Source organism: Tenrec ecaudatus, chromosome 4, assembly GCF_050624435.1.
Source record: "Tenrec ecaudatus isolate mTenEca1 chromosome 4, mTenEca1.hap1, whole genome shotgun sequence".
Lineage (NCBI taxonomy): Eukaryota > Metazoa > Chordata > Mammalia > Afrosoricida > Tenrecidae > Tenrec > Tenrec ecaudatus.
This window is the reverse complement of record NC_134533.1, coordinates 23359916-23570817: the sequence shown is the minus strand read 5'-3', so window position 1 is coordinate 23570817 and position 210902 is coordinate 23359916. Positions and strand designations below refer to the sequence as shown.

The window sequence follows — 210902 nt, the reverse complement described above, 5'->3', positions numbered from 1 at the left end:
TTAAACTATAGTCCGGCCCTCCAACAGGTCTGAGGGACAGTGAACTGGCCCCCTGTCTAAAAAGCTTGAGGAGCCCTTCTCTAGAGAGCCCAGCCTACCCCATCCTCAAAGACAGGGATTGACACAGTAACCGCAAACAAAAGGCTCATGACACGACAATGGTCATGCTGATGGATCAGCCCACACTTGAGTCTCTCTGACATCAAGTCCCCATGGGTCAGGACTGACTCACCAGTACCCGACACACAAGGACAACGGCTGTCATCCAGGTGTGCACTCAAGTGTACGGTGAGGGTGACCTTGACTCGTGTGGTAGCCGTGAAGGAGTGGGTGGTATAAGAATTGAGGAAACTGGGGGAGGGGGAAGAAGTGACAGCACTTGATGGATTGAATGTGGACGGCAAGAAAGCTATAAATATGAAAAATTATATCCAGGGCTGACAACTAAATGCAACGTGTGATTGATCTTGGGTTGGATTCTGGGCCATGGTAGGGCGTTAGAGGGAAACGTTAACTAGGTATGCAGATTCTAGTGGTGTTAATTTCTCTATCTTGATCAGTGCATTACGGTTATGTCTAATGTTACATTTGTGGAATTGTGGAAAAGTCTATTGCCAATTTGTTGTATTTTGGGGAAAACATATTATAAAACATAAAACATGCCATTTTAATAGCTTTATTGGCACACAGTTCACATATCATATTCATATCTTTACAAGTGTACAATCATGACCACTATCAACGTTTGAAGATTTTCCACTGGCTTGCACTCATTGGCTCCCCATTCACCCCAATATTTCCAGCATGCCCTTAGGGAATTACTAATCCAGTTAATATCGCTATAGAGTTAATTATCCTGGATTTCTTACACAAAAAAACACACAAAACAAAGACAATGAATATAAATAACAACAATGACAAAAGAACACAAAGTAAAACTTTCATTGAAAAGAAAGCAGAAAATATTAAAAACTGAAAGATATGACAAAATAACAATTTATAAATTATCAAGGGTTCATGAACGAGGGGGGAGCGGGGAGGGAGGGGAAAAATGAGGAGCTTATGCCAGGGACTTAGGTGGAGAGCAAATGTTTTGAAAATGATGAGGACAATGAATATACAAATATGCTTTACACAATTGATGTAGATATGGATTGTGATAAGAGTTGTATGAGCCCTGAATAAAATGATTTTTAAAGGAAAAAAATTGTAATAATAAATAACGATGTATAAATTACCAAGGGCACATGACGGAGGGGGGAAAGGGGAGGGAGGGGAAAAAAAAAAGAGGACCTGATGCAAGGGGCTTAAGTGGAGAGCAAATGCCTTGAGAATGATTGGGGCAGGGAATGTATGGATGTGCTTTATACAATTGGTGTATGTATATGTATGGATGGTGATAAGAGTTGTATGAGTGCCTAATAAAATGTAAAAAAAGAAAAGAGGAGAAAAAAATGATTAGGGCAAAGACTGTACAGATGTGCTTTATACAATTGATGTATGTATATGTATGAACTGTGATAAGAATTGTATGAGCCCCTAATAAATTGTTAAAATTAAAAAAAAATAAATAAAAATTAAGTTCTCCCCCCAGAAGAACTTATTTCAGAGGACGGCACTGAAGCTACAGCTCCGGGAGAGGGGCAGGTCTGATGAGAGCACACGGGAGCAAATGAAGGGGGAGGAAGAGAGAGCGGAGCACATCCTAACCCACCAAGCCTTGAGGATGATATTCCCACTCAGAGCAGCCCCACTATGAGACAGGACCTCCCTCACTGACCCATATCCCTACAGGGGACAACACTAGAGACACAGTGTGGGAATTCCAGCCGATCTGATCCCACCACACCGAGGCAAAACCCTAAGGGAGTGCAATAGAACAGCAAGGGAACAGAGCAAGGAAGTCCCCAGGGAATACCAAAAATAGATTTTGGGGCCAGGGTTTGGTGCCTCAACAGCCTAGACTGGAAAATACTCCTACCAACAAACAGTCCTTCAGCTAGCTACAAGCATTTCTTTCTTCTTGTGTTTTTATTTTTTTTGTGTGTGTGTGTCATTGTTTGTTGTTGTTTTGTTTTATTTTGTTGCTTGGTTTGCTCTGTCTTGTGTTTGTGCATGTCATTATCTCCTCAGGTCTGTCTAAATAAGATAGGCTGGATGAACACTCTGGAGGAGAAAACAACGGGACTGACAGTTCCAGGGGGACATGGGAAAAGGGGAAGTGGGGGGAAAGGTAATGGTGTTAACAAACCCGGGACAAGGGAACAAGTGATCCAAATTGGTGGTGAGGAGGGTATAGGAGGCCTGGTGGGCGCAATAAAGGGTAATGTAACCAAGAGGAATTACTGAAACCCAAATGAAGAGTGAGCATGATAGTGGGACAAGAGGAAAGTAAAAGGAAACAAAGGAAAAAGCTAGGAGACAAAGGGAATTCATAGAGGTTTAAATAAAGGCATGCACATATGTAAATATATTTATATATTAGGATGGGGAAACTGATCTATGTGCATATATTTATAGGTTTAGTATTAAGGTAGCAGATGGACATTGGGCCTCCACTCAAGTACTCTCTCAATGCAAGAATATTTTGTTTTATTAAACTGGCATTCTATGATGCTCACCTTTCTGACACAATCATTGAAGACAAAGCGGGTGAATAAGCAAATGTGGTGAAAAAAGCTGATGGTGCCCGGCTATCAAAAAATATAATGTCTGGGGTCTTAAAGGCTTGAAGGTAAACAAGTGGCCACATAGCTCAGAAGCAACAAAGCCCACACGGAAGAAGCACACCAGCCTGTGTGATCACAAGGTGTTGAAGGGATCAGTTATCAGGCATCATCAGAACAAAAAATCATCATTGTGAATGAGGGGGAGTGTGGAGTGGAGACCCAAAGTCCATCTGTAGACAATTGGACATCCCCTTAGAGAAGGGTCATGGGGAGGAGACAACCCAGTCATGATGCAGTGTAGCAACGATATAACATACAACTTTCTTCTAGTTCCTAAATGCTACCTCCCCCCCACTACCATGATCCCAATTCCCTACCTTACAAATCTGGCTAGACCAGAGGATGTTCACTGGTACAGATAGGAACCGGAAACACAGGGAATCCAGGGCAGATGATCCCTTCAGGACCAGTGATGAGAGTGGCCATACTGGGAGGGTGGAGGGAAGGTAGGTTGGAAAGGGGTAACTGATAACAAGGATCTACATATAATCTCCTCCCTGGGGGTCGGACAACAGAAAAGTGGGTGAAGGGAGACGTCGGACAGTGTAAGATATGACAAAATAATAATTTATAAATTATTAAGGGTTCAAGAGGGAGGAGGGAACGGGGAGGGAGGGGAAAAAATGAAGAGCTGAGATGCCAGGGGCTTACGTGGAGAGCAAATGTTTTGAGAATGATGAGGGCAATGGATGTACAAATGTGCTTTACACAATTGATGTAGGTATGGATTGTGATAAGAGTTGTATGAGCCCCTAATAAAATGATTTAAAATAATAATAAAATTTCTAAAAATTAAAAAAATAAAGTGAAGCCGACTCCTGGATTTTTGTTGCAGTACCTGCATGGGCCCTGTTATGAGTGTTAGGAAAACATGGAAGAGGCAGAAGATGGAGGGAAGGCCCAGATTTGGCCCAGCTGTGAGACATAAGTGAGGTGTCCAGGTGGGTCTGAGAGGTATGTCCGAGGAGAAGATGGTGTGGAGAAGGAAACAGAGATTAGCTGATGTACCTACAAGTCAAGTAACTCCTTGGGAACCCTTAGAAAGAGGCACAGTTCTAAGCGCTGTTCTGGATGTCGCTGAGTCTAAGACATAAGCTATGAAATGGAAACCATGTTGCTCAGTCTCGAAAGGATGGTTATAGTCGTGGTGCACACAGGTAAGCCTGCGCCAAAGCCGGAAAAGGAGGGGGGCGAGGGGGGGGGAGCCAGCCTGTGTGACATGTCTGTGGTGGTATACTAGGTGTCCTGCGTGGCACTTTGAGACCTGAGTGACCCAGTGGAGTGGGAATTCTTTTTCCCATCCTACAAAGGAGGAAATTGAGACCCAGATATGTGCTGTGATTGGTTAAGACAGGGCTAGGAAGTGGGGGAACAAGGCCCAGGGTACCCCATCACCCATGAACAGTTTTCTCGCTCGGAAAGCTGAACACACCTCATGTGGCAGAGAGTGGGCGTACTCTTTCTCTAGGCTGCCGTGATGAAGGGGGGCAAACACATCAGTTGGAAACAACAGAAATGCACACTCAGACAGTTCTGGAGACCAGCACTCCCCAGTCAAGGTGTTGGTGGGACTCCCTAGAGTCTGTTCCACACTGTCTCAGAGCTTCCGCTACTGCCAGCAACCCTGGCTTTCTTTGGCTTAAGCCACAAGACCCAATCTCTGCTTCCCCCTTCCCATCATCTTCCCCACGTGTGTCTTCTCCTCGGCGAGTCTGAGTCTCCCTGTGCCTCACTCGTACCGGGAACATGTCATTGGATTCAGGGTCCACTTGGATTATCCAGGATGGTCTCCTCATCTTCCTCCCCCCAAAACTAACATCTTCCTCCCCCCAAAAAATAACTAACATCTTCCTCCCCCCAAAAAACTAACATCTTCCTCCCCCCAAAAAATAACCGTCAAAGCCCCCAAAGATCAGGGCTGGACAGTGCATCCTAGGAGCTAGAGGAGGCCACCGCTGCCAACTAGCCTCGGAAATCTAGTCCAATACCTCTGGGGTTTAAAACAAACACACACAAAAGCGACTTTTCAGACAAACCGTCCAAAGCTCTTCAACCAGGGGCGTACATATGCCCCTTTGCAGACTGGATCGACAGCTGAAATGTCTTCGGTGGACCAAGCATGTCACTCGGTCCCAGATTGCCTCTACCTAAGATGGAACGTGCAAAGCCTGGGCCTTGTGACAAAGGGGTGTGGAGGGGGACGCAGGACAGACGCATGTGCAGAGATGCCTGCTCACTCAGAGCTTGAAGCCGGGTGGAGATGTGTGTGAAGTTGTACCAGGACCCCTCCTTCCCAGCTCACCGACTTCACCTTCTTTACGGAAGGCTCCGCACTGCCTGGACACTCACTCTTGGCCTCTTCCGGGAGGAGCTTGGCTGGAGTTCCTTGGGCAGAGTTTTGTTTTATTTCCTGCTCCTGGGCGTACAATGCCATAGTAGGGCCTGAAGCCAGAGGCGGGCAGAGGACCGGGCAGAGGAATGCAGATGTAGCCGCCCCAGCCCCATTCGCCCTGACTCATCCACCACAGGCAACAGGCTTGACGGTAACCCAGGGAGAGTCCTTTTTCTTTCTGCCACTTGGATCTTCAGGGCCCTTGGAAGGGAACCGTTGGCGTCAGGAACATCGTGAGTAGAAGGCGCAGCCAGCTCCCAGACACCGGGTTTCTGATCCTCAGTTCCTCCTGCTCTTTCTAGGACGTGTCTCCGAGCGGTGAGAGGAGCCGAGCTCGGGTCAGCGGCCGGCGTCTTCACCCCCTTTTGCCGCCCTTATCGGTACCTGCTGGCTGCCAGGAGGTTATGTAACGGCTTCTATTTGTGGAAGACTCAGCAGTGTGCACAGCATTTCCCCATATATTATTTCAGCGTGCTGGCAGATGCTGAGCAAATCTGGCTGCCGGGAGAAGTTCCCTGGCAGCCCGGCCCTCTGGGATTCCGAGACAGGGTATTAATTCAGTGTGGACGGTGTCAGGCTTCCCAGGAAAAACACAAGGCTTCCTTTGGTGGCAGCAGTTTTCAGGTGGGGGGAAAGGGGAGGAGGGGCAGCTTCATTGGGTGGTGGTTTTTGTTGGGGCACTTACACAGCTGTCTGGGCCTCCTGAAGCACCTCGAAGCGGTGTTTCTGAAGCGGCTGGTGCCCGAGGGTGGGCGCCCCGCGTTTGCCGGACATGATGGCAAGCGCACTCACAGTCGGGCACTGCAGTCTGGAGCGGGAAGGGCGGGCGACCAGGGGTCTGGAGGCTTGGGACAGCGTGTCTGCCATCCCGCAGGACACAATGCCCCCTTCGGTAGCTTTGTAAATTCTCCCCGGCCATAGTGACTTCGGGTGGGAAGGGGTTCACCCGACCCTGCTGGATTCTGAATTGGTTGCTCAGACAGCCTACACCGGGGAGCTGATTCTACCCCGTGGAAGCTTCCCAGGGGGAGGCTGGAGGGGACCGTGGTTCCTGGCCTAGAGGACCACAGATTTGACAACTGGAGAGGGTCTCTGGGACCACCTAGCCCCACCCCTTCATTTTATGAGGAGGGAAACAAGAGGAGCCAAGGGCACACAAAACCCAACTGACAGCCATCGAGTGGCTCTTGGGCTTCCGAGCCCGTAACTCTATATGGGAGTAGAAAGCCCAGTCTTTCCTCCGAAGAGTCGCTGGTGGTTTTGAACTGCTGACCTTATGCGTAGGCCACCAGAGCTGAATGCACACACTCTGCACAGTCTGAGCAGGAGGCCCTTCCCACTGGGCTGGGTTGTCTGTTCTAGAAAACCCCCAAAGCAGCCATGTGCTGCTCTGTACTTCAAAGGAACTGGCGTTACGGAGGGGTCACGCTCACTGCCTGTCATGCTCTCGGGGTGGACACGAGACCTTGATTCGCCGGCAGCGGCAGCAGCTTCTGAATGTATTGCCTCATGATGCCTTGCGTCTGTGAGCACGAACATTGTTCAAGCCAAGAACGGCAGTTGACTGACGTTTGTTCAATATGCAACTTGTAAACTGGGGTTAACCTCGTGACTCCAAACTCGGTCATGGAGTCGATTTTGACTTATAGAGCCGCCCCTGTGGGTGTCCGACACCGCGAGTCTTTTCTGGAATAGAAAACTTTGTCTTTATCTCACGGGGAGGCTGGTGGACGTGAACTGCTGACTTCGTGGTTAGCAGGCTCAGCTCATAAGCACTATGCCACCAGGGCTGTTCTAGATTGTGACTAGGGAGCCGAAACCAGTTCAGAGGAGGGAGAACCCTCCACGCTAGCGTGCCCGGTCTGAATGGCGCTGCTGTGGGCACGGGCCAGCACACTGTCTTCATCGTAACAACTCCCCTCAAACACAGCTTCCAGTCGGTCCCCGGAAGGGCACAGAGATCATTCCTTCAATCGATTAGCCAGACCGTGGTCTGGCTGACAGGTGACTTTTAGATCAATCTGTTCGAGGCTCGGTGTTCAAAAGGTGAGCTCAGAGAAATGGCCTGAGGGGGTCCCAGAAGTATGGATCACTCGAGAAGTGGACAGTGCCCCTCCTGTCATTGCAGAGCACCACGGCATCCATTGTGTTCTCACCTCATTCTCAAATTAGCAACATCAAGCAGGATGCATCAAACGCTTTGCCCATCCTGCCCACCGCCGCGGTCCTCAGGTAGCAATGAATGCCCCCGGCCCCTGGCAAAGCACCGGGTGAATTTCCCACACACAGTGACCAGTGTCACTCATGTGACAGTGTGAGACATGGGCGCAGACTGTCCGGTCGTTCTCCAGGAGGCCCTGGGTTAGCCGTCGTGCATCATACCATGATGCCACCCAACTGAAGAACCTACTGCAGCCGAGCAGGTTTTAACTCAGAGGGACCCTCCAGGAAAGAGTATAGCTGTCCGTCCGTCGGATGCCCAAGGGTGTAAATCTCTACAGCAGATGCCACGCCCTCCCCACAGCAGGGGGCCCAAACCTGCGACCCCTTAGTTAGCTTTCACTGCTTTGCCACCAGAGCACCTTGTGGTGCCACTAGGACTAACACGTGGGGAGGGGACCCAAAGCTTGGCCTGGAACAAGGAGGTTCACTGGCACATGCCAGGAGGGTTGTCACTGCCCACACATGGTTTTTCTCATCGCCCCAGAAACTTCCCTCAGCCCGGGAATTCTCGGGGGAGCTGGTCCTTGGCCAGTGCAGCCATCATGGCTACCTGTGAGCTCCCTGCCTTTGATGTCCTGCTCCCTCTGCTGGGTTCTCTCTCTCTCTCTCCTTCCTCTCTAAGTCCAGTGGCAGATCCTGGGGGCTTCGTTCACCTGGATGTGCTCAGGGACCAGAGAACCCACCTCTAAACCCCACGTTCAGCACTGCTCTCTGCATTTTTAAGACATGAGGCAAAAATCTGGCACTCTCTTTGGTCCCCCGACCCTGGATACAAGCCCAGTTAGCAAGTCCACCACTGTCACCTTGGAAGAGTGCACACTGCTGCCGCCGAGTGGCTTCTTTCAAATACTTGGTGGCTCTTTATGTGCACACCCTGATGGCCTGCCGGTTTCTCAGTGTTCTTAAGATGGGCCTGAAGATTCAACTCCCTCGATTTGAATGATATGGTGGGGTTTTCTGGGTCAAGGGAGTAGGGAACCATTTTGGCAGATCACCTCAGGCCACTGTGGGAAGAGGTTGACTAACCCGTGACCAGTCTAGAAAGCCCCGTCCTCCTCCCACTCAGCGCTGGTGGTTTTGAACTGCTGACCATACGATGCACAGCCAATATGCCAGAATCGGATTTAGTTTTTTTATCATCAGTAGAATCAATTCTCTCACCTGCCATTCACCTTCACCTTTTATCTGCTCCTTCCTTGCACATCCTCTAGGGCAGGGCGGTCACAGATGATTCGGTTCTCTCTGGGTTATGGGTTGAATTGTGCGCCTCCCTCCCCGTAAAATACATATTGTATATCCCAACCCTCACGGATAGATGGGCTAAAACCAAAGCAACGATTGTTGAGTGTGTCAGTCTGGGTAAACTAGGGAAACAGATCCACAGAAACTCATATGCATAAGAGAGAGTTTTATATCAAGGGTACATGTAAATTAAGAAAGCATCCCAACCCAGTGCTAAGCCCATAAGTCCAACATTAGGCCATATGTCTGACACAATCTACAAAGTCCTCCTCCATCTCACAAAACACATGCAATGATGCTGACTGCAGGAGGAAAGTCGAACCAGTGAGCGTGTAAGCATCTCAGTGCTGGCAGGGGTCCCCATGGGGCTGTTCCTTAGGGATGTCTCGCAGGAAGTGAGCCTTGCCAGCTGAAGCAGGAAACTGGCTAAAGCAGCTGCAGCCTGGTCCAACCATCGAGACCGAGAACTTGAAAGGCGAGGCTCACTGACCCTTCTGGTGCAAACTGACTGCGACTGCACACTGACAGGGTGGGTGGTTCAAACCCACCCAGGAACTCCCAGGGAGAAAGACTTGGTGATCTACTCCAGGAAAGGTGGTTGTTAGGTGCTGCCTAGTCCCCTAAGGCCTAGTGATCTGAAGGTGCACAACAGAACCAGACCCAGCCCAGCCTGTGCCATCCTCACCACAGGTACGTGGAGGCCACTGTTGTAGCCACTAGGCCAGTCCATCTCATGGAAGGGCCTTTCTCTTTTTCACCAACCCTCTGCTTTTGCCAAGGAAGGTGTCCTTCTCCAGGGACTGGTCTCTCCTGTATTTATTTTTACCATTTTATTGAGGACTCGCTCGTAAAGCCCTTATCCATACAAGCCATCCATCTATCCATGGTGTCAAGCACTTTTGTGGCCATCATCATTTTCAAAACATTTTCTTTCTACTTGAGCTCTTGGTATCAGCTCCTCGTTTTTCCCCTCACTCCCCACCCTCCCTCCCTCATGGACCCTTGATAACATATATATTTTTTTCATGTCTTACACTTACCGACGTCTCCCTTCACCCACTTTTCTGTTGTCTGTCCCTGTGAGGGAGTTCTATGTAAATCATTGCAATTGGTTCCCCTCTTCTCCCCTGACCTTTCCCTTATCCTCCTAGTATGGCTACTCTCATTGTTGGTCCTGAGGGATTTATCTGTCCTGGATTCCCTGTGTTTCCAACTCTTATCTCTACCAGTACATGTTCTGGTCTAGCCAGATTTGGAAGGAAGAATTGAGGTCATGATAGTGGTGGAGGGGGGGCATTAAAGAACTAGAGGAAAGTTGTATATTTCATTGTTACTAAACTGCACCCTGATTGGCTCATCTCTTCCTTGTGACTATTCTGTAAGGGGATGTCCAATTGTCTCCATCCCACATTCCCCTCATTCACATTGATATGATTTTTTGTTCTGGGTCTTTGATGTCTGATACCTGATCCTATCAATACCTCATGATCACATAGGCTGGTGTGCTTCTTCCATGTGGACGTTGTTGCTTCTCAACTAGATGGCCGCTTGTTTATCTTTAAGCCCTCAGACATTGTATCTTTTGATAGCCGGGCACCACCAGCTTTCTTCACCACATTTGCTTATGCACCCATTTTGTCTTTACTGATCCTGTTGGGAAGGGAAGCATCATGGAATGCCAGGTTATTAGGTTATTAGAACAAAGTGTTCTTACATTGAGGGAGTACTTGAGTAGAGACCCAATATCCGTCTGCTACCTTAATACTTAACATATAAATATATGTACATAGATATATTTCCCTATTCTTATATATCACTATATATACATAACTAGATGCCTGTATTTAGACCTCTATAAATGTCCTTTGCCTCCTAGTTCTTTCCTCTATTTCCTTTTACTTTCCTCTTGTCCCACGATCATGCACAGCCTTCATTTGGGTTTCAGTAATTCCTCTTGGCTACATTGCCCTTGATCAAGGACCACCAGGCATCCTATGCCATCCTCGCAATCAATTTTAGATCACTTGTTGTTCCTGTGTCCGAGTTGGTTGACATCCCTTCTTTTCCCCCCTCCCCCTCCCCATATCCCCTGGAACAGTCAGTCCCACTGTGTTCTCCTGCAGATTATTTATCCCACCTATCTTTTTTAAAAAAACATTTTATTAGAGACTCATACAACTCTTATCACAATCCATACATACATTGTGTAAAGCACATCTGTACATTCTTTACCCTCATCATTTTCAAAGCATTTGCTTTCCACTTAAGCCCTTTGCACCGGGTCCTCTTTTTTTTCTCCCCTCCCTCCCCACTCCCCCCTCCCTCATGAGCCTTTGCTAATTTATAAATCATTATTTTGTCATATCTTGCCCTGTCCAACGTCTCCCTTCACCCACTTTTCTGTTGTCCGTCCCCCAGGGAGGAGGTCACATGTAGATCCTTGTAATTGGTTCCCTCTTTCCAACCCACTCACCCTCTACCCTCCCAGTATCGCCCCTCACACCCCTGGTCCTGAAGGTATCATCCACCCTGGACTCCCTGTGCCTCCAGCTCCCATCTATACCAGTATACATCCTCTGCTCTATCCAGACTTGCAAGGTAGAATTCGGATCATGATAGTTGGGGGTGAGGAAGCATTTAGGAACTGGAGGAAAGCTGTATTCTTCATCGGTGCTACATCGCACCCTGACTCATTTCCTCCCCTAGACCCCTCTGCAAGGGGATCTGCAGTGTATCCCACCTATCCTATCTAGATAGCCATGCAGAGACAATAATAAGCACAAAAACAAGACAGAGCAAAACAAAGCAACAACCCCCCTCCAAAAAAAACAACCCCATAACAAATCAACGACATAAATATAAAACCTATAAATAATTCCAGGTCTGTTTGTTGACTTTTAGGAGTGTTTTTTTGGTAAAGTCTGATGGGGTGCCATGCCCTGGCCCCAAAGTCTATTTTTGGTATTCCTCAGGGACTTCATTGCTTTACTCCCCTTGCTGCCCTATTGCACACCCTTAGCGTTTGGCCCTGGTGTAGTGGGGTCAGATTGGGCACAATTACCTCACTGTGTCTCCAGTATTGTCTCCATGGTGTGTCTGGTGGCGGGACCGGCCCTATGGTCCTCTCTGTGCATTGGCTGCTCTGAGCAGGAATATTGTCCTCAGGGCTTGGTGGGCCAGGATGTGTTCCACTCCCTCTCCTTCCCTCTTCATTTGCTCCCGTGTGCTCTGATCAGACAAGCCTCTCCCTGAGCTATTGCTTCAGTGCTGTCCTCTGAAGTGAATTCTTCTTGGGGGGGCGGGGGGGGGCGGGATGGCGGGGGAGGCTGGTCTCTCTTGTTAACAGATCCAAAGGTTAAGAGATTAAGTCTTACGCTTCCAAGGAACATTCTGGGTTTCAGCAATGGCTGATTTGTTTGTTCTTTGCCCACACTGTAATTTAAACACATCGATTCTTCTGCAGTCTTCTTATTCGTTCATTGTTCAACTTTCACATGCGGGTGAGGTGATTGAAAATACCATGATGTGGGTCAGGCACACCTTAGTCCTCAGTGACATCCTTGGTCTTCAACACTTTGAAGATTTGCCCAATGTAGCACATCTTTTGATTTCTTCACTGATGCTTCCAAGCAAAACTAAATCCTGGACAACTTTAATCTTCTCTCCATTTATCATGATGTCATCTATTGGTCCAGGAGCCCTGAGGGCATAGGGGTCAGTCACTAGGTTGCTGGTAGTTGGAATCATACCAACTTATTCCTCTGGAGAAAGACTAGGCTTTTTACGTCCGTTATAGCATTACAGTCTTGGAAATCACTGGGCAGTTCTACCCTGTAGGGTCACCGTGAATTGGAGAGGACTCAATAGTAGTGAGAATTTTGGGTTTTTTTTTTGTTGTTGTTATTGGTCCAGTTGTGAGGATTTTGGTTTTCTTTACACTGAGTTGCAACCCATAACAAAGGCTATAGTCTTGACGTTCATCAACAAGTGCTTCAAATCTTCCTGCTTTCAGTTGTGCATCAGTACGGTGAGAGGATACAACCCTGATACATACCTTGCTTGAGTTTAAACCATAGTTTCTTTTCTCTGCTTGACTGCCTGCCTCCCAAGGAGCTAAGGACACGTTCTGCATGAGCACAGTGAAGTGTCCGGGAATTCCCATTCTTCTCAAAGTTACCCATGATTTGTTAGGATCTGCACCTTTGCAGAGTCAATAAAACACAAGAGAATCCTAAGGGGCAATTCTACTGTCACATGAGGTCACTATAAATTAAAAATCCACCTAATGGCACCAAACAAGATCCTATATGTGGATATAATCGCATTTGGGACCAGCTGTGTCTTTGTTATGTTAATTAGGTCATTCCAGCTTTGGGTGTGTCTTACACCCATCACGGTTGAGATACAGAAGGCAAGGTTTGGACAAGCAAAGACAAATTGAAGATTGATGTCCCAGGGCGATCACCCAGAAACCCAGGAATAGAAACTGAAAAGAGACAGTGCCAACAGAGAGAGAAAGCCTGGCCCTAGAGCTGGTACCCTGAACTTGGACTTCTAGCCTTTTAACTGCAAGGAAAGAAATTTATTTTCCCTAAAGCCACTTGCTGGTGGTATTTCTGAAACAGCAGTACTAAGAAGCAAAGATTCTCTTTTCCAGCGACCTCCCACACTCTTAAACGCCTTTATCCCCCCAGCCAATCACCACAGAGAGCAGGCGCTCCAGGAGTGGAACTTTGGTGTTATTGTTTGTTGCAAGGAAACAATGGGGATTGCTATCTCCTAAGGGGGTGTTAGAAAGAATTTACAGAATTTGGCTCACATTAGATAATTTTAAGGAGCCCTGGTAGTGTGGTTATGAGTTGGGCTGGGATCTATAAGGTCTGCAGTTCAGAACCACCAGCAGCTCCTCAGGACAAAGACAGAGCTTTCTAGTTCGATAGAGTTAGTCTCAGAAAGTCCCAGGGGCAGGGCTACTCTGTCCTAGAGTCACTTGGAATTCCCATTGACTCAATGGCAGTGAGTTTGGTTTTTGAGTTTAGAAGATCTGGGAATAGATTTAAGGAATCAAAAGTCCCAGAATGGTACACACGGTTCACCTGTAAAAGGTTAACCTGCACAAAGTTGTTGGTTCACGTCTACCAGATACCTCAGGAGAAAAACCTGGCCACTTAAAAGAAAAAGTAAGTCACTGACAAAGCCATGGGGCACCATACCACTACAACCTTCACGGGGTAGCCACCAGGCAGAATCGACCGACAGAGACTGGTTGGTTTACTCTGAGAGGTTGCCTTGAAGTAGAAAGGCTGTAGGATTCGAACTGTTGACCTTGCAGTTTGCAGCAAAGCATGTAACCCACAAGGCCATCAGGGCTCCTATGGGAATCTTAACAAGCCTTATCCCTAAGATGAGCCCAGGTGGTGTAATGGTTCCTGTTAGACCAGGAATCAAGGGAAAGCGGACCCAGAGTGTGGGTTTCAATGAATAGGCTTTATTAGAGTGAACGACGTGCCCTGTGTTTAGATTGGAACGAGAGTAAAGGGGGTGGGGTGAGGGGAGATTGGAAGGCAGAGGAAAGAGACTAGCCGAAAGTGAGAAAGGGAAAGCTAGAGAGAGGAAGGGACAGAGGGATGGACGTGTGGCCACACGAAAAGATGAACAAAGGAATCCCACGTGCAATAAACCTTTGGGACAAATAAATGATCGTGTCTAAAAGGAGACTGCGCTTCTCCTCCTGCGCTGGCTGTGGTACCAGCAGAATGGTGCAGAGGGGGGAAGGTTTCTATGAGACATCTTGAGAAGGTGAGGAGTCACATTAAATTAGGTGGGGGGATGGAGAAGGAGTTAGAGACGCTGCCTATGGCTGAGAACAGTGGGCCCTTTAGTTACAGGTTGGGCTGCTAACCACCAGCTGTTCTGCGGGAGTCTTTCATGCCCAGTCAAGAGTTAGTCTTAGACATGCACAAGAGGCAGTGTTCTGTAAAGTCGCTATGAGTCAGCTTCTCCTTGGAGGCAGTGAGTTTTTAAAAAGATTTTATATAAAGTGGGAGGTGCCCTGGTGGGATAGTGGGATATGCCCGATACCAACAGCAAGGCCAGCCGTTTGAAACCACAGGATAACGATGAGGCTTTCCGCTCAGCAAAGAGTTACACAGCCTTGGAAACCTGGCAGTTCTACTCCATCCGGTCATTACGCGTCAGGATGGACTCAGGCAGTGAATTTGGGTTGGATAAAGCTCAACTGCAGGCATTCATCGTCGTCAAAGCGAGGGACAGGTTTGATCACTTGCAGAGCTTAGCTAACAGCTCGCCTTTCTGTCTGTGTTCAGACATGAACGATCGTGTTCCTAACTCATGGGTAGAGCGCGGTGTGATGTAGATGGTACGTGGCACTGTATTTCAACAGACCGAGGCTGGCTGACAGGACCGGGCACGTTGTCCGTTGTCCGTTGCCCGCGGCTGCTTTTCTCCTAAAAACAAAACAAAAAGCCAGTCCTAACTTGGCTCAAGCTGTTGCAGCCCCCCTTTCTCACCCCTAGCCAAACCCGGGCCAGGTGGGCCGACCACCCTCACCTGCCTTCGCTTTTGGCTAAAGTCGAACGTGGGGGATCCCAAAGCACTAGACTGGTCCCAGGCAGACACACAGCACGTTTCCGACACTCTCGGCTCCAACCGCTCGCTAAAGAGAGGCTCGGAGTCCACGGAGCCGGGGACGTCCTCGACGCCAAGCACGCGGCTCGCAAACGTAAAGGCGCCCCGCTTCCACAGCAGCCACACGGCTAACTTTCCCTCAGATCGTCTCCGCCCCGCCCCCAGCGACACGCTGTACGGAGCAGCCAATCCCAACGCGGGTGCACACTTCTCCACCAATAAGAAACCCGCGAAGGCGGGCCCCGACGCCTTGATTGGCCTCTGACCTGCCCGCCAACGCAAGGCAACGTCACGTCCTCAGAGGCTTCGCACGCAGCCGCTCGGCTCTGGCGGCCATCTTTACTCCTGGCAAGTCAGCCGACCTGGCTTCGCTCGACGCCGTCCCGAGAGGCGGCATCCCGGGGGGAAGGTGGCATTCTCTGCCCAGTTCAGAAAGCCACACTCACGGCCGCGAGTCGGCGCCGACGCACAGAGACCCCCATGGGGCAGAGTAGCATCGCCCCGTAGGGTTTCCGAGGTGGTACGCCTTGACGCCCGACGCGAACCCACAAAGCTACCGGGGACCCCTCCGCTCCCTCCGGGGCGCCGGCCCACCGCTCCATTCCGGCCCTGCCCGCTTCCTGGAAGGGGCGGGGCCAGCAGGAGACGCTTCCAAAGCCGTGGGAGCGCTTGGCGGGAAGTCGGCTACCTGTGGCCCACCTGTCTTCCGGGACCCCGTCTTGTTTCTCCCCAGGGCCCACTCAGTCTTCGTGCCATGATTTCGGCGTAAGGTCCGGTGGGGACCCCTTTCTCCCGGAAGACGCGATGGCTCCAAGGAAACGCCCAGACACCCCGAAGACCCCAGAAGTGGCCGTGCGCCGCCGGGGCAAGCGGAGCCGAAGCCCTCCGGAGCTGGAGCCGGAGAACAAGCAGTTGTCGGTGAAGAGCGCCGGTACGTCTGTCTGCCGGCCGCCCCCTGTGCCCGCCGGCCGGGGTTGGGACGCCCCGGGTGGTGCGTTGTGCTCGCCTGTTCTTTGACGTCTGCCCGTCCTGAGACCCGAGAGCCCGGGCATAACTCCCCGCAGGTGAAGAGAGGAAGGGGCAGAGCGCCGATATCACAGACAAGGGCATTTTTCAAGTTCCTGGTTTTGTGCTGGGAACGGCTGCAGAGCATCCCGCCTTGCCCGGCTGGTGTGCGGAAGTTGGGGAGTCGAGGTGGTTAGCTGCCTGTTCTGGCTTTGGGCTGTGAGCCCTCCAGTCTCTCCTTCCTTAGAAATCGCATTCCCGGAGGCTTTGGTGGGGCTATAAGGAGGGTGGGGAGTGGACTCAGAGACTGAAAGGGGGGGCTGGGGAGGTTCATTGAGGCAGGTGTTGTTTTTTTGGTTTCTGGAAAGAAAGAATTAGGATTGGGGAGCCTGGATCTTGGCTATAAATCAGAACCTTAAGTGCAGTTTTGGTTCTACAAACCAAAGTCGCTGCCCCAATTCTGACTCATTAGGACGCCCCCCTCAGGACAGTGCAGAACTGCTCCTGTTGGGTTTCTGAGGCTGGAAATCTGGAAACAACCTCATCTGTCTCCCTGCAGGGTTCAAACTGCCGACCTGGTGTGTAGCAGCTCAGCACATTACCCCTGTGCCACCAGGCTTATTGCTCATTCTCAGTGGCCCCGCTTCCCCGGAGCAAGCTCAGTTCCCTTTGCTCTAATCCAGACCTCCCCATAGAGAGTGACAGTCTCATTACTGGGCCTCGACTGCACACTGGATACCATCCAGTCCTGACAGCGCCGCACACTCGGGGCAGCCAGTGGGCAGGTGGAAAGAACAGCTTTGCTTCCCTGGAGGAGAAAACCATCCTTACCTCAGCTCCCAGGGCCTCCAGGCCCCCAGCTCTCCCAAGGAGACTTGGTGAAGGGGGACCCATGGCAGAAAACCAGGGCTGTAGATCCCGCCCACTCCCCACCCCACAGCCATAGGGCATCTGGCAGTAAGACTAGCATACATTGACCTCCTGTGCTCTGCATGAGGGTGGGAGGTTCTTCCCTCTGCTCCCGCCCCATTGCATGGGGGAGGGCATAAAGAATCATTTATATGCCCCCCCGCAAAATGACAGTCTCGGAAACCCACAGGGCCAGTTCTATAGGTTCTATAGGGTCCTGTCCTACATGGTCACCATGAATTGGCATTGACTGATGGCAGTGAGTTTTCTTTTTTCCAGGAGCAGTGTCTGGGGATGGGATTTGGGGGTCCGGCCGGCCTTCTCTACATGATTTAATAGAGGATTTAAAGATACTTCTTTTCCTAAACAGTCATTTGGACTAGGTCTTAGTCTTCTTTCTGGACTCGCACAGAGGGATCTTTCCTGAGCGAGATCAGAGAGGGAAATAGGCGCCTGTTGTGTTTTGACAGACCCCAATGGAAGGTCGGACTCAGGCTGTTTGGGAGCAGGAGCGGCCAACCCACAGGCCCAATTCTCCCACTGCAGCATTGTCAGAGCCCTCCACGGGCAGAAGCTGGGCAAAGCTGCCCGCCCAACGCTGCAGCAGGTGAGGGAGGCGCTGCCTGGCTGACATGCTCAAGGGCTTGCCTGCCGCCTCTTTACTGGTGGCAGAATTGGATAATGGGTCGCTTTGGCAGGTTGTCAGAAGGCTCGCATCACCTCTGCCTTGGTGAATGGCCCTTCGGGCACACAACCGGGTTGAAGTTTTAAGTTATCAAGATCCCAGCCGAATGCGCTCTGCTGCCTGGCTTTCCAAGATTCACTTGCATGTCTCACAGATAGTGGGGGATGATGGTGGGGGTGGGGGTGGGAATGGAAGTGTTGGTGTGAAGACTTGGAGTGGGGCTGATCACCCTTGACGTCATTCATCTCTTCCTGTGCCAGAGCCTCCAGCGGTTCTTCGTAGACTCTCTGCCTTCGTACCGGATATTCCAAAAGGCCAGTCCCTTTGACAGGAGGGCCACCTCCATGGGCTGGCACCCCACGCACCCCAGCACCCTGGCTGTGGGCTCCAAAGGGGGCGATATCTTGCTCTGGAACTTCAGCTCCACGGACACACCCACGTTCATTAAAGGGGTGAGCTAATGCCCTGTACCCGACAGGGAGTGGTAAGGACATGTTTGATGAAGGTACGAAAAGTCACCCGGGGGCATTTAAAACACATGCATGGTGATAAGACTCAAGTATTTCTTAAACGGCTGCCCTGAAGACACAAGAAGGTATACCATGTTGAGCACCCTGAAGGAAGTCACCACTTGGAATAGAATCACAACCACCTCTGGTCTGCTTGGCTGTAGCTTGTACTTCTCTTTCCTCACTGCCCTGGGCTTTACCCAGACCCCTCAGGGCTAGGCCTCTGCATTCGCTGTTCCTTTTCTTGGGGTCGGAGTCCTGGTGGCCGAGTGGGCCACGTGTGGGGCTGGTAACCCACAGGTTCATCAAGTGAGAAACTACCAGCCGCTCTGAGTTCGTCTCCTCTGTCCTGTCAGGTGGCTGTGCATTGGAATCAACTTGATGGCTGGTGAGTTTGGGCTTTGTCTGGAATGCTCCTTACCATGACCTTTTCCTGGCTGGCTCCCTGTTAGTATTTAAGATCCTCTTCAGAGAAGCTTCTACTGACCACCCTGCCCAAAGGATCACCCTCCACCCACCTCCAGTCACTTCCTACCATATTATCCTCTTATCCTATTCTCCCCTCCTCCCACACGCGTCAACATTTGCAATGTTTGGTGTGTTTGTTTATGTGTATGCCCATGCCTGGGAAACTGCGCACCATGGTGGTGATGGCAGGGCAGCTTCTCTTTCTGGTTCAGCAGTATCCCCAGTGCCCAGAACAGCGCTTGGCCTAGAGTAGTCGTTTTGTATTTGCTGAACAAATGAAGGACTTGAAGCACCACTGGGCGGATGAGGTGTGGTGTATGTGAGAGCTGACAGGATAGCTACTGAAGGCTGCCGAAGGTCAGAGGAGCAAGAGCCCCCTGTGGCTCAGAGTTGACCTCAGGGCGGAGGGAGCATGAAGACGGACAACACTGAGATGCAGGGCAAGAAAAGGAGAAAAGGGAGAGAGAGAGAGAGAGAGAGAGAGAGGGAGAGGGAGAGGGAGAGGGAGAGGGAGAGGGAGAGGGAGAGGGAGAGGGAGAGGGAGAGGGAGAGGGAGAGGGAGAGGGAGAGGGAGAGGGAGAGGGAGAGGGAGAGGGAGAGGGAGAGGGAGAGGGAGAGGGAGAGGGAGAGGGAGAGGGAGAGGGAGAGGGAGAGGGAGAGGGAGAGGGAGAGGGAGAGGGAGAGGGAGAGGGAGAGGGAGAGGGAGAGGGAGAGGGAGAGGGAGAGAGAGAGAGAGAGAGAGAGAGAGAGAGAGTTAAGGTTTGGTGTGGAGGCTTTTTAGAGATGTCTCAGATGTGTTAGTGTGAAGCATCAATGGCTCAGGGTGCTGGTACCTCCCTCCTCCCCCTGAGAGACAACCTGCCTGGTGGCTGGCAGATGTCAGAGGGCTCCCCTGTGAGAAAAAAAAAAGGTAGAACTTTGGACTTGGAGCAGGGGCCACAAAAGCACATGCCAGCAGGAGCCGCAGTGATCTCCAGGGGTGCACTGGAGAGGGAGGTCCTTCCAGGGTGTGGTGTCGAACGCTTACTAGTTGGGGGGGTGGTGTTGCAAGTGTGGAAGGAGGAAGCATTTTGCTCAGGAAGCACGGGTTCTTTCTATGGTGATGGGAAAGTGTGACGGTAGCTATGGGTGAAGATGGCAGCTTAGCACTGACGGCGTTTTGAAAAACCCCTCGCTATCGAGTCAGTGACCCACTGAGAGTGACCCACTAGGGTTTCCAAGACGGCAAGCTTTCTCTTTTCAGCTGGGAGTCTTACAGCATAACAATCCCAAGTTCAATTAGATGCGCAACTCAGCTGCTGAGTTGGAGCTCGGCCATTACAACAGGTCATACTCCACTTAGAGCAAGCGTACCTCCACAATCGCTGCCACCTTCAGTTTCAAAACATGTCTTTCTTCTTGAACTCCTTGATACCAGCTCCCCTTTATCCCCTCTCCCCCACCCTACGCCCCAAGAGCCCTTCTTATCATATATTATTAGTATGCTTTTCTGCCTTACCGAGACGGTAATCGTCATGGACGCAGATCGCTTCCATATACCCAGAGAGCCCATGTATGGGAGCAGCTGCTCTTCTCCCCAAGAGCAGCTGGTGCGTTCCAGTGTGTCACCAGGGCTCCTCAACTATACATGTGCAAAATCGGAATTGGCAAATGCTATCCTGTCTTCATGACCCCCAAAAAAGCATGTAACCACAGTGGTCTCAGGTGAGAAATCCTGACTTGCATGTTATTGTGACTGAGGTGAAGGGTTACAGAGGAGATCCTGAATTCCGCTCTCTCCAGTCTGTGCACGTTCTTTTCCGACTCATCCCTTTGGGTCCCCTGATGGGCTCTCAGCCCACTTCCTCTGCAGGTTTCCTGTTTCCACACCCGCTCCTTTCCACCCGGGGTCCATTTGTAAACACTGCCCTTTTGATCTTATAAGTGGTTGATAATTCTAACATGGAAAAGTGAATTCAGTTCCGGACCTGAAGTGGGGACTAAGGCCCATACACTCTCTCTCCAGTAAGCCTGGTCTCTTATGGAAATCCTATTTTGTTTTTTATTTAGAGACAGTTTCCTGTTGGCAGTAAAATGAAATGAAACCCTTTGTAGGCCCAACACTTGAGCATCATTGCTATCCCTGGGTTAGAAATCGCGGATGCAGCCTCAGTGTGGAGGGGGTTGGCCAGCAGCCCAGCAGAAACGGCCAGATTGGACAGGTTTGGGAGATTAGGATGGGAGGTCAGAGAGGAGCAAGGCAGTCTGATGAGGGCTGTGGAGGGAGCCCAGCAGTGTTCCTGCCAGCTGTTAGGCAGTGACCTGGATGGCTGCTGTCAACACCTCAGAATTCATATGACAGCCAGGAAAAGATTGGTTTCCCCAGGAATCTGGGACATGGGGGTAGAGCAATGTAGTCTAAACCTGGAGGTGGTGAGGTGGTACGTAAGCGTGTAGGGAAAGAAACTTCCAAATGAGGACTTTCTACTACTTTGAATTTGCTCCAGGTCAACAACACTGCTTCTGGTTTGTATCACCTTTTATTACAACATGCACGAAGCTAATGTTTGCTTGCTCCGCGTGAAGATTGGTCTGGGAAGTTGAGCTTTGTCACTAACAGGTTGGAGCAGAGGAAGGCTCTGGTGGTGTTGAGGTGAACGCTTTCTCTTATGCCACCCAAATGCCGACAACAGGAAGTAGACTTGAGACCAGTGTCCGGGGAGCAACTTCTTAATTCATTTGCCCTTGGTTCTGACCTCTGGATCTCTCAGGTCCTGGGTAAGGGAACAGGCATGACATTTTAACATGAAAATTGCTTGATTTATTTTAAAAACTTACCTGTACTCATTATGGAAAAAAATGCAAACAATACAGAGAAAAGTATAAAGAATAAAATAAAACATGACCTGTAATCCCACCTCTAGGTGATCGCTGTCTGGGGCATCTCTGCCTGGATCCACTATTACATACCCCCATCCGTCTACTCACGTGGTTACATAGATAGTTCATCCTGAAATCTGTGCCTTCTTAATTCAATCATATTCTGCTCCATGGTGACCACTTAAACATCCCATAATTCTCTCATAACACCATTGGTTCGGTATTGAAGTAATGTCAGCTTCATGGAGTGAGTTGGGAAGTAGTCCTTTTTTCTGTTTTCTGGAAGAATTTATATAGAACTGATATGTCTGCCTTAAATTTTTGGTAGAATTGATTAACAAAGCCATCTGACCCAAGGTTTTTAACTACACATTACATTTCTTTAATAAATAGAGGGATTCCTAGGTTATCTGTTATCTTCTTGCATGAACTGTGGTATATTGTGTCTTTCAAGTCTTTTGTCCATTTATTTAACTTGCTGAATTGATTGGCATAAAGCTGTCTTTCAGTGTCCTTTTTAAGATTTAGAGAATCTGTAGTAATGTCCCCTCTCATCTTCCTGATATTGGTAACTTGTGTCTTTTTTTCTTCCTGATCCATCATGCGAGATATCTTCTTACTCATTAAAACCTGAAATGATTGGAAATGGTGCTTCCTATTCCCTCTTTGCCCTTATTCCTGGCATGCCAAGGATACTAAGTAAAAGCTAGTGTGTTTGTTTTTCCCCCAAGACCACTTCTCTGTCACTCTGCACTCCAGTTCTCGGCTCCCTCCCCACGACTAGCTCTGTGGGAGGAGACCTTGGATGGCTCAAACAAATAGATGCTCGACAACTGACCGCAAGGTTGGAGGTTCAAATCCACTCAGGCATTCCATGGAAGAAAAGCCTGGCCGTCTACTCCTGAAAGATCGCAGCCATGGAAAACCCTGCGGAACACGGTTCACCTCTGGCATGCGTGGGGTGCCGCGAGTCGGAGGCCACTCTGCCTGAGCTGGTTGCATTGGCCTGGGGAGACCCACAAAACCTCCCATCAACTCCTCAGCCTGCCGCAGCCACCACCTCTGCACCTCTCTGCCGAGCCACACATTGGGAATCCCTCTGAGGGAAGAGCAGCAGCCAAATGGCAGGCTGACCTTTCCGCTTCTCTTCGCTCTAGAGCTTGACCTTCAGAGCCTTGCTGCCTCAGTAGCTCTCCGGTGTCTTATGAAATGTTTCTTTACCGCTCCATCTGTGATTCCTACTTGCCCTTGACCTGAAGTTGATCTGACACAAGTTCACCCACCACACTGGAATTGGAAAGCTCACACAGATTTTTTTTCCACTGCTAAAAATAAACCACACCATTTGCCAGTTCACCACTGGGTTTTCACGTATAATTCAGTGGCCTTGATGGTGTGCGTCGTGTACAACCATTTTGAATCAACTGCCCTTTTCCAGGTGATTCCGCTGCCGTCAACAGAAGCCCAGCGCCCCTGAGCAGTGTCTTCCCCCCTTCTCTCTCTCTCTCCATCGCGCCCTAGGTAACTCCTAACGGGCTGGTTGTCTGTGCATTTGCCGGCTTGTCCTTTTGTGCCGGACTCACTGGCTCGGCACGTTTTTGCGGTGCATCCACATGGTAGCATCTGTCGAGACATCGTTTGCCTGGACGGCTGAGGAATCATTGACCGGTGTGGTCCACTCCACACTTGTCCTGGGAAATCGAGGCTCTGTTTCCTCCTTGGCGATTGTGAACAGTGCTGCAATAAACTGGCTCTGGTTCCTGTTTGAGTCCCTGCTTTTTAGTGCGTTTGCGGGTTTGCTTTTATTTCTGTTGGGAAGGTACCCAGGATTGGGGTGACTGGGTCCGATGGTACTTCTCTGTTTTCCACGGTTGGTTTGACCGGCTTGCATTGCCGTCCGCAGTGGATGAGGGTTCCGGGTTCTCCGCATGCTCACTAACGCTGTGTTTGACTCGGCTTAGATAGGGTGCCTGTGCAGTGGGGTCTCCTTGTCCTTTTGATGGGCTTTTCCCTCAAAATGCTCGATGGGGATCGTCTCTTCATGTGCAGGCATCTTGGCCGTTTGTAGCTTTTTTTTTTAGGTGTGATGTCTAAGTCCTTGGCAGAGCGATTTGTCTGTCTTTTGTGAGTTACAATAGATTTTCTTTTTAACTACAATGTTTCTAGTCCTTGGTGCAAGCCTTGGTCAGAAGCACCTGCAGACGGCAAACACTCCTCTTTTAACTGAGTGTGTTTGTTTCTAATGCTTTGATGTGATGCCAACCCTTTTCCTGAAGTCTGAGCTACTGATTAGGAATGACTTCGTCTTGCATAAAGTCCACAAATAAGGCATTTTAAAAAATAGATCTAGTTTCCCTTTCTCTAAGAATCATCATTTAAAGGTACTCGAAAAGCAATCGGGGGTGAAGTGGATTATGCTTTGGGCTGCTAACCACTAGGCTAGCCAGTTTGAAACCACCAGCGGCAGCTTGGGAGAAAGACGGAGCCTTCTACTCCCACAGTCCAGGCTCCGAAGTGCGCCGTGCAGTTCTTCCCTGCCCTGTAGGATCGCTCTGAGTCAAAAACAACTCGGTAGCAGTGCGTTTATTTACTTTTGGTGTCTAAGCAGTTGTGGTTCCCACCCTTGGGAGAATGGGAAGAAGCCCCCGTCTGACTCCTGCTCCCTTCCCCCGGCCGCTTGTCCAAAATGAACCATTTCTACAAGGAGCCCTGTGCCAGCAGCAAACTCAGGCTCAGCCACACAATAGAGCGCTTCTCCGCCACAGAACCCGTGAGCCACTGACTGGCAGAGGCACTCATGCACGGCAGAGGCATGATTCTGAGCGATGCACACCAGTCTCAAAGTTACGTGCCACGGGAAAAAATGAGCTGATACCAAGGGCTCAAGTAGAAAAAAAATGTTCTGAAAATGATGGAAACAAATGTAGAAATGTGTTTGGCACAATGGATGATGGATTGTGATAAGAGCTGTATGAACCCTCAATAAAATAATTTTTTAAAAAGGTGCTACATGACTTCCCTCAGAGGACAGCCTATACAAGGCAAAACTGAAGAGCTGGGAACAGATCTGTGGTTTGGGGGCAGGTACGACTACAAAGGGAGAGCAGAGGTTAGGGGGAATTGCGGGCGGTGCGCAGCAGGGGAGCCTTCTGCATCCTGATGTTGGTGGCACTTGAATCTATCCATGTGCTCAACTTCTCAGACCTTTACACCAGAAAAGGGGCCAGTTTGTTATCTTAAAATAAAATAAATTCTGAAAGCAATGGGGCCAGCGTCCCAATCTCTAGCCTAGTTTCTGGGCCCAAGTCGAGGAGGCAGGGGCTCGTCTGTCTGTGCGAGCTGCTGGCTGGACCCCGTGGTCTTCACGCACTGCCTTGTCTTTCCTCACGGTAGATTGGAGCTGGAGGGGTCATCACTGGGCTGAAGTTTAACCCCCTCAACACCAACCAACTCTTCACCTCCTCCATGGAGGGAACCACTAGGCTGCAAGACTTTAAAGGCACTACTCTCCGAATTTTGGCCAGCTCAAACAACTGCAAGTGAGTACTTTCCCCAGGACGGGAGCAGGCTTCTAGGGGTGGTTCTGGGAGAGCTGTCAGTGAGCTGCCTGCGCCCAGACCTGGCAAAGGGAAAGGTATTCTGCTTCCCACCCTGCAGCCTATTTCTTGAGCTCTTTCCTTTGGCTGCCTTGACTTTGATCCCAGCGGGGAAGGTTCTGGAGCTTCAGCTCTCCTCAGCCAGGAGAGGACTTCAGCCTTTCCGTAAGGCACGCCTAGTTAGACCTTGAGTCTAACTAGACGTCAGTGTGGAATTCATCAGAGACCGAAGGAAGCGAGAACTGAGAACCTCAGGTTTGAGTCCCTGCAGTCCATTGGCTGCCACGGCCTGGCCAGTTCCTCAGTTCAGCAAGAGCATTTGGCTGGAGAATTGACCAACATGCCTGTCCCTTTGATTTCTAAGCCCTCCCTCCCTGAGGGCACGGGGTCTAATTGGTATTGGATGTTATCCTGGGCCCCCTCGAGGGGTAAGAAACACATGGACTGGAGATGGGTGACTGGGTGGACACCTTCCCCCTCAGTCCTAGACCATGACCAGAGGCAGGATAGAGGTGGTAGTGGGGGAGTGTTGTTGAGAATTCTGGCTATGAGGCTCCGTGAAGTACCCCTGCCCCACCCCCCATCCTTAATTAGTTCAAGGACCCATAGTGCAAGCTAGAGGATCTGGGTTATGTGTGCATTTCCCCCTACATGCGCAGGAGGGGACGGGTTCCTATTCAGCTGCATCTGAGGACTACAGCAGGGTGGTCCGTTTGGTCAGCATTGTCATTTCTTCACCAGAAGGCTGGCAAGATGTGGGGAGGGAGTCTCCCTCTGAACTTCTCTCCCTCTGCCTTCTGCTTCTGGGATTTGGGTGCTTTGGGGATCATGGGCCCAGCAGTCACCAAACCCTCTGCCTGGATGATCAATTGGTCTCTCTCTTGCCGGGAATCCACGGCGAGACGATTACTCATTCCACAAATGTTTATTGAATGCCTATGGTGTGTGGGCACTGGAGCTGCGGCACTGGTCCCCAAGAACCTTACAGCACAACCCACCCCCTCTCCCCCACAGTGTCTGGTTCTGCAGCCTGGATGTGTCTGCCAGCAACCGGATGGTAGTCACGGGAGACAACGCGGGGCAGGTGATCCTGCTGAACATGGACGGCCAGGAGGTGCATGCACAGGGTCCCCGCCCGCCTGCCTGCCCACCCACACCCTTGGTTCGGGGCTTCGCCTGAACCCAGCTCTTCTCTGCAGCTGTGGAATCTCAGGCTGCACAAAAAGAAAGTGACTCACGTGGCCCTGAACCCACTCTGTGACTGGCTCCTGGCCACAGCCTCCGTTGATCAGTCAGTGAAAATCTGGGACCTGCGCCAGGTTAAAGGGAACTCCAGCTTTCTGTCCTCACTGCCACACAAGCATCCTGTCAATGCAGGTGCGACATACCAGACCTCACCTTTCCCCAAGACCTTGCCTGCCCACTCCTGGCAGCATCGGTCAAGCTCAGGTTTTGGGACCTTTCCGGCTCTGGCTGTCCCCCTGCCCCCCCGCACCTCACCCCACCAGCTGCTGGAATTTCTAGACTCTTAGTCCATAGCTCAGGGTCATCCTTCCCCTCCCACCCTTTGAGGGAGGGTGGAGGGGGGGTACCCAGGAAGGCCAGAAGCCACAAGGGCCTTGGGCTCCTTCAACTCGCAGCCTTCTGTCCTACCAGCCTGTTTCAGTCCTGACGGAACCCGGCTCCTGACCACCGACCAGAATAGCGAGATCCGGATTTACTCCACTACCCGGTGGGACAGGGCCCTGCGCGTGATCCCACACCCCCACCGCCAATTCCAGCACCTCACCCCCATCCAGGTGAGGGATGCAGGCAAGTGGGGTCAGCCAGTGGGGGCAGGAGCAGAGGCTGAAGCTGGAATCCCAGACACCTTGTCCAGGCATCATCTTGTCCCAACACCAAACTGTCTCGTCTCGGGTCTGCTCTCCCCGTCTTGCTGGTCTCCGTCTGCTGACCTCAGGCCTTTCCTAAGGCCTGCTCCTCTGGCTCTCCTCTCCTGGTTTGGGCTACGTGTGTAGGCGGCTGGCTCCACCAACCACCCTTTTAAAAACAAACAAACCAACCTCAGTTTGGGGTGACTTCTAATAACCAGGTAAGTTCCCTATTTTCCCACCTCTTCCCAGTTTTCCTGTACTGGTTTGCGGCTCCCCGCCTTCAAGTCTTGATTCCTCCTTTTGTCCCTAGCCCTGTGCAGTCTGAGCACCGCCAGCTTCAACTCTGGTAGTTGAGTCTCTTCTAAAAGTGTGTTGCTCTGGCCAGTCTAAGTGGAGCAGGGTGGGGGTGGGGGTACCAGCTGCAGGCTGGACTCTTGAATCCGACATCGGAGAGAAGGGAACTTGGTAGCAAAGTGGTTCCTGTGCACCTCAAATCCAGTCCAAGCTCTTCATTCCATCCAAGGATTCTTCCCGAGTTGGTGTTCCCGCTTGTTTCCGAGCCACCGTGTTTCACTTCCTTCCCACACACCGCCTCTCTTCCTTCAGAACGTGAGATGGTGGGAAAATCCCGGCTGGCTTCTGTCATGCCACTAGCTGCCCAGACTTGACTGCATGGGGAAGTGTGGGAGCGTGGACGTCCACTGCCTTTCCAGCCACGGGCGCCTTCACTCTGCTCTTGGGTGTTCATTGTCCGGAGGATAGGAGCGGTGACTTCAGAACCCTATCCTGTTGGTCTTTATCTCAGGATGCTTTTGTGCTTTGTCTGCCAGGGGCTCGTGACTGGGCCGGGCCGACGTTAAGGCTTCTGTTTATCTGTTGGTATGAATCCGAGAAACGCAAGGGAGACCATGTGCGGCCCGAGGGCCTTCGAAGGAAGTCAGCAGTGGGAGAGGAACACAGCCCAAATCCACTCTTGGGGCTTCGTGATGAAACTGCTGGCGTGTGCGACGTCTGTCTCCGCGCTGTTTTCCTGACGGTCTTCTTCCATCTCCTAGGCAACCTGGCACACTCGGCACAACCTCATTGCTGTGGGCCGGTACCCAGACCCCAATTTCAAAGGTTATTCTCCCTACGAACTGCGGACGGTCGATGTGTTAGACGGCAGCTCAGGGAAGCTCATGTGTCAGCTCTACGACCAAGGGTATTCCGGCATCTTTTCGGTGAGGCCGAGGCCCTTGAAGGGCGATGGGAGGAAGCGGCACTCAGCTGCCCAGCAGCTGGCCCCTCACACCCTGCTCTTCTCTCACTGCACTTCCTCTAACCTTCACAGCGCAATGAATTCAGCCCCATGGGAGACACGCTGGCCTCTATGATGGGTGAGTAGTCGGAATCCTGACTGGCCAGGCCCTATCCTGCTCCCTCCGGGCCACGGTGGGCTGCATACGCCTAGCTTAGCCTTGACCCATTCCATCCTGGTCAGAAAAGACAGCTGAGGGAGTGAGGCCTTGGCCTCGGCGCGCTCTCCCCCTTGCTGCCTGTGGGTCACAGCAACCCCTGGCTGCCGCCCACCTCCCTGGTCTTTCTTCCCACAGTCCCATGCTCACAAGGTCTCTCCTCCTAGGTTACCACATTCTCATCTGGAGCCAGGTGGAAGCTGGGGCACAAAAGCAAGAGAAATCCACAAACAAGCGTGCCAGGCAAGGCCTCCGAGCATCGACCGGGAACGCGTCCTGCGAGAAGATGCGGCTATCTCTCAAGGGGCTGAAAGTATACAAGTCTTAGGTTGGAGCAGGCGCACTGGGACTGGCATGCTTCTGCTTTAGTTCTGGAAGCTTCTGTAGAGCTGGAGGGGCCAGCTGAACCAGGCACCCAAGCTACTTCTGTCTCGGAGCCCAGCTTCGTCTGGGGCCAAGGGGCTTATCTTCTCTCGCATGTGCAGAGGCAGGCGACTGGGGCGCATTTTTAGTTTGTTCTCACTACTGACATGGTCAATAAAACATTTTATCCAAGGGAGAGCTTCTGAGTGGACCTTGTAGCACTGACCTGGTCAAAGAGCTTCTTGGGCCCCTCCCCCTCCCCATGAAGAAAAGGCAGGGAGACAGCACCGTCTAAAACTTTCATTCTCTGCCATTCACTTCGGCTGTCCTAGCGCTGGCAGGCTCTCAACCTGCGTTTACTCCAGGTCCCTGGAAGCCAAATGCCCCGACTCCCCCAGGGCACAACCCCCTTTCAGCCTGCTCCAGCTGAAGAGGTGAGAGATGCCCAGCGCATTCTGTCTGTGGTGATGGCTGCAGGTGGACGAGGGAAAACTGGACTTGCCTGGCTCTTGAGTCCCGCTTCTGCAGTGGCCCTGTTGACACTGCCGGGACTGTGGTGTGTTTTCCCGACTACAAGAAGCACTGAGTTGAGACTGCCCTCGGAGCCATCTGCCAGAGCCTCCGGTTGGCAGAGAAAGTGCGGGGTCCAATGGAGGAGCAAGCAGATCAAGAATCAGCTCCCTCCATTTCGGTTGTCCCGGGTACTGACTGGCCCCCGACTGCTTGCCTGCTGCGTCTCAGACCCTCAGGGAGTACGAGAGGCAAGCCCGTGTGGAAAAAGCCAGTGTTGCCCACGGTACTCGGTAAACGCCAGGCATGTGAGTCCCACATGCTCGTCTAGACTTGTGGCAACAGAGGGGGGCCCAGCTCAGGGTCTCCTGTCCACGGGCTGGGGAGCAGCAACTGTCAGGAGCAAGGGCCCAGCCCGCCTCCCCTAGGAGGCAGAGGGAAGGGGGCCGAGTGGTTGTCAGGCATGGTCCTCCCCATCTGCGACGTGGCGGTAGCCAGGAGGCTGGGCCTGCATCCGGAAGAGGACGGTGAGGAGCAGCACTATGAGGAGGAAGAGGATGGAGCCACACACAGCCAAGGCCACGGTCACCTCTGAGGGGGGAGGGAGGAATGGGAAAGGGGGGGAAGAAAGGTGATGTCAGCATACATTCAACTATCTGGGCACCAAAAGCCAGCTCTGTCTCTGGCAGTGGGGACGCCAGGCTGGTGAAGACAGTCTTTGCCTCACGGGGTTTACCCCGTTAGAGGAGGCCGGGTAGACCAAGAGACGGAGGGTCTGGGCTGAACGCTATGATCGGGGTAAGTCAGTCGGCAAGGGGGTCACGGAGCAGGAGCCAGTGAGCTGGCCAAGAGCTGAAGAAGCCGAAGGTGTTCTGGAAGGGTGGTGACAGGCACTGAGTGCACGGGTCCTGATGGGGGAGGATGCTTGGAATGGGCTGGGATCAGAGACCAAGTCGCCGGATCAGAGTGAGGCCCAAGGAGGAGCCGGGGCAGAGGATGGGTGAAGAAGGGGTGGGGACAAAGGTAGACTCTACTCCAATGTCACAGGAGACCGCCAGGAGGAGGAGGAGGGCAGTGTCCAGAGTAGGCTTACGTTTCAAAAACCAAATCCAGCCATGCTGAGACTAGCAGGGCAGAGACTAGAACTGGGAACAAAAACAAAACCCTTTGCAAACTTCCCGGTGAGGTCAGGGATGAGATGATGGCAGAATGAGCTAGAGAGGCAGGACCGTGCCATTCCAGGGTGGAGTCGATGGCGGGAATGGGTCGGATGGGGGCAGTGGGGTGGGGTGTATGTGTGAGAAAGAGGGCAACTGAGTAACTCTTAGGCCCTCCCTCGCTGCAGGGGCTGCTGAGGACAGGCCGGAGGAAGAGCAGATTCGGAGGGAAAGCGTTTGCCTTTCGACAGAGCAGCTTTGACATCCTGGCAGAGGGTGCCAGTGTCACACAGCCAGGAAGTCACAGCTGGATGTGCTTGTACGGTATGTGAATTACATGCCAATAAAACAAAAACAAAAAAAACACAGCTGGAGATGTGAATCTCTAAGTCACAACGGTGAGACCAAACTCAGCATGGGGCAGGGATATGCAGCCCTGAGGTCAGATGGGGTCACTCAGGAGAGGACTGGGCCCAGGCCTGGGCCGGCCACCCACCACATTGCTCAGCGGGAAAAAGCTGAGCAGGTGAAGCCTGTGTGTTGGGAGCAAGACCAGGGGCCACCGGTGGTGATGTGATGCTGCCGAGCTGAGAGCAGCTGGCTGAGGGCGCTGGTCACCTGACAGCAGGTAGCACTGGGCTAATAGGAGGTGGAGAGAATGGGTGAGGGTAGTGGAGCTCAGGGAGGGCTGGGTCGTTGAGCTGAGAGGGTCTATCTGACAAGAAGACACTGAGCCACCAAAGGCCCTTCAGGCAGCAGTGGGGGGCAGAGGGGCCCAAGGTGCAAGCAGAAGAGGGGCACATCCAGGGGCAGTCACCCCCCCTCCGAGGGGGCAAGAGGTGGCGCACTGATGCATGTGGGCAGGCAGACCTGGTGGCAGGAGGGGCGGGAGAAGCAAAGGCCCCACCTGAGGGCGAGGAGCAGAGATCAAAGGGCCTCGACCCCTGACGGAAACGCAGGGAGGGGGGCTGGGAGTGCACCCCCCACCCCCACACTCAGCCCAGCGGCAGGTGGTAGCTCACCTGTGTCTGCAGGCTTGCTGGTCAGCTGGCACTCCTGCTGCCAGTCCTTGGGCACCACAAGATCTGTGAGGCGAAGGAAGTCCTGTAGTGGGCAGCGGGCTGGGCAGCCAGGCAGGATCACCAGCCAGGGGTCCTTGCCGCTCTCGTTCCGGAAGTACATCTCCACAGAGAAGTTCCTGGAAAGCCGAGAGCAGGCAGGATGGGAGAGCTGCACACCAGGCCGTGCCAGTGGCCCCCAGGCCCGGGCCACTCCTGGGCACCCCTCCCCACGGCAGCCGGGCAGCTCCCTCACCCATCGTCTTCCTGGTGCAGCTCAAAGATGTGACAGGAGGCGTAGGGGGCCTGCTGCCCGTTGTACACATCCAGGGCCATCTGCAGAGCCACCAGGGTGGTGTCGTGCTGTAGGGAGAGGGGCTCCCCATCAGCACTGCTCCAAGGAGACACCAGCTCCGCGTCTGGCATTTGCACATGGGGGGGGGGGGTGTGCACAAGGGGAGGGGGGCTCACCGCAGAGTACACCAGCAGCTTAGGGAGGCTGGAGGCGGAGGTCATCAGGGTCAGGTTCTTCCGGATCTGAGCCAGCAGCACTCCTGAAGGAGAAGCGTCCTCGGTTGGTGGTGGCTATGGCCAGCGCTGCCTTAGACTCAAAGCTAACCTCAGGCCTCTCCCGCTCGGCAGGCCCTGGGTCAGACAACCCCACTGGCTCTCAGGGAAACTATGGAGAGAGCAGCCCGCCTTGTGAGAAGTCCCAGGTTTGCAGAGGGAAGCCAGAGAAAGCCCGATGCCTAGCTCTAGAGCAACACAGTCGCAGACACCTGCCATGCCCTGTCAGGAGGCCCTGCCCATGCCCAACAAGGGGGATACTGGAGATGGCATTAGAACCCGCAAGCACACGGCTCCAGGCCGGGCTAACTGCTCCCTGCTGGGCTCCAGCAAATACTGAGGACTCAGAAAGGGTGAGGCAGGTGCTCCCATCAGAACACTGGCTTGTGTCTCAGCCTTCTTTCCAAATGGCCCCCAGTGGCTCTCGGGAGGTAGGTCTTCATTTAAGGAGAAGGGAGCCTTTTCTGGCAAAAGCAACACTTAGCACCGACCGAATGGTGGGAAAAGCAGCTTGCACACCAGATCTGACCCCGCAGGGACACCAACAGAGACAGGTGACAATCAGAGGTGACTAGGTGGACCTGGGTGTGAACGAAGCAAGATGGTGGGGAGCGGAGCCAGGGGGTGAGGTGGGGCTGCCTCGAGGGTCCAGAGGAGGCGAGTGACTCGCTGCTCTGCCACTCACCCCCCTGCAGCCGGGCCTTCTCTGCCTGCGCATAGATCCCGAAGAGGAAACGGAAACTGAAGTCCTTGAGCTGGCTCAGCCGCTGCATGGTTGGGAGGGAGGCCCAGGGTGGCAGGGCCAGCCCGTGTGTTTGCTGTGTACCACAAGGGACAGGTTAGCGCCACGGGGGCCAGGCCAAGCCCCCCGGGAAAGGGAAGTAAGTGTGTGGATGTGGGGGAGTAAGGCAGAAGGGGACCCCGTGTGGAGATTGCAGGGCACAGAGAGGGAAGCTCAGGCAAACAGAGCATGACTCGGCAGAACAGACAGCGTCTGAGCCCACGAGAGCCCTGGGTGGGGAGGAGGAGGAACTGCTGACAATTAATAAAACCATTTCCCACTAGGGGCTTCTTTGGCACGCCAGAGGGAAGTTCCCATTTCACAAGCGGAGGCCTGCGTAGACCTCCCCGGCGGGAGTGGGCGGGCAGGGTGAAGAATCCCAGGGGGACTGCTGAGCAGGCCCACCTCACAGAAGAGCGTGTCGTAGACATTCCAAACGGTCTCCAGGGTCACGTCGGCCAGCCCCGTCTCGTTGGCCACCATGTCCAGAAATTGCTAGGAGACACGGACCCGGGGTCAGCACTGCTCTGGGGGCAAGGACCACCTTGCTGGCCTGCGCGCCCCAGCCCCGACTCACTGAATTCCGGGTCCTCTCCTCCTGATACTCTGCGGTCTGCCGGGTCTCGTTCTGCAGCTGCTCGTAGCGGGGACACGGGCCTAGCGGGAACTTCAGCAACTGCAGACCGAAGAGGCGGGAGACAGACCGTCAGGGATCGGCTGCCCATGGCCAGAGGTGCCTGGCCTCCCCCACTCCCTGCAGGGCCAGGCTGGCCGGTCTCACCCTGTCCTCAGCGACGGGCACGGTGTGAACGGGGATGGGCTGCCAGGAGATGTTGGGGTGGAAGCGCTGCAGTCTATCCGGAGGGAAGAGTCCGGCCAGGTTGGCCTCAGCACTCATGAGAGTGCGGTCAAAGTCTGTGCTTCGCACGTAAACCTGCGGGCGGGGAAACACTGCTGCAGAGGGGCCCCCCGCAGACTGTCAGCCTGGGCCCTCACCCCTTCTCTCGCCCAGCCAAGGCCCTTCCCAACCAAGGCCTGAACCCTCAGCTGGTGGTGCTGTGAGCAGTCTGGGCTCCCATGGGGACGGCTCCAGCTGCCCTGCCTCGGACCCAAGTTCTTAGACAGCCCCTCGAGCCTGCCTGGCTACCTTTCTACCAACACTTGTCTCACTCGTTTGTCTATACGGGGCCCTGGCCTGCAGTCACTCCCACACCCTCGCATCAGCGAGTAGAGACCAAGGGAGAGGAACAGACACAGCTGTTTATCTAAAGGGCGGAGGAGGAAGCTGTAAAGAAGACTGAGCAGAGTCGGCTGGTCCCAGGGGAACAATAAAGCCACCTCGATACTCTTGAGGCAGCTGTGGTTGAGGGTGGTAACTGGGGGAACCGTAGCCCTGTCCCTGGGGAGTGGAGAGGTGGCCTGAGTGCTTGCCAGTCCTCCCGATGTGCCCTATCTAAGTGTGTCTGTCCAGTGACCCTTGATTGCTCCCCCCACTATGGCCTCAGCTCTGCGAAGACACAGATCACACCTGGGTGGACCACTGCATCCAAGGTGCAAGCACAGAGCTAGGGCTTCAACAGGTACCCCTGGATGGAAACTCCAAATTATACCAGAGTCTGAAACCACTTTGCCTGCCTCTTCCTAAGTCTGAGTTGGAACATTTGATCTGTTCTTGCCCCAGGCAACGGAGGCAGCCTGACCTCCAAGGCTTTGTTCAAGAGCGCTCTTGGAGGTTTTGCCCTGTAATTAGAACAACCAAGAAACCCAACCCCAACCCCAAAGGGATGGAGGTCTAAGAGTGCAAGTCCAGCCAGCCTCACCCTTGGGCTCTCTTAGGTCAGTGGGTGGGGTAGGTCCCACTCCCTTTGTCTCCTGAGCGCCCCGCCTTACCTCTTCCCGGTGGTAAGAGGTGTTGAGGAAGCCTTGGTAACGCCTTCGGAGAGCCTGGCCCAGCTCCCAGTGCTGAAGCATCCCCTCCTGTGGACAGAAGTCAAGATGCCCGAGGGCCCAAGGGGGCTCAGGCTCAGGCACACTGTCCTCCAGGTCTACCCCTGGATGACTTCGCAAGGGGGCTCATCGGGGCCAGAAGTGGCACTAGCCTGGGCCCAGACGAGCCTAAGGCTAAGAAACGGGGCCACCATCCAGCATCCCTGTGGGGCAACGGCAGGTTGGTGGGGGTCTCCAGTCTCCAGAGGCAGCCTCTTCAGCTCATTCTAAAGAAAGGGGCTGGCTGCTGACCCACCTTGGTGAGCTGACCAAACCCCTGAGGCCAATCTTCTTCCTGGTAGGGGTCCTTGGGATACGTCTTCACTGGTGAGCGATCTCCATGTCGATATAACTAGGGAACAAAAGTCATTGGGGTCAGACAGCTCCTGGGAAGCTCACACCACCCCCACCCTCCCTCTGCAAAAGATCCCAACGCAGGAGTCAGTGGCTTCTTCCAGGTTCCAGGGACATCCACTCTGGCTCAACACAGAGGGCTTTGGACGAAGGCAGAGCTGACAGTGGGATGAGGGCCGGGCAAGTGGGAGCAATGCATTCGGTGGGGAGAGTCGGGAAGGGGGTGCAGGTAGGGGGGACGGGGCCACAGTCTTCCAAGGGGGCTCGCTTCTCCATCCAACCCCATCCCTGTCCCTGCGAACCCACGCCGACCTACAACCCCGCCGCCAGGGCTCCCTCCGAAGCCTCCTCCGCTCCTGGGGGGCGGGGGGGACCCCGAGCCGGAGCGCAGCCCCTCCTTCCAGCCGCGGGCCTCGGCCCCGCCCGCGCCAACGAACCGCTGGGCGCCGCGCCTTACCAAGGTGACGAAGCGCAGGCTCCGGGCCTGCGCGCGGGGCACCCCGAGCAGGTTCGCCCCGAGGAGCTGCTGGAGCAGCGCCGCCCAGCACCAAGCGGCCCGCCAGCCCGCCATCGCCGCCGCGAAGCCTCCGGAACCGGCGGGGCGGCGCCGCCCGCGAGCTCCCGCCGGAAGTGCGCTCGCCGCCATGCTGCTGAGGGAGGGGCGCTCGGCGGGAGGAGGGGGCTCCGAGCGCGGCCGGGCGGCGGCCGAGCGCCGCGGGGAGCCCTCGGGGCCCCGCCGTCTGGGCCCGGGGGCGCCCGGCTCGCGCGCGCATCTCCGCGGGGAGACCCCGGCCCCGGAGGCCGTGGGGCCCGGGCGGGGGGAGCGCCCAGCGGCGGTCGGCGCCGGGCTGCCCCCGTGGGCCCCCAGGGCCGTCATCGCTGCCACCTTTCCTGGGGGCTGCGGTGGCGCCCCGGGACCTTTCCAGCGCCCGAGGGAGCCCCGGGTGGGGCGCAGCGAGGGGCCCGCGCCCGTGCCTCGGGTGGCGGGCGGGCCCGTGTGCGCGGGCGCTTTGCTGGCAGGGCGCTGGTTTAGGGTGCTGGGCGCGCAGAGTCAACAGCCCTTTGGACTCGCTGTGACCTTGACGTCGGTGCCTACTGCTCACGCCCAGCAGAGCTGCCTGCGCTCCCGGATCCCCTGCCCCTCCTCGCCAGCCTCCGCCTGCCCACTTCCAGGTTTCCCTTCACGAGAATCAACGGGAGTTCACTTGGGCAGGGTGTCAGAGCTATCGGATCCAAAGCAGGGAATACCCGAGGGCCAGTCACCAGCAAGAAAAAGAAAGAAACAGGCCCACTGCCCTGGAGCCCATTGCGACTCATAGTGACCCTTCAAGACAGTAGAACTGCCCCGTTGCATTTCTCTGCTGGCGTTGCTGGCCCCACCTTTCCATCCGAGGGGAGGCTGGTGCTCCTTCCTGTCCAGTAGGAGAGACATGGAGGAGGCAGGGACGGGGACCATGTGGGGCTAATGCAGCTTCTTAGGGCTGCAGAGCTTTTGTGACTGAGCGTGAAGTGACACACGGGCCGCAATGCTTTGACTCAGAAGTCAATCACCCTGGGCCATTAGAGGCAAGCACACTTGAAGAGAAAGATCTAGAAAGACCCAGCCCTCGACTCAAGATTCCAACGGACTCATTCAGTCATTTCTATGTGCCTCAAGAGCCAGACTTCGCTGAGGAGGAATGGAATAGGACAGCTCTTTTGTGAACTGGGTGAAAATTTAGTCTCCCTCACCTCCTGGGGGCGGGGGTGGGGGGAGAGCCTTATACACAAAATGGAATTGAGTGTATCCTTACAAGAGGTTTCTGAAGACTGCCCTTAAGCCGCCACCTCTGGATCCCTGATCAAACCTCATCCTCTTACTTCACAAAAAGAGGTCAAGTGCTTTCCCTAAGGCTAGGAGGACAGATGGAAACTTGTGTTTCCTGATTCCCAGCTGCTCTCTATAGTGGGCCCTTTCCCGCAGGCTACTGAGACTGCATTATGAAACTCTCATTTTGATGGTCCCAAAGTACCTTCGATAACCAAACCAAGCTCACAGCCGCTGAGTTGATGACTCATAGTGACCGTCTAGGACTGGACAGAACTGTCCGTGTGAGTTTCCGCGACTGTAACTCTTCAGGGAAGTGGAATGCCTCACCTTTCTTCTGAGGAGCTGGCCGGTGGTTTTGAACTGCTGACCATCCAGTTAGCAGCCCAAAGTGTAACCAGTGCGTACTACCAGGGTGCCTACCTTCACTGACGAGGGGGTTTATAAAGGAAACCTTTTCATATTGGAAGGATGGGTGAATGGAGTCACCGCTAGTTTGCAAACTACTGCACAGTGTGGTGGAGGTGGAGATAGTGGTGGTGGGTGGTGTGTGTTGAAAGTGCCCCTTCAGGCACAGTTCTGCTCTGTGTATGTGTGTGTGTGTGTTGAAAGTGCTCCTTCAGGCACAGCTCTGCTCTGCCCAACAGGGTCTCCAGGAGTTGAAAACTCAATGGCAGTGGGTTCCATTTGGTTTGGTTTATGAGCCTTGTAAACTAGCCAGCTCTTGTGTCTTTCGAATGTAAACCTTTGACTCATTACATTTTAGGAACTAGAACAAAACCCCTCACTTTCTCTGAAAGTATTTTATCCCCTCTCTGCCTGCGCTAGGGTTGTGATGAGTCGGAATCCACTGGGAAGCAGTGTGGAGGCAGGGGTTACGCTTGCAAATACCCCATGCCGGAGGGATTGTCATTTCGGTTATCACCAAAACCAAACTCCCCGCCATCACGTCCGTACGGACTCCTCGCCGGTGACTCAAAGCGACTGCAACTTTACGGGAGTAGAAAGTACGTTCTTTCTCCCGTGGAGCTGCTGGTGGTTTCGAACTGCCAACCAGGCAGACTGCAGCCCAACATGTAACCACCCCACCACCAGGGCTCCAGTCGGTTATTAGAGTGGGAAAACATTGCAGAGAGTGATGATTACTCTCACAGTAGATGCTGAGGTCAGGAGCTAGCCCGAGTCTCTTGATCCCAGCATCTGCATATTTTCTACCAGGTGACGTTATGTCCTAATTATAGATGAAATAAAAAACACAGATAGAGATGGATATGTAGCCCCTCCTCGGGCCACATAAATCAAAGTTACTGAAGGTGGGGCCAGTTTGGGGACCACTGCTCTCCCCATTTTAAACACCAGTGAGCTACGCCTGGTTGGGTCACCATTCTTCCCGCCTTGGGTGGCAGTTTTTTTTGGTTTGTTTTTTTTTGTCTAGGGTTGTTTGTTGTTGTGTAATGACCTTTGAGTCAGCTTTGCCTATATTCAAAATTGATAATTTGATATAAAATGGATACTGTGTACTATCGCCTAGGGTGACTGTCAGGATAAGTAATATAGCACACGTATAAAAGTACATTGTTGTTAGGTGCCATGAAGTCAGTTCTCATCCAGAGTGACCCTGTGTACAACAGAAGGGGACAATGAATACCTGGCCTGGCAGCATCCTCACTATTGTTGCTATTTTCCTTAGTCACGGCTCGTGCTGCCCTAACGGATGTCACAGTGGATGACTTCAACAAACAGAAATTCATTCTCTCGTGGTCCAGGAGGGAGAAGTCTGAATGGAGGGCCCTGAGTGCAGGGAAAGGCTTCGCCTGTCAGCTCTGGAGGAACTGTTTCGTCTTTCAGTGTCTATGTCCCCAGCATCCCTTGGGGATCGCCATAGGTCTCAGCGTCAATTTCCTCCAGGGTCTAGGAGGTTCCCAGTGCGGGGACCTTGGGCCCAAAGGATGCGCTCTGCCCTGGCTCTTCTGTCTTGGTGGTCCTTCTCTTTCTGCTCACTGTTCTCTCCTTTTCTCTCTCATTAAGATAAAAAATGATGCCGGCCACATCCCGGGAAACTCCCCTGGGGCCCAATTAGTGTGTTATATCCCTGACACTCACAGAAACAGCAGTCAAGAGACCCAACAATGCATTGCATTGGGTCAATCTGCACACGACCTCTTTAGAGTGTTGAAAGGCAAGGAGTTTACGTTGAGAAGGAAAGTGGGTCTGACCCGAGCCATGGGGTTCTCAATCACCTCATGCGTGGCAAAGTTGGACACTGGATAAGGAAATGGGAAGAAGAACTGATGCATCCGAAGTAGGCGCTGGTGAAGGATATCGAAAGTACCATGGCCGCCGAAAGAACCAACACCTCTGTCTTAGAAGTACAGTCAGACCCAGATGGATGAACCTATTGAGACAGCAAGTAGAATAAAGAGTTCCTGGGGGTATAGAGGAGAGGGAGGTAAAGGGGAGCTGATGTCAAGGAGTTCAAGGAGGAAGAGAATGTTTTGAAACTGAATGTGGTAGCAAGTGTACAATACTGCTTGATGTGATTGACCTACAGAACGATATGTCTGTCTTAGCTCCCCATAAAATGGTTTTGGAAAAAATTCTTTAAAGATACAGTCAGAATGTTCTGTAGAAGCAAGGGTAGCAAGACTTTCCCTCATGAACGTTGGACATGTTATCAGGAAAGACAGGTCCCCGGAAAAGGACATCATGCTTGTGACAAAGAGGAAGGCTTTTGATAAGATGGACGGACACATTGGGCTAGACATAAGAACAACCGTGAGGATGGCACAGGATTGGGCAGTGTTTTGTTCCGTTGTCCACAGGGACACTATTGGTTGGAGTTGACTCAACAACACCTAACAGTGACAATCCCACGGATAGGCTATCACATTAGATCACTAGCTCGTGGCCTAGCCAAGTGGCCACGTGTTCTTAGGAGACACAGTTCAGTCCATGACACGGTTTGCACCCAGTGTTGCAGCCACTACTTTAATCAAGCTCCCTGAGGGTCTGCTTTTACCGATCCTCCCTGGCTCGGGTCAGACCCACTTCTCAAAGTAAACTCCTTGCTTTTCAACACTTTAAAGGGGTCTTGTGCAGATTTACCCAGTGCAACGTCCTTCTCCTTGGACTGGTTCCTCCTGACAACTTGTCTAAGTATTGTTGATGAAGACTCGCTGTCCTCCCTTCCTCGCATCCTGGCTGGACTTCTTCCGAGACAGATTTGTTTGTTCTGGCAGGTCAGGTTACACTCAATAGTCTACCGACACTACATTCAAACTCCCCAGCTCGTTGAGTCTTCCTGCTTCGGAGCCTGGCTTTGTGCGCACACAAGGAAACTGAAAATGCCATGGGTTGGGTCAGACACGCCTTTGTCCTCAAAGAGACATATTTACTTTTGAATACTTTATCATGGTGATGCGTATTGGTCTAGTTGTAAGGGTTTGTGTTTTCATCATGTTGAAGCGTAATCCACATTGAAGGCTTTGGGCTTGGATCAGTAAGTGCTTCGAGTCCTCTTTGCTTTTAGCAAGCAGGGTTATGCCATCTGCCTATCACAGGTGGTTCGTGAGTCTTCTAACCCTCTTACCAAATTCGTCTTCATGTAGTTTAGTTTCCCAGATTATTTGGCATATAAAAAATGCTAACTAAACCTGGTGAAAGGGTACAACGCAGATGCATATTTTTCCTGATTTTCAACTCCCTCTTGGTCTGTGTGTAAGTTCCATATGAGCACAATTAAGTATTCGGGAATCCCATTTCTGTACAATGCTGTCCGTGGTTCGTTTTGATTTGCACAGTTGAACGAATGCCTTTGCATAATAAAAAATTGGTAAACATATATCTGAAATTCTCAGCATTCAGCTAAGATCCATATCACATGCAATTAAAATGTTCTGAAGATAATCCAAAAATGGCTGCAGCAGTACATAAACAGCAAGCTGCCAGAAATTCAAGCCGGATTCAGAAGAGGACATGGAACAAGGGATATCGTAGCTGTTGTCAGGTGGACCTTGGCTGAAAGCAAAGAACATCAGTAAGATGTTACTTGTGCTTTATTGACCGGGTAAGGCACCCAACTCTGTGGATTGCAGGAAAGGCTGGGGGGCAGTGAGAAGAATGGGGACTCCAGAACACTTCATTGTGCTCATACAGAACCTGTACATGGATTGAGCAAGAGGCAGTCGTTCAAACAGAACAAGGTTTAAAATCAGAAAAGGTGTGTGTGCTAGGCTTGTTTCCTCTCACCATGGTTATCTGATCGGTATGCATCCAAGAAGTTAGACTCTCATTGGAGAGAAATGTGGCATCAGGATTGGAGGAAGGCTCAGTAGTAACCTTGGAGATGCAGATGCTAGACCCTTGCTCGCTGCAAGCAAGGAGGATTCGACGTGCTTGCTGGTGCACATCAAAGACGACAGCTTTTATTATGGATTGTAGCTCCCTGTAAAGAAAACCCCAATTCTCACAACTGAACCAATAGATAACATCATGATAAATGGAGGAAATATTAAAAGTTGTCAAGGATTTCATTTTACTTGGATCCACAATCAATGTTCACGGAAGCAGCAGCCAAAAAAAAAATCAAAACACTGTATTGCACTGCATAAATCTCTTTAAAGTGTTGAAAGCCATGGATGTCACTTTGTGCCTGCACCGAGTCCCGGGATTTTCAGTCGCTTCCGATGAAGCCACGGGAAAGTTGGCTGGAGACCACAGATGATCAGAAAAGAATCGATGCATTTGAACCATGGTGTTGGTGAAGAATGTCATAAGCACTCTGGTCTACCGGAAGCACAAACAACATTGGACTAGAAGTACAGCCAGAATGCTCCTTAGAAGTGAAGATGGGGTATATTTTGGACATGTTTATCAGGAGGGACCAGTCCTTGGAAAAGAACCTCATGGTAAAGTAGGAAGACAATGAAAAAGGACCCTCAATGACACAGATTGGCCCAGGAGCTGCAACAAAGGGCTCAAACAGCAACTCTGAGGACGGTAGGGGACCTGGCAGGGAGGCCTTCTGTTGGGCACACGGTCCCAATTTGAGTCTGGATGCTGAATCCACTCTGTGGTCCCCAACGTGGTGCAGGAAGCTTAAGAAGATGAATAGACTATATAGTGTCGCAGTACCAAAAATAACTGACTCCCCATCATTTAAGGAGGTGCCCATATGATCAAGGACAAATGGTGCCAAAGAAAGAAGCCCAAGCTGCACCAACGATATTGGCCAAAAAATAAGACTCCAGGAATTAGCTGACTGCCAATTGAGATGTTCTTAATAAATGGATACAATGCTGGAAATGGTCGCTTGTCTTTGTCAAGAAATATGGCCGACCAACGGGAAGAGATCCATATATGTGCCTGCTATAGTTTATTGTGCCAGCCTGGCCGATAAACACAAGTAGAATTAACTGAAGGGCAGAGGGATAAATGGCTCGGTGAGCCTCACCTTGGTTGTTCTGTGCCTCAGTTTAAAGGGGTACACTACCTGTGGGATGCCTAGCCTGTGGACTGTGTCACTGTAAGTTGAGGTCCCTTTAAGCCCACACGATTGGAATGTACATCTCTGGAGCTGGGGACCGACAGTTGGTGACCTGCCTTGCTGTTTGCTGCCTGGATATATATATAGCCCCAGTTTAAAGGGGTACACTAGCCTGTGGACTGTGTCGCTGTAAGTTAAGGTCCCTTTAAGCCCACACGATTGGAATGTTCATCTCTGGAGCTGGGGACTGACAGTTGATGACAGTTGGGGACCTGCCTTGCTGTTTGCTGCCTGGGTATATATAGCCCAGCTCTCTCTACAGAAGGGGACTGGCACCTGGCAGCTCTTAAAACTTGAAGGACTGCTAGTGTCTCACTGCTTTATAATTTAACTGTTAATTTCTTGTATTATCTATCTGTATTTTAACGGTTTATTTCTTGAATTATCTATCTTTATAAATATATTTATATATAATTACTAGCAATCTAGTTTGTCTTTCTAGAGAACCCTGTCCAATACATATATGTGCCCATTCCAAAGACTGAGAAATGACCAAACAGCCGCATTCATACTGGCAGACCTACGTTTCCACATGATTGCAGCAGTACATTGACAGGGAAGTGCCAGAAATCCAAGCTGGATTCCGAAGAGGAAGTGGGATGAAGGCTTTCTTGCTGATGCCAGACGGATCTTGGTTGAAAGCAGGGAAGACCAACAGATGTCTACCTGCCTTTCCCTGACTAGGCAATGGTACTCGGCTGTGTGCTGCTTAACCATCGATGGGTAATGTCGAAGAGAGGGAATGGAGCCATGATGGGAGGGCTGGGACAGAACCGGTCCAATTTCCTGGAGGCTGGAGTCCCCGGTGTCTACTTTCCCAGGACGGCTGGGGCCTTGTGGAAACTGGGGAAAGAGTCAATGCAACAGGAATGGAGAGAGGCTTGTGCCTATGACTCAGAGCTGCCTTGTGCAGCGACAGACCTTGTGATGAGAGAACAGAGCAAAAGCTAAAGGCAGAACTTTTAGATGGGGGTTTCAAAGGGGCTTTTCTGAAATGTGAAAATGAACACATGGGCAGATTTTGCAACATGGCCCAGCCCTCCCTGCTGCCTTCAAGTCTCTGCCTCCCCAGCCTCTGGCCCATTCTCCCTGCTCCACCCTGTGCTTCCTCCCATCGTTCTTCAAGCTCCGCTTCTATTTCTGCTTTCTGTGTCCTTCTTGAATCCTGTTCCTTCGGTTCCACTCCCTTGCTCCCTCTTCCCCCACCTTTGCCCTTTCCCAGTTCCCCCTTCTCTCCTCTTCCCTGGTGCCCTGTTCATCTCTGTCCCACTGGCTGCCTGCCCTGGCCCCCTGGCCTTCTATGCTTAATGTGGGGCCCATGGGAACTGGAGTTCACAGCAAAACAGGAAGCGCCAGGGAGTAGGAAACTGGGAGTGGGGCAGGGGGTGAATGACCAGCAGTAACCCCAGCTCCTCTGAGCCTCTCACATCTGCACGCAGGCATCTGCAGGATTCTCTACCTCTCCCCCTGCGGCCTCTGCATCGCAATACTTTGCCGTTCCTTTGGATCTGGAAGGCAACAAGACACGAGGGTCCTGGCCTCGGACTCACGGACTGGAGTGGGGACAGTGGGGTTCTGAGTCCAGCTTGGCCACTAACTGTGTGTGGCACTGAGAGAGGGACTTGCACAGCGACATTGTTCTCTGAAAGATGGGGCTCCTGGGGTTTCTCCTCCCTCTCTCCAGGGGCTGCTCTGAGGGCCAAATGAGGTGGTGAGGGAGGCAGATGCAGATGTGGCAACCAGCACTTGGAAGGTCAACAAGGTGCAGATTCCAGGTAGTGAGACAGTCCCACAGCTGAAAGAACGCAGGGGAGGTCAGGATAACAGCCACCGGGTCTTCAACACAAGGTACCAAATACCACCGTAATCCCCGCACTACTAGGCTCCTCATTCCTATTGTGTGGATAGGATCACCCAGCTGAGAAGAAGGGCCAGGATTCTGACCTAGAATTGGAGTCGGGAGTACCATCACTCAACATGTGGAGGTGGAACGGACTAGAGCTCACAAGGGGGGTGGGGGTGGAGGAAGATGCTAGTCTCTCACTTGTTTACTTATACATTGGACCAACAAGAACAGAACATCTGTTCTGTTGTCTGTGCAGGGCCCACTCCAAGGGCTGTAGGGGAGATTTAAATAACCCGTGGATCTCCAGTTCCCAGCAGGGCAGGCTCCAGTCCTCTCAGGTCACTCATGGCTCCGTGACAGAATTCATGTCCTCACGTGGGAGGCCCCGGTTTGAATCCCGGCCAGTGTACCTTGTGAATCAGCACTCCCCTGATCTGTTAGTAGCATGTTTGCTGCTGCTGCTGGTACCCTTTCGGAAGGCCTGCCAGACTAAGACAGACAGACGCAGACAGACACAGGCCTGGCCATCCAGGGAAACCTTAGGGATCACAATAGATCCATCCTGCCCTGCTTGAGTGAGGAGTCAATGCCATGTTAAGACAAAACACTCTGCTGGATAGACTGCTCCACACAGAAGGTAACCTGCCTTCCTCCCTGGGTCCAGCCTAGACTGGCACCTGGCTCACCAGCCCACTCTCATCCTAGGACTGCCAGCCCCACCCCCTTCTCCACTCTGTGAACCCCAGTAGGGCACCCACAATTAGAAACTTTTTGGAAGAGTCCCCATTCCACCTGCCCTCTCCACCCTCGGAGTCCGCGGCGTGGGGCGAGCAGGGAGCGTTCCTTGGCCCCCTCCCAGAGTCCAGGGAGGCGGAGGGTGGCTGGGACAGCAGGCCCGGCTCGGTGTCGCAATTCCAGGCCTGGCCGGGACCTTTGCTCTGCGAGGTGTCTCTAGAGGCTGCCGGGATCAGGGTGGGGTACCTGGGAGTTAGTCCTGTAAGTGCAGCCCTGGGCCCACCGTAGCAAGGGGCGCGACTCCTCGGAGCCCAGCGGTCCGTGGGGAAGGGCGAGCGGGACCAGGGGGCAGGGGTGGAGGCAGGCGAGGGGGCGGCCGGCGGGGAGGAGTCAGGAGGGTGCTGGGGAAGCGCAGCGCAAGCCCTTGGGCGGGCGGGTGGGGGGGGGGCGGGAGTCAGAGCCCGGGGCGCTGGCAGGAAGGAGAGGTGGCCCGACCCCCCTGGCCGCCCCTCCCCTCGTGCCTTGCCCACTTCCACTTCCCTGGGGCTCCGGGCTCGCTCCCGGCTCAGCTGCAGCTCGGCGACAGCCGGCCTCGGGACCGGACACTGCACGTCCTCCTCTCCCAGCAAGGGGGCTCCAGAGACTGCCCGCCGGCCCGCCCAACTGGCGGCCCGGGAAGCTTTCGGTGGGTCGGCTCCGCTCCGCTGGGCAGAGGGCTTGCGGCTCTGTGTGCGTGTGCCCAGGGGGTGGTGGTGGGTGCGCCCTGTGGGTCTTGGAGGGGCGCTCCCGGGAGAAGTGAGGGATGATGGTGACGGGGGGGGGGGGGGGGCAGAGAAAGGGCAGGATTCGATTCAGTCCCCCAGAGTAACTTTTGGGGGGCGGATTCCCTACGTGGGAATTACAGAAACCTCTAAGAGCCCTGGTAGATGGCGTTGTGGTTTTGCATTGGGACGCTAAACGCGAGGTCAGTAGTTCGAAACCACTAGCCTCTCCTTAGGCAAAAGAAGAGGCTTCCTACTCTGGTAAAGAGGGACAGGCTGGGTAAACTAGAGGGGCAGTTCTACCCCTATCCCATAGGGGAGGTTCACCAGAAGACCAGTGGTGTCCCACTGAGGGGAGGGGACCTTCACTCCATCTCCTGGGCCCTGCTGGACTGTCGCGGAAGACTGGAGGAGGGGCTCTGCAATTTGGCCCAGTGTCACTCAGGCAGGGGGCAGATGGCCCCTCTCACTCCTTGATGGGCTGGGGTGGGGGCGTCAGGGAGAAAGGGGTGCATGGTGAACCCCGGAGTCTTGGCTCTACCGCTGCCTAACTTCGGCCATGGACAATTGACTCCGTTTCTTTGGACTTCCATCTTCCCACCTGTACAATGGATTTAAGGATCACCCTGACTGCCTTGTGAAGTACAAGGCTCATCTATAAGAGGAGGCTTCCAACTGTTTGTGGAAACATTCGATTATTTTTCCATTCCAGTTTTTTTTTTCTCCCACGACATTTTTGCAGCGCTCTCAGACCGATGGCAAGTAACTGCTAGCAGGTATTGTTCGTACTGACCAAAGGCAGGCTAGCAGAAGAGGGAGAACGAAGCTGTGGAGTGTAACCTGTTCCTCCCGGCAGAACAGACCCTTGGTGATGTCCAGGGCTCCAGGAAGCGATGTCATTGTGGCTGGAGGCCCCTGTGCCCGCTGATTCTCCTGGTAAGCTGCTTGGCGCCAGCCCTCCTTCCTGCTCCTGCACCCAGCCCTCCCCGAGGGCAGTCAGAGCTGTTCATGGCATGGCTTGCCTTTCTGCCCAGGTCATCTCGACCTGGCTCTGGTGCTTGGTTTTTGGGCACCCGCCCAGTCTTCCCCCATAGAGGCTCACTGCTGAGGAGAGCTGGCAATGTAACTGTTTGCCAGCGCTGGCTTCCAAGGGTCCCATCTAATCTCTGAGATGATGAATGGGTGCTAGCCTCCCACCCCCAGGGGACATAGGTTACTTCCCCCATTTAAAGCATTGCAGTGCTGGGGCCTACAGCTGACTAGTCCCCCAGGCCACACAAACTCTGGGGTCCCAAGGCCCACGCTGGGACTCTGCTGCCCTCTAAGGGCAGAGAGAAGCTCATAGCTCCTCGGCAAGGATTCTGGGGAGGTGGAATAAGCTAGACCTGCCCTGAGATGCCCACCCACCTTCCTGCCCTGAGTTTCCACACCCACTTCTGCCTGCCTCTCTTTTCTGGGTCTCAGACTCTGTGGCGGAGCTGTGGGAGCCAAGTGTGCAGGATGCAAGCTGCCAGGCTCTGGGACGTGCCCACTACACCCTCAGGGAGGGAGCCGGAATGCCCCAGCCCCCCCGGGCCACTTCAGGAGTGGGGCTGGGGGCAGCGGAACCCACAGCCCTGCTCCCCGGGGCAAAGGCCCTTCCAAGGTCCCCAGGTAAGGAGGCAGAAGGGGCTCCTGGGTCTGGGAGGGACAACCTGGGGCTCCTTGCCCTAAAACGGATGGTTAGAGCTAAAGGCTTTGAGATGCACTAGACCAGAGTGATTGGAGTCTGAGCTTTGTCTCTCTGTACAGAGCCTGTCGACATTGGGTTCACCTTTTGAGCCTCGTTTCCTTGGTGGTCTCGTGGCTATCCGTGGGGCTGCTAACCTCTCGCTAGGTCAGCAGATAGGCCCCACCAGCTGTTCCCAGGGAGAAAGACAAGGCTTTCTAGCCCTCATCTGGGAAACTCACTGGGGCAGTCCTACTCCGTCCCATAGGGTCATGTGAGTCAGCAGCGATTGGAAGGCAGGGCGTTTGGTAAAATGGAAACGAAACAAAATGCTTCTTTCGTATGACCACTGTTTGTCAACATGTAAGGCACCGTGGCACTCGGTACAAGAGAGCTGCTGTTTGTAGGATGAGGCACCCCGGGGGGGGGGGGGACAGCTGGTTAAGCACTTGATGACTAGCCACAAGGGTGGCGGTTGGGAAGTCAGGCCAGGCGATGAGCTTCCCAAACCCCGAGCGGCGGTTCTAGCCTGCACATGCGGCCTTGCCAGGAGGAGGAGCGGACCGAAGACAACCACCACCACTGGCCTAACAGAGATCAACCAGACGGCCAGAGCCAAGGGCAGGGAGGTCCCTGTGCGCTCGGGGTGGTGGCCCAGTGGGCACCAACCTTTCACCTCGGGGAACCAACCAACCAACCATCGGTTCTTCCTTGTACCCAGAGCTCCGCACTCCAAAGCGGAAAAAGGGACCCGCCCCCAAAATGCTGGGGACCGAGCTGTGCAGCGTGTGCGGGGACAAGGCTTCCGGCTTCCACTACAATGTGCTGAGCTGCGAGGGCTGCAAGGGCTTCTTCCGCCGCAGCGTCATCAAGGGGGCACGCTATGTCTGCCACAGCGGCGGCCACTGCCCCATGGACACCTACATGCGGCGCAAGTGCCAGGAGTGTCGGCTTCGCAAATGCCGGCAGGCCGGCATGCGGGAAGAGTGTGAGTGTCCGAGATGGATGGGACTCCGCGGGGAGGCTGGAGGGAAGGAGCGGATGGTCACCTCAAGGTCAGCAGTTCAGAACCACCAGGCGCTCTGTGGGAGGAAGACGGGTCTCTCTTCTATAAAATGTTGTAGTCTCGGATTCCTAAGAGTCAGCATCGACTCGATGGCAGTGAGTGTGGGGGTTTGAAGAATGGATTGCAGTCTCTTCCTGGACTTGCCCCTCAAGTCTTGTCACAGGCCCTCTGCCCACCCTGGCTTCCTGCCTCCCCCTGCTCCCCTGCTCACTGGAGGCCCACCCACCCGTAGGTGTGCTGTCAGAAGAACAGATCCGCCTGAAGAAAATGAAGCGGCAGGAGGAGGAGCAGGCTCAGGCCACGTCGTCGTCGTCCTCGGTGCCGCACAGGGCTTCCTCGCCCCCCCAGGCCCTGCCCCAGCTCAGCCCCGAGCAACTGGGCATGATCGAGAAGCTGGTGGCTGCCCAGCAGCAGTGCAACCGGCGCTCCTTCTCTGATCGGCTTCGCGTCACGGTACCCGAGGGACCCAGGGAGAAGTGGCTCTGGGCCAGGTGGCTTCTGGATGCCCAACTCAGCGTGGCTCTCCTCTCCCCCTCCCCGCCTTCCCGGGCGGGCAGCCCTGGCCCATGGCACCAGACCCCCAGAGCCGGGAGGCCCGCCAGCAGCGCTTCGCCCACTTCACGGAGCTGGCCATCGTCTCGGTGCAGGAGATTGTGGACTTTGCCAAGCAGCTGCCCGGCTTCCTGCAGCTCAGCCGGGAGGACCAGATCGCCCTGTTGAAGACCTCGGCCATCGAGGTGAGGCGGCTGCCGGACCCGGGCGGGCGGGGTGACGGGAGAGCCAGAGCAGGGCTGTCTGTGGGAAGGCCCCCTCCAGCCCCTCCACCCAGGAGTCCCTGTTTGAAGTCTGCTGCTTGTCTCCAGGTGATGCTTCTAGAGACGTCTCGAAGGTACAACCCCGGGAGTGAGAGCATCACTTTCCTCAAGGATTTCAGTTACAACCGGGAAGACTTTGCCAAAGCAGGTGAGAACTGAACCCCCCCAAGGGGTTGGACTGGACGGACTGACAGATGGACGCGTTCTGTCATAGAGCCCATGGGTCTGGGCAGCTGCACTTGGAAGGGTCCGAGTCATAAGTCAGAAGGCTGGTGGTGTGGTTGGGTAAGCACTGCCCCACTGACCTCCAGCACCGTGGTTCAAACCCACCAGCTGCTCCTCAGAAGACAGCTGAGCTATCCGACCCGACAGTCTCAGACACCCGCACTCGGGACTCTTGAAATCAGAGGGGAGGCAGTGGGCGGGTTATTGTCACTGCTGGTTTTTAGGCCTCAGTGGACCCCAGTGCGCTGTTGCATCAGGCCGGGGGTTTTCAGACGGTGTTCCCTGGAGCCCCGGCCCACAGACGAGTCACCTGAGAGGAGGCAGCGAGGGCCTGGAGCCTCCTTTAGCCTTACCTTCCCCCAAGTCCCACTGACACCCACCGCATGTCAGGTGCTCCTGCGGGACATATGGTCGTAAGCAAAGGTTCCATAGTTAGGAAATAGGCTTGAAAACCATTTTCCCAGAGCCCATTGGGGTAGTCTTCCTTCCTGGGGCTGGACGCTCGGAGGCCCACAAGCTCTACTTCCCTGGGGCTGATTTTCAGATGCCCTTTTGGATGGTCCACAGGCCTGGGGTTGAAACATTGCCAAGATGCCCAAATGGGGACATTTAAGGGTGAGGGAGTAGGAGGGTTTCTGTTCCCACCTGAGGCTGCAGGATTTTCCTCCAGAATTCGCTCTCAGCGATAGGAGTCCCCTCGGCGCTGTTGGGTAGACCTCGGACTACTAACAGCAAGGCCGGCAGTTCAAACCCACCAGCTGCTCAATAGGAGAAACTTGAGGCTGTTTGCTCCTGTAGAGATGTACACTCTCAGAAACCCCAGAGAGCAGCGGTTCTCAACCTGTGGGTCGCGGCCCTTTCACAGGGGTCTCCCGATTTATCACAGTAGCAAAATAACAGTGATGAAGTAGCAACAAAATACTGTGACGGTTGGGGGGTCACCGCCACATGAGGAACTGTATGACGGGGTCGCGTCCTGACTGCTCTCGAGGGTCGCTATGAATCAGAATCCACTCAAAGGCAGTGCGGGGTGGGTACTCTGATGTGCGCCTAAATTAAGCAAAGGGCTGTGGGGGGGGATCCTCACATGGATTTTTGCAATGTGTCTGTTAGAAGTTTCTGTTAGATGCAGGTTTTGAACATGTTGGGCTGCTAAGGGAGAGGTCGGGAGTTCCGAGGTGCCTCACAAGAAAGGCCTGGCTGTCTACTCTGGAAAATGCAGCCACATGAAAGCCTTGGGATGCAGCCCCGCTCTGACACGCCGGGGGCGACCCCGAGTCTGAGTTACGAAGCCCCTGGCTTTATCATTGCCTGTGCCGCAGGAGCCTGGTTGGAAAAGGACAGAAGCTCGGGGGAGCTTTGCAGAGAATTGAGTTGAGGTGTGCCACAGAAGACTTAGCAGTTTAACTCAGAGCAGGGGTCTACGGAGAAATCTCTAGTGTTTCAAACAAGTACTTCTAGTTGTATTTCAAATGCCCATTCTTGGGTGCGGAGAGATGGTTCCCAGGCCGGCCATCTCTAGAGCCTTCCTTCCGTTCTGGTGACTCAGGCCAGCTCATGCCTCTCGCTGCCCCATGCAGGCTACCCAAAGGGCTTCCTAGCCTTTCACTGATGAGCAGCCCAGGGTCGTGCCGGAGGTTTTTGGTTTGTTTGCTTCTTTATTTTGCCTTTGGGAATGCTCAATGTGCCATCCCAATTGGACAGGAGCCATGTAAGGACCTAGCAAGCCCTCAAGGCCCTCTGGTGGCGCAGAGGGTCCGAGATTAGCTGCTAGCCACAAGGTGGGTGGCTCAAACTCACGCACGTAGCAGCACAGCGGAAGAAGAGTCCTGGCGATCTGCTTCTGTGCAGACGCCAGCCTAGAAAACCCTGGTAACTCCCGGCTTCATTCAGCTTTAAAAGCCCAACTCTGCCGCCTCTCTCCCAAACTACCTCCTCCCACATGATTGTTACCCGGGATCCCTTAGCCAGGGCCTTCTTCTCCATTAACGCCCACCCTCTTTTATGAACCCTCCCAGCTCGAAGGTCTCCGTGTTCCTTCTGGAACGCGCGGACTTCCATCGTGCGATCTGAATCTATACCTGTGCATAGATTGATCAGTCGAAGCGGCGTTGCTGGCATCCTGTTTATCTCTCCTCTCTCACTTCCTCCGTGACGCCTCAGAAGAAGCAGGGCTCTGCCTTGTCAAGTGCTTTTTCTGCCTCCACATCCACCGGCCTACGTGGCACATGGTGGTGGACAGCTGATGGCGCGATTGCACATGCCATTCGAGGGAGCGTCAGCAGGCTGTCCCGGGGGCTGTATGCCAGTGCTGGAGCCTCCTCTTCCTCTCGCTCTGAAGAGGCAGCGGGGCTCAACACACGGATCAGAGGGGCTTCCCAAGAAAGGCTTGGTGCAATGTAGACCATGCCTGACCATGAGGGTGACAGCGCAGGAAGTGAGCCATCAAGAATGGAGAAATGTAGCAGGTGGCTGCTAGAAAGCAGCAGAGGAAGCCAGGGGACAGAAGGTGGGAAGATGCGACAGTGTCGGCAGGGGGACGCTTCTCTAGGTTATTGTGACTTTCGGTCACGCGTTGCTGTACTTCGGCTCTCTTCTTACCAAGAAGACTGGTTCCGTGAAAACACACACACACACACACACACACACACACACACACACCTATAGATATTTATCTAACCAACACTTACAGGAAACTGCTATGTGCTACATAGTCTCGAAGGACCTATTCTGAAGCAGATACTGTTCATGTCTCCACTTTTGATGGATGGGAAAACCAAGGCTCAGAGAGGTTAGATTATGTACCTCAGGTCACACAGCCATGAAGAGGCAGAGCGAGAACTCAGACCCAGCGTCCAGCTCTGGGGTCCACCCGCTCAAGCACCCGCTGTGTTCGGGGCATGCATCTCTAATGTTTCATATACGAGGTGCCAGGAAATAAGGCTGTCGTTAATGGCCCAACATCAGTAACGTGGGCTCCTTGGGAGTCCTACTAAGAGCAGCGCTGTCACTGCCACGTAATTCGGCTCCGCTGTGCCCCGCTCTATCCTTCAACCATCCCCACAGCCTTGTGGGAGAAGTTCAGGCACCAGGCCCATTTCCCAGACGAGGCTTAGAGAGGGTAAGAAGCTTGCCCCAGGCTCACACCGCGGAGCCCTGGGGACTCCGTAAACCGAAGCCAGACTCACTGCCATCGAGTCCATGCCGACACATTGCAACTCTAGGAGACAGTTTCTGTGAGTTTCTGAGTGTCCCTCTTTACGGGAGTACAAAGCCCCGTGTTTCCCTCCGAGCGGCCAGACAGCCTAATGTGTAACCACTGTGGCACCAGGGCTCCTGGTGGACTCCTTAACAAAGGCCTTTTCCCAGCTGAGGCCTTGGAGGAGAGAAGGGCGTCCCTGCTGTGCCGGCCACCTCCCCCGCCTCCCTTTTTCCTCCCAGGGCTGCAGGTGGAGTTCATCAACCCCATCTTCGAGTTCTCCAGAGCCATGAATGAGCTGCAGCTCAATGACGCCGAGTTTGCTTTGCTCATTGCCATCAGCATCTTCTCAGCAGGTGTGGAGGCGGGGCCAGGGGGACATGGAGGGAGGAGGGCTGCAGAGCCCACATGGCAGGAACTGTGGGAGTGGCCACCTGGCTGTGGCTGGGTGGGGCATGTCCCTCTTTTAGGGGTAGGGAACTAAGACCTGAGCCAGACTTGCTCCTCCACTCTGTTGCTGCCCTCTAGACCGGCCTAACGTGCAGGACCAGCTGCAGGTAGAGCGGCTGCAGCACACCTACGTGGAGGCCCTGCATGCCTACGTCTCCATCCACCACCCCCAGGTGAGTCTCCACATGGCGGGGCCCGCTCCCTGACACACCTGGCCATCCGCAGCCCCTGCCAGACTCCCTCTCTGGCAGCGCTGAGGCGGTAGGCATGGAGCAGTCATTACCTCTCCCACAATCCCCTCTCCGTGTCCCCTTCCCCAGGCAAAGGTGGTACTCAATTTGTCCCCCTCCTGCCTCAGGACCGACTGATGTTCCCACGGATGCTGATGAAACTGGTGAGCCTCCGGACACTGAGCAGCGTCCACTCTGAGCAAGTGTTTGCACTGCGCCTGCAGGACAAAAAGCTGCCCCCGCTGCTTTCTGAGATCTGGGACGTGCACGAATGACTGGCTCGGCCTCCACACTGTCTGTCTTCTGAAACAGGCTCTCAGAGGCCCCGTGGCAGCCACCTAGAGGTGGAGCTGACTGAGATGGGTGGACATTCTCAAGGGGCGGGAGGTGGGGGATGCCAGGGGAGGAACCTCATGGGACATTAAAGGAGAGTCACGGGGTTGGGTGTTCTGTGGCTGCTGGGCTGTGGGAGTCCTGCGGAAGCTGTGCTCCATCTGAAGACCACGACGCAGCCAAATGGCCACATTGCACCAAGTTCTCCCTGGCCCTGCCCATCCTGCCTCCACCACTTCCTGTTTCCCCCACTGCGCCTTGCAAGAAACACTCCACGGTCACTCTGTGGCTCAGGAGCCATTGGTCCCCCAGGGGGGTCTGCTTCACCGATAGGTCCCGCATGGTTTGAACAGGAAAACCAACATGCATGCCCAATGAGAGAAACTTCACTTCTGGATTGGGGGTGTCCCCCCACCCCACAGGGAACCAGAGAAGGCAGAGTCACAGGGGCAGCTTCGACAGTGACCAGGGTCTCCTTTTACTAGCCCACTGACCTCCACTTGGGTCACTGAAGTGTGATGTTCGGACGCCCCCCTTAGGGATGCAGCCTCAAGTGTTTGTCAGGGTGGGGGGTGGGATTTTCTGAACCAATGCCTTGCACAGCATGCTGGTGGACGGCGCCTGGGTTTTTCAGTTGGCATCTGCAACACAGGGCCGGGTGGCATCTGCAACACAGGGCCGGGCCCACCCTCCAGCCAGCCGCCCAGACCCGGTGGAAGAGGAAGAAATGACCCCTAAGGAAGCTGCCTACTCCGTGGTCTGGGCTCGCCCAAGGGCTGGACTCTATTTCCCAGCGGACCCCGCGGTACGGCGCGCGCGCGCCCGCCCCCGTTCCCCGGGCGCGCGCCCAGTATAGGTGATCCCGCGGCCACGCCTTCCAGCCCGTGCCCCCCCCCCGCCGCCCTGAGTTGGTAGGCTCCGTCCGCGCGGTAGCCCGCGTTCCAGGCCCGTCGACTGGGCACTTCCAAGCCATGTTCGGGGGTAGCAGGTGCGGCCCGGTGGGGGTGGGCATCAGGAAGTCTCAGAGGCGGTTGATCTTGAGAAGTCGCTTTTCGATTAATCAATAGTTCATCCAAATGGGCTCTGTTGCCGTGACGAATTAAAACTGCGCAGCCGAAATACCAGGTACTCCTCTGAGCCCTCCCCGGAGCCCGCGCGTCCCAGCCGGGCCCCGGGCCCCGCACGGAGAGGTGCGTGCGTAGCCGCCGCCCGCCCTGTGCCCCCGCCCCCGGGGGTGAATGGTACGGCCCCGGCCCCCGTGCCCGGCGCGAGTGGTGCGCGCCCCCCGTGCAGACGCGGAACTGGCGCCCGCGGGGAGCGCCGCCGCGCCGGGGACCCGCTGACGCTCGGCTGCCCGGGCGCGTCCGGCCGGGCCTGGCCGCTCTCCGAGACTCGAGAGGTAGGACAGGCCGGGCCACCGGGGCGTCTGGGGGGCTGACTGGGGCGGGGTGCAGACCGGAGTGGTGAGAGGAACCGAGCCCGGGGGGACGCGGTTCAGAGGAGGCCTTCCAGGAGTGCCAGGGGGCGTGAGGGGGGGGCTTGGAGGGGAGAGGGGGGCTGTAGAGAAAGGAGGCGGGGGCAGAAGTGGGGTGCCCCGGTCTGCGGTGCTCAGTTCCGGGCGCGGGCGGCGCGCGTGGGGGACGCGAGCTGGGGAAGAGCTGTCCAGCAGGTGAGGGGGCGGGCGGAGCTGTCCGGGCCCAGCCGGGATGAGCACCTGGCGTGGGAGCGTGTCAGTGTGCGTGCGCGCGCGCACGCGGGTGCGTGTACTTGAGTTTGGCTTAGAATCTGGAGAACTATGATTGGGTCCTCATTTTAATTTTTAATTTGATGCATCAAAATGGGCCTCCGGTGGAGAGCGGAGCCTGTCTCAGCCTTCTGGTCACCGCGCCCTTCCCGGCCCAGGAGCATCCTCCTTCCTCCCCTCTCCCCCGCCGCCGCCCCAGCCAGGTTGCTCAGGTTCTCTCTCCCCCACGCTGGACCAGTCTGTGCCGATGCGCTGGCAAGGTCACTGCCCAGGGCGAGGGAGGAGGGGCAGAGAGCCTCCTGTTGTGCTCACGTCAGCAGAGATGTCATCTTGGTCCCCATTCCTGTGGTTTTACTATGAAATCCTGCCCCCCCCACCCCCCGAACGAGAGCCGAAGCCAAAAGGCTGGTTAACATGGCCCAGGTAGGCTTAGACCAAATGGTTTCAGATGAAATGAAGGCTTGTGGATTCTTCATCTTACAGGTGGAGGGAGTGATTTGGTGATGAGGGGAATGGCTTTGGGATTGATGCCTTTGGAATATATGCGGCGAAGGACCAGAGACTGCCTTAATAAGCTATGGTTGAGGCCAGAGGCAGAGCCTCAGCATGGTTGGAAGAGGGTGTGGTGTTAAGAGAATTGAGAGCCCTTATGGGGAAAGGAAGCAGCTGGGGGCTTAGTGGTTATGCATTGGGCAGCTAACACCAAGGTCAACAGTTCCAAATCACCAGCTGCTCGGGGGGGGGGGGGGGGGGGGGGAGAAAGGTAGGCTTTTTTACTCCCCTAAAGAGCTACTCTCTTGGAGAGTCCTAGGGGCAGTTCTACACAGTCTTATAGGTTCACCCGAGTCGGCATGGGCTCAATGTATAGGCAGTGAGTTTCCGTGTGTGGAGAAGGGAAAGGGGCAGATGCGGGGGCGTTTGGTTACCTCTTCTATCGGAATAACTGGAAGCTGATGGTGTACAAATTGTGGGGTGGAGCCCTGCTGACACATGGGGTTAAAGCGCTTGGGTGCTGCCCAAAGGCTGGCTGTTCGAACCAACTAATGGCCCCATGGGAGCAAGTTGTGACAGTTGGCTTCTGGAAAGCTTTACCGACTTGGAAATGCTCTGGGGTAGTTCTCATGTGCCCTTGCTAGGTTGCTGTGTGTTGGCCTCCCATGGCTGGAGCGTGGGTCCCTGTGGCTCTGGATGGTGAGGGCTGTTGAGCATGCTGGGAGTTTTATCCCATGGTGGTCCATGAAGAAGGTTGGGGATCCCACCAGGACTCATGATCCGAGGCCTCATTGATTTGTAGGCAATGCTTCCATGGTTATCTCTGAGTTTGGGGCAGAAAAGGGCTCCTGGTTCTCAATGCAAACCTACTTTCCGGGCTTGGCATTGATCCTTGGTCCTATACATCCTGGCTTGTGTCTGTACCAGTTGTTTTGGAAGAAATGATGTTTCTACGCATCTTCCATCTCCTTTTTCTCCAGCCTCCCCGTCTCGTTCTGGTTGGGTGGGGCCGCGAGCACTGTCACCATGACCCCACCTTCTGCAGTATGCTCATGACTCCCGAGCGAGCAGCTGAGAACCACAGGGCTGCTGGGGCTCATGAAGCAGGGGTGATGCGGAGAAATGAGTGTGCAGTGTGGTGTTTCCTGGAACTTGACTTTGCTTGTTTGTTGAGGAGATAGTGCTATCAGAAGGCAGAATTAGCACCAGTACAAACTAACGACAGATGGGGGAGAAGACAGTCTGAGTCTTAGCAGGTGCGGGGGGAAGAGGTGGCTGTGTTCAAGAAGAATGGATTGTTAGGGACCTTGGCTGATGCTGGGGTAGCAGCTGCTCGCACTGTGCGGTCACCACTGACTCTGCTATAAATAGTGCAGAGAGCCAGAGTCGCTATGGAGACAAAAGTGAATCCTATTACCTGCAGGTCCTCTATTGGGAGCAAGGAACGGAGCAAGAGCAGCGTTTGGGAGATTTCTGAGATGATGCAGATAAGTTTTGCTGGTTATTAGGTAGCGGTTCAAATAACAGAACTTGTACTCTTTTTTAAAAAAAATTTAAAATCATTGTATTAGGGGCTCATACAACTCTTATCACAATCCATCCATACATCAATTATGTCCAGCACATTCGTACATATGTTGCCATCATCATTCTCAAAACACCTGCTTTCTACTTGGGCCCTTGGCATCCGCTCCTCATTTTCCCCTCCCTCCCCGCTCACCCTTTCCCTCCCCCCTGAGCCCTTGATAATTTGTAAATTATTATTATTTTGTCATATCTCACACCATCCAACGTCTCCCTCACCCACTTCTCCGCTGTCTGTCCCCCGGGGAGGAGGTTATATGTAGACCTTGTCATCTGTTTCCCCTTTCTTCCTCAACTTCCCTCCCAATATCGCCACTGTCTCCATTGGTCCTGAGGGGTTCATCTGTCCTGGATTCCCTGTGTTTCCAAGAACTTGTACTCTTATCTTAGTCAAACAGGGCAGTGGCATACAGGCAGTGTGTGTGTGTGTGTCTGTCTGGGAGCACACAGTCCCACAGAAAGGAGTGGTGTATGAGTGCGCGTGTGCAGATCGCTTCACGAATGCTCTGTGTGTCCAGCGAACGAGGTCTTAGTGCGGCCATGTGCAGGACACAGGAGGGGTCCTGGCAGCTCTAGACATAACCTCAGCAAGGAGTGACACGGAGGACGGAGGGAGACCAGCTGGAGATCAGTTCAGACCAAGTCAAGCTTTCTCTGAGGAGCCCTGGGGCACAGTGCTTAAGCGCTCCACTGCTTCCAAAAGCTTGGTCCTTCAAACCCACTGCCGCACCGCAGGAGACAGATGCTGTCTGCTTCCCTAAAGGCTGCAGGCTGCTCACCCCAAGGTCAGCAGTTCGGAGCCACCGACTGTTCCAGGGGAGAAAGACGGGGCAGCCCTAACAACCCTGTGGGGCAGTCCACTCAGCTCCCCCCACCCCATCACTCCGAGTTGGCATCGACTCAACAGCTTAGCTCTGGTTCATTTTTCAGCTTTTCCTGATCTTAGACCTTTATGTAGTCATTTCTCTGAGCACCCCCACCCCCTCCTTGCAGATCTCCTGGTGATTCTGCATCTCTCCCCCTGTATCTGTAAGATAGAGTATACACCTCGTCTGTCTATGTTCTGATTCCGATCCTGGCAGCAGAAGACGGGGGTTGGGGAGGGAGGGGGAAACACCACCACCATCAAAAGACTGATTCAGCACCAAGAGCAGAGCTAGTAGCAATAGCCACGGCCGGGGTGGGGGGGGGAGTGTTTTGCCTGCAGGAGGAAAGTGGTTGAGGGAAACAGTTGGGGAGCAGACCCGCTCTTTGGACTGTGTGAGGTGGAGTACCCAGCTGCTGCTGTCTTCTGGGTACAGTCGACTGCAGTCTGCTTGCACTGTTGCTGCAAAGGGAGCGCAGACTCTTAGAACCGGGGAGGATGAGGTTCCTTGCAGAAGTCGGCGGGTGGGCAGCTCTGAGGGAGAGGCTGCTGTGCTCCTGCGCTCCCCTGGAGCAGTCCTGCGAGTGAGTGACTGAATTCACGTTGTCACGATGTCGGCAGCCAGATGAGACTGCCTTGGGTCTGTTTTACAGAAACCGAGCCCTGCCCCTGCGGACAAGGCTGGAAACAGGGGCGGGCAGGAAGGTGAGAGCCATTGTCCTACTTCATGACATTCCACTCTGGCCGATCAGGATCACAATCCTGGAGAGAGTTCTAGATTAGGAAAAGGCTCTTGTTCGCCATCGTAGATCAGAATGGGCAGGCCTGACCCTATACCCTGGTCTAGGAGGAAGTGGCGAGGGATGAGTCTCTCATTTATTTTTTTGACGGATGAGTCTCTTAGGCACAGACCATATCAGTACTATTTTTCCTTCCTTCCTTTTAGACTTGCGTTTTCAGATATATTGAAAATCACTCTGAGCATGCGGACACTTCTCGCTGGGTCCGCCTAGGTTTCTCTGCGATGAACTGCTGAAACATCGGCACCATGGTGCAGAAAAAGAAGTTCTGCCCTCGGTTACTGGACTACCTAGTGATCGTCGGGGCCAGGTAACCAAAAAGAGACTCCTTTTCATCCAGTTGCCTCCCTGGCCCCATCACCAGGGTGTCTTGCTCTCTCTTCCTCCCCACTGTCACTGCCCCCTGGTGCCAGCTGTGAAGCCAGGAGGGAGACCAGGCTGCCCGACGGGGAGGGTTGGCCTTGAGCAGTGCAGCCAGGGCTGACCTCTGGCCTGGAGCAGGTCTGCTTGCTCTTCCCCGCTGACCTTGTTTTGTAAGAAGGAAAAGTACAGCGTGCTCACCCTTCACTGGGTGCATGTGCCCAGCGCGTGGTGCTAGTGATCTTAAGGGTTTAATGCCCCCTTTGCCTTAGGATGGTGTCTTCATGACGGCACAGAGCTCACTCATTCACTAGCCTCCCAGCCAGACACGGCCCTGGGCCCCAAGGTGCCCCACCCCCTTCCAGGGAGGCCACTTTGTCCAGAGTAGCACCCTGAGCTTTATTTCCTGATGGCTGCAGCTTCCAAGGCGTTCGCTTCTATCCTCTGCAGACACCCGAGCAGCGACAGCGTGGCCCAGACCCCCGAACTGCTGCGGCGCTACCCCTTGGAGGATCACCCCGAGTTCCCCCTGCCCCCCGATGTGGTCTTCTTCTGCCAGCCGGAGGGCTGCCTGAGCGTGCGTCAGCGGCGCATGAGCCTGCGGGACGACACGTCCTTCGTCTTCACCCTCACCGACAAGGACACCGGAGTCACGCGCTATGGCATCTGCGTGAATTTCTACCGTTCCTTCCAGAAGCGCCTGCCCAAGGAGAAGGGGGAGGCAGGGCTGGGGTCCCGGGGGAAGGAAGGACCCCGCGCCCCCTGCGCCTCAGAAGAGGCTGGCACCGACAGCTCAGAGGGCGGCTCATCCCTGCCGCCTCCCAGCGCCGACTCCACCCCTGACGTGAACCAGTCTCCTCGGGGCAAATGCCGGGCCAAGGCAGGCAGCAGGTCCCGCAACAGTACCCTGACGTCCCTGTGTGTGCTCAGCCACTACCCCTTCTTCTCCACCTTCCGGGATTGCCTGTACACCCTCAAACGCCTTGTGGACTGCTGCAGCGAGCGCCTGCTGGCCAAGAAGCTGGGCATCCCTCGGGGCGTGCAAAGGTGCATTCTGCTGCCAGCCCTCAGAGGGGAGGGGAGCTCTTTTGAGGTGTCGCAGGCCTGCGAGGGGCCCGGACCCTTCCTCCAGCCCCTGTGAAGCAAGGGCCGTGCTATTAGAGGGCAGCGGTGGATTGGTGTTAGAAAGCTCATCTTCCATGCCAGAGGCCCCAGTTTGATTCCCAGCCAAGGCATCTTGTGTCTAGCTACCACCCCATCTATCAGTGGGGGCCGAGCAGGTTTCTGCAGAGCTTCCAGACTAAGACCAGACTAGCAAGAGAGGCCTGGTGGTCAGCTTCTGACACTCAGCTGGTTGAAGCCCCATGAATCACAACGGTCAGGACAGGACCAGCTGCCCGCTCGTTCCTTTGTGCCAGGGGCTGCCTCGTTGGCAGCTAGTGACATACGCTCTTGTTAGTCCTTGCTGAGGGCAAGGAGCTCCAGAGGGAGGCGTAGCGGATTGCATTTGACATAGTCCTGAGGTCTTGGTTTTTTCTCGGTGGGTTGGGCAGCGAGGCCGACCCCATGTGCGTTTGTGCACACTTGTCCTTTCCCTCGGTTTCTCCGTCTGATCCTCCCTGAGCCCTTGGCGGGCCTTCCCCAGTGCTGCTCCATGTGCAGCAGTCGGCCTTTGGCCCGAGGGGGTTCTCCTGGGTTGCAGCAGGGTGTGGACTCCGGACACTGATGTGGCCGCCTCCTGCTGTCTGACCCTCAGGGACACCATGTGGCGCATCTTCACGGGGTCACTGCTGGTGGAGGAGAAGTCGAGCGCCCTCCTGCAAGACCTCCGGGAGATCGAGGCCTGGATCTACCGGCTGCTGCGCTCCCCGGTACCTGTCTCTGGGCAGAAGCGAGTGGACATTGAGGTCCTACCCCAGGAGCTCCAGCCGGCTCTGACCTTCGCGCTGCCAGACCCCTCGAGATTCAACCTCGTGGACTTTCCCCTGCACCTTCCCCTGGAGCTGCTGGGTGTGGAGGCCTGTCTCCAGGTGCTCACCTGCATCCTGTTGGAGCACAAGGTGAGAGAGCGGGGGCCCAGGATTCTTCAGGCTAGGCCAGGAGCTCTCTGAGGACAGGGAGCGCGTCTTTCTCGTCTCCCTGTCCCCAGGAGGAAACATAAAGCCAGGTACACAGCAGGCACTCAGCAGGTGTGGGCTGAATTTAGGTACGGGTATCTCGTGGGGCGTATGTAGCAGGCATACCACCCAGCTGAGTTACCCTCTCTGATCCTGGCCTCATCCTCTGGCAGTTTCAGGCATGGCCCTGGGATGGGGGTACAAGGACTAGGGCAGTTGGAGGGCGGTTCCGGAGGGGACAGTGACTGTGCTGGGGTGGCAAGGTGGCAGGCTTTTGGGGCCCAGCTCGGCGGGGATGTGGAGACCGGAGGCGGGAGAAGGGAAAGACCTTCAGTGTGGTGGGAGCTGTTGGTACACAACCTCGCTCAATGCTGCTGGGTGAGTCCTCTGGCCTGGCTTGTGGCAGGTGGTGCTGCAGTCCCGGGACTACAACGCGCTCTCCATGTCGGTCATGGCCTTCGTGGCCATGATCTACCCCCTGGAGTACATGTTCCCCGTTATCCCGCTGCTGCCCACCTGCATGGCGTCGGCAGAGCAGGTGAGTTGCCAGGTGGCTTTAGACTCCATCCCCCCATTTTCCAGCATAGTCCAAGTCTGAGGGAGAAGGCTCAAGGCTCAAGGGCATCCTGGGCGGTCCCCTGCTATTACTGACTTGGCAAAATCTGACCCGAGCCGAACTGATTGGGTGGCAAGACCTATGCTATTATTCGTATGTATCTATCACAGTTAGCGATAATCAGTTATAGGCTACTGGCCCACGCTCCGCTGCAGGTGTTACAGAACACGTCGGACACACACACACACACGCTCCGCTGCAGGTGTTACAGAACACACATACATGCTCTGCTGCAAGTGTTACAGAACATGCTGAAAACACACACACACACCACCCCACCCCCCGGCAAGCATTAGCTTTCTGAAATCTGAAACATTGTGAATTTGAAAACACACCCAGTCTCAGAGGCTTTGGGCAAGGGGCTGTGTGTGGCTCGACAAACCTTGTGACTGGGCGAGGGATGAGCTGTCCCTCTGCTGCTGCTTGTCTTCCCGCAGCTGCTGCTGGCACCCACCCCGTACATCATTGGGGTCCCGGCCAGCTTCTTCCTCTACAAGCTGGACTTCAAGATGCCCGATGACGTGTGGCTCGTGGACCTGGACAGCAGTCAGGTGAGTGTCGTGGCTGAGGCCAGTGGGGTTGTCGAGAACAGGGGAAGCTGGGCAAAAGCCAGACCCAAGCCTTTAACATACTCAACGGACATCTTCCCAAATCATTGAAACTTTGCACAAGCTTATGAAAACGCTGCCCCCCAAATAATAATAATTTATAAATTATCAAGGGTTCATGAGGGAGGACGGTGCAGGGAGGGAAGGGGAAAATGAGGCGCTGATACCAAGGGCGCAAGCAGAAAGCAATTGTTTTGAGAAGGATGATGGCAACAAATGTACACATGTGCTTGACACAGTGGATGGATGGATTGTGAAAGGAGTTGTATGAGCCCCCCAAAAATGATTTTAAAAAGAAGAAGAAATTGCTGCCTCACATAAAACAGAAGTCTTCAGATGGAGCTCGTGTTTTCAGGAAGATCAGTCATAGCTCCAAGAGGGGCCAGAGAGGGGAGACTTACCAACCTGGACACCTGGAGAAACAACTGGTGGAGACGCCTGTACAGCTCGAGCCCTGCTGACAGAAGCTGGCCTCTTACATGGCTCGGCATCTTCGGTTTACCCAGGCTTCTTGGCATCCGCACACTTTGACTCAGACGCGCTGTGTGCAGATCAGCCAGCTCCAAAAGCAGGTCTCTCCCTCAGTCCTACATTTTAAGCCGGGCTAAAGCTAACGAAGGTCATGTCATGCGATGAATTGTCACTGGGGACGGGTCTTGGATGTACCAACACCATCCAGAGGACAAAGATGGATCAAACGAGTCACTTCCAAGGCCATCTGCTCCCCAAACCCCAGCAACCAAACTCACTGCCACCGAGTACCCATAGTGACCCCGCTGGGGTTGCTGAGATGGGGACTGTGAATGGAGTAGAAAGCCCAGCCTTTGTCCCAAAGAGCTGCTGGTGGATTTGAACTGCCGACCATGGGTTCGCAGACTGACTCATAATCTCTACCCCACCGGGTCTCCTAGGGCAGCGGGTCTCAACCTTCCTCCTGCCACGACCCTTTCATACAGTTCATGTTGTGGTGACCCCCAACCATAAAATTTTTTTGTTGCTACTTCATAACTGTCATTTTGCTGTTGTGATTCGAATAACTCCTGTGAAAGGATCATTCAACCCCCAAAGGGGTCGCGACCCACAGGTTGAGAACCTTGAATTTATCAGCTCAGAAGATGTGACCCCCCCAAAAAAGAAGATTGTGATAACGGGTTTCTTTGGGTGGTGGGGGGAGCGTGGGAGGTGGCGGTGGGGAAATTCCAAAGAGGTCATCCTGATTTGTTTTCTTGAAAGACTTGGGATGGTCACAGAAGCTGGCTCCTGAGAAGTTTTCTGAGGTTGCATTGAAGAACAGCATGCAGACTGGACGTAGACACGATAGGAGAGGGATGAGTGACGCTGTCGGTGAAGCACAGTGTGCCTGCACTGTGGAGTGGGAAACTGGTCTGCTGGATCAGTCTTCACCCAGCTCGAACACAAAGAGAAGAACCCGAAAGGGTCAAACTGGAGAGAAAAGGGAAAACCGCGAGTTGTGCCAAGGACATTCTCCCTCCTCCAGACGACCCTGCACGCCCATCGGGGCAGCAAGGGGTGTCCCGTGAGCGCATTCCGCTGGGCAGCCTCACCTCCTCCACCCTCCAGCCCCGAGCCAGCTGCTGCGGACTTCTTTTTGTTCCCCCAGCTTAGAAGACCATTTAAAAGGAAACTGATTTGAGTCCCTTGGGCTGCTAGAAGTGCCATTTGGACCTGGCGTAAATGGAAGTGTACAGGATTCTTCAGGGGGAGGGCTAGAGAGATGGAGACGCCGCCTTCAGAAGTGTATGTAGAACTAGGTGGAGAACAGGTCGAGGAACAATGGCCTCGTATTTGGGATTCATAAAGGGGGTTGATTTTGTAGCAATGCTTTTTGACTTACCGTGTATGTATACTTTCATTGCAAAACTGGGGAACGCAGAAATGAGTGTAAGGAAGAAGCAAAGAACCACAAGCCTAGGCAGCGGTTCTCAACCTGTGGGTCGCGACCCCTTTGGGGGTTGAACAACCCTTTCACAGGGGTCGCCTGATTCATAGCAGTAGCAAAATGACAGTGATGAAGTAGCAACAACAGTAATGTGGTTGGGGGTCACCTCCACATGCGGAACTGTCTGAGGGCTGTGGCAGGAGGAAGGTCGAGAACCGCTGATCTAGAGATAGTTATCAGTCACATTTAGGCTCCTTTCCTATCAGATGTGTATGTCTCCTGCTCGTCGATGTGACGTGTGCATCTAGTATGTATCTGATGAGAACATCCGAGTGTGTAGAGTCCCTTCTCCTGAGCCGCTCAGAGGATGCCCTGTCACCTTTCTCCAACACAGGTGATCGCCCCCACCAATGCAGAAGTGCTGCCTGTCCTGCCGGAACCAGAGTCCTTGGAGCTGAAGAAACATTTGAAGCAGGTAGGTGGAGGATGGAAAGAGAAGGCTGTTGGCGTGCTGTAGGGGGATAGCTCATCGAAGGGCTGGGTGCCTTTCAGACGACGTCAAGTGGACTCCATTTTTGTAGCCTGGGTTGGGCTTTGAAAGAGTTACGGTCCATCTTTGGGTAATGGGGTGAATATTGCCTCAAGAAAGATTTTAGATCCCTTCTAATTCACTGTAATGTTTGTGATACTATACAAGGGCGGGGGGCGGGGGGCTTCAGAAGTTCCTGGGAAAAGGCCCATGAACTTTCTATTCCATTTTGAAAGCCCCTTTTGGAACCCTCCTATATAAAATGAATACTGGTTAGATGGTGGGTTACCAGTTAGGCCGCTAACTGCAAGGTCAGCAGTTCAAACCCACCAGCTGCTCTGAGGGAGACAAAGGAGTCTTTCTACTCCTGTAAAGCATTACAGTCTTGGAAACCCACAGGAGCAGTTCTGCCTTGTCCTAGAGCAGCGGTTCTTGACCTTCCTGATGCCGCGGCCCTTTCATACAGTTCCTCATGTTGTGGTGACACCCCCCCAACCATAAAATTATGTCTGTTACTACTTCATAACTCATTTTGCTGTGTTATGGATTGGGCGACCCCTGTGAGAAGGTTGTTTGACACCCCTCCCCCAAAGGGGTCACAACCCACAGGTTGAGAACCACTGTCCTGTGGGGTCACTGAGTTGGCTTGGTGGGACTGAGGTTGAGTTGTTTATAAAACAGCTAATCACCTCCTGTTTCTCCTCACATGGTGGATTCTGTGTGGCCTGGGCCCATGCTCGCAGTCTTATCAAGTGGGAGTTAAGTCTGAGACATTCGGGCAATCCAGCTACTCTCACATATTTCCCCTTGAGTTGGTCCCTATAACATCCTTCCTTTTCTTTTAAAATAAATATATAATAGTTTTATTAGCATATCTTATACAATCCAATATGTCCAGTCACATTTAATTTTGTTCAATCTCATCGAGTGAGATTATACAATCATCATTGCTATCAGCTCTCCATTTCCCCCCTGCCCCTCCCTTCCTGCATCCTCGGAACCGTTACTCCTGTTACTATTCCTGAAGGGTTATCTATCTTGATTTTCATGTATGGCAAAATCTTAAATATGCAAATGAGCACATTGCAAAGCTAACTTGATTCATGAGGTCAAATAAGTAAACACCATAATAGTAAGGGAGGAAATATTTATGACGTAGAGCCTAGTTAGGTAGTTCATCAGTGCCATCCTGCACCTGAATTTATCATCCCTTCTGAGGGAGACTGCCCAATTATCTTGCCAGTGGGTTTGGGGTCTCCACTACACCCACACCCCTTCACATCGATTTGGCTGTGCGCTTTTGGACTTCTGATACCTCGTCCCTTCGACACCTAATGACCACACAGGCTGGTGTGCTTCTTCCATGGTAGGCTTCATTGCTTCCCTGCTAGATGACCGCTTGCTTAACTACAGGCCTTTAAGACACTAGATACTTCATCTTTTGGTAGCCGGGCACCATCAGCTTTCTTCACCACGTTTGCTTATGCACCCGCTTTGTCTTCAGTGATCGTGTAGGGAAGGTATCCTGTATAGCGACACATTGTTAGAACAAACCGTTCTTGTAGGTAGGATTGACCTAGGGGCCCAGAGTCTGTCTGTAGCATCCTTTCCTTGAATAATCTCTTAGATCCATTTTGTGCTGATGGGTTATTTTTCTTCTTTCCTTCTGCACACTGAACCCAGACTCTGAAGGTCACACCTGGTGGCCCCCCCCAGCCCTGCTGTGTGCGTGTCATGTAGGGGCTGCCGGTAGATGGCACTGTCCATTTTGAAGGACCCTCGGGCCTCTCTGAGGACCGCCACTGGGCGGCACCCCACCACGAGAGCTGTTTGGATTTAAAGGGGTCGTTTTGCACTACCCCTCTCATCCTCACCTCATCCTGATGGCATGTGGCACCGTGCCCTGCAGCCTGGTGAGGATGGCAGGGGCTGCAAGGTCTCGGGCTGCCCCCCCTGGCTGTGTGTTTGGCTGGCGATGGTTGTCGTATCGGCTGATGTGAGGGTAGAGGCGATAGATGGAATGATACTTGAGAAGTTTGCAGGCCCTGCTCGGGTCCCTGAGCTTATTGAGTCTGATTCTGACGCTCGATACTCACATGATGGGGCACGGCAAGCTCATTAACCACACAGTGCCATCCCAGACCTGTTGAATTAGGGTCTTAACAGCATGCCTTTGGGTCTGACTTTGCGAAGCACTGCTCTGCTCGGCCTCTAGTTTAGCGTAGGAGCCCCATGGTTATGGGTGCTCTAATTGCCACCAGAGGGAGTTCTGCTACCGGCAAGTCGGTGATTCAAATCCACCAGCTGCTCGGTGGAAGGAAGAGGAGCTGTCTGCTCTGCTCTGGTAAAGATTGACAGCCTCTGAAACCCTATCTGGGGTCTTGGTGAGCTGGACTGGACGCGATGACAGGGGGTCTGATTTGGCTTTTATTGTCACATCAGCTGACACAAGAAAGGCAAGCTTTCCTGTCTAAGATCCATGTGAAAACTACCCTAGAATTCCGGTTTGACCAAATTGCCTCCAGCCAAGTCCTACCCCCCATCAGAGGACTTGCCAGAAGCCACGCTACATGGATTCTTTTTGTAATCATTTTATTAGGGGCTCATACAACTCTTATCACAAACATACATCAGTTGTGTAAAGCACATCTGTACATTCATTGCCCTCATCATTCTCAAAACTTTTGCTCTCCATGTAAACCCTTGGCTTCAGCTCATTTTCCCCCTCCCTCCCCGCTACCCCCTCCCTCATGAACCCTTGATAATTTACAAATTATTATTTTTTGTCATATCTTGCCCTGTCCAACATCTCCCTTCACCCACTTTTTTGTTGTCCATCCCCCAGGGAGGAGGTTATATGTATATCCTTGTAATTGGTTCCCTGTTTCCACCCTACCCTTCCTCCACCCTCCCAGTGTTGCCACACCACTGGTCCTGAAGGGATCATCCGCCCTGGATTCCCTGTGTTTCCAGTTCCTATCTGCACCAGTGTACATCCTCTGGTCTAGCCAGATTTGTAAGGTAGACTTGGGATCATGATAATGGTAGGTAGGAAGCATTTAGGAACTAGAGGAAAGTTGTATGCTTCATCATTGCTACATCGCACCCTGACTGTCTCATCTCCTCCCCGCGACCCTTCTCCAAGGGGATGTCCAATTGCCTACAGATGGGCTTTGGGTCTCCACTCCACACTCCCCCTCATTCACTATGATATGATTGTTTGTTCTGATGATGCCTGATACCTGATACCTTCTACACCTCGTTATTGCACAGCCTGGTGTGCTTCTTCCACATGGGCTTTGTTGCTTCTGAGCTACATGGCCACTTGTTTACCTTCAAGCCTTTAAGACCCCAGACGCTATATCTTTTGATAGCCAGGCACCATCAGCTTTCTTTACTACATTTGCTTATTCATCCGCTTTGTTTTCAGCGATTGTGTTGGAAAGGTGAGCATCATAGAATGCCAGTTTAATATGACAAAATATTCTTGCATTGAGGGAGTACTTGAGTGGAGGCTCAATGTCCATCTGCTACCTTAATACTAAACCTATAAATATATGCACATAGGTCAGTTTCCCCATCCTCATATATAAATATATTTACATATGTACATGTCTTTATTTAGACCTCTATAAATGCCCTTTGCCTTCTAGCTCTTTCCTCTATTTCCTTTTACTTTCCTCCTGCCCCACTATCATGCTCAGTCTTCATTTGGGTTTCAGTAATTTCTCTTAGTTACATTACCCTTGATCATACCCTCCTCACCACCGATTTGGATCACTTGTTGTTCCCTTGTCCTTGGGTTTGTTAACATCACTTCCTTTTCCCCACCTCCCCCTCGCCCATGTCCCCCGGAATGATTGGTTCCGTTGTTTTCTCCTCCAGATTGTTCATCCAGCCTATTTTGTTTAGACAGACCTGCGGAGATAAGAACTGCACAAAAACAAAACAGAGCCAAACCAAGCAACAAAAGAAAACAAAACAATAAGCCAATGACAAAACAAAACACAACAAGAAAGAAAAACTTGTAATTAGTTCAAGGATTGTTTGTTGGTCTTTAGGAGTGTTTGCCAATCAAGTCTGATGGGGTGCCAAGCCCTGGCCCCAAAGTCTATTTTTGGTATTCCCTGAGGACTTGGTTGCTCTGTTCCCCTTGCTGTTCTGTTTTGCCTCGGTGTGGTGGGATCAGATCGGAAGGAATTCCCACACTGTGTCTCCAGTGTTGTCCCCTGTAGGGCTATGGGTCAGTGAGGGATGTCGTGTCTCCTGGTGGGGCCAGCCATGTGGTCCTCTCTGTGGATTGGCTGCTCTGAGCGGGAATATCATCCTCAAGGTGGGTCAGGGTGTGCTCCACTCTCTCTTCCTCCCTCTTCATTTGCTCCCGCTCTATGGGTTAACTTTGAAAAGGAAGCCTCTGAAATGGGTCAGTGCGGGTCTTCACCGAGGCGCTTTCGGCAGTGTGTGGTGTGGCCGCCTGGGCAGGCGCCTTCCCAGGGGCTGGGTTTGCCCGGCCTCCCCACGAGCTGCTTCCTAGGGGAGGTTCCTTGTGTTCCCACAGGCGCTAGCCAGCATGAGTCTCAACACGCAGCCCATCCTCAACCTGGAGAAATTCCACGAGGGCCAGGAGATCCCGCTCCTCCTGGGAAGGCCCTCCCACGACCTGCAGTCCACACCGTCCACTGAGTTCAACCCCCTCATCTACGGCAACGACGTGGATTCTGTGGATGTCGCCACCAGGTAAGACCAAGCTGGCTTGGCCAGTCACCAGCTCTTAAACTGGTCCCCGTGCCCTCTCAGCGACCCTGGGCAGACCGCTTCTTGCGGGTTACAGTGGGCACGGTCTCTGGCTTACATTTGACCTCAGCCTAAGTAAACAAAAAGGAGTTCTGACATCCCCTTGAGGCCTGGGATGGCGAGCAGACTGAGCAGCTCGGCTGGGCACTCTCCCCCTGGGCCTTAGAAGCCCAGGGCTCTGGGAAGGCTCCGAGACAAGGGTGGCAGGAAGCCTTGCTGTGCCGGGGATGGGGCTCAGACTCTCGCCTGCCCTTCTTCCTCAGAGTGGCCATGGTCCGTTTCTTCAACTCCCCCAACGTGCTGCAGGGCTTCCAGATGCACACGCGGACCCTACGTCTCTTCCCCCGGCCTGTGGTAGCCTTCCAGGCCGGCGCCTTTCTAGCCTCACGGCCCCGGCAGAGCCCTTTCGCTGAGAAATTGGCCAGGACGCAGGCTGTGGAGTACTTTGGAGAGTGGATCCTGAACCCCACCAACTACGCCTTCCAGCGAATTCACAACAGTGAGTGCTTCCCCTGGGCTGTGCCACCCCCATGCCTTCACCCCCGCCCTTCCCTCCTAACCCAGCCGGTCCCCTTCCTAACCCTGGGCCTAGGAGTTCTGGTGAGGTAGTAGTTACATGTTGGATCTCTAACCGCAAGGTCAGCAGTTTGAAAGCACCAGGTGCTCTGTGGGGGAGAAGATGAGCCTTTCTACTTAAGAATTACAGCCTAAATTGTGTGCTAGTGAAACTGGCGGGGCGGGGGAGAGGATTGCAATGGGTGAGTTGAAGCAACGTGTGTTCGCGTAGTTGACGGTAAAACTGACGATCCGCTCTGTAAACCTGCATCCAATTTACAACGAAGTAGAAAAAGAAAAGTTCTCATTAGCAAGAGAGTGTATCAACTCAATGGCCGTGAGTTTGGCTTGGTCTGTTTCTGGCCCCGGCCCGCTCGCTCTAAACATGCCCTTTGCCTGCCTCCCCACTGCCAACTCTTCCTGGGCGTCCTCCTGGCAGGTCTGTTCGACCCTGCCCTGATTGGGGACAAGCCAAAGTGGTACGCGCATCAGCTGCAGCCCATCAATTACCGCGTGTACGACAGCAGTTCCCAGCTGGCAGAGGCCCTGCGGGTGCCCCCGGAGCGGGACTCAGACTCCGACCCCACTGACGACAGGTGAGAGCCCCTTCTGCATTAGAGCCGGCCCGTGTTTCCACCCGGGGGACAAAAATCTCAGGGTTTGGGCGTCAGCCTCTGAGGCCTTGGTTACACATTGGACTGCTAACTACAAGGTCAGAAGTTTGAAGCCACCGGCCATCCCAAGGGAGAAAGATGAGGCTCCCTACGCCCGTAAAGAGTGACAGGGGCAGTTCTCCCCGGTCCCGTGGGGCCCCTGTGAGTCAGGATTGACGCGATGGCAGTGAGTGCCTTCCAGCTCTGCTGCCTCCCTGGCTTTGAGTCAGGAGGGCTCCTCAGTGGGTTGTGCAGTCAGCACGCCCATCAGCTTTAGAGCATGCTCCGTCTGCCTCCTGCGCTGGCGAGGCCCGCCCGCGGGGTGTGGTCCAGTCTTGGTCTCCCTGCGCAGTGGCAGCGACAGTATGGGTTATGACGGCTCGAGCTCTTCTTACTCGTCCCTGGGCGACTTTGTCAGTGAGATGATGAAGTGCGACATCAGCGGTGACACCCCTAGTAAGTGTCCTTGGGGATGGGGGCCAGCTCCGGTGGTGTGGGGCCACTTCTGGAGCAGTGGGGTGCGTAGCTGTGGTCCTCGTCTTCCGGCAGACGTGGACCCGCCGACGCACGCCGCACTGGGGGATGCCAGCGAGGTGGAGCTGGCGGAGCTGCCCAACCGGAAGGAAGCAGACATGCCCTGCCCGGCCCCCGAGGTCTCCCAAGAAGGCCCACCCCAGCTCACTGGCTCCGGTAGCACCGCCAGCAGCAGCCCCGGCACCGTCAGACACGGAGCCTCCACTGTACGTGAGGACGTGGAGGGTGGGTGAGGCAGGCTGTGCCTTAGACAGCCCTGTTGTCCATCCCTCTCCTCCCTCTCCGCCGGTCCCAGCCTCAGGCCCGTTCAGAAACAGTTGTGCCCTGCCCCTCTCACCCAGAAGGAGGTTACTGGGCTTCCTCAGGATATGGCTAAAATCCCCCTTGGGTAGTGGGTGGGAGGCTCTTTTTGGCCTGGCCCAGCCCTGCAACCGCTGAGCTGATAGGAAAGCATCCCCAGCACCAGGTGACCAATGCTCACTGACACTGGCCCTTAGGAACCGGCTGACTTCACAGAGGCCGGCGACAAGGCCTCTGCGGGCGTCCCCAAGCCCCTTCCTACCGCGCCTCCCAGCCTTGGCAAGTCGGGCGCCTCGGACAGGCCCCCAGCAGAAGCCGGAGAGGACTCAGTACGCCGGCGACCCTATGACAGCCCAAGCTTGGAGCCCCACTACGGCTTCCCCCCTGAGGATGATGAGGATGAGGATGAGCAGGGGGAGAGCTATACTCCCCAGTTCAGCCACAATGTCAATGGCACTCGGTGAGAGCCTGGGATCCCTTCTAGAGGTGGCGGCTGCAGGCTCTTGCTGCCCTGCACCTGGGGCCAGGCTGTCAGGGAGTCTGAGACCCCAGGGAATCTGTAGGCCCCCCAGGTGGTGCTGAGCAGCCAGCCGGGATGTGGGCCCTGGGGAAAGGGCATGGAGGGATGGAAGGCCCACACCCTGTGACCCCTGCCAGGGCCTCATGGGGCCACTGTGCATCCCAAGGGCTCAAAAGCTGCTGCGGCCCAACAGCTTGAAGCTGGGCAGTGACTCGGACGCGGAGTCGGGCTCCCGAGCCAGCTCCCCCACCTCCACGGTCTCCGATAACAGCACCGAGGGCTTCGGGGGCTTCATGTCTTTTGCCAGTAAGTGCTTTCTCTTCCCGTGGGGGGCGCGGGTGGTGGTGGGGGCGGTCCTGCAGTTAGGGCTTCGAAGGTCCAGTTCAGGTCATTTGGGAGTAAGGCATTGCCGAAAGGCCTGGCCCAGCCCCGCAATAGCTGAGCTAATAGGAAAGCACCCCGGGCACCAGGTGACCAGTGCTCACTGACACTGGCCCTTAGGAACCAGCTGCCTCCACAGAGGTGGGTCACAGGGCCACGGGATGGGGCAGACCAGTCACTGCCTGCCGCTTGTGGAAGGCTGCTGGTCAGCGTGGTTTGTGTGGGTACCGCGCTGGTGCCTTCCTTGCCCGAGGAGGGACTGCTTTCGTGAGGGTGCTGAGTCCAGGTGGTGTGGTGGGTTCCTCGTTGGTCTGCTAGCTGTAAGGTCAGCAGTTCGGGTCCGCCAGCCGCTCCTCGGTAGAAAGAAGAGACTTTCTACTCCCGTAAAGAGTGACAGTCTCGGAAACTCACAGGGGCCGTTCTACCCTGTCCTATAGGGTCATGTTGAGTCTGCACTGACTCGATGGCCGTGAGTTTCTGAGGGGTTTTTTGGTGCCTTGAGAAGGTGTTTTGAGATGAGGGGAGGTGTCAGTTGAAGATTTAAGACAACTGCGGACTAGAGACAGGAGCCCTGGTGGCGGAGTGGTTACTTGATGGACTGCTCACCGCGAGTTCAGCAGTTGGAGACCCCCCGCTATTCTGGAGGAGAAAGACAGAGCCCTCTACTCTCCTAAAGAGTGTCCGTCTTGGGGGAAGGAAGGGAGCAATGAGGAGTCGATGCCAAGGACTCAAGGAGAAAGATACTTCTGGAAAAGATGATGGTGACATATGTACAGACATGTTTGACACAACGGGTATATGTACGGATGGTAATAAGAGCTATAAGAGCCCCCAATAAAATGCATTTTTTTTAAAAAGAAGTGTCCATCTCAGAACACCGGGGCAGTTCTACCCTGTCCTGGGGGATCTCAGTGGGTCAGCATCGAGTCGATGGCAGTGAGTTTGGTTTGGGGCGACTAGAGAGCGGCAGCATGGATGGCTGATGTCTTTTGCAGGCAGGGGCAGTGGCCACAGGCACGGGCGGGCCAGGTTCCCCTGAGGGTCACGGTCGCTGAAGGACTGAAGGGAGGGAGTCAGAGAATGCTGAAGGGAGACGGGATCTCCCTCACATAGGCCAGAGGCGCTGGGATGGTGTTTGGAAAAGAGGGCATGGTAAAAGTAGCGGTCCAGCCATTGCGATATTGACCCCTGGACTCATTGCTTCCCCTTCCGCCTCCATGACAGGCAGCCTGTATCGGAACCACAGCACAAGCTTCAGTCTTTCCAATCTCACTCTGCCCACCAAAGGTGCCCGCGAGAAGGCCACACCCTTCCCGAGTCTGAAAGGTAACTGCCACCCGTATCTCCCAAACCAGGGCTCCCTGGGAGACGTCTCGAGCCTCTGGGCCCTGGCAGGTGCCTTGTGTGGGACGCCTCATTTGATGGGCCTTGTGGCTCTCTGCACACGTGGGCCTTTGAGCGTGGTCACACGGGAACTGTCTCTGTAGCCACGAGAGGACCCGTTAGGCCATGTAGGACGCTGGCAGCAGAGGGATGACGGCTGTGCTGGGCAGAATGTGGGCATGAGCATGGGGGCACAGTCGTGTGCCAGTGTGCTGCTTCTGGCTCCCTAGCATGGCGGGGTGCATGGGTGAGGTGCCGTGACCTGGGCTGCCTACCGACCCAGGGCCAGGGTGGTGGCCGGCCTCTGAGGGCAGCGGGGGGAGTTCTGCTCTCTGGATGTCTGGGGGACTTGGCCGCCCTTCAGCTGACCCTTGGTGCTGTCTCTGGGTCTTGCACTGCAGCAGTCCCTCAGGGTAGGAAGCTCAGTGAGCCCCCGCACCAGGGGTTCTGTAACTGCCCCCTGGTCCCCATGGAGGGACCGTGCTCGGAGTCTGCGACCGCTGCTAGATGGAGACGGGGACCTAGGGTAGATGGGAATTCTTAGAAGCACCGTGACAGGCAAGTTCGCAGTGGGTAGTGCTCCTTGGTGGCCCTGGCTCCCCGGGTCGTCCTGGCAGAGGGAGGTCACAGGAGCATCTGCATGCCGCTGCATTGCCTCACCTGCTTCTTCGTTCCCTCCCCTGCCCCTCCCAACTCACCCTCCCGATGACAGCAGCACCTGTAGGACCAGTCCCTTCCCCGTGCGTCCCCTCGGTCCCCTGGGCCGTGACACTAGCCGCCCCCTGTTCAAGCATGTGCCTGTGCGGTCCCCGAAGGCTCCGTGTGCCATCTGCCCAGGCCCAGACTGGCGACAGTCTTAGCAAATGGCCTTTCCCGGAGCACTTGGCCCGGCGCCTGGCCACCTGGATCAGGCTTCCAGCCCCACAGAGGCGCCTAAGAGCCAAGGGTCCATGCACCCTTCAGACTGCCCTGTTAGACGACTCCACGGAGGGGTGTAGGGTCGGGGGTCTCACGGGGCACCTACTAATTGTGTATTTTATGTCCCAGTGTTTGGGCTAAATACTCTAGTGGAGCTTGTTACTGAAGCCGGCCCCGGGAGGGGTGAAGGTGGGTCTCACCGTGAGCTGTGCATGACCTTTAACCCCTGCCCGAGCACCGTCTGCACCCGTCTGAGCATCGTCCTCTGTGGAGCAGGCGGCTTCACACCCGTGACCCGCCCTGCCCCATCCCCTGCGGCGCCTGCGCTTGCCCATGGGGGCCTCTGCCGGTGCATGTGGAGTGGCCTGAGTCTCCATCCCCAGCGCCTCCATATCGCCGGGAAATGGGCGAGGAGCTTGGAGCTCAGAGCTGAGCCTGCTCTGCCTGCTGGCTTCCTGGCACGTGGTGACATCGCTCATCCCCCTCCTCCCGGCTCTAGGGAATAGGCGGGCCCTGGTGGACCAGAAGTCGTCTGTCATTAAACACAGCCCCACCGTGAAGAGAGAGCCCCCGTCACCCCAGGGCCGCTCCAGCAACTCTAGGTACCGCACGGAGCCCGACCCTGGGTGTGCTTGGTGGAGGTGGGGTGAGCGAGAGGGGAAGGGGGCTCCTGGAAGGGGGATGCCACCCATTCTGGGCAGCCTCTATTGGCACCAGGCAGGCAGGCAGGCAGTGGGAGGGTGGGCAGCAGCAGGTGTCTGTGTGTGTGGGGGGATGCTCTGTCCCAGGGCTGGTGACCCCAGAGGTGGCATGTGCCCCACAGTGAGAACCAGCAGTTCCTGAAGGAGGTGGTGCACAGCGTGCTGGACGGCCAGGGGGTGGGCTGGCTCAGCATGAAGAAGGTGCGGCGGCTGCTGGAGAGCGAGCAGCTCCGGGTCTTCGTCCTGAGCAAGCTGAACCGTACCACGCAGTCGGAGGAGGAGGCCCGGCAGGACATCATCCCAGATGTGGTCAGTGTTGGGGGGCCTGGGGCTGGGCACTGGCCTCCCTGGGAAGCAGCCGGCGGATGCCAGGCGCCGTGTGGCCAATGGCAGCAGGGCGGGTTCTCATTGCAGGAGATCAGCCGGAAGGTCTATAAGGGGATGCTGGACCTGCTCAAGTGCACGGTCCTCAGCCTGGAGCAGTCGTACACCCACGCTGGGCTGGGCGGCATGGCCAGCATCTTTGGGCTTCTGGAGATCGCGCAGACCCACTACTACAGTAAAGGTGGGGGTCATGTTGGGCGAGCGCCAGGCCACCCATGGCTCTCCCACTCCTCTCCCAGGGAGTCCTGCCCAACTAGCGTGTCTGTACAGTGTGGATGTTTCCCTGTCTGTCTGTTTTTTTCCCTCCACCTCCTCCTCCTCCTCCTCAGCTCTTGCGTCTTTCCCGCTCCCGCCTCACGCCCACGCCTCGGTCCCGCTCACCACCTTTCGTGACCGCTTCCCGGGCTGTTCTTTTCTCCAGAGCCAGACAGGAGGAAGAGAAGTCCCACGGAGAGCGTGAACACCCCGATCTTCAGAGACCCTGGCCTGGCTGGGCGGGGGGACCCAAAGGCCATGGCACAGCTGAGAGTTCCCCAGCTGGGACCTCGGGCGCTCGGTGCCACAGGCAGGGGCCCGAAGGAACCGGACACGCGGAGCTTAAAGGAGGAGAACTTCGTCGCCTCTATCGGTAGGCATCTCAGCGTGGGGTGTGCCCCCCTCCTCCCCGCTCACCCAGAACCCTGCTTTTTTCTCCCGTGCTTCGCTTTCCAGAGAGACACCAGTCCTGGTCCCTTTCCACGGGCCCTGGCCATCTCTCCTCTCAGAGCGCCCATCCCGTCCCCTCCCCACCCCACCCCTCCCCTCCCCGACAGCGTAGTGCAGGGGGTCTGGGCCGCCGCTTCTCCTGTGCATCTGGACTTCCTCATCCACATGGTAGAAAGGCCCGTGACTTTCCTAGAGGCATCTCGGGGCTGGCAACCTCGGACCGTCCGGCTCTGTAAAGCCAGTTTTTCCCCAGCCCACCGGCCTCTGCCTGGAATTGTCTCCTCGGAGGTTGGTCCGGCCAGCCAGCCTGGCCAACCTGGGTTCTCGGTGGCGTGCCGCAGAGGGTGGATTTCTTTCTGAGTTGGCACCTCGCTTTGCCCGGCCTCCGAGTCAGCTTGCTTGTGTTTGGTCTGTCAGTTCAGCCTCGGGCAGCGCCTCGTGAGCGCGCGGGCATGGCCTCCGTCGGGCGCACTTCCTGCTTGACCTGCAGTCATCGTGGTGAGGTCTTTCCTGTCCACTCGGAGGCCCCACGCTCCGGGCGCGGCTCTTTGCCACAGTCATGCGCCGTGGCCTTACGCAGAGGTGTCCGTGAGGAGCCAGGTTTCTCGCGGGAGGGCGACAAGGTTGTCTGTTTCCGTAGGAATTGAGAGGTTCCGTTCTGTCCGAGCAGGGTTGGTTGTGATTTGAAATCGCCTCCCTGGCAGTGAGTGGGCTGAATTTCGACTTCTCTGGCCCAGCATGATCCGTGGCCGAGAGACCTGGTGGGATGTCCCAGAGAGAGCACTGACTGGAGCCTGGAGCTCTGGAGTTCATTCCTGGTCTGGGGGTGCAGCCTCAGGAGTGTCACCTCCTGTCTCAGGGTCTCTGCCCCTCCCACGCGGGAATGGGACTAAGTTGTTGCTAAGGCCCCCTCCGGGGAGAAGACTGGCCAGGTGTGCTGTCCTCCCAGCCTTACCTGGGAAGGTGTTCCTCTTAACCTGTCCGGGACGGGAGAAATGAAACGAGCTTCCTTCCATGCACTTGGCCCGGTAGAATCGATTTTCCCAGATGCCTGGTTATCCAGCGGGGACGCTGCAGGGAGTCGGTTGGGGTAGCCCCAGCAGGGGCTGGTGACCGTCCCCCTGGCTGGCCTCTGTGCCGCCCGCTGAGCGGAAGGGGCTTGTGCTGAGATCATCGAGCGTTTGGGGCGACCCTCTCCCTGGATTCTTTACAGCAGACGATTCCCCAGAAGGCAGAGGTGTGTCTGCGGCCCCTCAGTGACAGGGCCCCTGCCCGCTGGCTGGCGTGCATGCCACCTGGTAGGAGCAGCTGTCGAGAGCACTCCCTCTGGCTTTCCGTGGAACCTCACAGCTGCACTGGGGTCATGGTTAGAAACGTCCAGCCAAATTTGAAGGAAGACATCAGATCTCTTGATTCCCCTCTCTTCCCCACTCCCCCTGCGCACACACACACCCCACCACCCCCAGCGGAAGCAAGCATAGCTTTGTATCTCTTGTAGTCTTAGGCCCGAGACCCCACTAACTCGGGCGGGGGGTGGTGGTTTCCATTCCGTCTGTCTGACCAGCCTCTGACTCTGTCTGTCTTTTTCTCCCGCTTGCATTGCATCTGGGTTAGAATTGTGGAACAAGCACCAGGAAGTGAAAAAGCAAAAAGCTTTGGAAAAACAGAGTAAGGAACAAATGCGCCTTCCTGCCCCCACGTCTCCCATACCTGCCAACTCCCCAGGCCCATGTGGGGCAGGCTCCCTTGGTCAGCCCCAGCCCAAATTTGCTCTCAGGGAGGGGGTGTGTTTGGACCAAGTCAGAGTAGGCAGGTGGGGTGTGACTTGCAGGTGTGTGGGGCCTCAGCCACGCCTCCCCAGCAGGTAGGCGGTGATCTGGGTGTCTGTTGAGAAAAGCCGCTTGGAACGAACGCGCCCTCCCTTGCTGCAGATGTGGTGGGAGGATGTTTGCCCATTTCTGTGCCCCTCATTGGCTGGTACCTTCTCACACTGAGGGGCCTGTGGGTACAGTTGGCAGAGATGGTTGCCCCCTCCGTGTTGAGTCTGTAGCTGCCCAGCTTTCTCTGGCGGCTTGCCCAGGCACGCTCTCTTGCTTTCTGTCAGCCTGTCCTCCTGCCGTACTTTCGTGGGTGGGCAGGGAAAGATGGGGGGTTGGCTTTTGTCTCGGTTGTAGCAGTCAGAGGGTGGACTGGACAGTGACCAGTGACCCCGTTTCTCTATCTTATGTGGCTGGGGGCCCACCACGTGACCTGGGGACACCTAGTTGGTTTCAGGCGCCAGTGTGGCCCTGCCTGTGGAGTGCAGTGGGGTGTGAATCAGGCCTCTGCCTGTGGGTTCTCTGTTCAGGGGTGATTGCCTCCTTGTCTCCGGCTGAGAAGCTGGCAGCAGAATACCTCGAGACCAGGTCTCGCTCATCCTCCTCGGTTCTTAAGGCGTCTCGGGGACACCTTCCTCCATGGGTCCTGAGCAGGGCAGCGTGTGGGGAGGCGAGTGAGCCAGGCTGTGCCGCGGCTCTACCCCCTTTGCCAGCCTGCCCCTGTCCTGGGTGCCCAGAGTGACCAGCCGTCTTCCCCCTCTGCAGGGCCTGAAGCAGTCAAGCCCACCTTTGACCTTGCCGAGACAGCGGAGAAAAAGTCTCAGATCAGCGCCGACAGTGGTGTGAGCTTGACATCCGGGTCCCAGGTTTGTGCCTCAGTGTCCCCTGAGGGGTCTGGTCTCGGGGGGTAAGTCTGCACAAGGCCTGCCTGAGGGGCCCAGAGATGCAGGGACATGGGGAAATGCCTGCGGAGCTGTACACGAGTCCCGGTGTTCTCAGAGAAAATCAGAAAGATGGAAAGGAAAGCACCGGAAACTTGCCTGTGTGGTTGTGGGCGGCCGACCTGCAGCTTGTTCTTCATCCCTGTATGTCTTTTCTACCGTGGGCATGCGTTTCCCTAGCGTCCGTGGGCTGCTTGCCTCGGTCCTACGGCGGGGGCCTCAGGAGTCCCTGGGAAAATTCCACCGTCTTTAGATTCTGTCTTCCCAGAATACGTTTTGTATTCTGCCGGTGGGGGTGGGGGGCTGTGAAACTAGGAGGGTGGGGGTGGGTGGGTGGGCACAGGAAGAACCATCCAGTGTGGCTCCAGGAAGCCAAGGACAGATGGGACCCCGGCTCTGATGGGCTTGTGTCCCCGTGTCTTGTTCCAGAGGACCGACCCAGACCCCGTTGTCGGTGTGAGCCCAGCTGTCATGATCCGAAGCTCCAGTCAGGATTCTGAAGTTAGCACCGTGGTAGGGGTACACCACACTGGCATTCGGTGGGCGGGGGTGTGGGCGTCTCCCTCAAAGAGGGAGCTGCTGCCTCCTCCCTCTGGAGGCCGCGCTTGGTCTCAGGTCAGCAGAGTTCTCCAGGTGGAGATGCTTCCCTGTTCTAGGTCTCCCCACCTGGGATTTCCCCCAGGGCTTCTCGTCTTCTCAAGAAGGTACTGCAAGCGGCGACCTGGTAGAGCCAGGGGCACGATGCCACCTTCTGGCTTCATCGGGGGCCCTGACAGCCTGGCGCTGCTGGGGCTCTTCCTTGGGGATTGCGCCTGACTACCTTTTCTGCCTTTCCAGGTGAGTAACAGTTCTGGAGAGACCCTTGGAGCAGACAGTGACCTGAGCAGCAATGCGGGTGATGGGCCAGGTGGTGAGGGCGGTGCCCACTTGGCAAGCTCTCGGGCCACCTTGTCCGATAGTGAGATCGAGACCAACTCTGCCACGAGCGCCATCTTTGTAAGCTTGGTTCACTGCCCAGGGAAGACCCTTTCTTTCACTGGGGCGGGGCGGGGTGGGGGTGTGTGCAAGGACAGAGACAGTGGCAACAAGAAGGGAAAGAGGAGAGAAGGCATGGGTCGTGGTCCTTGCTGCCGGTGGGCAGGTCCCAGCGCACAGCGAATGAGACTGCCCAGTGCTGCGCCGCCCTCCCTGTTGTTGCTGTATTTGAACCCATGACTGCAGGCAGCCACCAGGTCCCTCCTCTTCCTCACGGACCCTCCACTTGACCAGGGACCAGCCCCTCCTGATAACACACCCCAGGACGAGGTCTCCTCCCTTGTGAGGGTTATTCTGGATGTATTCTTCCAAGAGAGCTTTGTTCCAGTGGGTGGACTAGGGACAAAGGGACAATGCCCATGCATTTCCGCTTTGACAAGTGTTTCTAAGGCTTTCTCTTTAGGCTTGTGAACCCTCTGCTGAGTCCTTGATGAATCAGCCCCTCCCTCCCCCACCCCCCAGGCAGACCTACGTAGTAAAAGCTTTGTGCTTGAAGTAGACAAAGCAGCAGCGGTGGCAGTGAGGGCTCCTCTGGGGACCAGAGTCCCTCTGTCTGTGCACTGGCTTTATTCCTGCCACAGCTCTGTTTATGCAGAGCCTTACAGCGGGCCTTCTCTGGGCATTCTGTGTGGTCTGGGTAAAGGTCGCGAGGCAGATCCGTTGACTGCTCAGCAGTGTATGCACGCTCCACGCTGTGACAGTTGTTGTGTTTCCTCGGCTCACTGCCCTCCTCCCACTTCCTCCCCGGATCCCTGCCCCTGCATGCCTTGTGGACCCTGTTCTGGGGCAGACACTGCACAGTTGGTGGGCCTAACTGACTGTCCTGAGGAGTGCCGCCTTGTGGGTGTTCTTGTCTGCTTTACAGGCTGTGAGGGCCTGGTGGCACTGTGGTTTTGTGTTAGCCTGCTAGCCACAAGGCCAGCAGTTCAAAACCACCAGCTGCTCTGCGGGGGACAGATGGATCCTTCTACTCCTGTCAAGAGTTCCAGCCTCTGAAACTCAATGCGGGCTGCCCTCCCCGGCCCTAGGGGGTCTCTGCATCCCCATGGTAGACTCTGGGGATTGCTTGGCTGAAAGGGGAGTCCCCTTCTCGGGGGACTTCTCCATGGTTATTGGAAGTGTTCACTCATTGGCTGGCATCTTGTATATTGTTTACTTAGTGCCGAGTTCCAGAAAGGAGGCAGGATTCCCCCTCCCAGGAAACAGGCCATTCAGTCGATGGTGATGAGTGGTTGGCCTTTTGCAACACACGGAGAACAGAGTGCTTCAGGACACACAGCGCATGCCCTAGATCACGGATAAGCCAGTCATCAGGGTGGGCAGAAACAGTCTTCTTGATCAAAGGCAGACGGCTGGGGGCCCATGGCCCCGCCCCATGAGGCCATGTGAGCCTTCTGTGCTTACCGCTTCCTGAGACTGGACGGGAATTTTCTAACCCCGTCCCCCACCGCCCCACATCCCATGGCTGCTGACTTGATGCAGACTCAGAGTGGTCCTGTGGAGGGTCCCCAAGGTGGTCAGTCTTCTGGGAGCAGACAGCCTCAGCTTTCTCTCGGGAGCTGCCGGTAGGCTTCCACTGCTGACTGCTCTCCCGGACAGCGCTCCAGGATGGTCTCTACGGGAGCTTTGTATATCCTCATTTTGATGTGTGGGGAGAATGGAGGATAAAATGTGGCCGGACTCCAGTACTGAACCCCGGTGGTCATGCCCAAGGCCTTCAGGCACATGCTCTTAGCTGAGTGAGGACATGCCAGAGGGAAGGCATGGGATCGCAGGACGAATAGATCCTCTTTCTCCCGGAGTCTAAACAGACAGGTTTCCAGAGGTTGTTTTAAATCTTTCTCATGTGCTCCCGTCTGAACGCTTGGCTATTACGGACTCGCTCTTCTGCAAGGACCCATGTCGCTGGGGGCGACCTCTCCTGGCACCAAGGGCTCTTTGCACAGTGAGGTTGCTGAGAGTGTTACCTGAACGTCGTGGCTCAGATCAGGCTGTTTCTGCAAGAAACAAGCTTTGTTTTACCCTTCTGGCCATTGGATAAACTCCTGGGCTAACGTTCAGCCACACCGTTACCCAGTAGCCTCTCAGCACCGCTCTGTCCCATGTGCTGGGAAGTGGGCACAGCTACCTCTTGGCTACCACAGCTACCTCTTGGCTTGTGGGGAGTCGCAGGTCTGTGCGTGTGGTGGTGACGGGGAGGCGGGGTTTTCTGAGAGGCACTGCGGGAAGGCGTTAGGTGTCAAGTCCATTTCAGCTCATAGCAGCGCAGCCTGGTGACAGTCAGACTGTCCCATAGGGGTTTCCAGGCTGGAATCTTGACGGGAGCAGCTCACAGGCCTTTTGTCCCACGGGGGGCCCGAGCTACCCACGTGGCAGCCAGCGGCTGAGTGCACGCCTGTGGGGCCAGCAGAGACCAGAGGACAGAGGAAAATGCTGACTGAGCGTTTTCAAACGGAGTGGTCCTATGAGGGGGGTGTTGCAGGGGGGATGAAGCTGGGATCAGGGGAGGTGGTGTTTGCCACCCCAGGTCCCTCAGCTAATAAGAGGCAGGGCCCCAAGCCCCCATCAGTCTGCCACCACTGGGCCATCCAGCACCAGAGAGCTTGGTAGGTTTTTCTTTTAGAGAAAAGAAAGCCTTAAGAGGCAAAACAAGGCCAAGTGTTAATGGCACTGTGTGACTTAGGAGGCGTGGGTGACCCGGTCGATCGGCTTGTAGTCGGATGCTAGTGGCTAGCAGAGTGGCAGAGGCCAGCTTAGTGGCTAGCTACTGGGGTCAGTGCTCAGTGAGCTGCTTGCTATTCTGCGCCCCGGCGCCTCTGACAACTGCCCTGTCACCTCGCCAGGGTAAGGCCCACAGCTTGAAGCCAAGCACGAAGGAGAGGCTGGTGAGCAGCCCCATTCGCTCTGCTGAAGACGCCAGCCAGCGGGTGTATCTCTACGAGGGACTCCTCGGTGAGAAGCCGGCAGGGACAGCCCCTTCCTTCCCCTGGGCGCAAGGGAGAGGACAGCACGGAACTAGTGGGGGTGGGGTAGGGTGTTGAAAACCAGAAGGGGTGGGAATTTGGTGCTAATCAGCAGCCTGTCTTTCTGTCTTCCTCCCTTGCTTGCTTGCTCTCCCGGGTTCCTTCCTGCCCTCGGATTGGCAGGAAGGGACAAAGGATCCATGTGGGACCAGTTAGAGGATGCCGCCCTGGAGACCTTTTCTCTAAGTAACCGCTCTGTGTGCCCGTTCGCCTCTTTCCACAGGGAGGGGCCGGCCCCACTGGGAGGCAGCAGGGGCTGGTGGCAGGCATGTTCTGTTCGCTCCGGGGAGAGAGGCTTACACTCCCAGTGCCTGGAATTTGTCGCGGGAGGGCTTACTCTGCCTTTGGGGTTGGCCGCCGTGTTGGCATGGTACAGCAGGTTACCTGCAGTCGCCACGTGAGTTCCCTAAACAAACCCTGTCCCGCACAGGCAAAGAGCGGTCTACTCTATGGGACCAAATGCAGTTCTGGGAAGACGCATTCTTGGATGCCGTGATGCTGGAGCGAGAAGGGATGGGTATGGACCAGGGCCCCCAGGAGATGATGGACCGGTGAGCAGCCGAGGGAGCTCCTGGGGCATGCGCAGGTCCAGTCTCCTCCGGGCTCCGGCTGCGATCCCACCGGCTGTGCCTTTCCTTTCCTGCTCAGGTATCTGTCCCTGGGGGAGCACGACCGGAAGCGCCTGGAGGATGACGAGGACCGCCTGCTGGCCACACTTCTGCACAACCTCATCTCCTACATGCTGCTAATGAAGGTAATGCCCCGCGCCTGCTTCCTCGTCTCAGTGCCGGCCCAGGCGAGGCGCTGCCCGGGGATTGACTGAGAGCCGGTGGTCTAGCGCCGACATTCCTCGCAAATGAATCCAGAGTCCGGGAATCTACCTGGCTGTCCAGGGGGCTCTGGTGGCGTGGTGGCCAGAACTCAAGGTCAGCCGTTCATAACCAGCAGCCACTCCGAGACAAGGGAGAAGGGAGCAAGGCTTCCAGTCTGGGAAACTCCCTGGGGCAGTTGTTCCCTGTCCTCCAGGGCCGCTGTGGGCCGGCATCCACACGGTGGCAGTGTGTTTGGGTTTTGGTTTGCCAGGCTGTTTGGCTAAGGGACCTGCAAAGGTCGTTGATGACCACATTGAAGAGCAAAGGAAGCCCATGCCCACTGTCATCAGGTCGGCTCCGAGCACGGAGTAGAAGTGCCCCCCAGGATTTCCAAGGCTGTGCATGGGAGTAGCTTGCCTCCCTCCCTCCCTCGCTCCCAAGGGGTGGCTGAAGCCGTAGCCCGTTAGGGTGACAGCACAGAGCTCACCCGAGACGCCACCAGACGGCCTATACCATTGGCTTAATTTGAGTTTCAAATGGTCTCATTCGCTAAAGAGTTTTCATCAACGGAGCCCCCCGCAAAAGACAATGAATTTAAATCTTTTCCTTTAAGTAGGAGGCCTTAGACGCCTTAGAACGGCAGCTCAGAATCCGCTTTTCCATGGGATTTATCCTGTGGGGTTTTTCATAGCTGAGTAGAAAGAGCGACTCGTCTGAGTGGATTGCTCTTGGGTCCTCGCTGTGGCGGGGGTGTGGGGTCAGAAGAGTCCTACCCTGGCCGGGATAGCTGCATTTGGGATTGGTGGGAGAGGCCCCCCGCGTTCTCCCCTGTCCTCCTCAGCCTCCTGGGCCTTGAAGAGACTGGTTGAAGAGACGCAGAGGGTGCCCCACGGGCCTTTCTTCCCCTGTTCACGGTTCACACTGTTGAACTCCAGGGTGCCAGTTAGCTCAGGTGCAGGGGGGGGTCATGCCCCTAACCCTCAGGGGTGTCTGGCTGGGTTGAGTCCAGGGTGTCACTACTCATGTGTCAGAGTTAGAAGTGTCTCTGTGCGTGCCCCCAGCAACTCACACCAGAACTGCTCCGAGAGCCACTTAGCTAGCGAGGCTGTCCCGGGCAGTCAAGACGGTTACCCCACGTGAGCCCGTTGGCGGGATGCAGGGGTTTCCCCCATATCCAGTGGCGGCCTCATCTCTGGAACCACACACTCTCCTCTCTGCACCTCAAGGTGGAGCAGAGCCCACCCTTGTGAAGGCCCTGCCTTGTTTTCCAGGTGAATAAGAACGATATCCGCAAGAAGGTGAGGCGTCTCATGGGCAAGTCCCACATTGGGCTTGTGTACAGCCAGCAAATCAACGAGGTGCTCGATCAGCTGGTAGACCTGGTACGCACATCTGGGCATCTCTCCTGGGGTTCCCCAGCCACTGACCTCGTCGCCTCTTAGAGGCACACCACCACCATTGCCACCACCGCTGCCACTGCCACTGTCACCACCTCTACCTCCACCACCACTACCTCCACCTCCACCACCTCCACCACCTCTACCACCTCCACCTCCACCACCACCTCACCTCCACCTCCAGCACCACCTCCACCACCACCACCACCACCACCACCACCACCACCACCACCACCACCACCACCTCCACCTCCACCTCCACCAACTCCACCACCTCCACCTCCACCTCCAGCACCACCTCCAGCACCACCACCACCACCACCTCCACCTCTACCACCACCCCCACCTCTACCTCTACCACCTCCACCACCTCCACCACCTCTACCACCTCCAGCACCACCTCCACCACCTCCACCACCACCACCACCTCCACCTCCACCACCACCACCTCCACCTCTACCACCTCCACCTCCACCTCCACCACCACCACTACCTCCACCTCCACTACCTCCACCTCCACCACCTCTACCACCTCCACCACCTCCACCCCCACCTCCACCACCTCCACCTCCACCACCTCTACCACCACCACCACCACCACCACCACCCCCACCTCCACCACCACCACCTCCACCTCCACCTCCACCACCTCTACCACCACCACCACCACCACCTCTACCACCACCACCACCACCTCCACCGCCTCCACCACCTCCACCACCACCTCCACCTCCAGCACCACCTCCAGCACCACCACCACCACCACCCCCACCTCCACCACCTCTACCACCACCACCTCCCCCCACCTCCACCACCCCCACCTCCACCACCTCCACCACCTCCACCTCCACCACCTCTACCACCTCCACCACCTCCACCTCTACCACCTCCACCTCCACCACCTCCCCTCGACCTCCACCTCTACCACCTTCACCATCACCACCACCTCCACCACCACCACCATCACCACCGCCTGGATCCTGGTGGCATCTAGGTTACCCCAGCCTTGACAATGGGGTGAACATGTAATCAATGAGTTATTTTTCCAGTGAATTAATATATATTTTTAACTCCTCAGTTGTTAGTTCTAATGTGATAAAAGTCTTAAATGAGACTCACATAAATAAATCCTCTGCTGTCCTCTGTGTCCTTGGTAGGGTTAGGGAGCAGAGGCCCAGCAGTGGGAGGGGGCACTGCTCCTGTGAGGAAACCCTAGGGTAGCAGTCGTCCCTGTCCTTCAGACTCTGCCCGATGGCAGCGAGTTCGTAGCTGACACAGGAGGCTCTGCTGACTTGAGCCGCAGATGTGAATTGAGCACTGAGTTGGGGGGGCTCTTGGCCCAGGGTTCTCTGTGAGGAGGGTTTTGGGGTGTCCCTAAGAGATCTCTCTCCCCCCAGAATGGACGAGATCTCTCTATCCGGTCCAGTGGCAGCCGGCACATGAAGAAGCAGACATTTGTGGTACACGCAGGGACAGACACAAATGGAGATATCTTTTTCATGGAGGTAGGTGCTGACCAGGGAGTCCTGGTGACGCTGTGGTTAAGCACTCAGCTGCTAAGCCACAAGATCAGCGGTTCAAACCCACCAGCCTTTCCACAGGAGAAAGCCGTGGCTGGCTGCTTCCGTAAAGACCGCAGCCTTGGAAACCCTGTGGGCAAGCTCTGCTCTGCCCTGCAGAGTGGCTGTGAGTCGGAACCCACTTGGCAGGGTTGGGTTTGGTTTTTGATAGGTGCTGGACTGTGGGGAAGGGGAGCGGGCGGGGAGCAAACCATCTGAGAGTCCCAGAGGACTGCCCGGACTGGTGCCGGGACATTCCTCTCGCTTCTTTTTTATGACCCACTTAGCAGCCTCTTGTTAGGCTCTTACGCAAAGAACGCAGCTGAGAGATGCTTTCCCTCGGTTTCTCTTGTGCACTCACTCCAGTCATGAATCAGCACCACCGAGGATGGTGTCTGTGTTTCCCGTGCCACCCACCGGCGCCCTCTCCTGAGTAACCCCTGTATTTGTTTCCTGTGTCTCCCAGCAGCCTCCCTCTGTAGGCAAACACAGTAAGATGCGAACATAGTGCTTCCCCGTTCTTGCAGAAGCTGCCACGCTGCGCCTGCTGATCTGTATTTTGGTGCTGCTGTTGTTTTTGTTCCATTAAACATATCCCGAGGTCTTCAGGACATTTCTCAACAAGAAAAATAGAACAAAAAGAGCGCTAATCCCTTTTGTACAGCTGTATAGTATTCCACAGTGCGGCGGGTCATTGTGCCATTGCTTGTTTCGTGAGTCAGTGTACGTGGGTGGGTGCTTGCTCTGCCTTTGGAGTCTATGGGCGATACAGGAGGTTAAGGCACTCAGCTGCTAGTGGGTGGTTGGAGGTTTGACTCTCCCCAGAGACCCAGTGCAGAAATGCCTCCCGTCGCAGGGGCCCTCCCTGCGGCAGTGAGTTGTTAATTGAGTTCATCGTTCTCCTGCGAGTGACACACTCCTGTACATACAAGTCTGTGTAAGAATCCTCGGGTAGGATTGCTGGCCAAAGGGTAAATGCAACGACTTCTTGGATGGTACTGGTTTACCCTCTAGGTTCTGCCATCGGGCACTCCCACCAGCACGTTTTAAGAATGCCTAATTCCCTACAGAATGCATTGGTAAACGTTTGGATTTTGAAATCTGTTAAGTAGGAAACGTTATCTTGGTGTATTTTTCAATGTGCACTTCTGTTAACTAAGGTTGGGCATCTTGCATCCCCAAGCACAATTTGCATTTCTTGTACTGTGAGCTCTTCGTCTCTTCGTCTCCTTTGTCATTCGAGTATTGGCCTCCCCAGTTTCTAGGGCTAGTCATTTGTCTGTGATGAAAGTTGCCAATCTGTCCGATTTGTCGTCGGTTTGTATTTTTTCACTTCTATGTCGCATATGCAAGAATGTCAAAGAGCAGGAGGATGAACTTTGTGGTATCGCCTGCCTGTAAGCATGCGGCCGATCAGGTTTCTCCTGGCCCTGCCCTCCTCCTTTGAAGCACATCCCAGACGTTAGGTCACTTCATAAATATTCAGCGTGGACCCTGCTGTTCTCTTAGAGCCTGGCAGTCCCACCCCACCCGGCCGTGCTGTGGAAAAGAGGCTTGGCTCCTCAGGGTGACAGCCAGGCCGACGGGGCAGCTCTGCCTTCACACGTGCAGTGGCCACGAGTTGGAGCCAGCTTGACGGCCCGGGACTTGGGAGACACGATTCTAATAGGGACGCCTTACAAATAGCACCGGTGCCGCCATCACCCCTAGAAGTGAGTTACCGTGACGCCTTTCTGTGCTCTCTGTGCCCAGTCAGCGCCCACGTCATGTCCCTGTGGTCTCATATACGTCGTCTTACACTTGCTTCCATTGGCCCAGAACCCAGGCAAGATTTATATGCTGGCTTTGCTTAAAGGACACACTTTTACCACGACTAGGACGACACGTGCTGACCAGAATGGCGCGTAGCCATCTCGGCCCACGGCGGTCCGTCTTTGCTCCCCTCGCTCTCGGCCGTTTGTTTGGTTGCAGAAACGGGGTTGTGTTCCCCGTGGAACCCCCGTCCGGGAGTTGAGCCACGTGTATCGCGCGTGCTTCTGAAAAGGAGTCGCTGTGCATGATGTCCCCTGGGTCTCTGCATTGGGGTTTTGGCAGGTGGTGTCGTGTGTGTGCTTGCTGCCACCTCCTCCGGCCTCGGGGGGCCCTGGGGTGGGCCCTGGCCTGCTGCTGGAAAAGCCCCTCTGTCTCTGGCTCGTTGTTTTGTTCTCGCTTGTGCCGTGGGGCCGTTTTCACTTTCCTGCTGTTGAGTGAGTCACTCTTTTCTGTGATGAGTCCGGGTTTGGGGCCATAGTCGGAAAGGCCTTCCTTTCTGCAGAGTTGTCCGTGTGGGAGATTGGACACATTTCCTTCACGCCTGTGCTCTGAAGCCTGCGGCGGGATTTCAGGAGCCCAGCAAACCTTCTGAGAGCCGTCGGACCCAGCCGTCTGCAGGCGCGCCGGCACCTCTTGGGTCCCCTTGGACTGTTTTCACGGTCACGGCCTGTCGAGCAGCGTCAAGCCGGGGCTCTGCGCTGAGGCCGGAACAGGCACGTGGGTGTCACTGAGGACACCCCACTGGTTTGAAGGGCTAGGAGGTGGCAGGTGTCTCAGAGCCAAGGGCTAACTTTGGACATCTGCCTCAGGTAGCAGGCACGTCTTACCTTTTCCTTGTTTTTTTAAGCAACTTTTTACTGTGCATTAGGGGAGGACTTGCATGTCATGCCTTTATTTCCGCGGTCGACATAATGCTCCACTGCATCTCGATTAGCTTGCCCTGCCCCCTTTCCCTCCCTGTCTTCTTCCCCTCCCCTCTAGCCTATCTCTGTCCTTTTCCTCCCCTCCCACCGCTGGTACCCATCCAACTCTCTCTCTTTTGGTATGGAAACCTTCCCTTGATTTAAAAAGCAATACAGCTAGAACAGTGGTCTCATACAGTATGTGTCCTTTGGCCACCCGCTCACTCCGTGGTGCAGTGTGCTCTGGGCTCATCCGTGGCATTGGGTGTCTCAGGGTTCCGTTATCAGTCTCTAACGACAGTGTTCCGTTGTGTGTGTGCACCGGAGTGTAGTTGCCGCTTCCACCAGTGGGCAGCTAGGTGGTTGCTTCCGTCTTCTTGCTGTTGTGCATCGTGCTGCAGTGAACACGGGCCTGCGTGTGTCTGTGTTCTTCTCTGCCCTCTTTCTGTCGAGTATACCGTAGGGCCGACTTCATTGGGCCCACCTCGCCTTCTCAGCAAACATTACTCGGAACCCCCAGGGTAAAGCCCCTGGGACCATCCCAGCAGCCCCGGGGACAGTATCACCCACTTCGAGGAGGCTGCTTGAGAAGCACTACGCTGCTTTCCACAGTGGTGGCAGGTTCCCTGTCCCCCCACCGCGTACGAGGCCCCGTCTCTCCAGCATTTGTTGTCCGCCTTCTTGAGCTCTGACGTTCGTTGGGGTGAGCCGGTGAGCGTCTCCCTGCTGCTGTGACCGCGTCTCTGGGAGCATGCCTTCATGTTTGTTGGCTGCCTGAAAGCCGTCTTTGAGTGGGGGGTTGTTGGTTTGAAATGAACTTGTACGTCATTAAAGAGCCACAGTCTGTTCCAGGGCTACCCACTCAGACTAATGCTCAGCTCTGAAGGGCGAGGGGTCCGGAAGGCTTTCAAGGCTGTGTCCCTTCCCCTCCCCCCACTCTTCTTTTTAATCTTAACTTGAGTCATTTACGCTTTTATGTAAATTATATATTATTAGTTTCCCTTCTGTTTGTGGAATATAATAGTTACAAAGAAAGACATATTCTATGTAAACATCCCATCTTACCAAATTAAATTAGTCCCTATACTAACACCCTCCCCGATGTGTGGCTCTTTCCTGCCCCACACTTCTCACTGCCCAAGCCCCGCACTGCCTCTGGCCTCCTGCGAGTCTTTAAAGGCGCCCTTTTTCTTTGCAATGTGGCACGCAACATTTATCTTCTTGTGATTGACTAACTTAGTTAAGTATAATGCTCTCTAGTTTTGTCCATGCCTTAAGATGCTTAACAGATCCGTCATTGTGTTTTAAGGATGCGTAACACTCCACGGCATGAATGTACCAGAACTGTCTATCCGTTCCTCCATCGTTGGAATTCTTTAGTTCCATCTTTTTGTGATAGAAGTTGGTGCATGGAACATCAGTGTGAATGTCTGTTGGTGCTTTCTTCTACCGAGTGGGGAGTGCAGGGCCATGGGTTTGTACCTGAGGAAGTGCCGTGGTGGGTGTGCCATCTACATGAGTGTTCCAGTCTCTCCACATCCTCTCCAGCATTTGTTACCTTCTCTTTCCTGAAATCAGGCTAAGAGGATCAGTCTGTGGTGGTGTCTCACTGCTGCTTTCATTTGTATTTCTCTTCTTGCTAATGAATGCAAACATTTCCTCAGATGCTTGTTGGCCACCTGATGTCATCTTCAGTGAATTGTCTGTTCATGTCTTGTGCCCCTTTTTTGATGGACTTACTTGTATTTTTCTTACTAAGGTGTTTTAGTTTTCTAGAGAATTTTGAAATGAGCTCTTCAGCTGATAAATCATCACTAAATGTTTTTCCCAAATGTGTGGGTTCTCTCTGAACTCTTTTGATGAAGTCTTTCGATGTGCGTAGATGTCATATTTTTAGAAGGTTCTCTATTTCGTCTTCGGTGATGTATTTTTCATTATGTTCAACAGTGTATTTATACCTTGTACTCGGGCCCTATTTTTTCATTTATGGTCTTCATGGAGCGAGGGTTTATATTTGAGTTTTTAATCTGCCTTGAGTTTGTTTTGTCCATGCTGTAAGGTATGAGCCCTGTTTTATTCTGTCACAGGTGAAGATCCAATTTTTTTTAGCACCACCATTAATTGAAAAGACTATCCCTTCCTCACCTAATGTGTTTTATTCCTTTATCAAAGATCAGGTTATCTCTAGATTCTTGGTTCTCAGTTCTAATCCATTCGTCTTCATGTCTTATTACTGCACCAGTACCAAGCTGCTTTTTCATAAATCATTTTACTGGGGGCTCATACAGCTCTTATCACAATCCATACATCCATTGTGTCAGGCACATATGTACCTATGTTGCCATTATAATTTTCAAAACATTTTCTTTCTACTTGAGCCCTTGGTATCAGCTCCTCATTTTTCCCCTTCTTCCCCCACTCCCTCCCTCACGAACCCTTGATAATTTATAAATTATTATTTTTTCATGTCTTACACTGTCCAGTGTCTCTCTTCACCTACTTTTCTGTTGTCCATTCCCCTGGGCAGGGGTTATATATAGATCATTGTGACCAGTTCCCTCTTTGTCCCCCACCTTCCCCTCCCCTCCTGGTATTGCTACTCTCATTATTGGCCCTGAGGGGTTTATCTGTCCTGGACTCCCTGTGTTTCCAGCTCTTATGTGTACCTGTGTACATGCTCTAGTCTAGCCAGATTTGTAAGGTAGAATTGGGGTCATTGTTTGGGCCGGGGCCGGACCAGGGAGCCCCCACCTCCTATCTGGCTCCTCAGGAAGAGGAAACTCAAAGCTCCCATCCCAGCCTCTCGGGAGGATGATGACCTATTGAACTATGTAGCTCCTGCCCCAGCACCCCAGAGAGCTTATCTCCAGGCCGGTTTGTGTAGCACCTGCCCCAGCACTCCAGAGAGCAGGTTTGCAAGCAACAAGATGACTTCTCATGGGTCACATTCTAATTCAAGGCCCTGCAGCTGCAAGCAATAAAAAAACCTTCCTTCCTTCCTTCCTTCTGTCAACATATACTGCCTTAGCTTGAGCCCTATATATCTCCCACCTCCTCACCAACAAGCTACGATTTCCCTGACCTGCCCAGGAGCTCAAGATGCTCCTGTCCCTTTCTCTGCTCTCCCTTCCCTCCCGGGAGCTCCTTCCCTGCCCTGATAAAGCCGCTCTTAACCTCGCCTTCTTTGTCTCCATCCCATCTCCGTTCAGTGTCTCAATGTTGACCTATCAGTCATGATAGTGGGGCAGGAAACATTAAAGACCTAGAGGAAAGTTATATGTTTCATTAGTGCTGTTTCTGCACCCTGACTGGCTCATCTCTTCCTTGTGACCCTTGTGTAAGGGATGTCCAATTGTCTACAGATGGGCTTTGGGTCTGCACTCCATACTCCCCCTCATTCAGGTTGATATGACTTTTTGTCCTGGGTCTTTGATGCCTGATACGTGATCTCATTGACACCTCATGATCACACAGGCTGGTGTGCGTCTTCCGTGTGGGCTTTGTTGCTTCTTAGCTAGATGGCCGCTTGTTTATCTTCAAACCTTTAAGACCCCAGACGCTATATCTTTTTGATAGCCGGATACCATCAGCTTTCTTCACCACATTTGCTTATGTACCCGCTTTGTCTTCAGCGATCGTGTCAGGAAGGTGAGCATCACAGAATGCCCGGTTATTAGGGCAAAGTGTTCTTGTGTTGAGGGAAGACTTGAGTAGAGGCCCAATGATAAATATATGCACATAGATCTATTTCCCTACCATTGTATATAAATATATTCACATATGTACATGCTTATATTTAGAGCTTCATAACTGCCCTTTGCCTCTTAGTTCTTTCCTCTACTTCCTTTTACTTTCCTCTTGTCCCACTATCATGTTTGGCCTTCATTCGAGTTTTAGTGATTCCTCTTGGTTACGTTGCCCTTGATTAAACCTCACCAGGCCTCCTACCCCCTCCCTGCCATCAGTTTTGGATCACCTGTTGTTCCTTTGTCCCTAGGTTTGTTAATACCCCCTTCCTTCCCCACCTCCGCCCCCTCTCCTGTGTCCCCCCACAACCATCAGTCCCAGTTTTCTCCCCATGATTGTTTATCCTGCTTATCTTATCTAGATAGACCTGCAGAGTCAATAATAAGCACAAAAACAAGACAGAGCAAAAGAAAACAAACAACAAAACCCAAAGACAAAAAGAAAACCTATAAATAGTTCCAGGTCTGTTTATTGACCTTTAGGAGTGTCACGCCCTGGCCCCAAATTCTATTTTTGGTATTCCTGGGGAACCTCATTGTTTTGCTCCCTTGCTGGTCTGTTGCACACCCTTAGCGTTTCGCCCTCGTGTGGTGGGGTCAGGGCTGGCGCAGTTCCCTCACTGTGTCTCCAGAGTTGTTTCTTGAAGTGCTGTGGGTCAGTGAGGGACGTCATGATTCGTGGTGGGGCCTGCCATACGGTCCTCTCTGTATTGGCTGCTCTGAGCAGGAATATCATCCTCAGGGTTTGGTGAGCCAGGATGTGCTCCACTCTCTCTTCCTCCCCCTTCACTTGCTCTTGTGTGCTCTGATCAGACATGTCTCTCTCCCTGAGCTGTAGCTTCAGTGCTGTCCTCTGAAGTGACTTCTTCTGGGGGAAGGGGGTGCTGTCCATGTAGTTGGGATTGGGGCTGGCCCTGCAGATCTCTCTTGGTTCCCTGCTTTATGCCAGTATGTAGCATTCACATCTTGGAGCACCGGGTTGAAGTCTGGTCCCTCTCGCCTTTTCCCTGTGGAGATGTAAACAACACCCTCCCCTTAGGTGGGTTAGTGTCCTGTTCCCCCTACCCATGTCTCTCTCTTTGTTTCCCCTTTCTTTCCTCCTCCATTTTAGTTGGCTGCCATGTGTATCCCTGGATTGGGTCTGGCCCCTGCCCTACCACCTGGACCTCACCCCAGGAATATATGCTTACCCAGCTGTTTTGATTAATGTGGTGATAGAGTAGGTTTTAAAATCTGGGAGTAAGAGGCCTTTTGCTTTGTTTTATAATAGTGTTTTATCTTGGGTTTCTTTTCCATATAAAGTTGATTAGTTTTTCCATTTCTTTGAAGAACTGTACTGGGATTTGGATTGGAATTGCATTGAATAATAAAGTATTTTGGTAATATTGACATTTTCACTATATTGAGTCTTTCTGTCCAGGGGCATGGGACATGCTTCCATTTCCGTAAGTCTCGTTTTGTGTCTTACAGAAGTGTTTATATGATTTTCTCCGTATAAATCTTTTGTTTCTCTAGTAAAATTTACTCTTAGATATTTTATCTTTGGGTCAGTATTATAAATGACATTGTTCTTTTAGCATCTTTTTTTGGTAATATACAAGAATCCAACCGATTTCTGTATGTTGACCTCACAGCCTGCTCTGTTGCTAAAGTGTTCGGTTCCAGTCTTGGGGGAGGTGGTTGTTTGGTTCCATCAAGTGGGGTCCAGCTAATTGTGTCTGAGCCCCTTGTTGCAGCCACTGTGTCTGTCTGTCTGTCTAGCTCATGGAGGGCCTTCCTCTTGTTTGCTGCCCCTGTTTCACCAAGCACGAGGCCCTTTTCTGGGGACTGGTCTCCTGACAACATGTCCAAAAATAAGTCAGAAGGCTCTCCATCCCTGCCTCTGAGGCGTGTTCTGACTGCACTCCTTCCAAGACAGAGCTGTGTTCTTTCGGCAGTCCGTGGCATTTTCACTCTGCTTTGATGGTTTTTACATAGAGGGTTATACCCTCTGTAAGTAAGAGGCTTGCTTCGTCTGTGCCGATGTGGATGCCTTGACTATCTGTTTGATGTCTTCATAGCTCTGGATAAGACATGCAGGACTATATTAAATACCTTCCTTTGCCTGGGTCATATTAGGCTGCCCCCCTTATGGTATATTGCCTCCCCCCTCACCAGTTAATAACGTGTCCTGACGGCACCTCTCTAGTTGGTGCGCTTCCCTCCCTCCTCCTCCCGTCCCCCGGGTCACCACCAGAAACATGTCTTTCCCTGCATGCACCTCGTCTTGCTTTTCAGTGACAGTAATCTACCACAGCTGCCCTTTTGTGACTCAGAAGCCCTTGTCTCCCTTGGCATCGTGCCCTCCAGATCCATCCATCTGAGGAGGGGTTTTGCAGACTCCCTGTGATTCCTTAACATTGTACGGCATGGCTTTGTGTACGCACCATGGCCTGTCCATCTCCTAGTCCACTGACAGCCACTTAGCTTGGTTTCCGCGGCTTGCTACTGGGAATATGACAGTGAACCTAGGCGTGTCATGGCTGTGACCTCTCCAGGGTAGATGCCTGGTCGTGGGATCACATGCTCTTTCTAGTCCCACCGACAGTGGCGGGCCGGGGCAGTCTCTCCACCCCTCACCAGCATTGGTTGTTTTCTGGGGGTTTCAAACGTTGCCGTTATTGCGGGGGTCAGGTTGGAATTTTGTTTCATTGCTTACCAAAGTGGTGTCAAGTTACACGTCTTGTGACATAACTTGACTTGTTCTCCTTCAGGATGTGGACGACTTTCCAGGTCTACATCATCTGTCCACTGTGTGTTAAAGGGATGTCCCATGATTTCTCTCACTGGTCCCGCCCACCGATTTCTCCTTTGGCGATCACATTTCCTGGAACACCCTGGACCATCTGTCTGTCTTTCCAGCCTCACATGAGCTTCTCTGTAGGGTAGATGCCAGGTCAAGCTTATCAGCTTGAAGCATGTTGACAGATTCTGTCAAACTTCCGTCCCAAAGACTCTCCCGGTGTACCCCGCCACCAGCTGCCTAAGCGAGCCTGACACCTCTCTACCGGTGTCTCTAGAGTGGAGCCCTGCCCTTTGCACACAGACCACGGAGGATGGCCTGGTGGTCGCCACTTTCCACGTGGACCAGACTTGGGTGAAACCAGAGTCGCACTGGGTTAGGGCTCAAAGGTCCACTTCCCCGACTCTGCGATTTTTAACCCTTTTCTTCCCAAGGCTTTTGAGAGCGCAGTCGGGTCAACCTGCTATTAAGCACGAGAAGCTCATGCCCGCTTGATTCAGCCCACTTGTGTGTGTGCAGCCCACGCTGCCTGGTGGGCACTGGGCGTTGTGCTGCCCGGACAGGGTTGACGTGGGAAGTCAGATGAAGGAACATGCACTAACCTGTGATAGCAGCTGGGGTGGGGAGGCTCCTAACGGGGCCAGGCCTTAGGGTCGGAGTAGTCTTCGAACTAGCAAGAGAAGTTGGCCCCGGGGCACTCCCAGGACCCATGCAACCCCCCTCCCTGCCCTTCCTTTTCCTGAGTAGTCCAGGGGGCTGGGGCGGGAGAGGGCCCCGTTCTGTTCCAACTGCCCACCCCGTCCCCAGGTGTGTGACGACTGCGTGGTGTTGCGTAGCAACGTGGGGACGGTGTATGAGCGCTGGTGGTACGAGAAGCTCATCAACATGACCTACTGTCCCAAGACCAAAGTGCTGTGCTTGTGGCGCAGAAACGGCTCCGAGACCCAGCTCAACAAGTTCTACACCAAGAAGGTACCGTCCGCCCCAGCGGGCACGCCGGGAGGGAGGGAGGGAGGGAGGGAGGGAGGGAGGGCACTCCTCCCCGGGAGGTGGAGGTGCCCGGATCACGACTGGGCGTGACAGTTTTGCCTTCGGCTGTGGCGTGGGATCCTGAAGCTGTCACGGAGGCCCCGGCATGGGCCTCTGTGACGGGCACTGTCCCCCATGTGCCGCAGTGTCGGGAGCTGTATTACTGTGTGAAGGACAGCATGGAGCGTGCGGCCGCCCGGCAGCAGAGCATCAAACCCGGTGAGAGCCCGCCTGCCCCGCCCGGAGAGCACCTGTCTGCGCTTGTCCGTCCTGGGTGACGGAGGTCTGACGAGGACATCGGGCCGAGGCTTCCCCAGCTCACCCACTGACCGCTTCTCCCCGGACCACAGGGCCTGAGCTGGGTGGCGAGTTCCCCGTGCAGGACATGAAGACCGGGGAGGGTGGCTTGCTGCAGGTCACTCTGGAAGGGATCAACCTCAAGTTCATGCACAACCAGGTAGGTGCAGGTGATGACACACGGCCTCCTTGCCTCTTACCCCCCCACCCCCACTTCTGTCTGCACTGAGGCGCCGGGTCCCAGGTACCAGTGCTGCCCAGTGAGCATGGGCGCCATGGGGCCAGTGGGGGAGCCGGGGCAGCCGGAGCAGAGACTGGTCCGAGGAGTGGGCAGCAGAGTCCCCACAGGCTGGGGAGTGAGAGGCTCCGCCCCTTAGACCGGCACAGTGTGAGTGGGAGCGTCTCTCTTGCCCTCTGCGCAGCGTCCCTCTGCCTGCCTGCACTCGCTCCCAAGGCGCGCTGCCGGGCTCTGCTTTGAGAGTCTGGACTGGCTGAGCGCCATGCGGCTCTCTGTGTGCGTGAAGCTTCCCTTCCGGGTGTGGGGCGCAGCGTGCCTCTGCCCTCTCTGGAGTGTGTGTGTGTCTGTGCGCGCACGCGCGAGGCGCGTTGACCTTTATCTTCTCCTGCTGATTCTTCCTCCTCCTCCCCTTCCTGGGAGTGTGTCCTCCTCTTGATGGGGAGCTTGTCAGGCTGCACTCTTCCCCCGTCGGTCACGGTTCCTCTGTCTCTCCCTCGGTCCGTGAACACAGCGGGACTGCAGTGTGCCCTCCCTATGGCCAGCGAGTCCTTCCAGATCCGTTCACCGCTCTACCCCTTCACACAAGTGCCTTACCCCCATTCCAGGGGCCAGCTCCTCTCTCCGAGGTCCTGGACTGGGTCTGTGCACCAGGTGCCCGCAGGCAGCAGGGCTCGGGGTGACGAACCCCTGGGTTCTGGCTGCAGCTCGCTCTCTCCACTTGTTGTCTTTGGGCAGCTTTGATGTCGGGGAGATACTGCCCAGGGTTTCTCAGCAGCCCCTCCATATAGTTCCAGGCTGGCTGACAGGAAACCCTGGGAAACCTCAAGGAGAAGTTAACCCCAGGCACTTTCTGGGGCACCCAGCTGTCTGCGCTTCTGGCGCATTGTGGGGAGCACATTTCCATGCTGGGGCTCTGGGCACCTCATCTTCTGCAGAAGGGGCTTGTTGAGCAGTGCCCAGTGCCCCTGCCTGTCGCCCCCCCCACCCCCGGCCGTGCCTGCCTTGTCATCCCTTCTCTGAATGTCACACCGCGTGGCCAAGCTAACCTGTAGTCCAGACTGGCCGCCCGAAGGTGAGCCTCCAGCGGGGAGTCACACCTGACTTCTCCGTCTCTTCTCCCTGTCTGTGGCCCCTCTTCTGCCGAGGTGGAGGGAGCCCGGGCCTTGCCTGGCCATTGGGCAGGGGTGGCGGCGGGTGGAAGCCAGGCAGACCTCGGGTTCTTCGTGGGCAGACAGGTCTTCTGCTAGTCGCTGTGCTGCTCTGTGCCATGGGCGGCCGCCGTCTCGGGCCACGTAGGTGTGAGGGTTAGAAGCAGCCTTTGTCAGACTCTGCGTAGGTGCTCAGTAAGTGGAGGCTTCTAGTATCACCACCACCCCCTTCTCGGGAGCTCCCGGATCCCAACTCAAAGAAGACACCAACACCTCCCACCCCCAGGACAGTCCCAGGGGAGCTTTGCACCTGTGCCAGCCCTCTGCGCCGGAGGAGGATGCATGGAAGGGTAGAGACCTGCTGGGCTGAGGGGGTACCCGGGCACAGTGTCCCCCCTGACCCCTGCCAGCGCTGCCCAAGGCAGAGGGCGCACGGGCGGGCAGCCCCGGCCAGCAGAGGTGCCGGCGGGCTGGGTTTGACCCTTCAGACTAACGCCTTCATTTCTCTCCCACGCTTTCTCCTCCGGCCAGGAGCGGAAGGTACACTCCCTTTCTGCTGCCTTCTCTTCTCAGCGCTTCTGAGTCCTGTGTGTGTGGATTCTTCTGTCCGTCCTCCCTCGGGGGCTAGGTTTCCTTGCGTGCGGGGAGGGGCTGTAGCTGGGGTCGTGGGGGGGAGCGGGCTTTGTGGGCCGGGGTGCTGCCTCCGGGCCTTACCCCTCCCTCCCCCTCTCTTACAGGTTTTCATAGAGCTGAATCACATTAAAAAGTGCAATACAGTCCGAGGCGTCTTTGTCCTGGAGGAATTTGGTAATTACACTATTTTGCTCTTAGGTCTGGACCACGTGGCAGTCGCTCACACGGAGGCGCTCCAGAGGAGGGCCTGGGGACAGGGAGGACGCCGGCTGGGCCCCGGCCCCAGACCAGCGAGAGCCATAGGCGGGTTGGGAGTGTGCGGTGGCACTCACGGGGCTCAGCGCCCTCTGCCACTCTCCCTTGCTTGGCTGGCCGGTGGTCAGGAAGTTCTGGGGCAGAGCAGACTGGCCATCCCCAAGCTCGGCTGTGTACATGTCGCCTGCTGTGATCCCTCTAGTGGCCCCCCTGGCCTCCCTGCCGTGCTGGATATGGGCGCCCCGCTCCAGAGACGGGCCCCACGGGGGTCAGGGGTCAGGTGTGGCGGCCTCGAGAGCCAGGGGGTGTAGGGTTTTCACCCCGGGGCTTTGAGTTCTGCTGTTTGTGCTTCATTCTTGCGCGCCCCTCGTCGCTGCTGCGAAAACCTTCCTTCTCCAGCAGGTAACTGTGATCTCGGCTCTGCTGCCTCTCCTGGGGCCCTGCGCTGGGTGGGGTCTTCGTTCGCGCCACCCTCTTCCTGCCCTGCACTGGCTCAGTGGTTCGCTGCCCACTCTCCGTGCGCGCGCTCCGGGCTTCTCTCTCCTCCCGAGGGGACTAGGGGTGCTCTTCCAACCCGGGAGCAGGACGTGGGCTTCTCGCTCTGCCCGATGAGTCTGTTCCCCGGAGCCCTGGTCCCCAGAATTGACCTCCCGAGGTGCCGCCACCTCTCCTCCCATTCCGGCCCCAGGGCTCACCGGGCCCTGTGCTCTGAGCTCGCAGGCCGGCTGCGGCGATGGCCGAACCTACGGGCCTTCCTCCTTCCCCTGGCCAGGCAGACCCCTGCATGGCTGGGGCCCAGGCGACTCTTAGCCTTGCATTCCGGGCTGTGGACGTGTGTGTATTTTGCCTGGCGCTCCTATCACCTCCCCGCCTTCTCTTCTGCCCGGTGCGTCTGCTCCCGAGCCCTCTGACGCTCCCCCTCACACGGCAGGCTGCTCCCACCACCGGGAAAGGACGTTCACGGCCAATGGGTTTAGTAGCATGTCACGTGGCCACTTCAGCTAGCCTCAGGACCTTCTGTGCAGGGGGCTGGGGTGGAGAGGCAGTGCCACGTGACCAGGTATCGGGCTGGTGGCAGGAACAAGCTCACAGGCACCTCGGCAAGTTGAGACACAGGCGAGAGCCCAAAGCCTGGGGGTACCTCCTGCAGCTCCCCAGGGGCCCTGGACAGTAGCAGAACCCAGGCTGATGAGAAGAGGCCCCCTCTCCTCCCGGGCTCTGCGGGCAGAGTAGTAGAATCCTGGCCACTGAACAAGGAGCCCCGGCAGGTAGGGAGGCCCCTCAGAGGGGTCTAGCTGAGGCCTCTGGGGCAGGGTCCTGGCACCCAATAGGCTCTGGACAGACCCTCCAGTGGCCTCTGCCCAGTGCTAGCCTAAGCTGCCACAGCCACCGTGACGGTCCACAGGGGACGGGGACCCTGGCGCCAGGCGCTGCCGCCTGAGGAAGTGTGGCACTACCGCTCTCAGTCTTGAACTTTCTGTTTTGTCTCTCGCCTGTCCGGGTTTAGTTCCTGAAATTAAAGAAGTGGTGAGCCACAAGTACAAGACGCCGATGGTGAGTTTGCCGCTGCATCTCGCCGCACCACGCCCGGCAAGCCAGCCTGCGCACCGCGTCGGGGCCTGGGAAAGCACAGGGCTGAGCGGGGGTCTGGGGAGCTCGAGAGTCCAGTCTGGCCTACGAGCCAAGGCCAGAGCCAGTGTCAGCCCAGGGAGAGACCCACACGCAGTCCCTCGCCCCCGGGAGGCACCTGAAGCCTGGCTCAGGCTCAGGGACCAACCCAGCGTTCGAGCAGGCCTGTCCTTCCCTCGTGCAGTGTGGCGGTGTCTGTGGTAACCTCCCTGTTACTCTCTCCCCTCTAGGCCCACGAGATCTGCTACTCTGTGTTGTGTCTCTTCTCCTACGTGGCTGCAGTCCGAAGCAGCGAGGAAGACCTCCGGACCCCACCCAGGCCTGTCTCTAGCTGACGGAGAGGGACGACACAGCTGCCCCGCCCCAGCCGCTCCCCTCCTGCTGGTCCCGTGCCCAGGGCTGCTGAGACTGAGGGTGCAGGGCGTTTGTCTGCAGGCTGAGCTCATTCCTAGCCGTGTGTCTCCCAGGCCTGGTTTTGGACAGACGTGCCCATCGTCAAGCTGGGCTAGTCTCTAGCCCCTTTCCTCCTCCTGCCCGCTCAGGGCACAAGAGTGTGCGTGTACGCGTGTTCCCGTGGGCGTGTTAGGCCAGTGGCTTCTGAGAACTTTCCGTGTAAGCCAGTGTGAATCCACTGTTGGGTGTCCCTGTGTTTGCTCATCTGTCTTCTTGGTGTTGTAAGCTCCAGTGTGCAGCCTGGCTCTGTGCCCTCAGCAGCCAGTGGCCTGCCCTCCCGACAAGGTAGACAAGGGACCAAGGGGGTGGGGTGGATAGTCAGGGATAGCTGGCAAGAGTGACCCTCCACCCTGCTTCCTTAAGCCAATGTTCCCAGCTGGCTAGGCTCCTGCCGCCTCAGCCTCAGTGGGGCAGTGTTGAGGGATGGCCTTTCTGTTGAGTGGGACTCTGCCCAAAGTCCACCACCACCCCACCCCACCCCCGCCGCATGAGAGCGCAGTATGCTTGGGCTGACAGCCCCAGGGACCCCGGCTGCTTGGCTAAGAATCAGGGAGGGGTGGGAAGGGGAGGGGGCAGCTCAACACCCACACCTGTGTCTGCAGCCAGGCTCTCCTGGCACCAGGTGCCTGAAAGGAGAGGCAGCCTGGGGATGGGCACGAGCTGACTGTAAATATTTCTGCTCCACATTATTTATGGAACGTGTACAGCGGTGTGACTGAAATAAATGTCCTTCACCCCTCGCAGGCCCCTGACTGCCTGGTGTTGAAAGCTGATGGGCCTGAGCAGACCCCGTGGGAAGGAGGGAGATGGGGCTGGTGCTACCCAGGTCTGAGGGAGGCTGGCCCAACTCCACCCCAGACTGGCACTCTGGACCCCCACTCCTTGGGGGTAGTTGTCTTTCACATGACACCTTGGGCTCTGCTGAGGCTGGGTTACTGTGAAGTGGCCACTAGAGGGACCACTGCCACCAGAGCAGACAGACAAGGCCTGGCGCTGTCCTCGAGAACCTTGCAGGGGCTGGAGTGCCCTTGGGTTAGGCAGCTCAGTCTTGGTGGGATTTGTCTTCTCTGCCATGCCTTGTGGCACTTGCTGGGCAGGAAAGAGCCAAAAGCACCTTCGCTGATGACTGGCCCCTCATGGAAGAAGGAGGAGCAGAGAAGCGTCCTGACTCATGTCTGGAGATGGACAGTTGGAGACCAGCTTCTCCGAGAGTGACGAGGCCGGCCCGCGGAAGGCGTGATCCTTTATTGCCCTGACACACGTGGGGTGTAGAATCTGATGGGCCCTGTCCCCCACCATCATTTCCCGGGGCCCACTCCCTTTTTCCCCAGAAATCAGAGAGCCTCACAGGAACTAGGAGAGGCCAGTCTACCAGAAGCCCCCCCCCCCCAGTGCCAACTCTACAGCATTGGTGCCCAACTCCCCCCGCCCCCCAGCCAACAGAACAGAGGAAGATGACTTCTCTGGCTCCCCAGGCTCCGGAATCGCAGGGCTGGTGCTGGGTCGCACCTGCGGCACAGGTCCCCTTGTGAGTGCATCAGCTGGGACCTCCCCCATCCCCCCCTCACTTCCTCTTGCCAGGTGTTGTACCTACCTAGCCACTGCCTGGCAGGGCGTCTCCTGGTCACTGGGGCACTGTAGGAGAGAAGGCCATGCACTGTGCCATCCCTGCATTGCTCCCCCCCAAGTCCTCCCAGGGCTATGCTGTTGGCAGGGCAGTCGGGTGGGTGCCCCTTCCCCCCAAGGCTGGCCCCAGCCAGGGCTTCCTTACCTCGCACCTCCAGGCGGCACTCACTCTGTGCCTCGCCCTGCAGGTTGGTGGCCCTGCAGGTATACACACCCCCGTCGAAGGGACAAGGCTTTCGGATCTCCAGGGTCAGCACGCCCTGCTTGCAGAACATTCGGAAGCGGGCATCCTCACCCAGGTCCAGGCCGTTCTTGAGCCAGGAAATCTTGGGCTGTAGAGCGGACAGAGGAGCTATCTCTGGCTACCAGGGCCCGACAGGCCCCTATGTGCTCCCACACCTCCCATGGTGCCCCCCACGGAGCCCCGAGGCTGAGAACACCGCCTGAGCCAAGGCCTGGTGGTGGTGATGGTTGGCGGGGAGAGAGCAGGGTGGCCTGGGGTCCTACTCAAGGCTGGCGGGCTATACCTTGGGGCTCCCCCGGACAGCGCAGCAGAGGACTGCATTGTAGCCTGCGATGACCGAGCGGTTCACCAGCGGCCGCGTGAAGCTGGGGGCCTCGGAGAAGTCCAGGGCCTTGTAGATGGGTGGCTGATACGTGATGCCTGTGGCGGGGAGAGCTCAGTACCTGGAGGGCCGCGTGGAGGGAAGCCCCCCCACCCCCGGCTCACCTGGTCTGGGGATGAAGACGGGCTCCTTGGTGGTGGCGGCCTTGTCGCTGGGCCCCACCATGTTGTGGCTGAAGACTCGGAAGTAGTAGCCATTGCCCACGATGAGCTCGGGCACCACGCAGTGCGTGCGGCGGTAGTGCTCCAGGACCGTGAACCACTCCTGCCAAGGGCGCGGGGCGGGCGTCGGGGCTGGGCTTCCAGCCTGCGGGCGGCTCCTCCCCACCGCCCCGCCCCCTGGAGGGGGCTGGGGGGCGGGGTCGGTGGGGCAGCCTGGACTCCCCACCCCCCCCCACCCCCACCCCCGTCCCCCTCACCATGGTTTTCTTGTCGGCCTTCTGCACCGTGTAACCCCAGATTTCTGTGTTGCCGTCGTCCTGGGGCGGCTTCCACTCCAGAGCCACATTGAAACCCCAGGCCTCGGTCACGCGGATGTCCTGGGGGGGGCTTGGCTTATCTGCAGGGAGACCACCTGGCCTGAGTCAGAGGTCGCTGGTCTGCCGCCACCTGCGGGGCTGAGAGACCCAGGAGGGCACAGGGCCACGCCCCCACCTCCTTGCCCCCCCACCCCAAGAGCCGGAGCCCAGCTTGGGAACCAGAAATGCGTGGGGTCGGAGGCCCAGGGTCACGCACCCACGATCTGCAGCAGCAGCGTGGCCTTGTCCTCCATATTCTCGATGTGCACGGTCACCTGGTAGGTGCCCGAGTGGGCGCGGTGGGCGGAGCGGATGAACAGGATGGTGTCTGTGGGGCTGTTTCGGATGCTCACCTCCTCGCCTGCCAGTGGCAGCCCCTCTTTGGTCCAGGTGACCCGAGGCCGGGGCTTGCCCTGAGCGGAAACAAAGCCAGACCACCCAGTCAGTTCCCACTCCGAGTGACCCTGTGCTTTCAGAGGCTGTGGGGGTTTATGGGAGCCAGCAGTCTCCTTTCTCCCGAGGAGTAGCTGGTGGGTTTGAACCATGGACCTCGCGGGTAGCACTCCCATGCAGCTCAACCCTGGCCCTGGCTTTCCCTGGGAGCGGTGGGTATGGGCTCAGGGTTTGGATCCAGCCATTCTCGGGACAGGGAAGGGGTCTGCACACCTGGAAAGGAATGAGCAGGTTCACAGGCTCCCCAACCTTCTTCTGGATGGTCTGACGCAGATGCCTGGGCAGCTGGAGCCGTGGCCGCTCTGTGGGTAAGGGTGGGTGGGCTCAGCTAGGGCTTACCACAGTCCCCAGCCTTGTGGGAGCCCCTCCCACACCCCCATCTGCTTCTGTCAGGCAGGGGGCTCTAGGGGCTGCAGCTGAGACAGGAGCTGTCTGGCCCTTTAACTTCACTCAAGCCCACGCAGTTCCGGATCGCACCTGAACCTCACCACACTGCTGCATGAGGCAGAGACTGGGGAATGGGAGCAACTTGGTTGACTCCACGGTGGCAGCTGTTTCCAACTGTGACAATGAGTCTTTAACCCAGTCCCTTCTTCATCGGACCAGGAAGCTGGTCTGGGACAGGCCAGTGTGATCCCAAGTGGTCTCACTGCTGCCCGAGAACTGAAACTCGAGACACACTGATCTGAGAATCGTTGAGGTCTGCAGCCTGCCTCTACCCTGAGGGCTGGCATCAGCTCAGGCTCCGCTGTGAGTTCTTTACAGTTTCCCTACTCAGAGTCAGGGTGCCCAAGGAAGCAGGGCAAGCACGGGCTTCTGCTTACTCAGTCTGGCGGGCCACTGTCTCAAACCCACAGCACCTTCCTACAGAACCAAAGCCTCTTTTCAAAAGGACAGCCCCTGACATGGACAAGCTTCCTTGTGCGTACTTACTAATGTGTAGTGGACAGCCTCACGTGTGTTTGGTGTATTTTAACCACTGTGTGTTAATGAAAGTCAGGTGAAATGATTCATACCAGGTAAGCCTGTGCTTACCTTGACTATTGGGAAACCCCCCACTGTCCCTAGCGCTTCTGAAATTTAAACAAGCTGAATCAGGTCTTTCTTGGTGGTAAGGCTCAGGTGTGGAAAGAACCTACCCTTGAGGGTCTTCACGGAAATGTTCTGCACACACTGATGCCAGGAACACGTGTTGGAGGCCACTAACATCTTATGACTCGGGAAAGACCTTTGAGGATATCCCAAGGAGCCCCCTGAGCCCCCCGCCCCAGGAGCATATACTCCTGCAATCATGTTCGGTAATCACTCGAGGCAACCCCGCCCCCGCGCCCCCTTCACTCCATAAGCCTTGCTTTGCAATGCTCCTTGGCTCACTTCCGGAACTGCATGTGGTCCCATCAAGAGCTTTCAAACGAAGGCTCCTGACTCTATACACGGCCTGGCCTCACCACCTTCACACGAGTCTGGCTTCCATAATCGAGCTCTGAGATGCCAGGGTGTGGATGAGACACCCCGCGCGCGCGCGCACACACACACACACACACACTCACACTCATACGCACCAGTCCAGCACCCTGACTCTTCCTCTGGCAGGGGACCCAGCACAAGAACTTGAGACTCAGTGACAGGCCCTGTGACTGGACACCGGCCAGGTCACGTGAGGGAGACAAGCAGTCCGACATACTCACGCAGTATCTCCTGTACCGTCACGGGCTCCTTGGTGGTGACAGGGCCCCCAGGTCCGGCCACATTGTGAGCCCGCACTCGGAAGAGCAGCCTGGCCCCTGTGGGCAGGTCCTTCACCAGCATGGCTGTACGCTCGGTCAGCCCCTGCAGGGCAGCCACCCACTCTGAGCCTGGGGGGTGGGAGGCAGGGCTGAGACCGAATCAGCAGCAACAGGCTGCCCCACTGCCTACCCACTGATGGCTGGCTGGGGTCTCTGCTGAGGACAGAAGGCCCAAAGGGTGGCAGGGGCCTGGCCCGGGCAGGGGCACTCACAACCCTCTTGGCAGTACTCCACGCTGTAGCCATCCAGGCCGCCTGCTCCCACACGCTCTGGGGGCCGCCACTTGAGAGAGACCGTGGTATCAGAGACATCCTCTACAGCCAGGTGGGTGGGTTCACTGGGGGGTGCTGGGCAGAGGGGAGACCAGAGAGGGGGCTGAGGGAGCCAGCACCTGGAGGAAGCCAAGGAGCCCCAAGAACCTGAACTTCCCACTAGTCAAAAGGAACCTCTCTCCAGTTGGCTTTAAGACACTTTAGAGAACATCTTCACGTTGTTAAAAGGCATGTCTCTGGGTCAGGATAAGCAAAATCACCCCCCATCTAAGTCACAATCATAACAGGCAAAATCAACAATCGTTACAAAAAAAAAACCACCCCATGGCTATTGAGTCAATTCCAACTCATAGTGACCCTGCAGGGCAGAGCAGAACAGTTTGCTGGGGGTTCTGAGTCTTGACAAGCACTGAAAGCCTCATAATTCTCCTGTGGAGCAGCTGGTAGTTTCGAACTGCAGACCTTGCAGCTAAAAGCCCAACTTTTAGCTCACAGTGCCATCAGGGCTCCTTAGAATGAACAAAAGATCTAAACGACAAAAGCCCCTGAGCCCTGGTGGAACACTGGGTTAAGCAGCAGGCTACTAACAACCGGCCCCTCTGGGGGGAAAGATGAGGCTGCCCTGCTCCTGTGAAGGCGTGTAGTTCTCCAGATGCCAAGAAGTAGATCTGGTCTGCCCTATAGGGTCACTGCATGTTCAAACTGATTCAGCCACAGTGGGTTTACATAGCAAGAGACACAGAAAACACACACACACACATGCTCAGAAGGTGAGTCTCCTCTGCGGATGCAAGAAAACCTACACATGTGCTTACCAAAGACAGCTAACGCATGGGTTCCCCAATGTGTTTGGCCTACATGCCTCCCCCTTTCAGAAAACAAAATTACTTAGCAGCCTCCCTGGGAAGGAAAGACTGCTATGTAGATCATCATCCAGGATAAAGTGCAGGTATCTGTTTTTGCAGCCACCCCGCCCCTGGCCACAGGGAGCGTCATTGCACGCTTCGAGAAGCGTTGAGCTAACCCATGAGCATTTCCAGGCCCTGTGTGATGAAGAGAGATGGCTGGTGGCAGAGGTTGTGCATTGGTCTGCTAACCGCAGGGTGAGCAGTTCAAAGCTGCTCCGCGGGAGAAAGATGAAGCTTTCCACTCCTGTAAACATTTACAGCCTCGGAAACCCACGGGGGCAGCTCTGCTCTGTCCTATTGGGCCATCATGAGTCAGAATTGACTCAATGGCCGTGAGTTTGGTTTTTGTGTGTGTGGTTAAGGGACTAGACTCAGAGCTGAGTGTACAGAGATGGTTTCTGAAAAGGAGGCAGGACCCTTACTCCAAAAGGTACAGCCCACTTCCTGCCATCCCCCAAACTCTGCTTTTACCTAGGGCTGCTGGCGGCAGACTCCCAGCCCACCACACAGGAAACCAAGTCTTGAAGGGAGAGCCTACAAACACTCCTGCCAGGGAGTCATGGGCTGGTCCAGGCAAGCCACTCAGGCACCCACCACCCCGCCCTGTCCCATACATAGCAAACCCTGGGCTGAAGGAGCAGGGACACGTGCACCTCCCTTAGAACCTGCCGAGCGGCGCCGCCGCCCTTGGGCCCTTGGGCGTGCTTAGCGGGCGGCCTCACCGATGGGCATGAAGGGCTGGGAGGCGGGGCTGGGCCTGGACATGCCCACGGCGTTGACGGCGTAGACGCGCATCTCGTAGGCCACGCCCTCGATCATCCGCCGGGCCTCGAGGCTCAGGTCGCGCAGCAGGTCGAAGTTGAGCCGCATCCAGCGGTAGCTCTTCTTCTTCTTGCGCTCCAGGATGTAGCCTGGTGGGGGCGGAGGCGGGCACAGTGTTCTGGGAGCCCGGCACCCCTCCCCCAGCCCCAGTCCCACCCCCACCGCCATCCTTCGCTTGGCGCTCACCCAGGACAGGCTGCCCGCCGTCGTAGGCAGGCGGCTCCCACTGCACAGTGCACGAGTCCTCGCCCACGTTGCTGATCTTGGGGGCCGCAGGGGCATCGGGCACATCTGCGGAGGTGGGCCCGCGTCACTCCCCTGCTGACTCCCCTCCTCCCAAAGCCATCTTTCTAGAAGGCAGTGCGGACTGTCCCCACCCACCGCGAGGCCACGGGGCAGACAGTAGAACTGCCCCACGGGATGTCCGGGCCTCTGATTTTTAGGAGCCCGGCGGGCGCGGTGGGGTTGGGCGGTGGGTTGCTAATTGCAAGGTCAGCAGTGGGGACCCACCCGCCAGCCCCTCTGGGGGAGAAAGAGGAGACGCCACTCCTGTAATGATTTCCATTCTCGGAAACCTCAGGGTCGCGGTGAGTCAGAACCGTTGGGTTTTTATTGGAATCTTGGTAGAGCAAGGCCGCTAGGCCTTTTCCGACTGCGGCTGGTGGGTTTGACCTTGTCAATTAGCAGTCACCACCTGGGACCTGATCAACCTACTGTGGCCCCTATTCACTGACCTATGCCCCCACTTGGCCCCATCCTCAAAGTCCTCCCCAGCCCCAGGTCACTTACTGCAATCATTCATTCACTCTCCACACCCCAAGTCCTTCCACACATCCACATTGTTGGGGTACTGTCTCCTTTGCCGGGCTCCTCCCCCAACCCCCCCCCCAATACAATCACAATCTACTGGAAGGGTCTGGGTCTAGCGCCCTCTTTAAAGACAGAACAAGATCTGTCCTGTTCACTGCCTGGCTCCGAGCAGTGTCCTGGAACACCTGTTGAATGACCACGGGCTTGGGGGAGGCCCACACAGCCTTCCCCTGGCCAGCCTCACCGATGACTTTGACTGTGAGGTTGACCTGGTCCTCGCCCACAGGATTCTTCACCGTCACCGTGTAAACGCCCTCGTCTTCCTTCTCGGCCCCCTCCAGGGTGAAGATGCTGCGGTCTTTGGTGGTCTCCACGCGGACCCGGCCCTCGGTCTCACACAGCAGCTGTGGGCAGGGGGGAGGCTGGGGAGTCAGGGCCCTCGCCAGACCCCAGAGGCCCCTGCAGCCTGTGCCACGGCCATCAGTCTGGCAATAGGACCAGTGCTTCATCAGGCTCCGGGGAGGGGCTCACACGCACAGCCCATGTGGGAAGTTTTCCCAGGAAGACAGCGGCTTCAGGAGCATGTTTAGCATCTACCGTACGCAGGGTACCAAGACAAGCATCTCAGACGTCCTGTCCAGCTTGACCATAGAGCATAGCCACGCACCTAGTCTTTCAGTGCCTCAGTTTACTCCCTGTCAGATGGGAATAAGGCAGCCTCCCGGCTCTGTAGAAGGACTAACAGCCATGGAGGAAGAAAGCAGAGGGGCTGGTCCTGATGGCAGCCTCACTAGTCCACTCAGGAAGAAGGGATGGTGGTTCATAGCGGCCTCCTGGCAGTGTCTGGGACTTGACCACATGAAATATACCTACTCACTCCAGCGTGCACCCGACTGAGGTGTGAGAGGGAGTGCCCTGGAGCCCCTGCCTGGCCAGGTGTGACTCCCCGCCTCCCTGAGGCACCTCCCACGTGTGAGCACCTCCATGGAGACCTCGAGGGACACGTGTCCACTTCAGCCTCACTCACCTTCTTGTCAAACACCCACTCTTCATTGGCTTCTGCGTCCTCTGGGCCATCAGAGGCCGGGCCCACTGCAGCTGTGCTCCCCTGGGAACAGAGCAGGAGGGCTGAATTGGGGAGAGGGCTGAGTCGGCCTGGATGGAATCCCTGCCTGACGGCCCCTCACTTCTCCTTGGGCCCCTTCCCCTAACACCTGTCACTAGCTGTTCACCTTGCCCCCACCCACTTCCAGGCCAGCTGGACCTCTGAGCTCCCTGTGGGTGACCAGATGGAGTATGTGGGGGAGGGGAAAATATGGAGTTGGTCCCTGAACTTGCTAGTCCTCAAAACCCATCTCACAGATGGGAGAGTGGAGGGGGAGCCCTCGGCACCTGTGCGCTCTTCTGCCAGATCACGGTGGGCGCGGGGTCCCCGGAGATAGGCACATCGAGACGGAGCTTGTTTCCCGCCACAACAATGATGGTCTCCGATGTGCGGCCTGGGCAGTCTAGGTGGATCTTGGGGGGCTCTGGGGAGGAGGAGAAGGCCCATGGTGGGGAATAGGGAAGAAGCACAGGGCCCTGGGAGGTGCGGGTGGGAGGGCCGGAGCTAAGCCCTTGCTCCTGGTTGTCATTGGGGTGCAGCTCGCTCACAATAGAAAGCACCGGTCTGTGCCTGCCTCCAGTGAGTGGGGCCTGGGCACGGACAGCCATGTGTCACGAGCACCTAAGTCAAGTGAGTCCCTGAGAGCTGTGTCACACTGTTTGCCTAGGGGGGCATTTCTCAAACGGTCTTTGGGGTAGCCCCACATCTTGACGGGAGGAAAGGAAAAGGGGTTTGTGGCCAAATTAGTAATAAGGTAAGCGCGGTGGACAGGGTGACCCACAGTTCTTTCAGCAGGGTTTTCAGAGCCTTGAACGCATGGCTGTGCTTTCGGAGTGGCCAAGAGGCGGACAAGCCTTTAGAGTCTGGTCACATGCGTGGAAAAGCCACCCGAGTCCTGGCTATTAGGAGCCCCAAGTGAGAGATGGGGAAGTTGAGACTCGCAGAGAGAAACTGGTGGCCTGTAGTCTGATGAACAGCAGAGCTGGGGTTGGGTCTCAGGAGCCCCATGCCATGGGTAGAGTGGGCTGCAGGGAAGTGGGGCCCCTGAAACTCACCCTGCCTGGGCACGAAGTCAATCTTGACCTCTGCAAAAGAAGGAAGAGCAAGGTGGGACCAGAGCCAAGAAGGGGCCTGCAAGCTGCTCCTGGTCCTGCCCCCCACCCCACTCCCACGCTACTCACCCATGAAGTGAAGCTTGGCTGACAGGTTGCAGGCGAAGCCCTCCGGCACAAAACTGTAGTCGGCCTCGTCTGCGGGCGTGACGTCATCAATAGTCAGCTTGTGGACCCTGTGGACCATGGGGGCTTAGGGGTCCGTGGACCACTCACCCAGCAGGCCCCCGGGGACTCTCGCCTCGTCTTCCTAGGGCCTTGGTGTCCAGGTTCTTAAAATGCTCTCTCCTTCATTGGCTGTGTCTCCTGCCCTTGTGTTCAGGGGGAGGCAGAAAGAGGGCATTTCTCTCCTTGACAGACCACTGGGAACCTGGGCATTGGCTGGTCCCTGCTAATTTCTGTGAGGCCGGACCCAGCACGGGGGCCCAGTTGCTGGGTGATAAGTAAGAGACTGGGCAGGAGCTGGCCAAGGCTCTCAGGAGCAGGAAGTGGGGCACCCTGGGGTCCCCACCTATGTGTCCATCTCCTCTGTCTACTTCTGCTCTCTTAAAACATCCCCTCTCTATGTCTCCATCTGTTTGTCTCTTTTTGTCTGCCTGTCTCTGTCTCCCCACCCCACTCTGTCAACCTGTTTCTCCCTCTGTCTCAGTCTCTGTCCGTGTGTCCGCCTCTCTTTCTGTCACTCTGTCTCTGTGCTTCTCTGACTGTTTCTCCTTCTGTCCCGCAATCCCAGCCTCTGTGTGTCTGTCTGTGTCCCTCCCTCCCTGTCTCTTCTCTTCTGCCTGTGGTTTTTCCCTCTGTCCCGCCATCAAGTCTTGGGGCTGCCTCAGCACTCACCGCCCAATGTGGGACACCTTGATGCGGCTGTCAGGCACCAGCTCCCGGCCGTTCTTCAACCATACACCCCGCACATTTTCATCTGACACCTCGCACTTGAACACAGCCTGGTCCTTGGCGCTCACTGTCAGGTCTGCGATGCTCTGATATACCTCAAGTTTCTTCTCTGTGGACAGTGAACAGCCAGTGAGCTCGGGAGGGGGTCGGGGGTGGGGGGAGCCCCCAGGCGAGCACATGGGCCTGGGCTACTGGGCGAGTGCATGTGAGTGTTTGAGGTGGTGATGCATTGAGAGGTCACCTCAACAGGCCCAGGCTATAGGTGAGGAAGGTGAGATCCAAGGTGGCAGAGGGACTGGCCAAGGTCACACCGACCTTGAATCAGGTTTTCCTGATCCCTCTATGTGGCTGGGCAGGGATGAGTTGAATTATGCCCTCCTGTGAAGTATTGGACCACAAGGTCATGGTATCAAACTCAACAACCTCTCTGAGAGAGAACTACGAGGCTATCCTGTCCTGGAAAAGATTGACTGCCTCGGAAACCCTAAATAGTTTCACAAAGGGCCAGACTTGAGTCGGTGGATCAGGAGTCCTGGTGGCATTGTCAGGTAAGTATTAAACTGCTAACCCCAAGGTCAGCAGTTCAAACCCACCAGCTGCCCATTGGAAGACAGATGAGGCTGTGTACTCCTTGAAAGCTTTGCAGCCACAGAGACTTTAGATTGGGGTGCTCTATAGGGTCATTAAGAGTTGACAGTGAGTTGTAGAAGTCATGGGGTGGCAGTGGGTTTGTTTTGATTTTACTATGTGCTAGGATTCTTTGGCAAGAGGGTTTTGTTTGTGATGCCAATGAGCCCACCTCCATGTAGGGATCAAAAAGAGCAGCTCAGACCCAGGTACAAGCAGATTCCCCTGGAGGATGGCAGGGAGCCAGACAGCAATGGCCAGGCCCTCCCCCAGAGCCTGGCCCTGCACCATGAGAGAAGACATTTCTGGCCATGTCTGGGCAGCCGCCCCGGCCTCACCCTGCACGATGAGCTCGGCCAGTGCCTGGCCCCCGCTGGTACGCAGTGCATAGTGCCCCGCGTCCTCCAGCGTCGCCTCGTTAATGATCAGGTGGTGCCGCCGCCCGTCCTTCTTGAACCGGTATTTGAAGGTCTCCTCCCGGGTCAGCTCCACGCCGTCCTTCAGCCTGGACGAGCAGGTGGGTGGCAACAGATGCTGGCGGGGCCGCTCTCGGCCATCCACTGCCCCCAGGGACGCTGCCCGCCCCTGCCCCTGGCACTCACCACTTGACCTGAGCCCCCTCCTCCGACACCTCACACTCAAACTCCACCCGCTGCCCCACCATCACCAGCTGGTCCTCCAGCGGGCGCGTGATCAGGACAGGGGGCTCTGTGGAGGCAGGGAGGGCTGGTTGGGCCCTGATCCTTGTGGCCCTCATGGCTCCCCCTTCAGGAGGTCCCCAGCCCCACCTTTGACGAACAGCTCCGTGCTGCACTTCTCACCGCCCACCACGCACTGGTAGGCCGCGTCGTCGGCCAGCGAGCACTGGCTGATGGTCAGTGTGCGCTTGTTGCCAACAGACTCGAAGATGTACCTGGCAGGGCCAGCGGGGTGGGGAGAAGGGTGGAGGCTGAGAGCCAGGGACTGGCCTCCTGGGCCTAGAATGTCCCCCTCTAATCCCCTCCCCTATCGGGGCCCTGTTGACCTCCCACCCCAGCCCGGACTTACTTGCTGTGGAAGAGAATGTGTCATTGGAATGTCCCAGAGAGAAGGGCGGGAGACGGAGAGACAAGGAGAAAAAATTAGAAGCTCCCAGAGAGACACAGGAGGGAAAGACGGAGGGGTGGAGAGGGACAGGCTGAGCAAGGGTGTGAGATGCAGCCTCTACCTGGGCCCCACCTCCCCGCCCCCCACCAAGCTTTGGCCCACCTGCCACTCATCTGGATCTCCTGCCCATTCTTAAGCCACTTGACCTCTGCGTCGGGGTCCACCAGCTCCACAGACAGCCGGATCTTGTGGCCCTTGCTCACTTGGTAGGCCGGCTCCAGCTTCCTCTGAAAGGCTGCGTGTGCATGGCCTCAGCCGCCTGGCTCCCTGCCTGGTCCCCCACTCCCCCCTGCTGGGCGGCGGAGGGCAGGGGCCCAGGCCCTCCACTCACCCCTCACCCTTCCGTGCCCTCCTGCCCCCTCAGGACGCCTCTGTGTCTCCAGGGCCACTTTCTGTCTGTCCTGTGTGTCTGCCGGCCTGCTCTGTGTGTGTGTGTGTGTGTGTGTGTGTGTGTGTCTTTGTCCCCCTATCTGTTTTCCCTAGGGTCCTCTCTACCTGCTTAGCTTATTTGGTGGTAGGAATAGGGGCGGGGCGGGGGCTTCTAGAAGGAACAAAGTCTGCCAGGGGAGGGGGGTGTCTCAACTCCAGATCCTCCCCATAGCCATGCCGAGCATACCTCAGAGGGGCCACCGCCCAGCGGTTACAGAGCACCTCCCTCCCGCAGACGCTGGCAGTGGGTATCCGTGGGGAAGGTAGTGTGAGGGGACAGGACGCGCCTCTACTTCACAGGGCAGGTTCCCACGGCCTCCAATGCCCTGCCTGGCTGAGCCCGGAGCTGTGCTGCCCTTCACCCTGAGCAAGCTTCTCTCTGCCTCCGAGCCACCCCAGAGGACAGGGTGGAACTGCCCCTGTGGGTTCTGAGATGGTCACTCTTGACGGGAGTAGACAGCCTTGTTGTGTGCTTGCTGCTGATGGAGGGGGCTCACCTGCGCCTCCTTCTCCCTGATGAGGGCTCACCTGGGCCTCTCCTCCCCAGGGTGGGTGGGACTCACCTGGGCCTCTCCTCCCCAGGGTGGGTGGGGCTCACCTGGGCCTCTCCTCCCCAGGGTGGGTGGGGCTCACCTGGGGCTGTCCTCCCCAGGGTGGGTGGGACTCACCTGGGCCTCTCCCCCTCAGGGTGGGTGGGGCTCACCTGGGCCTCTCCCCCCCAGGGTGGGTGGGCCTCACCTGGGCCTCTCCTCCCCAGGGTGGGTGGGGCTCACCTGGGCCTCTCCTCCCAGGGTGGGTGGGGCTCACCTGGGCCTCTCCTCCCCAGGGTGGGTGGGGCTCACCTGGGCTAACCTGGGCCTCTCCTCCCCAGGGTGGGTGGGGCTCACCTGGGCTCTTCCTCTCCTCGTGCTTCATGCCTTTGAGCCTCTTGAGCATGCCTCGGAGGTCGGTGACCCCGTGCTGGAAGGCGATGCGCTCGTATTCCGAGGGTGACGCCTGCCGCAGGATCTCCCACACGTCCTCCTCAGCCGGGGCCTCCAGCTTCGAGTCCCTGGGCGCCCAGGGCCACAGAGAGGCCTCAGGAGATGATGGCAGCCCTCCCCCTTCCCTGGGTGCGGCTGCCTGGGGCCCAGGGGCCACAACTGCCCTGACCCTCGGGGCCCTCCAGCCTCTTCTGGGGCAGTTCGAAGCCAGCATGGGTCCTGGGCCAAGTCTGAGACCCAGGAGGCTTAGGACTCAGTCTGGGGCCTGAGGAGGAAGGGGTTCCTGGTGGAAGTAGGGGTGAGGGGGCACTGACTCAGAGGGCCACTCACCTTGAGATCCGGAAGCTGCTGCTCAGGTTCGGGGGGCAGAGACAGGGATATGTTAGAGATCTGGGCCGCTTCCCACAAAGCCCTGGGCCCCCCACCCTGTGGGCAGCCCCTCCATCTGTGGTGTGCCCAGGCAGGACCTCAGCAGACACCCCTTTTTACCCCCTGAGCTCTGCCAGGAGCCCCTGGGGGTGCAAACTGTTACGGGTCTGACTACTAGCTGAAGGCCCCGTGGAAGAGAGGCCTGGTGCTGGGCATGTGAAAGGCCCAAGCCTTGACAGCCTCCGCAGCAGTGCCGCTGTGCACTGCTCCACAGCGGCTAACAACACCCAGCTCTGCCAGGCGGGGGTCAGGAGAGACGTGAGGTTGGGAGGCCGAGGCTCAGCCCAGCTTGTGGTCTCCTAACCTCACCTGGCTGCCCCCACGTCCCAAGCCCCCAGGCCCTGTTCCTTACTCTCTGGACAGCGGCAGCATCCATGAAGGCCGAAGGGACAGGGCAGAGGGAGGGAGAAGACAGAAGGAGAACACTGGTCAGCTGGGCTGGTGAGCAACCCCTGCGGCTTCGGGAGCCTCCTAGCTGTTTGGGGTCCCCGGAGCCCAGGGTGGGGAGGGCAGACTCAAATCTGCATGCAGGGCAGTTTCGAGGGCAGCAACTTTAATGCCTCCCAACATCAGGGCCAGTCCACTCAGCAGACAAGGAGAGTGGTCCAGAGAGGTGTCGTGACCGGCCTTGGGTCACAGCAGGAGAGCGGTTCGGCTGAGATAGAGACCAGGCCTTACACCTGCCGAGCACCATGATGTGGGGACTTACCTCTTCTTCAGCAGGGAGCTGAAGTCCAGAGTCCCTGCGTCCTCATGGCCATCGCTGTGGAGAAGAATACCCCCCACCCCCCGCACAACCAGTCAGGTCCCAGTGGAGGGGACTGGGTAGAATGAGGAGGAAGGGACCCTGGTGGGACTATGGACTGAGCCCCATCCATCTCAGACCCCAGGCGTCTGGGAACAGGGCAGGGGAAGGTACCTGATCCGCCGACCACCTCCAGCCAGGCTCCTGCGGGATCACATTCCGTGTCCTCACCTGCCCAGGGCACTGTGCCTCTCCCCCACTGCCCCCACCTCTGGCCCTGAGGGGCCTCAGAATCTAGCAATGCTTCCACCCAAGTCCCAAGAAGAATCAGTCACTCACGAGCGGCGGAAAGCAGATCGGAGGTCCAGGTCGCCGGGGCCGATGGCCTCTGGGTGCATAAAGGAGAGGGGCCTTCAGAGGGGGTCCTGCCCTGGGGTCTGCATCTCCGTAGACCCATTGCTCCATCCATGACCCGCTGAGAGTCCTTTCGCAGGACCGAGGTGCCAGGGCAGTGGGGACAGTCTGGAGTCTCCAACACCCCCCAACCTCTACACACCCTGATTCCCCCAGCTCAGCCGCCACTGTTCAGGTGATCAGGCAGTGCCAGGCCCTGTGCCAGGAGCCAGGAAGACCAAGATGGCCAAGACAGGGTCCCAGCCTAGACAAGATCTGCATGCAGCTGAAACATGCCCCCAGCCCGAGCTCCAGGCTCCTGTGGGTCCCTTCCACACCCTGCTGGGCCGCCCTGGGCCCTGTTGGACAGGTGGTTGGCCTTGCAAGGCTACTGAGAGCAGTTGCCACCAGGCCAATTCTGACCCATGGTGGCCCACGTGTGTCAGGGCAGAACTGTGACCCCAGCAGTCTCCAGCGGCTGAGTTTGGGAAGTAGATCACCAGGCCTTTCTTCCGGTGGGCAGCCTGGCACAGTGACCATCGTCACAGCCCAGGGGCTCCTGGTCGGGGCTGGGAGCACGCTCCGCTGCAGGGGGTGGGGCCAGCCCCCTCACCGTGGACGGTGAGGCTGAAATTGCAGCTGTCAAATCTGTCCTTGGTGGACACCTCGCAGCGGTAGCCGCCGGCAGCGGCGGGCTGGGCGTCAGTGAGGTGCAGCTCGAACAGGTAGACCTGTGGGGACGAGGGGTGGGGAGGCGTCAGGAGACAGGCCCCCTCACTGGGATTGGTGAAAGGTCTGGGAGGGGTCCCGCTCTGTCTCTTCATCCCTGGAGACTATGGTAACCCCATCACCACAGAGCCCCTTTCCCAAGACACACAATGGCCCCTAGTCAGACCAAGTGACAGGCACACCACATCTGCACCTTTGCTGGAGACAAGGCTCCCGGTGCAGTACACAGCCCCCACCACCAGGCCTGCCAGCCCTAGGGCCCTGTCCAGCGTGGAAGAAGGGGGTCGAGGGTGGCTTTTCTGGCTGCAGAATTCATCCTGGCTCAGGACAATGCCCTGCACACAAAGCATTGGCCCTCGGGGACGCAGCCAGGCCAACCGACAAGGAGTCTCTGAGAAGGTTCAAGTCAACAACCTTTGGCCTTGTCGTGGGGCAAACTTCACGGCTTGCACCACCAAGGTGCTGAATAATGACAGTTGTTCTGCTGCCCACTCCGCCAGGGGTCTTACACCTTCGCAGGCACCCTTTCCCCACAATTCTTCACTGTGTGCCCAGCCGGTCTGAACCAGGCCCCAAACTTCATCATGTTCCCCTGAGACCAACGTATCAGCCACTTCTGGTTCCCCATCCCCCTTCCTCGCACCTTGATGCCTCTCTGTGCCCCTCCTATGTCCCTTCCCCTGTCACCCTCCTCGCTGTCCCACCCACCCCTCTGAGGGCTCCTCCCCCGTTTCCACATCTCCAATTCAGAGCCTCCTCTTGGCAGTGTCCCCGCCCCGCCCAGGCCCCCACCTTGCTGGCGCGGTCGTAGCTGTCCCGCAGCTGCAGGTGCTGGCCGGCTTTGCTGCTCAGATCCATCCACTTGCCTTTAAACCACTTGACCACAGGTGGTTTCAGGAGGCTGGCCCCAGCCACCCGGGCTGAGAAGGTGATGCTGCCGCCTGCAAGGGAGGGGAACACCTGGTTTGGGGGAAGCCCAGCTGTCACCTGCCCCACCCGCCCCTGGGTACAGCAGCTCACACTCACCTGCAGTCACCTCGCCATCCTGCGGCCGCATCACAAAGAGACCGATGGGGTCATCGGGAGCTCCAGAGGACCCGGGGACCAGACCAGTGGTGGTGTCTGAGCTTGGCCCTGTGGTCAGAGGCCTCTGAGAGCTGCCCGGGCCCCTTCCCTTGGGAGGCCCCTTCCCGGTCCCTGCCCCTCCCTGCGCAGCCTGCTCACCTGCAGGACTTGGGGAGCTTCCTTCTAGCTCAGAGGCAGGGGCCAGGGATCCGGGGGCCTCCATGGGGGCAGGGGCCGGAGCTGGGCTTGGGGCTTGGGTAGGGGCCAGCTCTGGCTTCTCTGAAGGGAGGAAGGGGGTTGGAGAGGCTCCCCGCCCATCCCTGGCTCCTTCTCACTCAGTCTTGTATAGCCTCAAACACTGCCCTGGCCCTCGTCCCCCTGCTTCACCCCTCCCACCCCCCTGCCAGCATAAAGAGACCCAAGCCTGCTCCTTCCTCTCCCAGCCCCATCTGTCCTGGTGGCTCAGAGGGTAAGCACAAGGTCAGTGGTTCCAATCTCACCTTACAGCTCCGTGGGACCCCGAGCTAAACACCCAACCTGTCAACCCAGTGTCGCCCGATAAGACAGGGCAGGGCTGCCCTCCCTCTGAGGGTGGCCGGGCTGTCCATCGTTACGGAAGCAGGCTGCCACATCTCCCACCCTCGGAGCAGCTGGGGGGTTGCTGGCTTTCCCGTGAGCGGCCTGGAGCTGAACCTGCTGTGTACCCCGCAGGGCTCCTTCTATTAGAGCTTCTCAGACTCACTCCCTGCCGACCAGTCCATGCTGACACAGTGACCCTGCAGGACGCGGTAGAGCTGCCTGTGAGCCTGAGAGGAGACCTCTGGAGGTGAGTAGAATGCCCCCACCGTCCTCTGTCGGAGCGGCTGGTGGTTTAGAACTGCTGGCCTTTCAGATCACAGCCCAGCCTATAACCACTACGCCACCAGGCTCCTTACAGGCCAGACACGCCATGGAGCCTTCCACACAGTTACACGGGTTGTCAGGAGTGAAGCCAATATGGCAGAACTCACCGCCCCTCCACCCTCCCAGGAAGCACACACTGAGTGCAGAGCCCTCTGGTAGCCCTCCTGGTAACTGAGGCCTTGCTCCCCTCCGGGAGGGGGTGGCCATCCTCCCCTCCACCCTTCCCCTCTGGGTTGTGCTGGGGCTTCCTGCTGCGCTGGCAGCACCCAGGGAATGCAGTCACCTCGCAGGAGAGGGGGTGCCTCAGTCATCTCTGTATTCTGTCACCCCCACACAGCTGGAGCTGCTTGGGGTGGGGGTGAACACCTGGGCCACCCCGCAAGGGGCCTTACTACTGAAAAGGGGACAGAGGGCAGAGCCAATGCTAAGGCACACATCCGGGGCACACGGAGAGGTGGTTGGGCTGCTCCCTGGGGACAGTCTGACCTGGGGCTTACCTGCCTCTGTGACCTTCAGATCAAACTTGACCTTGGAGGATCCAGCAATGACTGCATAAGACCCCTGGTCTGCGGGGCCCACGTCCTGCACTGTCAGCGTGTGCCGTGTGCCCTCGGCTGCCAGGCGGTATTTGTCACCTGCACTGATGTCGCTGCCTCCCCGCTGCCAGCGCACCTTCACGCCTGCCCGCTCTGTCTCTGCTTCGAACACCGCAGAGCCACCAGCGGCCACCTCGGCTGACCGGGGCTTCTTGCTGAAGGCTGAGCCTGAGGGACCAAAGCAAAGGCTGTAGGAACTCCACCTTCCTAGCCTCACCCGGCGCCCCTGCAGCCCGTTTTGTTTCCACTGTGACCAGCATCTTCCACGCATTCCCTCATTCAGTGTCCCCAGCAGTTCCACCAGGCATGCCCACTTTTCAGATGTAAACACTGAGACTCAGAGCAGTCAAGTGACTTGTTGAAGATCACACAGCCAGTAGGTAGACCCTGGCCTCACTGTCCACATGAGACTAGTGTTGCCTTTGTCCCCCTCCTGTCCACCCCTATCTCAGGGGGGGGGATAGGGGTGATGCCCTGCCCTGCCCCCTGCCACTGGCGTGGGGCCCTTGGCAGGGGCTGGGACTCTCTCTACTTGGAATGTGGCTAAATTTGTCTTTCAAGGGCCTCAGCAACAGAGATAAAGCTGCCTGAGGGGACATGTGGGGAGGGGCAGGGTTCCAGCCCTGGGGGAATGTCTCTGTCCTTGGCCCAGGCTCTCCCAGAACTGAGGGGCTGCAAGCCATTCAACTCGGGGAGGGGTTGGGGGCACGCATGGTGTGTGGGGCCACCGGGAAACAGGATCTTAGAGCTGGGGAAGCTTAGGGGCAGTGGATCTAACTCCTCCTGGTACAAATAGGGAAACTGAGGCCCAGGGGTGACAGACACCTGGACTAAATGTGAGCTCTGCCTGCACAGGTCTTTCCCCAGGTGCCCACCCAACCCCCCAGCAGGGGTCAGGGCTGGATTCCCCCTAGGTCCTGGAAGTAGGGAGATGGCTTTGGGGGGGGGGGGTGGATGCCACCCACCCCAGGTTCATCCACCTCCTCATTGTTGAGAAAGGAGAGTGAGCATTAAGGAAGAAGCCAGAGGGCCTCCGCTGAGGCCTGGTCCTCCCCTTCCCCTCAGGAACTAGCTCCGACCGCACCGCTCCCCAAGTATCGCCAACCCACGTAAGCCCCCTTCAGGCCCGACCCAAAACCCAACCCGGAGCTACCTAACTTCTTCCCAGGCTCCGGCATCTTGAGCGAGGTCACACAGACACCCAGCAGGCACCGTCTGAGGGACTGAGAGGGGACAGGGGCTCCCTGCACTATATAAGGGCCTCCCCCCACCAGGCCCTCCTTATCTGCCTCCCCCTGGCCAGCCACTAAATATAGACGAATTCCAGGGCGCTGAGGTCTCTCTGCGAGAAGGTGAGGCCTACGTGGCTCCTGGCTGCCCTTGTCCCCGCCCCCACCCCCAGCGCCACAATGATGGCTTCTGCTCCCCAGCCCGCAGTGGCCCTCAGAGCTACCCCCAGCCTGTACGCCTGTGGAGACAGGCAGGCTGTGTGGTGGGAGACCCCAGGGTCTCCTCTCTGAGGACCAAGGGTCAAATCTATCCTTTGCCAGGCCCCCTCCTAGATGTGGGAGGCAAAAGTCTGGGGCAGCGAGGGGCAGTGCAGAGGGGTAAAGACATCCGGGGCTATGGTCCTCCACAGTGACCCTGGATGGCGCTGCCCAGAGTTCTGCCTGAGGGGAAATGAACACCAAGGGAAATATGACAAGGACTATATGCCCTGACTAATAACAGAGGGAATCTGGAAAGCTGATGTGTCGGTCTGGGTAAACTAGGGAAATAAATCCACAGAAACTCATATGCTTAAGAGAGAGTTTTATATAAAGGGTAAGTGCACATCAAGAAAACATCCCAATGCAGTGTCATCCAAGCCCATAAGTCCAACATTAGCCCATATGTCTGACACCAATTTACAAAGTCCTCCTCCATCTCACAAAACACACGCAATGACACCGACTGCAGGAGGAAAGCTGAATCAGTGAACGTGTGTAAGCATCTCAGCGCTGGCAGGGGTCTCCACACTGCTGCTCCAGCACCCAGGGCTGCATCAGGGTAGGTGCATGTGGCTTCTCCTCAGAGATGTCTTGCAGGAAGTGAGCCTTGCCAGCTGAAGCAGAGAACTGGCTAAGGCAGCTGCACCCTGGTCCAACCATCAGAAAGCAAGAGACTCGAGAACTAGAAAGGTGAGGCTCACCGAGCCATTTATCTCTCTGCCCTTCAATTAACCCCACATGTGCTTCAGCCAGGTTGGCACAATAAACCTTAACTATCTCAGCTGGTATTCCACGGTAGCAAAGCTTCCACTTGGGTAAGTTAGAGGTAAAGTCCAAGTACATGATCCTGCTTTAAAATTCCCACAAATTCTCCCCTTAACAGCTATGCTGCCTTAAAGTGAGCACCTGGTTGATTAGATCTCCCTATGGAAGCAGACATCCTTTCCTCTCTTCCCACCTTGACGTCCAACCCCCTTTGTGCCTTCCCTCAGTGCAGGTGTTAGGTTTCCTCACCTGTGAGCTCAGGGACCTTCATGTAGACACCACCCACCTTGTGACGTATGTAACTACTGAATATGCCTGTCTTCAGCTTACCTATCAATGTCCCGAGATAAGACTCGCTCTCACTTCTCCCAGTTCCCCAACGCGCTCCGTTCCGCGTGGTCCGCCTAGAGGCGTGGAGGTGAGCATGCTACCATACAAGGTGTCAGACTCCTTTATTGCAGTCTCTCTCCTATCCTCTATGCCTTTACTGTCACCTTTATAGATCATCACTGCACATTTGCACCTCCTGCCCCTTCGGGAGGCTGGTTTCCTCTGACACCCCTGTTTTCTCACCCGTCTAGTGGGGCTGGTTTACAAGGAAAAGTGCCTGGCATATAGGATCCGCTGCATGCCCACTTCCTGTTATCACTGCTCACGGCCTGGGCTGGCCTCAGGCTGTGGAGTCCTGCTTCAGGTGGGGAGGGACAGCCAGGTGGGAAGGGGCTGCTGTCACCCCAGGGGAGGGGCTGGGTGCCAGAGGAGAGTGGACTCCTGTAAAAGTCCCACGGATTCATGCCAGGTGTCTTGACTTGCCTCCCCCACGCTTCTCCCGTGATCGTTGGCCCCAGTGAAGGGATGCACCATCTGGTCACATCTAGAGCACCAGTTGAGACACAGAAAGAAGCACATCCCATGTGACGCACTCTCAGCCAGACCAGTGTGGGTCACCACCTTTGGTGCCACGCTGAGGATGGCATCCTGAGCCCAGCACTTTCCAGAAGCCCCAGGGCATTGCTCCTGACAACACTGGAACACCCCCACCCCACACCCCTCTGGATGCCTTTACAAGAGGACCTGGGCTGCCTCCCACCTTTCCTGAGGGTTCTCTGCAGGAGGTGGGGTGGGGGTGACGGGATTGTAGGACGTTGGTGGGGGTGGGCAGCCACCTCACTCTCAGGCTTCCCCGCTCACTTTTGTCTGTTTCTCCCTGTGGTGGGCAGACACGTGATCACGCGCGTGAGGATACCCGTGTACAAACAGGAGCCCGGGCATGCGCGCACATGTGAGCAGGCATGTGTCTGAGCATATGCACACGCATGAGAACATGCATGTGAATAAACATGCGGTCAAACATGAGTGAACATGTGAGGAAATGTGTGGACATGAGCGTGTCTGCGTGAATATGTGTGCGTGAGTAGGTGCATGTGTGGGCATGTGGGGGGCATGTGGGCATGCATGAGCAGGCGTGTCCACCAATGGGCCAACATGTACATGTGATGGGGCAAGCTCCTCGCCAGGAGGCTATGGCGGCCAGCATGTCAGGGGCACTGACCCCGAAAGAACATGGTGCGACTCCCTGGAGATTGTGCTGCGGGGTTCCTGCGCCTGAGCCCCGGGGTACCTGGCTGCAGGGAAGGGGAGGCCGAGGAGCCCTGGGCTCGCACGCAGCCTGGAGATGATGCACTCAAGCCCCCACTGAGGCTTCCAAGGATTCCGCGGTGCAGAGAGCTTTTCAACATCACGGAGCCCTCTGAGAAATCCCAGGGCCGCTGCTCGCCACCTCTGCGCAGAAGGACCACTGACGAGGGCTCGCCGGGAATCACTTACTTTAATCGCTCAGATCCCCGAGGGGAGGGGAGGGGAGGGGAGGGGGAGGGGAGCCGCTGAAACGGGGTTCCATGTACACGAAGAGGATGACCTGGGACCGCGCCCGCCCGGGGGCTGGAGTCCGGGTGGGCGGCGAAGCGGGCTCTGGGGAGGGGTCTGGGCGGGGCAGGGGGCGCGGCGAGGCCGGCCGCCACTGTCCTGCCTCCGGCCCTGGGCGCTGGGCCCCTGTGTCCGGGCCGGGCGCGGGGTTAATGCTATGGCGGCGGCGGCCAGGGGCCGGGCGCGCGGGCAGGCGGGCCGCGGGCGGGCGCCGCTCAGTGCGGCGGGTGGCGGCGCTCGGCCAGGCCGCCGCGGCCCAGCACCTCCCCGCTGAACTGGTAGGTGAGCTTCTTCTTGACCTTCTTCACCTCGCCTGTCTTGCCGTAGTTGCGCAGCGCGCGGGCCATCTTCTGGTAGGTCATCTTCTTGCGGTTGCCCTTCTGGATGCCCCAGCGGTGCGCCAGCGCCTCCTTGTGCTTGGACGAGAACTGGAAGGTGCCCTTGTCTTTGTCCACCCACCAGATGCTGTCCTTCATGTCGCCGCTGCGGAGCAGGTCCAGCAGGAACTGGTACAGCCGGATCTTCTTCTTGCTGCCTGGAGGCGGGGGCGGGGCCGGGGGCGTGAGTCCCACCACGTGCCCACCCCGGGGTCACACACGCGCACACCACACCCGCTCTGGTGCACAGTATGCTCCCACGACACAGATGCACACACACGCGGCGCAGAGGCCCGCATGCGTCCGCTCGGCACACCCACGCACATGGACGCACTGCGTACACGGTCACAGCTGTGCACACTCATACACACAGAGATAGATGTGCATGCATGCATTCACACACATACACATGTTCACCGCCGTGCATACTCAGACATTCATGCTTGAAGCGGTGCACACACAGAGGCACAGACATGCACAAACATTCGTGCACACAGCATGGAGATGAAAACGCACACAGCCATGCACACAGGACAGACGCACACGCATGAACTCACAAGCACACATGCTCTGTGCATGGCTATGGCATGGCTGCTGGCTCCACCAGCCCCACTCCGCTGGGATGGGGCCTCGGTCAGGCCAAGTCTGGGTGGGTCAGGGCTGGGGCTGGACCCTTACCTGTCTCCCCGTGCAGGAGGCCAGGCCCTGGCTCCAGGCCGTCGGCCTCTCCGTCGGACACCTCCAGCGGGGGGCTCTGCCGCTCGCCCTCCTCATCATCTGAGCTGGGCTGGGCCGGGGACAGGGAAGGGTATGGGAGGCACACCCGGGTCGGGTAGGAGACCTGGCAGGAGAGGTGATGTCAGAGGGAGTGGCTGGGACAACAAGAGGCAGAAAGATGGGGAGAAGGCTGGGAAAGTCAGGGTCAGGCAAGTCACATGGAGGGACATTCTGCCTGTGTCCTGCACAGGGCCCTGGGCCGTGGGAGCGAGGGTCGCAGGACCCCCTGGGGATAGGGCTGTGGGGTCCAGCAAAAGGGCACATTTTTCCCAGAAGCATGAGGGGCTGTTTGGCCTCCAGGAGCCCTGAGGCCAGATGTGGGCATGCTGAGGGGCAGTGAGTGGGCTATGAGGCCAAAGGGGGTCTAGTGAGTGGGGTTGATGGGCCCGTGAGAGGGCAGGGAGGTCAACCAGAGGGCACTGATTAGAAGGCAGGGTCTGTGGGGCTGAGTCAGTTCACTAGGGGGGCCCATGTTCAGAGGCTTGGATGGAAGCTGGGGTGCAGTCAATGCTGGCAGTGGGAATTATCTGGGGTCTGTCTGACTGCGTACAGGGGAGAGGAGATAAGGGTGGGTGGGTCACGAGGTCAGTTGGAGGGTCAGGAGGCAGCCGTTGGGACTCAGGCCGCCGTTGGCGCAGTGAGGCAGGAAGCAGGGTTGAGTAAGAGCCTGTGTCAGCTTCCTGTGACCGTCCCGGCCCCACCACAGGCCGCGCTCCTGCGGGACGGGCGCACGCACCTGGTGGCCCAGGCTGGTGGTGTGGGGCAGCGCCATGGGCGCGTCCAGGACATGCATCTGCTCCAGCTCCATGTGGCGGTACAGCTGCTGCAGCTGCGGGGGTTGCACGCTCTGCAGCTCCGTGAAGTGGTTCTCCGTGAAGCTCTCAAACTCGCTGTGCACGTGGTGGGGGTGGAAGTCCCAGTAGTGGTCTGCGGGAGACAGACAGGGAGGCCGAAATGAAAGAGTGCAGTCACGCCTGGCCATCCGTGGGCCGAGCAGGGCCCCCGTCTTGCTCCAGGCCCGGCACCCACTGTGTTACTGGGTGGTGGTGGCCGGCCCCGCGGCCAGTCCGTTCTGCCATTCAGTCAGTCCCAGCCGGCATGTCTCTGGGGAAGCCCTGGCTCATCATTGAGCGTTTAACTGGCTGTGCCACCCAGGAGCACCTTTACAGATGCCCCTGACTTTCCAGGTGAGGGCCGTGAGGCTCGGAGAGCCCATGTCACATGCCCAAGGCCACCCAGGCCTCACCAGTGGCAAAGCCAGGCCCTGCGTCTGACAGCAAGCCTGTGTCCTGCTGCCCCTGTGGCCATGGGGACGCAGGCTTTGAGCCCAGGAGCTGGGATCCTGGCTTCGCGAGTGACCTCAGCATGTGTGGGTGCCTCTCTGGACTCCATGGCCTCACTTGCAACATGGGGGTGGTCGCTACTGTGAGGATGGACATGAGTAGGCACCAGGAGGCCCTGGTTTCCTAGTGGTTACTCATCGGGCTGCCAGCAGTTTGAACCCACCAGCCGCTCCTTGGGAGAAAGAAATGCCCATGAAGAGTAGCAGACTCCAACACTCAGGGGGCCGCTCTACCCTGTCCTGTGGGGGCGCTGTGAGTCAGCACTGACCCGATGGCAGTGGTGGTGGTGGTATTTGGAGTGCAGGACCCAGGAGTCCTGGTGGCACAATGGTAAGGTGCTCAGCTGCGAGCGGAAAGGTGGGCAGTTGGAACCCGCCCAGGGCTCCTTCGGAGAAAGAGTGGGGGTGGGGGTGGGGGCTGCTCCGGTAAAGATGGCAGCCCAGAAATCCTAGGGGCCAGTCCTACTCTGTCACCTGGGCCACCAGGGGCTGCCCCAGCAGGCCCTCAGGGACAGGCCCCTTGCCCCCCCCCCACTGGCTCCTAGGTGGGCAGGTTGCCCACAGTCACAAGCACACACGCCTCATCACATGGCCAAGGTATGACTGGGCAGAGCCTGCTCCTAGGAACTCCCCGCGGGGGTGCCGCTGAGTCTGTGGTGGGGCCTGGAGTTTGCAGAGCAGCCAGGTGCTGGGGGCGCCCAAGCCCTGGGACAAAGGCAGATCCTCCACATGCTTCCTCTGGGCGCCACTTCCAGGAAACGGCACCGCCACATGTCTGAGCACTCCCTGGGTACGATTTGGAATCCGCAAAAAGGTGTGGCCATCCAGGGTGATTGTCTGACATGTCCCCAAAAGGGAGTGGACAGACTTGCTTGGCCAGTGTCTCGTCTCTGGGACAAGGCAGAGCCCTCTGGGGGCACTCCAGGGTTTCTGGCAGCCATGTGACTGAGCTATGGGATGATCTATGGATTAGCTCCCAATAAAATGGTTTTGGAAAACAATTAATTTTAAAATTGTATTCTCATTTTTCTTTCTTCATGAACTCTTTGAGATGTGTGTGGGGTTTGTGTGTATGAATGACAGAGGGGGGTGTAGGGGGTACATCTAAGGGTATGTGAGTTTGTATATGGTATGTGTATCTATGATGTGTGAGTATATGAGGTATGGCTGGTGTGTTAGTATGTGTATATGGGTCTGTGTATGAAAGCGTGTGTGTGTGTGTGTGTGTGTGTGTGTGTTCCTTCTGCCCCCTTCCTCACAGACACTCACTGAAAAGTCTCTAAGAAACTGTGTTCTTGGCTCTGGGCTGGATATCAAGACTTGAGTTCTAATCCTGCTCCGTGGTGGATTTGCTATGTGACCCTGCAGACATCTCCTCTCCCTGACCCCGTCTCCCTGTCTCAAGCCAGGGCCTCACCTCACTTGACCCTGTGACCCAGGCCCCCACCTTGGGGAGCACATGGCCCACCACTGGGGAGCCAGACAGACAGACAGAGCTGGGTCTGGAGCCGGGGTCTGCCATTTACTGCTGTCTGCCTGCGGGCAGCTCTTTCCCCTTGTCTGGGCCTCAATTTCCTCCTCTGTAAGGTGGGCCAAATAGCTACACTCGCCCCTGGGCTGGTTGCCAGGGTTAACTGCATACTTACTGCCTGCAAAGCACCCAGAAACTGACACAAAGACAAACTTAAGTACTCACCAGAAGCCCTGCCTCTAGGGTCGTCGTCATCATTAAAAGTTCATCCTAAAAAGCCTGGCTTAGCCCCTAAGAATACAGCAGGCATGCTTCCCCCCACCCCCCCCATTCCCGGTGTGCCCTTCTCTCCTAAAGGTTGGGGGGGGGCCAGTCTTAGACCAGGGGCAGGACTGGTTGTGTTCAGTCCCTGGGTCCCAGTGCAACAGTGAAGCACTAGACTCCTATGAGAAAGGTTGCTGGTTCAAACCCACCCAGGGATGTCTTGGGAGAAGGACCTTAAACACCCTTAGGGCGGCTCCACTCCACGCACACAGGGCCCCTGGGTGTCAGACTCGGCGCCACCGGCTTGGTTTGGGGTGCCGCCCGTGCCCACGTGTCCTGAGTGGATGACTGAGGCCCAGACTGCCCAGGAGCTGTGTGCCCTGCTGCATGCGACTTGGCACTGCCATGAGGCCCCACTGCCCTGTCCTCGGGGCATGTTCTAGCGCTCCGGGCTGAGTGGATCCTGATCCCAGCTCCTCTGTAGCCGCAGACCCCCGCCCAACCCCTCCCCTTGGCCTTTCCTGCCCTTGCCTCTCCTTCCCAGGCTGAAGGGCTCAGGGCGTCTCAGAATGCCTCTATCCCCCCTATCCCTAGTCCCCACACCCACTCGCCACCAGGGTTAGGAGGGGAACCCTAAACACATATAACTCACCAGGTATGGGGTAAGGGGCTCCCAACTGTTCTTTCTCTCCTTGCCATCCCCCTCCCCCTCGTTGCAGCTTCACACTGGCCACTCAGTCGGGTGGTCCCACAGAGGCCAGCGTTCCTCAGGGGAGCCCAGGGACGGCCTCACCAGCCTCACCTGCCGACAGCCAGGCCTGCAGGTTGGCGGTCCCACGGTGGGCCCACTGAGTCAGAAGCCCCGAGAGTGGAGCTGGGAATCTGCATGATCAGACCTCTGGGGGAGACCCTCCAGACCCTGCCCCGGGGTCCCCTGGAGGCTGCAGCAGAGACTCCAAAGCTACCACCAACATTTCAAAAGGCCCAACGGAAACCTTGCCTTTTGCCCCTCGATTGGGTGCTCAGGCCATTATGTAATGAACCTGTCTGCTTGGGACAGAAGCCATGAACCTGGGGCCCTGTGGGGACACAGCAGAGGGAGGCCTCTGAGGGGCAGAGACGGCCGCTCCAGGCTCCTCAGACCCTGTCTGGACGGCCTTCCATGACTGCAGTGCTTTGTGCCCTTACTGGGCCAGCCTGCGATTGAGGTCCCCCTAATGGGACTTCCCTGTTCCTTCCAGCAGTGTCCACCTGGACAGAGCTCCGAGCCGCGTTCCCCGTGGCCAGTGACTATTACATGAACCGACCAAGGAGCCTGCCACTGTGCTCAGCCTTCTCTCTCACTTCACCCTCAGCCCAGCTCCGCAGAGGCGGCCTATAGGGCCACCTTCAGACCTGAGGACACTGGCGCAGAGAGGCTGTGTCCCTGCTCGCATGCAGCCTCTCCTAGGGGCAGGATCCGGGGACCAAAGCCTTGCCACCGTCCCTCCTCAGCTCCGAAGGACAAGACAAGCACCGAATGTGCTCCCCTCTCCCTACAAGCACCACCCACGTGCATCTCCCGAGGTCTGATGGGGTCTCCGTGAGTCAGAACTGAACCAATGGCAGCAAGTCTGGGGATTTCTTGGGGGGCTCCCCCTCCCCACGCACAGTGCACACTGGCGTGGGCCAGGAACTTTGCGTAACTGTGTAAGACAGACTGGCGTTTGTCGGCACTACATCGCTGTGCTGTGAGGGGATTGCATGAGGCAGTGCGTCCCGGAGGAGTGATTATGTAAAATGTCCATCTCTCTGGGCCTCAGTACAGCAAGAGAAGGCTGGTAGTTACCAGTTCCTGCGTATTCTTAGGAAGGTGGGGTGCTCGGGAATAGGCCTTAGTCAAGGGAATATGTTTTTCATGGCTCACCCCAACCAGCCTATTGCTAGAGTCCACAGGGACAGATATGTCCCACATTTTATAAAAGTGCATCATACTTAACAAAAATGAAAATATTTGGTGACTCAGCAAGCATTCCATTAGCAAAACATACATCTAAATCTTACAAACAAAAATATATGTAACGAAAAAATATATATATGTAACGAAAGGGTGAGAACCACAGGGAAGCTTGATCACAGCCTGTACTTATCCGTCTGTCCACCATCAGCCACTCATTATCCATCCATCTACCTCCCATTCGTTATCCTCAGTCCATCACTCACCATCAGACCATCTCTCCGTCCATCAGTTCCCCTCTGACACGCCCTTTGTCTGGGGCCACGCTTCTGTCCACACAACCTACTGTGACTCAGTTTTGATCCCTGGGTACACCATGGCATAGATAACTTCATGCCACCACCACCCCCAATCGACCTTCGAGTATAATTCAATGGCCTTTTTCTCTTCAGAGCAGAAACCCCAGCCTGAAACCCAGATCTCTCAGATCAAGTCAGAGCATGAAGGTAAGAAAGGAAAGGAGGAAGGAGGGAGGGAGGAAGGGCAAGAAAAACACCTTGTCAGGAAGTCAGAGGCCCAGAGGCTGGGCTCCTGAGACACAGAGCAGAGAGGCTGGTTGCAAGTCTCGTGCGCCTCACTGCCTCTGCCCTGCATCCTCATTAGGAGTGCTTCAGAGATGGATCTGGCCGGACCTGCGTTCCAGCCGCCCTTCGGCACCCAGCAAAGGACCTGGCCTATACGGGGGCGGGTGGCATGGTAAGTTATGGTTCCAGGGACAGGTTGGTGGGAGGGAAGTGCAAGCGTGGCGGGTGGAGGGAAAACTCACTGCCGTCGAGTCAATTCTGACTCACAGCCACCTGGGAGAACAGGGGAAAACTGGCCTGTGGGTTTCTGAGACTGGCTCTATGGGAGTAGGAAGTCTCATCGCTCTCCCAGAGAGCAGCTGGTGGCTCCCCCTGTGCCACCAGGGCTCCAGTAGGGAGAGGGAGGGCGGTTGGAAATAGGTAAGTAGATGGATGTGCAGGGTGGCAGACGGGTAGTGAATTAAAGGACAAGTGAGTGGGACCTGGCCCCGCCCAACCGGCGGACTTCATCTCCCCACCACCGCTTTCTTCCTCCACGGAGGCCCCTGCACTTGCTCTTCTGTCCCACAAGGATGCCCTTCCCTCCGCATGGCCGCTTCCTTCAGAGCCCAACCCAACTGCCGCCTCCTCAAAGAGGCCTTCCCTGACTGCCCAGATCAGATGTGTCCCCCACCCCTAGACACTCGGCCTCCATTACTCTGCCTGTGCAGGGCTTGTCGCCGATGGTGGGAGACGTCTGATTACTGGATACCTTGGTTGTCTCTTTGGGCCGTAAACCCCGTGAGGGCAGTAACCTTATCCGTCATGTCCAGTGCCTGGAGCAGCCTGGTCTTTGCTCACTGTGGGGGTTATATCATCTAGTGTCGGTTTGAGAGGATTATGAGTAAAGGGGTGAAGTCTGGCCTGCTAATCAAGATCTAACCAGGGACCTCTGTGTGGGTATGGCCTTCCCCTGAGAATTCTGAGAACTCTTTGCTCCTTCGAGGCAGGAGGCACGCTCTCTCTGCTCACTCCCTGAAAGATGCTCCACTGACAAGATACATGGCGCTACACTGACCCCGTGCCCTAGGACCTGGCGGAGCCACGTGGAGACCCCTGCCAGCGCTGAGACGCTTCAACCTCCACTGGGCCCACAAGACTTCCCACCCACTGGTCTGTGATCTTCCTGCATTCGGCGTCATTGTGTGTGTTTTGTGAGTCTGAAGAGGACTTCTAGATTGGTATCAGACATATGGGTTAATATCAGACTTATGGACTCGTTCTGGACTGGGCTGTGATATTTTCTCAATATTCAATTGCTCTTGTATATAAAGCTCTTTCTTATAGACATATGAGTGTCTATAAATTTGTTTCTCTAGTCCGCCAGGACTGACAGTGTCTACTCAGTGAATGGCTGTTGGGTGGGCAGATGAGGGCATCAGTAGCAGGATGAGGAGTGGTTGGAAGGGTGGGTGAGAGGGCAGCTGGACATGTGAGAAATGAGCCAGTTGGCCAGTCACAGACCCCCTACGTCCAACCCCAATGCGTCTCCCACTTCCCCAGCTACTTCCTCTCTCGTGCTGGGGGTGGGTGCGATAAAGCCAAGTTTCTATGTGCCGGGTCTCCCCATCTTGTACTCAGTAGATCATGCTTCCTCGCGTGTTACATGCATCACCTCATGTAACCGTCACAATGCCGTGGGGGCAGGTCATTCCACATTCTCCTTATCGATGAGGAAAACGGGCTCGCTCATAGAGGTAAAGAGACTGGCCCACAGGTTAGTCAGCCAGAGTGATGGAGCCAGAGCCTCTCCATGATTCTGTCACCCCACAAAAATGAAGAGTGTCAGCTGTCTCCCCTCCCCAGGCTCAGGCCAGGGTTTAGAATAAATATCGGTGGGCAGTGGTGGAGGGGTTGGTGCCTGGGGCCAGTGGCCACATGGGAGGCCTTTCAGAGGGACTCGTCTGTCCATGGCCAGGGTGGGGTCCTCAGACAGGGTTCATTCCTAGAGCCCCTGAGACATCATCCCTGGAAGGTGGGTATGCTTAACCGCTTAGCCGCTAACCGAAGAAGGGTTGGCTGCTCGAGCCCACCCAGAGGCCTCCTGGAAGCAGGGCCTGGGGATAGACGTCTGACAGCACCGTTCTGCGCAGACACACGCGGGGCTGCCAGGAGCTGGGACCAACCTGCCAACAACCGGTTCTCTGGGCTCCGAGCCAGAAAACACAAACTTCCTCTACAGCGCTCACGCCATCAGCTCCAGCTCCAAGAAGGCAGGCTTAGCTGTCTCGTAGACAGCACCCTCACCTCACAGGTGGGGGAACTGAAGCCTCAATCGACCCAAAGGAAATGCGCAGATGCCCCCCACCCAGCGAACTCCAGAGGGACACTGGACAGAGGAGAAAGGGGCCCTCCTGGGCAGCGTGTGTGACTGTGTCTCCCGTGGCCACCAGGGGGCGGCAGTCATCAAGCCAGAGGGACCATCTCCCTCTTCAAAGGTGTTTGGGAAAGGGTGTGTGTGCGTCCAGAGCCAGGGAGACCCTGCTCTTGATCCGACTTGGGGGAGCTGAAGACAGCGTGGGATGAGGGAATTTGAAGAATTCCAAGATGTGCCAGGTCTCCCAGGGAGGTCTCCCACATGACCCTCTCTCTAAAGTCTAGAGTCTAAACTGTCTGAGTTTCCCCACAGAGAGTATTCTGGGGATAATTACTGTTCAACTTGAAAGGACATTTTAAAACCCAGGGCAGGGGTGCTGAGAAGCCCGGAGTATCCCAGATGTAGCCTTAAAGTGTGCTTGCCACCTACCCCCAAGACCTGGTACCAGCACCCACGGCCATCAGGTTCATTCCAATGCGTTTCAGACTAGACCCACATTCTGCGCCACTCACAGGCTGGGAACTTTTGGAAGCAGATTGCCTGCTTTGGCTGGGCGCGTTCAAACTGCAAACCTTTCTGTTAGCAGCAGAGCTGCCACCCAGCATGCCAAGCTTCCTGGTGGAGCCTATATAATGGTCCCCCTGCGGAGGTTCCAGGTGGGTTGTGTGCAGGTTTAGCATCCAGGTGTGAGAGCCCCACCTGTGAGCCCCCACCACAGACACCCTGAGACTGGCCAGCAGGTGGAGCCAGGGGTGTCTCTGGAGCCGTGCACACCTCTCCCAGTGAGGCCTCACTAGGTCACCTCAGCTCTGCTACAAGGATGTGTAACACGGACTTCATTGGCCTTGCACTGACCCCCTGCCGGGTCCCAGGCATCTATCGCCTCTCCGCTCTCCTGAGTTTGTCCCTGAGAGTGGGGCAGTCAGGCCCAGATAGCCGATATCCAGGCCCAGTTGAATCCCAGCAAGCTGGGCCCTCAGGATCCCTCAGAGTCTCTCCCTAAGCCCTGTGGTCCTCATCTAGGGAGTCTTGTGTTCCCCAGGGGATATTTTGGTTAAGTACAGGACAGCGAAAGAGGAGGGCCTCCAGAAGATGGACTGCCGCAGAGGCTGCGCAATGGGATGGAGCCAGGGACAACCATGAGGACGGTGTTTTGTTCCGTTGTGCACAAGGTCCCTATGGGTCAGAATCAACTCAATGGCACCTCACAACAAAGGGACATCTGGCAACACTGGGGAGTCATGGCTGATGGGCAGAGAAGCCAAGGGTGCTGCTAGATTTCCTATAAGGCACAGGACAGCTTTCCCCCCCTCCCCCCAACAACTGTCAGCTGGGAGACAGACACTGCTAGTCACACCCAGGAGTGGGTGGGAGCTGGAGGTGAAGTGTGTGTGTCAAGAACGGAGAGGAAGAGGAGGCCTGGAGGGTGGAGACAGAGAAAACAGCTCCATTCTTGGGGCACCCAGCGCTGGCCTCCACCGACCTACCGACCAGCCCTGCGACCTTCTAACACCCCAGCCTCAGTTTTCTCATTTGTCCAAAGGCCTCAGGAAATTACGCTGGGGCGCCTGGCTGGTGCTCAGTAAGTGGAGTGAGGCTGGCTGTGTGTGGTGCAGCGGCAAGGCTCAGGAGAGCGAATCTCTGGGTGACATCATCCCAGGGCTGGTGCATCCCACTTGTCTCGGGCAGCCAGTGGGCCTTCTTGGTGGCCCCAGGCATGGTGGGGCGGACTCACCGCTGTGGCTCTCTCCATCACTGCTGAGATAGGGGTAGTACTCGTGCGCTGGGCGTTGGTACAGGTCGGCCTCGTAGGGCACCAGGTCTTCCGTTGGCTGCTGAGAGAGTGGGGCGTCAGGGCTGGGGCTCAGGTGGGAGAGAGGGGGCAAGCAATGGTTCTCTACCTTCCTCCTGCCACGACCCTCTGATGCAGCTCCTCCTGTGGTGGTGACCCCCAACCATAACATTATTTTCGTTGCGACTTCATCACTGTCATTTTGCTACTGTGACGCATCGGGCGTACCCAGTGAAAGGGTCCTGTGACACCCCCTCCCCAAGGGGGTCGCGACCCACAGGTTGAGAACCGCTGGTGCAAGGCTCCCTGAGTGGGGCGCAGCTCCCCCACCACCCTCAACCCTGACCCACTAGGGCGTGGGCCCAGGAAAAGGGGGGCGCCTGGACTCCCACTAAAAGGGATGCTGGGAACCTGGAGGTCAGAGGTCAGAGAGTGCCAGGCGTGAGGCGTGCGCCTGGCTCCCCAGCCTGCTTAGCGACCCCCGCCTCCCACTCCTGTCCCCGCCTGCGTGCGTGCCCTGCGTCACGCGGGGACCCGCTCACGGGGTTACGCCCGCGCCCCTCACACGCACGCGCACGTACGCCCCCGCCGCCCCACGTATGGACGCGCACGCCGCCTGCGCCGCACGCACACACGTGCACGCACGCACACTCAGGCTTCACGCACCGGCTGCGCTCCCGCGCACGCGCCACACGCAAACCCCGAGCCACTGGGCCCTCGCGCCCGTGGGCGCGCGCACAGCCCCGAGTGTCCCCACCGCCGTCCACTCGGCCTCCTGCTGCGCTGCCCCCAGCTCTCGTCCCCGCCACGGGCGACACCCAGGCCCGAGCAGCTGGGACCGCATCCACGAGGGTCTTCCTGCAGCTGGGGGCCTGGGGGACAGGGCAAGAACTCGCACCGCCCCGCAGCCTCACACCGCCCCTCCCCGTGGGATTCTCCTCTTCTTCCTCCCTCCTCACCCCTCACCCCTTCCTGCCTTCATCCCTCCTCTTCCCCCTCCCCCTCCTCATCTCCTCGGGCTCCTCCCCTCCCTCCTGGTCCTCCTTCTCCGCTCACCCTCCTCCTCCCTCCCCCTCCCACTCTGGCCTAGCCACAGGGACATGCACCTTCCCAACAGTCACCAGGCTCTCCCCGCCCCCACTGTGGGTGCCCACAGATTGCACAAGGGTTACTCCGGCGGCCCTCAGGACTTGGGTGGGGGACCAGGACTGTCTCGGGAGGCCTCCTGCCGGGTCTACATGGAGCCAAGGGGTGGGAGAGGCAGGGGGGCCAAGCCCTGGTCTGTGGCTTCTGGAGCTGGGCTCTCGCTGCCCCAGGCAGCGTCCCACCAGCCCTATGGGCCAGCCCCAGGCAGAGAGAAGGGTGGGCTAGGGTGGGGCTGTAGCCAGTCCTGTCTTCATCAGGCTGAGTGGGGACACCAGGGCCCAGCGCTGAGCCTGCCTGTGGGGGTGTCAGGCCCCAGGGTGACTCCCTGGCTTCTGAGGTTGGGCAGGGGTGGGGAAGGGAGCTGACTTTAGGCTGGGAAAGCTGAGTCAGGTGGGTGGCTCTGTGGCCAACTCTTCTCGGCTACCCGTCCCCAGACCAGCCCTGAATATATGTGTAGGGGTCGGGGTGGGTGGGGGGTCATCTAAAAGGACCCAGGTTACCTCTGGCTGAGGTTACAACTGTTTCTGAGGCAGAGGGCAGTGGGTACTGCCCTAGCCTGAGGTCCATGCCCCTGTCTTCCCTCCCTGGGGTCTCCAGGATTCTCCCTAGACTCAACCTCTCTCCCTGGCCCAGTCCCAGCCCTTGCTCTAACTCCAGTCCCAGGCTCAGCCTGAGCGAGCCAGCCCCAATCTCGGCCTGAGCCTTGCTGTCTGCCCCTCCCTGCCTTGATTCTCCATGAATCTGGGCCCAGGCCCAGCCTCACTTCTCCAGTCTCAGTTCCAGTCTCTCCATGCTCCTGCCCAGCCCCTGCCCCTGCCCCAAACCTTGCCAGCCCCAGTCCTTGCCCTAAACACTGACCCTGCCCCAGCCCTGGGCCCTGTCTTTATTCCAGCCCTTGACCCAGCGTCCGGAGTACCCGGTGGACCAGACACCCAAACCCTGGAGTCTACGACAACCATGTCCTCTGCGCCAGGCCTCACATGGGGGGTGGCAGACCTAGAGCTACTTCAACTTCAGTGTCCAGGAGCCCCCAGTTCCTGGGCCAATGTCTCTCTCTGGCCTATGCTTGCCGCCTTCAACTCCTTACTGTCCGGCGGCCCTGCTCCCCCACATGCCGGATCTCCCCATCAACTCTACACCAATGCCTTTCTGATCATCCTCCACCCAGAGCCCTGCCCTTGATCAGACCCGCCACCCTGCCTGCCGCCCGTCCATAACGAACCGTTCCAGCCCAACCTCGATCACAGCCCCACCAAGGACCAGCCTTCGCCACCACCACCACCACCACCACCACCACCACCACTCCCCTCCGGCACACTCCAGGGAAGCCGTAGCCCCTCACGGGGTCTCAGGCCAGGCTCTCCAGGGAGGAAACACCAACTTCCCACTGATAGCAAGCTGGGGGGCTGGGGGGGGAGGGCCCAGGACCTGGTGGGCAGGGGTGGGCCCGCGAGCGAGGGTCCGAGCTGGACTGGCGGAGCAGTCCTGGTACTCACAGGGACGACGAGGGGAAACCCTTCCATTTTGCACGCCTGGAACATCCAGCCGGGCTCCGAGCCGGTCCGCTCCCCTGCCTCGCTCAGCGGGGCCACTACGGAGCCCCTCGGGCTGGGGCGCCCCGTCAGGGGCTGGACGGACACAGGGCGGGCACAGGGCTTAGGCCTGCCCCCCAGCTACAGGAGCCCCGGGTGAGCCCCCTTCCTTGACATTGCAGGGCAGCGCAAGTTCCTGATTTTATCGAAGGGCCTGCCACTGGGAGATAGTCCCCTTGGGTGACATCACCGCCCCAGCCTGTTTGCATAAATCTCTTGTGCTACAGGAAGTATTGGGCTGGCTGGGGCAGGTGGTGCTTCAGGGGCTGGCCTGGGAGGCCATGGGGGCCAGGCCCCCTGCCCAGAGGAAGCCAGGACTGTGAGAGGTGGCCCTGGGGGCTGGTGAGGGAGGGTGGGAGAGAGGAAGGCGAGCTTCACCCCAGGAGGCCTGGGCCGCCCCAGGCCCGAGGAGGCTCGGTAACTCCTACTCCACAAATGCCTGCTTGTCTTGAGACCCTCACATGGCCAACAGTCATGTTCTGGGGTAGTGGATCTGGGAGGTGTATCCTCTTGGGACCTCCACTTCCTGAGGTCAACCTACCGTAATGAGGGTTCTGATCTGACAACGTGCCTGTTCTCGCCGCGGCTCTTGCCGTGGGCCGGGCCCCTATGCCTGGGCTTTGCCCGGGCCCAGCTGGTTCAGGGTTGCAGCCTTCAGCTTAGCTCTGCTTCCCCCCTTTCCTTCACGTGGGCTTCTCCTCCACCACACGAGGCCCGGGATTCTCACCTTCCCTGCCCCCAGAGTCCTGATTCCCCCAGTTTTCCCCACAGTTCTTAGCTCTGATAGCTTCCTGACATCCTTCTCGTGCCTGAACTACCATCCAGTCTCCCGAGTGTGCAAACGCTTCTTTTATTCATTTATTTATAGTACAAATACTTCTTGTCTGTCCAGTTGTCTGTTTGCCTGTTGATTTGTCCATCCACCTCCCCACCTGTCACTCCACATACTTATTTATCCATGTATCGATCAATCCACTCATTGCATACCTGGTTATTTACTTGTCCACCTAGTCACCGCTAGGTTCTCCTGTCAATCCCCCCTTCCTTTTATCTATCCATCAGGCCATTTTGTCTATCTGTCTGTCAATCTGGGTATTGACTCATCCATCCATCCATCCAACCATCCATCCATCCATTCATCCATCCATCCATCCATCCAATCATATATCCATCCATTCATCCATCCATCCATCCATCCATCCAATCATCTATCCATCCATCCATCCATCCATCTACATATTCACTCATCCATTCAATCCATCACTCATGCATTCTGCCAAAATTCCATGCAAAGCCAGACCAAGGCTGAGTAGTGAGAAAAAGAGGCAATTATTGGATAAGACTCAGAGAGTTTCTCATACAGCTGAAGGTAAAGGAATGAAAGGCCAACTGATAGAGGCCGCCATGGTCCATGGGCCTTTCTCAAGTCCACTCCATTGGGATAACTTCCTGAACATCCCACCCTCCTCCCTGGTGGTCACCCATCTCCTTCCCACCAAGGCTAGTCTGCCCCTTCCTGCCAGGCGACCGCCACTGCCACCCCGGCTCCGGATGTTTCTTCCCTGGGAGCACAGGCCAGGGCTCATCCTTCCATCTCGATCACTCTCATCTGCGCATGGATCTCTCAAAGGGGTGTGGATCACAAGTCCCCAGAACTCCCCGGGGCCCCGAGCAAAGCCCATTCCCCAGAGGAAGGACGGGATGGGTCGACTTGGTATCAGCTCCATGCTTCCTTTCTACTTGTATGTCAGCCAGGTTCCGGTGGCTTGAGGTGGGACAGGGATCACTGTCTACGCCCTGGGAACCAGGGTCTGCGTGATGTTTTTGCACTCGTGGTTTCCCTGTGGTGGATTCTGTGCTATTTCCTCACTCGGGTATCCATTGAATGGCCAGCTTTTTTGAACTGGAGATGGTGTTAGTCCGGGTAGACTAGAGAGACAAATTCATAGACACTCATATGTGTATAGGAAAGAGCTTTATATATAAGAGCAATTGAATATTGAGAAAACAGCCCAGCCCAGTCCAGATCAAGTCCATAAGTCCGATATTGGCCCACATGTCCAGTACCAATCTATAAAGTCCTCCAGACTCACGCAACACATGCAATGACATCAAATGCAGGACGATCACAGGTCAGTGGGTGGGAAGTCTTGTGGATCCAGTGGCGTGGTAAGCATCTCAGCGCTGGCCAGGGTCTCCATGTGGCTTCTCCAGCTCCAAGGCTCTCACTGTCCTCAGCATAGCCCATGTGTGTTGTCAGTGAAGCGTCTCTCAGGGAGTAAGTCACCCCCAGCAAGCTATTTATCTCCTGAGGGCCCCCAAATGAAGTCACCAAGCTGCGACCTGATTGACAGGCTAAACTCCACCCCTTCTCCCTTAATCCTCTCAAACTGACAACAGATGATGTAACTACTACAGAGACCCTACATTGTACAATGAGTTTCTTTCCTTGGGTAGGCATCTTCAGGAACCCGTTCGAGGATGATCACCTGCATCTGACTTGATGACACGTAGGTCCTTTGAGTGCTGCACCCGTGGGGCCGTGGGGCCACCCTGATCGTGCCTGTCTGAGCTCACACAGTGGGAGCAGGAGCCAGGCCCACTTGTCACGGATGGTTCCAGTAGAGTGACTGGTGCTGCAGTGGTCCTTGAAGGCAGCGGTTCTCAACCTGTGGGTCTCGACCCCTTTGGGGGTGGAATGACCCTTTCACAGATATTTACATGATGATTCATAACAGTAGCAAACTTACAGTGATGAAGTAGCAATGAAGATAATTTTATGGTTGGGGGTCACCAGCACATGAGGACCTGGATCAGAGGGTCAAACATTAGGAAGGCTAAGAACCACTGCTCTAAGGAACACACCAGGGCGAAAGGCACCAGCTTTGGGGTAAGTGGCTTCTGTGCGCTGGGCCCTGTGTTTGTTGGAGCCTGTCAAGTCTCTTGATTCACAGTGACCCCAAGTGACAAAACAAAACTGACCCCTTGGGTCTTCCAGGCTGTACTCTTTACAGAAGCAAATCATCAGGGTTGTTTGTTTGTCTGTTTGTGTCCCTTGCCCAGGAGCTGTGGGGCGGGTTCAAACAGCTTAACTTTCCTGAGCGGCTGGATGCTCAGCTTTGCACGGGCAGCTCTTCTTACGGGCTCTGCCAAGGGCCGAAGCATGAACGAGGCATGCCCCAGGCTGCCAGGAGCTCCCAGAGAGAGCAGGCATGTCGACAGCAGGATTCTTTGCGGGGAGACCACCCCGCGGGAGGTGCCAGGTGCAGAGGAGAGCAACCAATTTGGTCAGGGTCTGGACATAGCATCCCGGGGGGGAAAGACGCATCTGGCGGAGAAATCTACCTGTACAAAGGACTAGGGGCCCGCCGGCCACCCGTCTTTGTGGCCAGGGAGGGGCCAGACGGAAGCACAGCAGAAAAGGAGGACAAAGAGCCTGTCAAGCAAGGAGCTGGATTGTATCCAGGGTCACAGGGCCGCCTCCGCTGGCAGGAGGCAGGAAGCCGGTGCCCACCGCAGTTGATGCAGGCAGGAGAGCACCCCAGTAGCGTGTGCGAGGCCCTGCGAGGAGATCCCAGTGTCACGAGGCCGGTCCAGTCCTTTGGTCCTGAGGGGAAAACCCTGGAGTCAATGCCGACTCATAGTGACCCTACAGGACGGGGTAGAACTGCCCGTGTGGGTTTCCGAGACAGTGACTCTTCACGGGAACAGAGAGCCACATCTTGCTCCTGAGGAAGGCAACCCCCAACGGAGATCCAGTGGGTGGCGCAGACATTTGGGATCTGGTGCAGGTTAATGTCTCTGGGAGGTGGTCAGTCGGGCCAGTGTTCTGTTCGGCAGATGCTGTGGCGGTGGCTCATCACATGGATTTCAACTCCCATCACCCCCTGGGGCAGAGGGGAACCGATCCACCGGTTCTCCTGAGCTGTTCTCTTTAGGGAAGCGGATCACCGAGTCTCTCTTGCAGAACCCCTGAGTGCGTTCGAAGCACATTAAACCACCGTCTATTTACCACAGTAAAGAGAGAGCGAGAGTGGGCTCCGGGGCCAGAAATCTCTGGAAGGGCGTCTGCTCTGTGTAGCACCCACATCATGGATCATGACCACGCCGTGCCACCCCACCGTGCCCCTAAACCCTCCCCCTCTCCCAAAGTTCCCCAGGGAACCCTCTCCGCTGGCCCCTGTTCCTTCCCAGGGTGGGACTCAAATTCTAAGTAGCGAAGGAGAGCAGGAATGCACAGCTTATCCACTGCCCCGAGGGACGAATAACTCCTTACAAAGGAGAGACTTGATCCACACAAACACCTGCCAAGCTGAGCAGCAAGTGGTCAGTGACTTGCCTGAGGTCCTGCTGCTCCTGGCGGCGGATCTGGCTTCTGGAGCCTCAGGATGAGGAAAGACATGGACACTGGGCAAGGGCAGCAGACGCCGGGAGTGGAGGAGGGAAGAAGGAGCAACCAGGAGAAAGGCCGGAGAAGGGGTGGAGAGAAGGTAGAAACAGGAGAAGAGAGAGGAGGTGGAGGGAGACAGACAGACGGGAGGACAAAGGGGAGGGGAGGAAGAGGACGGGGATCTCAGTGTCTGGACACCCAAGGGGCCTTGTGGGTGTTGGCTTCGACTCTCAGCCACCCTGCGTGGCCCAGAACAACTGCCCCGCGGGTGTCTTGGCTGCAAGTTTTACAGCAACAGGGGCCCAGGGATTTCTCCTATGGAGCCTCTGGAGGGCAGTTTGCACCAGTCCCTGGGGCTAGCAGCTGGGTGGGTGCCTAACCCTTCCACCCCCAGCACTCCATGCCATGTCTGGAAAGGAACCCACTCCCCAGCCTCCTGGTGCAGGGGGAGGGGGGAGAGGGATGGGGGAGGGGAGCCAGGGCGGCAGGGGTGGGGGGTGGGGGGTGGGTGGGGGTGCAGAGAGGCTCCTCAGCTCCCTCCCAGGCCATTCAAGGTTGGACCAGGGCTCATTTTCATGCCCCTGGGCAGGAAATTTTTTTAAGTCCTGGGACTCCAGGGCATGAGACGTAAACATTTATTTTACATTTTGAGTAAGGAATCCGTGCAGGTGACACAAAAATGTAACTGAATAGTCCAGTCCCCTTCCCAGGCTTCTACAGGGTGGTTTAACTGTGTGTGTGTGTGTGTGTGTGTGTGTGTGTGTGTGTGTGTGTGTGTTTTCTCTCTTTCTCTCTGTGTGTTTGTTTGGGGAGAATGTTTACCAGGCAATTAGTCATCCAGTCCACAATCAACACACTTTTTGTTTTGTAACGTTCCTCTATGGAAGGGGCTCTCTTCCACTTCCTCCCCAGCTCTGTTTCCATCCATCCGTGCTTCCCTGCCCCTTCCTGCCTCCTAAGCTTCGTCTTCGGGGAAACGCTCCCCTCTGGGCTTCCTTGGGGTGGCTGTTCCAGGAGTCTGTCTCTCCCGGAGCTGCCGTTCCCTTCACAGACGTCTTTGTTTGCCTGAAAGGTAAGTCTGCCGGTGGGTTCAGGTCCAGGGGTGAAGTCCGCCTCAGAGCCCCCGGGGTGAAGGGCCCCGAGTCCGTGTCCTTAGGGACTGCTGCTTGTTTCCACCACCTCGCTGCCTGTCGCAGGAGCCTGTTTTCATGGCTCGATGGCAGGCTATCGTCTTACTGGAAGACGTGTAGGCTGTTTCCGGTGTTTTGTTCTGGCTAAGGTGCTGTTCTTGGTGTCGTGCTGTTTGCCGTCAGGTCCATTCCGCCTCCATCGGCCCGGCCCGGGGGCTGCGCGGAGCTGCCCTACAGGGTTTCCAAGGCTGTCGCCAGGTCTCCTCTCCGCTGGCGCAGCGGGCGGTTTGAAGAGACAGGCTGGGTGACTCGGGAGCCCCTTCAGTGACCAGGACTGCTGGGAATAGCATGTTCCTCTGGAAAGCAGAATGTCTGGCTCACGGAGCAGGACTGAAGGGATGATAGGTGATGATAGATAGATAGATAGATAGATAGATAGATAGATAGATAGATAGATAGATAGATAGATAGATAGATAGATGAGAGAGAGAGAGAGAGAGAGAGAGAGAGAGATTAGTCACGCAACCAGCCAGCCATCTTGGCCTTGGTCAAGGTTGTCCCAATTTAGCATCACAGTAGGGGCTGTAGGTCCAGCCTGAAGTATGACAGAACCGGTGGTGACTGTTCTTCGAGGAGGTTGGGCGGCGAAGTGGGTGCCCCTGAGGGCTGGGCCCTCCGAGTGGCCGGACAGCTGGGCAGTGTGGGCCCAGCTCGGACTGGGCCAGGCCTCGGGTGGGGCAGAGAGGCGCTAATGCAATTGCAGGGTAAGGAGGCGACAGGAAACGTGGGCGCCCTGTTGTCTAAGCCGAGTCCACTGAGGGGGCCGCGACCTCTGGCCCTACAGAACCCTGGCCTCCGTCCCAAAATGCCCTAAAAGGGGGAAATGGGGATCCCTCTCTCCTAGCTGCAGGACACCCCCCACCCCAAACCGGAGGTGCCGGGGCTTGTGGGCCCACACAGGCCTCCCACGAAGAGCTGTGAAAGGTAGCCGAAAGGAGCGGGCCGTGAGCAGTGTGCGTAGTAATGGCTGTCTTGCAACTTCCCCCTGCTGTTGAGACACTGGGAGAGGCGCCTCGGGCCCCAGCCTCGGCCGAACGGCCCCCCTCGGCGCTCCCCAAGCTCCGCTCTCAGCACTGGGCAGGCTCTTTAGTGTGTGAGGACATCCAACAAGTGTCTGCTGAGGGTCTAGGTGCCAGGCAGATGCCCTGACAGACAGACGGATGGCAGCACATGCCATAGGAAGTAGTGAACGGGGGTGGGGACAGGAGACCGAGTGGGTTGGAACCACCGACCTTGGGGGTTTGCAGCTCCGAGGTCCAAATGAGGCTTAAGCCCAGGCCTGCCTGAGAGCCAGGCTGAGCCACTACCCCCAGCAGGACTTCTGAGGTGGCTGGGGGTGAAGGCCAAGGTCGAGGAAAGGGGTGGCATTGGCTGAGCTTCTACTAGATTCTGTTCTCCCCTGACCCTCGAAGACAGACATTTTATATATAAGAAGGGGGCTTCATTTTATAGATAAGCATGGGAGGAGAGTTGAATTAGAAGATAATATAATTTTTCCCATCAGCTTGTTGAAACCTCTCTCAAATTAATATGCATTTTGGGGTTTATCAACCACGAATACCAAAGATGAAGAATTTAGAGATTTTTACCAACTTCTGTCGTCTGAGGTTGACCAGGTATGCAATCAAGATGGATTGATAATGACTGGTGCCTGGAATGCGAAAGTTAGAAGAAGAAAAGGACCCATCGTTGGAAACAGGGCCTTGGTGGTAGAAGTTACGTAGCAGGTCACATGAGAGAATTTCACAATGCCTTTTCCCACAATGTAAACAGTGTCTCTGAGAGTCAGAATTGACTCTGTGGCAGTGAGTTTGGTTGTCTGTCTGGTCTTGGCTCTCTTGGACCTCTCTGGAAGGACCAAACAAGAACCAAACGGAAGGAGAGTATGGAGGAGGCCCAGAGTCCTCAGTCAGAACATGGCCGGGTCTGACTGCAGGCCAGACCATCAATTGCTCAAGTTGAAACAGAAGAAAATCCAAAGAAGCTCACAAGAGCCGGTGGAAGACCTTAGCGCCTCTGACATCTGAATTTAGAGAGTGTCTCAAGGAGCACGTTGGTGCCTTGAACAACAATGACTGAAGACCGGAGGCATCATGGGGTGACCTCAAGGACATCCTGGAGAAGACAGCAAAGGTCCCCGAGGAGACCCAAAGAAGAAAAGAACCAAGTGCATGTCAGGAACGACTCTGAATTGGCTCGCTAACATAGACTGCTTGAGGCGGATGGAAGCGATGATGAAGTACCGAGCCCCCAGTAAAATGATTAAAAAGAAAAAGAAATGATGACGTAAAAGAGCTGAATAGAAGGTTTCAAAGGGCAGCTAGAGAAGACAAAACAAACCATTATAATAGAAGGTGCAATGAAAATAATAATCTATCACTTATCAAGGGTTTGTGAGGGAGGGTGGGCGCGGGAGGGAAGGGGGAAGAAATGGGGAGCTGATATGAGGGGCTAAAGTGGGAAGAGAATGCTTTGAAAATGAGGATGGCGGCATAGGTGAAATGTGCCTGACACACTGGATGGATGTATGGATTGTGATAAGAGATGTCAAAGCTCCCAATAAAACTATTTAATTAAAAAAAAGTTTCAGAGAACCTTTTACCTTTATTTATTTATTTAAATGGTCTATTAAATGACTATTTCTGTTATGTTAAGTGACTAATTTTGACATAATTTAAAAAAATAGAATTTGATGTACTATGGTCCAATTCTTATTTTTCTTCAAAAATTACTTTTCTAAACGTTTTGTGTGTTTTCTTTTAAAAAATCATTTTATTGGGGGCTCTTACAGCTCCTCTAACATTCCACACATCCATTGCTTCAAGCATCTTTGTACATATGTTGCCATCATCATTTCCAAGACATTTTCTTCTTGAGACCTTGGTAGCAGCTCCTGGCAAAGGGCCTTTGAACTGGAGTTAGAAAACCACAGGGGAAGAGCGTGCATGCCGGTTCTCAAGGTAAAAGAACTGAAGGGAGAACCATCGGGCCTTGAGTTGAAGCACTGGAAGATGCTATGAGCAAGATGTTGGCTGATGTAGATGTAGCCAAAGAAGATGGAGGAATACAGAGTTGGCGAATGGAAAGCTGGGTCAGACATCCCATCATTTTAGACGGTAGCAGCTGGTAACTGATGGCTTTGAAGGAGGAAATCCAAGCTGCACGCAGGCTTCGTTGAAAAGGAGGCTCTGGGAGTCGATGGAATACAATTGTGAAGCTTCAGTGAGCAGAGGCCGCCCTGAATGTGCGCCAAGGCATTTGGAAGACAGCTACCTGGCCAACCTACAGGAAGGGACACATATAGGCACCTATTCCAATATTCCAGTGGGAAGTGGTCCCACGGAAGGCTGAACTTACCGCCTGAGGAACTGGACTCTGTGGAACAGAACATGGCATCGGAATGGGAGGGAAAGGTCAGAGTCTTCAGTATGATTGCCCAGGAGCACACGGAAAACAAGATCCTCACAACTGGGCCAGGGAGCAGCGTCATGATACAGTGAGAAAAGACTGACGTTGCCAAGGATTTCCTTTTCTCTGCATCGATTCTCGTGGAAGCAGCAGTCAAGACATCAAGTGATGCACCGCGTGGGGCAAAAGAGTGCTCTACAAAAGTTGACAGGGAAGCCCATGGAGCTCCTAACCCAATCCATGGGGTTTTCAGTGGCCTCCTGCGCACAAGTGGACTGGACCGTTAATAAGGAAGCCCAAAGAAGAGCTGGTGCCTTGGCTGCCACGGGAAGCAAATCCGTCTTGGATGCTCCTTAGCAGAGCAGAGAGGAGAGTGAGCAATGTATGTGCAAATGTGCTTTACACAATTGATGGGTGTATGGATTGTGATAAGAGTTGTATGAGCCCCTAATAAAATGATTTTTAAAAAAAGAAGAGAGGAGAGTGAGACATGGTCTCACATACGCTGGACGCGTTCTCAGGAAGGACAGGGTCCTGGAGAGAGACCCCATGGCTGTGAACGCAGAGTGTCTGCACAACAGAGGAAGACTGGACAATGCCCCGTGATGGGCAAGGTGGCGCAGGCCTGGGCAGCCAGGTCTCATTCTGCTGTACGTTGGGTGGCTATGACTAGGAGCCAACTTGGCAGCCCCTACGTGTCATCTATGTGGTTGGGTTGCTGTGCAGTCCATTCTGACTCACAGCAGCCCGGCAGACAGAGAACTGCCTGGGAAGGCTTCTAAGACTGTAATTCCGTATCCGTTTCTTAGTGGGGCAGTGGGTGGATCCGAACCAGGAGCCTTTTAATTACCGCCGACGCTGAACTCTTGTGCCTTGGGTGGATTTTCAGAACCCGAGGGAAGGACTCATCCTGGTGGCGTAAACTGAGCTATGCTTGCAGTTGTCAAGGGCCTGGGGGATGCACTCCCTGCTCTGCCCCTACCTCCACTTCTTCCTGTTGGTCTGTGGTCCTGCCCCGAAAGAAATCTTGTCTGCATTCTCACTTGTCCCCAGATTCAAGTTCAAGTCCACTCCACGGGGCCTGTGCCAGAGCCCTGCTTCTTCCCACCCCCACCCCTCAGGGTCTAGCAGCCTTTCCACCCTCCCCACTGGGGCCCAAAGAGACACTCAACATTCCCAGAACCTCTTTCTCAACCTCTTCCACCTTTGTTCGCAAGCCCAGCCTGCCCAGACTTCAGGGCTGCCTCACCCCGGGGGGCTGCCTCCCCAGTGCCCTATTCTCTTATTGCCCCCATCTGACTCCAAGCCTGACCCAGGTCTCGCCTGCCCTGGCCCCCGACCCCGAGAAACCCCTTACCTCCTCTGCGCCCCAATCCCAGCCACCTGCACCGCCCCCGTTTGCCTGCTGACCAGGCTTGTAGACGGGGATCTCACCTCCTGGCCACATCACTCAGCCTCCTGCACCTCAAACTCACCACCACCACTTCCTTCTGCTCACCACGGGGTGCCCCGCCTCCCCCTCCACCACTGAGGACAGGAATGGCTTCCCCACCCCAAGGCCTGCTCTGTGGAGCCCCTCCACCATCCCTTCTCCCCTCCACACGGATTGGCCTGAGAGCACCTAGCCAGCGTCCTCCAATGGATGCTCAGTGGTCTTCTGCAGAGGTATGCAGCCCTGCCTGCTAACTGTTCTTCTACGGCAGTGATTCTCAACCTTCCTCGTGCTGCGACCCTTTCAGACAGTTCCTCATGTGATGGTGACGCCCCCAACCGTAATATTATTTTCCTTGCTACTTCATCACTGTCATTTTGCTACTGTTGTGGATTGGGCGACCCCTGTGGAAGAGTTTTTCAATCCTCAAGGGGGTTGTGACCCACAAGTTGAGAACCTCTGTTTGAAGGACTAGAGGGAGGGGGTCAAATAGCACAGGGCCTCCTCTCTATCATCCACAAATACCCTAGCTGAGACCGGTATTTGAGGCCTGAAATACAGACCTGGATCTGAATCCTGTCCCTGTCACTCACTCAAGGCGAGGCTGTAGGCGAGCCCCTCGCTCCACGGGCCTCGGCGTCTTCACTTGCAAAGGGGACAATGAGAGACCATGCCTCCCAGGGTGGTGGGAAGTGGATCAGAAAGCAGGGTGATGCTTGTGCGCCCCTGATCCCACTGAAGGAGGCCTCTGCAGCCAACTGCCCCCAGGTGCTGCCCCTGGGCCTCCCTGGGAAAACTGAGAAATGGAGGGAAGCGGCACACTGGACACACAGAACATGGACTGTGCAGGGCTGGAACTGCAGGTGCCCTTCGCCCATCCCGTCTGGGCAACCAGCTCCGTGACGGGAAAGCCAGTGGGGAGAAGGGACCTGGGTATCCTAGGAGCCCGTGGTAAGAAAAGAGGGGTTAATCAGAAAGATGAGCCCACTTGCTGGGGAGCTCCCTGGGTGCTGGGCCTTACTGGCTGCACGAGACAGACGGAGAGCAGGAGCTCTCCCCTCCAGTATGCACCCAGTAACGGTTGAGTTCCACAGAGCCAGGAAGGGCCAGAGTCCAGATTTGCCCCATGACGACTCTGTTGCTGTGGGAATGTGTGTCCTGAGCCCTTGTGTCTCCGTGTGCCTGACAGTGGGTGGACCTAAGGGGGGCCAGTGAGAGAGGCCAGGAATTCGACTAGGAGACATTGGGGCCCAAGGCTGCAGAGCTGCCTAGGGGTTCCAGGCTGGGGGTATGGGCAACCCAGGCCTTGGGAGAAGGAGGCTGGGGGCCCGGAAGGAGTTAACTGTGTGAGGGCCTGGGTGAATCAGAGGCTCCACAGGCTGAGATGGAAATTCCCTGTGCATGGCATGTGGTCACCCAGAAAAAGGGAACCGGTGCTTTTCGGAGCAGCGGACAGCGGGGGCTGGAGCTGGGAGCAGACGCCTACTGGGCGGGGCTGGTGAGGGGGTTATGAGCGCTGCCCTCACCAAGGAGGCCTGGCTCCCTGGTCTGTTCAAGGGAGGTGGGGGAACCAGACCAGGTCAGGCTATGGAGTGCCCATGGGCTCTGAAGGTTGGGTAGGAGTTCACCAGGCCCAGAGGAAGGAAGGGCCTTCTAGGAAGCGGGAGCCGAGAGAACTGGGCATGGGAGTGTGACTCACCCTGGAGAGCCAGCCCACCCTGCTTTTGCTGGGGTACAAGCTCTGTTCTACCCCAGGTAGCACACTTGACCCCCTCCTTGGGGGTCCCACAGCCTTGCTCGGGTTTGGTCACCCACCAGTGGCCTTCACAAACCAGGGGTCACATCTGAGCTGCAAAGACAACTGGCACCCAGCAGAGGCCCCGGACCCGAAGGTGCTTAGTCTTATAGAGGGAGGCAAAGTTAGCCAGTGGCTCGGGCCAGGACATCTGCCTCCGTGGGGACTGGACAGATGGGAAGGAGGGGCAGGCAGGTCTTTCCCTGGGGCAGGACAGAGAACGGGAAGGGGCACTGACCCCTTGGGCTGGGTAGGCACCGCCCGACCTCCAGACCTGGGTCAGCTCAGACCTACGTTGCTTTGTCCGTAGAGCTTCCCAGGATGGTGGGAATTGGTGCTGGGTCCCTTCCCCTCCACAGGAGGGACACGGAGGTCTGGTAATCAGATGAACAGAGGAGGGACAGGGTGTCCAGCAGCCTGGAATCTCAGCTCGGGCACTTCCTGGCGGTAGGCACTTCCACTCACTTGTTATAATGGAACTGGTGGGGCAGGCTGGTGGAGACCAATGTAACCCGTCACCCCCCTCCCAGGGGGCTCCTGCACGGTTAAGGACAAACACCAAGTCCCTCCGCTGTTTCTCTGGGGGAAGCTTCCCAGCAGCACTGTCGGGCGTCTCAGACCCAGTGTTCATCTGCCCCAGGCCAGCTGAGCGTCCTGAAGGCCTGTGACCCACAGCAGCCTGGCCACTTGAGCAATGTGAGGACTGGTGTGTACCTTGGCCCACAGACATGCCCCCAGATGCCCCGATGCGCCACCATCGCCCCCCCCCCCAAGACTGTTTGTCCCCACTACATGCCGGCTGCCAAGCTCCAGGGTGCCCAGAGAGGCTGCCCCACAGGCAGGGCCAGCAACCTTAGGCTGCCATTGGCAGTGAAACTTCTCCAAGCATGAAGGGAACTGAGAACAGACCTGTGGGAATGGGCCTTGGACAGGCCAAGTGGGCCAGGGGCTGCTCCAAAGGGTCTTGGTGATGAAGAGGAGTGAGGTCCCCACCCCCACACACATCAGGACCCCCAAGCAGGAGGCCGTGGGGTCAGGGTCACCATGAGGTGCTTGGAGGTCGCCCAGATCGAGCTGGCTGGGCAGTGGAGGTTGGGGAGCACTGTGGGGAAGGAAAGAGGAAGCCATGGGGGGACGGGGAGGGGGCCGCTGGGGATGGAGTGGGAGTGGGGGCTGGGGGCCTGGAGTCTCTTGGCCCACAGCCACTTCACTTCTCCTGGTTTCGGTTTGTAAATAGCTGCTCCTCCGTGCAGGCAGGAGGCCCTTCCCCTCTGCGGCCTCTGTCCAGGAGAGAGATGCTCAAGCCCTGGATTTAAGGATACCCCACCCTACACACGAGGCATCAAGCCTGGCCCGGCCTCTGGCTTGGGGGGTTGGGGGCGGGTGCTGGTGGGTCCAGCTCTGGGCAGCCCCAACCTGTGGTCACTGAGGTCACGCAGCTGGGCCGGAGAAGCCAGAACTTGATGATTTGGGCCACATTGGGCTTATTTATAACTGGGCCTTGGCGGTCAGGGCAGCTGCTGAGCCGCCAACTCAGCACTGGCCGGGCCACCACAGCAGGGCTGGTGAGGTGGCCCCTCAGGCTGCCTTGTGCCCTGGGATCCCCGGCTTCCTGGGCATTTATCAGGAAGCTCCAGGAGAACGGGACCAGGCCAAGGCTAGACTGAGCCAGTGGACTGGGCCATTTCCCAGGGGCTCGTCCTGCCTGGAGAGATGCCCGCTCCAGGGGGCAGATGCCCTCAGCAGAGTGAGGAGAAAGCAGAGTCATGTCCCCTCCCATTCTCGCAATATCAGCTTTGACACGAAACATGTTCGGGAAGAGGCCGGCCGAGGCTGAGCCCCAGAGCCTGGTCCGCACCGCGGCTGGCAGGCCACCTGACACAGCGGAAGAGGCGAGGTCTGCCAGTCTCACACCTTGCCCCACACGCTCCCGTCACGTGACAGGCCCTGCCTCCCCTCCCACAGGGTGCTGCTGTCCGTTCCTCTAAGCAGGAGCACGAGTGTGTCCGACCCTGTCTTGAAGTGCACAAAACCCACTCCCATTGAGTCAATTCCCACTCCGAGGCCCCGGTGGGGTTTGTAAGCCTGGGAGGCTTCATGGGAGCAGGCAGCCCCTGCTTTCACCTGTGGAGCGCTGGCAGCCTGTGTTCATATACAGAGGGTCCCCAAATGCTCCTGCATGGGTGTCCTCTGGGATCGGCTTTGCTGCCCCAGCTCCACGCCCCTCCAACCTGGCCTCCACTGGCAGGGTCCTGGCCTCTCCGAACCAGCCCTGGCAACACTGACACCTGCCTCCATCTCCCAGGGCTTTTCCCCCTCCCCAAAGCTGAGGGTCTTGGGATGTCAGAACTGGGTGGGTGCCACAGTCCTCGGACAAAGGGAAAGCAGCCCTGGGGAGGGCCAGGAACGGCGGACACAGCTGACACCGGAGGCCCCTGCCCTGAGCATCAGGGCAGAGCTCTTGCCCCTGACCTCTGGCCCCCTGGACCACTGGCCCCGCATGGCCTTCCTCTTGGCAGGAAGCTGTAGGGGAAGGGCAGGATCTGGGATGGCTTAACGAAGGGACTAAGACCATTCTCTGTCCCGGTCTGAGGCCTGGGGTTGATGGGCCCACTTAGACCCATCTGGGCAGGGTCATAGCACCCAGCCCGGAGCCACCCGGCTGCAGCTGCCCCTGTTTCCACATCGGCAGTAAGCAGGCCGGCGCCTGAGAAAACAGGAAGCGCCCGGTCACCACAGGAAGCAAGTGTGAGCCGCCTCCCCACCCCCGGCCCATTGCAAAACTCCAACAGTTCCATCACCGCAGGCCCCACACCGAGCGGGAGAAATGCTCTGGCCACCAGGCCACCAGTGGAGCCGGACACAGACCCCCAACTCCCTCTCCCCAGCCCCCTCCCCCAGCCACCGGCCAGACCCAGGGTGAGGTCCAGCTGAGCCTGAGGGGCCCACAGGCCCCCCACCCAGCCTCGAGCCTTCCTCTAAGTCCCCAGGACCGTTCTCAGGCCAGCCTGCTTTGGCCCCTGTGAAATTAGAATAGGGAGTCCCGGAGCGCCTTTGTTGCCACCTCTGGCCTTCCAGGCCTCTTCGGCCAGCCTGCAGACCTCGCCAGGGCACAGCCCTCCAGAATCCAGTCTGCAGGCTGTTTGTTGGCTCAGGGCCCGTCACCCCCACCCAGGGAGTCAGCTCCTGCCAAGTCCACACCTGCCCCACCCTCAGGCCAGCCCCTGCCCTCAGAGAGCTTCTATAGTGCCCGCCGCTGGGGGCCCTGCCCAGGCTCACCTCTGGAAGGCCTGGCCCCCCTCCTCATTCCACTCTGCCCGCCCCAACTCACCTCCCGTTTCTGACCGCCCCAGGCCCAGCCCTTGGTGGAAGAAGGTGATCCAGCTAGCCGGGGGGCCAGGGCCCAGGACAGCCTCTGCTCCTTCAGCCCCAGGGACAGCCAGGAAAAGAGAAGAGAGCAGAGCCTTTCATGGCTATTATAAATCAAAGGGGGAAGTCAGAGCGGGAGAAATAAGAAACTTCCCTACCCTGGGCACGGGGACCTGCCAGGCAGAGCCCCTGAGCACCCCTTGGCCTGCCTCCCTGCCCAGTGCCTGGAGCAATGCCCGCTCCTTAGGCCAAGGCTCACCTGCCCAGAGAGACACGCTCTGGCGTCCTCCTTGCCCAGGCCCCTGGGGCTAGATAAGTCTGCCCCCGGGCCTCAGTTTCCTCCCCGAGTCAGGAGTGGGTCAGCTGAGGTGAATGGTCAAGGCGTCCAATGGGGAATAGTGAGCCAAGACCCAAGACCCTCAGGGGACAAGGGCAGGCATCCCAAGAATCCCAGTGGGACAGGCTGAGAGAAGCCTGCCATAGGGCCGGGCTGGGCTGGGGCAGAGCCTGTGGAGCAGAGGGGAGGGAGCCTAGGTTGAGACCAGGCAGGCCTGACTTTCACCCTGACACATCCCAACCCCTCCATCCCGGGAAAAATTATAAGGGCCTGATGAGCCTGGGACTCGGGGTGCTGTTTAGAGATGGAGCCACACTCACGATTGCAAGGGGGATCGACTTTAAAAAGAAAGAAAAGAAAAAAATAATTAAAAAATAAAAAAGAAAGAAAGAAAAGAAAAACCCAAAAACATATACTCAAGAGAAAGATACAACTGTTCATGCATTTTTAAGATAAAGACGTGCATGGGGTGGAGTGGGGATTGAAGGGAATAATTCATTTTGAGGTCACTATGAGCCATGCCCCCAATATTCTTCGGGAACCCTGACCTTGGCTGTTGGGTGCATGGCTGCTGACTCAGGATATCTCCACTTGATACCCTACTGAGACGGTGCATTCCCTCCTGGACTCCAGGAGTCCCTGCCCTACCTGTGAGCAAATGCTCCTCTGCCCCAGGAGGCTCCAGGGGATGCCCAAGGGGGCAGCTGTCTGCCTGGGGCTCAGTTTCCTTGTCTGCTTGCCCCCCAAAACCTTGTGAGGCAGATGGGCTCCATGGCTACTGAAATGGCAGACCCCAGAGTGCATGGTGTGTGACCCTGGGCAAATGACCTTGCCTCCCAGAGGCTCAGTGTCCCCATTTGGAAAATAAGGGTTAAGCAATGCCCCTCTCCCCAACCACCAGAATGTTTGCACTGAGAGGCAGACCGGGCCATGGAATGAGGCCTCCAGGTGACCGTGTGTCCGCGGTCCCAACAGCGGCAGCCTCTCCAGTCTCCTCCCAGAAACCTCCACTTCCTCCCTCCTTTCCCTTCCACTTGTCCCCACCGGGGTGAGAACCTCTGCTCCGCGCTCTTCTTGCTGCACCCCAGGGCCTCTGGCCCCGCTCTGACCCCTTCTGACCTGGGAGAACATTGGAGTGCAGGTTCCCAGCCCTGTCCCCAAGGGGCTCTGTGTCTCTGGGACCCAGCTTCCCCCTACACCCCTCCGGCCTTCACCATGCAACTCAGGTAACCTCATCTAGACTCAGCCAACCTCCCCGATTCTCTAACAGCCAGGGACGGCCCCCCCGGGCAACTTGTCATCAACCAAGCTATTTTTATCCCCATGTTACAGGTGAGGAAACTGAGGCTCAAGCGGGAGGAGGGATTGGAGAAAGGCCGGAAGGCTGGGAAGGGGCAGCTCGGAGAGGGGAACTCACCCTCGGTGCAGGCCCAGTGGTGAGCATAGGCAAATGAGGCAACGCAGCACCTCTCTGCAAAAGGGCATCGGGCCTGTTGGGGAGTCTCTGCTGTCTAGGCCCCTGGCCTTGGCCTCTTCCTAAGTCCCCTGCTCTGTTCCCATCCCGAGTCTCCTGTTTCTCCTGGTTCAGGTAGGTGCCAGAGTTGGAAAGCATCCCGGGCTGAGGAGTGAGGAAACAGGGTGTGCAGCCAGGGAGGCTGAGAAGGTGAGCCAGCCGCCTCCTGGCCTAGCCTTCCGGCTTGCCTGCCCCCCCGGAACACACGTGCTGTCATTGTCAGAGACTGTGGGGTCCCTTCCAGGTGACAGAGTAGAACTGCCCTGTAAGGTTTGCTCAAGACGGACAGGTCTCTCTCCTGCAGAACCACCAACCTGACAGCAGCCACATGTGGGACCGTCCCTACCAGCAGGGCTCCTGACACCCCTAGCACCGCCGCCAAACCTTCCATGTGGATACAGAGCGCCCCGAGATATGGCTCCCAAGGCTGTAAACCTAAATCTGTACGAGAGCAGACAGCCTCATCTTTCTTGTGCAGAGTGGCTGGTGGTTGGACCGCCAACCTTGTGGGCACGGTCCAACACCAGTGCTGACAAGAATCCATTGCCGTAGGCGGAACTCCCTCCGGCCAAGTAGGCAGTGTTTCCAGGTGGGTAGAGCCAGGACACTGGTGCCGGACACTTGCAGGTTGACATCCCACCTCTATCTCCTTACACCACCTAGAGGAGTAAGCTAACCCCAGACACTCGGACCTGAAGATCCCAGGGCCAAGGGCTCAGTCCTTCCTCAAGGAAGGCCTCCCGTGAGCCCCCAAACAGCCTAGGGGGCAGGGACGTCGACAACACTGTGATGAGCCCTGCCTTGCAGGTGAGAGAACAAGGCACTTCATCTGACCCCACGCAGCGTTCCCGCACAGCCCCTGTCCTTCCTCCTGGGACTGGCCCCACCACCCCAGACCTGCAGGCTTCGAGGCCAAGGTTGACAAGCTGAACCCTGACTGGGCAGCCCTGGGGCTTGGGAGACACCCCTGCCTCAAGGTCTGGCTGCCCCTGCTCTTGAGGGGGGTTTGGAAGCAACTTCCTGGGCATGCCAGGACTTGGGGACCATGGCAGTGGGCGCCTCACCCAGCCAGTCCCTATTTGGGCCACCTGCCCTGTGACTGAGCGAGTCTCTGACTCTGATTGAGGAATGGGGGCCGTTCTGGGGGCTGCAGAGGGGCTGGGGGCAGTAAAGGAAGTTGAACCTTTCTTGGACCACTTTAAGCTCAGTAATTTGGTGTTTGTGATTTTGTCCTTTATTTTTTTCCCCTGTAAAGAAGCCCCCTCCCCTCAATTATGTACTTCAGGCGCCACAAAAGCACGCTCAGTCCCCAGGGTGGGGGCAGCGGCAAGACTGAGGCCTGGTTCTCCATCCGCCCCCTTGCACCTCCCCACTTGCTTGCTGCTGGCTGGTTCTGGGGTACTCTGGAGGGCCCCGATTCCCCATCCATGCAAGTGGGGACCAGGACTAGAGGGGTTAGAGCACAGAACAATCAGGGAGGGCTGTGAAGCACACCAAAGCTGGCCACAGAAATCGAGCGGGGGCTGTAAACTGGTAAAAGCTAATTGTACGGTCTTCTACCCTTAAATCCACAACTGCCACTTTCTGGGAGTTTCCCGGACCCCACACCGGGAGCCTCAAGGCAGAGGGGCACCTCAGTAGCAGGAGTGTAGCCATCGGAACAGGCAACACCCCCAACAGCCTCTCACCACTGACCATAAAGAGATAAAACTGGGATCCCAAGTGGATCATCTGAAATATAAGCCCCGACCCCCGATTCACAGCGCACGCCAACCCTGCTGTGAGTAAACGGGCAGAGTGCTCCAACAACCAATGCCGGCAGCCACTTAGAAGGCTTGTTCCTTTTAATATTTACAGACAGGGTTGCTGTATATATATATATATATATTTTTTTTTTTAATGCATAAAAGTGTGTTTCTTGGGGCAGGGGGAGAGGAGCTGATACCAAGGGCTCAGTAGAAAGAAAATGTCTAGAAAATAATGATGGCAACATATGTACAAATATCCCTGAAAATATCACTGATGTATGGACTGCCAAAGAGCTGTCAGAGCCCCCAATAAAATGACCTTTTCATTCCAAAAAAAAAAAAAAAAAAGCATGTTTCACGTCACTGAGTTGTACGTTTAAAAATGGCCAACATGGCAAATGTCTTCTTGGTTTTTGCCACCGCCATAAAATTGCAACAAAGTTTTGTTCATTTTAAAGAAAACTCAACTCAAGCCCGCAGGGAGCTCGCAGCAGTTGTTCCACCCCCGCCCGCAGTCTTGTGGGACAGCGGAGGCCCTCGCCCCCACGTTCCAGCTGAGCTAGCTGAGGCTGAGGCCCGGGGTCACTTGTCCCCACGCTGCGTGAGCCCCCCACCCCCGGGTGCCCCCCAGCAGAGGGACGGAGGGTGCGGGGCCCTCGCGGAGCCAGGGCGGAGGCAGAGTCCCGCACTGTCTCACCGCAGGCCTGACCTCGGCCCTTATCTGCTCGGGCAGCTTCCGCCGCCAGCCCACCAGGCCCCCCCACCCCGCCCCGCCCCGCCCCTCCCGGACCGCCCCGGGGGAGCGCGAACTGCCAGGCTGCTGCCCAGCCAAGCGCAGAGGGGGCCGGCCCCCAGGTGGGGAGCCGGAAGTGATAAATAACTCCTCTCTTTGGGGTCAGCAGTGCGGCCCTCCCCGTACCCCCACCCCGCTCAGGCTGCCACCCCCAACCAGAGGAGGAGGCGTCGTCCCCCCTCCCATCCTTGGCAAAAAAATGGGAGGGGGGGTTGGAGCAAGAGGACGTCAGGGGTCCCTTAAAGTCCCCAGGGGCTCCATCTGGGTGGAATGTAGACGGTGTTCTGCAGGACACACACACACACACACACACACACACACACACACACGGGCACAGGTGGGAGAGAGAAGTGGGTAGCTCTGGAGAAAGTGAAGGGTAAGCCACAAAGGAGAAGGGACAGCCGGCAGCCGGACACAGATTCCAGGCCACGGTGAGCGCAGTGAGGTGTGCAGAATCCCGCAGGTCCATCGGATAACCCCACTCACTGGTCGAAAAAAAATTAAGGCAGAGACTCAAACCAGCCCCAGCCAGGGGAGGAAACACCTCCATCCCATAAGCATGAAAAGGATGCTCAACCCCACTGGGGAGGAGGGAAATGCAAATTAAGACCACAGTGCAATGGTGTCATACAGGGGGCAAAAAAACCCAAGGAACCTGCCAGCCCTGAGTGTGAGTGTGCCTCTAGGCTGGAAGGCCCCCCACCCCCACCCCAGGAAAGCCTTGTATCTAAAAGCTGGACCTGCGCAGTCCCTGTGCACCCGCAAATCGCAGAGAAGCGCTGGCATGTGCTCCAAGAAATGTGGACAAGGATGGCTCCCGGCTCCCAGCTTCACCGTGCCTGACGGCAGATCTTGAGACTCCCACGACCCTCAAGAGGCTGGACAAGTAAATGACTGCGGACCCAGTCACACCGCGACAAGCCACGGTGTAAGAAAGCATGGCGCATGAACATCACGCAGGCAACAAGCAAGCCAAAGAGGTTTGCAACTCAGAGTGCAGTGGACACAGGCCCCTGGTGAAGTAGGTGCAGAACTGAAGGTGTCTGCAGCCCCTGCGTAGCTGCAGACAGTTCTCTCAGCAAAAATACACTTATCTGCGTCCCCTTGGGGGGCACTTCCACAAAAAACAACCCAGTGGCTTCCAAAGGGCCGGTTAGATGCAAGGCAGAGAGGTCAGCTCAGAAAGTTGAGGCAACTGTTTTTGGCGATGTGAAGGTAATCTTGATAGATTTTCTCCAAGGACACAGAAGGATCGCGGTGGGGGGGGGGATTTGCATGCGGGTTCAGATTATTGGAGACTGCATCAGTGAAAGAACAAGTTCAGGCTCGTTGCCCTGAGTACATTTTTCCTTCCTGACAAAGCATCCGTCCCTTCTTTGAGGGCCCTGGGGAATTTCCCTGGGAAACCTTACCCCTCCCCCTGGCAGCCCTGATCTCCCCCAAACACAAAGACCCTTTCAAAGGACCATGATCCGATTCCCTCACAGTGGGCTGCAGTTCTGATGTGGCACCGCTCAGAGCACACACCATTATCCGCGAGCGAGATGGAGCTACTGCCTTCAGAATGTATAGACAGCCCAGAGCATAACACCTCAATGGGGGAGAGGCCCAGAAACAAGGGCTTCGTATTCTGATTTTTCTTGTGTCCATGATTTTATAGCAATGCTTTTTGACTCTCCCCTGGTACTTAACATTGTTGTATAGTTCAATCACAGGATGAAGCCACATATTGTCTTATCTATATATTTACAACAATAATTTGTTAAAAAGTCAAACCACATCTCTACAAAGGCCAGTGCTGGTTCCTTCCGCCTGAAATATACTTTTGTCATTAGGAGATGAGCTGATTATATACTGAGAAATGACAAGATTCAATAAGAAAATTGATTTGGCTTACAAAATCTGAAGGGAATCTATAAAATCACTTGCTTTCCAGTAAGAGATTGGTTAAGTTGTTCAAAATGTCATGGGAGAGATTGGATTTAAAATCTCCACACAAATCTAAAATACCTACATAATTATCTTCACGATTACGTAAGATGTATATATCAACCCACAAATTGAATCTGTGCCATGGAGACAGTGCCGACTCACGGTGACCCTCTAGGACAGGGAAGATCTGTCCCGTTGAGTTTCCGAGACTGTCACTCTTTACAGTAGAAAGGAGTAGAAGCCTTGTCTTTCTACCACGGAGTGGCTGGTGGTTTTGAACAACTGACCTTTTGGATTGCAGTACAATGTGTAACCACTACCCCACCAAGGTTCCTAGGATGTACACAGAAGTGTGTTGATCTGGGTAGACTACAGAAACAAAGCCACAGACACTCATATGTGTATGAGACAGTTTCATATATAAAGAGAAGTGTGCATTCAGAAAACACCCAACCCAGTCCAGTCCAAGGCCGTAAGTTCGACTTAGCCCATATATCTGACACCGATCTACAATGTCCTCCTCACAAAACATACACTCACAAAACTCACAAAACATACACAGGCCAGTGGGTAGAAAGCCTTTGAATCCAGTGAACGTGTAAGCATCTCAGCGCTGGCAGGGGTCTCCACACGGCTGCTCCAGCACCCAGGGCTGCATCGGGGTAGGTCCATGTGGCTTCTCCTCAGGGATGTCTCCCAGGAAGTGAGCCTTGCCAGCTGAGGCAAAGAACTAGTTAAGGCAGCCGCACACTGGTCCGACCATCAGAGAGCAAGAGACAAGAGGACTAGAAAGGTGAGGCTCACCGAGCCATTTATCTCTCTGCCCTTCAATTAATCCCACATGTGTTTATCAGCCTGGTTGGCACAATAAACCTTAACTATCTCAAAAAACAATCGTAAAACTCACTAGGGAGGGGCATAAAAAAGGGAGCCTATGTCATAGTGGTTGCCCGCTGGGCGACTAACTGCATGGTCAGCAGTTCGAAACCACCCAGCCACTCCGTGAGAGAAAGCTAAGCTAAGACAAGGCTTTCGACTCCCATAAAGTGTAACAGTCTCAGACACTCACAGGGGAAGTTCTAATCTGCACTACAGGGTTCTTATGAGTCAGAAAGGACTGGACAGCGGTAAGAATTTTCTTGATTAACGTGGGGGGCGGGGAGCCAAAGCAACCAGAACTTTGTCTACAGGAGCCCTGGCGGAGGTGTGGTGATGACGTGCTCAGCGGCTCCCTGAAGGCTGGATGTTCGCACTCACCTGTGGGGAGCTGGGGGGGAGGGGGTTGGCTTCCACAGACCTACAGCCTCGGAAACTCTACGGAGCAGCTCTTGGGTCCAGGAGGCCACCGTGATTTGGAGTCCACTTGACAGCAACCACAGCTTGGCTTTTCCTCTTTTTGTATTTTAAACACTCCGCTGTGCCAAGGCGCCCTGGTGGTGTAGTAGGCTAATACAAATGGGTTTGTGGTGGCCAAACTGCAAGGTCAGCAGTTCGAAAGCACTAGCTGCTTCTCGGGAGACAGAGGAGGCTCTCTGCTTCCGCAAAGGGTCACCGTGAGTCAGAATGGACTCGCCAGCAGTGAGCTCGGTTTGGGTCTGTTGATGTGATGAAACTCTGTGTTTGAAAGAGAGAATGGACCGCCCCAGAATTCAGGTTTCCCCGGGGAGGTTGCAGGGACAGGGGTGGGGTGGGCCCAACAGGTAAGCAATCTATCCATACCAACATGGACGAAGATGACTGCGCCCGGCACCAGGGAGTCCCTGGTGATGCCAGCGGAGAATGAGTACAGATGGCTGCTGACAGATCGCGGAGGCAGCCGGCCCCAGCCCCGGCTCCTGAGAGGTGCTTCAGAAGAAAGAGCTGCTGTCTACCTCCAGATGTCCCCACTGCGACCCTCAGCAAGGGTGGCTCAGTTGTGACACGCGGGGGGGGGTGTGTGCTGTGAGTGCCCCCCCTCCCCAATTATTTGTGAGTTTTACGATTGCTTTTTGAGATAGTTAAGGTTTATTGTGCCAACCTGGCTGATAAACACATGTGGGATTAATTGAAAGACGGAGAGATAAATGGCTGGGTGAGCCTCGCCTTGCTAGTTCTCTTGTCTCTTGCTCTCTGATGGTCGGACCAGGGTGCGGGTGCCTTAGCCAGTTCTCTGCCTCAGCTGGCAAGGCTCACTTCCTGCGAGCCATTTCTGAGGAAAAGTCACATGGACCTACCCAGGGATTTCCCCTGTGTCTGCACACCTGAGGCAGGAGAAGGGGAACATTCAGTGAGTGTAGGGCAGGGGTCCTCAAACTTTTTAAACAGGGGGCCAGTTCACCATCCCTCAGACCTGTTGCAGGGCCGGACTATACTTTTTTTTTAAAAAAACCACTATGAAAAAATTCCTATGAACACTGCACCTATCTTATTTTGAAGTAAAAAAACAAAAGGGGGCAAAAACACCTGGCGGGCCGGAAAAATGTCCTCCGTGGGCCACATGTGACCCGCAGGCGCAGTTTGAGGACACCTGGTGTCGACAGATCTGATTCACAGTGGTGTGTGTATGCATGGGGCATGCAGGCCAGAGCCTGCCCTTCTCTCCAGAACAGTTCTCAACCTGTGGGTCGTGACCCCTCTGGGGGTTCAACGACCCTTTCACAGGGGTCGCCCGATTCATAACAGCAGCAAAATTACAATGATGAAGTAGCAACGAAAATAATGTTATGGCTGGGGGGTCACCACCACATGAGGAGCTATGAAAGGGTCACGGCGTGAGGAAGGCTGAGAACCAGGCTCCAGAAGGAGGCCACGCTGGGCTTCTACATAAAGGACAGACCTGGAGGCCCCAACGGCACAACCTCAGGTGGACAGAGGGGGAGGCGGAAATGAGGGGGCTGCTGGCCATATCTGGCTTCTTCCGGCTCCCCTATTGCTAGGGGTCACAAGTGCCTCCATGGTCTAGCCTTATTGACCTATTCTTTTTTTTTTAAATAAATCATTTAATCGGGGGCTCTTACAGCTCTTATCACAATCCATCCATCCATTGCCTCAAGGACATTTGTACATAGGTTACTATCATCGCTTCCAAAACATTTTCTTTCTACTTGAGCCCTTGGAATCAGCTCCTCTCCGCGCCCCCCTCTCCCTCCTCCCACCCTTATGAAACCTTGATAATTTATCAATTATTTTTGTTTTCAGATTTTACACCGTCCACTGTCTCCCTTCACCCACGTTTCTCTTGATCGCTCCCCTGGGGGAAGGGGGTGTATGTTGATCATTGTGATTGGTTCCCCCTTTCTCCCCCTGCTCCGCCACTTTCCCCTACCATCATGGTTTCCCTGCTTTCATTATTGGTCCTGAGGGCTTGATCTTTTTTTAAATCATTTTATTGGGGCTCGTACAACGCTTCTCACAATCCATCCATCCATCGTGTCAAGCACATTTGTGCATTTGTTGCCATCATCATTCTCACAACATTTGCTTTCTACTTGAGTCCTTGGTATCAGCTCATTTTTTACCTTCCCTCCCCAACCCCCTCCCTCATGAACCCGTGATAATTTATAAATTGTTACTATTTTGTCATGCCTAACATTGACCAACGTCTTTCACCCACTTTTCTGTTGTCTGTCCCCCAGGGAGGAGACTATATGTAGATCCTTGTAATCAGTTCCCCCTTTCTACCCCACACTCCCGGTATCGCCACTCTCACCACTGATCCTGAAAGGATTATCTGTCCTGGATTCCCTGTGTTTCTAGTTCTTATCTGTACTAGTGTACATCCTCTGGTCTAGCCAGATTTGTAAGGTAGAATTTGTATCATGATAGTGGGGATGGAGGAAGCATTAAAGAACTAGAGGAAAGTTGTGTGTTTCATCAGTGCTACACTGCACCCTGGCTGACTCCTCTCCTCCCCGCGACCCTTCAGTAAGGGGATGTCCAGTTGCCTGAAATGGGCTTTGGGTCCTCACTCCGCACTCCCCCTCATTCACAATGATATGATTTTTTGTTCTTTGATGCCTGACACCTGATCCCTCGTGATCACACAGGTGTGCTTCTTCCTTGTGGGCGTTGTTGCTTCTGTGCTAGATGGCCGTTGTTGACCTTCAAGCCGCTAAGAGAAGGGTGGATCTTCTTGACCTCTTCTGACACCGTCCCACCCACAGTGCTCTGTGCCTCTGCAGGGTTCGATAGTCCCAGAACTCACAGACAATACTCACATTACTGGGGGCTGGGGGGTGGTTATTAGGTTACCACAAGGCGGGGTCCGCAAACAGTGAGGATAGAGCCAATAGTCTCCTCAGCCATCAGCCAAACCTCTCTTGGTCCTCAGTCTCTCAGCCACTCAGTCCCCATAAAGCCAACCCCCCATCCCCTGCCAGGTCCCTGCCCAGCCCCGTTGCTCTGTCTCCAGTTCCATAGTCTCCGGCCAATGAAGAGAAGGTACCGTGTGGCCTCTGCACGGTTCCTCTGAGTCTCTGTGTCAGTCTCCGCAGCAGCATCCCATCGGCTGGTGGCCACTTCAGACAGAGGTCTTGGCCATGCTCCCAAGGGAAACGAAGGATGGGGTCTTCAGCCACACTTTCTCGTATACAGTCGTCTGAAAGCTCCCCCCAGGGACACCCAGGGGCTGGCCTGGCTCACACCCTCCACCGAAGTCAGCAGTCCTGAGGCGCCGTCCCAGAGTGGCCCTCAGGACAAGAGAGGGTCACTCTGTCCAGTCGCCGGCCGTCCTCACAGTGCTTATGTGTGACTTCATTTGTGCAGCTAAGGTGTCGATCTTTCTTACTGAAAGTCTTCCCGGTTTTCACCGACCCCCCCTACTTTACCAGGGATATTGTCCTTTCCCCCGGACTGATCTCTCCTGGAAATATGCCCACAGTGTGAGGCAAACGCTCACTGCCCTTGCCCCTAAGGACATCGTAGCTGCACTCCTGGCAAGAAAGATTTGTTGGTTCTTTTGGTAGTTCGCGATATTTTCAATATTCTTCTCCGGCACTATAATTCAAATGCATCGATTCTTCTTCAGTCTTCCTTATTCAAAGTCCAACTTTCACATGCATCTGAGGCCATTGAAAATACCCTGGCTTGCCCAGCTAACAAAAGCTATAGCATCTGGGGTCTTAAAGGCTTGAAGGTAAACAAGCGGCCATCTAGCTCAGAAGCAACAAAGCCCACATGGAAGAAGCACACCAGCCTGTGCGATCATGAGGTGTCAAAGGGATCAGGTGTCAGGCATCATCAGAACAAAAAATCATATCATATTGAATGAGGGTGGGAGTGTGGAGTGGAGACCCAAAGCCCATTTGTAGGCCACTGGACATCCCCTTACAGAAGGGTCGCGGGGAGGAGATGAGACAGTCAGGGGGCAGTGTAGCAACAATGAAACATACAACTTTCCTCTAGTTCTTTAATGCTTCCTCCCTCCCCCCCTCACTAACATGATCCCAATTCTACCTTACAAATATGGTTAGACCAGAGGATGTTCACTGGTACAGATAGGAATTGGAAATCCAGGAAATCCAGGATAGATGATCCCTTCAGGACCAGTGGTGAGTAGCGTTACTGGGAGAGTGGAAGGAGGGTGAGGTTGAAAGGGGGAACCGATTATAAGGATCTACATATAACCCCCTCCCTGGGGGACAGACAACAGAAAAGTGAGTGAAGGGAGATGCCGGACAGTGTAAGATATGACAAAATAATAATAATTTATAAATTATCAAGGGTTCATGAGGGAGGAGGAGGGGAAGGGGCAAAAATGAGGAACTGATACCAAGGGCTCAAGTAGAAAGTAAATGTTTTGAGAATGATGATGGCAACAAATGTACAAATGTGTTTGACACAATGGATGGATGTATGAATTGTGATAAGAGTTGTATGAGCTCCAAATAAAATGATTTTAAAAAGGAAAATACTCTGGCTTAGTCAAGGTGCAGTATAGCACCAAGGAAACATACAACTTTCCTCTAGTTCCCACCCCTCCCACCACTATCATGACCCCAATTCTAGCTTATAAACCCGGCTAGACCATAGCATGTACACTGGCTCAGGTAAGAGTTTGCCACACAGGGAATTCAGGACATATAAACCCTCAGGACCAATGGGAATAGCAATACCAGGAGGGGAAGGGGAGGCGGGGGGAAGGATGAACTGATCACATTGATCTACCTATAACCCCCTCACAGAAGGACGGACAACAGAAAAGTGGGTAAAGGGGAAAAGCAGTCAGTGAAGGAGATATATATATATATATATATATATATATATATATATATATATATATATATATATATAAATTATTAAGGGTTCATGAGAGGGTGGGGAGTTAGCTGATACCAAGGGCTCAAGTAGAAAGAAAAACATTTTTAGATGATGGCAACATATGTACAAAGGTGCGTGGCACAAGGGGTGTATGTGTGGATTGTGATAAGAGCTGTACGAGCCCCCAATAAAACGATGAAAAAGAAAGAAAACGCCCTGACTTGGGTCAGGCACACCCTAGTTCTCAAAGTAACATCCTTGCTTTTCAATACTCGAAAGAGGCCTTGCCCTGCCGATTTTCCCAATGCATCATTTGATCTCTCCCGGAGCGTCAGCGGTCACTGAGTGTGGATCCACGCAAGACTAAAGCCTTGGCATCTTTAAACTTGGAAGGTTGTGAATAAGCCTCCCTCCACTCTTCAAGCCACATTGCATTCTTCATCGTCATATCATCCAGCTTCTCTACTTACTTGCGAAGCACACAAATGGATTCTATTGACAAAACATTGAGCGATCCAGAAACATCGAAAGAATACATAGAGTCACTGTACCCAAAAGAACTAGGTGACATCCCACCGTTTAGAATGAGTGAGACTGAAGGGGGGGCGGGGGAGTCCAGGCTGCACTGAAAGCATGAGCCAAACACAAGGCTCCAGGAACTGACGGAACACCAGCTGAAATGTTTCCACATGCTAACGAAGTCCTGGAAGCATTCTCTCACCTTTGACAAGAAATTTGGAAGACAGGCACTTAGCCAGCTGATGGAAGAGATTCAAATTGGTACCCATTCCATACCCAACAGAACGCCCAAATCATAGCGCAATACCATTAATATCACATGCAAATAAAACTTTGCTGCTGCTGATCCAACATCAGCTTCAGCAGGAAGCAGCCAGAGCTTCAGGGCAGGCTCAGAGGAGAACACGGAATAGCCTTGCTGACGTCAGATGGATCTTGGCTGAAAGCAGAGAACACCAGAGAGATGCTGACTTGTGTTTTCTTGACTATGCCCATGGCATTCCGACTGAGTGGATCATCACATACCCTGGATAGCCTGGAGAAAGATGGGAATCCCAGAACACTGACTTGTGTTCATGCCGAGCCTGTATGTGGCTCAAGAGGCAGCTTTGGAACAGAACAAGGGAATACTGCCAGGTTTAAATCAGGACAGGTGTGCGTCAGGGCTGTATCCTCTCACCATCCTTAGTCAGAGTGTATGCTGACGTCAGGACTTGCAAAACCAAACCAAACTCGCCGTGATCAAGTTGACTGTGATTCAGTGACCCTACAGGACAGGGTAGAATTGCCCCTGTGGGTTTCCGAGACCGTAAATCTTTGTGGGAATTAAACAAACCCAACAACCTCACAGCTATCAAGTTACTGACGACTCATGGCGACCCTCTACCACAGTGGTTCTCAACCTGTGGGTCGCGGCCCCTATAGGGGTCAAACGACCCTTTCACAGGGGTCACCCGATTCATAACATTAGCAAAATTACAGTGATGAAGTAGCAACGGAAATAATGTTATGGCTGGGGGGGTCACCACCACATGAGGAACTGCATTAAAGGGCCACGACATTGGGAAAGTTGAGAACCACTGCTATACAGGGTACAGGGTTTCCGAGACTGTTAACTCTTTATGGGAATAGAAAGCCCCGTTTTCCTCCCCTTTATGGGAACAGAAAACCTTACCTTTCTCCGGAGAAGCCGTCTAGTGGTTTCAAACTGCCAACCTTGCAGTTTGTAGGCCAACATGTAAACACGACACCACCCCAACTTAATCCTAAAACAGAGGACTCTCTCCAAAAGAGGCCACAGAGTCCAGAATCACAACATGTCCCACAAGGAATTATGGCTAGAAGGGCCCACTAAAACCAAACCCATCACCATCCGGCAGCGTCCGACCCATCATGGCCTGAGGACAGAGCCAAACTGCTCTTGTGGGGTTTCACGAGGGGAGAAGGCATCCTTTGTCCCATGAAGTGGCTGGTGGTTTAGAACTGCTGACCCTGTGGTTCACAGCCTGGTGTGTAATCACTACGCCACTTGGGCTCCTACAGGGAAGAGGAACTGACTGTCATCAAGTCCATTCTGCTCACGGACACCCTATAGGGCAGGGTGAGACTTGAGACTGTAGTTCTTTATAGGAGTAGAAAGCCCCATCTTTCTCCCGAGGAGCACCTGGTGGTTTTGAACTGCGGAACTTGGGATCACAGCCCCATGCTTACCCACTTACACCACAGGAGAGGAGGAAGGCTAGGTTTCTATCTGCAGAGTGAGTGGCAAGGGAAGACGTAGGCCTCCTGGGTAGGTGGAACTCAATAGTTACAAAGGCAGAGGACCTGGGGGGCTGAAGGCAGAGGACCTGGGTGCCCATGGGTGAGAAAGCTGAGAGGAGATTGAGTAGTCTCTGGCCAGGGTGAGCGCGGGGGGGGGTGCGGGGGGGGGGCAGGCTTTGAAAGCACCACAGGCGCTCAGGATGAGGCCAAGTGACTGTTTGGCTCGGTCTGAGGACCTAGTCCTCACTCACTGACTAACTCATTCTCTGACGGTTCGCCTTTCCCACAATCGCAAACTCCCTCTTCTCCGGCTTTGTGTGTTGATGTCAGTCTGGTAGGAATGCTTGGTGAGGTGGCGGGTGGGAGCAAGGCTGGCTGGGACGGTGAAGGTTCTGAGTGGACTTGGCTGGGCCCTGCCGCTCGGGGATTGGGTGGTTGTGCAATGGCTCCAGGAGCAGAGGTGACAGGCTGGCAACCAATCAGGGGGTGAGCCCAGCAGCCACTCTGCGGGAGAAAGATGGCACAGCCCACTTCTGTAGAGGTGAGCGCCCTCAGGCCCCTCTGCAGCAGTCCTGTCCCGCTGTCCTGGGGAACGTGCTCTGCCTCAGAGTGAACTGGGCGGACTGGGCAGCGAATGATGGGCCCACTCCTCTTTGTGTGGGGTGATGTCATCTCCCTCCGTGTTCGCATCAGCCTCATGGTTGCCTCCGGAGCCTAAATGAGGACAGAATACTTCCTGACGGCCTTGCTTGCCTGCACTCATGTAATCTTCCCAGTAACCAGCCTGGGTGCTGATCCCTTTGACAGATGAGGAAATTGAGGTTTTTAGGAGTTAGGCAAGTTTCCCAGGAAGTCTGGGACCAGGTTCTGGCCTTCACCACCGCGCTCGGCCCCCGCAATCCTCCTGACATACTTAACAGAAATCACGTACGTGTGACCGCACACGTGTTTCCATCGGCTGGCCTCTCCTCCGCAAGTTCCCAGGCCCTGGGACTCCTGGCACCAGCCGAGCCTGTGACTGTCTGTGTTTTTTATTTACTCATAGCTCTACTTGAGCTTATAGATACAGATAGTATCATCACACGTATATAGAGGGTATTTGCGATCACCCCAAAATTGTTGGGGACATCGTGGGGCCAAACAGTAATCCATGGTTGCATATGGGGTGCCTCTGCATCGGGCCCCCTCAAACATTAAACATGCCTCTGGGCACCTTGCTTTTCTCACACCCCCACAGCTCACCCCCCACCCCCACTGCATCTTCTCATGTGACCTGCCTCCACCACTCTGCACCGATGTCCAACTCCATCTAGACCAGGGGGGAGGGGCTCTCAGTATCAGCACACACCTCACACGCCTCCCCCAGGATAAAGTCCCAGGCATGGCAACGGGGTGAGTTCAGGAAGCGTTTGCCCTGTGTGGCCTGGCAGGGGTGTAATGAATACACAAATGGCCCATGGTGGATAAAAGGGTCCCTACCCCCGATGTAGAGTCTGGTGGTGGCAATCCCAGGCCAGGTCAGAGAAAAAGGGGGGGAAAAAGAAACAAGGCGGCAGAGGGCAACCAGCTGCTTGGACGTCCAGCTGGAAGCCCTGGCCCAGTGGCCAGGAGCCCTGAGCCATCAAGCAAAAATGCTGACTGTGTTGTTGTTAAATCATTTGCATATTGTGATACATTTGCATGCAATGGAGTGATTTGCATACCGAGAGCTGGGCATCTTAGCGGTTCAGAGCAACACCCTTGGGTGCCTTGCTCCCTTTAAGGACTTACTGGTCCGTGCTGGGAGAAGTAGCGGCTTCAGAAGGGCAGGCATCAGGGTGTGAAGTGGGAGCCCCCTCCCCTCCCCAGTGGGAGAAAAACAACCCAGGTAAGGGGGTCAGAGGCTTGGAGACCCTCACTGCCCCACCCAGTGAGCACTCCCAGACGACTCGTGCGGCTCTTCATGCTTCAGAGGCGGGTTCCAGGCCACTCAGGTGGGGCTCCTCACGCTGCCCTCTGCGGCCATTGTGTGACCTCACGGGCTGTAGAGGACTGAGAGCATGCCGCAGGTCTGCACGGGACGGCCCTCGCCCTCATAATGCCATTACGGTCTGCAGCCCCGGCCCGAGCGCGGCCGCAGGGCTGGCGACCCCGGGCGCGGGAAGCTCAGCGCCCCCGCCGCTCCTGCCAGGTTCTGGAGTCCCCGCAGGTCTAGCCCTGGACCCCAAAGGGTTACAGATCCTGAAACCAAAGCATTAAAAATAATTCGATGAGTAAGAATAAAATTCCCTCTTCTGAGGTTCCCGGGGCCAGGCCCCTCCCGGCGCTGGCACTTCCCCTTTCCCGCGATCGCGGAGCCGCCTGGCCCGGCTGACTCAGAGCAGGAGCGCGGCCGCCGTCCTCCCACGCCGACCCCGCTCGCCGGCCCCGGGCCCGGCCGCCTGGCAGCCGGGCGCGCCCCCGCGCGGCCGCGGCGGGCACTGCAGTCCGGCCCGAGAGACGGCGGCCCGGCCGCGCGGACCCGGGGGCGGGGCGGGGGGGCGCCCACTTCCCGCCACCTCCGCCCGGGCGGAAGTGCGCCGCCGCCCGGGTCCCACGGGCGCGCGAGGCGGAAGCGCGCTCCGGCCACCGCTCCCCGCGGCCCCCGGCGCGCGACGCGTCGGGTTCCGGCAGCCCCGTGTGACGTGGCCGCGCCGGGGCGGCTCCGGGCGGGGCCGGGGGCGGGGCCGGGCGGGCGGGGGCGGGGCGGCGGGCGGGGCTCGGGCTGCAGCTGGATGGCCGGGGCCGCCCGGAGCGCCGCCGCACGGTGAGTGACCGCGGGCCCTGGGGCCTGCCCGGCCCGCGCCCCGGGCCCCGAGTGGAACCCGCCGCCCCGGGGGTCTTGGCCCCTGTGCCCGCTTGGGGCTCTCGCCACCTCCCGCGCTCCGCTGCCGCCTGGCCCAGGCTCTTCGCCTGCCCTCCTCTCTCCCAAGCCTGGGGTCCCCAGAACCTTGGCATGACCGTCTGCCCCCCCCAGCCGGCCCTGGCCCGTCCCGCCGCTGGTCCCCAGCCGCTCTCATCAGGGTCTGACGTCCCAGTACGGACTGGAGGTCCCAGACCCGCGCATCGTTTCTGGGGAAACGGGCGGTGGCGGTTTCTTTCCTTTCCTGCCCCCTCCAGTAGCAGATGAGGAAACTGAGGCAGGGCAGCTGCAGCCCAAGGTCACCGGCAGCCCCGAGGGAGGGCAGAGCTACTGCTCCCCCCTCCCCCCGTAAAGTTTCCAGACAGTGACTTCTCGCTTGGTTGACTCACTTCCATAGCCGGGTATCATCCCCTGCGGGTGCTGCCCCCATCCCCTGAGCCAGGAGGGTCTCTCCCTGTAGGGGTGGGGTGGGGGGCTCACTTGCCTTACTTATCCCCTTTACAGGAGTGGGGGCATGCTGTCCCCACCCTCAGAGAGAGGGCTTGGGGGGCTTGCCCGAGCTCAGGCACAAAGGTAACGTCCTGTCCTGTGTTCTGAGCATCTGCCTGGCATTTGCTGGCAACTCCCTGCCCAGTCGTACCTTCTCCGTGCTCCCTCCACGCCCCCACCCACCCCACGCCCATCCTGGGTTCATTTCTTCAGTGGTGGGAACTTTGGTGATCCTGCCTTCGCCCCTTTTCTGGGGTCCCCCTACTTGCCCTTCCATACGCCACCCCATCCACCTGGACAGTGCTGGCCGCTGTCCCCGGAGTGTCCTCACCAGGCACATCCTGGCAGCTAAGCGGATCCTTGGCAGCCAGATACACCCGGCAGGGCCGGGCCAGCCGGTGGCTGAGGAGAAGCCAGCCAGCACCGCACCCTGTCATTAAGAGAAGCTTCGCCCCAGGAGAAGGCTGACACCGGCTGGGGCAGCCTCCAGAGCCCACCCCCCAATACCATATGGGACATTCCCATCCACCGGGGGTGCCCTGGGCCAGGGTGCTGGGAGGGCTGTGCTGTGGCCACTTGGCCAGAGGTGGGTGAGAGACCACTTCTGCTTGGCAAGCGAGTGGCCGGGGCTGCAGCTGCCTCCTTGCCCTCTCTCTTTCAGCAAGTGGCATGCCTCGATGTCCCTGCCCAGGTGGTGGCATGGCGGGCCACAGGCTCCTGCTCCTCTCCACGCTGGCTCTGGAACTCCTGGCAGGGGCTGGGGGCTCCCAGGCAGCCTTCTGGGGCCAGGGGGCTGCAGCCTGTCGCCTGGACGACAAAGAGAGCGAGTCCTGGGGGGCGCTGCTGAGCGGGGAGAGGCTGGACACCTGGGTCTGCTCCCTCCTGGGCTCACTCATGGTGGGCCTCAGCGGGGTCTTCCCCCTGCTCCTCATTCCCCTGGAGATGGGCACTGCTCTGCGCTCAGAAGGTGGGTGTCTTTCTCTGACTGACCCAGTGGCCAGGGATGGGGTGGGGGTGGGGAATGCTGCCGCTCTTCTTGGGCTTGGGTGACAGGGTGTCTGAGACAGAGGGTGGAGGCAGAGTTGGATTTCTCCCCTTGGACTTGTGAGACCAGGGAGGGTGCCCCTGCGCATCTGCTCATCCATTAGTACGTAGACTGTCCTTTCGGTTCCTCTAACGGTCCTCATGCAGCAGCGCCAGGTAGAGGTGGGAAACATGAGAACCCAGGCCGAATGGGTCCAAGTCCAGGAGTGCGACATAGCAGGTCTGGATTGGGGCCGGGGCGGGGCTGGGATGTCGATAGGGAGCATCTGGGGGCTTAGGCTGGGCCACAGGCCCCCCAGGAGGCAGTCTCTCTAGTTACTGAGTAGCTCAGTCCTGGGCCAGCCGTGGGCTCAGCTTGGGGACAGCTGGCCTCAGTCCTCTTAATCCTAATGTCATGCCACACCCTTCTCAGATCAGCCCAGAGGTCAGAGGACACGGGTTCTCTGAGCAGCCCCTGGCCACCCAGCCGGGGGCTCCAACTAGCACCAAGCAGCCTCAACTCCCTGGGCCTCAGTTTCCCTATCCAAACAAAGGCTGGACGTGGTCTCTTGAGGGCACTTCCAGCTCTGTGTGAGTTAGCAGAAGACCACCAATGGAGCTGCCACTTTTCTGAGGCCAGCAGTTCCCTCCCGCCCAGTTCATGAGTCTTTCATTGTTCTGGGCATGGTCGCTTCATTCCTGCAAGGTCCCTGTCAGAGGTTCCAAAACCACCCCACCCCACCCGTTCCGCTCCTCCCACTTAGACTCATAGTGACCCCACAGACAGAGCAGGACTGCTGCCTCGGAGCCCCGGTGGTGGAGAGGAAAGAGGAGGGGGAAAGGGGAGGCTCTCTGGGTCTCAGAAACTCACAGGGGCAGTTCTGCCCTGTCCTGCAGGGTCGCTGTGAGTCAGCATCGGCTGCCTGGCAGACAGTTGAAATCTTTACAGGAGTGGACAGACAGAACTACCAGTGCGGTCTTCCCCAATCAGGAGATGGGGAAACTGAGTCTCAGAATTTCTCTGCCCAAAGTCCCCAGCTGGCGAGTCAGTTATAGAGCCCGGCAGGTGGCAGGCCCCCACAGGGGGTTGGAGGTGGTGCTCCCAACCATCGAGGTGTGGCCTCTGTGATGGGGGCCTGGGGAGAGTCATGGGCCCTGCCCAGCCTTCTGGAGACTCATGGTCTGGTGGGGACAACAGGAAAACCCAGTGAGGTAGGTGGGACAGAGGTTGGGATGGGCTCGGGTGGCAGATTGGCCCCAAGCCTCCCCACTCTGCCTTGCAGCTGGGGCCCGGCGCCTGAAGCAGCTGCTCAGCTTCGCCCTGGGGGGACTGCTGGGCAATGTGTTTCTACACCTGCTGCCCGAGGCCTGGGCCTACACATGCAGCGCCAGCCCCGGTGAGTGAGGCTGCTGCCAGCAGCTTTGGGTGGGCAGGTAGGCTTGGAGCTGGTTCCCAGACTGGGAGACAACCAGGACATCACCCTGGTCCCCACGCCGGGTGCCAGAGGGACTCCCAGAGCCTCCGGGCCCTTCCAGCCAGCTCTGGCCTGTGGGCCCCATCACTGCCCTGGACCAGGCTCCATCCCAAGCTGTCTGCACACCTGTAGCCCTGGCTTGACCTGACCATGCCACCCTTGCAGACGGTGAGGGGCAGCGCCTGCAGCAGCAGCAACAGCTGGGGCTGTGGGTCATCGCAGGCTTCCTGACCTTCCTGGTGCTGGAGAAGGTGTTTGTGGACGGCAAGCAGGAGGGCCCGTGCCAGGTGAGCTCCAAACGCAGGCCCTGGCGATGCCACCCCCCATCCGTGGCAGGGCACGGGGGCTGGGGTCCGGCAGGCCCAGCTTCTTCAGGGGGCGTCTAAAGAGCAATGACAGCAGTCCCTGATGAGATTGGTGCTGGCAGCAGCAGCAGGAGGAGGAGATGTGGTGGCTGGCGGCTGGCGGCTGAGACATCTAGCCAGAAAAAGCCTGTGTGCTCTGCCTCTGTCTCCCCTTCTGTGCCTACTCTGGTGGGGGTGGGGCTACTTAATGCCACTTCTCCCTCCTCCTGGCTCCAGGCCCCCAGCAAAGACCCCACTGCTGCCGCCCCTGCACACAACGGAGGCCACTGTGTGGCCCAGCCTGGCCTACAACCCATTCGTAGCAGCAAAGTGAGTGGCCCGCTCCGGCCCCCTCCTCCTAGAGCCGCCCCTCATACCCCCACCCCCGCCTCCACGTGGCTGGCGCGGCCCAGCCCTGCCTGCCCAGCTCGGCCCAGTGCCCTCTCCTCTCACGCAGGTCAGTGGCTATCTCAACCTGCTGGCCAACACTATCGACAACTTCACTCACGGGCTGGCGGTGGCTGCCAGCTTCCTTGTGAGTAAGAAGGTGAGCTGGCGGGGGAGGGGGAGGGCTAGGAAATGGGGTCTCGGGCCTTGCCAGTGTCGAGTTGGTTCTACTTACAAAACCACGTCTCCACCCCACCTTCTTCATGACTTATCCAGAGTGCCAACACCCTCTTCTAAGGCCCCGCCCTCCTCTGCTTCCCAGAGGCCGCCCCAGGCTCCCTGTGTCCTTGGTCTGGTCTTGTCACTCCTTCCTTGTAGGTCTCATGCCTTTCCTAAAAAACCCTCCATCGCTTCCCAGAATCGAAGAGAAGCCAGCCAGGCTGCTGGACTTGGCCCCACTCAGCTTCTAGATGTTTCTCTCTCTGCCTCCTGGGCTCCGGCCTCATTGGGCTGACCTGCTCTTCTGGAGCTGGCCGCACTCCTGCCCTGTCCGCCCCCCCATCTCTGCCTGGACTCCCTCAGGCCCACTCTGCAGGGCTGCCCCTCGCCCTGCTGCCCTGGCCTTGGCCGCCTCAGCGAGGCTGCAATGAGCTACAATCTAACGAGGCCCCCGTTATCCATGCACTGGTGTCCAGCGCCTAACCACCCCCTTCTTTGTGTACCTACTCAATCTTGCATCTTCCGTCCAGACTGTAAGCGTCACAAGGGCAGGTCCTTTCTTTTACTCGTTGCTATATTCCCAGTAGGACCCACGCGTACGCTGTCGGGTAAGCGGTGGACTGCTAACCTCAAGGTCAGCGGTTCAAACCCACCAGTCACTGCATGGGAAAAAGATGAGGTCAGCTCCCACAGTGAAGACTGACAGCCTTGGAAACCTTATGTGACTGAAATAAAACCAAACTCACTGCCATCAAGTCGATGCCGACTCATAGCGACCTTACAGGCCAGGGTAGAACTGCCCCTGTGGGTTTCCGAGGCTGGTTCTATATGGGCAGAGACAGCCCCTGGCAGTGGGCTCTGTAGTCCCAGCAGCCAGTGCAATGTCCAGCCCAGAGCGGTGGGCGGGGCTTCAGGCCCTTACACAGGCCTCCTCTGACCTCCGCTCCTCCCTACAGATCGGGCTGCTGACCACGATGGCCATCCTCCTGCATGAGATCCCCCACGAGGTGAGGGCTCGGGTGGGCGGGAGCACCCACACACACAGGGCTGCAGCCCTGCCCTGGCCAGGGAGTCCCCTAGCCTCCTGAGACCCAGATGATGGGACGTGGGCAGGGGACACGCTGCGGGAAAGGGGGGTCCCAAGTGAATGGCTGCACCTCTCCTCAGGTGGGCGACTTTGCTATCCTGCTCCGGGCAGGCTTCGACCGGTGGAGCGCCGCCAAGCTACAGCTCTCCACGGCCCTGGGGGGCCTACTAGGCGCCTGCTTCGCCATCTGGACACAGTCCCCCAAGGGCGCAGGTACAGAGTGGTGGGTGGCAGTAGCAGGAGGTGCTCAGCAGAGGGACCCCAGACCCCAACCACAAGGCAGGATTGCCAGTCCACAGCTCCCAGCCAATGGGTGACCGCCCCTGCCTCTCCATTCCTGTCCTCGTGCAGAGGAGACTGTGGCCTGGATCCTGCCCTTCACCTCTGGGGGCTTCCTCTACATCGCGCTGGTGAACGTGGTGCCCGACCTCCTGGAGGAAGAGGACCCCTGGTGAGTGGCAGGCCTGCGGGGGGGGGCTCCCCCAGCTGGTGGCCCAGCCTCTACCCTGAGCCCACGCCCCTGTCCCCACAGGCACTCCCTGCTGCAAGTGCTCCTGCTGGGCACGGGTGTCGTGGTGATGGTGCTGTTCTCCCTCCTGGCCGACTAGCCCGCTGGACACCCCACCCCCAGAGCAATAATTGACTTGGGCTCATTCTGTGACCACGTGTGAGAGAGTGGGCGCGTGTGGGAGAGCATGCACTCCAGCCAGACAGGCGGGAGGCAGTGGGGTGTGGCATATGCACGTGTACCCTGCGGAGGTGTGTGTGCGAGACCAACACTGTGATCCCACGAGTACTAGGCTTGGGGCCACACCCTGGCCCCCCTCACCTGTCAGTGATCGCCTTCACAGGGAGGTGCACAGCAGGGAGTCCTGCAGAGGGACCCATTGGGACAAGGGGAGGCCCGTGTTGCAGGGAGCCCCGCAGCTGGCCGGCCACCTGCGAGGGTCTCAAGTCCTGAGGGCAGAAGCACCTCTGCTCTGGAGCACCGGTTCTGGGCAGTGAAGGAGCAAGGCCAGGTGGGTGCCTGTGTTGCTGCTCCCAGCCTGCCACCACCTCCAAGGCCTTCCCCTTGGTGGCCCAAGAAGAGAGAAGAGGCCGGTGCTCACATGAACCCCCAGCTCGCTCCGCTCTAGTCACCCCTCGGGCTAGCGCCTGGGCCCCAGCCAGGGCTCCCTGCCAGCACCTACTGCTCCCGCCACCTCCAGCTGCCAAACAGAGGCCCTGCCGGCACACCAGCCCTGAGACGCTCCTGCCAGCGGCTGGGGCGCAGCACACCCACCAGGCCACCCTCTGTCAGCGCTCAGGAATGTGTGCCTCCTCCGGGAGAAAGCTGAAGCCACAATCCCCAGCCATTTCCGTTGGCAGCTGCCCAGGGACTCAGCTGGCCCACTCTGGGCCGGCTCAAGCCTGGCCGCTCCCCGGGGGCGGTTCTCAGAAGTGGCCTTCGAGGGGGGCTTTTATAGCGATTCTGCTGCGATTGTTTGTATTTGTAAATAACTGTTAGATAGAATAGATGCAAATAAATATCACCCACAAGCCAGCTGCCTCTGTCCTTCTGCTGCCCAGTGGCCGAAGGCCACCTCCAGGCCTGTCCCCTGGCTGCCCCTGAGATCCTGTCATTCCTTCAGCACTGTACATGGTGCTGGCTGACTGCTGTTTGCTTCTCAGCCCAGTGATGGCTGGGCCCTGGGCCCAGTCAGGCCCTCCCCACCCCGTGGTGGTGGTGTTGGGGGGGGCTCTTTTTAAAGAACCCGGGTTGTGCTCTCCTGGCCCAGCCCCACCCCCTGGGAATGGAATCTAGAAGGAAGCCCCATGGGCAACGTCATCTCCAGGTTTGGCCTTGGCAGCTCCTGGAGAAAAAGGGAGGAGAGGGCAGCCAGCCCTGCACTTGGCTTTCCTGGGCACAACGCCCTACGACGTGGCGCCTCTAAAAAGGGCAAAGAGACGTAATGGCAAATGTTTTATTTCCCAACAGAAACATTTTTCAAGATAAAATTATGGGCCCTAACTTTGAAGAGCAAGCATTTGGGGCCTTTATTCTGAGCCACGCCTCTCCTGTACTGCCGGTTTTAGACTCCACCAGGCACTGGGGGCGCTGCTTCCCATGGGCTGTGCGGAGGCGGGTGGAGTGACTGAGCCGGGAATTCGTCTGGGGAAGCCCAAATCTGCCCGTGCTCCATTGTCAGCAGCAAAACGCTGAGAAGGGTCATGAAAAGTGCTTCCCCTGGCCAAGGAGTGCAGGAAGGCAGCGCCTGCCAACTCCTGACCCAGAAGTAATGGGCACTTAGAGGTTTAAGTCATACTCGGGCCACGGCCTAGAGGAGACAGAACAAGCAACACAGGTGGTGGCCCAGCTTGGGGCAGGGGATGGAACGGGAAGTACCTCAGACCACACTGCTGGCCTTGAACAGGTGGACAGGCATCAGCAAAGGAGGCGGACAGGATGTGGACTGGTGAGAATCGGCATCAGGTCCACTCGGGGAAAGGAAAGAGGAGAGGTTTGGGCTGGGGGTGCGCGGGCTGAGGGGTTCGGATGGCCTTTCCAGAAGGCGCAATGGAAGGGTCCTAGGCTTTAACCTCCATCCTGGGCTTCAATTCTGACTGTGCCACCAGCAACTGCCATCTTACCTTGGTCTGGACTCCTTATTTGGTGCAAATAGTCAGCTGGTTGCACTGACCCAGGCCTTTAATCTACTTCCAACATCTGCCACGGGAAACCTGTGGCCCAGTTTCCCTCGAACACGCGAGTCAGAATCTCGAGAACTGGTGGTCGCTGGTCCAGGGGCTTATGCAAGCAAATTTCAATATGGGCTCCCTACTGGTGACTGAGCCCTGGGGCACAGTGGTGACCCAACTGGGTTGCAGTCCAAGAGATCAGCCGCTGGAAACCATGAGGCAGCCAGCTGCTCGGGAAAGATGGGCTTTTTACCCCCACGGAGTGAGCCAGTCTTGGAAACTCACAGGGAAATCTGACCTGTCCTTGTGGGTCACTAGGGGGTCAATATCAACCATGAGACTGGTTTCAGTAATCACTACATAAAAGCGTGTGGGAGAGGCGCAGCATGTCACCCAGAGTCACCTCAAACAATGGTGTCCAGGCCAGGGCAGAGCTGGAGAGTTGGGTGGACAGTACAGGTTCTAGGGCGGGGGTGGTGGTGGAGATGGCAGCATTGGGAGATCTGAGAACACCTCCCTGATAAAGACAAGGCTAGAAGGGCTCTGAGTGGCTCCTGCTCAGGATATTCTGATCGAGCCCAGGGAATACATGAGAACCAGGAGGCTCTGGCCAAAAAAGCCGTCTTCTCTCTAGGGCCTCCTCACTCTAGAGCTGCAGGACCTCTTGACAGCTCAGTCTCCCAGCCACCCTTCCCCAGCAGCTGCACCACTACTGCCATCTCCCCCGAAGGGCCTCCTTCAACAACTGGTATGTGGCCAGACTGCCTGAGGGGACCTGGGGCCTCTTGCATCTAGCCCCCTCTCCTACCCGGAGCCTAAGGGCAGCAAGACAGACAGGTGGCAGGGACCGGAAGCCATCTTTATTACTTGGTTTAGTAGGCTGGGCAGTGGCCTGGCAGCTGCTAGGCGTAGTACTGTAGGTTGGCTTTCTTCTTGGCCTGCACCTCCAGGATGCCCTCCATGTAGTCCTCGTGGGTGAGCTCCGTGGCACCCCTGCGCAGCGCAATCATACCCTGCAGCCAGGACACAGGACAAGCTAGAGGGCGCCTTCCCACATTGGGCTTCACCTTCTCAGTGCGCCCATCACCCGCCACATCCAGGGAAAGGGTAAGAGGCCACCCCCCTGCCCCACAATGTGTCCACTCACCGCCTCCACGCAGACGGCCTTGCACTGGGCTCCGTTGAAGTCGTCTGTGCAGCGGGCCAGCTCCTCATAGTTCACATCGGGACTGTGGGGAGAGGGTGGGTCACTCACGGGGGCAGGGCTTCTCCCACTTGACCCTCTACCCCCCAGGACCATAGGCAAGCCCTGTAGCCACGGGATGGACAGGCTCCCAGTAAGACTGAGCTCCCGCCTTCTAGACTAAGCTACCATCTGACCAAATGGGCAGACCAAAGATGATCATCTCTCAGGCTCCCGCTCAGACATGACACCACCTGGTGGAGGTCTGAGCCCGTGGCTCCCTGGGAACAAACTGGGCCCAGCGCCAGGGGAGCAGGGTGAAGCTGGGAAGACGGGCCACCTGACGTTCATCTTGCGGGAGTGGATCTGCATGATTCTGGCCCGGGCCTCCTCATTGGGCATCGGGAACTCAATCTTGCGGTCCAGGCGCCCTGAGCGCAGTAGGGCGGGGTCCAGGATGTCCACCCGGTTGGTGGCTGCAATAACCTGGGGAAGAGACATGCACCTTGAGCTGAGGGGAAGGGGACAGCCATGTCCAGACAGGGTCGAGAGAGGCAGGGAGGGGCAGCCCAGTTGTGGGGCTCTGGTTGGGCCTAGACTAATCCCAGTCCCATGCATAATCACTGGGTGACCCTGCAGAGGGCCTGCTCCTCTGCAGCCTGGTCCCTCTCTCTGGGAGCTCAGGTCAATCCTCACCTTGACTTGAGTGTTGGGCTGGAAGCCATCTAGCTGGTTCAGGAGCTCCAGCATTGTCCTCTGCACCTCCCGGTCCCCGGCCTTCTCACTGTCAAAGCTGTAGGCGGGAGGCCCAGACACGGGTCAGCCCCAGCCGGGCAGAGCCGCCCGCTTCTTACCCTGCCAGAGCCCATGTCAGGAATTGTTCAGGGTCACGTTCGACAAGGGCCTTCTGGGCTCAGAGGCCATTCTGAGGACACAATGGAGCAACTGCCGCCACCCAGTGCACACCAAGTCAATGCTTCCGAAGGAGCAGTCACCTGGCCCAGTGAGGGTTGGAGTCCAGGCAGGAAGTGACCCCTAGGGGGGAAGGCTGAGAAAAACAAAAGCACTCTTTCTCCTGCTGGAGCCACAGGCAGAGCCAGCCTCGCTCAAACCCTGAGAACATGGTGGGCAGTGGGGGGCGGGTGCAGGACAGGATGGGGGCCCAATGTGGGGTCCCTGAGAGCAATGGGGAGGCCAGGGAAGGGTTCAGAGCAAATCAGTCTGTGGGAGCGTGAACATCCTTCTGTTTTGAAAAGAACATGCTGGCTGAGCCTCTCACCAGAGCTCAGTGAGCGGAGTGGTGTGAACAGAGTGGCCATTGTGGCAGCGGAGGCAGGAAAGGGCCGGCATCTGGCCCAGGGAGCCCAGGGCCCCTGCAGCAGAACTCTTGGCGGCCCCCGGCATGCCCTTACCGCTTGGTGCCGATGGCATCCAGCTCATCGATGAAGATGATGGACGGCGCCTTCTCCTTAGCCAGCGCAAAGGCATCCCGCACCAGCTTGGCACCGTCCCCAATGAACATCTGCACCAGCTGGGGGCCAGCGAGCTTGAGGAAGGTGGCCTGGGTGGGGAAGGGAAGCGGTGGTGAGCCCGAGTACCACTTCAACCCACCTGGCAGAGCTTCAGCCCCGCCTGCCCACCTCCACCTCCCTCCCCAACAGCAGTCACCTTAGTCTGTGCAGCGCACGCCCTGGCCAGCAGCGTCTTCCCGGTGCCAGGGGGCCCGTACATCAGCACCCCCTTTGGAGGCTGAATCCCCAAGTTCTCAAACTTCTCCTTGTGGTTCATTGGTAGGACGATGGCCTCCACCAGCTGCCAGAAAGATGACGTGGGTGAGCAGACAAGCCCTGAGGTGCCTACGGCCCCCCACCTCCTTCTACTCTGACCCAGTCCAGACAGCGCCCTCCCCCTGCCCCCCCCGGCCGTCAGTGACAAAGGAAACCAGTTGCTCTCCCCACCAAGAGCTGGCTCTGGCCTCTCCACAGAACAGAAGGATCCTAGGCTGATACCAGGAGCCCGAGCTCTAAAACTGGTTCTGGCACCAATCTCCTGCAGCCCTGGGCAAGTTAGCCACCATCCAATCTCTCTAGGGCTGCTCCCAACCTGCTCCAGCACCCCTCCACCTCTCTCAGCCCCTCACCTCCTGGATCTGCTTGTCCAGGCCCCCGATGTCACTGTACTGCTCTGTGGGCCGCTCATCCACCTCCATGGCCTTCACTCTTGAGTCATACTCGGTGGGCAGGGTCTCCAGGATTAGATAGGAGTCTTTGTTCACACCCTGGGAACAGGACAAAGCCTTCACCTAACCGGCAAGGTGACAAGCGTCTATAGAGTGGAAAGAAAGTCACGCGGGGCTCGGCAACACGCGAGGCTAGGAGAAGGCCACCTCCTCTGCCTCCTCCCCCGACTCTCGGCACTGCTGAGACTGCGGTGGCTGGGAGGGCTGCAGGTGCTCAGCTGGTGAGCGGGCAAAACCTGCTCGGAAAAGCCCCCACCTGGGCTAAGCCTCACTCACCACCAGGTCTCCAGGCTTCAGCTTTTCGGCATCCACCAACCCAATCACAGGCAAGAAGTAAGTCTGTAAGCCAGAGAGTAGCATTCAGTGGCTGGCCACCCACAACCGTCTCCCCTCTTCAGGCGCCCCCCTCGCGGCGCCAGCCTCACCTGCCGGGTAGAGGTTTTGATTACCGCACACTTGCCCTTCCTCTGGGAATCCAGGTCAATATTGGCTCCATCCTCTTCTTGGTCGTTGGGATCAACATCTAGCAGCTGACAAGGGGGGAAAAGCTCAGATCAAGAGGCCTCGCTCAGCTCAGAGCTTTGCCTGGGTCCCGAGCTGGTCCTCAGCACTCCCCGGCCATCCCGCCCTCGCTCTAAAAACGAGCTGGGCCCAGCAAGGCAGGGCAGCTGTGATACGGCAGATGGATGGATGGATGCAATCTCTGCTCAGGCGCCGCTGCTTTCAGAACTCACTGACATCCACGCCGCACCCCCAGGAAAGATAACATGGCAGAAAAGGCACCCCAAGAAGTAGAGCTCCCACATGCCAGGTGGGTCTCAAACGTCCACCCACTGTCTCCCCAGCCGCGCCCTCTTCCCCTCCACGTCCACACACACCTCGATGACGTTGGAGACCAGGTAGGGCAGGGTCTTGTTCACTTTGATCTTCTCACTGTTCTCTTTGATCTTGTCCTTCATGGCCTGCAGCTCATGGGTGACTCGCAACACCTCGCTCTTCATGATCTAAAGTGAGGTGAGCGGGGCCGATGTTCACGTCCAGCACTAGCAGCACCCTCCACCTAGGGAGGTCCTGGCCATCCAGTGCCCCTCCCTTCCCCCAGCTGCCGGGTGCCTCCAGGCAGGTCCTGTGTCCACCCTCCGTGTCAGTGTGGAAACCTGGTGAAGTAGTGGCAGAACAGGAAAAGCCCAGGCCCTTCTAATCAGGCAAATGCAAGCGGGCGTCCAAAATCCAGGACGTTTGGGGGTAACAAAATCCAGGATCGTTTCTTTGCATCTTTCCAAGGACTTTGTGAAGTTCTCAGAAGGCCGGCAGTTCCAGAACACCCGATTCTCCAGGGGAGAAAGATGCGGCTTCCTCCCCCTGGGAAGAGTTAGTCTTGGAAACTCACAAGAGCAAGTCTACCCTGTCCTATAGGGTCACCAGGAGTTGGAAACGACCCAATGGCAGTGAGTTCGGCGGGGGCATGCAAGAATATATGTTTTAAGTTCTGTCTCTAAATAAGAACTGGGACAGTTTAAAATCCTGGTCCCCATCTGTGAGAGAATGCTGATTCCTGAAGGAATTCTTCTCTGGGAGGAATACGAACGACCCCTCCCTCTCTGGCAGCGGTTCTCAACCTGTGGGTCGCGACCCCCTGGGGTTGTTTGAATGATCCTTTCACAAGAGTCGCCTGATTCATAACAGTAGCAAAATGACAGTTACAAAGTAGCAACGACAATAATTGTATGGTTGCGGGGTCCCCACCGCACGAGGAGCTGTATGAAAGGGTCGCGGCATCAGGAAGGTTGAGACCCGCAGGGCAGGGCGGACTCTCCACCTGGTGCTCCCGACCCCCACCCCGACCCCGTCCAACTGTTCCCCTCGCTCCCTTGCGGATGTGTTTCCTCCTCCGGGGGCGCGAGGAGCGAGCGGCGGGCTGCCCGTCTCAGAGGCCCGGAGCCATGGAGAGGGAGGGGCAGGGGTCGCCACCTTGATCTCACTGTCCAGCAGCCGGGTGCGCTGAATGATCTCCTCCGTGGACATTTTGAGCACCTCCTCCCCGATTCCATCTTGCTGTTTGAGAAAACAAAGTGATCCTCACTCAGAGCTGCCTCTCGCGCTCCCCCAAGCCAAGCACGGGCCCTTGCCCAGCCCCCCGGAGACCCCCTCGCGGCCCCCCGCCCGCCCGCCCGCCCTCAGACGCGTCTTCCCTCCCGCCACGCGGCTCCCCGCGGGCCGGCCCCGGGCCCCGAGCCCGCCCACGGCCCACCTCTGCCTCGTCCCACACGGTCGCCATTTTCTCCTGCCGAGTCACTGGGTCCTTGAGTTCCGGCATCAGATTCACTTGACGGGGGAGACGACCGACGAAGGGGCCGAGCGGGGCCGCGGCGCGAGGTTAAAGCCTTCTTCCTTCACGCCCGCTCCTCTCCAGTAGCAAGGATCTGCCAGGCGAGCGCCGAAGACTGCGGCGCCAGCGTCGCGCACGCCGCGCTACCGAGGCGAATCTGCGGCCGCGACGCCAAAGCCGAAGCCGGGCCACAAGCCCCGCCCTCTGAAGCGCTCCCATCCACTTCCTGTTTATGCCCTGCATGAGATGGGGCCGCTATTGGTCAGCACGCAGAGGGGGCGGGGCCTGGATGTAAAACCGGAAGGGGAGGCTGTAAAGATGGTGGCCGCGGGGGCTCTTGGGAAATGTAGTTTTAATCTGGCCCGTAATTGACAAAGCTACTCTAGGAGAGGCTCAAACGCAAAAATCAGACCCTGCTGGGAATTGTGACCACAGCTCAATGACGCTGCCTTCCAAGCCATGAACAACACAAGCCAGATTGTAAATTACCAAAATTCATGCCAAGTGACCCTGTAGGACAGAGTAGAACTGCCCTTGTGGGTTCCCAAGACTGTAACTCTTTTTGAGTAGAAAGCCTCATCTTTCTGCTATGATGCTGCTGGTGATTTTGAACAGCTAGCTTTGTGGTTAACAGCTCAAGGTGTAATCACTAAGCCACCAAGGGGGAGCACGGAGTGGCAACCCAATGCCCGTCTGTAAGAGATTGGACATCCCCTTACAGAAGGGTCACAAGAGAAGAACCAGTCAGGGTGCAGTATAGGATTGATGAAACATACAAATTTCCTCTAGTTCTTTAATACTTCCTCCCCTCCAGATGAGTCAGTCAGGGTGCGAGGTAGCACCAATGAAGAACACAGCTTTACCCCAGATCCTGGATGCTTCCTCCCCCACAACTACCATGATCCGAATTCTACCTTGCAAGTCTGGACAGAGCAGAGGTTGTACACTGGTGTATATAAGAGCTGGAGGCACAGGGAATCCAGGGTGGATGATACCTTCAGGACCAGGGGTGTGAGGGGCGATGCTGGGAGAGTGGAGGGTGAGTGGTTTGGAAAGGGGGAACTGATTACAAGGATCTACATTGACCTCCTCCCTGGGGGAAGGATAAAAGAGAAGGGGGTGAAGGGAGACGCCCTATAGGGAAAGATATGACAAAATAACAATCTATAAATTACCAAGGGCTCATGAGGGAGGGGGGAGCGGGGCAGGAGGGGAAAAAAGAGGACGTGATGCAAAGGGCTTAAGTGGAGAGCAAATGCTTTGAAAATGATGAGGGCAAAGAATGTACAGATGTACTTTATACAATTGATGTATGTATATATATGGATTGTGATAAGAATTGTATGAGCCCCTAATACAATACTTCCTCCCCTCCACTATAATGACCCCAATACCTTACAAATCCTACTAGAGCATGTACATGGGTACAGATCAGAGCTGGAAATACATACCAGGAGGGGAAGGAAAGGTGGGGGGAGAAAGGAGGACCCGCTCACGATGATCTACATATAACCCCCTCCCTGGGGGATGGACAACAGAAAAGTGGGTAAAGGGAGACATGGGTCAGTGTAAGACATGACAAAATAATAATTTATAAATTATCAAGGGTTCATGAGGAAAGGAGATGGTAGGGGAGGGAGGGTGAAAAATGAGGAACTGATATCAAGGGCTCAAGTAGAAAGCAAATGTTTTGAGAATGATGATGGCAACAAATGTACAAATGTTCTTGACACATGGATGGATGTATGGATTGTGATAAGAGTTGTACGAGCCCCAATAAAATGATTGGAAAAAAAAGATTACTGGGGTGAATCATTATTCCGTTGTTAGGTGCTGTAGAGTTGGTGTACCCACGCAGTGTACAACAGAATGAAACCTGGCCCAGCCCTGCCACAGGCGCACAATCGTTCCTCCAGCTGAGCCCACTCTGGCAGCCGCCTGTGCTACTACATCCCGTGGGGGTGTCGGGTTCTAGCCTCTCAACGCTGAAAGGATTTACGCAGAAGCCCTTTTGGAACCCTAGTAACGATGATGAGGGAAAGGGAAGTTTCACGCATCTCAAAAGGTACACGCCATCTCTGGAAATCCTGCAGGCTGAGCAGGGACCGTGCAAGAGTTCACAACTGAAGATGCCACTGTGGGGGTGGGGGCGGGGGACACACGAAAGATGACGTGAAATGAATGCCAGCAGAGCTCAACAGCTCGAAGCCGAGCATGCTGAACCAAGAGCAGGAAATCCCAAAGAAGCTGAGCCCTGAGACGGCTTGCACCAACCTGCAAGACAGCACCGAACAAGAGAGTGCGGGTTGCCCTCCGTCTGGTATTTACCCCTTCCTGTCCCCACTGGCTTGGGAGGCATGGTTGAAGGTACTGCCGACCTCATTCGCTGAGTGTAGGCGCACCTGTGTGATGTCATATTGCTGATGCAATTAGATGTGGGCTTGCCCAGGTTGGCTTCCACCTGGGCCTAGGTGGCTTGGGTCTGAGCATGCCTCATTTGGATTTTTCCCACAGGTGTCTAATTAGTGTGCCTGATATCTTTCCAACTCCTTTATTGTAGCATTTGGTGGCAACAGCCCCTTTATCCCTAATCTATCTCCCTTTCAAAGGAACTTCCTCTTTTTCGCTGCCTTATGTCCCCCTACCAAGCCTTATGTCCCCCAGAGACTGGTCTTTCCTGATCATGTATCAGAAGAACTGGAGACAAGTCTCACCATCTTGGGCCTCAAAGGAGCATTCTGGCTGTACTTCTTCCAAGAGATCGGTTTGTTCTTTGGCAGTCCTTGGTACTCTGTGAAGACAATCGTTCAAGTGCATCAATTCTTCAATCTTCCTTATTCAATGTTAGCTTTCTTTTTTCCCTTTTTTTGTTTTATTATTTCATTTATGGTTTTAGTTTGTTAATTTTTATAAATCATCTTATTGGGGGGGTCTTCCAGCTCAACAATCCATCCATCCATTGTGTCAAGCATATTTGTACATAGGTTGTCATCATCATTTTCAAAACATTTTCTTTCTACTTGAGCCCTGGGCATCAGCTCCTTTTTTCCCCCTCCCCTCCCACCCTCTCAGGTCGTTAATAAGCCTTCCTGCAATCCAAACGCTGCTTTCTTCATAACATCCCGCTTCTCTGATGAGCGGCATACAGATGGAATAAGCATGGTGAGCGGGTGCGACTGGGATGCCAACGTTCTTGATATTGAGCCATGCGGTTCTCCTATTCTTGAGCCGTGTACAGATTCCACATCAGGACAACATGTGGTTCTGGAATTCCCATTTCTCTCAAGGCTGTCCATAGACTGTCATAGTCCACGCACTTAAATGCCTTTGCATGGTCAATAAAGTATGAACTACTGTCCCCCAAATTCCCACTTTCCAGAGTAGCTTGAAAGAGAAGTCAAGCAATCCCAGTTGGGGAAGGGACTCTTTTCACAGTGCTGGTTCCACCACACCTACAACAGGATGATCCAGTTCTGGGCTATCATTTGGAGATTCTCACAAATAGGGATATTCTTGGAAAGCCTTGGCCTGTGGTGATAGGTAGTGCCCGGAGTAGCCAGGCACTCTGATGAAATAAGCAGACCTTCACTAGAGAAAGTCACTGGACGTGAGCTTCTTTCATAACCAAGAGGCTGCTTAGTAAGAAGAGGACTTGGTTTCAATGAGGCCCCAAAGTGGAACAACTCGGGAGCTTTGTGCTGGGTGCTGTCAAGATGGTGCCTGAGAGCAGTCAGGGCAGGGAGCCCCTCAAGCTTATCTGACAGATACCATCCTGGGCTCTGTGCCTGTGGCTCAATCCTGCTCAGGAGAGACTTCTGTGCTATACAAATGGATAACAGGACCGACCTTAGTCGAGAATGTGAACCATTTCACACCTCCATGTGAAAGAACCAAATCACATCTTTTGTAGAAGAGCCAGCCCAAGAGCATCAGAAGAGCGTGTTCTAGACTTCTGTCTGCAGTGCCAGAGGCTGCGACCAGCGGCACCAGAGAGACATGGCACGGAGACCATGGGGCAGAGCAAGAGGAGCCGCCCGGCATCGAGATGCTTAGGTAGAGCGACAGGCTGGCTTCTTGGCCCAGGGTGACCAAGGTCAAGGGACCACGTGGCTGAGAGGCTGGGGATTGGAGAGACTTGGCTGCTGGTCCATTGGCAGCATCTTCCCTCTTGTTGACCTTGTCCCATGGTCATCCATTAACTTCCCCAATGAAGCCTTAACTGTGCGATTGAGTGCAGAGAAGTAAGGAGACGAAGAAGGGAGGAGGGAGGCTTCTCTGACCCCTGCCTGAGACAACAGGGAAGCCAGAGGCAAGCAGACGCCCCTTGCTGCTTATTGCAGCCCAACTCACAGCAACAAGGCGACAGGATGGAACTGGCCCAGGGTTGGCTCGGCTGTGATCGTTACAGAAGCAGCTCGTCAGAACTTTCTCCCGAGGAGCTGCTGGGGTCCCTGCAGACGGCCCACCTTTCTGGACACAGCCAAGCACTTAACAGCTGCGCCACCAGGGCGCCATTAGGATGCCAGGGTGTGAGAGGCTTTCGAAAGGTTCCTGGGAAGATCCCATGCCCTTCTCATCCCGTTTGCCCGTGAACTCTGACCACACCACCAGCAGCCGCTACCAGGGATGTGACCGAGAGACAGGTTTCAGCCCGTTCTTCAGTCCAGACCCTCTGGGAGGTGGAGGAGGCTGCCCGGGGAGGTGAGGAGGTTCCTGTTCAGCAAGAGGGAAGGCGAGGGTGGGGCCCCCACCTCACCAAGAATGACAGAGATGAAGGATTGGCCCCACGGACCAGACGGTTCTCGGGGAAATGTCCTATTCTCTGATCCAGGCCAGGATGATAAGGGTTGACTATCTTGATTCCTGAACTAGAGATCACTTAGAGGGAGGTAGGAGACAAAAGCGAATGGGTTTCAGAGGCTCCCAGCTGCCCCAGGAGATGAAGTAAGCCTTGGAATGGCCGTCCCACCAAGGAGCTGGACGTCTGGACCTCAGGGAGAGTGAGGCTTGGACCGTCGGACCGTGTAGGACAGCGGTTCTCAACCTGTGGGTCATGACCCCTTTGGAGGGTGAAAGACTCTTTCACAGGGGTCGCCTAAGACCATCGGAAAACACAAATTTCACAATAGGGGAAGAGCTGGTACCAAGGGCCCAATAGAAAGTAAATGTCTAGAAAAGAATGAGGGGGAAATATGTACAAACATGTCCGATGCGGTTGATGTGTGGATTGTGGTAAGAGTTGTACGAGCCCCCAATAAAATGATTTAAAAATTTTTTCACACTACATGATCACATATTGTTTTGTCATTAATCACTATGCTTTAATTATGTTTATGTTCAATTTACAACAATGAAAGTATATCCTGTACATCAGATATTTACATTACAATTCATAACAGTAGCAATATTGCAGTTATGAAGTAGCAACAAAAATAAATTTATGGTTGGGGTCACCACCACATGAGGAACTGGGTGAAAGGGTCTCCGCATGAGGACGGTTGAGAACCACTGTGCTAGGACTTCCAGAGATAAGCAGGGCACAGACCAGGCTATGATGGGGGGGCTGGGAACCCTGGGAGCCAGAACAGCACATCTGAGGGCTTTGGGCGTCAGAAGAGACCTGGAACGGCCGAGCTGCTGCATTAGGCTCTTGGGGTGACACTGGGAGGCAGGTGGAGCCCAGCTCTGCTCTGTGGCCTCGGGCAAGTCAACTCTCCTCCCTGAACCTCATTTTTCTCCGTGGGAAATGGGGAAGCCTTCGTGCCCTCGACGATGATGACACAGGGATGTGGATAGGGTTAGGCAGGTGGGGTTCCCGCCGCCGAGTCTGATCCGGCTCACATGCGGTTATTTGCTGGCGGTCGTCTCCCATGGGAAAGGGGCCTGGGGAACTTTGAGAACTGTGGAGGTGTGGACATCTCCCTGCCTTGGTATTGGGCTGGGCTTACCTTTTATCTGTTCTCCACAGCGTCGCCAGAGAAAGCTCTCCTAACCAGACCTGGTCAGGACGCCTGCTCCCTGGAAAGGTAGAACCGGATGGGCCCTGTGCGGCTGGGGCAGCATGTCCATCTCCGCCCTTCCTGCAGCCTCTGCCCTTGCTGGCTCCTCAACCCGGGCAGGAGTGCCCCTGCCTCTGGGCCGATGCTTCTGCTCTTGCCGGAAGCCCCCGAGTGAACCGGGCTGCTCTCGGTGGGTCTCAGCCCTTCATTTCTGCTTGCCAGAGTAGATCTGCCCCATAGCATTTCCGAGGTGGCAGTCAAGGTACCTATCCCCCGTGCAGTGGCTGGTGGGTTCGAATCACATACGTCTTAGTTAGCAGCTGAGTGCTTAATCATGGGGCCACCGGGGCTCCGTCCTGTTCTTGCAAGCTGAGTTCTGAAGCACTGCCCTGCTGCCAAGGGAAGTCCCCTGCCCCTCTGTGCCACCATCCACAGCACCCCCTAGATGTGCAGCCAAGGTCACTGGAACCGGGGAACCACTCACAGACGCAAGAGCCCAGCAAGGCCGCCTGTCTCTCCCAGACAGGGAGCCCCTTCCCAGGGCGGGGGCGGGGCCGAGGGGCTCATTGCCACCAGCTGCCGTGGGATGGGAGGGGGTCAGCCGTCACCTGAACTTTGTCCAGTTGACACCGGGTTCCCTGAAGAGCAAAGTCCCTTTGTGGATCAGAGCAAAGGAGATGGGGTGCATGCTGGGACTGGCCCTCCCAGCCTGTGTTTGAGAGTCTTGGGTGCTTATGAGATTATCGTCCCTGCTCCCAGTCGGCCTGCTGTACACACACACACACATACACATTATAACATGACAACATTCATTAAAGGCGTTCATCAAGTTGCCTAGCAAACAAGAAAATGTTCTTTCCAAAGTTACCACCCCCACCCCAACACACACACACACACACACACACACACACACACACACAAATTCCCAACTCCTCTCTTGAGCCAGGCCCTGACTCAGGGTGCAGACCCCCCCACCACCACCACCACCAAACCCTGTTGATTGTACCTTCAGCAATTACCCAGAAAACTGAGTGGGAAGATCTGTCTGAACAGCATCCAGCAGAGGGTGCTGGGGTAGGGAAAGTGGGAGGGACACCGTCACCTATCCAGCTGTCAACAGACGGGAATTTGGGAATCCATCCCACGATTCTGTCTTCATTTGTTTACACTTGAACATTTCCAAAATAAACAAAGTTGCTCCCCTCCCCACCCTCCTCCTAAATTGGAGCACTTCTCCCCGCCTGCATGTCTGGTCCCAGGGTCTGGCATCCCTAGCCCTTCCTTAGATTCTGGTGAGGGGCTTCTCATTGTAACCTCTGCTCCCTAACCCGACCAAAGTTCGTTCTTGCTATCGCTCAAATGAGTTATTTCCAAGAATGTGAAATCTATACACAAAAAAAGTCCAAGAATGCACAATGAACAATGGTCCCTTTACCAAGATTTTAGCATTGGTAACGTTGTTGTCGCCTGTGCTTTGGTGTCAGTGCTTGTGTGCAAATTGACTGGGTGGAGGGAGGGTGGAGTACAAGGATCTACATATAACCCTCTCCCTGGGGGACAGACAATAGAAAAGTGGGTGAAGGGAGACGTCGGACAGTGTAAGACATGACAAAATAATAACAATTTATAAATTATTAAGGGTACATGAGAGAGTGGGGAGGGAGGGGAAAATGAGCTGATACCAAGGGCTCAAGTAGAAAGCAAATGTTTTGAGAATGATGAGGGCAACAAATGTACAAATGTGCTTGACACACAATGGCTGGCTGGCTGGCTGGCTGGATGGATGGATGACTGGCTAGATGGATGGATAAGAGTTGTATAAGCCCTCAATAAAATGGTTTTTTTAATTGACTGTGTGCTGAAGCATTTAAAAAGTGGCAGACATCATAGCGTTCCCACCTGGGAGTCTTCCAGCCTGTATCCCCTAAGAACTCTCAGGCTTTCACAGGATACTGCTCAAAACCAAGGAATGCACTCTTGATACACTATTTAGACGGCCCATGTAAGATGCCTTCGCTTAGCTCCCAACCGTCCTGCCAGCCGCAGAGAAGTCCTCCACCAAGGCTGAGCTCTCATCGCACGCTCAGCTGTCGAAGCTCTTCGTTGCTGTTGGCTCGTTGCTGTGCAGCCGGCTCACAGCCTCTCATCAAGAACTCTCCGTGGCCTTTTGATCTTTATGGTGTTGATGCTTCGGAGGAGTCCGGCCAGTTGTCTGGCCTCTCGAGTCGGCCTGCGCTCAGCAACCACAGGAGTTGGTTTCGAACCCGAGTCCGATCGTGTCCATCCTCTGCTCACACGCCCTCAACAGCCCTGGGTTGTGCTCAGAGTACAAGCTCACGAGTGCTGACAGCGGCCCACGAGGCGGCCCTGTGCAGTTTGACTCTCCCACGACTTCTTCTAAGGCCCTAACGCCCGCTCCTTCCCTCCCTTCAGTTACAGGCCTCTGTGCTGCTCCTTGACCGGGTCATGCAAGCTCCTGCCTTAAGACTCGCTCTTGGTAGCTCCTCAAATAGGGACGCAGTGACTTAACTGGAAGTGACTTTTCCAGTCAGACCCACCAAGTGACTCTGTGGGGCCACGTACACTGCGTCTCTTTCCTCTTTTCCTGAGGCGGGGGCTGGGTAAGAAAAGGTGGAGGAAAGTGCTGATAGGATTGCGAGGGGGTACCCCCCAAAAAAAATCAGAGTGTTTTTTCAAAGCTATGTATTTAAATTTCTTACAAAACAACCTGATCACTTTCTAAGAACTCTCCAGGAGTGGGAGCCCGTCCTTTAGACCCCAAGGTCAACCCTCATACCAGGCATGGACCTCGATCCACGGACAGGAAGTCCCGCCCCCGGCGAAGCAGCAGATGTGGCCGTAGCAGCATCAAGAGCCAGAGCAGGACAGAGAGGTGGGCTCCCAGCCCATGGACCGTTGGGCAGGAGGCTGGCTTGCAGAGTAGGGTGCCTCCAGGCAACTAACGGGGGGGTTAGGTTTACTGGCCAAGGAGCTAAAGCTGATGAGGAGTGAAGACCCTTTGGGTATTTATAGAAACTCGGCAACATTTCCCAAGCAAGGCTGAGGCCAGGGAGCCACAGGGCTGCGAGCTGCGGGCGTGTCTGGGAAGAGGTTCGGTATGCTGAGCATTTCTGGTCCTAAAGAGCAACCTGTGAGGCTTCCCGACTGAACCCCACCACCCTGGGGCTTGTCCGTGAGCTGTGCTACCAGGGCCACAGGTACAGAGCCCAACGGAACAGAGGACGGCCGCAGGAAGGATGGCGCTGCCAGAATTGGTTGAGGAGGAAAGCGAGCGGAGGCATGTCTGATCCTGGCGCTCCGCAGGAATGGGCCTGAGGATGGTGTCGAATGTGGTTTTCATTCCCTTTTTTATTTCATTTTTTAAGTGGAAAAAAAAGTCTATGTGTTACGCCAAAAGGCACATAAAATCACGTATACAGTAACAATAGTTATGTAAACACACCAAAAACCGTGCACTGGGATATCTATCGGCGAACGCCACAACATCAGCAGGGGTGGCATGTGAGGGGCAGACAGAGTCCTCTATGACTTCCCAGATTGTCTTAATGAGCATGAGTCGTGACCATTAGCGGCGAGTATGGTTGGTGGTTGAGCAATATGGTGTTACTGTCACACCAAGCAGGTGGCTTTGGTCTGGCTCCGGAAAGACGGAGAGCAACCACTCCCTTGGGAGAAATGCCCCCCTCTGACTCCTGGGCAGCAGCAGCTGGGCAGCATCCGGGCAGGATCTGTGCCTCCGACCGGAGCCTGCTCCGTTCTGTTGTCTCAGCCCCTGTTGCTTCCAGTTCCTCCCCCACACCCTTCCCGACTCAGGCAAACCATGAAATGTTTCATGGGCTGTGTGTCATCCTTGCACCTGAGGCCATGCTAATCTCTGCACAGTCACCTTTTCTGTATGTGCTGCCAAAATGAGCACGAGTCTCATCCTCTCTGAGGAGTCAGGGGCTGACTGTGGCCCCCCACCATGTCTACAGTCCACTTCTGGGGGACTAAATTAACATCGGGACTCCCACAGATTCAATTACAATTGAAACAAGGACTCCAGCAGATACATGTACACCCACTGTTCAGTTTACGATACATATTGTTTGCATGCAAATCGTCAAAATTGGAAAATAAAACCGTGCCCATCCACTAGTAAATGGAAAAACAAAATACTCAATGAAATATTGTTCCATAAACAACCCCAAACGCACTGTCACCAGGCAACGCTGACTCATCCTGACCCTGTATGTTTCCGAGACGGTCACTGTTGATGGGAGTGGAAAGCCCAGTTTTTCTCCCATGGAGCTGCTGGTGGTTTTGAACTGCCCACCATGCCGATCACAGCCAACGTAACCAGTCCTCCACCAGAGCTGCAATTGTTGCTGTTGTTAGGTGTCATCAACAGAACGAAACACCACCCAGTCCGATGCCGGCCTCACAACTGGTCCCAGCACAACTGGACCTCCGCCAAGGACTGGTCTCCCCAACAACAAGCCCCACGTACCAGGGGTGACCACTCACCATCGTTGGCTCTAAGGACCACTCTGGCTGCACTTCTTCCAAGACAACGATGAAATAGCACTCCGAATAAAAAGGAGCGAAATCCTGAGACACGCTATGACACTGTGCTGAGCGAAATAAGCACAAAAGGCCAGACGTGTCATGGAGGGTCTAAAAAAAGCCAAGTCAGAGAGACAGGAAGTAGGTGAGAGGTTACCAGGGGCTGGAAGGTAGAAGACTGGGGAGTTCTTGCTGAAGTGAAAGGGGATAGAGTTTCTGTTTGGGGACGTGAAAATGTTTGGGAAATAGATAGTGATTGCACAAATTGTGGATGTAGTTAATGCTCTGTGCACGGAATACTTAGCCACAATGAAAACAAAAACAGACATGCTGCTGCTTCTTCCTAAAACTCTCTTCTCCACCTGTGGAGGCGCCTGGAGGCACTGGGGGCGGCCTCACGCTCCCCCATCCCGCCTCCTCGATGGCCAGAGAAAGCCCGAGGCAGGGGCACCAGACACACACGGTTTATTTTTCTAGAAAGAGCGAAGTACAAAGGGGTGGGAAGGGCGGCCAGGCTCAGAGGGGCAGCAGTAGGCTGGCCCGGCCCAGTGCCCGAGGAGTGAAGAGCCACCAAGGCCCGGTTCCCAGGAGCCTCCGGAAGGGCCAGGAGGTGGCTAGGGCGAACCAGACGAGGACGGTCACAGGGGTCACACGAAGCCAGGCTTCATGGAGGAGCGGCGGCAGTTGGGGCAGCTCCGGGGCCCGCTCTTCTGTAGGCACCTTGGGAGGGAAAGACTTTGTCCACTGGCTCCAAGCTGTCCCTCCCTCCCTCCCTCTGCCCCTCTCTGCTGGGGCTGGGCAGGCACCTGACCCACCCCACCCCAATGGGGGAGGCTTCCGTGGGCAGAGCACTGGGCAGAGAGGCAGGAGGGGGGCAGCAGGCAGGAGGGGGCCAGCCTTCTGCCTCCACCGCACATAGGGCTCTGCCCCTGCGCTTATGGCTCAGGTGCGGGGAGGGGTACACATCATCATCATCGCGGTCACCTACGGGACACTGGACGGCTCCAGCGGCTACTCTAGTGGGGGCTCTCGGGACAGCCAGCCTGGGGCCCCACCTGAGGTGGAAGACGTGCGAGCAGGGCAGGGCCTGCAGCCGGCTGTTGCGCTCGCCGATGGACTCCCCGCACAGGCCGCAGTACAGCTCCGTCTCCTCCACGCACTCGTGGAAGCGCACCACGTGGGCGCGCAGCTCCCGCTGCAGGCCCTTGCTGCGGCAGATGCGCTCGCTCAGGCAGTGCAGCTTGAGCTGGCTCAGCTGGGCCGGGGCGAACGGGACAGACATGGGAGTCAGTGCCAGCCAGCAGCGGCCGGCGCCCCTCCTTAGCCCGCCTGCCCTGGGCCCCTGCCACTCAGGGCACACAGGGGGTCCAGCTTGCCAACCGTGGTGCCTGGGGACATGGGCAGGGGCCCTCACCCCCGGGCCCTTTGGAGGAGATCCACGGTTTGAAATCGTTTTAGTGGCCTACCTGGCTTAGTGTATTCAGAATGATTCGCGTGTTTCCTGAGCCTTAATTGCCTCACCCAATTCAGAACAGGTTCCCCGTCTCGCGGGTAACCCCCTGAGCTGCTATACCCCGAATCAGGTGTATATTTGGCTCTTCAACTGGGCGCCAAGCCCCAGAGAATTCATTGCTCGTCTTTTAGAAGATTCTGAGGGCCACTGGGCCTGAGCACCACGTCTTAGAGTTCAGAGGCAAATGTTGACTTTGGAGAGGCCTGGTGGACTGGGCAGGGATTAGGGTTTGGAGTTGGGACAGACCAGCTCCTGTAAGAACCCTGTGGGGTGGAGGCAGCCGCCACGGGGCCTCTAGGCAGCAGGGGCTCTCCCACTTCACCTTCAAGGCACCCTCCCACTTCACCTTCAAGGTAGAAGAGAAACACCCGGGCCCTGCGGTGGTAGGGACAGTTCGCGGAGGACTGAGCAGAGCCTGGGGCATGGAAGAGTGCCCTCCCCCACTCCCACCCCAGACCCCGGAGAAGGATTCCATTCTGACCTTGTTCCCCACCTCCTCAGCCAGGTCCTGGGCTCTTTCGATGGCCTCCAGAGCCTGAAAGGTGAGCAGAGGCAGGGGCTGTGGGTTCCCAGGGAGGAGGGGCAGGGAGGGAACAGGTGGGGAGCGGGAGGTGGCGAAGCAGCTGCTGTGTGTGTGTGTGTGTGTGTGTGTGTGTGTGTGTGTGTGTGTAAGTTGAGAAGACAGGTGCAGTAACCAGAACTCTCTAAGCAAATGACTCCTGCCTCAGTTTACTCAGCTATAAAACGGGATGTGGAGCCAGCAGCTGCATCCAACCCTTCAAACCCATTGGGAGTCCCTGGGCCAGGCACGGGCCTTCTCTGCACCTCTGGTTCCTCCTCTGGAGAATGACAAGGATTGTCCGAGACCCGTGAGGTTCCCGTGAAGCTGATGTTAGGCAGAGTGATGGAAAGACCCACAGGCGGTCAGCTCCCCATAGGGGGCACTGGAGAGAACCGGGGGCCCCTTTACCTTGTCCAGTGCCTTCCTGGCCATCCAGCACTTGGCCACGCCCAGCAACACCTGGACCTGCCCCAGGCGGTTTCCAATCTCAGTCATGATGCTCATGGCCGAGTCATACCTGGGAAAGGCTGTCTGCAGGGCGGGGAGAGGGGGAGCGAACCCGGAGGCAGAGAAGTCAGGCTGGGCAGGGCCTGCACCCCTGCACCCCAGCCCTAGCCTCCCTACCCGGGTGTGCCCTCACCTCCAGGTCCCCCCGGCTCCGGTGGATGTCAGCAAAGCAGAGCAGGCAAAGCGCCTGCAGTGGACGGTCCCCGTGCTGCAGGGCGATCTTCATCGACTCCTGAGTGGGAGGGGACCCTCAGCCTGTGCGGTGCCCCCCACCCTCACTGCCTATCCCCTTTTCCCTCACCCCGCTGCAGCAGCCACCACCATCCTAGAGTGGATGCTCTTGACAGGTGAGCGGAGGCTCAGAGAAGAGAACTGGGCGCCAGCTAAGGAAGGACCAAGCCCAGAGGCTGGCTATCTGCTCCCCTGCTCTCCCAAGTGCCCCAATTGCCCCAAGGAACGCCCTTCCTGTCTGCCGAGGCTGGCATGGACTGGAGTGAGGTTTCTTTTGTGGGTGGGGTGGGGGGGAGCGAGAAGCCCACACATGCTTCAGGTGTTCTGCCCTGGGCATGGGAGGGCCTGGGCCAGAGGTGAGGCAGGGGGCCTGGGGGGTGGGGGAGAGCTGATTTAGGAGGCCCCGCCCCCTGGGCCCCAGCCCATAGCACCCCGCCTGCCCCGCCCCCTGCAGGCACACCTCACAACACTCCATGGCACTGCCCAGGTGGCCCAGCAGGCGGTAGGCCACGGCCATGTGGTACTGGCTCATGGCCCGGTACTTGAGGCTCCAGCCTTTGCCGTAGCTGTTGACGAGCTCTGCGGCCTTGCAGGGGAAGAACAGGGCTTTCTCGTAGTCCTGCGGGGACACAGGGAGGGCACAGGGTGGGAGCTGGCGCGTGGGTGGTACTCGAGAGCCCCAGGGTCTGCCTTCTCCCACAGCCAGGGAGGGCCACAGGCCCTGCCCAGTGTTCCTGCGTCTCATTCATTCATTCATTCTGTTTCCAGGGGAAGCGATCTCTGGGCATGCAGAGATGCCAGGGCAAGTGTGGAGCCTCTGAAGGCCAGATTCTGAAAGCACGGTTCTTTGGCTGGTCCACCTGTGGTTTCTAAGACCCTGGCAGCACACTTGGCACCAGCATTGGCTGAATGGACAACCAAACAAGAAGGCAAGAGAATATACGTGGTCTCCTTCCCCCCGAAACCCACGTTTCTCCTCAGCTGGAGACACGGGAGGGCTGGGGACCAGGAGGGACCGCTTGCTTCCAAAGGCTCTGTGGATGACTGGCAGAGGCACCGACGCCAAAGGGCCGTGGGATCAGCCCCACGGCACCCAGGAAGTCGTCCTGTGAGGTTCTCCTTCAAACCTGCAAGCCATCATTTCCACCTGCCCCTCTCAGCTGCTGCCCGGCCTCATGCCCCGGGCAGGAACTCCCTTATCGCCTGCCAGAGCTGCCAGCCCTGTGCCCTCCTGTCTCTGTCCTCCCACTCACTGCCACCCGCCTTCCTGTTCACCTAGAGGAGGGCTCCCAGTTCTCACGCCAGACCCTCCCGGTGGGCTCTGCCCCAGACCTCCGCTCACTTCACACCCAGTAATCACCTTCTCCTGGGCCGAGCCCAGCCCCGCACAGGCTTGTTGGGGCTTTCCCCGGAAATCAGCGGGGGAAGCCAAGCCTCTGACTGGCGTTTGTCTGTCTGTTCAGCCCCATTAGTGAACTGGCTGGCTCTTCTCCTGGCTCCAAGACCAAGTGTGTGGTCCTTGGTGGTCTTCCTGGGCTCTCAGTCCGGACCCCGTGGCCTGTGTGGCGGCTGTCCGTTTTCCCGGGGCCACACTGTCTGGCTTACCGTGGCACTGCGGCAGGTTTTAAAATCGGGGACTGCAAGGTCGCCTACTTAGATTTGTTTTTTAAAGAGTGTTTCGTTTCCCCTGGGTTCTTTCCTTTCCCTATAAAGTTGGCGATGCCTTGCCTGTCTCCACTTCCTGGAAGAATCGTGCTGGCGTTCTGATCGGAATTGCGCTGCATTTATAAAGCGGTTTGGGTCATACTGGCCTTTTCACCGTTGGTGGAAATCCCCTTACCGGAGGCCTTACGGTCTTGAGCTGGCTCCTGGCGGCCCTGGTTGGAAGGCCCTGGACAGTCGAGTCAAGTCTCTGTCTAACACAGCGGTTCTCAACCTTCCTCATGCCACCGCCCTTTCATAGTTCATGTGGTGGTGACCCCCCAACTATGAAGTTATTTTTGTTGCTACTTCAGCACTGTCATTTCACTACTGTTATGAATCAGACGACCCCTCTCAAAGGGTCGTTTGCCCCCCCCCCCAAAGGGGTCACAACCCACAGGTTGAGAACCACTGGTCAAATACAATGTCCATCTCCCGATCATGGTCCCATTCGTGAGTCCGTAAGCCTCCCTGCAACTTCACTGTGTGGACCTGCTGCTAGCCATGTCTTCGTGCGTTTCCTGTGTGTATCCTGCCTTCTTTAAGGAGCTGAGCGAAGATGTACCCACGGCCCTCGGGTCAGTGCTGGCCGTCTCATGCAGACCCCTGAGCAGCATTCCGAGACAATAAGTCAACCTTTACAGGAAGGGGCTCACAGCCTTGTCTTTCTCCCGCTGGGAACCTCGTACGTTTGAACCACAGGCGGTGTGGTTCTCAGCCCAGTGCCCAACCCCTGCATCACCTTCCTGTAGAGACTGGCGACCTCGGAAACCCTGGGGCCATTTCTGCTCCGTCCTCTAGGGCTGCGATGCTCTGCTAGGCAACTCAACCCACGGCAGAGGGGGAGGCGACTTGTCCAAGATCACACTGCAAACTGGACACTGCTGGTCCACGGCCTGACCTCAACAGGCTGGTCCCTCCCAGGAGATCAGGGCGATCAGGAGTCCTGGCCCCTCCCTCCCCTGCCTGGCTAAGGTCCTCTGCGTGCGATGCCGCCCTCTCTGCCTGAACAGGGGGACTCGGGCAGGCAGCGTGGTGCCTGGGACCCACCTTGACCTGGGCGTAGAAGCTGCCCAGGCTGCAGCACACCCTGCACTCCAGCATGGCGTCGTCGTTGTTGTGGGCAGAGCGCAGGGCCTTCTCGAAGCTCTCCAGGGCCTTCTGGAAGAGGCTGAGGCCCAGGAAGGCGTTGCCCATGCTCAGGCTGACCTGGCCTCCCAGCTGGGCGCTCGCCCTGGTGCCGGGAAGCCCAAGGCAGGTCTTGCAGTAGGAGATGGTCTTGTGAAACTCACAGAGCTTCTCATTGCTGCGTGCCAGGTTCAGGTAGCTCTCCAGGAGGAAGTCGGCATCCTCCAGCTCCCGGGCCGTGTCGATCTGCACCACGGCAAACTGCCCACCACCGGCCACGGGGCAGAGCTGTCAGCTGCTCGAGCCAGTGACCAGCCCTCCAGCCCCACGGGCCTCAGACCCAGACCCCTCCCCCAGCCTCAGACTCCAGCCTGCTTCCCCCAGCCTCAGACTTAGACCCAGATCCCCTCTTTCAGCCTGAGACTCCCAGCCTGCTTCCCCCAGCCTCAGACTTAGACCCAGATCCCCTCCTTCAGCCTCAGACTCCAGCCTGCTTCCCCCAGCCTCATACTTAGACCCAGATCCCCTCTTTCAGCCTGAGACTCCCAGCCTGCTTCCCCCAGCCTCAGACTTAGACCCAGATCCCCTCCTTCAGCCTGAGACTCCCAGCCTGCTTACCCCAGCCTCAGACTTAGACCCTCTCCCCCAACCTCAGACTCCCAGCCTGCTTCTCCTCCCCCTGACCCAGAACCCCAACTCCCACTCCCAGCCTCAGACCAGACCCCTCCTCCCCCAGCCTCAGACCAGAGTTCCACCCTTGTGTCTTCAGCCTCCAATGGGAAGCTTCTGCCACCCTCCAAGCCCCATCCTCAGACTGGGGACCCTCCCCCTCCCACCGCAGGCTCAGCTACAGAGACCTGGACTGCATACCCTGCACTGGAGAACCCCACAGCTTTGTGTCTCAACACAGAGAGCCCCTGCAGTTCCAGGCCACACGCCGAGACCCAGCAGCATCTCCCACCTGGACCGCAGCCTGGACAAGGCCTGCGCCAGGCCTGCGTAGCCCCCTCACTGCCCGCCCACCGCCACCCCCCCCCACCTCCGGCCCACCTTGAGCATCTCCTTGTAGCGGCCCATCTCCGAGTGGGCCGTGACCAGGCAGCCCAGCACGCGGAAGCGGCCCACCAGGTCGGCGCTCTTCTCCAGCACCCGCGTCCACACCTGCAGCGCCTTCTCCGGCTGGTTGGACTGGTAGAGCTGGAGCCCCGTCTCAATCTGCTGCTTCGTTTGGTCCTGCCCCATCCTCCCGGAGCCCCGCACCCCCACAGAGGGCACCCCAAATGGTGGCCCTGGGCCTCTAGGCGCTCATGACAAGACCCACAGTGCTGCCACCCACTGAGCCAGCCACCGGGACAGGAAAGCCGCTGGGATGGAGCCTGCCAGGGAGCAGGCGCCACCTGGGAACAAAGCTGATGGAGCCTCGGCCCTCTGCAGCTGTCCCTGCCAGTTGGGGCCACGTGGCCTCCGGGGAATGTCAGCAGTAAGGTCACGTGGGCCTCTGCCTGCCGCACCCACCCCCAACCAGGAGCTGGCTTCCTCAGGGCTGCCGGTGCCCTGCCACCCGGGCACCCTTGGGCTCTCTTCAGTCCCTCTGACGCTGACCCTGACCACCCTGGTGAAGCAGGCCCTCCCTGCAGTCCCGTGATGGAGTCACTGCCTGGGCAGGCTGGGTTGGCTGGGCAGAGAGGGGCATTAGGGATGAGACTGGACCCACAGGCAGGGCTGGCTGCTGGGCGAGTGCCTGTCCCTGCTTCTGCTCCCCCCCCAGGCCCCCCCCAGCTTCTTGCCAGGGACTCCCTGTGTACCGAGCGAGCGCAGGTCTCCACGTGCAAACCCACGCTGTCTTTCCCACCTCGTCCTAGAGCGGCGCTTCTCAACCTGTGGGTCTCGACCCCTTTGCCAGGGTAGCCTAACATCCTCGGAAAACACATGCATATTTCACAAGATACAATTACATATTGTTTTGTGGTTAATCACTGTGCTTTAACTATGTTTAATGATGTTCAATTTTTAACCATGAAAATACATCCTGCATATCCGATATTTACATCGTGATTCATAACAGTAGCACAAGGACAGTGATGAAGTAGCAACGGAAATAATTTTCTGGTGGGTCACCACCACATGAGGCACTGTGTTAAAGGGTTGCGGCATCAGGAACGTTGAGAACCACTGTCGTGGAGGCTGGGAAAGGACCTCCGGCCAGTGTCCAGGCCTGGGTTCTACCTGGACTCTTCCCCATTCACAGTACGACCCTGGCCACGACACCTGCCTTCCAGAACCTCCGCTTCCTCACCTGCTGTTGGCTGTCAAGTCAGTTCTGACTCAAGGCATGCCTCCTGGCAGGGAACTGCCCGGCAGGCGGGGTTTCCAGTTGTGATCTTTCTGAAGAAGGCACAGCTGTGTCTTCTCCCTAGGAACTGCTGGGGGAGGGGGGAGAGCATGTTTCAGTCAGCAGCCAATCACTTAACGGAGGCAACAATGGGCTCATAAGCCTTATCTCCCTAGGGTGATGGGGCAGTGTAGTCCAGGCTGCGGGGGTTTGAATCCAGGCTTTGCCGCTTGCGAGCTGTGAGCTTTGGGGCGGGTTAGCGGCCCCTGGGGCTCCTTTGCTTCCTCATCCTTGGACAGAGGAGTGTCATCAGACGGTTAGGAGAACCACAGGAGTGTCAGGTGTCCCAGTTTATGACGCACAGAAGGAATGGGTGCCTAGAGACAATAACTGATGCCCTGGGCTGTCAGGGACGGGGGTGGGGGCTCAGGGAAAGTGAGGGGAACTGGGGAGCAATCCACGGATGTGGGGTGGGGAGGGAGCATGAGCACTGAGTGTGATGATGCATGGACAACTGTTTTAAAAAGCGATCTGTGGAAGCATATGATGTGTGGATATGATATCAAGAGAAGGTCTAAAACATAAAAAGAAGAAACCAAACTTGACCTCTGGTGGCTGCGGGGGAGGGGCAGGGTTCGGGCGAGGGGCACTGAGCTTACTATAATTGTGTCGGAACACGGGAGAGGGCTATCGGTGGTTGAACAATACAGGGAGTATCATCGATGGCACTTCCAAACCGTCCGTGTGGACACTGTTGAATTGGAGGATGTTGTGTTGTGTCTGTGTTTGCCACAGCTGAAAGAAATCGATGCCAAGCAGGAATCTGCGCATGAATGGCAATGAGGACAAAGAAGAAAATGTCCTAACGTTGATCACCGTCGTGATTGTCTCAGGTGCGGTAACCCCTCGGCTCTTGGCTGCACAAGAGACAGAGTTCACGCCCAAGCCTGGTTTGCAATGCAAGTGGGTTTTTAGAAGGGACAGAGGGAGCTTCGGTCTTACCGTCCCAAGAGTGCCTGCTGTGTGGGGGAAGCATGTGAAAGCCACACAGGGGCCCACAACTGAACACGGGCAACCTCGGGGGACAGACAGCAGCCCAGCCGAGGGGCACAGGAGCGCAGTTCAGGGGAGAGGGTAGAGGGGTCAGTGGGCCTGCTGCTACGGCAATTTAAATCTCTGGCCGGGCAGGCTGGGCCGAAGGTATTGGTTGACCCCACTGGCTGAATCAAGCCCACCTGGCTTGAGTGCGCGCGCGCTGAATTGGAGCCTGGTAACAAAGGCGTCCGGTGTGTGGAAAATGTCAAACGTGCTGACAAAGTGAAATGCTAGAGGTGGCGGACACTTGGAGACCTTTAAGAGTGTCCCACATGGAAGAAGCACACAGGCTGGAGGACCCACGGAATGTGGCTCATCAGATCAAAGGGTGGAGGAGGGAACTGAGCACCTGGCATGCAGAAGCCTACAGGGCTGACCTCGGAAGCCCCAAATCCCGTTGCAGGGCCCGCACCTGGCTCACACTTCGGGTAAAGGGCCTTGCTACGAGACAGTGCATCAGAGTGGATCGATGCAGATATGGTAGTTGTAGGTCCCATCCAGTCCGTTCCCGCCCACAGTGATCCCTTGAACAGCAGGGGGAAACCCCGCCGGACCCCCTCACAACTGCTCCGTCCATCTTGTTGAGGGCCTTCCTCTTCTTCACGGCCCTCTACCAGGCATGACGTCCTCCTCCAGGGACTCCGCCCTCCTGACAACAGGCCCAAAGTCATCCTGGCCTCGAAGGCACGCTGGTTGGACTTCTTCCGAGACAGATCCGTTAGTCCTCTTAGCAGGCCACCGTACTTTCAATATTTGTATGCGATGTAAATTAGGCCAATACAACTGTTAAAATAATAATGATAGGTGCTGAAGCTCCCATCCCAGTTGAAAAACATCCCCAAGACCCAGAACAAGACCCAATGCCCAACTGTAGACAATTGGACATCCCTCTACAGAGGGGTCACAGGGAAGAGATGAGGCAGTCAGGGTGCAGTATAGCACTGATGAAACACACAGCTTTCCTCTAGCTCTTTGGTGCTTCCTTCCCCCACTATCATGACCTCAATTCTACCATACAAATCGGATTAGACCAGAACATGCACATTGCTACAGACAAGGGCCTGCAACACAGGGAACCCAGGATAGATACCTGCCACCCCAGGGCCAACAAGGAGAGTAGAGATACCAGGAGGATTAGGGGAGGGTGGGGGGAGAAAGGGAGAATTGATCACAAGGATCAACATATAACCCGCTCCCAGGGGGCAAAAAATGAATAATCTATAACTTATGAAGGGTTCGTGAGGGAGGGGGCAGAAATGGGGAGCTGATATCAGGGGTTCAAGTGGGAAGAGAATGCTTTGAAAATGATGCTGGTGGCATATGTGTAAGTGTGCCAACACACTGGATGAATGTATGGATTGTGATAACAGATGTAAGAGCCCCAATAAAAGTATTTAATTTTTAAAAATGGGGAGATATCCCCAGTAATGAACTTGATGGCGATCCGCAGAGAAGGGCAGGGTCTTTCTCAGGAGCAGACATGTGACATGCGGGGGTCCTGGTGGGAAGAGTAGCTTGCAGGATTGTGGCTGCTGTCACCCACCAGCCTCATCTCACCCCACTGGTCTCGTCCCTCTCTGCGCGGTGGCTCCTTCCAGCTTAAGGGACTTCACTATCATTTCAGATCTTCTTACTGTGAATTGGGTGGGGGTTTACCTATCAAATCATCCTTTTATTATTTCTGAAATACTTGGGATATTTTACGTTTCATTTTCTGTTTTAACATGGGATTCACTTAGTATTGCTATCCCTCATTTTTTAACATTTATTGAGTGGGTGTTGGACACACACAGGCGAGTGTGCTCCAGGGCCACCCTCTCCATATACAAGTCAGTGGCATCGGGCACGTCCTTCCTCCTCCATAAACTATATTCACTGGCCTCTGGAGAGAAGTCCTGGTGGTGCTGTCAGGTCAGCCTAGGGCTGCTAACCACGACGTCTGTGGTTCAAACCTACCGTCTGCTCCCTGGGAGGAAGACGAGGCACTGCTAGACAGAATTGACCTGATGGTCAGGAGTTGGGTGGTCCCCTACGGTGTCTATCGAATCTGTCACCTTGTGTATTTGATCTCAAGTAGAGGGATCCCCTGAGAGCCCAATATGCAAAGCAGACTTATTTTTTTTTAACCAATTAAGAGAAACAATTGTTTGCTCCTCAGGGGCTATTTTTGGTGTAGGATTTAGGGAGGGTTTCAGGGCGATTGTTTCAGGGATTCATCCTTTGGCCGCATGGCCTTGGAAAGTCTGGGGTCCAAGGTCATTTGAAAGTCTGTTCTGTATTCCCCGGTTTGATCAGGCTTCTACCGCCCCCTGGGGGCGCTGGACCGACCCAGGCGCACTGCAGCAGCAGACATCTGTGTTTATCTTGGATTGTGGGCTATATCGTACAATGGGTTTTGAACACTAGAGAGGCGCCAAGAATTTTTATTTTTCTTCCCCCTGAAAACAGAGCTCCACTAATGAGGAGCTGATGCCAGGGGCTTAAGTGGAGAGCAAATGTTTTGAGAATGTTGAGGGCAACGAATGTACAAATGTGCTTGACACAATGGATGGATGGATTGTGATAAGAGTTGTATGAGCCCCAATAAAATGATTTTAAAAAAGAAAATGGTAACTCCACTCGTCACCATCAAGTTGATTCCCGTGCACAGTGACCCACAGAGCTGCCTCTGTGGCTTGCCAACACTGCACACCTTTTTTTTAGGTCTGCTGAATGCTAGCGATCAAGGTGTTCTTGGGAACCTCAGCCCAACTCTGAACACTGAGCAGGCTAGCACCTGCTCCCCAGAGCCCAGCCGCAAAGATGGACAAAGACCCCTGAAGTCGGGAGGGGGAGCCACAAACTGAGATGGTGCCACTGACCACTGCGACTGCACCCCAGGGTGTCCCACCAAAGCAGAGGGCCTGGTGGCACAATGGTTACCAGTTGGGCTCAAAGTGACCGGTGGTCCCTCGGGAGGAAGATGAAGCTTCCTATTTCTAGTAGTCTTGAAAACCCTGTCCTAGCAGATCTTTATGAGTCAATATCTACTCAATGGCAATGAGTTTGCTTTTGTTTGCTTGTTTGTGTTAAGAAAGTTAAAGTAAGTGTCTTTTTTGGTCCATATAACCTCATGGGGTGGAGAGGGATCTGGGGAGCTGGGGGCTTCCAGGAAGCAGTTTTCATCAGCCAGCCACTGGGTGGGCTGGTGCTGGGTGCCCCCACCTTAGATCCTGTTGCACAGAGGAAGTCTGGGCCTGAAGCAAGGGCCACCACCAGGTGTGTGAGCCCAATATTTCTGAGCCGGCTGGCAGCAGCATTTGGGAAGTGGGAGATTTCATTTTAGATCCTGCGTTTCCAGAGCAGAAGTGGGAGAAGCCCTGGGTCTTTGGGTCTGTGTGGTGCCAACAGTCAGGTGGTTGGTGTCTGGCTCCCAGGAACCAAAGGAATTCCCCTTTGGTCCCACCCCAGGCCCCTGCACTCCCTAGTCCAGAGGTTCTCAACCTGTGGGTCGCGACCCCTTTGGTGGTGTGTGTGAAACAACCCTTTCACAGGGGTTACCTGATTCATAACAGTAGCAAAATGACAGTGAAGAAGTAGCCACGAAAATAATTTTATGGTTGGGGGTGGGGTGGGGGTCACAACATGAGGAACCGTATTAAAGGGTCGTGGCATTAGGAAGGTTGAGAACCACTGCCCTAGTCTCACCTTGATGCCAAAGGGTTGCTTGTTTGCTCTTTATGTTGTTCCCAAACCCAAAAACCCCCAAACTTAACTGCTATCGAGTCGATGCTAACTCACAGGGATCCTATAGGGCAGGGCAGAACTGCCCCTGGTGGGTGGCCTCGTCTTTCTCCCTCAGAGTGGCTGGTGGTTTTGAACTGCTGACCTGTGGCTAACAGCCCAATGTGTAACCACTAGGCGGTGGGGCTCCCATGTTGATGTCGTTACCTGCAGTCAAACTGGCTCCCAACTTGAGTGGAGCCCTGGGTACAACAGAACAATGTCCCCCACCCCCAACCCCCATATTGAGACACACAGGGCTTTTTCACTGGCGGTTTCTGGAAGCCGATCACCAGGCCTCTCTTCCTGGTCCGTCTTGGTCTGGCTGTTGAGCACACAAGCCTCTAATGAACGGCCCCCTTGAGGTGCAGTGGCTGGGGATCGAGCCCACGTCTCCCGCATGGTGGTGAGTTCTGCCAGGAAACCACCATGCAGGCCGCATGGTGCCTCTGCCCCCAGACGCAAGCTGAAGAGGATGCTCCCGGGCCTCCTGGGTCCGTATCTCGTGTGGACTCCGAGGGAAAGGCTCTTCCCGTCTTCAACAAATTAAGTTTCCCGGGCTGAAAATGGAGGCGACCACCTCACTGACCACGGTCTGGAGACCGGGTGGAGTTTCCTTCTGGGCAAGGGGAACGCACCGGATGGCCCTTGTCCACCCCTGAGCCCTTCTTCACCTGGCGCTTCCGATGCCGTGCACCCACGTGAGAACAGACTCGAGCCGCAGGCCACACGGGTGCTGTGGTCTGATCTCACTCTCGGCCACAGGAAGATGACCTGGGAGGAAGAGTCTGCACTTGATCTTAGCCAAGAGGCTGAGAAGCGCTGAGAGGAAGATTCTGGAAGCACACCTATCCCCCACCTGTGTAATTGCTCTCATGGGCCGTGGGCTATGCTTGCTTTTAATGCAAAGCG

General features: G+C 56.3%; 9 protein-coding genes across 48 annotated transcripts; 4 read left to right on the top strand and 5 right to left on the bottom strand.

Moving 5' to 3' along the window:
* Positions 1 to 5170: 5170 nt before the first annotated feature.
* DDB2 (damage specific DNA binding protein 2) lies at positions 5171 to 29148 on the top strand. Of its 3 annotated transcripts, XM_075545765.1 has the most exons (11): positions 5171 to 5354; positions 15968 to 16165; positions 17619 to 17755; positions 18094 to 18285; positions 25063 to 25208; positions 26280 to 26379; positions 26465 to 26642; positions 26922 to 27064; positions 28195 to 28359; positions 28470 to 28515; positions 28761 to 29148. In XM_075545765.1, the coding sequence occupies exons 2-11, from the start codon at positions 16039 to 16041 to the stop codon at positions 28919 to 28921; spliced, it is 1395 nt and encodes a 464-aa protein (XP_075401880.1). In that variant the 5' UTR covers positions 5171 to 5354; positions 15968 to 16038; the 3' UTR covers positions 28922 to 29148. The 3 variants fall into 3 exon arrangements, 2 of the variants coding, with proteins under 2 accessions (XP_075401880.1, XP_075401879.1); XM_075545764.1 differs by lacking the exon at positions 5171 to 5354 and having other exon boundaries at positions 15572 to 16165; XR_012783924.1 differs by lacking the exons at positions 5171 to 5354; positions 26922 to 27064 and having other exon boundaries at positions 15569 to 16165; positions 28195 to 28515; positions 28761 to 28864.
* ACP2 (acid phosphatase 2, lysosomal) lies at positions 27495 to 36488 on the bottom strand. The gene is made up of 11 exons (XM_075545763.1): positions 35827 to 36488; positions 35272 to 35367; positions 34920 to 35006; positions 33811 to 33963; positions 33607 to 33705; positions 33435 to 33524; positions 32934 to 33066; positions 32153 to 32235; positions 31938 to 32044; positions 31646 to 31821; positions 27495 to 30057 (listed from the first exon to the last, which is right to left on the bottom strand). Exons 1-11 carry the CDS (start codon positions 36244 to 36246, stop codon positions 29924 to 29926), a joined length of 1578 nt encoding a protein of 525 aa, XP_075401878.1. The 5' UTR covers positions 36247 to 36488; the 3' UTR covers positions 27495 to 29923.
* Positions 36489 to 45777: 9289 nt separating this feature from the next.
* Positions 45778 to 54130, top strand: NR1H3 (nuclear receptor subfamily 1 group H member 3). Its single transcript, XM_075548353.1, has 10 exons — positions 45778 to 45987; positions 46806 to 46999; positions 47528 to 47716; positions 48493 to 48759; positions 49070 to 49290; positions 49395 to 49574; positions 49701 to 49800; positions 53319 to 53432; positions 53605 to 53699; positions 53885 to 54130. Exons 2-10 carry the CDS (start codon positions 46957 to 46959, stop codon positions 54029 to 54031), a joined length of 1356 nt encoding a protein of 451 aa, XP_075404468.1. The 5' UTR covers positions 45778 to 45987; positions 46806 to 46956; the 3' UTR covers positions 54032 to 54130.
* An 852-nt stretch (positions 54131 to 54982) lies between these two features.
* On the top strand, positions 54983 to 103769 carry MADD (MAP kinase activating death domain). 29 transcript variants are annotated; one of them, XM_075545736.1, is made up of 35 exons: positions 54983 to 55214; positions 59721 to 59884; positions 60385 to 60981; positions 61691 to 61994; positions 62458 to 62589; positions 63105 to 63218; positions 65570 to 65650; positions 70263 to 70441; positions 70762 to 70997; positions 71493 to 71649; positions 72059 to 72162; positions 72256 to 72446; positions 72738 to 73000; positions 73254 to 73366; positions 74666 to 74767; positions 75872 to 75931; positions 76242 to 76344; positions 76566 to 76752; positions 76858 to 77008; positions 77249 to 77455; positions 79147 to 79200; positions 80115 to 80215; positions 80720 to 80803; positions 81128 to 81286; positions 84169 to 84277; positions 84779 to 84899; positions 84997 to 85102; positions 86432 to 86542; positions 87955 to 88062; positions 98166 to 98330; positions 98534 to 98606; positions 98738 to 98844; positions 100808 to 100877; positions 102466 to 102512; positions 102818 to 103769. In XM_075545736.1, exons 2-35 carry the CDS (start codon positions 59823 to 59825, stop codon positions 102920 to 102922), a joined length of 4863 nt encoding a protein of 1620 aa, XP_075401851.1. In that variant the 5' UTR covers positions 54983 to 55214; positions 59721 to 59822; the 3' UTR covers positions 102923 to 103769. The 29 variants fall into 29 exon arrangements, with proteins under 29 accessions (XP_075401851.1, XP_075401850.1, XP_075401849.1 ...); XM_075545735.1 differs by having other exon boundaries at positions 73227 to 73366; positions 80720 to 80791; XM_075545734.1 differs by having other exon boundaries at positions 73227 to 73366; positions 80720 to 80800.
* On the bottom strand, positions 103587 to 123195 carry MYBPC3 (myosin binding protein C3). Its single transcript, XM_075547682.1, has 32 exons — positions 123171 to 123195; positions 121919 to 122185; positions 120678 to 120797; positions 120480 to 120587; positions 120246 to 120394; positions 119338 to 119455; positions 118671 to 118719; positions 118506 to 118535; positions 118296 to 118349; positions 117488 to 117505; positions 117062 to 117225; positions 115848 to 115980; positions 115388 to 115512; positions 115202 to 115307; positions 114938 to 115104; positions 113916 to 114081; positions 113148 to 113254; positions 113022 to 113051; positions 112262 to 112390; positions 111889 to 111989; positions 111106 to 111265; positions 110238 to 110342; positions 109952 to 110140; positions 108262 to 108396; positions 107951 to 108118; positions 106476 to 106564; positions 106027 to 106222; positions 105711 to 105850; positions 105397 to 105556; positions 105194 to 105330; positions 104812 to 104998; positions 103587 to 103666 (listed from the first exon to the last, which is right to left on the bottom strand). Exons 1-32 carry the CDS (start codon positions 123193 to 123195, stop codon positions 103587 to 103589), a joined length of 3912 nt encoding a protein of 1303 aa, XP_075403797.1.
* Positions 123196 to 126366: 3171 nt separating this feature from the next.
* SPI1 (Spi-1 proto-oncogene) lies at positions 126367 to 139784 on the bottom strand. Of its 2 annotated transcripts, none has more exons than XM_075548351.1 (5): positions 139740 to 139784; positions 137041 to 137140; positions 128089 to 128279; positions 127254 to 127416; positions 126367 to 126733 (listed from the first exon to the last, which is right to left on the bottom strand). In XM_075548351.1, the coding sequence occupies exons 1-5, from the start codon at positions 139782 to 139784 to the stop codon at positions 126414 to 126416; spliced, it is 819 nt and encodes a 272-aa protein (XP_075404466.1). In that variant the 3' UTR covers positions 126367 to 126413. The 2 variants fall into 2 exon arrangements, with proteins under 2 accessions (XP_075404466.1, XP_075404467.1); XM_075548352.1 differs by having other exon boundaries at positions 137041 to 137137.
* Positions 139785 to 172941: 33157 nt separating this feature from the next.
* SLC39A13 (solute carrier family 39 member 13) lies at positions 172942 to 179703 on the top strand. Of its 2 annotated transcripts, XM_075545730.1 has the most exons (10): positions 172942 to 173044; positions 174291 to 174596; positions 175936 to 176049; positions 176293 to 176414; positions 176709 to 176801; positions 176929 to 177018; positions 178034 to 178084; positions 178245 to 178377; positions 178516 to 178615; positions 178697 to 179703. In XM_075545730.1, exons 2-10 carry the CDS (start codon positions 174299 to 174301, stop codon positions 178770 to 178772), a joined length of 1077 nt encoding a protein of 358 aa, XP_075401845.1. In that variant the 5' UTR covers positions 172942 to 173044; positions 174291 to 174298; the 3' UTR covers positions 178773 to 179703. The 2 variants fall into 2 exon arrangements, with proteins under 2 accessions (XP_075401845.1, XP_075401846.1); XM_075545731.1 differs by lacking the exon at positions 178697 to 179703 and having other exon boundaries at positions 178245 to 178373; positions 178516 to 178610.
* A 1981-nt stretch (positions 179704 to 181684) lies between these two features.
* Positions 181685 to 186784, bottom strand: PSMC3 (proteasome 26S subunit, ATPase 3). Its single transcript, XM_075545729.1, has 12 exons — positions 186517 to 186784; positions 186237 to 186320; positions 185144 to 185269; positions 184691 to 184795; positions 184542 to 184604; positions 184167 to 184304; positions 183695 to 183838; positions 183439 to 183587; positions 182723 to 182819; positions 182367 to 182512; positions 181991 to 182072; positions 181685 to 181856 (listed from the first exon to the last, which is right to left on the bottom strand). Exons 1-12 carry the CDS (start codon positions 186580 to 186582, stop codon positions 181746 to 181748), a joined length of 1311 nt encoding a protein of 436 aa, XP_075401844.1. The 5' UTR covers positions 186583 to 186784; the 3' UTR covers positions 181685 to 181745.
* An 11022-nt stretch (positions 186785 to 197806) lies between these two features.
* On the bottom strand, positions 197807 to 204043 carry RAPSN (receptor associated protein of the synapse). Of its 8 annotated transcripts, XM_075548342.1 has the most exons (8): positions 203852 to 204043; positions 202724 to 203062; positions 200433 to 200591; positions 199875 to 199973; positions 199643 to 199765; positions 199154 to 199207; positions 198215 to 198414; positions 197807 to 197879 (listed from the first exon to the last, which is right to left on the bottom strand). In XM_075548342.1, exons 1-8 carry the CDS (start codon positions 204041 to 204043, stop codon positions 197807 to 197809), a joined length of 1239 nt encoding a protein of 412 aa, XP_075404457.1. The 8 variants fall into 8 exon arrangements, with proteins under 8 accessions (XP_075404457.1, XP_075404458.1, XP_075404459.1 ...); XM_075548343.1 differs by lacking the exon at positions 199154 to 199207; XM_075548344.1 differs by lacking the exon at positions 199643 to 199765.
* Positions 204044 to 210902: the final 6859 nt, after the last annotated feature.

Bases quoted from the DNA above. Each gene is read 5' to 3' on its own strand.
- DDB2 (XM_075545765.1), top strand. From the start codon at position 16,039: ATGGCTCCAAGGAAACGCCCAGACACCCCGAAGACCCCAGAAGTGGCC. The intron at 26,380-26,464 runs GTGCATGCACAG...TCTTCTCTGCAG, and splicing joins TGAACATGGACGGCCAGGAG to CTGTGGAATCTCAGGCTGCA. The intron at 28,360-28,469 runs GTGAGGCCGAGG...TAACCTTCACAG, and splicing joins GGTATTCCGGCATCTTTTCG to CGCAATGAATTCAGCCCCAT.
- ACP2 (XM_075545763.1), bottom strand. From the start codon at position 36,246: ATGACGGCCCTGGGGGCCCACGGGGGCAGCCCGGCGCCGACCGCCGCT. The intron at 33,525-33,606 runs GTGAGTCGGGGC...CGTGTCTCCTAG, and splicing joins AGGAGAGGACCCGGAATTCA to CAATTTCTGGACATGGTGGC. The intron at 32,236-32,933 runs GTGAGTGGCAGA...CTTCTCCTTCAG, and splicing joins GAAGGCCCGGCTGCAGGGGG to GAGTGCTGCTGGCTCAGATC.
- NR1H3 (XM_075548353.1), top strand. From the start codon at position 46,957: ATGTCATTGTGGCTGGAGGCCCCTGTGCCCGCTGATTCTCCTG. The intron at 48,760-49,069 runs GTGAGTGTCCGA...ACCCACCCGTAG, and splicing joins GGCCGGCATGCGGGAAGAGT to GTGTGCTGTCAGAAGAACAG. The intron at 49,291-49,394 runs GTACCCGAGGGA...CCGGGCGGGCAG, and splicing joins CTGATCGGCTTCGCGTCACG to CCCTGGCCCATGGCACCAGA.
- MADD (XM_075545732.1), top strand. From the start codon at position 59,823: ATGGTGCAGAAAAAGAAGTTCTGCCCTCGGTTACTGGACTACCTAGTG. The intron at 65,651-70,262 runs GTAGGTGGAGGA...GTGTTCCCACAG, and splicing joins TGAAGAAACATTTGAAGCAG to GCGCTAGCCAGCATGAGTCT. The intron at 98,607-98,737 runs GTGAGAGCCCGC...CCCGGACCACAG, and splicing joins GCAGCAGAGCATCAAACCCG to GGCCTGAGCTGGGTGGCGAG.
- MYBPC3 (XM_075547682.1), bottom strand. From the start codon at position 123,195: ATGCCGGAGCCTGGGAAGAAGTTAG. The intron at 106,565-107,950 runs GTGAGTATGTCG...CCTTACCCACAG, and splicing joins GACGGTACAGGAGATACTGC to AGCGGCCACGGCTCCAGCTG. The intron at 103,667-104,811 runs GTAAGGAAGCCC...CTCTCCTTTCAG, and splicing joins GTGCCGCCTGGAGGTGCGAG to GCACCTGGTGCCAGGAGAGC.
- SPI1 (XM_075548351.1), bottom strand. From the start codon at position 139,784: ATGTTCCAGGCGTGCAAAATGGAAGGGTTTCCCCTCGTCGTCCCT. The intron at 127,417-128,088 runs GTGCGTGCGCCC...CTCTCCTGCCAG, and splicing joins CCACCAGCCTGGGCCACCAG to GTCTCCTACCCGACCCGGGT. The intron at 126,734-127,253 runs GTAAGGGTCCAG...CCCCGCCTCCAG, and splicing joins CCTCCTGCACGGGGAGACAG to GCAGCAAGAAGAAGATCCGG.
- SLC39A13 (XM_075545730.1), top strand. From the start codon at position 174,299: ATGCCTCGATGTCCCTGCCCAGGTGGTGGCATGGCGGGCCACAGGCTC. The intron at 176,415-176,708 runs GTGAGCTCCAAA...TCCTGGCTCCAG, and splicing joins AGCAGGAGGGCCCGTGCCAG to GCCCCCAGCAAAGACCCCAC. The intron at 178,616-178,696 runs GTGAGTGGCAGG...CTGTCCCCACAG, and splicing joins CTGGAGGAAGAGGACCCCTG to GCACTCCCTGCTGCAAGTGC.
- PSMC3 (XM_075545729.1), bottom strand. From the start codon at position 186,582: ATGCCGGAACTCAAGGACCCAGTGACTCGGCAGGAGAAAATGGCGACC. The intron at 184,796-185,143 runs GTGTGTGTGGAC...CCCCCTTGTCAG, and splicing joins TGGTCTCCAACGTCATCGAG to CTGCTAGATGTTGATCCCAA. The intron at 184,605-184,690 runs GTGAGGCTGGCG...TCTGGCTTACAG, and splicing joins TCAAAACCTCTACCCGGCAG to ACTTACTTCTTGCCTGTGAT.
- RAPSN (XM_075548342.1), bottom strand. From the start codon at position 204,043: ATGGGGCAGGACCAAACGAAGCAGCAGATTGAGACGGGGCTCCAGCTC. The intron at 199,974-200,432 runs GTGTGCCTGCAG...CCTCCCACTCAG, and splicing joins GTGCCATGGAGTGTTGTGAG to GAGTCGATGAAGATCGCCCT. The intron at 199,208-199,642 runs GTAAAGGGGCCC...CTCACCTTTCAG, and splicing joins CCAGGAAGGCACTGGACAAG to GCTCTGGAGGCCATCGAAAG.